General features: G+C 40.1%; 1 protein-coding gene across 2 annotated transcripts; it reads left to right on the top strand.

Moving 5' to 3' along the window:
* Positions 1-8255: 8255 nt before the first annotated feature.
* On the top strand, positions 8256-173060 carry TMEM135 (transmembrane protein 135; the record flags this gene model as incomplete). 2 transcript variants are annotated; one of them, XM_079549202.1, is made up of 15 exons in its annotated part: positions 8256-8396; positions 22096-22223; positions 26949-27041; positions 44410-44443; positions 77576-77641; positions 116994-117040; positions 156894-156935; positions 158537-158683; positions 160905-160974; positions 165618-165785; positions 168161-168224; positions 168965-169041; positions 170653-170751; positions 171395-171462; positions 172928-173060. In XM_079549202.1, the coding sequence occupies 15 exons, from the start codon at positions 8256-8258 to the stop codon at positions 173058-173060; spliced, it is 1377 nt and encodes a 458-aa protein (XP_079405328.1). The 2 variants fall into 2 exon arrangements, with proteins under 2 accessions (XP_079405328.1, XP_079405329.1); XM_079549203.1 differs by lacking the exon at positions 77576-77641.
* Positions 173061-288358: the final 115298 nt, after the last annotated feature.

A 288358-nucleotide genomic window follows, 5' to 3' on the forward strand; every position in this document is an offset into this window, starting at 1 on the left:
TAGGACTTCAAACAGGGAAAAAATGACTTCTTCTGAGTCTTTTCTTAGTTTCACAAAGCTATTCATGACTATGAAAAAATTCCTGTGATTGAAGCATAAATAATGTTGCAGTAATAACCTCATATAAGATGGGAATAGCTGAGGGGACAGAGAAACAACATTTTTTACTAAAGGATTTCATCATTCATTCCTCTCTGCTTTTCTGTCCTGCTTTGGGAAAGATGTAACATCTGCAGAGCTAAAGAGCACAGCCAACAACCAGTTGCTTCTCCCAACTTGCACCTGCCCTGCTTGAGGTCAGACTTCTCTATAAGAGATTTATCTCAGAACTCATTCAAGAGGCCCAGAACTCTCCTTCTCTCCTTCCCATTCATATCCATAGGAAGATGAGCACCATCTGCTTGTTTGAAGGCTGCTGCCCCCACCTGGCACGAAGAGGTGGAGGATGTGGTACCTGCACAGGACAGGTCTTTCCTGACTGCTGAATGTGAAAAACATCACAAAGGGAGGAAGGGGATGTGAGTTCCAGAGACAGCAGTGTGATTGCAGGGAGCATGGGCAGATATATGTTTTGGTAGCATGCAATTTTTCCACCCTAAAAGATTTTATTTCCATCTGGATGGAGTAGTGACATAGGCTGGCAGTAGAAGTAGGTTGTTGCAGAGGTTTAGGAATGTTGGTTGAGTGAAGGCAGAAAAACAGTCTCTGTTACCCAGCTGGAGGGATTTCAAGCAGGTTGAGGTACATGGAGTACGCAAGATGTTATTCTGCATTCTTTCCAAACTACTGAGAGCATTTTCTCGAAAAGCAGGAAATGAGCAGAGAAGTAGCTGCTCCTTTGGGTCCCAGTTCCCATTCTGGGCTGCTGCTGGAGTGGTGTCCTTGTGCACTGCCTCTGGTTCCTCCTATAGTGATCCCAGTGGCTCAGTTTAGCCCTTCATGGCTCACTTCAGCCAATTCTGTCACCTGATACAGAAAGAATAAATCAGCACTTCCAGGAACAGCAGCACCATAGACAAAACACAACGGAAATACAATTCTCCTGGAGTGAGAAGCATGAACATAGCTCAGTATGTCATCTCTTGGTTTAGCCTACAGAATCAGTGTGGTGAGCACTACGGTTCTGATTTCTTGATGTAGTCTTTGCTACGTGGCTCTGGACAGCCCGGTCTGGTGTTTGGTGGTTGGCCACTCTACACATAGCAGGGGGGTTGAAACTGGATGATCATTGTGGTCTTTTTCAGCCCAGGTCATTCTATGATTCTTTGATTCTATGAAAGACTTCAACGTTTATGTCTGGAAAAAATCCAGATCTGTATAAACTGGAGGACATTATTGTGTGTATTAAAATGTTCACATGGTATTATCCCACAACCCTTCCCATATTTATTTTGGAAATCATTACATCTGGAAAATGGGAAAACTTCCAGTTAATTATTTTACCTTGAAATATCAGCAAACACAAGGGGATGTTGAGATTATTCCCTGCTAAAAAAGAAAAAAAGAACAAGTAGGACTCAGGACTGTAAGCCAAAAGAGAATCCTTCTTCAAATAATGCATCACGGCTTAAGCTTACCATTGGGAAAACAAGGGTGAAAAGTGAAAAAGAGCCTCTGTACTCAGCTCTGGGGAGGTTGTACCTTGAGTACAGTGTTTGTTTTTGGCCCCTCAAAAAGACACTGAGGCCCTGGAGCATGTCCAGAAAAGGGCAGCTGAGATGTGAGTGGTCCGGAGCATGAATCTTATGGGGATGGGCTGAGGGAACTGGGGTTGTTCAGCCTGGAGAAGAGGAGGTGCAGGAGACCTTATTGCTCTCCACAGCTCGCTGAAAGGAGGTTGTGGTGAGGTGGGGGTCGGCCTCTTCTCCCATGTAACAGTGATAAAATAAAAGGTAATGGGTTCAAGTTGCACCAGGGGATGTTCAGGTTAGATATTAGGAAAAATTTCTTGTCCAAAAGAGTGGTGAGGCACTGGCACAGGCTGCCCAGGGAGATAGTGCAGTCACTGTCCCTGAAAGCATCCAAGAACATGGAGATGTGGCACTGAGGGATGTGGTCAGTGGGCATGGTGGGGATGGGTTCATTGTTGGACTAGCTGATCTTAGAGGTCTTTTCCAACTTTAATGATTCTGTGATTCTAATGCCAGCTCAATGAATGGCCACTCACTGCCATTCTAGACAAGCATGACAAGCTTTAGGGAGCTTATGATTTACACCTACAAAGCAAATTATAGCCTGCGCTTACACTTGGGCCAGATCTTGAGAAGAAATGGAGATTGGTGAAGCTCTCTCCAGATACCACTGATGGCGTGATGCTCCAGACCCTTCTCAAAGGCCTTCAGTTCTCTCCTGAAATTCACTTTTTATAAATTTCCTGGCAATATTCTGACAGTGCCCTAAGAGAGCTCACAGCACAGCCACATCTCTGAGATCCTCTGCAGTTTACCGAGGGAAGCAGGTGTCTGTCAGTGTGCATACTGTGTTCACCTGCACTGACCCGAGCTGAAAGATGCATTTGTTCCCCAACCTTCATAGCAGCACAGTAATTTTCAATGAGGATTTAATAGAACTTTATAATGGAAGCATGAGACAGTAACAAGAATAGCAAGAGAACAAGCAGAAGGACAAAATAAGAGTAGAAGCATGAGAAAAGTGGCTGCAAAGCCCTACTCTCCTAGAGGGGGCAGTTCCTGGTGGACAAGAGGAGCTGCTTACAGAAGCACAGCTCAGGAAAGCACTGAGAACTGCACAAGCATCAGGGAAAAGCTGGATCACCTGTCCCAAGGGAGCAAACAAATACATGGCAAAAAAAGCAACAAGTTGGAAAGCACTATGAGAGAGGAGAGAGGGCAACACTGTGCACTGCTTCCAAATCAAAATGGTTCCAGATTGTTGTGATGCATAAAAACGTTTAGAAGGAAGATTTCCCAGATTCTTCTGCACTTGGAATGTGATGCCTCCTGTGATGGGAAGTTCCCTGTTTGGCTTATTTCTTTGGTTCCTTTTTTTTTTTTTTTTTTTTTTTTTTTTTTGGCTGATTACCTATCTGTAATAAGTTCTGATCCAGACCACCTCCTAAGACTGACCAGCAGGGCAAGGGCGGTGTTCCTGCCCCTCTGCTCTGCTCTATGAGACCTCACTTGGAGCACTGCGTCCAGATTAGTGGAGTCCTCAGTACAGGAGAGACATGGAGCTTTTGGAGTACATCAAAATGATCCAAGGGGTGGAACACCTCTCCTACACGTACAGGCTGAGAGAGCTGGGGCTATTCATCCTGGAGAAAAGCAGGCTGCAGGGAGAATGGAGAGCAGCCTTACAGTATCTAAATGGGGGCTGTGAGAAAGAAGAAAGACTCTGTAGCAGGGTCTGTGGGGATAGGACAAAGGGAAATGGCTTCAAACTAAAAGAGGGGAGACGTAGGTTGGATATAAGGAAGAAGTTTTTTCCAATAAGGTAGCGAAGCACTGGCACAGGTTGCCCATAAAGGTGGTGGATGCCCTGTCCCTGGAGACACTCAAGGTCATGTTGGATGGGCCTATGAACACCTGACTGAGCTGTAGGTGTCCCTGTTCATTGCAGGGGAGTTGGACCAGATGATCTTGAAGAGTCTCTTCCAGCTCAAACAATTCTATGATTCTATGGTGACTCACTGTGAGGGCAAGCAGAATTCTTCACACCTCCATCTACTGTCGTGGGCTGAGATCCCTAATTTCCCTTGCAGATAGCAGATTTGTTAGACACTGAAGATATTAGTAGATAATGTTATCAGACAGTGAGACCCTCAGAAACCTGGAAAGGTGGACAGTGCTTTTCTGCATGCAGCCATTGCCACCTGAGACATCTGTATGCCAGTTAGCATCAGTATAGGAGAGCTGTAGAGCTGTAGTGCTGTCCAATAAGAAGGGGGTCGTGCCAAAGCCTGAGACATAAGTGCGAGTCTGGCCCAGCTAATGTTTGAAAGTTGCATTCTGTCAGCTCAGCTGCAAATGGATGTATTCAGCTAGAAGAGTGCAGGGCAGTGGGATGCTGCTACATCGCTCACCTGTCTGGCAGAAGGCACAGAAACTGGGATATCGTAGCTGTCCTTTAATGAGGCTTACATGCATCTGACATTTTTGACTGTGTAAACTTCAATCCTGATGTCCTGGTATATCTGACATTGCTGAATTAGTGAGGACCTGGAGTAAGCTGAGCACTCAGAACACTCAGTTCCCCCGTCACTTATGCTGCTTAGCAATTAGCTTACACTCTGCCTTTGCTTTTAGGACTACTCAGAGAAACACTCTCCAGGACACCCAGATGTTTATTACAAGGCAAGTCCTGAGCCACATCACCCAGCTTCACACCAAGGGACCAATCCCTGGCATGCATTTATTAGCTTTATTGATGCAGCCTGGTATTCCCAGGATGCAGCCTTGTTCATATGGCCAGGAGAGCTCCTGAAAGCCCCAAGAACATAAGGAGGTAAAAGTAAAGATCCACAATGCTTTTTGAAGTGAGTCTCTTCCTTTCCAAGATGCTGCTGTCCCTGTTCCAACTAAGGCTGAGCTCCCAGGACAGCCCAGCCTGGAATGGGCTGTTAGGCTTTTCCCATGCTACTTCACCCCTAGGGCTTCCCAGAATAGAGGACTGCAACCCAATGGAACAGAGCCTGGAGCAAAGTCAGTGCTGTGGTGCCTTCTTCGTTAGTGCACAGCCAGAGTTGGCAGAGATCCCAAACCTCCTGCTCAGGTCCGAGCAGAGCTGCTGCACATGTGAATGAGGCTGGGTTTTCCTTTATCAGGAGGTGTTTTCCTAAGCTGAGCTGGGCAAATCCATATATTAGGTAACAACTGCCATTTCTGCCTGCAAACAGTTCTTTAATCAGAGCACTGCAGAAGCAAGAAGTGATGCACTGGGTCACTGAACCACAAGATCTGCAGAGCTGTTCCAAGGTCTGCTCTGAAAGAAACATCTCCTATTTTACTGTGTTGGCCCACGATGTCAGAGGAGAATGTTAGTGGGATGGCAGTAGAGGTTGAACATTCCCACCAGTATTCCGTTATGTTTTGTTGCTGTGTGACAGATGGCAGCAGTGGGGCAGTCTGACAAAATGGTGTCTTACATGGAAAGGCATATGAAGCAAAGGTGTGGAACTGAATCCCTCCACAAGGGAACTGGAGGATGAAATTGCCAAGCCTCTATCCGTCATATTTGAAAGGTCATGGCAGTCTGGTTTCCGCTGACTGAAAAAGGGGAAACTTAACCCCCATTTTCAAGAAGGGAAAAAAAGAAGATCCAGGGAACTAAAGGACAGAGAGTGTCACCTCTGTGCCTGGCAAGAGCATGGAGCAGATCCTCCTGAAAGCCCTACTAAAGCATATGGAAAATAAAGATGAGGTGATCAGTAGTAACCAACATGGCTTCACCAAGGGCAAGTAATACTTGACAAGCTTGGTGGCCTTTTATGATGGAGTTACAGCATTACACCATCTACCTGGACACGTGCAAAGTGTTTGACACTGTCCCGCATAACATCCTGGTCGCCCTGTTGGAGAAAAATGGATTTGATGGATGGACCACTCACTGGATAAGGAGTTAGCTGGATAGTCACACTTAGAGAGTTACCATCAGTGGCTCAATGTCCAAGTGGAGACCGGTGAGGAGTGGTGTTCCACAGAGATCAGTACTGGGACCAGTGTTTTTTAACACCTTTGTAGACAGCATGGACAGTGGGATCAAGTGCACCCTCATCAAGTTTGCAGATGACACCAAGCTGAGTGGTGCAGATGACATGCTAGAGGGAAGGAATGCTATCCAGAGGAACCTGGACAGGCTGTAGAGCTGGGCCCATGCCAACCTCATGAAGTTCAGACAGGCCAAGTGCAAGGTCCTGAACCTGGGTTGGAGCAATCTGAAGAACAGGTACAGGTTGGGTGGAGAATGGCTTGAGAGCAGCCCCGAGGAGAAGGATTTAGGAGTGTCAATTGAAAGATTCAACATGAGCCTACAATGTGCATTTGCAGCCCAGAAGGTCAACTGTATCCTGGGTTGCATCAAGAGAAGTGTGACCAGCACTTGAGGTGAAGGTGGTGATTCAGTTTCACTGGTGAAAATGCACAGCTAATGGTGGTGACTATATTGAAAAACAGTGTTCTGTAGCTGAAAATTTCCTCTATCGAACAGTGTTACTGTGCTCTTCGAAACTTGTGGATGCAAGTTTCCAAGGAATTAAATATGAAGCATTACTTTTGGAACAACCTGCTGGAAATACATGGTCTTGCATCAATAGGAGGCTTCCTGGAGGAGTGTAAAACGTTAGGGTGAAATGAGGAGCAGCGGAGGTCCCTGATGTGCTCAGCCCAGAGCAGAGCAGGCTGAGGGGAGGCCTGATGGTGGCTGCAGCTCCTCACAGGGAGCGGAGGGCAGCGCTGAGCTCTGCTCTGTGTGACAGCGACAGGGCCTGAGGGAACGGCGTGGAACTGTGACAGGGGAGGGCGGCTGAGGGTGAGGGAAAGGGTCTGCACCACAGGGCGGTGGGCATGGAACAGCCTGCCCAGGGCTGTGGGCACAGCCCCGAGCTGCCGGAGCTCAGGAAGCGTTGGGACAGTGCTCTCAGACATTGGGTTCGGTTTGGATGGTCCTATTTGGATCCAGGAGTTGCACTCAGTGATCCTTGTGGGCCCATTCCCACTTGGGATATTATATGGTTCTATGATCTGGCTGCAGGTTCTATGATCTGGCCCTACTAGGCCATATCTGCCAGCCAAGCTTCACACAACTCCTCACTCAGCCACTGTACAGCCTGTACCCAGCACGGACTGTTCACAAACTTCACAGACACCACAGGACATCCCAGCACGTTGGGCACACAAACAGCCAGCACTGCAAGCTGGGCCACATGCCAGGGCTGCAGCTGACCTGGCTGCAGAACCACCCCTGCCCTCCAGGATTCTGTAGCCCAACTTACAAGGCTGTGGGGTGACCTCACTGCAGCATTTCAATACTTAAAGGGAGCCTACAGAGGGGAGGGGAATCAACTCTTTGAAAGGGTTGATAACTGCAGGATGAGGGGAAATGGTTTTAAGTTGAGGGAGGAGAGATTTAGATTGGATGTCAGGGGGAAGTTCTTTACAGAGAGCGTGGTGAGGTGCTGGAACAGCTGCATAGAGAGGTTGTGGGTGCCCCGTCCATCCCTAGAGGTGTTCAAGGCCAGGTTGGATGGGGCCCTGGGCAGCCTGGTCTAGCATTAAATGTGGAGGTTGGTTGCCCTGCATGTGGCAGGGGGGTTGGAGATTCATGATCCTTGAGGTCCCTTCCAACCCAGGCCATTCTGTGATTCTGTGACCCCGAAGCTTTAAGCAACCCCAGATCCCAGATGTTCCCCCTCCCCCCCATTCGCTTTCCCAGACACTGATGCACTCAGGTGCAGATGCTCCCATCAGTGAGACTCCTCCCAGCACTCCCAGGACTGCACACACACGCCTGATTTGCAACTCCCCCTCCTTAGTTTTGCCATCCACCTCTCCAGTTTGCAGCCCCTTCCACTTGATTCCAACCCCCTCCTTATTTGCAACCCCTCCATCTCTTTGCGATTCCCCTTCCCCATTGTGCAACTCCCCATCGGTTTGCAATGCCCCTCCCCCCCCCGATTTGCTACTCCCCCATCTATCTGCAATTCTCCTCCTCAGTCTGCAATCCTTCTAACCCCATTATTTACAACCCCTCATCGGTTTGCAACGCCCCCATCGGTTTGCGATACCCCCTATCTATCCTTATTCGCAACGCCCATCTATTTCCAGTTCCCCCTCCCCAGTTTGCCACCTTCCACCGTTTTGCAGTCGCCCATTTTGCAGCAACTCCATCTCCACGGTGGTTTGCAAGCTTTCACCTATTTACAGTTCCCCACCCCAACATCCATTTAAACTCCCCCTCCCCCATCAATAAATCAATTCTTAACCCATCCCCAGAGTTCGCGATCTCCCTCCTTAGCTCACTAACTCCCCTCGCCCCGCCGCCATCGCTTCCCAACCCGCCTCCACGCTCAGCAGCCGCCAGCCCTACCCCCGCCCCCCGGCGCCGCGGATTGGCTGCGGGCCTCACGCGAGCCCGGCTGGGAGGGGGGGTGGAAGCGGCCGCGGTTGCCCGCGAGTAACCCCGCCGCCGGTAGCGCCCCGCGCGACCTTTCTCCCGCATCGGCGGTGACGCGGCGGGCGCGCGCGCGCGCGCTCGCTGTCTCCCCCCCCACCTCCCTTCATCCTCTCGCGCGCGGCAAGATGGCGGCGCTGAGCAAGTCCATCCCCCACAGCTGCTACGAGATCGGGCACACCTGGCACCCGCGCTGCTCCGTCGCCGTCCTGCATGTCACGCAGAGTGCGCTGGCCGAATCCCTCCGCATCTACGGCACTCTGTACTTGGTGGGTGGTGGTCGGCTTGGGGGTGGGTTATGAGGGAAGGGGGGAGGAGGAGGAGGTGTTTGGGAAGGGTGGGGGTGTCACGGTGGGCTCTGTGGGCTGAGAGGTGTGAGGGTGAAGGGCATAGAGGAGCGTTCTGGGGAGGTGATGGCGTGGGGTGGTGGTAATAAGGGCTGTGGGATGGGTGAGCTGGGTGAGGAGGACGCTGGGTGTGCTATTTTCAGCATTTCCTGGAGTGGTGAGGCTTGAAATAGGGAACAACAATGTGCTCAGCAGGTTAGCGTTATGTCTTTGGCAGCAGTAAGTGCACCACGCGCGTGGTGCTGGTGGTGGCACCTTGGGGATGGAATCGTGGCTAATCAGTGCCTTAGAATCAAGGAGGTTCCACTATGTAATAAAGAAACAAGGCTGAAGGAATATATTAAGGCTTAGAGGAGCTGAAGTAGTCAGAGAGTATCCTACAGGTGAGGTATTTTGGTCTGGGCGTGCAATTAGGCTCGGTTATATCATCTCCATTGCGGCTGGCTTGTGTCCAGCAAGTTAGGGTGTAGGTAGAGGAGTTGGCAACTGTTTGCATCCATCTGAGTAAACATATCCTGAAAGCTGATCTAAGCTGAAAGCGCTGCAGGTATTTTGCTGTCCCCACCCCCGTGTTCCAGCTGTAACGGTGCTCACAGGGCTGAGCAGTGAGCTGGCTGCAAGTGGAGTCTGGAGCAAAGTAAAGCAAGTCACTGAGTCATAGAATCGTGAAGTTGCTTAGGTTGGAAAAGACCTTAAAGATCATGGAGTCCAAACACAACCTAACCATACTACCCTAACTCTAACAACAAGCTAAATTGTGTCCCTGAGCACCACATCCAAATGGTTTTTAAACACATCCAGGGATGGTGACTCAATCACCTCCCTGGGGAGCCTATTCCAGTGTTTATCAACTCTTTTACTAAAAGAAGTTTTTCCTGATATCCAACCTAAACCTCCCCTTTCTCCTGCTCTGTGCCAGTGCTGGTGTTATAAAGATATCAAGACATAAAATAGAAGGCAAAGAGTGGAACCGCTGCAGTCCTGGCATGATTACTTTAAGCTCCCATTGAATGAAAATTGTGAGAGCATCAAATGACATGCTAAGGAAACTTAATGGCTGTTTGGTAGCACTGTGGTCTTAAATAGTTGTCGTGTCTGGCCGTGAATGTTTTCAGGCTGAACTGGCACAAACAGAAGTTGCCACTGTTTATGTGAGTGTATGCTGGGCTGGAACAGGAAGCCAATACCAAGGACGTGTCCTCTTCTCTACCTCCCCATCTTCCTTCAGTAATTTTTCCTCCAAGTCAATTTCCTGAAGCAGTTTGCCATGCAGGGGCATGAGTACTTGTAAGTAGCAGAGAACAGACCTGAAGTTAGCTATGTAGTGGTTATCCATCCAGTGGTTATTCAGTCTGGCTAAAGATAAAGCAGGTTAAAGAGCACTGTAGTTAAATCAGAGTTCTCCAGCAGCCAAATCTGGTAAGTAAGTTCCTGCTCATACCTATGTTACATTTCCTGCAACAGTGGGTTTGGAGGAAAGCTCCTCTAAACCTCAGTTGCTCTAAAATCTTGTTGCTACCTAAAGAGGGAGGAAAAATTTGCCTTCCTTTGCTCACAGGTGTGTAACTGTACTCTGTATGGTCTTGGACTTTGAATCTGCTCAAGAAGAGCTACAATAATTCATTCACTAACCCAAAAAGAGCTTTGTCTCCTGCCTGTAGCGAGGCTGAATTTTCAGCTGCATTAACGAATTGAATTGGCCCCTTAGGAGGGTTTTGATGAGCACCAGAACCAGCAGCAGGTGAAAACTGAAAGGGTGCAACTGTGGAGGATGAAGGAGAAGCCTTGCACATTAAGTAGCTTGGCAGGGAAAGAGCACTGCTGAATTAAGAGTCATCCCTGAAGTGATTCTTTGTTGGACTTAAAGCTGTATTTGAAAACCTTGTATTTGTAAGTGAAATATTGTGGTTGCACAGCACAAACGTTCTGTCCTACATTTAGAGTCACATGGTAGAGTGAATTCAAGTCGCTTTATCTTTGTAGTCCTGTCAGTGGATGTTCGGAGCGTTGCTGGTACTGCTTAGTCCCAGTCTAACAGCACAGCATCAAGAAGTTTCCACTTCTGTTCTGCTTGTTTGTTCCTTCTGTTGCCATACGCAAATAACCAAGGCAAGTAGATGAAAGAGTTTGTTCTCAACAGCTTGTGTGGAAATGAATCAGTATGAATGGATGAGAAGACATTGCCAGAGGTCATTCTGGGAGAGAAGGACGTGTGGTTAGGGACAGTCACAGTCTGGAGTACAAACTCATAACATCTACACCCCACACCTCTTAAAAGTTTGGGTGCTCTTGTATTGTTGAGAGACTGATGGAGCCTAATTTACGTGATACTGCTGTTTGATGAGCAATTTTCAGTACATAGCTATGAGAAGTCTTTGCTTCGAAATGCTGCTGTTCAATGGTGGTTTTTTCTTGTTCCTGTTAATATATAACAGAGCTTCTGTATTTTTTGACTTGGCAAAAAGTTTTTAGATCATACTTTCACGGACGTTGTTTTCACCCTAGGATTAGTTGATTGCTTTAGCAAAAGTAGATTTTGTATCTAAGTGGAAATGTCCCTCCCTGAGAGTATACTTAGTAACCATACAGTCATTTGTAGATGTAGCCAGTGATCGAGTGGTCCTTTATTTGTTTTCTAGGTGCTTGGGTCAGCTTGCAAAGCTTTAGTAATAGGGAGGGTGTTTGAGGGAAAGGCAAAAGGAAAGGAAGATTCTCCCTCTCTGGAAGGGTTGATACGAACTAAGGCTCATTGGGTGTTAAATCTGGCAAGGAATGTCAATGCCTGCAGGAAGGGCTGCTTCAAATGCATCAGTAGCAAAGGGAAGATTGGGGAAAATGGGCCCTGCTGCTGCACGGGGTGGGCGCTCGTGATGAACGATGCAGGGAAGGTGGAGTATTACTTGAAATATTTGTATTGCTTCACTACAACCTCAAAAATGATTTTGGTGTCCTAAAGAGGATTCCATAATGTACTCAAGTAATTCATTATCAATGACAAGCTATGTATGTGTTCCACAATGTGCAGTTAATTGTACTGCCATTAAAATAAATAGGAGTCGAGTTGTATGAGAATTTTGTTTAGGAGAACTCTGTGGTGAAAGCATGTACGAGCTGCTGTTGTGTGTTATGGTTCTTTACATTCTCGGTTAGAATGCTGTAATATAGCTTCCCTCTGAGTTGACAGAGTTTGTGCTTTTCATTTTCAACGCTTGAACTTTTTTAAGGTTGTTTCTATGAGGAAAGTGATGCTAAAATAGTTTTCCACGTGTCGTCCTTGTTAATTTTTTCTTTTCTTTAACAAATATTTATGCGAAGGAAGTTTTTGTAACTGTGGTGATGTTTTTTGGAGCTGAGAAGCTGGATCAGTTCTGTGCACTACGTTTTCAGGACATCTCGGTAAGCATTGCTGCTCCAAGTGCTGTGGGTTGGGCCACTCTCCAGAAGAGATCAGAAGACAGTGTGGGTTTATGTTGTGTGTAGGGTTGCAGTCTGTGTGTGTGTAAACACTGCTGCTTACCTGTCTCTTTACCCATCTATCCATCAGTGACGCGCCTACAGAACCATTTGTGTCTGTATTATTCCTTAATAAATGAAGGCTGAGCTATTACTTATCTCGGTTCTTCATTAAGTGATAGTATCCTTCAGGAGAATGGATCTTCCTGGCATTCATACACTGCACAGTAATGTGGTATTTGGGTGGAGATGTACATCTGGCTGGTGGCTTTGTTTGGTTGGAAGCACCCACGTAACCTGTAAAACCTTTTAGATCCAGAGATACCTGAATGCCTGAGCAACCTGAAATACCTTCTTGAAAAATGTCAGCCATGTCCTACTGCTCCTTATGTGTCTGCACTTTGGCTCAAATGGAGCCACGTTTGGATATAAAGGTCATTTCTAAACACCCTGATGGGTTGATGTGAGCTGCAGATTCCTCTGGAACGGAATTTCTTTCATGCAAAAAATCTAAGTCATCAAGTCCTGAGTTTATAGGTGATATTTTGATATTTTATTATGCATTCAGAGTTAATTTTTATTTTTTGAGCCACTAATCCTCTGAAACGTCATGAAAATAACTGGTGAGGTTTTAGGATGAGAGACCACTTGAGTCAAGCTGCTGTGTGCAGACAGAATGAGAGGGTAAGAAGGTGGCAACCTGAAGAATTCGGAGGTTATGATGGGTATTTGGTGTCGCTACCATTTTGGATATAAAGTGGCTGGCAGGAATGCTTGTTTTGTAATCAAGACTGCTTACATTTTACAAGTGAAGCATTCCTTTGTGTAGCTCTTCTGAGAGGTTTGCTTTCTTTGGATCATAGAATCATGGAATGGCCTGGGTTGAAAAGGACCTCAAAGATCATGTAGTTTCAACCCCTGCCACGGGCAGGGTCACCAACCACCAGCCCAGGCTGCTCAGAGCCACATCCAGCCTGGATGTACAGCTGCAAATTCAACCAATTGATTATAGCAGCTGCTCTCAGTTGTGATCTTGTATTTTAGGTGCTCATTCCTTTCCCAAAAGAGAGCGATGCCTTCCGTGTGGTGGCTGAACAACAGAGCGTCTGGCTGAACTCTTAGGGGAACTTTTTAGATCCAAGTCTTACTTAGCCTGTACAGTGCAAACCTACATCTTTTGTAAGCTATCCTGATCAGCTGGCCAGGATGTGATGTTTTTCTTCAGTCCTTATTTTGAACCATTGAATCATTAAGGTTGGAAAAGACCACTGAGATCATCCAGTCCAACCATGGACCCATCCCCACCATGCCCACTAACCTTGTCCCTCAGTGCTGCATCTTCACATTACGTGAACACTTTCAGGGATATTAACTCTATCACCTTCCTGGGCAGCCTGCTCCAATACCTCCCTGCTCTTTCTGAGCAGAATTTTTTTCCTAATATCCAACCTGAACCTCCACTGGTGCAACTTGAGGGCCATTACTGCCATGCTGTGCAACAGAAGAGAAACTTAGTAACTCCAGAAGAGTAAGATATAACAGGTACTGAACTTATTGATTCATAACTCACCAGGAAGGTTCTGAAGCATCATTGTCAGTAGTTACAGCATTTATTGAGGCTCCCAGATGAAAGGAGGTAAGGGAAAAAGTTAAAAATTGCTGACCTCCAATCTTAAAAAACAAACAAACAAAAAACAACAAAGCAACCACCTATAAATGTAGACTTGTTTAAAACTTGTCTGCCTTGATCTTTTAAGAAAATTTTGCTAAAGACCTTCAAGTTGATGTGCTTTATCTCCAAAGCTCCTTAAGATTAGATAAAGATTAAAAATAAATAAATTGGAGATGTAACATTGTGTGTTCAAAATTGAACAATTCGGGCTTTTCCCAGAAATTAGGATTAGGAGAAGAAAATGAGGTCATGATTAGAATCACAGAATGGCTGGGTTGAAAAGGACCACAGTGCTCATCCAGTTCCAACCCCCTGCTATGTGTAGGGTCACCAACCACCAGACCAGGCTGCCCAGAGCCACATCCAGCCTGGCCTTGAATGCCTCCAGGCATGGGGCATCCACAGCCTCCTTGGGCAACCTGTTCCAGTGTGTCACCAACCTATGTGAAAAACTTCCTCCTAATATCTAACCTAAACCTCTCCTGTCTCAGTTTAAAACCATTCCCCCTTGTCCTATCTCTGTCCACACTCACAAACAGCCATTCCCCCTCCTGTTTACATGCTATCTTCAAATATTGGATGGCCACAATGAGGTCTCCTCAGAGCCTTCTCTTCTCCAAGAGAAACAATCCCGGTTCCCTCAATCTTTCCTCACAGGAGAGGTGCTCCAGCCCTCTGATCATGTTAGTGTCTCTCTTCTGTACCCTCTCTAAGAGCTCTGTTAGCTTGTATCAGGCTGGGGAGAGGGATGAAGGGTCCAGCTGTGAGTGGCTGCATAGAATCATAGAATCATAGAATCACCAAGGTTGGAAAAGACCTAAGAGATCATCCAGTCCAACCGTTCACCTATTCCCAATAGCTCCCACTAAACCATGTCCCTCAGCACAACATCCAGCCTTTATCATTATCAGGTCTGAGTTGTCTTGGCCTGTGTTGCCCTTGGTTCCCGTTGATTTCACGTGGGAAGCATGCCATTCATTACACGTGTCAGAGCAAAGTCCTCTGTTTCCTGAGGGGTTGAATGTTTTTCACATGTGTTGTTTGATGGTGCATGTTCCAGTACATGGAAATGCTTAATCAATAATATGAAGTGGTGTAACCAGTGATAGTAACATTTCCTTTCATAAGATAAAAATGGTTTGATCTCTACTTTGCAGTGAAGCTAATTCTTCTGACTTCTTGCTTGTGAGATGGCAGAGTTGTTTGTGTCCTTCCCCTTATCATTCTCCTGACCTGGCCATCTGTCCCTGCTTAATTTAAGCCAGGCTCCCTCCTTCCTTTTACAGCCTGATGCGTAATTTTCCTGGCTGTACCTACACCCTATGAGATAGGGCCATAGCCCAGCCTAAAGGCAGCTGGTGCCCGCCGGCCATGCCTTGCTCCAGCCCTGCTTCAAGTGTGGTATCTCATAGGGAGAGCTGTTTGGATTCATCCTGAGCCAAACCTGGAGTTAGCAAGCACCAAACAGATGCTGCCTTGTCAGTCCATATAGGCACAGACATCGATGTTGTTTGTGCTGTGCATGATTGTGTATTTGGAGGTAGGGTGGGGAGCCTCAGAAGGCTGTTAGTGTTACCCTGTAACATGCTTCTGCCTATGAGGCCCATCAAGAAATGGGATTTGTTTATGGCATAGCCTGATGCTGTAATCATGTGCTGGCATATCTGATCATCTCAGTTCTGCACTATGTTCTGAGGGACCTGCAGGTCAGCGCGTTCTTGCTTTCAGGTTCTTCTGGAAGCCACTTTAATTATGACTAAAATTAGTTTAAATGTTACTAAAGAAAGAGCCTGATTGCAACATCTTCATTCCGGGCTGCGATCATTCCGGTCTGTTCAGGCAGCTTTTAGGACAGACTAGTAACATTTTTTCATAAAACTAAAATAAACCAAAAAAGTCTTTTGGTGAGATGCTTATTTCAGTGGGGAAAAGTGCAAGCATTTCAGAAGAATCAGCAAGGAATTCAGCTGCATCGAGGAGCTGAAGCTCAAAGGTACAAGGGTGGCATGGAGCCTGCACTGCAGTGATAGCGAGAGGTCCCAGCCTTGACAGAGCAATGAACTCAGCACAGGCACTGGGAAGCAGCAAACCTGGCAAAGAGGCTTCTCTCAGGCAAGTGTATATCTATTCTCTGTGAATTGAGAGTGATGCCAGAACTGAAGGTAATCTGGATGTTCAGAGAGTACATGAATTCTCCTGTTCGTTTCTATTTTTTAACTTGGGTGCAAATGTGCGAAGTTTAAAACAAACCAAACCTAAACATGACAAAACAAGCCACACCCCTCATGCTAATCCTTGTACAACATCTCTCAAGGCACAGAGGAAGGAAGTTGGAGGGCAGAGCAGGGGAACACCGTCCTCTTTGTGGTACTGCAGGAGCTGACTTGTGAAATTATGAAGCCTCACTTTTTTTTATCTGTGAAATCAGGGTGGTACCAGCTAATTGAGGAACACGAGATCTGAATGTTTAAGAAGAGTCACTGGGAACAAATTGCTGGTTTAGACAACAGTGTATTTCGAAACACAAATGTTACCTGAGGGCATTTTGAGATTAAGTCATTCCAAAGTGCTTAAAAATCATTTTTAAAGCAAGGGAATAACGTCCTTAGAAAATTCATACAGGACTGTGAAAATGTAGAATGTTAAGCACATGTGTATTTAATATATTCAAATATAGCTTTGAAACAAATCTGACATCTGTCTTTGTGTGGTATTTTCTTAACTGTTTTAAATGTTGAGAGTTGCTTTGCTTTCAGTTTTCTCCAGAAGTCCCTAAGGAGGTGAAGCAGGAAGGTGCCAGGCTCTGCTCAGGGAACTTGATGATGGCTGTAGACATGGCACGGAGTTGCACTGGGGAAAGTCAGTCTGGGCATTAAGAAAAAGGTCTTTATCATAAGGGCGAGCAGGCACTGGAATGGCTTGCTGGAGAGGTGGTTGATGTCACTGCTCAAGAAACATAACACAACGCCCTCAGTAATGTGGTTTAGCCCTGAAGAGATTGAGCAGTGGGGCTGGATCATCTCTAAGGGTCCATTTGCATGACTTGTGCTGTGACAGTTTTCCTAGCTTGTTAATGATTTGCTGCATATATATTATATAAACCATCTGCACAGCATTATTGGTAGTCTCTACATTTGCATGCTAGATAGCTACTGTGATGTAAGTCATGGAGCTTTGTGCCTGGAGATGTGGCTAGGTGTCTCAATATTTCTGTAGTTCTTTTTTTTTTTTTTTTTTAATGTTTGTGATCATGTGCTCAATTTTAGTGGTGCTTGTGAAGGAATGAGATAGAAATGATTCTGCTTTTTTCAGTTTCCATCAGTCAGTGTTGCATGCTGGGCTAAGTTCATAGAATCATAGAGTAGCCTGGGTTGAAGAGGACCACAGTGCTCATCCAGTTCCAACCCCCTGCTATGTGCAGGGTCGCCAACCACCAGACCAGGCTGCCCAGAGCCACATCCAGCCTGGCCTTGAATGCCTCCAGGGATGGGGCATCCTGCTCACTAAGGTTTGATGGAGGGGGTTGCATTCTTAAACATAAAGTTTGTGCAAACCTAAAGTAGTGGTGGCTTGAAAGAGATGAACAAATAATACTGTACTCACACAGCAGAGCTGATGCAATTTCTGTGTTTTTTAGCCTACCACAGAATCCATCAGTGTGTGTATGTCGATCAGCACATGCATTGAGTCAAGCTGGTGCTGTCTGTAGTCCATAGAATCATAGAATTGCTCAGGTTGGAAGAGACCATCAAGTCCAACCACAACCTCAGCATACTACCCTAACTAACAACCCTCCGCTAAGTCATGTCCCCAAGCACCACATCCAAATGGTTTTTAAACACGTTCAGGGATGGTGACTCAACTTATTCAGCTGATGACATGCATGGTATCAAACTAATTGTCTTATTTGGGACCAGGAATGTTTTCCCTGGAAGTCAGCCTGACAGGTCTGGTTCTGCCCCAGCCTTCTTTCAGCACATGGCTGTAGGGCAGAAGTGGCACACGACAGGAATCAGGAATACAGGTGTATTTCATCACACTGACTTGTTACCACTGTGTGGGTGTTACTTGTCTTACTGTGAATGCACAAGTTTAGCTGTCTGAGGTCTGAAGTGCTACGATCAAAGTTTCACCCAGATTCCCATATGTTTCCTGTTTGTAATCTGGAAATATCTGTATTTTCTGTGGATTGTGTTGATCTGAAAGGAGATCAAGAGCCATAATATGTGGATGCAAAGAAGGAAACTGCAAAGTTCTGAAAGCTCTGGACATGTTCCCTGTGACAGTGCATGACTTGTTTTAAATTCCTTTTTGCTCTTGGTTTTTGTTTGTGCATCTAGAAGAGTGCTTCTTATAGGGGACTGAGACAGATGAGATTCACTGCTGGGCTACTTTAGAAGCTGAGAGTGCAAAACTGTTGGGAAAGCTGAGCTGTGTATCCCATCTTTAGAGCAGTGCCAGCATGCAGCCCAGCTGCTAGTAAGGGCCCTGGGCAGTGAGTGCTGTTAGATGCTTGCACAGACCAGATAGGACTGCATCTGCAGGCTGTCCTACTGTGTGAAGTTTCTCTCATAGCATAAGAACACTTAAGTTGTGCTGAGAAGGCAATGCCAGTTCTGGCATTGAGTTTCTTTTATTATTTTCCAGGTGTCTCTGAATTCTGTAAATTAAATTAAAAGAAATTATGGTTACCTAACAGGGGCTTCATGTGAATAACATCCATACTGGTTTGTATAGTAGAGATTGATAGAACATCAGCTATATGGTGAGCATTGGTTTTGTTAGGTCTTCTGTTCCCTTTCTAATCTCCTCCTTAGAGAGATGTGTATGCTGGGTAACATTTTGATTTTACAGCTTTGTCACTCGTTTTTAAATGGATGATATGCAGCATGTGGGCAGATGAGAAGCACAAGCTGCCTTGTGCCTGGTGGTCAGAAAGCAGCACAGTCAGGGTTATTTGTTAGCATCTGTGAAAATATTCCACACTCTTACTGATATTTTTCAGAAGAAAAAAAGAAAAGGTGATACTGTATTGCAAAGGGTTATCTTGTTATCTTTTTTGTTCCATGAAATCATGGTCTTGTACTGCTATGAGGGGTGCATTCTTCCATGCCCTGGATTGCAGGTAAACTGTGGTTAGGAGGAGAGGTGGGGCAGCACAAGCAGTGTGAAATCGAAGGGAAGGAATATAGTGTCAGGGTTTCATGCAGTGGCAAACATTCATGGCATTTTCTAATACAGCTTTTGTTCACTCCATGCTTTCTTACTTATGCTGGAAATCTGCAGTGTTTTGTAAGCATTGAAGAATTTTTCTACTTCTCTGTCTTAAAAAGAAAAGAATGTAGCTGAGAAACTGTAGAGAGGAGAGAAGAGCACTAGGAGGCAGGGAGCTGCTTCGGGCCACTCTTGGGTATGTGATAGTGAACTGTTTGGAACAGTCACTTGACTCAGAATTGCAGTCCTTCATTCTTATAGTGAGTAACATCCCAAACTTTATCTGTCAGCATTAAGGTCATGATGCAGACCTCCCTTAGATACCCAAGTAAAGGAATCTGAGGATTCATCTGCTCCTTTTGTATAGAATCTCCAAATTGAGTTGGAAGGGATCTAAAAGCCCACCCAACCTCCTACCATGGGCTGGTTGCTCCCCAGCAGCTCAGGCTGCCCAGGCCCCATCCAACCTGGCCTTGAGCACCTCCAGGGCTGGGGCACTCAGAGCTCTTTGGGGAGCAGTGCCAAGGCCTCACTGCCCCCGAGTGTAAAATTTATTCCTAACTTCTTTTAGTTTAAAACTATTCCCTGTTGTTGTATTACTAACAGACAATGTAAAAAATAAGTCTCCCTCCTGTATTGGACTGCAATGAGGTTTCCTCCCATAGTTCTGGAGATCTGTGAGCGTGTTTTCAAGGAGACAGCTGTTTCTTGGATCTGACTCTGCAGGGTGCCTCACATAGCACAGGTTGCCATGTAACCTTGTGCTCTGTCTGTTAGCACTCTCTTCATGGGCATTAAAGCTTGCCAAGGAGGTAGCTACTGGGTTTCCTCATGGCCCTTTCCTTCCATGCTGGTATCTGTTGCTACTGTCTGGTGCTAAGCCTTGAGCAGAGCGTTTGTTACAAAGCATTTGGCCTTCATCACAGTGACCTCCCAACTCACCTGGATGGGGTTTATCCCTATGGGAATGAGGAAATGCCATGAGCTGACATGTTTCAGAATCTCTCTTGCCTATTTCAACTGTAAGAGTACTTCTTGTAACTGTGGAGAGCTGGAAGGGAATACAAGGTGGAGTCTGGAAGTATTACTGGTGTTCATTCCGCGTGATCACAGCACAGATGGTGGGGAAAAGGGGAAGAACTTGCTGTGTAACCTGCTTTTGTCAGGTTTTGGCTGTACGTGGTATTTAGCTTAGTTGATGTCTGTAAAACACTGTGGAGATGATGGGCATTATCTGTTTTTGATGTGCATGCCTCAAGCCACATTGCTTTTACATGTGTAGCTCCTTCAGTTATCATAAGCAGTGTTTCCTCAGCCTGACCTGTGTGGTGGTGTTCCTGATTCTTTTCTGCCTTTGAGTTGAGTAGTAAGGAGAAGGGAAAGTGAAAAACTACTGTAAAACTTATTGGAGAAGCTACAGAATTAAACATCAGCTTTTGATTTGACACTGCTTTATAACAATACCAATATTTTCAAAATTTTGTATATTTAATAGAGATATAAAAGTATAAAATGCTTCTTCAGAGGAAACAAGACTTTACGCTTCAGCTCAAAGGTTGTGTTCTTTAAAAAGAAAAAAATTCTTCTGTTCCACATGTTCACAACCTTTGTACAGTAGACTGGAAATAGCTGAGGAGGTGGCAACGAGTAATCTGGTGTTTAGCCTGCATTAAGACTTTGCAACAGAAAGATTATCTGGATTGCACTGTTGCCTAATCTATTATGGCTTAAGCAGTCTTGACATGTGATGAAGTGGTGCGTTAATCTATTTTCAGAAGTCTGTTTGTGCATATGTTTCTCCTTAGTTCAGACTTTGTTTTGGGCACTTATTTTGGCAGAGCTCTCTTATGGTTAGTTACAGCAGAATCATAGAATCACAAGTTTGGAAGGGACCTGCAAGATCATCTAGTTCAGCTGTCCTCCCATTACCCCTGCTCCCACAAGCCACTAGACCGTATCTCGTAGGTTCTCATCCAGATAAAAGCCTCATTTTATCTCTGTATCTAAAACACCTTGCTGTTCAGTGCAAGTGGGCTGGTTTTGAGAAGAACAGTTCCTTCCCCCGTGTCTTTGAATTGAGAAACCAAGTCCTCAAGAGGTGCTACTGACCAACAGGCTGCCTGCTGTTCTCATCAGCACTTGTAGTTTTAAGCTCTTTCTGTCTGCAGTTTTCTGACTGTAAGCATTGGTTGAAAGCTTTGACTATTTTGAGAGTCCTTGAGAAACCAGTGCAGATGAACATGATGATGCTATTAAAAACAAAAATCTGTCTGTCAGTGCATTCTAAGTTCATGGAACCATGGAGATTTGGAGGCCACGTGGTTCCAGCCTCATGCTCAAGGCAGGACACGTCGGATAGGTGCGTTTGGGGCATTTCCTGGTCTGAGCTTTGGAGGATCTCTGGTGTTGGAGAGTCCACAACCTTTTAGGGCAGTCCGTTCAGATATTCAGCCACCTCAAAGGGTAATATTTTTTATCCTGTCTAACCTGAGTGTCCAGTATTTGAATTGTCTGTTGCCTTTCGTCTTAGCTGTGCTCTCCTGAGAAAAATCTGGCTCCTTGTTCTAATAATTGCAAGATTTCAGTAGACAAGAAGGATTTTGAGGACGTGTTATATTTGAGCCTTCATCTAACAGTTCTTCATAACATAAATTCAACTGACCAAGAGAGCACTTGTTTTTCAGATCCAACCTGGTTTCTACTTCAGGCATACGTAACGTGATGTTTTCACATAGCGTTTCTATACAATTTCTCAAGGATGTGTTCTTCTTTTAGCAAATGGTGAAAAAGTTTTGGAGGACTTGGAGTTGTTTGGTAGGATTAGAAACCTTTAGAAATGCATCAGCACTTTGTAGGCACAGTGTAGGGGCAATATCTGGATTGCTTAGTGCATTGCTTAGTGGTATGCTGGCCTTTGTTACGAGGTGCTCCAATTGCCTGAAAGACAAATCTTTGTGAGTTTATTACATCTTAAAGTTCTGCTATCTGGCAGACAACCTTTCTGACTACTATGGCCAATGGTAACAAGGTAGTAAAACCTCTCTCACAGTTTCCACTTAGGCTTATGTGGCGTATTTCCTGGTATAAACACTGTAATATCTGGAACAAGTTTAAAGGAAATCTTTGTGGTATTGTTTGTAAAACCAGCAAATTTAAGGAGATTTGATTTACTACTTAAATGGGCGTATTTCATTTTACTTTTTTCTTTTTTCTTTACAATGTGCAAGAAAGAACCTAATTGAATTAAAGTTTGTCCTCCCTTTTTTCTTCCTCCTCCCTCAGATTGCAGCTATTCTCAGGAAACGAAAACTTGACTATTATTTGCACAAACTGCTACCTGAGATCTTGCAATCAACTTCCTTTCTGACAGCAAATGGGACCTTGTATATTGCTTGCTTTTGCATTCTAAGGTTGGTATACTGTCCTAAAAATTAAATGTAACAGGAATGTAACTTCTTAGCTTATAGAATAATAACTTTAAAAAAAAAAAGACAACCACACAATTTGTAATGGGTAGGAGAAAGACAGCAACACCTGTGCTTTCTGATTTTTGCAATTGACTGTGCACAGTATGCACCTTCCCTCCCCCCCCCCCCTGCTTATGTAAATGTTTTTAAAATCAGCAAGCAAGGCAATATATTCACATGGTTTCCTTCTCCATTTGTTACTGATTCCAAATGCATGGGTGCAGGACATGCAGGTTAATTGTAAGGGTTATCTAAGGAAATCTGATTTTTCTCTCCTAGAAATGTTTGAATGCAAACAGACTTTTCAAACCGTGGGTCACAAGATTGGAAAGCATAATTTTTCTGATAATGTAACTGCTGTTCTTTGTAGAGCAAGCCTGTGTTTGGTGATGATTTGGTGATCAGTGTAGCATTACGAATTGCAACTGGAATTGAAATTGGCAAGATTACTTTCTAGGATTGTTAAAGGGGAATGGTTTCCTATCTTCTAGGAATTAGTAAATCATTTAGTTAAAGTGTATTGGGGGGAAAAAAGGGATAAATTATCAGTTTTCCTAATTAGGAGAAGTTGCCAGTAATGTTCCTGCAATGTAACTTGTTCTATATATAGCTACAGCATCTGGAAAAAAGAATTTACTGTGGGATTATGCAAGATTATTTATGATAAGAAAATACAAAACTTATAGTCAGCCATTTCAGAAAAATCTCTTGATTTTTAGGGGAAAAATATGAAGCTTGATAGAGAAAAGTGCAAAATAATCAACTGGGAAGAAGACAGCAATTCTATCCTATTCACACAGTGATGGGATTTAAACTAGGAACTAAATTAATCAAAGAGATGCTTGGGAGTCATCAAGGATAGGTTCTGTGAACAAGTCAGCTGAACAAGTTGAATATGATCAAGAAAACAATTCTTATGAAGAGAGAAACCAGTGGGAACAAACCAATGAGCAGTATTAAATACATGATATTTTTAAAAACTTTGTGCTGTATACCTTTATAAAGAGCTACTTCTGAGCTCCTAATGTTGATAAATTAATCACTTGGATTTGGCTTGGTATTAAGTTGTCTTGCAGCTTAAGCCGTGTAAGCTTCCTTCTCTAATCTAATGGCAGGATGGCAGGGTGGAGAGGTGCAATTGCAACTTCACTGCTTTTTTGGTACTACTTCATGTGAGGTGGTTGTTTTATTTGAAGTATTTGTTTGAACTCCTGATTCTTTGAGTTAATCACTGTGTGACGTGGGAAATGTTTAACTTTCTGCAGTAGCCTCTCAGAGAGAAAACAACAATTGCATTTTCCAGTGCAGAATGCCATTTGGTACTGCAACACAGAATGGCCAGGGTTAGAAGGGACCTCAAGGATCATGAAGCTCCAACCTCCCTGCCACAGCCAGGCCCACCAACCTCCCCATTTAGTACCAGACCAGGCTGCCCAGGGCCCCATCCAACCTGGCCTTGAACACCTCCAGGGATGGGGCATCCACAGCCTCTCCAGGGAGATGTTCCAGCACCTCACCACTCTCATAGTAAAGAAAACTGTATGTTTGAATCCATCAAAGAAATAGCAGAACACCATAGATATGTTGTTTAACTGCAGCCTGAGTGTTTCTGAAGTCAAGCTATGAACTTTCATAAAAAGACTTTAGAGACCAGATCCTTTAGGTCTGATTCTGGATAATGGTAAGAGATGAAATGGGATGTATATCATTTTTCTGTCTTTTTAGCTGCAAGGTTTGTTGTGGCTTTGTTTTTTTTTTTTGTCTTACCCAAAAAGTTCAAGTCTCTAAGGAGGTGTGTTTGTTCTATTGACATCTGAGGTTCCCAGAGCTCTGAGCTGATGCAGCATTTCCTGCAGACTTTGTGCTTGAGTAGGAGAGTTTCTAGAAAGCAGGAGCAGCAGTGACAAAGAGGCAGAGTTGTCCAGCAGTCCCCATGCAGTCAGCTCTTGGAATTCTAGAGTAGAGCAGCAGGTTAAAGGGTTTGTAGCTGGACATGTTAACTCATTTACCTGCACAATTCTTGCTCTGCTGAAGAGTTGTGTATTTCCTTATATTGTAGCACCTGGCAATGTGTTGGTAGGCATGTTAAGGATCTCCTGGATAAAGCGACCACTTCATTTTTTTGTACATATACTGAAGTCTCAGTGATCCTTCACGCTGTTTTATACTATATTCTGTAGAAAATACCTTTTATTCTCCCAGTAGCAATTGAAAGACCTAAATATGAAATGTAATTGTCAGTGGGATGTTTGACTTGTGCTAATGTGTGGTTTTGACGTTCTTGTATTATTTCCTTTCTTTCCACTGAGGAAAACTTGCAAAAACTGCAAATACATCTGAGGCTGTAATGTTTTAGACAAGAAAATGCAATTTAAATGATTTCAGTAATTGTTGAATATTCTCTCCTTTTCATTAATGAGTAAAATTTCATAACAATCCAAGTTCAGTTTCAGCAGTGACGTGGGCTCTGGGTAGGTGTTCTCATTCTAAAAGGCATCACTAAGTGAAGTTGGCTGCTTTTTAAATTTGTTTTCGTTCTTGAAGTAAAATAGTGAATGTGTGCAGCCTGCTCTATTGGCAGAGCTGTGGAGGTGGTGATCCATGTTACGGATGTGTGACAGCTCAGCTGTGGCTGTAATCTGTTTGCTGAGGTGATGCAGTTAGACTACATCTGTCTGCACTTCAGAAAGAAGTCCTACGCTCCTCCACTGACAGGCATTACAACAGTTAAAAGATGGGTGTGAGTTTTAGGTTTTCAGTTCTATCAAATTAATGCAAAACCTCATGAAGTCGTGGCTCAGTTAGCCTTGCAGCTAGAGTCATTCAGTTTGTGTACATACAGATTTCCATTAATTTGCTTGGTTCAATTCAGTTGTGTGTATCAACCAGCCTTTCAGCTTTGGGTACAGTTTCACAATGAGAAATTAGATGAATAATTAGGAAGAGAACACAGGCTTCTTATTCCATTATGCTGCCTCAGACTATGTAAGAACTATGTAAAAATAAACATATAAATAATGATAAAATGTTGCTTTTGTTTATTCCAGCAGAACTTTATTTTCCACTTTATGATTGGACATCTAAATTTTCAGTGACTTTCGTTGTGTAAAATACTGCTTTTACCTAAATCTCATCACACTGAGCATAGAATGATAGAATGGCCTGGGTTGAAAAGGACCACAATGGTCATCTAATTTCAACCCCCCTGCTATGTGCAGGATCGCCAACCAGCAGACCAGGCTGCCCAGAGCCACATCCAGCCTGGCCTTGAAAACGTGTAGCATTCGTGGAGTGATTCTAATCCATGCAGGCAGAGCAAGTTCCTTTTTTTTTTTTTTCCCACAGAAAAGGCATTTGTTCTGTTACTTAACAGATGTGTCTGGTAGGATGTGTTCATACTTATTAGGATGTTTCACGTGGCTTCTCTGAAACTTCATACAGTCACTGCTTTCCAAGAGAGTCCTAATAATGAACTTTAGCTACTGCAGCCTTTGGCATTGTCATCCAGAGGAATCATCCTTTTTCAGCCGTGGGAATGAGTAGTGTGTGAAATTTTCATTGCATCACTGGTTTTGGTGATACACTGACTTTTTTTTCTCTTCTGAACGTAAGCTGGCATTGCTCACTGCTCATGTTATTTTAGCAGCAGAAGTATGAAATGAGGCTGATCTGCAGCAAGAATGAAAGTGATCTAACCCAGGTGGAAGTGATGAATAATCTTAGTTCTCTCTATCGATGTGAAATTTCATATTAAAAAATCATGTTTGTATTTTGCTTTATTTTTAGAAGGGAAGACCCCACTGTATTTTCCTCAAATAATAGTGCTTATCAGCCACAGTGTAACTGAAGTGTATTCCTTATCAAATTTCAGGACTGGCTGATTGTTGCTCGCTTCTGTGCTCAGCCCAAGTCAGTTGGAAGGTGCAGGTGTTTGGAGCAGATCAAGTGGTGGAGGCCACTGTCTGTGACAAGCGTTTTGGTCCTCCTATTCTTTCAGCAACCAATTTATAGAAATATCTTCCTAGACGATGTCTGTATTTGAAGAACTCTTTCTTTCAGCTCTTGGAAGAGTTATTATGGCTGAAATAGTGTGAACTCTGAGTGAAAGCCAGATCTGGTTGCAAAAAGTGAGAGCTTTCCCACTGGCCTTAGTAGATCTGGGATTTCTCTCTTGGTTCCAGCTGTAATTAATTCCTTGACTTACCATAAGTGAGTGATTTACTGTTTTTAGCAACAGTTTGCCTATCTGTCTTCAGAGCACGTTGTATAGTAGAACAATTTGATTTGATTTCTCACTGGACTGCATTCCCACATTCCACAAGGCACATCATCCTGAGGAGATGTGTGCAGACAAATAGCAGAGAAAGGAGCTGCAAGGTTGGAATTATTACCTGCAGCTTTTCAGAAACATCTCTTGGAAGTATTGCTTTCCTTAAATTAAAGTAATCCTTTAATTGAGATGGATATGCTCATGAAGTTTTAGGTGTGTAATGTTAAGAGAGAGAGTATCCTCTCTGGGAACCCCTTTGAGAAGAACTATTCAACTGTAAGCAATAGTTAGTATTTATCTGTAAGCACTGATGAATGTAAAATATGATTTTTTTAAATAAATGTACATCAATATTGTGGTTGCTTTGCATGTAACACATGTATAAATTACATTTTCAGGAAACTACTTGGAAAATTCTACTTTTGGTCTCCTGGCTTTGGTGCTGCTTTACCAGCTTCTTATATGGCTATTCTCATCGAAAGGAAAAGCAGGTACAGTTCATGTTAATGGATTTTCTGTATTATATAATACTATTTCTTGTTTTGGTCATCTGACAGTTTAGTTGCTTTTTTCCCTTCAAATCCTGAAGTGTTCTCCATTTGAGCTAATATCCTTTGCAGCCTCAGTATAGGAGGCTATAGTGAAAAAATCTTTTTGCCAAAGATCTGTTCCTTATTTATTTATTTGTTAACATGAAGGAGTAATAGGATAATGGGGAGTGGAGGGAGGGGGGCAGACTGAATGTCTCAAAGAGCTGAAATAATCCAAACTGAAAGAAATGTAATGATAAAGAGAGCAGAGGTTTTTGCTTATAAAACGATGCCAGCTATCAACACGAAATTCATTAGGAAGAGCATGGAGTTGGGAGAGGAAAGCTCTGAGTGATCCAAGGGTAGCTGGAAGCTGCCATTTATCCTGTGGCTGTGAGAAATGGCAGATGAAATCTGGGTTGTGAAGGTTGAATGTCTTGAAATGCAACTGCCATTGGTAGTTTGCATGAATAAAGGAAACTACAATGCTTAATTTAATATGGGATGAGATGGATGCCCTGTCCCTGGAGGTGTTCAAGGCCAGGTTGGATGTGGCCCTGGGCAGCCTGGTCTAGTATTAAACTGGGAGGTTGGGAACTCTGCCTGCGGTGGGTGGTTGGAGCTTCATGATCTTTGAGGTCCCTTCCAACTCAAGCCATTCTGTGATTCTATGTTTTGGTCATCTAGTTTGTGTGCCTTTTATTTGAAGTAGAGGTGGTAGTGTGTAGTAAAGTGTAGTAGAAGAAATTATTCTTTACAGAAAAAAGAGGTTTTAGTCCTAGAGATGATGTGAGCACACTTCTATGATGTCTATGAATGTCTGAAAATTCCGTATGCAGTCATTTCAAAATAACTGCAAATACATGTATGTGTTGTCACCTACCTGTCAAGCCCTAACTCTGAACTTCAGTCGTGGAGTTAAGCAGTACCCAACCTGAATTTTAAGTAAGATTGTCAGAGTTCTCTCCTCTGAAAATAACACACTACCCATTGTTTTTTGGAAACTGAAGAATGCTCCTTTATACGTAAGAAGTTCTGGAAAGGTGGTGGTGCTTCTAAATTGGATTATTGAAAGTAGCTATAAAGGAAAAGGATCACAAAATTATGACTGTATTAATTTATTTAGGAAATTGAACTTTTTTTCTTTTAATTCCTTTCCAGCTGATTGGTTTTCCTCTTCCTATGGTTACTTCATAAAAGGGCAGATACCTTTGGTGCATCTTTTTGTATTTACTCAGACTCTGGAACTGTTTTGACATTAGTATTTCATTTTACAGTGCAAGCAGATGCATATTCCACCTTTAATTAGAATCACTTAACTTTTCCTACAGACCTGTTACAATGTGAGTGCTTCATACGTCAGGCTTCTGCTATTTCTAGACAAGATTAGATGGACTACCAGCCTTATTTCTTCCCACTTATGAGTTTCCTGTAGCTTTCAGAATATTCTTGAGCTAAGAGCTGTAACTACTGGTAAGACCAAACTATATGGAGTTTTTATATGACAGTGGAACAGCTGTGAAAATCTTGCAAACTAAAAACTTCTGAAGTGCAGAAAGAGAGTCTGTAAGCAAATATTACGCCAAATGGCAATTTTTAAAAGCCTTGGTGGCAAAGCAAGAAAACTTTAATGCTTTAGCAAGCACCTATTTCACTTCTGAGATTTGGAAGCAATAAGAGCTGAAATAGGGTTGTATGAAAATAGTGAAAGTAGATAAAACTTGTATGTGTATGGTATCGTGGGTATTGTTAGCATCAGCGTGGCCAGCAAGTCAAGGAGGTGATCCTCCCCTGCTGCTCTGCCCTGCTGAGGACACATCTGGATTACTGCTTCTGGTTCTGGCCTCCCCAGGTACTGCATTGTTATTCCTCCAGCGTTGGTAACATTTAGGAAATGTATTTTATCTTTTGCTGAATAACTACGGTTTGGGACATGAAGGAAATTTAGATGTAGTGCTGTAGGAAATGAGGTGATCGTGCTGTTGGGCAGGAAACATACCTGCTGCTGTGAAGGGAGCTTGAATGTGAGCAGTCACTGTTACTAATGACAGAAGTAGATGAATGGCATTGAAAAGTAATTGGGAAACTTAATTAGCTACAAATACGGAAATATTTGGTGTGTGACTGTACAATGTGTGAACTGCTGCTGCTGACAGACCCAGTGAGACAGGACTTTGATTTGAGAACTGTTTGTTTGGTAGCTTCACTTAAAGGCAAAATCAAAATGTAATGGACTTCTGTAGCCTTTTAGAAAGGTAGCTTTGGACAAGGAGATATGGTGCCATTTTTAGTCATTTGCAGAGTAGCTTTCAACAAAGTGTATGGGGAAGTCTTGATTTTAGTTGATAAATATATCTCTACTCCTTTAAATTGTGGCTGGCAGCGCCATCAGATTTACTCACTCAATCTCTTCCCAAGTGGAGACCCTATTTTAAGTGCCTCACTGGCATTTGCTTGCACAGCATGCTTGTAAAATCAGGCTGTTGAATGTTGCTGTACCTGTGTACCAGTCTTGCAGGATAATGGGAAAACGAGATGGGCAGGCAGTCCTGCAGAGAGCAGCTCTGTGTAGCATAAACCTGAAAGGGGGCTGTGTTTTCTAAGGGGCTGTAGGACTAGTTTGGTGATGGTTCATGTCTTTGTAACAAGTAACTTAAGTTTTCATGGACTCAGAGAATGGCCTGGGTTGAAAAGGACCACAATGCTCATCCAGTTCCAACCCCCTGCTGTGTGCAGGGTCGCCAACCACCAGACCAGGCTGCCCAGAGCCACATCCAGCCTGGCTTTGAATGCCTCTAGGGATGGGGCATCCACAGCCTCCTTGGGCAACCTGTTCCAGTGCATCACCAACCTGTGTGAAAAACTTCCTCCTAATATCTAACCATTGCTATTTTCATGGCATTGGTGATGGAAAAAGGAGGTGGGATTGAACAGAAGTGTCAAAGATACTCAGAACGTGATCTGCGTTGTGTTATACTGCTATTTTTCTGTAAGGACATAAGTTGTGCTTGAATTTATCCATGTGGATTCTATTTTCTGAGTACATGGTATGACTGTTGTGGCCAAGGATGTAGTTTGCTGGGGCCTGTGGAAAGGGCAAGCAATAAAATCACTTGTAAATCATGATGGTTGCTTGGGATTGGGAGGTATGAATGTTCTGTGATAGAAAAAGAGACACATTATTATGATTAAGGAAAATGCTTTGATAAGAATGATTTCTTAGATTGTAATTGGATATAGACAGAAAAAAGCTTGTGAATATTTGGGTTTGCTTTTAGTGCGTTGATCATATTCTAACCTTTTGGTGCCCCACTCCTGTGGAGGTAACACAGAGTTTCTGCCCCTTTCTCGTGCTCCCTACAGCACGGAGTGCCTGCTAGAGTAGGAGGACGTATTACTGAGCAATACTGAGTTTGGAAAGTAACATCTGCTGACTCTTAGCTGTATAGCTGGTGTGTGCTTCATGTTCTGAGAAGTGCACAGGGTTGGAGCTTCTTACCATTAAGTTATTGGTATCAGTCCTACCATCTTACTTCTTTTCTGTCTCTGTGACTGATAGACGTGATAAAAGCCAAAAGAAATAGTGTTATTTATGTTATGGCTTTTTGACATGCACAGAAAAAGTTCCTGGTGAAATGTACTGAGTTCACCAGAATATACATCCTTCTAATTCACTTTATTTGCCCATTCCTTCAACATTTTAGTTACTCTTCAGAAATAACTGTTAAAATAATAACATAGTATTAGTGAGTGTTAATATCTGTATAAAATACTTATAGTACTATTATAAGTGTATTGAAAATAACATTTTTGGTTTGGTTGTTCACTTTTTTTACATGTTGCATTAAGTCTAGTACAGTGGTTGGTGACCCTGCACATAGCAGGGGGTTGAAACTGGATGGTCATTATGGTCCTTTTCAACCCAGGCCACTCTATGATTCTGTGATAAATAGGTGCAGTTTTCTTGTCCCAGAATTTAATTTTGGAGTGTTGGATATTAAAGGTCTGTTGTGTCTCTCCAGAAGCAGAGGCGGCTCAGGTATGTTCATTTCATTCAGCCTGCTCAGGGAATCATCACATTCATCTCATTAGTCTCTGTTCAGAGTCGTTTTAGAGCACACTCCTCAGTTACTGCTGCTGAGTTTGTCTCAAGCTCTCTATAAGAAGCACTTCTGCTGGTTTCTAACTTTGAAAAATAACTATTTTACTCATGTCCTTTGGCTTCTGTTTGTAATTCTAAGCTTTTTAATGTCTAGTAAGCGCTATCAGGAAGCCTGGAGCTCCCAGTTGAGGTGGGAGCAGCTCGATGCTGCACTGCTGAGCTGTGGGACACTGGGGCTGCCAGGAGGTGAGGAAGTAACTGAGCCTCCTCGTTAAAGATGTTGTGAATGAAGCTGCTGAAATGTGCTGTGAGGCTTGGCCACGGCCTGTGTATTGCTGGAAGTGTGACCAGATGGGCTGGGCTGTACCGTTCCGATTCCTGAGACAAAGGAGTCTGGCTGTTCAGTGAGCACCATTACTTCAGACATCTGTGATTAATTTTTTGCAAAGAAAAGAGTGATGCTTCCCCAAGTCTTTCATAAACCTGCTAGTTCTGCAAGTTCTATTTTACTGGTAGTTAAATGGTTAATTTCAGTTTCTTTAAACTCTTGCTTTAAAAAAATAATTTCTTAAAGAGTTTTAAGAGTTACAAGTGATGCTTTAAAAGGGGTACAGTTACGGTTTTAATGAAATTAATTATCTTACTGCCCGGCTAACTTTTTTTCTGCCTTTGGTAAGCAATTAAGACAGAGAAACTGCAACTGCATTCCCCTGTAAGCTGTGGGGTGGCTCCAAAGAGACCCTTCTGGGATTGCCCCCACCACCCCACTGGCCAACAAATGTTTATGTATGGGCTGTTAACATTACAGTGGCGCCTGTCTCGTCTCTACGGGTATGGCTGTGTCACTGATGGTGTTATAAAACCTGAGATTTAGGGCTTTTGTAATTTGGTTGTAAAATCTTGCTCTGGGCTACTATTGGCAGCAAGTTGTAGTAGAGAACGTCGAGTGTTTTTTCTTCAAGTTGCATGTACTGGACTCATTGCAGGGGAGTTGGACTGGATGACATTTGAAGGTCCCTTCCAACTTTAAGGATTCTATGATTCTATCTGTACGTAGAAGGTGATACAGTGCAACAGTGTGTGTTAATAGAGGATACCTCTGCATGTGTATTTGTGTTCTTGGAAACGTGTTGCTTAGAAAAAGAATGGAAGCATTTCTAGAAGAACCATGCAGTGCTTTTAGAGTTTTGTGCACGTTAACCTGATGGCATGCTGTCACTCACTGGGGCTTCTCCCTAGCCACAAGTGCCATTAACCTAAGTACATTACAATGGTAGTAATAAAGTCTATGTTGTAAATAAATATATGCATAAATTGATACTTTTTTGGGGGGGTTGGGGGGGAGGCGGTTTGTAGAATTCTCCTTTCAAATCCAAACTTGTTAATATGTACTCTGTTCCTGGAGATGTTCAAGACCAGGTTGGATGGGGCCCTGGGCAGTCTGGTCTAGTACCAAACCTGGAGGTTGGTGGCCCTGCCTATGGCAGGGGGGTTGGAACTTGGTGATCCTCGGGGGGTCCCTTCCAACCCAAGCCTAGGATTGTACAATTTTTGCATAGATACATTTTGACCTGGGATGATAATTTCCTTTCTCAGTGTTTTATGATTATCCAGTTTGATGCTGTATTTTTAGGAAGCTGCCAGTTTGGCAAGAGAAGGAGAGAATAATAGGCAAACAATCTCTTAACGTTACAACTGTATTTGCAAGCCTTAATCTTGCTTGCTACAGGTAAGGAATTGAGAGAGCAAGCTATTCTGTGTGATGATGAAAAAACCTCAGGTTTGGATCACTCACTGGGTATTCTGTACCATATCTGGTAAGCAGAGATGGCAGGGAAATAAATTATTTTGGACTTTTACCCCTGTAAAATGATTACTATTCTGAAATGCAGAAGTGAAGTTAGTGGGAATGCTTTTTCTTTCTAAACCAAAATACATTAAAATCTATTGCTTTTCAGCAACTCTTTTTATGAAAGCCGACAACAGAGATCTGCATTTTTATAGGAACAGCATGTAAACATTTGAACATGGAGTGCTGTGTGCTTTGAGGGCTGCTACTGCTGCAGTTATTGGAGAGAGAGAAGGCAGTGATTATTTCCAAGGCTGCTGAGGGTGCAGGAGCCGATCTGGAAGATGCTGTGGCTCTGGCAACTCTAACAGTGGCAGGTAGCCCAAGGCTGGCAGCTGCTGGGGTGTTTTGTGGAAAGCAGCATCTCCTGAATGCACTCAAGGTCAGGCTGAACAGAGCTCTCAGCAGTCTGGTGGAGCTGGAGGTGTCTCCGTTCATTGCAGGGGAGTTGGGCTGGATCACCTTTAGAGGTCCCTATCAGCTCAAATGGTTCTATGATTCTGTGAGTCTTAATCACTTAGAGCTATGGGAGCTCCTGCCCTGTACAGGGCTAAAATACTTCTAACAAATTATTTGCAATAATTTGTCTTTCTGAAAAATGAGATCATCAGGCTTATGCTGTATTTGTCCTGATGCACTAAATTTCCTGTTTGAAGAAAAATAAAATGCCAACAGTAATAGCTTGATATTTGACATTCAAAAGACCGATGACTTCTGTACTCTGTGTGTATATCTGTCAGTCATAATTTTGTCAGTCTTTTTCAGCAGATGTCTATTTGTCATTTACTGTTTTAACATCATGTGTTAATTCATTTTGAACTTAATTTAACTGTATTCAGCTAAATTAATATTAATGTGGTAAACAGAGGTTAGGATGTGAGCCCAGGATTCTGTTACATATCATACAAAAAAGAAATGGTGTGCCTTTTCCCAGTGGTGAAATTTATTTTTGCATCAGCACAGAAATCTCTTTTCTATATGTTTTGGAAGTGAATGAGAATAGCAGTGACTATCATGGTGTTATTCTGTAGAAGGAAAGAATTCCAAAGCATTTGAACTTTGAACAAATTATGTTGTAGTGAGGTAATATTAAGTTTGAACTGATAACTCTGATGTGAGAACTGCTTCTTCTGTACTCTGTATATTTCTGAAAATCCCTATCCTGAGTTGCTCATTTTTTGCAATTTTTTTTTTTTTTTTTTTTGTAATATAATGTTTATTTGCCTTTTGTAATTTTTACATAGTATTTTTCTGGTTACATAGTTTTCCTTTGTAACATTTTATTGAATTTTTTGAGTTTTTATTCAACTTGGCAGCCGAAGTACTTATCTACATTCAATTACGTAGAAAAAGAAGGCTGTGGGTCACATTGCTTTGAAACTTGAATCATGCTGAGGAAGTTGTGATTTGTGGTTATTCATGCTCTATTATTAGGGTGAAGAAATAAGAAAGTAAGGGAAGCGTATAAATTCAGGATCTATATAGGAGAATGACAAATAATGATAGAGGATTGATAGATAACTGATATATCAGGTAGTACATATAAGAACAAGTATCTTATCTGGTGTAGTTTAATCACGATCCCTTTCTGTAACTTGCTGTCAGTGAGTTGTAGCATTGCTGGCGTTGGAAGGGACCCCTTGAGCCTCTAAATGCAGCCCTGCTCTAGCAGGGTCAGCTGTAGCTGCCTGGCCACAACCATGTCCAGTTGGGTTTTGAGCATCTCCTCCAAGTAGAGGCACCAATACAACTCTAGACAATGTTTTAGAATAGAATGGTTCTGTTGAAAGGGACCTTCAGAGATCACCTAGCCCAACTGCCCGACCTCTTCAGGGCTAAAGGACGTAGTTGGGCAATGAGGCACTGGAACAGTTTGCACAAAGAAGCCGTGGATGCCCCATCTCTAGAGGCATTTGTATTTTTATTTGACCACCTCTGCAGTTCCCTAGGTTTCATGGGGACTCACTTAGGTACAACAGCAGAAGTGAGGTTTCTTCATTGATAGTGCTGCAAGACAGCACAGGCAGTGGTTTTGAGCTCTGGACTACGTCTGTCAAGCTCACATGTCAAGCTAGCTTGGGTGGACAGAGGGCAGTACTAAGGTCGGGTTATGCACTGATGGATCCCAGGTGGCTGTGTGCAGCCAACCCAGTCTGTGCTGCTCCAGGTGAGACTTAACATAATAAAAATTTGGGTATTTGTTTTTTTCCATTATTCTAAGGACTGCTTTTGATAAACGTTCGTTTTCAGCATAGTGAAAATTAAAAAACCCAAACAATTAAAAGTGAAGTAGTCATTTGAGTGTTAGTAGAAATTCTTATTGCTTTTTCATCGTGAACTAGCACAAAAAAAGCCTCCTCCTCTCGCACCCAAATGTTAAAGCACCGTTGAAATACCTGTAGGAAAAAATGGTAAAATTCAGATGTTGTTGAACATCAGACTATTCTGCAAGTCTGAGCTGAATTCAAACAATGCAGGCAGTGGATTAATTGCTCAGTTCTGTCTGCTCCTCGCTCACATGCAGGAGACACTGGGACTTCCTTGACTCAAACAAACACTTAATACATCTTCTGTGTCTGAATGCTTACGTGTCACATGCAGCACCCAGAGGGGAATAACAGATATTCTGCTAATGTAGGGTAAGCTTCAGATGCTGTCTAGCTGAGCAGGCTAGGGTGTTAGCTGATGTGGTGGTGAAAAGCTAGGGGAATGGTGATGGGGGTTGGGGGTGAGGCAAATGGCTCAGCTGAAGTGCATCTACAAGTCTGGAGAGGAGAAGGCTCAGAGGTGAGCTTATGGTTCTCTCCCTCTCCTGAAGGGAGGTTATGGTGAACTGGGGGTTGGTCTCTCCTCCTTAGTAACTAGTAACAGGACAAGAGATAATGGCCTCAAGTTGCACCAGGGAAGGTTCAGGTTGGATGTCAGGAAGAATTTCTGCTCAGACAGAGTAGTAATGCGTTGGAGCAGACAGTCCAGGGACGTGCTGGAGTCACTGTCCCTGGAGGTGCTCAGGAGCAGTGTACGTGTGGCACTGAGTGACGTGGCCTTGAGTGGCCACGAGCATAGGCTGATGGTTGAACTCAGTGATCTCAGTGATCTTTCCAACCTCAGTGGTTCTGTGATTCTGTTGAGCAAGCTGATGTAGGAACTATCAAAAATGTTCTAAGCTCAGGTGTTGGTGTTTTAGATCTATGAGCCTTAAAGACATAACATAATAAGTTAAAGCTGAGCTTGGCAATAACTTTTCTGGTTTTGGTAGGTGAAAAGTCAAGTTGATATCTGTGTGTGGGTAATCATCAAATACTGCCGTCCTAGCAGAAATTGACTTCTCAGACAGTGGGAATGTGTTTAAGTGACTCTCACTCAGCTTTCCTGCCTTTCTAGACAAGGTATGCACTGGCTTCTGACTCTTCTTTTCCTGGGACCCCTTCTTGCTTTAGGCATTTTTGGATATAGGCAAGCTCTTAACCTTGATAGTAAGTATGCTGTATGACTCACTCATGGCTCCTAATTGGATTTGAAGCCTGTCTATAATGCAGCTTAATATACCATCCTTCAGGGTTTTACCAGAAAAAAACCATAAATTGCTCTGTATGATGGTAAGTCTAACCCTATAGCCTGTTTGCACTGGAACAGTTGGTGTCTCCTTTTGTGAAGGTAAGATCGTTTCCACTTAAATGTGCAATAGGAAAAGATGCAGTAATCTGCTTGAGTCAGATGGACTTATTTTGCCTTTTTGCTTGATGCTTCAGGTACTTTGGAAATGTTTTTTATCTGTAATCGTTAAAGCAACATGTGTTTGTGTTAGAAGAAATTAAGCTCTGAACATGAAAGCAGAACAGTAGCTGCTAGTTTTGAAGGCTGGAAAAAGAGCTTAAGTTTTTGAAAAACATGCCAAGCCGATAGTTTGAGATATTAAAAAAAATATTGCACATCTCTGAGATATCCTAGGATTTTTATCCTTTTCTTTCCTCTTTTTCCTAACTTTCACTAACAGTCCTTTGCATGTCCTCTCTGCTGTGACACAGTAATGATTCGTAGCAAAACAGAACAAAATGTGAGCCTTGTGCTGCTGGCTTCTGCAGAGCGGTTGTGCTGGCCGAGCTGCACTGGCTCTGGGAGCAGAGCAAACCCAGTGTTTTCTTCTTGATCAAGTGTGCCGATTAAAAACAATTCTGGTATGATCAACAGTCCAAAGAAATTGTTATTTGTGGCCTTATTGAATGGGAGATAGGCCTTCTTACACCAAGAATGTTAATGATTTAAAAAATTGCCGGAAATCCTTCATTTCTTCTCCTGAGATTTCAGCAACTTGTTATTCTTCTGTTATCTACTGGTCAATCTTTTTATGAAAGTAGTAAGCGTTTTGGAATCTGATTTTTATCTCCTCATGAAATCTTGTGAGGTTAAATCACCCTTACCTTAAGAGCTCTCACCCGCCTGTAGCTCTGCCTTTGCTTTGGCTCTAGGTCTGTTGACGCCATGAGGAAGCTGGAAGAGGAGGAGAGGAATGATGAAAGAAAATCTGTATAAAATTGGAGTAGAAAACAGTTAAAAAGTCAAGCCGTCGATGTTATCTGGTGTTACACTAACTGGAAACTCAGTAAGAATGATTGGTACTAATTTAACTGGAATGTATTACTGTAGATATATTTTCCTTTTGGCTTCTGTGCCTCTCTAGCTTTCTCATACCCTTTCTTTGGCACGTGCTCAAATCATAGCACACGTTGTGTTTGCTTTTCCTTTTAAGAGCAACAAATTCTGAGTATTGCGAGGAATAAAATAACCATTTTACTTAACATATAATGTGCTCAGCAATTGCTGATTTGCAATTTTGAGCAACTTTAAGTTGAAGTACCCATTTCCAACTTTAAACCATCCCAAAATTGGCAATACAATCTTTTAAAACTTGGTGGGCTGTGGGCCCTTAAACTGTATCTTTCGATGGGAAGTTTGTGCCTGAAGGTGCTATTTGTGTGTAGGATTTGCCACTGGTATTTACTCAGCTCCAAAAGTAATGGTTTTCTTTTTTGAAAACTCATTGCTAAGGTCTGTTTTCTTAATTTTCTGCATTATTTTGAAAGCTTATCTGTTCCTGCTGATTCTAAGTGAACTTTTGCACCAGGATTTCACTGCTGGCCTCCAGCTGCCAGTAGGAAATCGGTGGGTGTGAGAGATTAACGATACCCTAAGCATAATCAGCACTTCTTGTGTTATTACAGGGACGCAATCACAGCTCCACATCTATCGTTGGTTGGCTTTTGGTGTCAAGCTGCTGTGGAGCAGAGAAAACCCTCTTCACATTGACCTTTTTCTTTTCGGGGAAAGCTGTGATTTGTGTGCTTGATTTAAATCTGCAGGTTCTGAAGTGGTGTGCTTTACAGTGTGGGGGGAGGAAGGTGGGGAGGGAATTCTTCCTGTTTTTGCAGACCACAAATCCTGTCTGGGGACCCATTACAAACTATTATGTTAGCTTCTTAGTTTAGGCTCAGAAATTCAGGTCAGATTTAACTCTTTCTTACTATTATTTTTAATTTCTTTTTAATTCTTTTTCTCAGGCTGACTGTAATGTTTTCAAACTTTGCCATGACAAGTCAGTACAGCGTCAATGTGTGCTTTTCATTTTCTAAGCACTGCACTCCGTATTTACCTTTGAATCCACTGACTCTTTTGAAAGTAGTTATACATGTGATTTTAGAGGATCTAGAAAATGATTATTGGTGAAAATAAGGTGCTGGCTGCCAGAGCATGCAGCAGATCCAGCAAGCAGTGATATTCATATTAAATTCAAAGTTGACTTTGGAGGAACCTTCTTAAAAATTGTATGTTTTCAGAAAGATGACATTCATTATGTTAAATCTGCCTGTGGTTCAGACCTTGTTATGTAGGTCTCAGAAAGAGATAAGTTTGACATGCTCTGTTCTGGCACCTATTTACTCTTAACTCAGACCTGTCAACATGACAACAGTAGGAATCCTTGGAGGAGCAAAGCACAAGACTGAAATATTAGGAGCGTGATGTTTTGAAGCAGGCAGTGAGGTCAAAAGCTTTGTGAACGAGCTCAAACAATGCTTGTTAGCAATGGTTGGGCATTTTTATTTTTCCCTAGCTTTTTAAATTTACCATATATTGGGACAAACACAACCCATTGGCGAGGCTGCTTAAGCAGAGAACTCATGCTGTTAATTGCATGCATCAGGATTTCTAACACTCTGCGGCTATGTGCTGAGGCAATGGGAATTGCAGCAGAATGTGGGGCTGGGATGTACTTGGCCATTGTGCACCTTGCTCCATGGTGCTGTTTTACTGCTCATTCTTACAGCTATCACCTGTTCTCTCTAGAAGTGGCAAATGTTTAGTCAATTTATGTGAATTTTTATGCACAATGTTATTCATCGTGCTCTAGTTTTTTTGTGTTATTTGTGGTCTGGTCACTTTTTTCCTCTTTTGTTTTGAGCAAGGAAAACGGTGATTGTAAAAAGTCAGATGGTAAAAACAAAGCAACCAAAAGGTATTTAGAGTACTTCAGATCCATTTTATTAGTTAGAATGAACATCTAGATTTCAGAGAGCCTACTTGGAAGGGTTTGTAGTATAAACAAAAGAAGGCTTTGGCACAGGCTGCCCAGGGAGGTGGTGGTGTCACCGTCCCTGGAGGCGTTCAGGAGCCACAGAGATGTGGCACTGAGGGACGTGGTCAGTGGGCAGGATGGGGATGAGCTCTTGGTTGGACTAAGTGGTCTTAGAGGTCTTTTCCAACCTTAATGATCCTATGATTCAATAGAGAAACCAACGTTTTGAACTTTATATTGTAAAAAAAGTTCTTAATGAGAAAACCACTTGACTGGAATGCTGTGTATTAGGTTTATTACGTTGGAGAGAGCAAGGCAAGAAATTCTCAAAGGAGGAATGAATATTGATGAGAAATAGCTTAAAGATCATAGATGCCAAACCATAGATAAGAAGAGAGAACTGGCTATGAGTTTTGTATGAAAAAACTTCCTTGCTGTGTTTTAAAAATTAATGTGACTTGCTATTACGTTAAAGAAAAGCTTATATTACTTGTGATAGTCAAGTTATTATTTGAGTTTTATACATGTGTCAAGCGAAGCCAGAGAACGGTCTTTAGCAAGTTGTCACACAGACAACATATTGTGGTGCAGATTTGGACAGTGGTCATTGCTCCTGCTGGTGTGAGAAGGGCCTCTACCTCCTGCATTAGGGGAATTGGAATTTGGCCTCAATCAATGTTTTCCAGAATTTATAGCATTTAGAATCATCGAATCAATGAAGTTGGAAAAGACCTCCAACATCATCCAGTCCAACCATCCACCTGCTACCAATATTTCCCCACTAAATCATGTCTCTTACTACAGCTGAAAGCTTCTTGAACGCTCTTATAGAAAAGTGTACCTTGCTCATGGAAAGATGAGTTCAAAGGTTGAAACTGGTGCTTTGTGATTTCTTTTGATTTTACAATTCTCTTGATTAAACAAAGAAGTGGAAATCTTTAATCTGCTTTCTAATTTCCTGTACTTTCATTTCTAGTCCTTGAAAATGAGCTCTGAAAAGAGCTGTGTGTGATTAAAATCTTAGAGAACATGATTGAAAAGGTGAAGGGGCTCAGTTTTGTACCCCCTGTTTCTGGTGCCCCTGCCCTCAACTTGTGCATGGTGGTGGATGTCTGTTGTGGTTCAGGGATGCCTAACGGCCACCTGTAAAGGGAACTGGTCTCTTCCTTTGACCTCCTACCTACACTTCTGGTAGTACAGCCCTGTGTGCTGTTAGGCTTCCTTGCTATTTCTGTCTTACAGCTTTTTTTTTTTTTTTTTTTTTTTTTTTTAAACTTTGAGGAGTTATTTTAGTCTCTTTCCTTTGAGCAGTACAGTCACAGGAATGTGTTGTTCTATAAGCTTTGTAGACCAGAGTTGAAGAGCTATTGCTGTTTGTATTTGGTCTGAATGCTACCAAGATGTTCAAAAAGTTATACTCAGTGAAACCTTTCTTTGAGGTGTAAATCACAGAATGGCCTGTGTTGAAAAGGACCACAATGCTCATCCAGTTCCAACCCCTTGCTGTGTGCAGGGTCATCAACCACCAGACCAGGCTGCCCAGAGCCACATCCAGCCTGGCCTTGAATGCCTCCAGGGATGGGGCATCCACAGCCTCCTTGGGCAACCTGTTCCAGTGTGTCACCACCCTCTGGGCGAAAAACTGCCTCCTAATATCTAACCTAAACCTCTCCTGTCTCAGTTTAAAACCATTCCCCCTTGTCCTATCAAATGAACAGGAGAATTATCTGGGAAGCATGTGTCCTGTCATTTAAACGTTAAGAATGGAACAGATCTGTAGAAAGTTGTCCAGCCACAGATGACGTGAGGTGTCTTGGATAACTGCACTTGAAGACATTGCCTTTTTAGTTCTATAACATACAAGAATACAGGTGCAGCTCTCTTGGATGCTGTCTTAAGTATGTGCTGTAGTTCAGCCTTGTCTAACCTTGTCAACCTTCCATTAATTGTTTCCCCCCACTTTCTCCAAATAAAAGATTCTGTGTGTCACTGGGGACTGTGTAGGGTGTGAGAAATTGTATCAGTGGAAGGGAAGCAATGGGAAGCTAAGGCGAAGGTCTTGAGGAGAGCAACCTCTGAGAGAGTGAGTATGGATGAAATATTAGCCGTCTTTAAGCCTTCCAGAGCAGGTGATTATACATGGCTGGCTAACTTAATTATTAATAATACTTAATTATTTCCAGCACTTGTAATACTGTTTCCCAATTGTACGTGCATCTTATATACCAGCTGCATCTTTAAAGCAGTCCTTGGTTGTATCAGTGACCCTTTTGCTTGGAATAACTGCATCTTTCAGTCCTGTTTTCCATCAGTTGCCATTATTACAAAATAGTGCAACACTTTCTGAACTTCCACCTGCTTTTTGCCAGTGGAGTTCACAGTTGGGTTGAGTTTGCTGGATCACATTTGCACAAGGTCGGGAAGAACTTTTTTTTTTTTTTGTAGGAACATGGGGATAGTTATTGCTATAGTAGTCACAGAATGGGTTTGAGAAAAACAACAACCTATTTCTGCTTAGAGTTCAGCAGGCAGGTTTGCTACAGGCACTTTCAGTTGATGTCATATAGCAGCTTTCTGTACTTCCAGCTCCAGAAGTTACTTCCTTGGGCACTTTCATTGTGTGTGAGTGTTTTCCCTCCTCCTGACCACCTCCTTTTTGCATCGGTCTCAGTGCAGCTGCAGTGCAGCTTCTTGTTTCTTTCCTTCCTTTCTTCTAGCCCCTTTTCCTTTCTTTGTCTTTGCAGGTTGTGCTTCATATTTGGCCAAGAGGGGACCATAAGGGAAGCTAAACCTTTGACAGATAGAGTTCCTAGTTTTTTAGTACTTCCATTTGATTTATTTTTTTTATGTGGGAGACCAAAGCCACTCCATCTGCATGTCATCTCTGCCCGTGTGATACAGATGCTGCGGGAGGGAATCCACCAAGTTATCACCATGCTACTCACATAGTAACAGTTGTCAGTATACACACTGTGCTCTGAAAGCTGCATCTGTCACAGGTGGAAGCTGCTTTTGGGTTAGTATGTTACTGCAGGTGGAACTGCGGTTCTGGTTTTTGGTTTTCCAAAAGGCTCAAAGTGAGCTGAGTTGGCAGGATAGCTGTCAAGAGTAAATTTAATGCTGTTTCCAAACACTTGTTTGTACATTTAATTTATCCTGAGCTTTTTAAACTTGTACAGGAAAGGGGGGGGGGGGGGGGGAACAACCAACTAACCAACCCCAAGAAACATTAAATACCCTTTTTTTTGTCCTCTGTGAGAACAAACTAAAAAACATGTACATAATTGGGAGCAATAACAATGGTATTTAATCACCTGGGCAAACTGGCTGCAAGATTCAGTGGTCGTTTGTGGACCAACTTGAGTTCAATTCGTTTACCATCCAAAGTGAATTTTTCCCTTGGTCAGAAGCAGCATGCAGGATTTTGCTGCTTTGTTACAAGGTATAGAAGTCTAATTGCTTTAACAGTTGTGGGTGTTATTCCCTATCTTTTTGTTTTTTCTGTTTCCTAACTTCACCAGATCTTTAGTTTTTGGTTTCTGGCTGCCTGTGAGTTTGATTTGCTTGCTTGTGCAATTGCAGTGATTGCAGGTTATTTTGTGAACATGCAGTTCTGTTAAGCACCCCACGAATGCTCAAAACTTAAAACTGTGACATACCTACAAGCCTGGGTTGGACCTTTCATGTTGTCACATCAGAACAAAGAAAACCATACCAGAATGATGTGAAGACAGATGAATTCAGGTTATAAACTTGTTTCCATATTAGCAATTAAACATATAATGCTGTTGTGTTTTTGGAATTACTGTGTAGCAGCACTGAGAACAATGCAAAAAATCCCAAATTCTCCAAGGCTGATGGTAAAATCAAGATGCTGTGAGCCATAGTCAGGTAAGAAATGCTGACACTGTGCCTGTAAACTGTAAAAGCTAATCTCTGTAGAAGAGGGAAGACAAATGAGGGCGAAGGAAATCTGTAGTTGTAAGTGCAAAACCTTTCTCAAAGCTCACTGACTGGTGAATGAATACAGAAAATAACTATATTTTTGATAGCTGGACCTTTTGGAAACTTCTGATACAATCTGCTGCAGCAGCTTACATGGATGTAGCCAGAGCTCACTATTTGGTATTGTACTGGAAACGTGGGGCAGCATGAGCCCAGATTTATGCTATTAACATCCAGCTAGTAGCATCATGTGTTGTGAGGCATCATACAGTAGAAGGGGAACAAAGAAGAAACGTGGTGAAGGTTTGTAAAGGCAAAAGCAGTGGCACTGTTGGCACTGTAGCTCTCAGCTGGGACAGGTGGGCGTGCTGCTTGGTGCCATGACATCTGCATTGTCCGTTTCAGTAGAAAACACTTTTTGTGAGAATATAAGCAGAATGGTGAAGGCATCTTGGGTGCCCCAGGTAAAAGTTTATACAGAAGCAGTTCCTGTGAATTCCCAGTTTAACTTTGGCTGTGGTTTGTACGCTTACATTATCATGTCCTGCACAGGCTTTTAATTCTGGTACGTGCTGTGGAACCCACGGTGCCTTGCCTCTCCCTGCGTGACGGCTTCAAGGCTCATGCAGTACAAGTTATACATAGTAACTTGGTCCATGTAATTCCTCTCTGCTTTGATTCTGTGCTATGGAAGTGCTATTTTTGGTTTCATATCTGTTTTCCTGCAGGATGGTGATGATTCATCCCCCATCAATAAACCAGTTACTAAACTCTCTTCTTTAATAAGGTGTTGGATGCTTAAGGTACTTTTCTTTGACAAAATGTTTAATTTGTTCACTGATGCTATCATTTCTGTTTATAGGAGAGGTCTCCTCACAATTTACATGGCAAATCAAGTAAGTAATCCTTTATTCAAATGGTAAAAATGTGTGAGATCGTTGGAATTGTTTTTGAAACCACTGTCAAATACTGTGCATACAAAAATATTTACCAGATGGTCGTGCCAGTTTGGTTTTTCTCATGGAAAAAAATAGTAGTAGTAAGTTTATCTAAATTCATACTTTGTACCTTAACTTTTTCTAAAAATGTACTTTTATTACATGATCATACTTTAGGAATGACTGTGTTATGCCAAAATAATTATCTAACCAACCTAGAACACTGTACTTTACTGTGGCCTTGAGGGAATCACGCGGACTTTGAAGATTCATTAATAGAATTATTGAGGCAAAGGCAATTTCTTGCAGCACAGATCAGAGTGATAACACTGATACTTTCTCTTCCATCCTGGTAAGTCATTGTTGGTGACAGTTGTAATTCTGAGGATTCTTGGTAGGACACTGTAACATCATCTCTTTCTGAATGTCTTCCAAGTAAATATCCTACCCATATAAATAAATGCATTTACAAATTCTATTAGAATTCCCTCTCAAATTTGGGTGTGTAAAAAAAAATGTCTTTTAAACAGCAGTTGGTTCTTGGCCTGTCCTGAAATAGCCATGACTAGGGTTCACAGACTTCAGAAGAGAGTAATTTAATTCTCACCATGAATTATATTGATTTCAACTACTGTCTTCTATAGCCATGTGATCTGGATGGTTCATACCCTATCCTTTAAGATTCCTTTTCTTTGTAAAGTTGTTTCTAATTTGAGGAGGAGACTAACCATTTTCTTGAAATTAATATAATTCTATGTTCAGATCCTCAATAACATGCTAATGTGGCATTGAATTCCTACAAGGGTAACTTTAATATAGAAAAGTTTGGATTTTTCTTTGAACCAAGAGCAGCAACTCTGTAGAAACTTCTTGTTCAGGACGTGCTGGTAGTCATGTCATCACTCATTGGGAGCAGACTTTTCAAGAGAAGGACAAAATAGGTGTGCTTAACAGCAACACTCTGAGTGTCCCTACTCTGAGAAAGCTATCAGTATGTTTGCAGCTCTTAAACTGTGATACCAACAGCTCACTTGGGCAGTTCAACAGCGTTATAAAGGAAAAATCAACAAATTTAATTCTGTTTTAAAGAGGCTGTTTGATTCCATGAGTGTTGTGTTTAGCATAGTGGTTTATTTTAGTCACATGTGTTTGAACTTTGCACAGCCAAGGATTTGCCCTATAAATTGCCCTTGATCATGATGTACTTTCCTTGTTAGCAACCTGTGTAATCACTGTGAATGTTTGCCTACCTGTGTTGCTTGTCTCTGGTTGAGAACTTTATATGCTTGGTTAAGATTTACTCATAACTTTACAATGCCTTTAAAATATTTGTTATCTCTAGATTGCAGCATGTTCTGAAAGCTGGCAAGCTGCACTTATTAATACTGTTATCCACATTTCAGAGCTGGAGCATAATGTGACTCAAGCTAACTTTTAGGTATTGAAAATGAAACGTGTAACTGGAACGTGAAGTGACTCTTGCATTCTGTAATACTATCTTCAGGGCCTATTAAGGTGTTCTCTGAACTAAACACACTGCATTGTTTTGTTTCATATTTGCTAAAGTATGTTTTGCAGTCTGAGCAACAATAATTGTGGCTCTTTGTGATTTGTCATGAGTGCTTTCGTCTAGTTAGAGGGGGGTAATTGTAATTAGGTTTATTGCTTATTATAAGCAATTATCTTGGCTATTGATTCAGTGAATTTTTATAGCCATATGAGGACTTCTAAAATAGAAATTTGTTCTTACTGTCCTATTAGCGATGGTCAACAGTTTGTGGTACAGGTGAACTTATGTAGTGAAATGGGCACAGGTATATTAAAGCCGCGTATATGGCTGCTGTTATGGAGTGGAAGGCAGGAGGTGGAAGAACTCTTGTTCTGGGCGATAACATCTTTATTGATTTTTTATTCTTTATTTTTTTCATCTCAAGCTACATAAGTGTCATGACTAATTGTAAGTAATCCAGTAATTATAGATTTATGTGACCCTGAACTCCCACGTTGTATTTTCTGACTACTTACACAATAAAATGGCATTAAAAAACATGAGAACCATAGAATCTATGATTAACAACTTATTTTTAATAAGTTGTTAATACTATATATGCTCTGTGGAAAATTTGGATGGAAGTAGTTTCTTAAGGTAGCTTTCTGCTAGACTGCATCTGTTGGAACAAAACCCCTAAGGACTGGATTTTTATGGGAATACTGTGCTTTCTGGAAGCTGAAGTTTTTTAGAAATAAAGTAATATACATGGTTGAAAATGTGGGTTTGGACACTTTTAACTTGTAACTTGTCTAAGAACTGACATTTGTGATCCCCAATACAGACCTGCAGTAGCAGTCTGTGCTGGGGGCCACACAGCAGCACGGAGCCTTTCAAGTTCTATTTTGGATTGCACTTGTTAAAGTCAAGACATTTCTAGGATTATAAGTGATGCATTGGTGGTGAACATATAGGATAACCCTTCATGGATAATTTGAGATCAAAAGGAACCCCAAGATTCCAACAAAAGGTGGAAAGTGAAATGCAATCTCGTCAGTTATTTTTATCTGGAAATGATGATGATAGTAATAAATGGGCACCCATGATTAATACCTATAGTTCTTATATTTCAAAACAGTTATGGCATACTTAATGGTGAACAGTTTGACATTTGAGTTGTTGCTTTGAAGCAGAAGAAAAAAGTTGGCATTTTTGTGTTGAAACAAAGTCTGAATTCAGTTTAAAAATTTAAAAAATAAAAAATAAAAATAGGAAGAGATTAACCTGGGCTAGGACTTTTTGTTATAAAAGTTTGAGAAATAAAATTATTGGAAAACTGATACATTGTCATTGGAATGTTCACCAAGAGAAAATGCTTCTTAGCATATACTGAAGTATAAAAAGGGTTTCTTGCTCTTACCAAAAAGAAATTGAGTTTTACTTATATTCTTGAACTTGAAATTTGAACTGCACCTCATTATGTCAAAGGCTTCCTTTGCTTTGTTCTGTAATTTCTACTTTATTTGAATGCAATCATTTATGTTGGAAAAAGCCTTCAAGATCATCAAGTACATCCACCAGTCTGACCTACTGAGTCCCATCACTAAACCATGCCTGACCACCCTCTTCATGAACAAATTCTTCCTGATATCCAATCTAAACCTAACCTGGGTGATGTAAGGCTGTTTCCTCACTGTTGCAGACCTCCAACTCGCCTCCTATCCCTTGTTACCTGAGTAAAGAGACCAACACCTCACTGCAACCTCCTTTCAGGTATTTGTGGAGAGTGATGAGGTCTCTCCTCAGTCTCCTTCTCTCCAAAGTAAACAACAAAAGTTCCATCAGCCACTCCTTGTAACTCTCATTTTCTAAAACTCTTTACCAGCTTTGTTGCTCTTTTCATATAGTCTCAACTCAATATCTGCTTGTCACTGGGGCCCCAAACTGAAGGTGGCTCTTGAAGTGCAGTCCCACGGGAGCTGAGTAGAGAGAAGGGCCATCTCTCCGCAGCCCTAATGGCCACACTATTTGTGATACAAGCCAGGATACCATTCACCTTCTTGCACCTGGGCGTGCTGCTGTTTCATGTTCAGCCTGCTGTCAAGTAACACCCCCAGATCCCTTTCTATTAGACAGCTTTCTAGCCACTCTTCCCCAAGCTTATATCACTATGTGGAGTTATTTTGACCCAAGTGCGGGACCCAGCACTTAGCCTTGTTTAATGTCATGTATGGTGCTGTCCTTACAAAATGGGAAATGTTAACATTAACAAGTTGTTCATCGGGGTCACAGGTTAAACAATGTAAAGTTCAAACGTGAGATGAAGCAGCTGGATGCAGAAGGCAGCGTGGCACTACGGGGGACTTGTTCTTGAGGGCAGTGGGAGGAATTAGCATAGGAATCACTCCCAGCCATAGCGGCAGGCGTTAGGGAGTGGTAAAAATATAGTTCTGAAAAATAAGATGAAAAAGCAAGAAAAGGATGAAGATGAGATATTAGAACTCTTAATAGCAAGAATTATGGAGGAATTGAAGCTAGGCTGCTGTAATGGCAGTTGGATGAGAGGAAGGCAGTGGAAGAAGTTGATCTGTTCTACGTGCAGAGAGCAGACGATAAAGAAAATGGTTGCTATGCAGGGAAAGGAAGTGATGAATTTTGCTGCAATTAACACAAAGAGAAATTTAGCAGGAGCCCAGAGTGAGTGACAAAGAAGGCACTGTTTTTGGTGTCCTGGGTATGGCAGCTGGAGAAATTGTCAGCAATTGCATCTGGATGAATTTAATGCAGAAACATGGCTAGTCCATGTTGTACTCACTGCTGTTCTGATGTTAGCTCATCAGTGCACCTGTTAGTGAAGAAGTATTTTAATATACCGTATACTAAGGGAAGAGATGACGTATTAGGAGAAGAAATGTGCAGCCATGCCTGCCATCAGTAGTAAGGAAAAAGAATGTTTTCCTATCAGAGTTCAGAAGGAAGAGTACATCTTCCTAGATGCAATGTAAAACAGATCCCTCATTGGAGATGGGTATTAGTGAAGAGAAACACTGCTGTTAGAGGTAGATATGAATAAGGAGAATTGCTGAGAAAACAGTCAAGAATATAACAAGGGAAAAACTTCAATGTTTTGTACATTTTGAACTTACAATGTTTTTTGGAAAATGTGGGGGCTGCTGAAGCTGAGAGCTTGCTTACTGTGTTACTATTTCTCTCAGCAAACCAACTCTTTCCATATATCTGCTTTCATAAAAATACTGTTCATTGGTATTTTGAGTCCTGTTTGGAAATGCCTAAAGCTAATGAAAATGTTGTTCACATTAAACAAGTACTGAATCAAACAAATTGGTTGAAGGTACTTGAATGGGCGATGCTGTTTCAGTATGTGATAGAGCGCAGTGCTGTAACTGAGCATGGCTTCTTGCACTTTTAAAGTAGTCCAAGCAGTACCACAGTTGAATTGTTTTGAAGTGACGTAATTGGTCTAAATTTGGCTTCATTTTGGCTGAACCTTTGTTTATTCCAGCCAAGCAGTATGAAGGACAAGTGTTGGGCTCTTAAAGCTTGAGGTAAGTTGGTCTAAGAGCAAGCAAAGTGCTGAAGCACAGATTCAATCAAAAAGGAATCCCTCTGTTTCTAATGGAGAAATGAGTATCCAGGGTTCTTTAGTCACAGCTTTAATTCTAGACACTTGTCTACTTTCTTACAGGATGGAAGTCATAGCGATTCAGAATGCTGCTAAACCTTCGTGCTTTGCAACATTTAAAACACCAAAACCACTAATCTAGTTTAAGATGTGTGGTACGCTGCGGCGGCAAACAGAGCTTGACAGGAACATAATGGAATATAAAGCATGGCTCAAATGTTTGAGGCCAAGACCCTTCCAATATCACTTTCCATGCACACTAAATTTGTTATTGTTTCATGCCTTGTGGGGGTGGTGTGTGCAGGCATGAAAGAAAGAGGGGCGAGTTTTGCTGTGGCGAGAGAAGCAGCAGCAGCAGCAGAAATCCAATAGTGAGCTGTGCTGTTGCTGGGCCTCTAGTTTCAAGTTTTTGCTAAAGGCAAAGTGATAATATTGTAAAGGAAGTTACTGGCACACAATGAATACTTTGACGCTGAACATTCCTGAGTGATTTTTCTCACCAGCTTATCACATGCTTTTTGTACAAACTTGCAGATGCGTTTGAGTTGTTATGAGCGCTTCAAGAAATACCTCGTGCCTGTTGTAATTAAGTGTATGCTTCTATGAAAATACAAATTGAATGCTTTTTTCCGTGCTATTTGACTACGAAATAGCATTTCTGTCACGTTGTGTACCTTGTAACTTTGTTGAGAAATTACCAGCCAATGCTGTAACGTACCAATTCAGAAATATCCTTTAATATAAAATAAGGTACTGATTATGACTTTTTCATTGATAAATCTAGGCTAATAGGTATTTTAAAAATCCCATTTGTTTTGACGGACCGTTAGATTTGTTATGCAGTTTATATGCTACAGCACAAGGAAATGATTTCTGTTTAAACTTTCAAATTGACATTCTGTAAACAAGCCACCAACTCCTTTTCTTTTCCATTGGGAATGGTACAGTTTTAGTCAAAAGACGGAGTCAGCGTAGAAAGAAGGGCAGATAGATTTACTTCAGTGGAATAAATATTTCAGAATTGTTAGCAGTGATAGACTCTAGGAAGGTCGATTTATTTATTTATTTTTCTAACCACTATTTGCTTCTCTTTTTAAACAATTAGAATGTGGTTGTGTATTTCTACGCTATTCTTTGTGTTATTGTTATACAAACACTGCTGGGGTATCTTTTAGCATGACAATGAAGGTAAGAATATCTGATTTATTTATTTTTTTTTAAGTTTTCTAATGTTTCAGAAGTAATCTCCATAACTGAAAACTCTCCAAGTAAATGCTTGGGGCAGTTCATTTATGAGGAATGAGGCTCTGTGGAGTTTTGCTGTCTTCCTGCCACCACCTCTTCTGTGATTTGTGGCTGTTATCTGTGTCCCTCTTTGGAAGTGACAGTGCCTTTGGTTACAGCAGCAGCTGGAAGGGACCATGTGTATTTATTCTTTAATGTTGTCCAGGCTAGATATTCCTTTCATTCCTTGCATTATTAGCTTTTGGGCTGATAGTGTGGTAGTGTAAGTAGAACAGTTGCTTAGTTCCTTCTTACAAGGAAAAGGGAAAAAAAACCCAAAAAACTAAAGGAGCTACTAAGTTATCCTTTATGTCAGGGTAGTAAAATTCTTCTTATTTATCTCTGTCTTAAAAGATACCGATAGAAAATATGAGTACTTTGATACTGTGCTTCTGGTTAACTTATAGGAAAAATTCCACTTGGAGATCTTGCAGGGAAGCTGTCTGCTTTTCTTCATTGGAAGTTACCCTGAGGTAGATCTCTGGCTTGTATAATCATCCCTGCCTGGCAGAGCACAACCCCCTGATGTTGTGGTAGTACTCCCAGTGAGGACAGGTCTGTCATTGCCTGGGTAAGGGAGGAACAGAGGCAGCATTTAGTGTTGTGTGGAAAGAAGTCTCATGCACCCATGGCAAAATTTTTACTGTTATACAGGTAAGCAGATAGCAGCCTCAGGTAATCATGGAATTGTTTGAATTTTAAGAGACCCCCAAAAATCATCTGGTCCAACCTCCCTGCCACGAACAGGGGCACCTACAGCTCCATCAGGTTGCTCAGAGCCCCATCCAGCCTGACCGTAAATGTCTCCAGGATGACTTGCTGCTAGCTGTAGTTGATAAAGGCTTATGACTTAACTTCCAACAGGCATTAAAAAAATAAGTACTAACAAGAAACAAGTCTTCTCTGGTATCAAGTTAGACCTCAACATCATCTTGTGTCAGGCCACGTGCCACTTGTTGGCAAGACCTGCCTTTTTTTGAGGAATAGCAATTTTCTGCTGTTCTGTCATCTGGATTTGGTCGGAAAGCCTCTTCCTTAGCTTCTGCTTCTTCAGTGCCTGGGTCTTGCTGGAAAAAGGAGATAGAAATAGAACTCCAATCTTATTCATAGAGGACATACAAGATGAAACTCGCCTGACACTCATTCTGTAGCCTTCAGGTGGTATACTCTGTCTTCATCTTGTCATGCTTCCACTATTGTGTCAGCATCTCCAGGGTGTGCATCAGGAAATGATGTTGTTAGTACCCTCAGTGGGAAAGTAAAGAAAGTGGAAGTGTAGCAGTAGGCAAAAAGCAAAATGGTTTTTATTATGGAGTTAATAACATTGTGGAAAAAGGAGCAAATTATTTCCTGGGTAGTTTGGAGGAATATGGAAGTTGTTCGAAAGAAATGGGTGCTCTTTAGTGACTGACAGTAACGTTCAGATCTGTTCCACCTCAGCAGAAGAAAAGCTTCACCCTTTCACAGAATCCTGGAGATTATTCTAGTGGCTGTGCAGGGAAGTGTATTGTATGATCAACATTCCCAAGCTACTTGCTTAGAAATTAAACACAGATGTTTTCAAATAATCAAAGACTTAGGCATGTTTTATTCTAGTTGATAAATGCTCAAAACACTTTCCAAAAATTTTATTTTGGAATTCAGAAATAGATGCCATAAATGAGTAAGCTATATACTTTACACATATCATGTTCTGTGGGATGGGCAGTTTGGCAACTGAAACAGGCAATACTGAAATAAATTGCTACTTTTAAATATAAACTTTACATAAAAGTCATGCAAAAAGGAATAAGCTGCAGTCTCTCTTTCTTTTAAATAGAACATAATGTAGACTAATTTGATTAACAGAATACTTTACATAATCAAATTATGGGTAATTGATGGCACTCGAGGATAATTTTAAAAGGTTGCAACTTAAGGTCATTGTCACTCCCCCCCATTTGAAGTTATTAAGAGGCAGGTTTTAAGATCAGCAGTCAGATGAACTTCAACATTGCTGATGTCTTCACTTCTAAGTAATACAGTAATAAAGTTAGATCTTGGCAGCTGGCGTTCTTGTGCATTTACATGGCTAATTGGCTTTGGCATCTTAGCCTCAGGAAACCTCATCCATCACTTCAGCGCAGGATGTTTTGGCAACAGTCAGGGCAAACATTTAATTCTTTGTCTCTTGCTTTCTATGCAAAGCTGTTTGCATTTTTAAACTTTCCTGTGTACCTTGTTAGGCACTGGATGCAATACTGAACATTATGCTCCTTTAATGTGATCTTTCCTGGTAAGCAGCTACTTGTCTTGACTTCCTAGAGTTACCAATACTGTCAGAATTATAAATCACTTTTGAAACTTCTCTGCCAGGTGAAACTTTTTGTCTTTTATAATGCATTAAAAAAATTTGTCTTGGGTTTGTTAAAGGTTATTGACTTTTTGCTAGCTGGTAACTGAGGTTAAAGGAGTGTATAAGTTCAGGTTAAAAAGAGCACTGGATACCCATATCTAGTGTGAGCAACAGCTCTGATTTTTAGTAATGCTGTAGGCAAGGATATGAAAGACTGAAAAAGTGGGTCAAGGCAGATCTCCAGGCTTCCCAGGAGTTGAAATCCCAGTGGTGTATTGAGAAACTGAGGATTTCCCTAGTGAAAAAGAGAAGAACTTCAGAAGTCTCTCAGTGAGGGATGTGAGAGCAGGAGAATCCTGCAGTCCTCACCCCTTCTGCCAGCCATGCTTTCCTGATCAAGACTCTCAGTAAGGGACAATAACTGTGTTCTGTGAAGGTCCAGACTGAGGGAGGAGCGACTGGAGAGCAGCTCAGCAGGAAAGGACCTGGAGATGCTGGTGCCAGCAGCTGAGCAGGAGCCAGTGGTGTGCCCTGGCAGCCAGGAGGGCAAACTGCATTGTGGGGTGCATTAAGCACAGCGCAGACTGATGGTAAAAAAGGTGATTTTCCTTTCCTAAGGTATTTAGCATTGGTGTGGCCTTGCCTTGAATACTGATTGCGGTTCTGGGCTCCACAATATAGAGGATATTGAGGTATTGAAAGCATCCAGAGGAAGGCAACATAACTGGCAGCAAGGATGGAAGGCACGTCCCAGGAGGAGAGGCTGAGGACACTTGGATTTCTGCATTATTGGTTACAGAATCATTAAGGTTGGAAAAGACCTCTAATATCATCTAGTCCAACCATCAGCCCACCCCACCACTGACCACGTCCCTCAGTGCCACATCTCCACAGTTCTCGGACACCTCCAGGGTTGGTGACTTCACCACCTCCCTGGGCAGCCTGTACCAATGCCTCACCACTCTTTCTGAGAAGAAAATGTTTCCTAATATGCAACCTGAATGGCAGGATGAGACATGACGAAGCAGGGAACGTGTCTTGAGCTGGGTTTGCTGTGAACTCAGAACTTTTGGGAACCTTGTAAATGACCCTTTTTTAGCATAACCTTACTAGGAACACACACCTTTTAATCAATTTCTCTTTCTGAAACACAGAGGAGATGTGCAGAGATGTTTGTGTGCTGTCAGGGATGACCTGACTTGTAGTAGTTGTGGACCTGCAGCAGAACCTCTTGCTGCATGCTCAAGACTATAAATGTCTCTCTCCCTATGGCCTTAGAACTGGGAAGTTTTAAGATGCAACATTTTGGAATCTTATTTTTCGAGGTTTTGGCACTTCTGCTTGAAATCTCCATTATTATGAGATTATTATGACCATCAGGTGGTCGCTGTTGAGCTGTTTCTGGAACTGCTCAAGTATTATGACAGCTCAGGAGACTTGGCATTCTGATTTCATCTTATAAAAAAGAAAACTTTAATTCTGTGTTCAAAATATGCAAAATGAAAACATTTCTAGGGGGGATACAGTTTACATAAGTATGAATTCATCCAGCTCATTTGTGAATTTATGTATTAAATTTTTTTTTACAGGCACTAGACTTACCATAAAACTGCCTGATTGAATGAGCGTGTCTCATTACTGATTAATCGCTTTAGATTTAATTATTACTTTGTGCTCCAAGTGATTCATTCAGAATTAAATCCTTCACACTTTTAATTACCGATATCCACTCTTATTGTATGACTGCCCCTTCTGATGTGATGTTGTTGCTGACATCATTTATAGCATAATGATAATTACAGCAGCAGTTTCAGCACAAAAATCATTTTGTTACTGTTAAAACTGTAAGCTTTCAAAATAATAGCCAAGTACTATTAGTGATGAAGTATGTGTTCCACTTTATGTTTTGTTGGAGAAAAGAAACAGATGTTTAGTCTAAAAATGTTCAACATTTTCCATGCGAGAGCAGTAATTGGTGAGTTAGCATCTGCCTCCATGCAGTGTCTTTGCTACAAAACAAAGAGCACACACCTTTGCACACAGTATCTGAAATGGTTATTTTTAGTTTTTCATTTCTACATTTTGAAGTATTTTCTTTATTAAGAAGTGTATGGCTTGGTTACGTATGTATATAAAACCGATTCCAGGGGTTTTATTAATGCTGTAAGTAAATATTTTTACTTTTATTTATAATCAGACATAGCGGTCGTGGTGGTGTACAGCCATCAGCTTGTGTAAACTGGCAAATGTTAACACGTGGTGGTTTAAGTTCTTTACATATCCCATAACAGCAGAGCACAGATTTTAAACAGTGCTGAGGAGAAGTTTTTTAATTGTGTAAACACTCATTGGTTTGGCATTCAGGGGGAGGTGGTTCATTTGAAATCTTGTCTTTGGTGATATGCTCCTTATGCCTCTAATAAGGGAGGAGGACAACTTCTAGCACAGCTTGTAAATGTCAGTCTGGATGGAAGACAGCTCGACTTGAAAACAATATTGGTGTTGGAAAAGCAAAAGGAAAAAATCCCTTCTGGAAACTTCTCTCAGGAGGAAAAACTGTTGCGGAAAATTTAGAATTATGATCATTTTTGGTAAAGCAGAAGGAAGTAATTCTGAAGTATCAAACTGCATCTAGTAAATGTGTGGGAAACTGAAGACAGAATAAAATTTATTTCAGCTAGGTCTAAAGCTGCCTGGTTTCCTGAAGGCAGTATTTCACCGTGGCCTGAGCCCTGTCCGTGTGTGAAACTTCCCAATAAACGTCTTCTCTTTATGACTGTTCTGCATATGGAAGGCAAATTAAACAAGATGATTACAGGAAAAAATGGAATGAATGTGGGAGAAGGATCCTTCTTGAGTCTCCTCCTGTCTTTTCTATCCTTTCCATGCTTTGTAACAATGATCAGCAGCTGGGAATGTCAGTGCCAATATCTGAAGGTGGGCTGTGAGAAAGAAGGGGACAGGCTCTGTAACCAGGATTGGTGTGGCAGAACAAGGGGAAATGGTTCCAAACTAAAAGAAGGGACATTTAGACTGGGAATAAGAAAATATTTTTATAGTAAGGGTAGTGAAACACTGGACCAGTTTGCTCAGGGAAGGAGTGGATGCCCCATGGAGGCATCCAAAGTGAGACTGGTCATTGTGATGGAGCTGTGGGTGTCCCTGTTCATTGCAGTGGAGTTGTACTGGTGGGTGATCTTTGGAGGTCTCTTCCAACTCAAACAGTTCTATGAACATTAATCAGTAGGGAAATTTCAGTGGTGCAGCAGTGATGGTATCTTACTGCAACATTATGGTAAATTGGGTTGTTTCAGAGGAGCTGCATCATTTGAGGTTAGTTCCATATAGTCACCTCCACGTCCTGCAGCAGCTGTAAGTTTGGGTAGGACTTTAGCAGTTAGTCTTCTGTGCTCCTATATTGGAGTGCTGTGGTTTTCAAAGCAGTTTCCGTATGGTTCAGTAATTTATTTCCATTGGCTCAAAAGAAATAAAATGCTTCAGTAGCTGCTCCTTTTCTTGTGTCCAGTAGTTAGCTGTGAGGATCATAGAAGATTTCTGCGGACTTTATTCAAATAAGTTTGGATTTTGTATTTAGGATACTCTCCCATTATTTCCAGGATTGGATTCTCCCAGTATTTCCAGGGAGAAAAATAATCCGAAGTGGGAACCAGGAAAGGGGTATAGAATGCTATTTACATTTATATATACTTACATTTTTTCACTTTAGTACTTATTTTAGATGGATAATATTTTTTTCATCAATGAATTGACACATATTCAACTTCTATGAGCTTTGTTAAGGATATCTACAGTAACCTACGTAATTAGAAGTAAAATCACCATTAGTTTCATTGATTCTGTGTTAGATTGATTTTCCTAACTTTTAAATGATTTCATAAACATGTGGAATTTGTTTAACCTTCCCCTGTCCACCAATAAGCCCGAATACATTTCTGTGTTTGAATGCTTTACTAATTGTAAACCTTTTCATTTATAAAATATGCTTTCGTTTGTATACAACAATTTGTTCCAGTAACCTTGCGTTACACAACTGGAGGCTTCAGTTTCTCTTGTTCATGTTAGCATGTGCAATTCCTGAGGCAAAGCTCTTATTTGCAGTGTTTCATGTAAATAACTTGATGTGTGGTTTTGAAACGTGTGGTGATTGAAAGGTCTTTAAACATCAGTCAGATTGCAAAAACTTGCAAAGAACGCACCAAAGTATGGTTGTACAGGAAATACGCACTTGATGTACGTGTAAAATGTACCTCCCATTAGCTGTTTGCAGACAATTTATGAACAATTCTGTGCTTTGAATAGTTGGAAATTTTATTTTAGGTGGTTATTTAGAAAAAAATGTCTATTTTTAAAAACAAATATACATCGTTCCCTGCTTTCTGACGTGCATGCACATAGGGATGGTTTTAGTAGCCAGTGGGAGCTTTACCAATTATGATCATTCTCCCTCCCATATAAAAAATATGCAGCTATCTTTGGTGTTGGGCTTCTATTAATACATTGAAGCTGTCTGCCATCCAGAAAACAACTTCATGAATAACCTACTTCTGTTATGTTTAAACCCTGATGCTCACCACATCATATTCTGAGCCTAACAAGGACTTCTGGGAACTAAGCATGATCCTTGAGCACATTAAGTTGTACAGAGTCCCGAACCAATACTTGGATGGATAACTGAAACCATTTTGTGTTGAAATGGATGTACTGAACTTGAATATGAGAACTATTTGAAAATGCCAATGTTTGGGAGGTGGTTGAGTCACCATCTCTGAATGTGTATAAAAACCGTTTGGATGTGGTGCTCAAGGACATGATTTAGCAGAGGGTTGTTGAAGTTAGGGTAGTATAATTAGGTTGCAGTTGAACTTGATGATCTTTAAGGTCTTTCCCAACCTGAGCAATTCTATGATTCTGTGAGATAGTGAGACAGTGGTTGTAAGCAAAATGAAAGGTAATGGGAATTCAGCAATGAAGACCTTTGCTGTGCTCATAAATAACAAAGCTCTCAGATTCCTCCTGTTCCCCTCAAATCTGAGAATCTTTGTAAGATTTTTGCTGAATTGCATGACTGCTCATATTACATTTATGAACGCTCCAGAGGTTGAAGATATTTCTGTTTTGATAAATTTTGGAGTCAGATCTCTCACTGGTCTGTGAGATTTGGGATTCAACTAAAGGGTAAAAATCTGTATTTTTTCTTTCTGAATCCCAGCCTGTTTCTAACATAGGCAGTACGCTGTATGTGGGGAGACTCAAAGAATGTGTGACAAACTAATAGGATTGTAAGATTATGTATGGAATTTCAGTGAGTGGAATTGTTGCAGTGTGCAGTTTGAGTAACAAGTGAAGGCGGTCCCACTCTTTGTGATCACTGATATCCCTTCTTGTACGGAAGGGGGATTGGGAAGAAGCCTCAAATGCAGGTCTGGTATGGTATAACTTCAACATCTGCAATGGAAGGTTTTCAAAATTGCTGCTAACAGAAAACAGAAGAGTGTTGGAGCAATAGTAGGAAACTGCCAGTACAGGAATTTTGTCACTGTGTTAGGAGGAGCCAGCATAGTGATCTCCTGGGTGAGCATCATCTTCTAGAGCTCAAAGAGCATTTGGACAACGCTCACAAACATAGGGTTTGATTTTTCAGTTATTACTGTGTGGAGCCAGGAGTTGGACTCAATTGTGGGTCCCTTGCAGCTTGGAATATTCTAGGATTCTTTACCAAAAGTACATGATAAGTTATTTGAGGTTTAGTGAAGTCCTCACATCAGGGGAACTGTTAGGAAAGAAACCCATGTGTTTTCATTTTTACATTTTTAATATTTTCAAGTAGTGGATCAACCATATACCAAATTAACAACAGTCTGTCCCGTGCTTCAAGTATATCTAAATTCAACTATAGGTCCTTGCACCTCTTTTGGGCTGCAGTGCATGGCTGTTCTTCCTGCCTTCAACCTGACCAATTCTACTTCACTGACTTTAAAACAAATATTTGCACAGTGCTGATGTAGATTTTTCAGGACACCTCCCACCTCCTTCCCTGCCCCCCAACAAACAAACAAAAAACCAAAAAAACCCGCCAAACAAACAGGGAACTCACAGAATTCCTGTAGAAGTCATTTAGTGTCTACCAGATGGACAAAATGAGCAGCGAGGAGAAATGCAGTTCATTAAAACACAAGAACGCTGCCAACCTGCATGCAGTTTTTTGGTCTCCTGAAATATGTTTGGGCTGGGAATTGAGAATAAAGTGACAGATTGGTTAGCAAGTGTGATCGTCTTGGAGGGAAGTGTTCAGGTCTCAAGTAGTAATTTTATTGGGTCAAACCACTTGTGTCTCCTAGAAAGATGCAGCCTGGTGAGATTACATTCTTCTCCTGAGATCCTGGGCACTGCAGGAAGGCTGTAAATAGCCCTGTGTCCTGTACAGAGTGTCACTGCATGGTGGGCAGCCATGCACCCTGCTCCTTTCCCTCATATTTGGATTTGTAAGCAGAGGGACAGGTGATGAGCAGAAAGGGAAGCCCATCAGTTTTACGAGGTGTTATGTGATGGCAGAGCGAGGAAACTGATGGTAAGAATAAGGAAACAGTGTAAAGAATGTTGTGCTTTTTTGTGGTTATCTCTAAAGCACGGAGATGTTTGCATATTTTTTTAATGTTAAATACCATTGGAACCTGGAATTGCTTTAGGCTCAGTGATGTGCCTTCCTGCCATCTCCTGGCTGCACTAAAGATCTGGCCTGCCATACAAATCACAGAGCTGATGTCAGTAATTACTTGCTCAGAATTGGAGTGCAGTCTGCTTTTCTTGCTGCGTGTGTGCTCAGGTTTTTTTTTTTTCCCTTCAAAGTGAACCTGGGGGAGGCTGCAATGACTCTTCTGTTCCACACATGGGGTCAAGATGCACTCAAAGTGCTCTCAGAGTGTGGTGCGGGACTTTGGCAAGATGGCCACTGTCCCAGGTGTCTGCAGAGGTAAAAATCCTGAGGTGCACAGTGAAATCAATAGCAATATCCTTTGTTGGATGTGTAAGTGTACTGCAGACTGTGCCATTAAAGGCTGTCCTCCCGGTCATTCAGAATCTCGAGGTGTAGATCTTAGCATAAATATATTTATGTAATAATATATTACATAAATCATAGTAGTAATTATATCATCTAGTAATTGAATATAGTAATTGAAAAAATCATATAGTAATTGAAAGAACAAACAGGATTTAAGGCTTCTAAATATGGATAGATTTTATTCTGTAGTAATCTGAAAAGCTTAAAAATTGTTAATATGTAAGAACTGAAGAAAATGGGAAGAATGGATTGATCCCAAAAAGGGGAACAGCTATTCAGTAACAGAAAACCCAAGACTGAAAAACTGATGGAAAATTTCTGCTTTGCAGTAAATAACAAATGCAGAGAAGTTGAGAACAAAAGCATATGACTTTATGCTGAACTTGAAAGCACAGATCCTTTTTTTTTTTTTTTCTCTCTATGTATTGCTGTTTTGTGGAACCGTGCTTAGCTGCCTGCCCTTTTAGTTCTTTGAATTCAACCACAGCATTTCCGATTGGCACCACAAGGACCAGAATCATACATTTACTGCAAAATACTCAGAAATGTAGAAGAACACAGATTCTTCATTTCCAGAACATTCATGAAAAAAAACAAAGTGAGAAGGCAGGCATTTTACTGTTCATAATTTATCTGGGGCTGTGAAAATGAGAGCTGGTGGTGGAGCCTTGCAGAGGGCTCTTGTGATATTGTGCTCTTGACAAAGATCCAGCATGGGTGGAGAAATCTTTTCCATGCCTCGTGTTGGACTGAATTACTACTCAGAGGGACACGATGTTGGAATTATGATGGAAAAAGTCAGTTCAACACTCCATAGTTATTAATCTCCCCCTTCCCCCAATTTAATATTAAAGATTATTTCGAAATGAATGAAGGATAAAACAGAAAAATCATTATCGTGCCACTGTGTAAGTCATGGGTGTGCTGACAGGTTTACAAATGTCTGCAGTTCTGGTCTTCTTTAAAGTGTAATAGTAGTAGGGAAAGCACCCCGTTGGAAAATAAAGATGCAAAGGTGTTGAAGAACACGTGTAAGTGGAGGAGCTAACCCGGGAGCTGAGCCTGGGGGAAGTGAGTAAGGAGGAATAGGGGACAGGAATGTGAAACTGTGTGTAGGAGAGGGGGAGTGGTGATGGGTGATTTATTCATCATGCAAGGAGTAAGGGCTGCCAAATAAAATTGTGAGGTGTTCAAACCAACTGGTGTGCACACAGTGCCGAGAGCTAAGCTGAGCAACTCTATAACATCCTATAACTTGAGGAGGTTTTACATGCCAGAGGCTGCCTTGTGTGCAGCAAGGAAATAAATTGTACATGAAGAGTTCCATTATAAATGGATGTTGGATGTTGAGTGTTTCTGCCATGTACTTTGCTGAAGCACATAGCAGGGAGGATGTTTTTCAGGCATTTATTTCTGGTTGTCATTAGAAGATGGTTTTGTGTGTTGCTGGGTGTGCTGCAGGTTGTGCTGCTCCTGCCTTTGGATTGAGAGCTTGAGGAGTTCCTGCAGCTTTGGGGGAGGGAATCTTGGGCTTCTTCTACCCCAGCAGCAGGAAGGCATGTGTGTAACTTGGGAAATTATCCATTTCATTAGCTAATTAACCCATTAGACCTTGAGCAGTCTGTGAGGAGCTGTCTGAAGCATGCTGTTCACCTTGCTGCATCTTGGGACCTACCTTCTTCTTTGTGTGTTTGCTCTTCACAGGCCTAGCTGTCCATGCAGTAAGTCACAGAAGAGAAATAAGCAGATTCTTCTCTGTTTAATCATTTTTCGTCTGTGCAGAACAACTCAATGTCTTGAATCAAGCAGTAAGGGAAGAGGTAGGGAAGCCCCAAGGCAATGCTTGCTTGGTGGCTTCTCTTTACAGACAGTGGAAAGTCTTCAACCAAGTTTATTTGCCTCTGAGATGTCTGTTCTGATCCATGCAGATGGTAAGGCTTTTTGGCAACGTAGTTAGTCACACTTCCTAACACTGATACTGTACTTCTCTACCTTACTATATCCCAAGTTCTAAAGGACCCATAAGTATCACTGAGTCCAACTCGAGTCCAACTCAAATCCAAGAACAAAGCAGATCTTTTCACCTCCCCTCCTCACTAGTTGAAAAGCCCCATTAATTGCTGTAGAAGGCAGAAATAATAGTAATAAAAGTTAAGAAATATAAAGAAATACTGGGAGACTTTTAAAGAACCGTAAATGCAACCAGTTATTCTTTTTATAACTTTCTGAGTTTATTATCTAGTTAGGAATAAGCCTTCAGGAGGTATATTTCTGATTTCAGGCAGGAGGAATGGAAAGGAAGATGGCTGAAGGCAGGAGAAAATAGCTTTGTTGTAAAGTGCTTTTGAATCAAAGGATATTTCTCAGCAGACTTCTAATGAGGAAGAAAAGCACACTGTGTATGGTATCTTTGATGTAAATATGTGGAAGTATAGAGCATTATTTAACTGTAATAGTAAGTGATCCCTAAATATGTGTAGCAGCTAATGAAATCATTTAAGCACTTATGACTGTTACATCACTCAAAGGGTTAAAATAGTATTTTTGTTGGAGACTGTCAGTTTGTATCAGTTACTTTAATGTTTTGCTGAAGTTATAGATGTGTCCTATTGCTCTTAGTAGTATTAAACACGTCTCTAATTTGAACCCAGAATAGTGAAAATATTGGGCTTTATAGACTTTACTGTATAGGAAGTGAAACTTAAGGGAGTTCTTTTGATTTTGATGGCTTTGAGCATCTTTTCCATATGGATTCAATCCACATTTTAATCAGAATGTGGAAGTCATTATCCTGACATCTGAAACTGAGGTAGCAATAAAAAAAAATATCACAAACAAGACAGCAGACACAAATTATTTTGTGTTTATTACTGGGTGGCCCTTTTGAAACTTTCCCAAAGTTAATTGGTTCCAGATATTTGAGGATCGAAACTGTATTATGACAAATTTATTTCTGGTCATATTTAACTTGCGTCTCCTCAGTAAGGCTGGTTTAAACAAACAAAAAAGTTGTCAACCCACTCATGTCTGCCTCCAGTTTTTGTTGTAGTAGCTTTAATCCTAGTGGTTTGGTTTAATAAAGACCACTGAGAAAACAAACACTGGTAGTTACTGCACTGCTTTTGTAAATTATTTATCATATCTCTAAGATTTTACTGTGGCATAAGTGCTGCTGTGTTAGTTTAAATTGTTCACAAAGATGTCATGTCAGATTAAATGCCCCTGTAGAGTTTATATGTGCCTGTGAGCGATGCTTCCTGCTGTATTTGATTAGAAAGTATTTGTACAAGTCTTTGTACGTGCAGACCTGCTATTGCTGCCATGGGGAGCGATTGAGCAGGGCAAATTGAGCCACAAGTCTGATGGCTGCCTTGCTGGGGCAGGCGGTATGGCCTGGCAGAGCTGTCCTGGGGTAGATCCTGGTTGCTGGTCAGGGACGGTGTTAGTCATGTTGCTTTATGTGTAGTGGGCTTGGGGTCCTGACATGAAGGAGGCAGGATTGTCCAGGGTAGGGCATGTAGCATCTTGAGTTGTTCTCAGGAATTGGTGTACTGCATTTGCTGTGGAAAGTAGAATCATGGAATCGTCGAGGTTGGAAAAGACCTTCAAGATCACTGAATCCAAACAGAGAATCATAGAATATTTTGGGTTACCTCCTGAGTCCTGTCTCTAAACCACATCCCTTAGTGCCACATCCGTGTGTCTCTTCAGGGATGGGGTTTCCACCACTGCCCTTGGCAGCCCATTCCAATGCCTGACAACCCTCTCCATGAAGAAATTCTTCCTACTGTCCAATCTAAACCACTCCTGATGCAACTTGAGACTGAGCCCTCACCTCCTCTCCCTTCTCAGCCGTTGAGTAGCCCTTGAGTATGGCTACACAGCATTTTAAATGCATATTGCATGTGCATTGTCATATATATTCTTTCCCTATGCATATTTTTGTGTAAACTACTTTTTATGAGTATTTCTAGGCCACTGATGATACAGCAAACTCCTTAATAGCTGTGTTTTTCCCTTGTAAAACTTAATGTAAGCAGAAAATCATTACTGAACTGGTGAGATTTAATATGTTCTTTACTTACTTGTCAGTATGTACCTCAAAGCTTTTTAGTTCCTGCTAGAAACAATCCATTTTTCAAAGTAGCATTTATAATAAAAAGTTCAGTTAGCTTTCACTTCTTAACGACTTCTAGTAGCTAAAGTTAGAAAGAGCTAAAGCTATTTGTTACAGCTAAAATTAGTAATGAAAGTCTTGCAGTGGCAAAGTTGAAAGAGGAGATTGCTACAAGGTAATTAAGTTTATGTTAATAGGAAGGTCTCATTTAGAGCAGGACATACCACGAGCTTGGAACATGGTCATGTTCCTGTCAGAGTTTGTGTATCAGCTGTGGCATGCTGGTAATAAGACTGACAGAAAATATATATTTGTATGTATACATGAACTTTTAAAAGATAACTGGTGAGAGCAGAGAAAGCCTTTGTCTGTCTGTATGTTTCTCAGAATCATCAGTAAGTAAAAATGTTAAAGGAAATGTTAGATTTGTGTAGTCATGGTTTTAATTAATACAAGCCCATGTTCTGTAAGCACTGTGTTTGTAAAATTTATGAAAGGGCACTAAACTGCATTAGGGTAATTTATGGACCAAATAAATGTCAGTTACTGCGACGAACTGGTGTAGGAAACAGCGTGACTAGAACAAAAAAGTGAAGAACGAGAGTAAATTGTAAACACTGTAAGAACAGCCATACAATTGTTCCTTTATATCCAGCCAGGCAAGTGTAAGTTCATTTACAATATATTTATTAACAGTCTCAGGCCAATAAAACAACACTTACAGAGCAGCTTTGGAAACATGCCAGCTCTCTGTTTCGTGCACTGACAAGTCAGACCACTGTGCTTTTTTTCTTTTCTTTCTTTTCCCAGTTCTGTTTTTTCTTTACGAAGGAAAAAGAAATCGGTATTTGTGATTCCTTTATAGGGCTGTTAAATCTGCCGTTTGGCGTTTCAGGGCAGCGTTTCGCATTGTGCTCAATTAGTGCAGCTGAAGCAATACAAGTGCCGGTTTCAGAAATGCACCTAATTACTATAAAACACTGAGGGATCCATTCATTCGCAGTTCCTGGCTCCAGGGGTGCCAGCCACAGAGACTCCAGCAGCTTCTGAAGCCTAATCCTGCGTCGTGTCTCCACGTTTCTGTGGCACTTGCCTTTTGGAAGCTGCAATGCGGTCTGGCTGTTTACGACCATGTGTGGCTGTGCCTGCCATCTGTAGTGTATTGTGGATGGGAAAGTTTGGTGCATGTGGATAAACTGAGAAGGACCCTCAGTGGTGGGGGACAGAATAATGAAAAACAAAGCATAAAATGGTATCTCTGTATTTGGGAGGGGAGGGTTGAAGGGCTTGTTTCAGATATCAGATTGATTTTGGAGCAGGGTTTGCTTGCTGCTTATAGTGGCTGTTCTAGTGGCTGCTTTGCTGACAGACCTCTCCCAGCAGCCAGTAGTGAAGACTTCTGGTTGATAACTTACTGGGCCTCTAAACCAGGACTTCCACAGATGAGCATCTGCTGCTTCCTGTGGTAAGACCAGCATCTGAAAGAAAAAAAGTGCACCTCAGCACTCCAGTTGAAGCAGTTACATCCGGGGGCTTTTGTAAAACATCAGTTCACCCTTTGTTTTCTACTCTGACTGCCATTAGAAAGGTCTCCCATGTTAGTGCACAACCTCTTAACACAGCTGCGTCTGGAGAGAATCTCACTGCTGTCAACTTGTGCCAGCAGCTGTGGTTTTGCAACTCCTGTACATGCCAACAAAAGCTGTCCCTAAGCAGCATCAGCACAAGGTGTTTTTTCCCCCCCCGTACATTATGTCAATGAAAAGGTGAGACTTTTAGTGTCTAATGGAGAGGTGGGAAAGCTTCATGTGAAGACCTGGCCTGACACGTGCTGGCTTAACCTGGCCTTAGCTACTCTTTGTAGTGTTTGCAAAACAAATTCAGCGTTTCTTTAGCCACGCTTTGAAAGCTTTCTGAAGTGTAAGCCTGGACAAAGGCATCATAATGGTCTGATTTATGAGTGCCTGGGATGTTTCTGCACTTATCAGGATTAATTTACTCATTTGATGGGCAGCGTATCGTGCTTTGGGCTCAGTTGGTTGTCTGCCATAGTCTCTAAATTGTTTTTAGTATTGCTACATTCCTTATACAATTCCTTCTTCTGTAAGTGTGATTTATGTTCTTTTTCCCCAAGAGGCATGAGCAATTATTTGGCTGTGCTAATGTACGGATTTGTACAGGATGTTCAAACGAACATGCTTATCCATGCAGCCCAGGGCAGTTTATATAACAGACCAACTACATGTATTTGTTACCTTTGGATCTTGCCAGCAATAACTGCACGTTTTGTTCCTGGTCAAAAATCCTTTTCCTTGTTATTTTGTACTCAGTGAAAGCATTTGTTGTCAATCTTGAGATCTGTTGTAGTTTCCTCATGTGTTTAATATAAAGAGAATGGACAAGTATATGGTAAGTATAAGTAGAGTAGTCTGATAAAGGGGTTCTGTGGTTTGTCTGCCTCTCAGGTGGGAAGCACCAATTTTGACTTCAGTTTGAACTTAGATTAACTCCTCATAGCCTTCCCTACTTTATCCAGTGCTCTGACATAACTCTATAACACATGTAGTAGCCAAGGATCATACTATACTTTCTGGGTTTGGTAAATCTGCCAGATCGTTTACTACAAATGGCTCCTGTGTTACCTTCAGAAATGCATAAACTCAACTCCAGGCTTAAAATCCCTTGCTTGTGTGTGAGCATCATATGTTGTCCATTAGGGCATGCAAATTTCCTTCTTTCACACATAATACATTGTACCAACAGAGCTGACTGTTACAACAGAGTATACAAAACTACGTTTAATGTACCACCAGACACTCAACTGCTGATTCTTTTAATAATTCAAGTAATTCTGATTCTGTGCTGCAAAAATGAAATATGAGTACAGGGTTTTTCAAAAAAGAGCTTTTCAGGTGAGATTATGGCAGTTTTATAATAGGCTTTACAGACCTGGCGTGTATTGCCACAGCACCATCAGTAGCAACCAACCCAATTTTATCTCCCACAGCATATCAGCTGTAGGAGAATTGGTATGTGATAATAGAAATTGCTTTCTACAGGTTTTGTGTTAGAGTAGGCTAAATTTTCTCCCTTACATGAAAGTATGCCTAAGTGTTTTTATGGACAGAAAGCAAGTAGACAGTAATTGACAGAAGGTCCAGACTGAAATCCTATTGGGATCTCGTGTGTTTCAGGAAGAAAAGATTGTAGCCAACTTTATCCTCATAGTGTTTCAGTCTGACCTGTGCCTTGATTTTAAGAGCACTTTGCTAATTTAGCTTGCTAGAGGCACTTTCCCTTGCTGGGAAGGTTGGTCTGTGAGCTCTGTCCTTCAGGGCTGTTGCTGGCCATGGGAAGTCACAAAATCACAGAGTGGTAGGGATTGGAAGAGACCTCTGGAGATCATCTACTGCAACTCCCCTGCTAAAGTAGGCTCCCTACAGTAGATCACACATGAAAGTGTCCAGGAGGGTCTTGAATGCCACCATAGAAGGATTCTCCACAGCCTCTCTGGGCAGCCTGTTCCAGGACTCTGTCACCCTTATGGTAAATAAATTCTTCCTCATGGAATTTTCTGTGTTCCAGTCTGGGTCTGACTAATATTTTAGTAATGTGGGTAGCATCTAGGTTAAAATTGTTAAAATATGGGGCTTCAGTGTACAATTCCACTATGACTTCTGTCAACAGTCTTAGCATTCAGAGCAGATATAGCCCTTCTGATGCACAGTACAAAGAGGCATGAATTCTTTCTGACATCAGTCTTCTGGTGAAAGCTTCCTGCCTTCATTGAGAAGAGAAGTCATTGTACAAGTGTGCTTTGCTCTGAGCCCCACACTGCTTGGAAGAGAGGGCTCCAGCCACGGAGGTACTGACTGCTGCTCTTTTACTTTGAAGGTCACAGAATCTCAGAATGGCCAGGGTTGGAAGGGACCTCAAGGATCATGAAGCTCCAACCCCCCTACCACACGCAGGGCTGCCAACCTCCACATTTAACACCAGACCAGGCTGCCCAGAGCCCTGTCCAACCTGGCCTTGAACACCTCCAGGGACGGGGCATCCACAGCCTCTCTGGGCAGCTGTTCCAGCACCTCACCTCTCTCATAGTAAAGAACTTCCCCCTGACATCCAACCTAAATCTTCCCTCCCTGAACTTCAAATCATTTCCCCTTGTCCTGCTGCTATCTACCCTTTCAATGAGTTGATTCCCCTCCTGTCTGTAGGCTCCCTTTAGGTACTGAAAGGCTGCAATGAGGTCACCCTGCAGCCTTCTTTCCTCCAGGCTGAACAAGCCCAGCTCCCTCAGCCTGTCTTCATGTGGGAGGTGCTCCAGTCCCCTGATAATCAATGCATTTTGATAGGTCTTGTCCAAAATTCCTTCATTGAAAATAATCTAGCTCTTTTCCAACATTAGATGTACTTTTTCTTATGAAGAGGAGAGGCGTGTTTATATAAGCTGTCCTCAAATTAAATAGCATTTACCTATGTGTTCTGCTTCTTGTTAGCTTAGAAAGACTGTATGGCATACACATGTTTAAACAATAAGATTGGTAAAAGAATCGAGTGCCTCATCTGAAGTAGATGCAGTCTGTAATACTTATTGTTTACAGCGGGGGTGATGATAAATCACTAGTTTGAAAATGTTTTTTAGATTAGATTTGTATTAGTATAACTCATAAATTGTAACAAAACAATTGAGACAGAATATTTTTTTCCATTTGCAAATACTAAGAGCTACTGCTTAAAATTGCTACCAGTAGGAAATGTAAAAGATGAGGTAATTCCCTAACGAAAAAAAGGACCATGGTTGTGAAACACATTAAATATAAATCTTGTAAAACCTGTCACGAATGCACTGACTGGAACCCACTTGTAGTTCATGCTAACAAGAAGTTCTGGTCAATGAAGGCAGATAAAGGAACTGTAAATTATTATATTTAAATGAATCTGGAATTCCAGAGTATGCAAGAAATGAAATAAAATCTTCTATACGTGCAGTGCTCATTAATGTAGTCCTAGTGAAACATAAAAATGTCAGTGCTACAAGACCTATATTTCCTTGAGTATTGTGTTCAGTTTTGGGCCCCTCACTGCAAGAAAGACATTGAGGCCCTGGAACGTGTCCAGAGAAGGGCAACAAAACTGGTGAGGGGTCTGGAGCACAGACCTTATGAGGAGCGGCTGAGGGAGCTGAGATTGTTCAGTCTGGAGAAGAGGAGGCTCAGGGGAGACCTCATTGCACTCTACAACTTCCTGAAGGGAGGTTGTGGTGCAAAAGGGTCTGGCCTCTTCTCCCAGGCAAATAGTAGGACCCGAGGAAAAGGCCAGAAGTTATACCAGAGGAGGTTTAGGTTGGACATTAGGAGAAACTTTTTCTCTCAGAGGGTGATCAGGCACTGGAATGGCTGCCCAGGGAGGTGGTGGAGTCGCCGTCCCTGGCAGTGTTCAAGAGGCGCCTGGATGAGGAGCTACGAGAGATGGTTTAGTGCTTGTGGTACTGATAGGAATGGGAGGGTGGTTGGACTGGATGATCTTGCAGGTTGTTTTCCAACCTTGCGATTCTATGATTCTATGATTCTATGATATCTGTTGGAGTAGCTTGTCTGTGTCACTGAGTGCTTCAGTCTCCACCGTTTTTCAGGAAGTTAAGCAAAGATTAGGGTTCGGCAGTCTCTGGATTTTGCTTTCAGTTGTCCCAGTAGCTCAGAGAAGATTGTCAGTCTGCTTGGACAGATCTGTCTGTCCTGTGTGGCCAGGGAGCAGAAATATCCCCATGGGTCAGTCCCTGGCAGGAAGAAGTGGGATGTCTTTCTCCTGTACAGCAAAGGATTGATGGGTAGGTGGTGCTTCTCACCACTTTGGAGCAGGAGATCCCCTGAGTGCAGGGGAAAGGAAGCAGTGCCTGTTTGCAACTGTGCAGACATTCCCAGGCTAGCTGAGGTGGTCTTTCATAGAGCCATTGAACCACAGAATGACTTGGGTTTGAAGGGACCATAAAGTCCATCTAGCTCCTATCCCTTGCTAAGAGTTGATTGCCCCACACTAGCTCGGGTTGTCCTCTGAGGGCCCCATCCAGCCTGGCCTTGAGCACCTCCAGGGAAGGAGCACCCACAGCTTCTCTGGGCAGCCTTTGCCGGGGCCTCACCACCCCATAGTAAAGAATTTCTTCCCAACTTCAAATCTAAATTTCCCCTTTTTTAGTTTAAGGTCATTCCCCCATGTCCTATCACTATCACACTGTGTGAAATGTTGTTCCATTTCTTGCCTGTAAGCTCCCTTGAAGTACTAGAAGGCAGCATTGAAATCTCCCTGGAGCCTTCTCTTCTCCAGACTGAACAAGTGCAGCTCCCTCAATCTATCCCCATAGGCTGGAGAGATGCTCCAGCCTTCTTCATGTTCATCTTCATGGGCCTCCTCTGCTCCACATCCTTCCTGTGCTGGAAGCCCCAGGCCTGGATGCAATACCAGGGGCCTCATGAGGGCAGAGCAGAGGGGACAATCCTCCCCCTGTCTCTGCTGCCATCCTTCTGTTGGTGCAGCCCAGGGTGCTGTTGGCCCGGGCTGTAAGAGTACACTGCTGGCACATGTCCACCTTTTGTCCATCAGAACCCCAAGTCCTCTGAAGAGCAGCTCTCAAGGAGTTCTCCCATTCTGTACTCATCTGGGATAAGCTTTCATTCCAGCTGGTAGCATTACTAATCAAAGACATTTTTTGACAGTTGTTCTATGCTTTCCATGGGCTGATGTGCCACTGTTATCTGCCCGTCTGAGCTGTGACTGCAAAGAGGATTATAGCTGGCTTCAGTGGTTCACTTTTCAGATCCAGAACCCCTGCTCTGTCCTGGTGCTGGGGCTCCGTTTTCTGGCAGTTTTCCAGACTCTATTTCTCCAGTTTCCCAGACTGGCTGCTGGCCTGTCTTGTGAGTATTTCCAGCATTATACTGCTGGATTTTTTTATTTTTTTCTGGCTAACTTTAATTTAATTGCAGCATTCTAGAGAGTTGAGCAGTTCACTCCTTTGTGTGGCGTACATGAGAAAAAGGTGAAAGTCAGTTACAGGCTGGGGCCAGGAATGCCGATGAGTATCAAGCACTACTACATTTTTTGGGTGGAGGGGGGGAAGAGTGGGTAGAGAAATCAGGAGAAGAAAAAATCATCAGCCTGGAAAAAGTTGCAGATACCACAACTTCAGACTCCTGGGTTTAGATTAAGATAAATAAATAGTAATGCTTCTATTTCATACCCTTGGCAGTGCGTTATGCTTGGTTATTTTTGCAGTTGGTTCATTTGTTCGAAGCGTGTTCAGCAGCTGGAAGCTTTGAAACTCTTCTTAAGGGGAGGCTCAAGCTTGTGAGCTGGTTGGCAGTGAAGGCTGTTCTTGCAGCAAAGGCAAATCTTGTAGATTGCTCTGCTTTCATACTTGCTGTCAGCCTTTTCACTCTGATATCATGCTTGCAAAATGCAAATTGGCATGAACAGTCAGCTTGAAAGGAAGAAATCATTTTTGGAGCAAAAACTCTGTCTTGGTGTTTCTTGGGAACTGGTATAATACCAGGGCTGTCATCTCACAGAATGACCTGGGTTGGAAAGGACCTCAAAGATCATCTAGTCCCAACCCCACCGCTATGGACAGAGTTGCTAACCACGAAATCAGGCACTAGATCAGGCTGCCCAGAGCTCCATCCAACCCAGCCTTGATCACCTTCAGGGATGGGGCATCCACAGCTCCTCTGGGCAGCCTATGCCTCATTACCCTCTGAGTACAGAATTTCTCCCTGACACCTAATCTGAATTTCTCCTGTTTTCAAGCCATTCCCTCTTGTTCTGTCACTACGACATTGAGTCAAAAGTCATTCCCCCTCCTGCTTATAAGCTCCCTTCAAGCACTGAAAGGACACGATGAGGTTTCTCCGCAGATACTGGATTGCTTATGCTGCATTAATTATGAGTTTTACAAACCTCCCAAATATATACTAAGTGACATAGTGTTCTTTGTAATCTGAGGAAGGAGAGCCACGTTCAGCTGGTACTTTTGCTGTTCAAGATGCATGGCTAGTTATGTGTTCTATTTACTTTCAGTCCTCTAACCTTCGAGGTGGCCTTCCTCCATCCCTCATAAATTAGAGCAGATCTGCCCCTTCTCGTGTGTGCTGCAACCTGGCGTTTGTGCATATTGCAAATAAGTGCCCTTCTGTCCCTTTCTACATCTGTGTTTTCATTTGAGATGGGCATAGGATTATATTATAGAATTGTATTATCCATCTTTGAAAGTTGCACAAATGTTGTGGAAGGGGAAGGAAGGTACGGTATTGAGAAAGAATGCTGCACTGAGTGTGTGCACATGGTAAAAGCTGACAATGGAAAAAAATAGAGAAGTTTCTGAAAACAGATGGAAGACTGTCAGGATATTTGTAAAATGTGTTTTATTGTACGAATTAAATTGTTTAGTTTGCCTTATTGTGTTCACACTTAAGTCACCTGTATGGCAGATAAAGCTAAGCAGTGATTTGATCAGCTCATGACTGAGAGGAAAGGACATTGCTGGTACTGTGGTGATTTCACTGAATGGCGCAACAATAAATAAGCTCATTGGCTAAGTTAAATACAAACCTGTCATCTGGAGGAACATTTAGATCTAGTGGATTGTCTCACACTTAACATTTTTTGGTCGTAATTAGGAAAAGATTCTGATTTGAGAAACTTCTTGTTTGCTCTTCTGTTCATTATTGCTTCTGCATCTTATCAAATCCTCTATTTGTAACACTTGTGCTTGTTTTCAAAAGCTGTGTGATGGTTTGCTGACAAGGGCTGTGACAACAGTTCATTTGTGATATATGGTCAAGTTGAAGAATGTTATTGATGATTTGGATAGATTGTCATGAACCTTTCTTTAATATCACTTGCTTTTTGAGAATAAACACCAGTGTTAAAGGCCAGAGCTGTCAGCCAGCTGCTGAAGCCAAGATCAGCAAACTTAATAGGGAAAAAAAATGTTTTGTGCCATTCCATCCATTCTTATAACAAATTGCACCATTTTCTTTCCAATTAAATCCATAAATTGCTTCTAATGACTTCCAAAGATCTGTGCCTTTCAGGACATATCTTTAGCCATAACTCATTTTTCCTTTTCTTTCTTCTTTCTTTTTCTTTTTTGGAATGCAAGTAGACTGGGATTTTGGAATGCCAAGTGATTAAGAAGTGTGTAGTTCTAACATTAATTTACATTAGCAGTTCCTCTACTGCTTGTATTTGCCATTTTAATTTTGGTAAAACAAGAACTATTTTGATGGAGCATTATGAGACCATTTATTTTTTTGAAAACCTAGGAAATTCAAGCATCTGGAATCTGAAGTGCTGTTTTTCTCCTTGTTTCTCCCACTGTTCCCATCAATAATGCACAATTATTTTCCAGTTCAGTTCTGTTTCTTACATGTGGTTTTTCTGTTACTCACTTGCAAAAAACTTCATCAGAAGTTCCTGCTTTCTTTGAGGGAGGACATGCGGTCATCTTCATCAACAGATGACATTAGATCTTACAGTACATAACAGATTTGTCAGATACATTCATTGGTCTGCTATTTCACCTCACATACTCTATGACACAATATGCATTCCTTACAGCACAGTTTTAGGATTCAGTTGTTATCAGTTTGGGAACACATTTATTTCACACTGAGATCACTAAAACCATCTGTTGATGATTTTTTTTCTTACAGACCTCTGATTTGTACCTCTGAATAGCAGTATGTAAAGTCACTTCCTCAGCCCGTAATGATTCTTATTTAGAGCTCATTCCCAGCAAACTGAATGAAAATAAACCTTAAGCTTTTACAGCTTCATAAAAATTTGATTATAATGAAAAACTTAATGCTAACAGAGATGCAGGCAGTTGAAAGTGATCTAAATTCCGAGTCAACTGTCTCTTTGGGAACAATATTGTTGTTTCTTAAATGGACAGTTTTGTCTTTTTCATTAGTTACCCTGGCATGACGATAAATATCTCCAGTCAGTTGTATCTCATAGTTGCAGTTACACGTCCTGAACCATAAGAGCCCTGAGAACTGTTCTGTGGGAACAGAAGGGCAGTTTTGACTTGATGCATAAAAGTATGCTGAATTTTTCTGGTAGAAATCTACTACTGAAGTAATCCAAGAAACTATTTTGTTTGAGAGCCTGTATTGAAAGAGTAGGACTCTGCTTATTTTCAGAGTTAATCTTAAATATATAAAAGAAAAGCATACAGTATATGGAAATGGAAAACCTATTTATTTAAAGTTTGTATTGAGTGGGTTTGAACTTCCAAATTGAAACAAGTTGTATCAGAATTCCATGCAGTTTGGAACGTTGGCTGTTGTCATACTAAAAGCTTTGATAGATTTGAAATAAAAAACTTAAGAGTGAACCAGACAAGATGTGTTCCATAAACTGGATTTGTAGCCAATAATGATATAATGTCTTGTAAAGATCCTTTTACTGTCAGCTGGAACACAAGATGTTAATTGCAGTACAGGAAGTTTAACTGCAACACAGGAAGTTCAAGTAAACATGTGAAAGAACTTCTTTGCTGTGAGGCTGACAGAGCACTGGAGCAGGCTGCCCAGAGAGGTTGTGGAGTCTCCTTCTCTGGAGATATTCAAAACCTGCCTGGATGCTTTCCTGTGCAACCTATTGTAGGGAACCTGCTTTAGCAGGGTTTGGACTTGGTGATCTCCAGAGATCCCTTCCAACCCCAGTGATTCTGTGATTTCCCATCACTTGCTCTGAGCTCTTGTCCAAATCTTTTTCCTTTTATATGCCCTTGCTTATTCCTCCACGTTCAGAGGTTGCTGCAGGACCTCCATCCTAAGAGGTGGTCAGTGCATGGGCAGCCCTGGAGGAATCAGGTGGCCCTGGTGATCACTGCCAGGCTAGAACATTCCATGGGTTTTGTTCTTGCCTGTATTTGGAGGTCAGAGAGAACGGAGCTGGAAATTGAAGGGAGTGAGGGAGTTGGTTCAAAATGGAAATGTTATGGATAAGATGATGGTTTAAGACTGAAAATTTTTTGCTAGTCTTATCAATATGAGTTTGTGTGATGTTGCATTTGGGTCTATGGCTAGTGGCTGGCAACTCTGCCTGTGGCAGGGGTTTGTAAGTAGATGATCATAGAATCATAGAATGGCTTGGGTTGGAAGGGATCTCAAGGGCCATCAAACTCCAATCCTACTGCCACGAGCAGACCCCTGAACCTCCATGTGTAACACTAGACCAGGCTGCCCAGGGCCTCATCCAATCTGGCCTTGAACACCTCCAGGGACAGGGCATCCACAACCTCTCTGGGCAGCCTGTTCCAATAATTCACCACTCTCTTGGTAAAGAACTTTCCCCTGATATCCAACCTAAATCTTCCTTCCTTCAACTTAAAACCATTTCCCCTCGTCCTGCCATTATCTGATCTTTCAAAGAGTTGATTCCCCTCCTGTTTGTAGGCTCCCTTTAGGTACTAAATGGCTGCAATGAGGTCATGATCTTTGAGGTCCCTTCTGACTCAAGCCATTCAATGCTTCTATGATTCTAATCATCATCCCTTTGAAAGTTTCAGCTCCTTTAAAATTTCTCTTGGAATCTGCATACCTAAAACCCAAAGATCTCTGTCTCCAGCTTTGTTATTGTCCAGGCATCAACAGCTATGGGTGGCCTCATCCCCTCGTGCTCTTGGGGTAGACAACCATCACTGCAGTCCTAATCTGCTCAGTGGGGTTCAGCGCAAGCAGCAGTGCCCATAGGGGGAGATCTCTCTCATGCTAGATTTGCTGTTGCTGTGAATTTTTCTTGTTTCTGAATGGTTTTGACATCTGGTATTAACTGTGCATGTACAAGCGTATTAAGAGAGATCTTTTACTAGGGAATGTGTAAAGAAAGTCACACACACCAGTGGTTTTCAAAAGAAACAAAAGAAGCTCAGCAGTATTGACAGAATACTCAATTCACTTGAAACATCCTTGAAAATGTTGGTGGGAAGAGCTGATGAAAGAAACCAATTTGGGGAAGGACAAAAGGTGGCTTGAGGTTCACTTTACCTCTGGAAGGATGAAGGCTTGGAAAGCAGAGCTGCACTCAGGCACTGTCCTGTGTTATGGCGGTGTCAAGGAAGAAATGCATTCTGCAGTTGAGTTCTGAAGTTCACACATTCATCTACAGACACTGGTGGGAAACAAGGCAAATAAAAACTCTTTTATAGGATTCTTTTCTGCAGGCAGTTATTTAGGAAAACGTAAATATCATCTAGTCCACATCTAGAAATACTGAAGAATTAATGTCAGTAGATGTCTTTGGTACTAAATTTGCTGAGCTACAGCTGTCTTGAAGTATTGCAGCATGAACCCCACAAATTTTGCAGTCATGTAAGCACTGAGCTGCTTACTTCTTAAATTGCCATTCTGAAGACAGACACAACAAACTAAAACTTTCTAAACCCCTTTTCAAGCAGCCTGATAATTACATTGTAACATAGAGTTCTGAATGTTTGAGTAATTTGTTAAATTAGGAACAGATATTAAAAACATGTATGATTGCAGCTGAAGTTGAGACTTGCTTCCCTTCTTACTTTGGAAGCAGGTCTTTGAAACAAATCTATTCTTGCATATACTGATGTGCCAATCCATGTTTTTATGTAACCAGTGAATTTTTTCACTACTTTTTCCGACCGTCTTGTAAATGCAACAACATGGCAATTTGGCATACCTGTGTTTAAACTCAAAGTTAGGAAATCAACAGAAATACTGGTTATTTAGAGAAACTTTCCCTGCTTATTTCAGTTGTGTTGTTTGGTTCTACTTTTTACCAGAAAGAAATTTGGTACAGAACCTATGGGTTTTGTTTCTGTTACAGCTTGAATTACGAGTCAGTTGTCTGTGGTTGTCAAAAATCTGTGTTCCTTGTCCAGCAGACTAAGAAGAGGATGGCCTTTTTTAAGGCCATATTAACCAGCCATAATGGTTTCATGATTTTGTAAAATTCAATTGTAAAATGGATGGTGAAAGTAGCTGACACTTTAAAAAATTCAATAAAATATGGAGCGTTCATGATATAAGTTGAAATAAATCTTCATGAGCTGAATGACCTTTCTTAAAAATAACCGATCTCTGTGTGTTTGTCGATGCAGGCCACTGAAACGCTGTTCCGAATGGCAGTAGCAAGAGGAGCAATCACACCATTAAGACATGGAGAAGTAAGGCCATATATATATATTTTTCTTTTATTTCTTTGTAGTTTTTCTCTTTGCACATATGGCATAAAATAGTAATGTAGTGCTTTATGAATTTGTGGGAGGATTTGCATTGCCTTCAGGTAAGTGAAGAGGGCTGGGCGATATACAGCTTGCATTTCTATGTTACACTTTTTCTGAAGAACAGTAGAGAATTTAAATCCTGCCCAGTGGGAGATTAAATATTCTTCCCAAATCTCTTTTTTTTCTCTCTGCTTCAGTCATCATTTCGCATTATGGTACAAGGGGGCTATCAAGCACATTCTTTTGCCCAAGTGATGTTTCACTGGATTTTCTGTATTAGAAATAAATAAACTGTAGAATCCAGAGAAATTCACAAAAAATTGAGCTTTGTTATGGGGTGGCTGTAAAGAGCTCACTTTATGCTTTCTTTGTTTCTCTCAAGAAATGAGTAACCAGGTATTATGTGTGTAGTTATATGTGTGATATAAAACGTGTATATTATATTAATAGTCACTTGAAAGAAGGGGTGAGTTGTTGTTCATGCATACTTCTGTGTTGGCATTATTCGTTTTTTTTTTTTCTTCCTTCTCTGTGTTGTATATGATAACATTTTACTGAACATTGCTGATTAAATATGTTCAGTATTAGTGGATGCAATTTATTCTTACGTTGAATTTGATTTTAAAAAATTTACTCCAGTCAGTCGTGGCACTTTGGAAATGAGAACTGATCTGGACATCGCCACTGCTGGATGCTGCAGTATAAGAGATTTTAATGTAGAAACCTTTTTTTTCCCATGGCAATCTGATTTTCATCAATTTTTTAGGTAAATTTATATATTGTGTAGCAGACACAGCATTCAATTTGGAATCAGAGCAAAACTTACCTTTGGAAGCCCAGCTGTGCTATACAATATGCCTTGTGCTGATGAAATTGTCTTAATTTCTCTTTTGAAAGAAAGTAATGTATTTTTGCATCGCTGTCTGAAGAAGTACCTGAGGTTTACCCAAGGAGGCTGTGGATGCCCCATCCCTGGAGGCATTCAAGGCCAGGCTGGCTGTGGCTCTGGGCAGCCTGGTCTGATGGTTGGCGACCCTGCACACAGCAGGGGGGTTGAAATAAGACAATCATTGTGGTCCTTTTCAACCCAGGCCATTCTATGAATCTATGAATTCTATGGTTCTGTGATTTCCTGTCCTGACACTGTTCAGTTTTTGCTTTTCTGAATATGGATCCTTTGCACGTTTTTTGTTCTGCTCTTCATTCTTTCATACAGAATGTAGTACAGCTTTCAGGAGTGGTTATTATAGAATATGTGCAATGCTTCTATATTCTCTCTGTTTAGATTTTTCAGTGAAGGATACTTAATTTTCCGTGTTTAAATGAACAAGTTGGCCAGAGAATGTGTGAAATCTCCATCCTTGTAGATACCTGATGGATGGTGTGAAGTATGGAAAAACTCAAATGATTCTTATAGAAGTGTTACTAATAATATTAAACACAGTACTGGAACATTTACAGCCACAGTGATCTCTGTTGTGAGCAGTACCAACAATTTGTGTATCTTACACATTGTACCTCATAGAAACGATGTGGTAGAAAATGTTTATGTTTCTTCTTCAGATACTTCCTCTGATCTTTTTCAATTAATTAGCCTCAAGGGTTGGAGACCAACAGGCAGATAAGCAGTGCGAGGTTGTAGCCACGATCAGGAAGGAAGGAAGTGGGTGAAAACACTTCTGTGTGGTGATGGTGAACTGCGAGTGTCCTGTGACACAGTAACCTGGGCATTCCTGGGACTTGATTGCAAATCAGTTCATGATAGAATGGGAAAAATAAAAAGGCCTCATTTCTCTCTTATACTCTTGTCAGGCTCTATGCAGAGCAAAAATTATTGTGACTCGCAGAAGATCTCTTCACTACGTTTCACTGTGGAATTGTAATTTATTAGTTAGAAAATGAGGAGGGATATTAATTGAATGATTTTTTTTTTTTCCAGAGGAAATATAATTATCAAGAGTCATATCATATTTTCTTTAGCTCTTCCAAGAAATTGCTAAATATTTGCACAATGCGTAACTAGAAAGGAAGCCAGAACAAAAGCTGAATGTGAGCTAAAGTTGACTGCATTCTGTTTGAGAAGTGTGAAGTTGGCAGCTGAAATGGAAGCTGAGCAAATTGTTTATTGGCAATTGCAAACTATGCAGGCGACAGTCTTAATGTGCAGAAGTGCTGTTGGGTTTTCCTAACAATATTTAGATTATAGGCCCCTTTAATATTTAGGAGGGAGAGAAAAGGTTGAATACTAGAAGGAAATATTTGTGCAGATACTTATTTGTTTTAAATTCTTTTTAAAAATTACAGTATATTCAACAGTTTAATGGAGAAACATTTTTTCTATGCAGACAAAACAGAATGCATGAAAGGTTACTCATTATAATCCAGTTGTCATCAACAGGTGGATTTATAATATTCCTTGTTTAGGGTAAATGTCTTTTCTGATGTTTCCAATCTTTTCCTCTTCCTAGGACTCAAGTCATAAAGCTTACAGAATTTTTGAGTCTTGCTTTAATTACCCTTGAAGGAATTGAAAGATGAGGTGATGCTGGATATTTGACTTTTGGATATGGTTTATAAATTTACTGTTGAGAGTTTAGAAAATTGTCTTGCCAAAAGTACTTACAAATTTGTGTACATAATACTAAAAGCCACTGAAATTTAGAACATTAATGTTCCTGAAGAATCTTCTTGACAGTTGTATTGCTTCTGGTTTGACTGAAATGTTGCAGCATCCCTGGGAGGGAATCAAACCCAGAGGGAGAATTCACTTTCGGGAGTCAATATGTTGCCTTGTTAATGAGTTATTTCTGTCAGCTGCTTTGTCCTGGGGATGGAGCGTGGGGCAGAACCTGGTAAGGTTTCATCATAGAATCATAGAATCGCTCAGGTAGGAAAAGACCTTTAAGATCATTGAGTCCAACCACAATCTAACCATACTACCCTAACTAACAACCCTCCACTAAATCATGTTGCTGAGCACCACATCCAAATGGTTTTTAAACACATCCAAGGATGGTGACTCAGCCACCTCCCTGGGGAGCCTATTCCAGTGCTTAAGAACCCTTTTAATAAAGAAGTTTTTCCTGATATCCAACCTAAACTTACCCTGGTTCAACTTGAGGCCATTTGCCCTCGTCCTGTCACCTGTCAGCAGTGAGAAGAGACCAACCCTGCTTTGCTGTAAGCACCTTTCAGATATTGGAAGAGAGCAATGAGGTCTCCTCTCAGCCTCCTTTTCCCCAGACTAAACAGCCCCAATTCCTTCAATCTCTCCTCATAGGGCACATTCTGCAAGTCCTGCATAAGCCTTGTTGCTCTTCTTTGGACCTGCTCCAGCACCTCCATGTCCTTTCTGTATTGAGGTGCCCAAACTGAGTACAGTACTCGAGGTGGGGCCTCACTTTATGCTCATTCCAAGATGATGCAAAGAGTGTATGGGCAGATGTGAGCACACCAAAGATGCAGCAGTGCTTACATATGGAAGTCTCAGGCTGCATTTCATTAATGTCACAAACTTTATGATTGGCATAGCTCTCCAGTTGTGCATTCTCTGGAGCTTCTGCTGCTGTATGCTCACCCCATGAGGATGAGCATACATCCCCACATGAGGATGCCAAAAGGATCCTACGAGGAAGGATCCAAGCCCTTCTATGACTCTGATATGATTCTCTAAGAAGGACGAATCTGCTTATGACAGTTTGCAGGACCAATGTTTGCAACCCCTGTGGAAGAGAGAAACAGAAAGGCATGCAGCCCATCCAGAGAGGGAGCAGGAGGGTAAGCAGAGAAGGTAGAACCCTTAATAGGAAAAATGCCATGGGATACATGTGCTCACACAAACAATAGAGATAGTGACAGAGACCAGATTCCCATAGAACAGGAACTGATAACAGACTGGTTGAACTCTGTGTTTGTTGATTCATTTCTTATGACATCCTCATAAGTCTGTAAGCTGTCTTAATCTCTTTTCATCCAAAAGCACTGGGACTTCTGAGGGAAAGAATTTAGACCTGTATCTTTGGAGTACTGTAAGTCTATCGGAAAAAATACATGTTGTTACCTCAGAGCTGAAGAAGATGAGGGTTGTGTTTCAAGGACTGTGCTTTCCATCTAAGCATTAAAATGTGTGGGAACCTTCGTCATTATGGAACTTCTGGAATCTTCATGTAGAGTTTTTGTGATAGGATGTGCAGGAAAAATTTGATTTTGCAAAAGGCAAAGACTTGCATAGAAAAGTCAGAGCAAAAGAAGGGCTTAGACTGTATGATAGGCTCAATTTTATAATTACTACAACAGCTGAGGTGTTTTGAATAGTTTCAAAGAAAGAAAGAATCCACAGTCTGTGGCATTGCTATAGAATGCCATTAATTTATGATATTTGGTGATTTTTTTCCTTCTTTTCACCCCTAGTTATACAAAAGCTTTTGTCCATGAAATTCCAATGGAAACAAAGAATGAAAAGGGATTTCCAAACTCTAAGTTTGAGAGAGTCTGTTCACAGTGACAGATTTAGCTGTACTAGCTGAGGAGATATCTGTCCCTCAAGGGGATTAGTAGGGAACTTGAAAATGCAATTTATTTTATATTTTTAGAAGTAAACATATGAAAGTGATAATAGCAACGTGAATTACTTCATTAGGCAGCAGTTCTTATGTTAGTTCTGTGGACTTTATCCTCTGTCTTCCAGTTTGTGCTTGGGATGGGTGTGAGATGAGCTGCTCAAAGAGCCATGGATCTACCTGTGTGACTTGAGATCAAGCTTTAAAAAAAACACTGATAAAATCAGTTTTCTTTGGCCTTAATAAGAAGGATCTTAACAACAGCAATGCCATTATTTCCAAATGAGCAATGCTTATGTTTGTGTGATATAAGACTTGTTTTGACAATCCTTGTTGAACAGAGTATTCTTTTTTTAGGTCTAACCTACAGACATCTTTGGTATATTACAGCATGTATATATATTTTCAAATAATGTCATTACAGTCAATAATACATTTTAAAATGTTATAAAAAGCTGAAGTGATTGTGAAAGCATTCATTTTTTGCTTTTGTGGATCACAAAATCACAAAACCTAGTAGTTAGGGAAGTTACATTTCTAAAAACCACTGTCTCTACATGTATGCATGTATGCGAATGCACACATAGGTTCTTTTTCATTGTGATTTTTTTTTCCTTATTTTTTTAAAAAAGGTAGAATTTTTACCTTGGGAAAGCACTTTTTCTTTCTCATCCACCACATCAGGGCAGGGTGTAGCATAGAGTCCCAGAAGCTTCAGCCAGGTAGTTAGGTCGGGTAGACAATAACCTTTATTATTAGTAGCAAAACTGTAATGTGTATATATTTTCATGAGAAGAGGCTTCCTGATTTTACTTGTCATTAGAGTGATTTGAAAGAGATCTTAGGACTTGCCAAGTATTATTTTTAGTTCTGTACTGTGAAGGTGACAAGGTGTAGGGCAGTCATTTACATGGTGATCTCCTTTCTGTATGAAGGGACTTATTCTTTGACTCTTAAGTTTTGAGTTCTGTTGCAGCGTTGTGCCTGCCTGTGTTTTCGGCCAGCTTCATTTGTAATGCATGACATGCAGGAAGGCTTCATAAACGCCATCATTGTAGATTGTGAGAGGTACTGTGAATCACTCGAGATGAATTTTCATTCAAATAAAATTGCTTTGGGCACTCCGTTTCCTGTGATTTCAGCCCGAGGGCATATCAGACCTAATCACTTTCAGGCACGTTAGAAACCAAATGGCAATGTGATCCCAGACATCTGATCCTTACCCTTTTGCCTTCCTATCACAAAGATGTCATTATTGCCAGGGGTTCAAAAGTTCTGCTCTCACAGACTGCCCTGACATCTCTGATTTCCACTCTTTTGTCTTGAATACTCTGTGACTGTCATGTTAATACGTGAGGAAAGATGTTTTCTCAGATTTACATACATCTTACAGCACTGGGTACACTCCAACTACAGCCCTGATGACTCTCTGTTTTTTAAACTTTCTGTTTCCAGCCAAGGACACTTTCAAAGTGTGCTGTTGGTCAAAGCAAGTCTCGTTTGTTCTCACTGCAAATTGAAATGCTTCATAGCAAACTGTGTTTGACATATGCAAAAGAAATTTGGTTTGCTACAATGAAACTTAAGTTCTTGTAAGGCAATGTCATAACATTCATGGGCTTTTCCTGCCTTCAAAGTAGCATTGTCAGTCTCTTGGATCTTTTTTGGTGTTTTCTTTCCCTCCTGGTAGAGGGTTGCTAGCACACAGAAAAATGTGTATTTTTTTAATTTAATGTGTTACAAAAACAATGTCAATTTAGTTTAACCAAGCCATGTTTTCTGAATATGTGGTGTAAGATCCAAAGTGCCAATATGTTTCAGTGTTCACTTCTCTTACCCAATACTCTCATTTTTGGAAGGAATTACTTTGCAAAAGCAAAAGAAGCCATTACTTGGGCGCACATCTGAGTCCCTTTTCCTCTAAAGGGTGATTGCTTCTCTCTGTCTTCAAGAGACAGAAGAGTTTCATTTTTAACTATTTTAAAAAATTATTAAAAAAATAAGAAGTATTATTGAAGAAAGTAGATCTGAACAAACCAACCAAACAAAAGCCATCGGTTGTATTTGGGGACATATGTATCTTTTGCTTTTCTGCCTCCTGAAATCTTTTCTGGAAATGATTTTGAGCCTGCTTGTAGAACAGCAGCAAATGGATAAAACATATATTTGAGCATAGAAATGGCTTATAGTCCACTTACTTAAGGTTGCTTTTTGGAACGTGTGCCAATACTGTTTTAAAATTTGTATTGCTATCTGGAAAATCCTTTTGACAGGTCCGAATTTTGAACAGCTCAAATATAATTTAATTGTTGAAGTCTGACCTGCATATTTTATCAATAATATCTGGCTTTAAATTAAAAGTAAATAATCCTTCTGATTAAGTACAGTGAAAACTGAACCTGGAAAGAAAGAGAATGCCATAGATCCCTGAAGAGGAAAATTACCAGATTCCCTTCAAGCTGTTCAGTGTCTGTCTGAGTGATGTTTCTGCCATGTGCTCAGCTGTATGAAGGTGATTTCAGCCATGTCACTGCATGTTTGGTGCTACACTGTGCAGGATTGTCCTATCTGTGTGGTTTCAGGCTGGAAATCATTTCTAATAACGAGAAGAAGACGAATTTGTCTCAAAGCCTTAGTTGAATGTGAAGAAGTCTTCTTCTCTTTCAATATGTAATTTGTCTGAAACTATATTGATGTATATTTTATGTATATACCCTGAAATATATTGGTGTATTCCAGATAGTTTTAAAGTAAAGTGGTGGGATTCATAAGGTAGGGAACTTGCCAAATGAGTACACTGCACATATCGTGTATGCTGCAAATCTAAGGTAGAAATATAAGAAAATAGGATGTCTGTTGCAGAATATGAGGAGAATCGCTTTAAAAGGATAACACTCCAGTTTGGAATCTTAGAGAACTAAATGTTTTACTAAGTGATTAATGCTTTTATCTAAGCGATTAATGCTTTGTGATTTTCTTTTAAATGCAGAGGCAATGTAGCCTCTCTGCTTTTTGTAGGCTGGAACAATGGGGTTTGGCATTTAAAATGTTTGACATATCGTGCTATGCGTTGTTTCTGTTATAGATTTTTAATGAAGTCTGATGGTATTTATTTATCTTCTTATAATCATAACTTCCCCTTTGTGAAGTAAAACATGAGTCTCAAATGTATATTGCAGTAAGCTCAGAAATTTTTGCCACATATCTTCCACCAGGAAGTTTTTGACAAGTAGCAAAGAAAGGAGAGAATTGCATCCTCAAATTTTTTTTTTTTTTCTCTTACAATTTTCTTTTATTTGTCATGTATTCTTCAGGTTTCTTTTTGTTTCCAATTAAGTATTTGTTTAACATGACTTTTCATAATTGGGAAATCTGGGGAACATACGAAGTTGTAAGATAATAATATATCTTAATTTCTTTCTCATTAAAAATACAGTTTGTGATTGTCAGCTCAAATACAGACATTTCTATAACACAACAGCATCTGTTTTGAAAATGTTTGAATTTTGGTCTTACATGCCATGGCATTATAATGGAACCATCATCATTCTTTACACTTAGACCCTGCCTCCAAAGACATGGTCTGGGAACTGCATTGTTCTGCCAGAGCGAAGATAATCAATAGGGAGAGCTGTACTTCCAAACATTAGGAGAAGCACAATAGCTGTTGCAGGAGGATGGTGTTTGAGTCATGCTTCTTTCTCAGGCTGCTGGTGATGGTGGTGACGTTGGCATTTGAAAAGCTGAAGAAATAGGAAATCGTAAAAAGCTGTTTAAATTCATAAAGCTAAGGGTGTGTTTTCATTCTTCTATGCATTTAAGAATGCTGAATACATGCAGAAGAGATAAGTAAAGCATAGAATCAATTGATCTTTAGTTTACATGTCAGCAGTTTCACTCGAGTTATTGGAGTAATAGTCTTGCCAATGGTGAACTGTCTTTGTCATTTTCTTTAACCCATTACAATAAAAATTAATGCAAGTCATCTAATTAATTTCTTATGCTATGAATAGATTTATTTGAAGATGGGATGCTTCAATTTTTGTGTAAACGTTGTTTGCATTGAATAATTCCAAACTGATGAAAATTAATATTTCTTTAGGAAATAATGCAAATACAAAAATCATGTTGAAGCGATAATTGGTGTTTCATGCCTGCTCTTTGGAATTATCACTGACTTCAGTTTATTAGACTTATGTTCTCCCATTTCAATGACAGATGAAGGAGTGGCTCATGGCTGTTCTTCCAATTTCAATTGATTGGAAAAATCATGTTGACAGGAAGCAAAAACCTGGACAGACTGGAGTGACTGAGAATGTACATCAGAGACTTTTTCCTCTGATCACTGTGTTTTTCCATGTCCAGTCACATCTTTAATGTACACATTTGTTCTGCTGTTCCAGTTCGTAATATTTGATGCTCCTTATTCATATATTGATGAGTAAACATGAACAAAAAAAGTAGCTGGCTTTAATAACTGGGCCTTTGCTGCAAAGAAGACTTATGGGATGGTTTTGGGAAGAGTGCTGCTGGCAGATTGAAGGAGGTGATTCTGTCCCTCTACTCAGCACTGCTGTAATCTGTCCAGTGAAGGGCCACCTTTTTGGTGAAGGGAGCATCTCTTCTGTGAGGGGAGGCTCAGCCTGCAGTTATAAGCCATTGAGTCACAGAATTGGTGGAGTTGGAAGGGACCCTTGAAGGCCATCCAGTCCAACTCTCCTGCAGTTAACAGGGTCACCTACAGTTAGATCATGCTGCTCAGAGCCCGGTCCAGCCTGACCTTATGGATGTCTTCGTAGATGGGGTATCCACATCTACGGGCAACCTGTTCCAGTGCTTTACCACCCTTATCATAAATAACTTCTTCCTTAAGTCCAATCTAAATCTCCCTTCTTTTAGTTTGAAATAACTTCTGCATTAAATCTTGCTGTACATTTTTCTTTATTTGTAAAACTGGAATTATGGCATTTAAATATATGGACAGTAAATAGAATACAAAATCTAGAATTTAAATATTCCTTATATAATTTCCTTCTAAATTCTTATAAAAATCGAAGTTCAGTATTTAGGACAAAAGATTTCCAGTTTTTACACTAAAGGTTTTAGGATGACATCCCCAGAAGTGAAGGTGTATGAGAGTGCTGTTCGTTTTCACAAATTCCCAAGAAGGTTTTCTGCCACAACTGGGAACGGTGAGACCCAAACCAAGATGTGATCATAGAGTCATAACATCATTAAGGTTGGAAAGACAACTAATATCATCTAGTCTAATCATCAACCCATCTCTGCCATGCCCACTAAACCACGTCCCTCAGTGCCACATCTCCACGGTTCTTGAACACTTCCAGATGTTGACTCCACCGCTTCTTTCAGCTGCCTGTGCCAATGCCTCCCCACTCTTTCTGAGAATAAACTTTTCTTAATACCCAACCTGATACTGGATAGTGTTTCTAGTGAATTGATTACGGGAGGGCAGAGACTGATGTATTTCTGTCTCATGGCAGGTTCAGATCCTCATTTGGTGAGCATTACTGGCTTCATCGGACCTCTGATGCCATGTTCCACCGGTCTGAAATCAGTTCATGCTTAGAACCTTTTTCTTCTTTCTTTTAAATGAAGAACTTTTGTGAGCTGATTCTTGGAGACCAGCCCTGTGCCTGTGTCATGCCCAGGAGAACAGTCTGGCCTCAGACAGCTGAATACCTCTACAAATGCAAAGTGACTCTTTGTTATGGGAAAGGTCAAATGCCATTGCTTAAGAGTGAGGGCACTTCATGAAACACTAATAGCGGCTGCTAATTAAACTTTGTTGTAAAAATTCACCAGTGACTAAGTTGTAATGTTTTTAGTGTATTAGATTGTTTTCTTCTATGAACAACAACAACAAAATACTGTTTTTCTTGACTAGCAGCTTAGTGTGGGGTAGCTGGGCTAGCAGCAGGTCTGGCCTGGCAGCAGCAGGAAGGTTAGCATGCTTGGACTGCTGGAACAATCCTCCCGCTCTGAACCATGAAACCAATCTGTTCCCGTCAGTTACAATTTTATGGAAACTAATTCTTTCATGATGGAATCAGGTGAAAAATATGTGGTTCTGTTTAACAAACAGTGTGCGCGGTTCCTTAAGGTCGTGGGGAGCATTCCCAGTGACGTGCATGCATTCAGGTGTGTGTGTGTATGATTATACACGTGTCTATTGGACGTGCATCTTCATATATTGAAAATGGCAGGCTATTTTTTTTTTTTAAATGTATACACCTTTTTTTTAACTATGTGCAACACACTTGATTAAACTATATTAAGTATTAAGTAGTTGTTTACAATAGTAGAATTAATATTCAGTTCAGTTGTTTCTAGGTTTCAGAAACTCATCTTTTAAACTCGATGAATATTCAATACAAACATTTAGCGTAACGATATAACACAAACTCCAGCAATGAGCATTTTTAAGCAGTGCTGTTTTCTGTAGGAAATATGTATTATACTAGTGACTACCTGAGTAAAATAATGACCTTTCATTTTTAAGCACCCTGCAGAGCTGCGGAAAATGAACTGCTATCTGCAGTCTGCCTAACAGACTGCTCACCACATCACCGCATGCAATTAAACATAAGTGATTTTTCTGCTCAAGACAGGCTCAGGAGTGATTTAGCAATGAAACTTAATTACTTCTAGCCCTTAGAGAAAATGGCTCAACAAAGTTGAGGTTGTTGGCAGGGCAATGTAGGAAAGCAATTGCTCAAACTCCCATCACTGTTTCTGAGTTTCTGGTAGCAGTACTTAGCCGTGCTAACCTCCAATTAAGCAAATATTACCACAGAATTGTGCATTTTGTGTTTTTGTTTCTTTGCTACAGGCTAAAGGCAAAGACAAAGGTAGTGAAAATGCAGATTCTTAAAAACAAGTGTTTTTAAGTACAAGTAAGTGAGTAAATGAAAGCTCTTCTGTGCTAATAAAAAATAGTTCTCAGATGCCTGTACTTGTAAGGTCACCATGCTAGACACAGGAATCTCAGGCCAAAAGCTAAAGCTAAGTGCATTTGTTCTTCTCCAAGGTTTAATATCTCATAGTTAAACAGTTTCTTGAATTTGCACTAAGGTGACCAGAAAAACGATGAAGGAACTGAATATGAAATAAATCATATTAACAAATGACTTTATACTTAAAATCTGAGTTATTAGGAATGTGTTATTTAAAGGAAACAGGAACTTCAATTCTATGACTCCAAGGAATACATCTGGAATAACAATTTGGAGGGCCATATGGCATCAATTGGCTTATATTTTCCTATATGGAGGTTCTGATTGCAGCAAAGAGAAGGATTGTTTGTTAATTATGTAGAATTTAAAATACAAACACTGTGTCGCTGTTTATTTACATACCCTGTTGAAGTCCAGTGAGTTCTTAAAAAAATGTGGGAGCTAAGCAGAGAAATTTGACTTTTCTGTTTGCAATCCATGACAGCAATTTGATTTACTTCTGTGTTTTATTCTCCCCTACAAGATTTTTACTCCTTCACTCTTATCTCTTCATGTAGATAAACTTCATGTACAACTTTATGAGAATTTTCTTTTACAAATAGCAGTCATATTATAGTTGTAATTCGTTCAGTATAGTCACTCCTCAGTAGTGCTCAAAGTCTGACTCCTGCTAACAGCACTGGGCATTTTTTTATCAATTGAAGTATTAATGGTAACATATTTAAGGACATGCCTAAATATTTGCAAGAGTGTGCAGCATGAGACACTAAATCTCAAAGGCACATTAGCACATGCTTTACTCAGTAGGGAGTGAATTTAAGTGTGTGTATATGTCCCCTTGATTTCAACAGTATTTAATGAAATGAGTGACTTAACTTTTTACTGGGCAGGAAATAATAATTGAGGTCTGCACTTCTTTCAGTTTTTTTATTTTAAAGACTTGGAATAAGAACAACTTTAGGCTTATATTTGCCATCTCTAGAAATGAATTTGATGTATCTGGGTATTTCTCATAATGAAGGAGCATTTTTGGGGGGGAAGTAAACAGCTATTAAAAAAATAGCACTGAAGTTTCTCCTTAAATTCATAAATACAGCTTCCAGTGGTTAATTTTATAGATTGGCTTGTAGTACCATTAGTTGGTTCCTTTCTAAACTTGTTTTCCATTGCATATTGCTCTCACTTGGAAATGTTGAGGCTGAAGTTTGCTAAACCAAATGAAGCCGGTGCCCCTTGATAGTAAGTCTTCTTTGCTTTGCAGTCTGGATTCACATCCTCTCATCAGTGAGGCTGCAGTCTTCGGCAAAAACCATTGTGTCACAAAGTAATTCAAGACATGTGGACTTAGGGAATTGAATTACAGTTGCACCAGCTACATGCGTCAGGAACCACATGAACTTAATAAGGGATAATTCCCGTTCCAGTTAACTACCTAAATAAACTTGAGAACAAATATCGTATTAACATCTCCATATGTGACTTGGCTAGTAATTTAGTCATAGGAGTGAGAGTGAAAAGTAGACTTCTGGTCTTTTCATCAGTGTCATGGTCAGCAGTGAAGGCAGCATGTCACTGGTTGTTTTGCATTAGATTATGCAATAGCTTTATTTAATTCCTATCATGAGCGCATTAATTGATCTTGATGACTCAGTGGTCTCATGCACTTTGGGTTGCGTTGGACATAGGTCCCAATGGCTAAATATGTTACCATTAATACTTCAATTGATAAAAAAAATGCCCAATGCCTGTTTTCTTCAGCCATCCAGTGATAACAAGGTAATGCTTGGGCTGCCCTGTAAATATGACCCTCCAAATTTTGTGACACTGTTGGGGTGTTAGAGGAATCACTGCACTCTGCCTACTTCTTGAATTTCACTGAAGTTTGGAAGCTAAGCTTTAGTCTGTAGAAGACGACTCTGTACTGTCTGCAGTTTTATTGGGAAACTGCTAATAGCACTGATCTCTCCTTGCATGCATCACCAAAATGTATTTAGTATATGTAGAGATGAATTGTTTTGTTTAAAAAAGTTCCCCTCTATTTTTATAATTTTGTAAGACTGGTACATTGGCTGCTATGTATTTGTTGGATTTCATTTCTCTGTAAGAAGAGCTCAGCAGTCATTTTTAAGTTACTCCTCTGAATTCTCTTTCCTTCATCGGAGCTGTGTCGTTGTACAGCGTGCAGAACGGAACTGTCCGGAGGCAGATGTGGAAATCCTTCTTTCTCAGTAACCGTATTTTGTACACAGTGTACTCCTCTCCTGTGGATTTCATTACAACTGATTGGACTTTGTGTAAATTTGTGAGAAAAACGTAGATAAATTGTTCCTTGTGTCATCTGCATGCCCTTGAACTCAGTTTTATTTCAGAAGGGTTGAGTGCAAGAGAAACACTCATGGGTACAATTTTCCAGAAGGTTTGGAACATCATGAGAAAAATGTTCTGAATTCCAGAAGTTTGGAAGCATGCACATGTTTACTAACATATTTCTGAGGAAAAAACTCTTTCTGTTGCTAAAACTCAGAATATTTCGACTGCAACTTTTTTGTACAATCAAATCTGAGCTTGGAATCATTTTTTTAGAATTAAAGAAAGTGTCCTTCATTGTTTATCTGAGTGATAATGATGATGATGTGTAAAAGAAAGGTTGATTGATATTTGTTTCCACGTTGTTGATATCCATTCAAAGTCTTGAAACTCATTCTCTTCTTCTTTATCTCAAATAGAGAAGAGCCACTTGAAGCAGCAGCTGATAAATAGTGTGCCCTGGTACAAACGCTGGTTATCAAGTAATAGTTTGAATGTGAGATATTAAGTATGTATTTTGCAAATATGACTTTCCAACAGTTATCTTTATTCATAAGACTTTCATAAATGAGCATTTTTTCATTTTGGTACACTAATAATTCAACAATATAAATTATTTCAGTTTGGGTATGTGCATATGGTAAAAGAGAATTTAACAAAATATTTTGAGTATATTATAACAGTGATGTGGGAAATATTGTTATAAGTAATGGAACTGTTAACACAAAAGACAGAGTATACCACTGTGGTAAATTGTTTTCACTAGCTTGGTGGGACTATTAATTTCATTAAATTTTCAGACTAACTGCAGGATACTGTAGTGTGCCACTCATTAGTACTTTCCTAACAGTATATTAACTGTTTATACGGCCACTGATCCACTAATGTAGCAACAGAGGTCATTTACCCTAAGACACAATAAAGAGAAAATTATTCTTATTGCCTCTGATAACTAATAAATGTTTAGGTTTTGCCCACATATATAAAATAGCAGTGTGAGATTTCACTGCAGCTGACCCTGAATTGTTGTTTCACAGCAGACACAGTGACAGCAGTGACAGATGACTGGCTGAGAGACAGGTCCTCCCTCAGTCGCTCACCAAGGCATTTTTGTGCAAACAAAATGATGATTTGAGGTTATGTTACAGATGCTGGTGAAACACTCCCGGAATGAGAAGCTACAGCTGTTGGATGCTTAAATGCTGTGCTTTTTTGTCAGAAGTGGGAAGAACACTTTGTGTGTTTGAAAGCTATGGGGAATTTTAGAAAAGCTGGGCAAAATGGTTCAGAATCGATCCAGTGCCACTTGGTCCTTCTCGTGGTACCGGGTGTGTCTGGATGCTTCCTACTGTCTGTCTGTCCAGCAGATGCTGACATCTCACCTTTGCTGTCCTTGCCAAACTGATCAGAGCTTCATCCCAACATAACCCCTGCTTTTGCATATTTTTAACAAGTCTTAATGCCTTCTTACCCAGTGTCCTTATTCTGCTCACACCATACCATCGTCACTTCAGAGATGCCATGTTACTGCCCTTCTTTTCATGGTGACCCATAGAATAGGATATTTCTAAGTTTTCTAAGTTTAGTCCTGCTGTGTTTTTTATGTTTCAAGTGTCTATGCAAAAACCTGTGCTTGTACCCCTCTATGTGATGAGCTGCTGTCTCTCTGTCAGGTGGTTGCATAGACTTGCAACCTTGAAGTCCCCTCCTTCCCTTGCAGATACTGGCTCAAGGACCTGTGTGTCCTTGTGACTCGTTCCTATCTTCTTTTATTTTCTCCAGTATTGCAAGAGGGTTTTTGCAAGGTCCTCCAAGACAAAGTTACCACATAACTTCAGTGCTGGCTGTTGTTAGAATCACAGAATTATTAAAGGTAAAAAAGACCATTAAGATCAGCTACTCCAACCATCAATCCATTCCCACCATGCCTACTGACCACGTCCCTCAGTGCCACATCTCCACAGTTCATGAACACCTCCAGAGTTGGCTCCACCACCTCCCTGGGCAGCCTGTACCAATGCCTCACCACACTTTCTGAGAAGAATTTTTTCCTAATATTCAACCTGAATGTCCCCTGGCACAATTTAAGGCTAGGTTAGAATGTCTCCCATGCTCTAGTGCTCAGCGTTTTCCTAAGCAAGGTTTTTAGGAGGCCTAAAATTAGACAAAGCTGCTCTTATTGCTGGAATACCCAACTCCATCATTTTCTAAGTATAGACGAGAGCTCAAATTTTTCTATATTAAATCACTCCAGGAATATTAATAAATTTTATTTGAGATAACTTAAAAAATTTAGTATGATTTTTTTCTTTTTCTGGCATTCTTATCTGGCATTATACTAAACGTTTGAAAACTATGTGTATGAAACATCTGGAGATACACTAATGAAGCAGAGTTGCAGGAATTTCTCTTTGACCTATTCCTCCACTGCAGGCTTACAGATTATAGTATCAAAATACTGCAGTAAATCACCTCCTAATTAAATTCTTTGTTGATATCTCAGAGGGTTGAAATTCCTTTGGGTTTTCCCACCACCACCTTTGAAGATAAGACTGATTTGCAATGTCTTCCACTGCTCTGAAGCAGTTTCTGCTCAGGTGAGCTAAGAAGCTGATAAAAATGGTGCCATCTTCAAGACACAGGAAAGATCCAAGGATTTTATTTTATAAATCTGTTCATCTCTTTCTTTTTTGGGTTTTAGGGTTTTTGGTGGCGGTGGTGGGGTGGTGGATTCTTTTTTTATTAACAGAATAGGGAAGGTTACAGACTCTCATAATATCTGAGAGTTTGTATCCTGCTACTTAAGGCTGTTGCTTTAGTGATTGCCAGCTTTCCAATGCAAACATTTTTTAACTGAAAGAAAAAAGTCTGTGCTAGATTCAATGTTTATTACAGGTAAGGACTGAGAAGTCTCTTAGTTTTTGTCTCAAAACTGTCCCAGTTGTAAAAAGGATTTCAAAACAAACCAGTGGGTAACAAATTCTGAAGGATTTCGGAGGAAGCATTTTATTATTTTAGTTTAATTTAATTTAATTTTTATTTTTTATTATTTTAATAAAAATGTTGCTTCATCCTGGCAATTTTCTATCTTTGGTTTATTTGTGTGATAAGGCAGAGGGCATTCGGGATAGGTTCATAGAGGAATTAAATCTGTAAGCATCAAGCCCTCATTCTGCTTTATTACGCTATATCTGTGTGCTGAATTTGATCTGTGGTTTAAGAAACAAACTGGTGACGATGGTCTGTGTGTTTCTTAGCAGACAGTGTTTTCAAATATGCTTCTCCATTGGTTATGGGCTACAGTGTTGATCAACGTTGGAAGAAGCATTTCATGGCCCCGGTAGTGCAGAAAGTGTTCAAATAGCACGAAGCACTGCCGGAACCATGTAATAGAATCATAGAATGGCCTGGGTTGAAAAGGACATCAAAAATCATCTATTTTCAACTCCCCTGCCACAGGCACAGTCACCAACCATCAGACCGGGCTGCCCAGAGCCTCATCTAGCTCTGGAAGCAATCTGAGAATTGCTTTGATGTGCTGATATTTGTGCATGGACAGTAAGTTAAAGACCCTGTACAAGGCTCACTGAAGTTTCTGATCTATGCAATGTCAGCTAAGCCTCTTTAACACAAAGGAAGCAGCAGAAAGTCCCTAACACCGTTTTTTCACAAAAGCAAGGCAGCTTGTAATTAGGGTTGAAAAGGCCCTTTAATGGTATACTAATTTATTCTTCTTCCTTGTCCTGACAGGTTTAATTACTCGTAAGTATCAGTGAGCAGACTGATGATTAGCCTAGAGTCAACCAGTTCCACTGATAATGGAACTGGTAAAACTGTTCCTGCCATTTTTTTTTTGTCAGTCCTACTAGTGAATTATTCTTCCACAGGTAACCTGTGTTTTACTTCACTGTAAATAAGCCATTCAGACATTTTCTTTGGATCTAGCAGGTCCTTTCTTTGACTCCTCTGTGATCATACTGGCTGCAATTTAGAGTGTTTAGGGCAGCTTTAGTAAGTGCAATGTTTTTCCTTAAAGTTGTACTCTGACTTTCTTTCCAATGTGTTTTTTTGTTTTTTTTTTTTAAATTAATTAAACTGAAATTGCCTCCCTTTCGTATTTTTCTTCCCTAGATTTCTTGCATTTATTCTTAAAGTAACTCACCACGCTGAACTTTTCCATATAGTCTCCACCAGCATTTCCTTATTTCTTTTACCTTCAGGAAGCACAGCTCTCACATCACTCTCAGGCTAGGGAGCAGCTGATTTGTACAAAGACCAAACCCCACCAAAGCCACCCTCCCTTACAGTCCCCAGCAGGACCAAGCTCCTTTTCTCTCCCCCTGCCAACCTTCTGCCACTGCCTCCCCCAGAGCTGTCCACTTTACAAAAGCTGTGCTGCTTTCAGCCAACTTCCATGCAATTCGTCCCACCTGATGAATAGTTGCTTTCTGTGCACCTGTCTGCTTGTTTTTTTTTTAAGAGATGTGGAAATAAGATGATCATTAATTTTACTTTCTTCCAGAGCTGAATATCATAATTCCACAGTTGCTTTTGTTGTGTGGCAAGCAATGGGGAACGAACATGGGGAAGAAGGTTATGTATTGGCAGAAAAAAAAAAAAAGAATTATGGTGTTAATCACTATAGTTGATAATTTGTGCTGAGTCTTTATGAACTTGTCTCATGTGGGACAGACCTTGTCCAAACAGCTTAATTACAGGGAACGAACAAGGGATGAGTGAATGCAGCAGACATGACTCGCTGTGCAGAGGTGTGTTCTAAACTCGCTGTGTTTTCCCTGCTGGCTGCCTCTGCTTCAGAGCTTTGTCATTACTACAGTAAAAGGGGAAAATTACAGTGGTTGGGCTGAAGGTATCGCAGCATGCTCAAAGGAGTGGAGTTCTGATGTTAGAAAATACACTGATGTATGAATGGTGATACGATGCACCGAAAGTAATGCTTCTTATTTTATAATGTTGGCCCACATCAGGAGCAGATGATGGTGGTATGGCATTTTGAACACCTCCAGGGACAGTGACTCAACCACCACCCTGGGCAGTCTGTGCCAATGCCTCACCACTCTTTCTGAGAAGAAATTGTTCCTAATATCCAACCTGAATCTCCTTGGGCGCAACTCAAGGCCACTCTTGTCCTATCACTGTTATCTGAGAGAACAGGCTGACTTCCCCTCATCACAGCCTTCTTTCAGTGATCTGTAGAGAGTGGTAAGGTATCCCCTGAGCCTCCTCTTCTCCAGGCTAAACAATCCCAGTTCCTTCAGTTGCTTCCCATAACACTTGTGCTTCAGACCCCTCACAGCTCTGCTGCCCTTCACAAGACATTCAATGTCTTGTAGTGAGGGGAACACAGTACTCAAGGTGCAATATATAAATAAAAATCTTAAAGTATTATTTGCAAGATATTTATTAAGGTGAGACTTTGTGAGCACAATGGCTCATTCTTATTCATCCAAACCATTATATTTATTTCCAAATTTTCAGCCAAATATCTGTAACATGACTAATCTGTTAAAGTGTTGCCCAGAGTAATACTCTGGGTAGAGCAGCATTGTATTTCTGCAGGGTTTTCTCTGTAATTTGATAGCTGAAAATATCTGTCTGTGCTTTACTCTGGTGTATACTTGCTTGACTTTGTGTAATCTGAGCTTTGTCTGAGTTTTGGTGAGAGTGGGCCATGTGCTGCCTGCTGCCGGGCTCTGTTCTGCTTTTGTCCCAGTTGTTTTCAGTTTGGTAATGATTCCCTGTGGTCCGTGAACATTCAGGTCCATGTGAGGTCAACCATACCTCGCAAATAGCGACAGTGGTGCAAATAATGACAAATAGGAGGGGGTCACACGGTGTTTCCTGTTTCCTGCATTTAATCCAGAGGCCGCTGATTTGTGAGCAGTTGCATTGCTGTACAGAATTGGGTGCATCTTTAGGCATTTCTGAATATTCTCCTGCTCCTGACCTCCTTTTGTTTCCCATTTTTCAAGTACTTCCTGGAGCAGGAGCCTACCTGGGGATATTCTCCCTCAGATGTTGCCTTTTTCGTGTTTTACATGTGTTTTAGTTTGGTTTTCTTAATGGGTGTAGGTTAACAAAGCTGTTTCTGTTTAACCACTACCTGAACTGGGATGGCGTGAAAAGGAAATTGGTTCTACTGAGGGATAATTTTGGTCATTAACGGCTGCTGAGAACCCATGTTGGAAAGGGATTTCAGAAAGAAGAATTGACCCTATAGGAAAATAGAATTTAGAAATTAGGAAACTCTGAGATTATCTGTAACATAGAATCATAGGATCATAGAATGTCATAGATTGGTATGGACCTCAAAGCCCATCCAGTTCCAGCCTCCCACCATGGGTTGGCTGCCACCCACCAGCTCAGGCTGCCCAGGGCCATCCAGCTGGCCTTGAGCACCTCTAGAAATGGGGCATCCATACATCCTACCTTATCTGCACCAAGTGATGCTATGAAGCATAAGGTTGCAATAACATTACTTGTGATTATACTTGCATCAGTGATGGAAGGCTATCAGGATATACTGAAAAAGAAAATGGAAACAACACAAATCACAATACTCTCTCCTCTGGCTTTTTATAAAGTCAGTTCCAAACTGTAAGATCATAGGATTCTGCTCACGTTGTGCTGTCTGTTATTGGCTGATGGAAAATAAAGAGCTTTTGGATTTCCTGTGATAGCCCTTTGCAAACTGTGGTGCCTGACAGCAGTGGGCTCATTGCGGTAGCTGGAATGGAAACAAAATAAAAATGAAAAATAAAAATTGTTACTTTCTTGGATTTCAGAGAAATGACTAAAATCCCCCAAACCTCTGGAAAGTATGGTAAAACATATTACTCAAAGATTTCAGGAGTTTTTGCAAAGCAAATCCTTTAAACATAGAATAACAAAATTTGATATTTTTTATTAATGTATATTAGCAAATAAACAAGGTTTTGTGTGTTTTGTTGTTGTTGCTCATTGATTTATTCTTGTGTGCCTTATTGTGAAGAAAGACAGCTACACCTTCTGGATGTGACTGATGCCCTGATTTCATGAACGCTGGCATTTTACAGAGTGGGATGTGCTCTTCAGCTCTTTCACAGGAAAGCTTTTTGAGACTGTGGAGGAAGCAGACCAGAAATAGAATTATGCAAAAGCTGCTGACTTTTTAAAAAGAACTCCTGGTGATAAAGCAGTTTCATTATGTTACTGCCATTTTGAGGAAAGAATGTCTACCTTTTGTTTAAATTTGTCTGGACTTGAATTTGTTAACCCATTGTTATGACTGCTTAGTGAGCTGGGACATTTTCTTTAGTTCTTGTTTTCATCATTAACGATAAAATGCTAAACCTGGGCTTTACAAGAAACCATTCCTTTACTGTAGAAGGGCAGAGGAAAGACAGTTCTCTTAGAAACTTGCAGTGGGAAGACTGGAGCATACTAGAATGTGGTTAGAACTTCTTATAGCTTGTTTATGCTGTTGGATATAACATCAAAACTGCACATTTTTGTCTGAGCAGGGTAGCCACCCTATAGAATGCTCTCAATACTTTCTGTGCAGACACCTCGCTTCAGGAAATTCGGAAATGCACAGTGGAGATTTGGAAAACTGGAATCATTTTAATCTAGCAAATGTTTTCTGATCAGCTCTGCGTGTATTTCACCTATCGCTGCGCTTCTTTCAAGGTTCTTATCCTGTAACTAAAAAAGCTGTTACATGCTGTTAGATCAGAAATCAGCTGAGCTTTTTGGTGTTGTGTTTGGAGATGCGTGTGTTAAATCAAAGCATTTCACAACATTTGGAGTACTGAGTGAATTCAGGATGTACTTTTCTTCAGTTTTTCTTATTCCCCTAAGAGGTCTTTTTAGACTAATTGTGCTTATCTGGAGGTTGTTCATTCTTTGCTATCAACTAAGCACATCAGATCTATGAAATGCTCAGACTTGTGATGTACCTTACCTTGAGAGCTCAGCACTCTGGAGATATTTCGGACTAATTCAACGATGAATGGCTTATGTTATAAGAGATGAATTCCCTTTGTACAGTATTTTATATTATTTTGCATTATATTCTTTTAGTTGGAAACTGTTTTCCCTTGACCTGTCACAACAGACCCTGCTAAAGAACCTGTCCACTTCTTTCTTGTGGTCCCCCTTTCGACACTGAAAGGCCGCTCTCAGGTCTTCTCGGACCCTTCTCTTCTCTGGGCTGAACAGCCTCAGCTCTCTCAGCCTATCCTCATAAGGGAGACTTTAATAAAATTCAGATTTATAGATAGAAATAATAATTAGAAAGAAGATTAGCTTTTAGAAGAGTTTGGGAAATGGCTGTGGTGTAACGCTAGAGAAAATTGAAATTTCTGGGTACGTTCCTGAAATGTGGTCAGAGGTTTGCAACAACTGCACACTAACCTTGGAGACACTGCAGCAATGTCAAGAGCTCATTAAATTTAGCTGCATGATTGATTGTATGGGCAGCTACAAATGCAGCTAATCTGCCCATAATCACTTTTTCATGTTCCCAGTAGATAATTTTCTGGGGACAACACCATATTCTTGCAAGTGTGTGCTGTCAACAGTTATATCAATGGAGTACGGAGCTATTTTAGCAAATCAGCTTGTAATTAATTTCCACAATAATCGTCCATTTTCCTACATTAGAATAGTTTGTGTAAATTAATTGCTCGGGGTTTTTCTATCCAGTTTATAGCTTTGAGCTTTTAAGTTGACGTGAACTTTCTTTAAGGATGAGGTTGCAGGTCTTTTTGAGCTGTTTTGCACAGAATTGTGATATTCTTTGAACCTATCATCATTTATATTTTTTTAGAAGTTACAAAATCACTATGCTTTCCAGTACAGTGGTACCATGGTACCTTACAATTACCAAGAAACAGACCAGGAACAGTTGATAGACTGGGAAAATCTCATTCTCATCCCAACCTTTTCCTGTTAGAAGACCCTTTTGGGCACAGCGACCAGTGGGGCTGAGTACTGTGACAGATGGCATCTGAGAGCTGGGATGGGCCTTCTGGTGGTAGCTCATGGAAAGAAGAGAAGCCCCTGTTTGATGTGAAGGAAATTGTGATGATTTTCATAAAATCATCATAGAGTCCTCACAGAATTGTTTAATTGGAAGAGATCTTCAAAGATCATCTAGTCTGATTCCCTGCAATGAACAGGGACACCTACAGCTAGATTTTCTGCTCTGTGTGTTGAATTTTATGCTGTATGAGCTGGGATATTCCTGTGGTACTGTGCCTCTCTACTCTGCCTTCGTGAGGCCCCATCTGGAGTACTGTGTCCAGGTCTGGAGCCCCAGTGCAAGAAAGACAGAGAGCTGCTGGAGAGGGTCCAGAGGAGAGCCACAAAGATGATTGGGGACTGGAGCACCTCCCCTACGAAGACAGGCTGAGGGAGCTGGGCTTGTTCAGCCTAGAGAAAAGAAGGCTGCAGGGTGACCTCATTGCAGCCTTTCAATACCTAAAGGGAGCCTACAAACAGGAGGGGAATCAACTCTTTGAAAGGGTAAATAATGGCAGAACAAGGAGAAATGGTTTTAAGTTCAGGGAGGGAAGATTTAGGTTGGATGTCAGGGGGAAGTTCTTTACAGAGAGAGTGATGAGGTGCTGGAACAGCTGCCCAGAGAGGCTGTGGATGCCCCGTCCCTGGAGGTGTTCAAGGCCAGGTTGGACGGGGCCCTGGGCAGCCTGGTCTGGTATTAAATGTGGAGGTTGGCAGCCCTGCATGTGGCAGGGGGGTTGGAGATTCATGATCCTTGAGGTCCCTTCCAACCTTGGCCACTGTGGTTCTGTGCCATGGAGTATTGGCCCAAGGCTCAAATATCTGTTAAGTTCTGTACCAGCCTTTAAACATTTAAGAGAGTTTTTCAGCCTAATCTCCCAAAGCCATAATCCTATAATGATATTAACCCTGTTTCACTTGCTTTTACTGATTCAGTAGTATTATTTCTGTGCTAAGAACAACAGTAACAGAGGGAAGGAAGATTGTCCTGTCTTCTCTGCAGCATTCTCTATGAGTGCCAAGGCTTCTTCCTGAACCTATAATGTGAACAAGTGGGTGGTGAATCCTCTACTTTTTGAATGATACTTAGTAAAACACACAAGGCAACTTTAAAACTGCTGGGAAAGAGGGGAGTGTAGTCAATGTAAACAGTTTATCTAACAAGGTTGTAATGGAGTTGTGTAATGTGAGAGAATTGCATGTTCCCTAGTATGTGAGCTTTTGCTGTGTGATCTATTTTAAAAAGATATCATTAAGTATTTCAGTAAAACACCATTGCTTCCACCAGTTTCTGTATCAGATTGAGCTTCTCTTTATCAGTTCTAAGAATCTTAAAGCTTAATAAAACCTTGCAGAAAGGCACTGCAAATACATCTCAAATGGCTTAAAATAGTGCATCTCAGCTTGTGATCAGCATCTCCTCTTCCCTCCTACTCTCCACATGAGATTAGAGGACCAAATGTTAAAGTTAAAAGGACCAAATGAGGAGCTCTTTGAAGGACCCGTGAAGTCCTTTCCTTCCCTGAAGAGCTCAAGTGCCCATGGCAGCTTAGGAAACTTCACTGAAAAGTAATCCCATTGCAGCACGCACTGGTTTGTTCATCATATAGAGTACTGTCTGCTTCCACCCCTTTCTGAACAATTCTGGTTGCATGTCTTTCCCAGTGTGGTTATAATAAAATGTTAGCTGTTAAGAGCCCTTGTTACTCTGAGGAGTTAGTTGTGTCTTATGATGACAGCTCGTGTCAGCTGTGCATTACGGAGGTGGCTATCTCAGGAAATGTGAGAGGCATCTCCTTAACTCCCTGTGCTATTTCCCCCTCCTCACGTTCTTGAGAGGCTGTTACGTGCGAGGAAGCATGTGTGGTTTGTGATGCTACTGAAAACTCTGCCAAAGCAATGGGTAGCTGCAGAAATAGTGATGTTAGATGGTGCCATGTAGGATCAGGGAATCATTACAGTTGCATAAGACTACTAAGATACCCTGTTCCGACCATCAGTCCATCACCATGCCTACTAACCCGTGCCCTCGAAGTTGCAAGTATGCAAGGGCTTATGCTTAAAAATAAATGATAACAAAAAATTTTAAATAGATTAATTTCAATTAGTAAACAGCAAAATACCACTGTATGTGTTATGCAAGTGGACATACATTAAAAAAACCACACATTTGTAGTAGGACTCTGCAAGTGCTCCGTGCTTTCAGAGAGGAAGCCCACAGTTTCTTTGAGCCCATATTTGCTCAGCTCCATTGTGTTCCTGCCACTCTGAGCTGCAGGGCAGCCGTGGGCTTGGGCACATGCACCAGGAAATTATTGAGGCTGAAGAATAACTGTTTGTGCTGGGTAATTTTTCAGGCAGATCAGTCCCCTGAATACGTTCATCACACAGCTGCACAAACAGCTGAAGAGACTCAGGTGTGGGGCACTGGGCTTAAGCAGATCCGCCCTGAAGGGTGGTCTGTTGTGAGAGGTGAAAGAATGACAACAGTTGGGGCTGGAAAAGACCTCTGAAGGTGATCAACTTTGTCTGTTGGCCACAGAGCAAGAAGTCAAAATGTAAGCTGTTCTTGAAAGGATTATCTGACTTGCTGATGTCTGATAATAGAAGTTCTTGAAGTAGATAGGTAATAGAAGTTCATGGTGTGGTGGATTTTTAAACAGTGAAGTAGAAAACAGAAGTTATAATTAGAAATTGTTTACTTAAAGCATTAGGAGGGAACCTAAATTTAATTAAGAAGAGGTCAGATTATCTTAGATGATTATTTTTCCAGGCAAAAATGGTTCAATTTTCTGATTTAGGCATATATTTTTCTTGTCACTGGCTTTCAGAATGCTTTTGGAACTTGGGAGCATAGTACAAACAATTAAAAAAAAAAACAGTAATCAAACCTAAATCTTTGTTTGTTTGTTTTCTTCTCTAGTTCAAATGATATATATTAGTAATGTAAGAATAAAAAGTACTTTTCCACCATGTATAAGTGTATGTAAATAACTGCTTGCATGGTCTGAGAGGGTCGGTATTCGAGCTGGCTCTGCTCAGATGCTGCTGTGCATTCTCAGGTGTTGATTGGCTGTGGTGTGCTGACTGCTGACACGCTTTTCTCTGTGGTGAAAACGCATGTGATGTTCAGTGCTCGTTGCATATTTTCATTCTGCGTGTGCTCCTAGAGCATGTGTCAATCCCAAGAAGTGTAGTGAACAGAGCAGTTTTGCAGGAGTTGCTTGTAACAAAAAGGTGAAGTGCAATCTGTCCTTGCATGTATGTGTTGTATGACATGTATGTGTGCATCCAATTATACTTTTAAATGGTTATCATTAGATACAATTTTTATGGATGATTGAAATTTTGTACTGAAAATGGAGATTAAGCAGCTCTGTTATAAATGATGGTGGCTGACATTGTGGGGTTATTTCTGAGTCACGGAAATACATTCCTGAGGAGCGTCCAAAAGTTTAAGTAAGGCTTCTTTCCCATGAGTGTATGGCATTTTGCACAGAAAAGGCCTGACTCTCTGGGATTCTTTGACCCTCACACACTGTGTATATTTTACCTTTGTACATGCAAACAGGCAGGGCATAAATGACAGCTTAACAAGTTGTAGCTTTTTATAACTTAACATATCTTTGTATGATGGTTGGCGAAAAGTATTTGTTAGGAACACCGGGTTTCCAGTCTGCTTCTGTTTTCTCCTCCAGTGATATTTTAGGGATAAGGAACTGTCAGTTTCACTTATATGATGATAGCACATGCTTTCAGCATTGATTTGAGTTAATCTCCCTTTCCATATGCCTACTGTCAACTCACCCACTTGCTGAAACCACGAGAGGTCCTTGCAAGTGACTCGTGGTAAATCTGAGCATGCTACAATTTCTTGCAGTTGCTAAAGAAGTCAGTCTAGCTCAAAGTAATTCTGCTGCAGTAGTGGGAGAACCCTTCTCTTTATTTCAGTTATGAGAACGTTATTTCTACATCTTTCAATCTGTTCCCTTCCTGTCTCAGTGCTTATCAGAATTTCATCTTATTCTGGGATTCTTTTTAATTTTTACCAGCATGAAAACAAATACAAGTATGTAATAAATACAGTTTTCACCACTATTTCTGAATACAGCAGCTTTCAAGATGGCACATGGCACAGAATCTTGTGGTTGGAATATTATTCCAGCTACTTGTGCTTTTCAGGACCAAAACTATTTGAACACCTGTAAACTTCCAAAGACAAATATCTATTGCAGAGTATTTGGTAATATCAAACTTTGTAATTCTTCAGTGATTATGAGCTCTGGGATAGAAAGAGGCAAACAAAAATCCTCACAGTAAAGGTGAAATCTTGAATGATAATTGCAATATGAGCTAAGGACTTGTGATCTCAGAAGTCTAATAGGAGACATCTGCACAGACTATTAAGAAATTGTATTTTTTTTTTTTTTAGTATTTAATAAATCTGTAATACTCTTGTAGGATAAGTAACCAGATTTAAATTTCAGCTTACATATGGATTTAATGCTTAGAGATGTTAGTAACTTTGTAGTTTTCATTTGCACTGTTGTATTTGAAGTACATTTCAAATTCTACATTTCAAATGCATCCTGATTTGAATAACTCACAGCCACTTGCTCCTCACTTTCATTCCTCAAAGTTGCACGGGGAGGAAGCACAAATTGTGCTGGAGGCCATGGTGTGTCATGGGCTGTGGTTTTGTTACAGTGGTGTGCTTCACTTTGGTTCAGTAGGGCAAAAGCCCAGTGGCCTCTTCCTGACCCTGTGCAGTCATCACTGAGTCACAGAATCAGAATGGTTTGGGTTGGAAGGGACCTTTAAGATCACGTAGTTCCAGCCCCCTGCTATAGGCAGGAATGCCTCCCTCGAGACCAGGATGCTCGCATCTTGCCATCCAGCCTGCCTTGAATGCTTCCAGGGAGGAGGCATCCACAACCTCACTGGGCAACCTGTTCCAGTGTCTCACCACCCTCAAAGTAAAGAATTTCTTCCTAATATCTAGTCTAAATCTACCCTCTTTCATTTTAAAAGTATTTCTCCTCGTCCTGTCGCTACATGCTCTTCTGAAAAGTCTCTTCCCAGTTTTCCCCTAGGCCCTTTCAGGTACTGGAAGGAACTTGGGGTGGAGTCTTTGGGATGGAAAATAGATGTGTTCATTTTTGTATGCATCTCTGTTCTAGTAGAAGGCATATGGCAGCAATCATCCAGAAAAGTGCCCCCAAACAGGAGTGATGCCTACAGTAGTTGGTGTTGTCGGAAAGGAATCCATGAACCAAAACATGTAACCATCATGAAGAACTCATTAGTTTGTAGTACTGTCACAGTGACACAATCCTAGAACTTAGAACTAGGTTTAAGGTGTAAATTCTAAATCTGGTTAAGTACAATTCAGTGATGTAATATAAAACACTTGAATTTGTTATCAGAATACCCTGACATTGCTTCTTCCTGGACTCTGTGTTAAATACATTTTTGTGTTTATACTATGCATGTAAGTATCTGAAAATTGAAATGGATAGAAATTTGGCAAGTTGTTTATATTTCTGAGGTGAATGAATGTTTACAACAACAACAAAAAAGCCCTACATAGCATATGAGAATTTCAGGGCCTCAAATTCAGTTCCATGGGCCCATTTTGGCTATTTCAGAAGAATTTGCTTGAATGTGGTGCATTAAAAAAAATTGGAAAAGTTTACTCTTTGTAGTTTATATATTTTAAAGCTGTTCCTAGAAAAATATGGGATGAAGTTGGAGTGTGTGTAGAACAAATGCTGAAGTGTCTTTTTCTTATCATTTGAAGTGTCCTGAGTGTGTGTGAGGGGAGGTTTGAGGTTGCATTCACAAGCACTGGAAGTTATCTAGAGTGTTATTTGACTTGAAGTAATTTTGTCTGTTTTTTTTCCTCAAGTCAAGGCTACATGTATAAAATATTTATGTTGACTGTTACAATTTTCAGCAATCCTACTGTAAAACAGCAGACCAGGGGGAGGAGATGACTTCCACGTGAAGGCAGAAAGCTCTTCCTGCATCACGGATGCTCGTTTTGGCCTCTCCACTCCCCAGATGCAACTTGCAGTGAATCTTGCAGGAATATAATTCTCTTTAAGAAGCACAGCTTGGTTGAATTTGATTGAAAGCAGATGATTCTTATATTATAGTTATGTAGGGATAGGAAATGAAACTCAAAAGCATAGGAATATTTTCTGTGAGTCTATTAATTGCTAGAGTGAATGCTTATGAATGTAGTCTCAGCCAGACTGATAATATGGTCAGAAAGAGGAAAATAAATGTAGATTCTGGAATTAAGAAATGAGGGTCACTGCAGCTAATGGAAGAAAGCTGCCAGGATCAGATTTTGTGTGAAGCAAAGTTTCATCCTTCAGTTTTTGAGAGCATTATTCCCTGGAGAAGTTGAGCATTGGTGGAAGTAAGGTTAAGAACATGATTAGGTAACTTGACAGTGATGGAAACAGCACTGGACAAATGCTGTGGTTGTCCAGAACCAACTGTTTGAAGTACAGGAAATTTAGAGCTGAGCTTGGCAATCCTTGTGGGTCCCTTCTAATGTGGAGTGTTCAACAGTACTGTAGTTGAAATCACATTGATAAGAAAACGATGCTAAATGAAAAGAAAAATGAGGCAAGAACATTAAATAACTCATGTGAATGATAATCAAACCAGGACAAAAAGTTACCATTAGCGTGCAAGTTAGATTGGAAAACTGAATGAGAATTAGGTAAGCTCAGTGGTTTGATACAATTGTATATTTTATTATATTCACTTATATTTACTCTGTGGTTGTAAGTACCCTGAAAAGTTATCTTGTACCCAAAGAAAGTGCTGTAAGCTGAGAAAGGTGAAATAGCTGCTAAATCCCTGTAGAAAAAGCATGACTGACATGCTAAAACAACCCAACACAAAAACAACCTTAATTATAGAAACATGAAAGCATTTCTACATTATTTTTGTTCAGTTCCTTTGAATGGAAACAGAATTGTGTAGACCACACAGTCTATAAAGGTTACTCACTCTTTGGATGTTTCTGGGAGTATTTGTGTCTGTGGAAAGCAGTAATGAAATCAAGCACTTGCAAGGTCTGGTTTATGTTTGGGATTGCAAATTGGCTTTTGAAATTGGTTGTGCACTAACTTTTACTCCAATGTTTACTTGATTGAATTCCACTTCTTTAGCACTATTCTAGACTGTATTACTGTCATAATAAGCAGAAAGTATATCTAGATTTTTTACATTTTACTATTCCAAGCAGTTGGGTGTTTTTCTGTCATTTGTATGAGTTTATCATTGATTTAGAAAAAAACACTAGGTAAACAGATACCATTTTATGCTGATCGTGACTGATAACTCAGGGCTTACATTTTAGAAGCCAAGATGCACCACTCGGCTGCCCACAGAGCCCCATGCATGGTTAGTTTTTGATGGACCAATTGCTTTCAGAAGAGAAACTTCAGAATATGCTGTTACATTTTTGGACTTTATTCTCTCACATGCGTTCTCACACGGCAGTGGCTTTCTGAAAAGAGGATTAAGAAAGGCTATTTTGTTGCTCCGTTACAGCGTGCTGCCACTTTGTTTGCAATGGTTAAGACGTTATTTAAAATGGAGAGAGGCATGACAAGTGCTTTGTGAGAAGAGAAATGAAGTGTTGCTGGAGTGCCCAACTACATGTGCATATAAGGAATTTATGAAGTAGAAAGTCTTAGGGTTTAATTCTCTACCATGCTGTTCTGACTCCAGCAGGTGCTCCCCATCTTGGCTCAGTGATGATCTGCGTTTTGCAATTGTATCATTCAGCTGTGATCATTCATCAGTGCTTTATCTCGCATCTACACGATCTCTTGTTTAATAACGTTTATTACTCTTCCCTTTGATTTTATCTGTTCAGAGATTGCTTAAGGCTTGCTGGCAGAAACGCTCATGTGGTGTTAGTGGAGTAGGTGTAGCAGAACTGGCAAAATGCCCAATACAGATCTGACAAATTGTTTCATGTGTTTTCGTAAAGCCTGTCAGATTTGAAGTGGTAGAAATGTTGTATTGCTTCAGAAATTATCTCATTTAGAGTAGAAAACTAATTATGTGGATGACAGATTACGACAAAAGATCTCACCAGTACTTGGAAAGCTCATGACATTTTCCCCAAATGCAGTGGATTTCAAATACAGAGAATCGTGGAATCACCAAGGTTCAAAAAAACCTCCAAGACCACCCAGTCCAACTGTCCACCTACCACCAATAGTAATACCACCCCAGTAAGCCATGTCCCTTAGCACAACATCTAAACACTTCTTGAACACCTCCATGGACAGTGACTCCACCGCCTCCCTGTGCCCATTCCAGCACCTGACCAATCTTTTGGAGAAGAAATCTTTCCTAACGTCCAACCTGAACCTCTCCTGGTGCAACTTCAGGCCATTCCTTCTCATCCTATCACTGTTACGTGGGAGAAGAGGCCAGCACCCACCTCACCACAACCTCCTTTCAGGGAGCTGTAGAGGGTGATAAGGTGCCCCCTGAGCCTCCTCTTCCTCAGACTGAACAATCCCGGTTCCCTCAGCCATTCCCTGCAGGACTTGTGCTCCAGACCTCTCACAGTTTTACTCTCCTCTGGACTCGTTCCAGAGCCTCAATGTCTTTCTTGTAGTGTGGGGCCCAAAGCTGATCACAGTACCTGAGGTTCGGCCTCACCAGAGCTGAGTACAGAGGGCTGATCACCTCTCTGCTCCTGCTGGCTGCACTGTTTCTGATACAAGCCAGGATGCCACTGGCCTTCTTGGTCACCTGGACACACTGGCTCATGATCAGCCGACTGTCAACCAGCACCCCAGCTCTGTTTCTCCCCTACAGTCTTACAGCCACTCAGCCACAAGCCTGCAGCATTGCCTGGGGTTGTTGTGGCTGAAGTGCAGGACCTGGCACTTGATCTTGTTGAACCTCATCCCATTCACTGCAGTCCGGCTATACATCCTGTTCTGACACTTCCTCCCAACTTGGTGTCATCTTCAAACTTACTGAGGGTGCACTCGATGCCCTCATCCAAGTCATCACTGAAGATATTGAAGAGACGCCCCAGTAGTGACCCCTAGGGAAAACCACTCATGACCGGTGGCCAGCAGGACGTAACTCCATTCACCACCACCCTTTGGTCCCAGCCCTCCAGACAGTTTTTTCTCAGCAGAATGTACCTGTCCAAGCCATGGGCTACCAGCCTCTCTGTAAGAATGACACTGGATTTCTGTAGAGTTGTTATAAATGTTACAACTTAACAGGATTTACCATGGACAGAAGGTAAAAACATTGCACAACTTGAAATGTCCATGGAGAGGCGGCTCAATTTTAGGGTCCAAGGTGCAGATCACTGGGCATACATCTTCTGGAATCAGTGGAAATTTGAGCTTCATGAAAGATGACCACCATTTTCCATAAATTGTCATGCTTTTATACAAAAACAAACAATATTTTCAACCTAAAACATCTTTATACTTTTGAAACTCACATAATGAAGTTTTTCTGTGAGAATCATGCAACTTGTTTAGTCCTGAACTGACAGCATCAATTGTGCCAAAGCTGTTTGTTCTGCAGGAACTCACAGTGCCTTGTGTTCCTTGCTGGTGTCTCCAGTCTCCGCATTGTGTTGCAAATCAAGGAGGTTGTGACTAAATACAGATGTTAGTTGTTGGAACAACCTCATCCTATCTAAGTGAGCTGGTTCATTCTTAAATATGTGATGTAGAAGGCTCTATTGGGAAAGGCACGAGGGATTGTGAGGCAGGATTCTCAAAGTTTGCAATACAGCCAGGCCTTCCGCAGGATTTTGGAGTTCATTTTTCCTTTATCCTTCCCTTCATCCTTCTCTTTATTTTCTACAGTGTTATTGAGCTGTTTGACAGACATAGAAGATGCATTCTGTTTAGCACAGTGAAGTTTAAAAATCAGTGGATTTCAGAAACTTGTGCTGAGGTATGCACAGATGCATGTTTTAGTACTTTTAGTGCATTGTTTTTAGGGACACAATAATACCATTTTTATGAATACTGAGACCACAGAACACCATTGTAATCACACAGTCAGATAATTGCAGATTCACGAAATCATTGGGATTAGAAGGGACCTCTGGAGAGATCATCTAGTCTAGCCCCCATATGGTTAGCACTGGCCAGTGAATCTCTAAATCTCACTGAATCTCACTGTGCACAAAATTGTCTAATCATGTTTGGTTAATTAATCTTACTAATAGGAGAAGAAGTTGGCATCTCGCTGGTCTGCAATTTGGCAGATTTCAAGGGTCAAGCTATTGCATTGAGGAGCAGTCTTTGTTCATCCAGGCTGTTGTGGTGGTGCTGCAGCTCTTGAGTAAGCCAAAAGCTTTCAGACACAGATGTGCTTGATTCTATTGTGAGCTGTGCTCTTTGTTGCTGCCTTGTTAGAAACACTAACATTTTCCTCAGGAAAATCTGCTGTGCTAGCCCCAGAAGACAAGAAGCTCAAGATGCCCAAGGAGGTTGTGGATGCCCCATCCCTGGAGGCATTCAAGGCCAGGCTGGATGTGGCTCTGGGTAGCTTGGTCTGGTGGTTGGCAGCCCTGTACATAGCAGGGGGGTTGAAACCAGATGATCATTGTGGTCCTTTTCAATCTAGGCCATTCTATGATTCTGTGATTCGAGAGGTAAGGAAAGTAGACATGGGATGGTGTAAAAGCTGGATAGCTTCTATGATTTGCACTCAAGGAGAACAGCAAATCTACAGCTGTGATGGAGAGACAGAGAACATATGAAAGCTGGTGCAGTACTCAGGAAAATCACTTGCCAAATCCACTACTGATACAATCAAGTAGCAAGTATCTGCTGCAGCCTTCCTCTACCGTGTCTGGGTGGAAGTGCTGTTTATAGCAGTGAACAGCAGAGATACGGCTGATATCATTAGCAGCTCATGGTTTTAGGGCCAAAGTCCTATGCATGAAAGGATGTAGATGTCACCCATAATAACTGTTGTAAGCTAACGGTGACTCATTCTGCAACATGATCATGAACTACAATGATTTCTCGCCTGGGGCATGAAATAGTAATAGAAAGCAGTGACTCCTGTTAGTAGAACGAGTCATCACATCAGATTGCAGGTGGCTGAGGATAATGAAACTTGACAGCTATTTTCACATCAGCTCTTTTCATATGACTTGTAGTATCTTTGTCTGATTACCCAGAGAGTTTCTGTGATTTCCATCCCTTGTAATTACCATAAAATTATAGAAAATTTTGTGTTTTTTAACTAGGTATGTTATTATTGGGGAAAAAAAAAAAAAACCAACAACAAACCCACAATATTAATTTTATGAAAATAGTTAATTGAGAAGATTGCTGTTTACATGCATATTACGTGCAGGTAGAATAGAGATAGTCTGCTCACCCTTTTTCCATGATCTTAGGTATAAGGCCATTGGGGTATAAGGCTGTTACATTAACCCACATATTTTCCATTGTTTGAAAATATTTGGGTTTTTTATAATCATTTTTATTAAAAGTGAACTTCATTAAGATAGATTCTTACCAGTAAGAGTCACAGAAAGCATTTTTATTGGAGCAATAACATCCTGAAATAAAGTTTTGGAACTATAGCCAATAGCTGGCAATTTTCTCAGTTTACACCACATTATAGTTACAGTGCTGTTGTGCAGCTTTTGGATTTATGTCTAAATCTAGGTAGTTGACTTTTTTGGGGGGGGGGAGATGGGAGGGGAGGTAAAAGATACGCATGGGAAAGAAGCAGAATGGCATTTGGGAACCAAGAATTGTTCCTTGTGTCTGAATTAGAGGCAAATCTGGAGAATGGATCGACTAATCACAAATCAAAAGCTCTATCTTCCTACCACTACTCATCTAGGTACACAGAGGTTGAAAAAGTGCTTGTAAGCTCTATCAGCAGAGAAAGCAAGAGGCTTTTCTGTGGGTAGATAGCAGGGTGGCTTTATTCAGAATTAAAGCAATATGTGAAATGACTTTTTCTTCTGAATCATGTATTTAAAGGGTAAAAGTCTGAGACCACATTTTCTTTGTAAATTTTGGAAGAGGTTGACTCAAGTAACAATTACTGGAGAGACTTGGCTTTATTGACTTTCAAGTCAAATATCATCTGAGTTTTAAGTTTCCCATGGTATTTACCAATTAATTTGTCCTCACACAGACTGCAGCCGAGTGTTCTTTCTTTCTCCAGTGTGCAGCCTTCAAGAACTGCAAGCAGTAACCTTTTTTTGTCCATAGCTTTAGCTCTCACATGGATTGCTAAGTGCTTCATCAAGAAGGTGATGGTTTTCACATCTCAGGAATAGCCTTGAAGTCAGGTGTTGATGTGCTAGTGGTCCAGACACCCTCGAAGCCTCTGTGAAATGGATTTAACACTATCCAGTGTTGACACTCTAAATACCACAGGCAGCTAGTATCCCTAGTGTGTCCCCTTTATATAGATTACATATATCTTCAGTGCTTTTCCTTTTTAATTACAACATTTGGGGTACTTTAAAACAAACTTAGGTTCCACTGTTCTTCTGACTGTGTGGGACAATCAGCAGCCTCCGATTAGAGACTTTTTTAGCCCAGAAAATCTGACTATAAACATCACTGTGGTTATAAGAAAATGAGTGTCATCTACAGGGGAGTATGTTCAGATATTGAGAAACAGCATATTGCAGCCCCAAAAATGCTCAGCTGATGCTTCCAAGTCAGTTCATACCCCAGCAGTCAGAGCAACCTTACTGCTATCACCTGCTGACCCTAAAACTTCCAGGTAAATCAGCAGTCCCTGACCTGCTCCTACTTTGTGCATCAGGGATGGCTGGAAACTGTTTAACATTGCTTCATGATGCTGCTTATGTGAGGACTGTGCTTTCCTGGAAGAAAAAAAAAAAATAAAAAATGGCCTTTGTCACCCATGAAAATGAGAAAAAAATCAAAGAATAGAATCATAGAATGGTTTGGGTTGGAAGGGACCTTTAAGCCCATCCAGTTCCAACCCCCTGCCATGGTCTAGTTGCCCACACCAGCTCAGGCTGCCCAGGGCCCATCCAACCTGGCCTTGAGCACCTCCAGGGATGGGGCACCACGGCTCTCTGGGCAGCAGTGCCAAGGCCTCTCTGCTGTCTGAATAAAGAACTTGTTTATATCCAATCTAAATCTTTCCTCTTTTGGCTTTAAACTATTTCCCCTTGTCCTATCGCTATGTATCCATGTGATAAGTTAATTCCTTCCTGTTTATAAGCTCCCTTTAAGTATTGGAAAGCCACAGTGAGGTCTCTCCTCAGCCTTCTCTACTCCAGACTGCATAAGCCTGAAATGCCTGTGAAATTTTGTTAGGAGCTTTCCTTTTTTATTAAGGTTTAGTATAATGCAGTGATCGGTATAATACAGCAAAGTGCAATAGAATGAACTACAGCATGAAATTACAGCACTCACCTTACACGACAAATCTGCTAACCTGGCATAGGGAATTTTTTTTGTATCTTCTGTGCGTTTCTCCAAACTTGTTAAAATATTCAGGGCGGATGACTCTCATTAGAAACATTTAGGTTGTCTGCTCCTTGTAGCTGTTACTGCAGCTGGAGCGTTTCAAGGTCTGTGTGTTCCTAAGCACAATTTGTTGACCTTGTATCATGAATCAAAAAGTGACGGATTTGCAAGAAAATCCCAAACTAGACTTCCTGCTTGCTAGCTACTATTTTGAGGCTCAATTCACTCAGTACTTAGAATTATATTTCTGTAGGCCTCAGCGTTTTTTCTCATTTTTAGTGTAGTTATTCTTCATATTTAAAACAGCCAGTGAATGTTGTAGATACTGAGGATGCAGCCTATAGAACATGGAAAAGTTTATTTGGAAAAGCAGAAGGCTTATTTTGAAAGCAGCTTAATTTTGGAATACAGCGACCATTGACTTTCTGTATGTTGGAGATGCAGTAAGCAGACAAGGGCTGGACTTTACATGTAGAACCATGCTTTTTATGTAGAAGAATCTACGTGGTCTAGCTGTACATTTTACTGTCCTTGAGTGTTGTGTAGAGACTGGGCTGGAAGCAGCTCTTTAGCAATGGTGTCAGCAACTCCCAGAGCATTGCTAAGAGATGTTTGCTTCTACTGCTTCTAAACCTCTCTGATAAGGGAGGTTCCACAAGCTTGCGGGTGACTTGTTGCAGTGAACCACTGCCCAGTGAAGGAAGCTCTTCCTAACATCCAACCTACGTTGTCCTCGCTGTAGTTTATTTCACTTCTCCTTCTATAGCAACGGCCAATGATATATTTATCAGTATGTGATTTTGACTTTGTGTATATTTGAAAATAGTTCTATTTGTCATCAGTTACCGCTGTGTTTAGTTTCAGCAAACAGCTGTTGATTTTTCCAACATTCATGCCTTGCATGCCTGTTATTTTCACTGTCTCCTTCTACACTGTGTACGCTGTCTTGTTTTGCCCACACTTTCCTTTAACAATAGTGCCCAAAATTAAACTGCGAGATTTTCATAACACCAGGTTATTAGTGAAATATATTGCTACATCTTACCTCCTCTGATTCTAAACGAGTCCATAATTCTATTTCATAGGGTTTTCTGCAGCATCTATGGAGTTTGTTATACTCTTGTATTGTCTATGTAGTTGTTTCTACTTTTCTATATTTTTTGAGTAGATGTGTCTATATGTGATTTTTCCTGCCAAGTACTTTGTATTTATTTTAATTGAATTTCATCTTGTTGACTTTGGACAATTCAATCACATTATGTGAAGACCTAAAGGATTTTGTTAATTCTTAACATAATCTCTATTCTGTCGTTAGGATCATTAATGAAAAGGGATGCAAAACCTTTCAGCTGGCCTCAGTTAAAATTCCTTTGTAGCTGAATAATGAACTGCTAACTTTGAGTTTTCTTCTGTATTGTGTTTGAGCAGCTCTGTGCCCAATTTCTTAATGAACATATGCAACTGCCACATAGGTGCATTCAGGTACAGATGAATTACACTTCCTCCTTTACTGAAAACATCTGTCAAATAAGAAAGTTACAATGGTTTTAATATATTTGTTGGCAAAGTTGACTTTTTTATCATTTTATCTAGATATTTATAAACTTGATGTTTCAAATAATTTATTCTAGTATTGCTATGAATATTAGATGTTGCCTGGCTGACAACCTGGCGCTGCAACCTCAGGAATTGTGCAGATGATACAAAAAAAGATGAGAGGGGTGCCTGTAGTTGGAAATATTTCACTGTCCTCACTTCACCCAAATGCTTTCATATAGAATGATTTCAGATGTAGGCTTTTGTGATGCAGAATTATGAAATGTGATAGTACTGGGGAAGGAAAAGGAATAACACACAGTGTTACAATATCTTGTCTGACATAATTTGAAGTCATATATCAGAGAGCATTGAGAACAGAAATAGTCTCATTGTAGGACTTTTGTCCTCTGTAGCTCACTATCAACTCTGCCTATTCAAGCTTTCTGATCTGTATCTACATGCAGCGTCCTAATCTACTCTTCTACATCTGTTTGTAGCCTTCCAATATGTAATGCCAACATTCCCCTTTTTTTCCCACTTACACTGTCCATATCTTTTCTTGCTCGAAACCTCTTGAACCCTTGAAAATAAGTGCAAGTATTTTCTAAAATTCTTGTGAGTTGTCTGCAAGTTATTTTTCTCATAACTGCTGGTATGAACGTAGGCCAATATATTTGCACAAAACGGTATTTTCTCACTTTCAAGCTCTGTCTGGCAAAAATACAGATTAAGGCTGGTTATGGATTTAAAGCATGATATGGTTGTTGCTGATGATGCTGCTTGTACAAGCAGTTCTACAGTCGAGACACAGCAGCTGTTGCTGTATCAAGGAGAACAACGATGCTGCTGTAAGGCTTCGTCCTCTGTCATCTTCCATACTCCTGGCACTGAGGTCTCTCTCCACTCCTTTGCCTGTGATCCAGCTATCTCTTCATCGAAATTGGCAGAAAACACCATTTTGACTTTGTCTTTGTTTTTTCCTCCCTGGGTTAAAGATGGAGAAAAATGCAATGTTTGAATTTCCATTCTGCTCTCTTATTTATTCTTATTTATTTTTATTCTAGTGTTGTTTTAATTATTATTACCTTTATTTATTTATTTTCCTATTTATTATTTAATTCCTTTGCTGTGTCTGCCATCCCACCACCCTTTCCTGTATTTCTGTTTTTTTTTTCTGACTTTCACAGGACTGACCCAAAGTCCATTATAAGCAAGGGAATCCTTTTTGGGGTGTTCAGACAAGCTTTCATTTGTGCTGTTGAAGCATGTAAATAAAGTGTAACTTTTATAGGAGCAGTTGTAAAATCTTCGCGATCCAGAACATAAAGGAGAAGCGTGATGGTTGATGCAATAACACTCTTTCTCCTTCTTGTAGGTCCTTTTGTTCTGCATCACATCTGCTCTGTTCATGTTCTTTTTCAGGTATGTTGCTCATATGTCTGTTTATGTTTTTAAAGATTAAGTAGCTGACTTGATTTTCAGTATTCTTATGAAAACTTGAGTATATTCCTGACTCAAGACTTCTGAGTTGAATGGAGTGCTTCTATGGCATTAAAAGCTCATGGCTATGAACATAATTGGGCTAAAAATGGAAATGCTGAGTTAAATGCTTTAAATCTTCTGGAGATTTCACTGATTACTTAAGGAGTTTCTTCTCATTTTGTAATTAACACCCTGGAGACCCATCTATAGTATGGAAACTGCTGAAATACTGCTTTATTACAAGCTCTCACTGAGCTTACTGCAGGGAAGACAACTTTTTCTTCTGATGAAAATACTGGAGAATAGGAAGTGGAGATTTTTATAGTCTTAAATAATACCAAATGTTTGACGTGCATGGGGCTACAACTGATTCACATTATTTTTTTCACACATTATCAGCTGTATTCCTTTCTTAAAACACTCAGTAGTGACTCAGATTATACACTGCTTTTATAACTGTTTTTCTCCTGGTTTGCAAGATGCATGTAATAAATTATTTACCTTCTCAAAGTTTCTTTTTTAAATACCAGGCTCCCCACAATTGCTGTTTTATATCTCTGGTTGGACAATTGCTTGTTAAAGTAACCTTTGACAACAACCCTTTGCCTTGGAATTTTCAATGGCTTGCAGCCATCAGTGATTCTTCAAGCCATATGATCCCCAGATAATTGCAAAACTCTAGAAATTGCAGCTTGTTTTTTTTAATTCCCTTACTTAAAAATTACTTTCAGATATTGACCAAGAACAGTCTGCGGATAGGGGAAAGCTATTAATTTGAGAGTTTCTAAAAAGCATTCCTCCTTTCATCTACCACCCATGCATCAGCAGGCTTCTCGTTGTATATTGTCCTGCTTCCAGCATTATAGCCCAGCAACCTCTGAAAAGTTTAGAAGTTGGTTGAAAAGCTAATAGAGTTGAATTTGGACACCTGTCTGTATGAATGCTGATGAAACAAAAGCTGGGCAAAGGTATAAATGCTGTGTGATTATGGAGGAAGCTCGCTGTCTCCTGTTTATGTCTTGATAACGAACCAGTTTGAACAGAAAACCTGGAAGCTGAGTGAGAACTGACCAGAGCCCAGAAATATTTGGTGAATTCCTTCCTGACCTGACAATGCAACATTGACAGTTGAACGAGTTCCAAGCCACTTTCTCTTCTAAAATTAGTCTCACTGTGCCAGGGGTGACGGATATCCTGTTGAGCAATCATCAGGAACACTTAATTCCTTTGTATCTCTGGTTATAGCAGAGGAATTAAATTACAGGGCTGGGTGGTTTTGGGTCCATTAATTTGATTCTCAGAAGAAAATATCATGTTTTTTTGTTTTTTGTTTTTTGTTTGTTTTAAATAAACACCAACAAAAACAACACGATGGATAAGTTGAAATCGATTTATTTAAAAAACATCAGCACAAATCAGTTCGTATTCTTTTTTCTGAGTTTAATCAGTATTGGGGTTAGAATATCCTTACAGAGATTGATGGTGTACACTCCCCATGGAAACCAGAGCCGGAGCCTCTGTGTACAAGGTGTGTAGCTGTGTACATAAAGCTGTTGGGTGGGAGTGCATTTCCTTTGAAGAACAGACTTGGAACGGAGATGGATGCAAAATGGATATGTGATCTGAACAAATAAAAAGCTGGTCAGTTCTGGCAAGGTGGAGGTAATATGCTTGTATGCAAGTGTCTGTGGGGAATGAAAATTCCAACTGTAATTGTTGCAGATTTCCAGTGAGTGTAAGTCAACAGTGTCCCATTCCCATAATAAAAGGAAACACTGTCACAGGATGTATGAACAGGATTAGCACGTGGGAGGTGTATAAATTTGTCTTTTTGTTGAACTTTAGACTTAAGGTGTTGGCACTGCTTTTTTTGGTTCTTTTTGGTTATCGCACTCCAGTAAGAACTTGGAACAGTGAGAGAAACTACAGAGTGTGATCTGAGTTGACTGAAAATGATTCATTTAGAAGGATAGATTGAGGTTGTTCAATTAAAAAATAAAAGGGATGACTAAATGTTTTCATGTCTGTATTATAAGACTGCTGAAAAGTTGAAGGGAATAACAGTCTGCTGTCTCTGGTGTGACAGAAAGGACAGGACAGAGCAGGATATTTACTCTTACAGCAATGTATTGTAGCAGGGATTAATTCATGAAAATAATGAGGAAGAAAATCCTAAGAAGGAAGCAGTGAAAAGATTCCCTGGTGAAGCTGAATGTTGTTCTGTCCTTTCAGATCTGCAGGAGCAGATTTTGGATAACTTGGTTAATTTTGCTTGGGGAAAGCAAGGGAAAATTTGTCTTCCTGAATCTCTTCCATGTTTTAATTCACATTAATAGCTCTCATGCTGTGAAATATTTAATGTGATAGCTGTCAAAGCCAGTAAAGCCTTTGGAAGAGGATAACTTTTGTATGCTTTTCAGAATGCAATCTGAAAGATAGATCCAGGAGGAAGAAAATATTACAACTCTGTGCTGTAGATACTAGTAAATCTTGTAGAATGTATGGAGAGATCATTACAGAAGTTGTTTGGAAGATAGTTTAAGATAAATATTGTAATGAGATACTGAGAAACTTCATCATGCCAAAGAAGGAAATATCAAATAGAGAAGAATTTGCCTATTCTTCCATGGTGAGCAAGCAACGCAAAAATAATGGTCTGCAGCATCTCTGAAAATTAGGAAAGTGAGAAATGTAACTTTTCTAACACACGTCAGATTAAACAGTTCTTCCACGATTTGTAATCACGGTAATAGAGAAAAACTCCTTCTCAGTGAATACAGACAACAGAAAAGTCAGTACAGCTGCCCTTGGAGTTGCCTAGTTTGTTTGGACTGGGACTGTGAGTTGGTCATTTTATCTAATGTGTGAATTCATCGTGATCACTTCTGGTAAGATTTTGGACAGTCCTCAGAGGAAGCCTCTCTGGGTCTACTCAGCCTCCTGCCTGGGTTAGATAATCTCCCTGTCTGTTTTGACATGTGAAATAGAAAGGAGTTGGAAGAGTCATCACAATGCTTTTCATGTGTTGAGTGGTTCAAAATTGTTTCAGCCTTTTTCTAATCACAAACAGATTTCACATAAATAGTGTTAGAATTACAGAAAAGTCTCAGAAAGATTTTACTTGAGTTCAGATCTGCTTAGTTTAAGGAGTATTTTGCCATTGCCTGTACAATGCTCTTTACTGCTCACAAGCAACTATTGACCTGAAAATAAATAGAGTCCTTTTTTGCTCTGTCTCTGAACAACTTGGTGTCCAAGATGTCTTCTTGTCCTTCCCACCCCACTAAAAAGTCCAAAGAGATGCTGAGAACAATAGCAATCTTGATCACCAAGATCACATATAATCCCTTCCATCATTAAAGATAAAATCCTAATATCTAAATGGTGTAACTTGAAGCTTAAAGCTTTCTAAAAGGAGACTAAACGTAAGTATGCCTCTGTTCTATCAGAACATGACTGATTCTTGGCACTCAAATGACAAAAATGAGAATGAAAGCAAAGTAATTGGTATTTTTTTAGTTCATATGAATTACCTGATCCAAGGTCATTAGGATCTCTGAACTGAGATGTTTATGAATGTCACTATCCATCATCCTGGTTACCTTTCCTGTACTGCCACGAGCACTCTTGCAGCCCCACAGATAACTGAAATAAGGCAGTATTTTTGCTCTGTGCAGCAGGATGGTTTCCCTCCTATGGCTCATACCATGATGCACATAGCTAGCTCATCAGCAGCAGCACTGCGAGCCAGTTGTTGGAAGTGCTTGAGATGAGCAGGGAAAGCAGAAGTGCTCCTTTCAGCACTGGCATGGACTTTTGTCGTTTTAAAGTGACTGCATATAGAATCATAGAATCATAAGCATTGAAAAAGACCACTAAGATCACCTAGTCCAACCATCAACCCATACCAGCCTGACCTGAAGTGATCTTTACTGACCTATAACATGAAATGTTACTTGAATTGCAAAGTTAAAAGCTGCTATCTGTGTGAGGGAATTAAAATATATTCTATGCATCAAGACTTCCAAGTTATCCTTTGGGTTGCCTTGTAGTTAAGTAATGATTAGGTTGCACTTATTTTTTGTTGATTCTGGAAGACAAACAATCCAGTAGGTCGTTATCTACCAAAAGGGAGCAAAATCTAGATGTCTCCTATTGTAGCATGCTTGTACCTTGGTCCCTTGATGCACTCTGGTTGGAAATATCGCTGTATCAGATGTATGAGCTGTGGTCCATGGAAGAGTAGACAAGTTCTCCATTCATTAGGAGAAGATCCCTTTAATAAAATGAGGTTTATCAGTATCTCATCATAACATTTATCTTAAATTGTTTTCTGTAATGGTCTTTTGGACAGTCAGATCCTGATCCTCCTAGCCTGTCCCTTTCTGGGTGTTTTACACTGCTTGAAGCTTCACCATGCAGCCCTGATACATACCTCTGGAGTTTCCCCAAATATCTGTTGGACTGTTCAAGCATTGTTGCATCTACAGCAGGACATCAGGGAAAGCAAGGTGCTAAATCTCAGATTAAAAGAGTTGTAGTAGTACAATTAAAACCAGCAACAACTACACCAGGAACAGATAAAAATGAGGAAGAAGCCAAAATGAAAAATAAATTCAGCGTAGCGATACAGAAACGAAGAGTGAAGGGAAGGGAGGAAGATTGGAGAGTCAAAAAAAAAAAAAAAGATGATGTCAGCAGACTGGACAAAAAATAGAAGAAAAAGAACTGGGAAAAATAGCAGCTGAAGTGCAGATGATAGGTTTACAAGCAACAATGTTATATTTACAGGCAGAAGAAGCATATTTTAGTGTCTTATTTTTTTCTTCTTCTCAATCCTCTATTACAGTATTTTTCTGTTTATACTAACATATTTTCTCCAAAATGTCCTTTGTTGTGCTCATTTCCTCTGAAGTGCTGAAATCATGCTTCATTGATGTTTAGTTAATTGTAGTACACACTAATTTGTATAGTGCAGCCTCTCATGCATGTATTTAATGCACACATACAGTTAATCCGTTTGAAAGAGGATTCTTTCTCCTTCTACCTCTTTTTTTTTTCCTGAAAAACTTACTGAAAGGTGTAAGAATTGAGCCTTCCTGTATCTTCTGGAGTTAATTTTCAGATGTCATTGAGCTCCTTTGGGAATTAGTTGGACTCCCCTGTTTGGCTTGAAGGTCTTTTCCAACTCAAACCATTCTCAAACAGTCTTATGATCCATGTTATAATATGTGATAAAACTGTGGGTTTTGAGGGAAGTGGGTGACTCAGTGTCAGTTCTCCTCTATATATTTATAGAAATTTGCATTAACACAGAACTTGCAAACTCTATGCAACAAGTGAACACCTAAATGCAGTCTACACAAACAGAAAATCAGGCAATTTGGCTGAATATATGTTGTCTGGCTGCAACTCTGGTTGCTACAGTAGTTAATCCAGTGACTGTATGCTCCCATCATCTTAGACATGTTAATACATCTGCTCTGCACACTGGAAAGGAAAGCACCCTGTACGGGCTGTAGCTAGCTATTATGGGAAATCTGATGGTTCTGATGATTGATTGATCATAAGTTGAGCATAAAGTCTGCCTTCTAGGGGTAGATTCTGATGTTATTTTCTGAAGCAGTAATTTCAGGCCATCAGAAGTTACTGCTGTGCATGCACAAAGCAGAACACGGTGTTCTCAAACTCAGAGTTTGCAGAGCTCACAACAGAAAGCTCTTGATCTTTTAATCTAATTTATATTATATAATGATGGGAAGCAGGTAATGAAAAATAGAATGAAAAGCACATTTAAGAAGTGCACATGCACTGCCTTATACTGTCATTAAGATGGAATATTGAAACTTGTCTAAATTCACTGGAAACCTTAAGAAAGATCCTTTTGTTTGCAGAGCCCTTTATTCCATCTCATTAATGAAATCCTAGCCTCCCAAATTACAGCTATTTACTCTTCTTTCCCAGTGAAACACATATCCTGTAATTTATTCAGTATTTTTTGACATGATATTTCAAAGTGTCTTTATTTATTTTAAAAATGTGTGGTGCCAGTGCTGAATTGGACTCTATCATTTAATTGTTTAAGCTCCCTTTTGTACAGAAGCAACTACTTGAGAAGTACTTCTGCTTTTTTAATATTCATCTGTTTTTTATTGTGGAATGAGCAAACTTAACGGTTGAGGTTGATATTGTATGGATTCAATATCAAATCCACTCCCCCTTTCTTACAAGGTTTGTCTTTTACATTTGATGCAGAAATACAAGAGTACATTAAAACTCCCCTGCTGTTAAATTGTTACGGTTAGGGTTAATTAGAAAAATTAGGGTAAATTAGAAAATTCATTTGGGTAAATTGGATGAGATTTTTTTCGCGTGCTTATATACGTATGTTTTTAATGCCCTTCTGTAAACATCTCAAGTTCCGTGGTTCAGAGAATTATTTTGATAACTTCCATGGAACTTCATTTCTGAGGTATTTTGGATGATCTGATGAGTCAGTGAAACATCCAATCTTTTAAGAAACTCTACAAATATCAATTAATACTATTTAGTGAAAGCAGGAGTAAAGAACCATGGCAGAGCAGCCAGAGGAGGTAAGCTGGTGGGTTCACTCTTACGTTTCTCTGGCAGAGCAGTGGTGTAGAGTTGCATTATTAGTTCAAATGCAAGTACGTGTAGAAAGGTGAGATGTCTGTCTTCTTGCATAACAATAGAATAAATAATCAGAAAGCATTTTTCCTTTTTTGTTTATGTGGAACACATTTCTCTTTTATGAGACTTCCACTGAATTTCTCATTTTCTTTTCTTTTTTTCTCCTTAACACTTGTAATGCCATGCAGTATGGCCTGGGTTTAATTGACAGGGAACCAGCTCCAGAGGTCTGCAGAACTTCCATCATCATGCTTGCTGCACTCACAGGAGCAGCAGACTCATCTCTCCAAGCCAGTGTTGTGAATCCGTCCAGATCTTACAGAATCATTTTGTAGAGCCATAGAATGGCTTAGGATGGAAGGAACCTTCAAACCCACACAGTTTTAACCCTCTGCCATGGCCTGGTTGCCCCCCACGAGCTCAGGCTGCCCAGTCTATGTTATTATAGAATCATAGAATGGCTTGGGTTGGAAGGGACCTCATAGGTCATCTAATTCCTACCCCTGTGCAAGGATGCCAGCCATTAAATGAGGCACTAGATTGAGTTGCCCAGGGCCCTATCAGCACTGATACCCGTAACTTGATCTAACTGTTTACAGTAAATAACTCAAGTCTCAAACTCTTTTAAATAGTAAGTTCTAAGAGGAGAGCAAACTCTTAGATGGAGAAAACAAAAAGTGCACAATTTGAACTGAGCTGTGACATCTCCATTCTGGCACTGAGTATCAGAACTGGATGGCCCATACTGGATTATCAAAGTACCTCATTTGCAAGGCACCAGATCATTTTTTGCTTATTTTCTTCCCCTGATCTGATTCAGAAACATGATATGCTCCTGCAGCATTACCTAAGCCTTTGTTCTGCTCAAATGATATCTCCCAAATAAAAGTGATCATTGTCCTTTATGCTTTTCTAAAGCAGATGGATACCACCTCTATTCCTTTGAACCTTTGTTAAAGGAGATTTTCCACTCCCACCTCATACTATTTTTCACTTTGTTTTTCAAATTAAAAAGCTGAGAGTGGAGTGAAATAGGTAGGCAAGTATTTTAATGCAGTATTATACGCATCTTCAAAACAGCTTTTGTAGTTTGAATGTATGAGCTGAGTTAGATGACGAGGAACCTTAACTCTGGGAGCTGAAGTCTTGGATTGGTATTTGATCTCCTGCTCCTTCAGCATGCTGAAGGGCTGTATAATTGGCTTTCTCAGTGGTTGTGTGCAAGGAAAACACTGTTCTGTCTAACACACGTCTATCCCAGCCTGTTTTGTGGTTGCAGCTTTTCATATTGAGGTACTTAAGTATATTTGCCCAGAGAGCTGCGGTGCCCCATCCCTGGTTGTGTTCAAGGCCAGGTTGGATGTGCTCTTGGCAGCCCGAGCTGCTGGGGGGCAGCCAGCCCATGGCAGGGGGTTGGAACTGGAGAGGCTTTAATGTTCCTTTTAACCCTTGATTCTATGGTCTGTTCACTAGCAATATATATTTTGCCAAGTCAAGAAAATACACTTAAAATGATTGAATTCTCTTTGTTTGGGCTTTGATGCTTTTAAACAGGTAGAACTAATTTTATATTAAGCTCAGGTTCTTTGCTGCTTGCTGTGGATTAAATAGTGCAAAAGATTTAACCATTAAATGGGAAGGAAGAGATACATTTGGATAAAAGTATCATGTGTACTTCGCATGGTATAAATCCAATTTGCCTGTTGTAAAAGAACTGGAATTGTGATTTTAGTTATATATATTAAATATATATTACGTATTACATATATGTTACCTATATATATTACATATAAAATTAAAAATGTAACCAAATATTCATTACAGAAATAGTTTCTTTTGGAGTTAAAATAGAACACCCAATATTACCAACAGTTTGTTTACTCTTTCAAAGAAAGCACTAACTTTTGAATGCACTGTGGGAGACGATGTTTCCTTTTCCATGTTTGGCCACTTTCAGACATATGGCAGATAGACTCCTGGAGCTTATTTCAACCTCTCCTTTCCAACAGCAAGTCTTGTGCTGGTTTAACAGATTGCCCTACGTGTGGCTGGATCTGGTTGCCTGGACTCCTCAATAGAGGAAACACATTGCTGCAGACAAGTAGCACAAGAATTAGAACGGTACAATAGGGAGTATTTTTCCACCATTATCACTTTTCATTGTGGATTCTTTTTCAGAGACGTAACCGCAGCTCAGTGAACCAGGAAGGTGTTTACCTGCAAGGTGATCTGGCTGTAAGGGGAGAGGCTTTTGAAGTCTACAGTTTCAGGCGTCTCTATCCAGAGACATCCCCAAAGGAAGAGAAAGAATGTCCCCTCCCCATTTTCAGGTTTTCTCCATCAATCACAAAGGACTTTTGTCCCACTGCTGTATCGACGTGTCTAGGCTTTGGTGGTTTGTCATGTTCCTGTCATCCTTAAATGCAAAATAAAGGAGAGGAAATAGCTCTTCTGTCTCAGGCGTAGAGAATCAACTGCTGTGGACGTTGGGGACCTGCTCAGAGCCAGGCTGGCATGGCAGTTTGGGTGATAAGAAAGCAAAGCAGATGTGATCTCTGTCTTTGATCCTGGTGTGGAAGTGTCAAAGTCCCCAAATGGCAGTGCAGTATTGAACATGGCACCCATCTGCTTTAATCCTGGTGCTGGAGATCCACTCACAGAGCGCAGAGATGGGATTCTATTTTTGCATGATTTCAAGTCTGGTGGAGATACTTTGGCTATCTTTACGACTCGTTATCAAACATTAGGGATAGTTTTCATACAATCATAGAATCACCAAACTGTTTGAGTTGGAAGGGACCCTCAAAGGTGATCTAGTCCAATTTCTCTGCAGTGAACAGGGACACCTACAGCTCCATCAGCTGCTCAGGGCCCCTGCCTTATTTATTTCCTCCCCCCTTACTTGTTTTCCTATGAAGTTTTTCATGTATTTGTGTTTTCTATATAGTAGATGTTTGGCAGCTAATTGACTTCTCACTTATATCTGAGGTACTTAACATTGCACAGATGCAGCAGTAAGGCAGAAGATTTAAGGAGCATGCAGAAGGTCAGGCACAAAATTTTTGGTAGCGATGCAGTTGAGCCATAGAGTTCCAGTCCAGTTCCTAAATCACAGTGCTGTCATTGCTGCATTCCTGCTACAGTACATAACTTAAATAATGTGGCACACTACAGAACTGTTGCCAGAGAATCACCATAGGAAGTAGTGTGTAAGTTGCAGGCTAAGGTGGAGTTTGAAGGCAAATGAACACTAATTCAGTAGATTTATTCTTCATTTCCTTTTTCAGCAAAAGCTGATATTTCTATTCTATGTCTGTCTGAGACATTGAGAACATGAAGTTCAATTTCCTAATATTCTCTTTTCTTTGTAACCAATCTGAAAAGAGAAGGGGAGAAAAGAGCTGAACAACAGTATGCGCAGTGAGAGTAAAGCTTTCCTTTGACTTTGTGTAATTGCCTTATGCACTGTTTTCCTGGGGAACTTTGCACATCAGTTAGGATTCTAGCGATGTATTTTTGTGATATGGTGAAAGCAAAGCTCATTTAATGCTTTTCTACCCTGATTTCTCTTGTTTTCATTACTCTCCCAGCTCCTTGGCTTAATTTCATTTTCCCAACTGTTTCCTGTCTGTTCTTCCTGTTTCTGCTGTTCTATTAAAAATAGTTATCTGGTTTTGCTGAGCTGAGGGATATATATGTGGTTGCTCATTAAATTTTGAAGAACAAAATCTTCCTGACACTGAATAGAGAAAGAAAAGATCCCTTTGAGCAGCAGTTATGTATCTGTTCAGATTAATTTGTTTATGAAATGCATTTAGGAAAACAGAGTTGCTCTAAGAGATAAATCATAACCAAAGGGGATAGACTCAATTTCAGCTCATCATATGAGTGTTACCTGTGCTTATCTGATTCTGCAGCACTCTTTAAACAAAGTGAGCAGCACAAGGACTGCAGAGAGGAGGAAGGAAAAAGAAAAAGACACAAAGCTACAGTTCTTGCAGACAGTGCCACGGTCATGAAATACAATTCTCACACTGGGAACTCCTCTTCATGTGTTTCTGATTTGATAGCAGTCAGGGCAGAAAATCTCCATTTCATGAAAAGCAGAAGGCAATTACATAACGTTAAAATCTACATCTATGGGAATGTATTTATAAAATAAAAAGCCTTTCTGTTTATGTAAGGGCTGTACACAATTGGGATCTTTCATGTGGAACTACTGTGAGACTTCAGTAGATTCCCATTCTATTTCTTTCTAGAGGATGGTCCCAAATATGGTTTTAACATGTGACATTTCTATTTCATTTTAGAAACAAGCATATTTTTAACACAGGCATTGGAAATACTTGGAATTCTGTTCCTGTGAGCTAATTGCTGACTGGAATAGGAAAATAAGAGCTTATTTGTGGTTGGGTGTTTGTGGTCTTTCTTTTGGCATTTGGCCCTAAGATAAAATATCAGGGAAAACACACTGATGGAGAATGGTATCAAACAGTGTATCCTGGAGATAATTTTAAGCCTGTCAAATGTCTGATACTTTATAAACATTGAATTACATTATCCTTCTTCATTCTGCCTTCTGCTCATACATTATTTGGTTAGAGGAGTGTAAGTGATGATGTAGATGATTTTCACAGACATGCTTCAGTTCATAAAGGCTCAATTTCACTGAAAAAGAAACTGCCGCATAAAGGCAGCTTCTGCTGTGAAACTGAGCCTTTGTGGGCCATCTCAAATATGCTGAAGAATGAGACATTCTTTATTCTTTTTCATACGGTTGGTAGATAGACTAGGAAACATGCTGAGAGAAGGTGTCTAGTAGTACATTTTATCCAAAATAATTCTTGCCCCAAGTTAACCAGATCTCATTAATGTTACAGCAAACTATAACTCAGAACCTGCCAATGCCCTTGCTTAATGAAAGTATCTACCACATTATTATCAAACCTCCATCTAACCTATAGCCGTTGTTCTAAAATTCAGTGGCAAATTTTTAATTGACTTTCAGGAAACTTGAATTTCACTTACAGTGCATAGCTAAATAGAAGTGAAAAAAAGCTGAAGAAACATTGAATTATGTAGTATTTTGCTATGAAGAGTAAGAATGAATGTATTTTAGGTTAAAATTTACTTAAAAAAAAAAAAAAAAAAAAAAAAGAGAATACATTAGGAATTTTGAATAGTCATTCTCTTCTATGCCAGGGTACTAGGGGATTTTTTGTAAAAAAAAAATTATAAGTTCATATGAGAACAAAGAATCATAGAATGGCCTGGGTTGAAAAGGACCACAATGATCGTCTTATTTCAACCCCCTGCTATGTGCAGGTCGCCAACCACCAGACCAGGCTGCCCAGAGCCACATCCAGCCTGGCCTTGAATGCCACCAGGCATGGGGCATCCACAGCCTCCTTGGGCAACCTGTTCCAGTGTGTCACCATCCTATGGGTGAAAAAAAAACATATTTAAATTATTTTCAGTAAAACATTAAACAAGTGTTTGACCCAGGGTCATGCAATAAATTCTGGGATGGTTACTCAGGTACACTCTGAGAAGACACTTAGAAGAAACAAGGACTCAAATAACCATAAGCATAGGCATTTGTCAAGGATAAATTGTGTCAAGCCACTGGACTTCATTCTGTGAGGATATCAGGCTCTGTTGGTTCAGAAGTAGTGCATAGTAGTAGTGCATATCATCTGTTTTAGCTTCAGTAAGTCCTTAGGCACTCTCATAACCAAACCATTGAAGTATACTGTAGAAAAAAACTCACAAAAAGTGTTTTAAAATCAGTTGAAAAACCTAAAGACTGAATTTACTATCAGAATGGAAATGTCATTTGGGGATGACTGAATCATAGGATGGCTTGGGTTGGAAAAGACCTTAAAGTCTAAAATTCTTCTGATGTATGCCATGCTTCTGTAACAGGAAAGAGTATAATGCATTTTCTCTTCAGTGAGAAGCAGAAGTGGTAGACTGAAATTATTGGTTGGAAATTATTATATTGGAACAACTTTCTAATACTAAGACTAGCTAAAGGGTAGGACAGTTTTTTTCAAGTATGGAGAGATTCAATAATTCATTGTGGAAGACCAGGTTAGACTTGAAGGGTAGAACTGAAGGGGAAAGTTCTTTACAGAGAGAGTGGTGAGGTGCTGCAACAGTGCTGAGGAGCTGCCCAGAGAGGCTGTGGATGCCCCGTCCCTGGAGGTGTTCAAGGCCAGGTTGGATGGGGCCCTGGGCAGCCTGGTCTTGTATTAAATGTGGAGGTCAGTGGCTCTGCATGTGGCAGGGGGGTTGGAGCTTCATGATCCTTGAGGTCCCTTCCAATCCTGGCCATTCTGTGATTCTGTAACTGTCATCGTTTTTTTTAATACAGAATGAACAGTGAACAATAGGAATTTCTCCTCTTCCTACCTTCTGTACTTCTGTGTAATTATTCTGTATATCTTGGGATATAACTGGAATTATTATTCTCTCATTGTGGTTACATGTTGACTTTCAGCTCAGGAGGGCTTCTCAAGTGGACAGGGATTTGTAAGTGGAGGCTAACTGGGTAGCATCAAGCTAATATAGAATTCTGGATATTTGTATCTGATTTTTTAAAATCAAATTTCCATTACCTGCAAGAGTTGTTCCTGTGTTAGAACTGAACAATCACACCTTAAAGAGTATCAATTAGAAATGTTTTGTGTAAGACACCAAGGTGTCAGAGAATTGTGGACTGTGTTTAGCTGTAAACCAATAGCAAAATAAATAATGTGTCAGTGGAGCATCAAAGATTAGTCATGTTGAGGAGTAACTGGAACATCTTTGTGATTTAATGCAATATAAAATTGCATATTAGTGGTCATCTACTGGGTCACTGGTGTATGTTTTTATGCATTCATTCTAGGAGTGCAATGTCTCCTGTATAAACAAAGGAAACAAAGATTGCAGCCCTGATCTTTCCTTAACAGCTATTGTAGAAAGTTGTTTGAAATGTTGTCAATCCTGAACCCTCATCACTGGTACACTGGAGATACCAAGTAGCTTAAGGTTTTCCTGTCTTTTCCCCTACAAAAGCTGACTCAGTGGAATTTGAATTTAACCAATACTCTGCTGTCACAGACTCAGAGGTTAGTGCCAGTTTCTTGCTGACGTCTTTTCCCATGGGTGCAAATGGTAAGACTTATATTGAAAGCTGAACTTCTGAAGCATTATTTGTGGCTGAAGTGACACTGTGGGAGGAGTGTAAGAGTTTTCCCTTTAGTGCTGTGATTTGATGGCAAAGCAGCATCAGTTGTAGTTTGGTCAGCAGAGTTCAATCAGTAGTTGGAAAGAATACAACCTATAAACACTAACAACATACTCTAAATACATTAACTTTCCTCTGGTTGGACTGGATGATCTTAGCAGTGTTTTCCAACCTTAATGATTCTATGATTCTAGGCTGTTATCAAAAGTATTTAATGTGTTTTGCTAAATGCTTGAGTTTGTTTTATCAATGGGTATATAGTGCTGGGTTTCTTCCTTAGCCAGTATAATATCCATACTTTTCTTGGAGAGTATCTGACACATTTGTTTACATTACATACATGTTGTATGCTCAATTTGTGTATGTGACTGTTACAGTGTTTTTGCTGTCTATATATGTATCAGTTGCCTTTGGGAAGCATTGGGGTTGGACAGATGTAGATACTGTGACATGCCAAAGCAATCTGTGGGTTTTTTCTATACTATACACCTCCCAGCACATCCTGATTTAAGATACGTTCAATTAATAGACTGCTAATGTTAATTTAAAAATATAAAAATTCACTTTAAAATCCTATAGTGCAAAATCCAATGCATTTCCCTTTTTTTATAGCACACTCACAATTAAATTGCTTAACAAGATTTAATAAAAACACGCTGAACGTCTGGCCCTGAGCACTGAAGGTAGCACATTTGCATGCACGTGCACGCATTGAAAAGCAGCTTTTTTGTAAGGATGTAAAGGCTTAAATCAGCAACTCATTACATCATCCCAAAGTCGATCTCTGGTGTCTGGTGTATTTAAAATCAAATACCTTATCCACAAACCAGAGAAGTTAAAATCTCTGTTATGACCAAGTGATGCTGACTTTCCCATTAGAGGAATGCTGGAGGTTTCCCATTCACAACTGAGATGGTCACCCACAGTGAAGTGTTTTTTGACGTTTTACTTTACTTGCAAAAGCAGGCAATTCAGAAAACAAGCAAAACTCCTCCTTTAGCATCTCAGAATTATTTTATCTAACTTGATAACATTGAGATAAAATTGAGTCAAGTCAAGTGCTTTGAGCTGTATGCAGTGAGAGAATTCTTTCCTTGTACAGATTCTCCTTGTCATACTACTTAACGGTAGACTGATGGTAAGCCTCAACATGATATGTAGACATTCCTCTTGTGTGTGACCACCGTGCAGTGAGCTATGTGCACAGTGATTGCTTTGGTAGCCATCTGCTTGATAATGCTTATCTTTTCCACTTAGCTGGAAAAGATTACCTGACATACTTGGCATTCATTTCAGGAACAGGATGCCTGAGCTCCTCTGCATGGCATACTTCTCCAGGGCTTAAGGTGCTCTTGTCTCGTGTCAGATCTAATCCAGTGCAGATATCTTCTATTGCGTCTTATCTCAACAGGTAGAAGATGGAGTTTATCTGTACGTTGGTGATTTTCCATTAATCTGAGAGTAGTCATGTGCTGTTATTTTACAATGTGCAGTCAAATGTCATTTCTAAACAGCATTTGACAACTGTTTTATTTCACACAGAGAATGACTGCAGCATAAATATGAAGAGGGCTGAAAGAAAAGGAAGTTTAATACACTGCATTGTTGGTATTTTAAGAGACATTGCCAACATAAGATTCATCTGGGTTTTTAAGAATTAATTTTCAGTTCTTCTTTACTTTTAATATCACATGTTGTAGTCCTACAAGATTTTTCAATATTTTAGACTGTTTCAATTCTGGTATAATGATTATGTTACTCATTCTGGAACAGGCTGCCCAGAGAGAAGCTGTGGATGCTCCATTCCTGGAGGTGTTCAAGGCAGACCGGTCTAGTATTAAATGTGGAGGTTGGTGGCCCTGCCTGTGGCAGAGGTGTTGGAGCTTGATGATTCTTGGGGTCCCTTCCAATCCAAACCATTCTTTGATGCTATCAAAGAATGCTAACTTAGAGCAGATAGTTACAGTGAACATGGCTGTGAGCCCTCGTTTGAGAAGGACTCAGTAATACAGAATATGCATTGGTTCATTTACATGATAGTATAATGTGTATATCTTAAGTAGTAGATAAATACAGAAAAAAGATGCAATTATATCCCATAAAACGTTTATTAGAACCAGATAATTGTCTACTCTTTTCTTCAAATGGCCAAAATTGAGTTTGACTGGATGACATTTACAGGTCCCTTACAACTCAAACAATTCTATGATTTTGTGGTTCTGTTGCTCAGATAATGCTAAGGTGGTGGATAGGAAATTCATCTGCAGGGATTGATTTGGAACTAGAATTTCATTTGAGGAAAAATAAAGCCTAATGATGGGGCTTGTCTAAAAGAGATGGCTGATTCTCATGGGAAGAACTTAAAATAGGAGCCTGCCAAGTAAAAGGAACACCTTGTGGACAGTGGACTATATTATGGTGCACTTCACTGTTTAATTCCTCTGCAGCTGCCTCCAGAGATAGCAACTTGTTTATAAATCTTTACCTTTCAATTGGACAAAGTTTATTTCTTTTGACTTTTGCATCTGGAGAGCCCAGGCAGGACTGCAGGCTTCGGATTTTAATGTTGTGGAAGTCAACAGCTCAAAGCAAATCCATAGCAATGCAGGTGCAAGGTTGAGAACTCATGAAGTGCTTCATGAGTTACAGCTTCAGCAACCTGTCTGCAAAACTCATTAAGGAGATGCTCAGTGAGTCCTGAGCCCATGAAACAGTCATATAGGACACGGAATGAGGCCTTTCTGTTATGCAGAAGAATAAGAAATCTTTTAGCTCTTTACAAGGCTTTTTATACCTCCTTGTCTTAAAAGATGATGTCAGTGAGCTCCTGCCTGCATAACCATAGGCAGCTGTTCAAGCTCTGAAGGTGTAGGCACTTGTGGTTATCTCCTTTTGTATCTGAGTTCCCTTTGTGACTGTGTCTGACCTACTTGAGATTGGTTGAAGTGAAATTCAGAAAAAACACTCAAGTGCTGACTGCTTCTCTGGCTATATTTATTGTGTTTAGCACTTCACATCAAACTTTTCTGACATTTTATTTTATTTTTCCAAATTAATTTTGTTTTAAATACGCAAACAAAAGCACATATTCCAAATGTAACTGCACAACTGAAATAAAATTCAGTGTTTAAAGGATGAAAATTATCCAGCTGGATGCTGTGCTAACTAGATGTGTGTTCAAATATTATATAGATTCTTCTGAGGTTATGAACATGCGTAGAAATTATTGTACTGGAACAGATCAATGATTCATCCAGTCCTGCTGCGAACTGCTGGTATAGCATGCCAAAGCATAAATCAAGGACTTGATCAGGATTTCAAGTCTGTCACGCAATGCTTAGCCCAGCTGGAGACCTGGCAGCTGAGTACAAGTCACGGGTGATGACGCTTCCCCCACCTCCCATCTTCTGACCCACAGGAGGCCTCATTCTTTCACTGACCTAAAAAGTCTCAGCACTGGAAGATGCTTCCAGAAAAATCGACAGTGGAGTGATGGAGTTCTGGAATAAACCTGCTTGCTGACATTTGGTCCCTGCTTGCAAAATTTGATCATGTAGCCAGGAGTGCCCATGAGAGCCAAGTCTGCACCTCAGATCTTCTCTGTCCATCCTGTCCAAACTAAGAGTCTGTTCTTTGTGAAAAGACCTAAAGACCTGGAAAAACAGAAGTCTGATGTAAACTGGGAGATGTGTGGATTGCAGAGTCTATGTAAAGACATACGTGTCAGCTGTAAACAGTACTTACATCATTTTTTGTCCATTAGCAGAACTAGTTCTGCTAGTTAGCAACTAGTTGCCCCTTTCTTTTGGGGAAGACAAATTATGTTTAGGTATAACCTCAGATCTGCACTTTCAGGGAGCACTGAATCATGTGGAGGTGCAGAGCAAATCCCATGTATCTGTAATCCAAGAAATTGAAACAGTTTCAGGATGTGTAGCCAAGTCTGCCCATCATGGTGGCAGTGAGGCCTCAGAGTATTTAAACAAGACTAAATATGAATTTAGGATATGTATGAATGCCCTTCTTGAAAAACTGTGTGAGGGATCTTCCAATGATGAAGCGCCTATTAAAAAGTGACAGGGAAAAAGTCACAAAGATTCATGGGTGTATGAGTTGAGAATCCTATAATAGGAGGTGGGAAGAATTTCCCTTTCCCTCTTGAAAGCAATTAAGAGCAAACATGATAACATACTTGAAAACCTGGCTGTTGCAGGTTGAATAAGTACAGAGAAAACCAAGTGGAAGCGCTCCTGCTGAGCACCTTGTGGGTCACCCTGGCTGCTGTAGGGCTGAGAAATTCTTCAACATTGACAACATGAGTGGATGATGCTGATGTGAGTTGAGGTCATGGTATCCAGCTGGGAAAGGAGCCATCTTGTGGGCTTGCCTGGAGTCCCACTTAGAACAGCACGTGTTTGTGCTGCTCTGGGCTCTGGCAGTGACTGGATATTCTGCTGGATATCTAACAGAGCTCTAGCTGGATGGATATTGTTAGGGATCTGTCACATTAGCAAGTGACATTCTGGTTAATTTGGATTGATCTTGCTTGGGTTTCAAAGCTGTTTGAAAACTTTCTTGTGAAATAGTACATTAATGAACAATTGGTGGTAGAAAGATGAGCACAAATAATATATCTTTTGATGTCAGACTTGGAGAAGAAATTGGCTTTTAGATTAATTCTTCCTCCACCCCTTTGTTAACTCTGTTGTTTTTGTTTTTTTTTTAAGAAGATACCTATTACAGTGTTTATGTAATATGCCATATGTCAGTGTACTTTGGGCAGCATTGATTACTATGGATGTTTGCTACAAAGTGAAAGCTGACATGCTATAGAATGTGGTTCTGAGTAAATTAAATTCTGTATTTAGCATATTCTGATATTTCTTATTCATATCACACAATTATAAAGGAAAATAAAGTAGTCCTTCTCAGCAGATAGTTCCTGTCTAGAAATCAGATAGGAATATAAAATAAAAATTCAAATTAATGTATTTATGAGAGATGTAATCAAATGTGTTATATGACATATGAAGATTAGATGCAGATGTATGTTAATTTTATGCTACAGTTAAGAATTCATGAAGTGTTGATTAAGACAGAGGTTCTGTGGAGATCCTTGAAGCACTGTGCAGACGTTCATTTCATTGAAAATCTGATTTTGTCACAGAAAAATTTGAACAGATGTAAATCTGTAAAGTTTGCTGCATTGATTTCTTCAGTAGTTTGTGGCAGTTCTCAGTTTTATGGCTGTTTTCTGTCAGATTTCTCCTGCCGTCAGCAGAGCTCTGGCTAAAAAATGTGACTGATGCCTCACACACAGCTGATTCTACAGTTTGAGTAGTGCCTTCTATTTATTAGGACATTAATAAAACCATTAAAAAAATTATTATATAAAGTTATATAAAACCGACACCTGCCAATTTTTTCGACACTCTTCTGCTTGCAGTCATGGTTTTAATGAAGGGATCCCACCGTTTTGTATTGAAGAGACATATGGATATAGAATGCACCTAGCAATATATGTAGAGGAACATTGTCAGACACTATCCTGTGATTGCATTGCAAAAGTAGATACAATTTACAGATTAGTTTAGGAAAATAAATCATTAAAATATTATTTTGAAGATGAGCCAATTCATGTATTCGTGGACATTACCCAGAACACCCAAATCTGAAGCCGTGCTTTACATCTCTGAAATCTAAATAGATTCAACACAGCCTCGAACCATTTGCCTGCATCCAGCTGCATACCACCCATTTAGAAAGTAAGGTCTACCTTCTCTTCTCCCTTTCTTCTTCCATTTTCCTTAGCAAAAGACTTCTTGGTGGGTGAGCCCAATGAGTTTCTGGAGTAGAATCACTGAATCATTAAGATTGGAAGAGATCACAAAAATCAACTGGTCCAACTGTCAGTAATAATAACCCATAATAAAGTCACAAGATTCATGTCTTAGAAATGTAGTGTCCCTTGTTGAGAATCAGATGTACTTATTCGTGATACAGCTACGCTTGGAGAGCATCACAAGATAAAGGGCACGATCCTGCAATGCAGCCTCTTTCCAATCACGATCAAGCAGTAGATGTCCATCTTGATTGCAAGGGACTTGGACTAGGTGACCTTTGAGGGTCCCTTCCAACTCAAATTATTCTATGATTCTGTATCTCTGTGTTGCAACAGCCTGGGCATGCCAAAAAGCAAATGCTGCTAATGAAGACGGATACTGTAGGACATGACAAACCAATGTACATAAATATACATTTATACCAGGGAAGACTGTGATCTATGAAAAAGTTTGGCCAAGTTCAATAACACTCCACACTTTTTTGGTACGTCCTATGTGATGAACACATTGAACACAAAGTGTTCTCAATTTAAAAAGCTTCTTTTTACAAAAGAATAGAAAATCAAAGGTGAGTTTCTCTCATATTTGAAAACATATTTAAACAGGAGCAAAATATGAATATCCCAAATCTTAACACTTTGCTATTTCACATAGATTTCTATTTTATTCTGCACTTATCTGCAAATGGAAAATGTTCTTGAAAGTTTGCTTTCATTTCAGGACTGCAGTTGATGCTGTGGCAGCTAACATGCTTGCTCAGCTCCTCTGACCTGCAACAAAAGCATTTTCCAACAATAAAAACAAGGAACAGCAACAAACAGCAAATTTTCCTTTCTGTCATAGTTTTACAATTTCACTGGGACCCATCTGGTAGGAATAAGGAAATTTTTGCCAGTAAAGTGAATCATTGTGTCTAGAAATACATACGTGAATGTACGCATACAGACATTTGTGTGCAAGCCAGTGTCACGCTGTAATTTTTAAAATAATGCTGGGAATTGAGGAGGATGAAGAGTAAAAAGTAATTTATAAGGTAAACAGTTTACATTTAGGTGCACAGTTAGGGTTTTGCAGGGACATATCACAGTGTTGTGTTTTCTTCTCGTGAAGTACAGCTCAAGCCATCAGAGCAGGGTAATGGTCAAGGAAATGGTGGAAATTAGAGCCCGTATCTCTCTGTGCAGTTGTTTTGCAGTGCTTCCTTCAGTGTTGCACAAAAGGAGAGACACGTTGTGGTGGATCTGCTTTGATTTAAACAATTATAATTTAAAAAGAACACTTTAAGCTGTTAATTTAATGAAATTTTAAGAGACAGACAGGCTGGATGAACTGCCTTGCTTGCTTTAAAGTAGGAATGAGGCAGTTTGAGCAAGAAAAGGAGTTAGAAAACCATGATTTATGAGAGTCCGCATCTCAAAATATAATATATTGAATTTAATATGCAACTTCTGAAAATCATATTGTGAACATATGTTAATAGAAACTTTCCACAAGAGCAGATGACAAGATGTGAAAAAGATAAGGTGAGAAGAGTTTGTTTTTCTTAAGTGTGTCTATATTCATGTTATCCTTCTAACAGCCATGGTTTCTGTCAGGGGAGATAAGTGCACAACCTCAGGTGTATTCGTCAAGTGAATTCCTAACTGAGCTGCCGGAGCTCAGGGAGCGTTGGACAGTGCTCTCAGACATTGGGTCTGAATTTGGATGGTCCTATGTGGAGCCTGGAGTTGGACTCAGTGATCCCTGTGGGTCCCTTCCTCTCAGGATATTCTATGATTCTGTGACCAAGGCACAGTGGCTGCAAGATGAACCTGGTCCTGCACAGAGCTCAGGAACACACTGGGATCTGTACAGATGGATGAGTTTGCTATGCCATCTACTCAGAGATGAGTCTACAAGGATTTGATTGCTGGTTTAAGTATTAATCTAGGGTCATCTTTACCTCTTAATCCCCGCCCCTAGTCAGGGGCTATAAAAGAAGCAGTTTGCAGAAGCTGCATGCAGTCTTCTCTGTATAAATCCAGGGGAGAGATAACAGGGCTGTCCTGTTTTCTGTCTTCTGTGATAGTGAGATGATCTTCTATAAAAGACCATCATTCTGTTTTATTTAAATATAAGAAAAATAGTCTGCAGATGTGTTTAGTGGTGGGAGGTATCATTTCTTGATCCCGGAAAATGTTCCAGAATTTAATCACTGAATGAATAAATAATGATATTCTGTATGGAAATACCTAGTATCAGAATTTTTGGCATCCTTTGTAATGTAATTGTGAAATTTCAGAGCACAAAGCTGATCAATATTGCTAGTTATTAATTTGAAACATAATTTCAATATCAGTTTTAAAGTTAAGTTATTGTTTGTAACTATGCCAATTCCATATCAACAGGACGATGAAAACTTTTATGTACAAACATCATAAAAGGGCTGGGCAACATCAGTGTCTAGTAAAACAGTCTACGTCCTCCAGGAGAGCTTTATTAACCTGAAAGGAGAAGTTAAAGATGTCATTCCTCCATTTTCAATCTCTGCAGCTCAATGGCACTCATTTGCGAGACAAAAGATGGTCTGACATGTTTTCTGACTGAATCAAAATAAAGACTCTGGGGAGTTCCTGTTGTTTGAGCACACAAATATTGTAAAGCTTTAAGTCGTGTGCTGCTTTGAGTTTTTATAGAGAGTTTGTGAATGCTCTGTACATTCAGTATTGCTCCTCACTGTGGAGAAGACAACTCTGGAATATTTGCACTGAGAAGAGGAATGCACAACATTCTGATTGATTGTGTTAGAGTCTTAGAATCATTAAGTTTATTAAATGACATAATTAAGTCATTTAATTATGACTTAAGATCATAAGTTAAGATCTTGGAAAAGATCTCTAAGATCACCTAGTCCAACCATCAGCCCGTCACCACCATGCCACTAACCATGTCCCTCAGTGCCACATCCCCATGTTCCTTGAACACCTTCAGGGATGGTGACTCCCCCACCTCCCTGGGCAGCCTTGTGCCAGTGCCTCACCATTCTTCTTGAGAAGTTCTTCCTAATATCCAACCTGAACCTTCCCTCTAACCTTCCAGAGAAGATCTACTGTAGTGATTGCTATCGTATCCACATCATAAATATAAGGGTAAAAAAAAACAACAAAACCAAACGAACAGTGAGAACTGTTTCTGAAACTGTGCAGAAGGCATTGAGGCTATGCACTGTGCAGATTACTTGTGTAATAAACCCACCTCTGTTCCCTGTATGCTAAATGTTCTTGTACACATTTTGTTCCTGCCCATATGGATGGAGCATGCATCTCAAAATGAGGAAGGCATTAATGAGAATACTCTGGTTGACTTTGGCATGCATAACACAGCTGTTGGTTATTTTATCCTTTCAAACTGTCAGAATAGATACTTGAGCCTGGGCTGCAAGATATGGCCCTGGAAGAGGACATGTCTCTGAGGAGTTTAGATCTCACCATTAGTTGTAGGATATATATGCACTAGAAATAGAACTAATAAAGTCCAGAACTCTGATATTCTGGACTAAAGATGGAACTTTTTACCCCAAAAGTCACTTGGCGGCATTCCACCATTCCATTTGTTGTAAGCACATCACGAAATACGTTCATCTCTGATTACTGCATGATGGTGTTTTGCAAGGTACAAATGCGCGGATTTTTAATTTAGAATGTATTTGTATTTTTATTTAAAATACTTTTATAAAAGAAATTGTTATACTTCAAATACTTAACAAGTAAGTGAATAGAGAATAGAAAATATCCCAAATCCCCAGACACCATCCTTTACTTCATCAGAGATAAATCAACAATGTAAAATTGTTTTTCCACTAATGCGAAAGTTTCCCAGCTGTATTTAAAAGTATGTTGATGAAAAGTGATTCATAAGGTGAAGTAATCCTTTTTGTACAGTTCTTTTGGCTGATTTCAGTCAAATTACACCATAAAAGAAATATTGGATTTGATAGCAAATTGTTTGTGTTCTGAAAGCCGAGGAAGTTGGCTGCCTAAATGGCTGTGCTGCTCTCTGATGGCACTCTGTTCCTCATCTCAGTCAGTATGTGTTGCTCCCCTCTTTGTTGTAGGCTTAAGCTTTAGCTACATTTCCAATATCCTTCCATTGTGAAATCATTCCTTTTCTTTGGTTTAAGCATTTTTCAAGGCTGTTTTACCTAAGTTGTCTACTCCACAGAATTCTTACTAGCTAAATATACTCGTAAAAGTAATTAAACTTTAAAAGTTTTGGGGTAGCTTAAAGGTTTTTGCATTATGTTCATTTTATCTATTGTGTTTTCATTTGAAAGGAGCATGCATTACTGTGTGTATAATGCTAGATGACTTAAAACTGTAACAAATAATTACAAGGATTTAATAGAATGGGGCAAACCTCTTTATCCCCTTTTGCATGAGTGACTGGGAGCAAAAGGTTGTGACCCACAGGGTCAAGAATACTGTGTGGAGTGTTTGAGTGCAGTGGATTTATCAGGCAATCCCATTCAGTCTCAGCTTTCCCATTGAAGCTGTCCTGATGCTCTGCAATTAGTATACACCAGTTACTGGGGTTGTAATGTTCTTCCTGGGTTTTGTTTGTTTTGTTGCTTGTATAGAGTACTGATTAGGGCTTTTGAGTGTGGAATTTACTCGCAAGTGATTTATTTTGTATCTCTAGGATGGGTTCCAGCTGTTTGGGATTTTTTTTTTCCCTGGGAAATCTTGGTTTCGGATAGCAACTGGACTAGCTAACTTGAGAAGTTATAATCAGCTCCTGATAAACTTGCCTTTGTAGAATGAGACTTTTATTTTCTACCTATCATTATTTCTGATTTCATTATCCTCCTTCAAAATCAATTCCGATCTTTTACTGCTTTAAGCATTAAATGAAATGCTGATACCAGATTTATAAGAATCTATTGAGTAAAGTTAGAACTGAGGATGTTACTGAGTCTGTGTATTCTAGGAAACCCGTGGGATGATTTACAAAAGAATGTGCCCTAGCTTAAGCTTCTCATTCAGAAATTAAACCCCTATTGATACGCAGAAACAGACTCCTATTCATATGTTCCATATGATTTGTAGCATCCTAATCCTTGCTATGAATCCTTTCCTTATTCTCAGTATTCTCAGACTGAAACACATAATTTCACAACATGGCTTCTTCACATTTCTTTTGGAAAACGTCAGCCCTTCGTAGATTAGAGTTTGAGTTGTCTCTTTTCACATGAACGATCGGTTTCATAAGCCTGTTGGAGAACAATTTATTTCTAGTTATTTAAAACTTTTCTCCGTGACTACATATTTTAAACTTACCATGAATCTGCATATTTATGCCTCTACCTCATTTTTAAACCTTTAATTTCTTCCACTTTTATCAGTACTCGTATTTCTGACCCCCAACAATTAGTGTATTGTGTGTGAAGCATATCACTGTTCTGTGACAATGTAGTATGCCAGTAGCCTGTGAAAAATAATGAGTAAAACTGCACCGAGTAAGTAATTGGTAGGCTTAATGACCACGCAGCTCGGATGTGCTTCCTGGTTCACAGATTCAGAAAGACCTTTTTCCCCTTTTAGAGTAATTTTGTTGATTTGTGGTTGTAGTAATGCATGGCTGTTGCTGTAGTTCCTTGCTGGATTACGAGGGACATTCTGAAACCATAGCAGTTCATTCCACAGTTGGCTTCGGCATGAATTGCACTTCATAACTTTATTAGGAACACTTGAAATGGTGTAGGTCCAAGAATCACCATCTGCTACATGAAGTTTGTAAAACTGTTTACATAACATTGATTAGTGTATTAAAGTTGTAAAAAGAGACCAAGAACATGTCACTGGAACTTGCATTCATCTCCAGCTAATTACTGCAAATTAAAAATTAGGCAGCCTATTCTAATCTCCTTTCATGGCTATGCAGCATCCAGAGCAGATTGTAAGTCAGTATCAGGTGCAGTTTGTAAAAAGCCGTGTTCTGGAAAGAGAGGTGGAGAAATGTAATCCTCTGAAGAAAACGATACAAAGGCTTTGGATATTACTGAAAGCTGAACTTTTTTTTTTACTGTAGTGGTGTCAGAGCTGAAGGAATAATTCATGGTACAAAACATTTGTGCACTGGTTTTCTTTATCTGCTGCTAAAATGTGTATCAGTAGCAGATCCAGTGTGCCGAAGTGTATTTTTGTATACTACACTCTTTCCTTAGTTTGCTATCTTTTGTTGCCTCAAATGGAATTAAATACAAGTAGCACTGGGAATTCATGATATTTGTTCATTAATCATGTCTCATAAAGAGAGCTCATCTCAGAGCAAGACAAGGGCATGAAATGTCTCCGGAAACATTCCATACAAGAAAACTGGCACCAAAAGGCAAGAGTGGGTCTCCTGCTTAACCTGGCTGGGTGTGAACACAGCCGTCTTCATTCTCAGAATCCTTGAGCTGTTGGTCACAGCTGACAATAGTTCTTATGAAATGTTGACTTTGGAAGAGGTGCCTGGCACAAACAAGTAGAACACTTACTCGCATTGGCTGTATACTTTATCAAGTTCACACGTGGTGGCAGAAATGCTTCATGGCCGGGCTCTGTACTCTCCTCTGTTGGGTTTCACAACCAGTACAACTGTGTCACTTCTCCAGGTGTGTGCTGTAGCCAGAGGGATTTATTTACCTGGTTGAATGTCTTCTGTTGGTCTATAACGGAGGAGCAGCAGGTAGCACTATGGGGTACTTTGTGTTCTCATGCTGGAAGTTCATATCCCAAATTGACCTTTGCTCTTGGGTAGCAAACATAAAGCAACACTTTCTGTTTCACCCGAAGTTACTGAGTTTGCAGTCATAAGAGGGGCTGTTTGCCACACTATTTTATTTGCCTTCCAATTTTCAAGGACAGCAAGGTACACTGAGCTTACTGTCATTGTGCTCTTTGTGCTGTCTAAATTTCAAGTTAGTATGACTGAAATTTCATGGTAGATGGAAAAGCATTGCATTTGCAACTTCAGCATTAGAAGGGAAAGAAAATTTTAACAAGAAAGAAGCAAACTCAAAGTTAAGACGTACCCACTGTTCAATCTTTTTTCTTGCTCTCATGCAGTATTTCTTCAAGGCTTTTTTTTTCCAGCTGTATGAAACTCAGGGTGACCTGAGGGTGACCTCAGTAGAGCAGTGTCTTCAAATTGAGAGTCCCTTCTGCATCCTCTTTCAGTGTTTCTCTATTATTATGCTGCTGAATACATACAGGCCTTCTGGAGAATACAGTTATGGAGGATCTTTGCTTTACTTTCCCCCCTTAACAACCACTTTAGGTTCTGGAGTTGTTTTAAGCATTGTATGTTTAAGAACATATAAGTTAAATATTATCTTAACTTTTCTGTCTCTTAAAATAGAATAACGGGGCTTAAAGAAATCATGAAAGATCATCTATTTTCACTTATACCACAAGGAAGTGTCACTCAGTGCATTCCTATCAAGTGTCTGACTAAGTTACTGCTTAGAAACTGCAATAATGGAGAGCCTGTGACATTCCTGGACAATCTATTCTACTCAACCATTTTTGTCTTTTTTGACTCTCTAATCTGAATGCCATGATGCAAACTTAATGTATTACTTTTTCTCCTATCCACCACAATCACTAAAGAGAGCAGCAAACACAAATAGCAAAGACACATCACATCCTGCCCACTTCTTTCCTTGCCTCAAACCTTCTTGTTTCCTTTTCTAAATGTCAGCTATTTCAACCATTCCTTACTACAATTCCATTGCTCTATTCTACATTCCCTGAAACTAATCCACCCATTTCTTGAAATGTGATGCGTAAGACCACGGAAGTGTTCCAGATGATAAAGCAGAAGAATTAATTCATTGTTGTGTACATCCCAGTGCAACTTTTGATTTTTCACTCCTCACAGTCCTAACAGCTCTTTCCAAAGAAACGCTGATTGTTCCTTGTTGCTTCTTATCTCTATTTGTGGTTTCCACCTACATATGCCATTGATGCCTAGAATCCTATTTTTTCCAAACCTCTCTTTTCTGTTTATAGTCCTTTTCTGCTTGGTATTAGCTACAGATGTGGAAGGCATACTTTCTGCTCTGTCTTTTCTCTCATTGCTGAAATGACTGACTTGCAGACATCCAGGAGAGGTGCTTATGGAGCACCACTTAGTACATCCTTCCAGTTGGTCAGAAGCTGCTGATAACTGCTCTCTCACTCCATTTGTCTAACTAGTTTTGTATTCAGCATGGATCCTTTCCATTAGACTGTGCTGCAGGGTCCAAATCATGACTCAAGTCAGTACTGCAACACATACTGCTTTTCTCCTCCAGTGACAAATTGTCACCCAGTGTTAAATAAGTTTTATTTAATTTTTTGCTAGTTTTATGTTGATTGTTACACATACCTTAATGATTGTCTTTCAGATGCTTATAAGGCACCTTGAGTCTAGTTGTGTTGATTTCTTACAGGAAACACCCTCCTCTGCAGCTGAACTGCAGTTTTATCCAATTCGTATTTTTCTGCATGTATGCTATTTAACGTTTAGCTTTTTTGTCTTTTGCTATAAATATCTTGTCTAAAGCATATGAAGCTATGTTAGTTGCTGTCACACTGGTGGTTCATAATCATTCTATAATTGTCCTCTAAAATGAGATTACTGGCTGCAAGGAAAATTAAGATAATGCCACATGGTTACAGTCAGCAAAAGATGTGAACTCATCACAAGAATGCTCCTTATGTTGCTGGTTATCCATGCTTACCTTGAATGTAAGGCTGAATACAATCTTCTCAAAATAGCAAGAGCTTGGAGGGTTTGGCCTTATTTCTTATAAAAGACCAACTTTCTGTGATTTTCTAGTCATGTTAATTCCGTGTGAGATAGATCTCTGGTGGAGACACAATTTCGTTTCAGGTGACTTGCTATGTGTTTGTGGCTCAGCAGGGGCATGTTGTACTGGCCGGTTCCAGGGCTCAGTGTAACCACTGCTCTTCTCAGTACGTTTCAGTTGAAAAGCCAGTTTGGAGAGAGAGGCTGATACTTCTTTCACTGATACTATTAATATCTATGCTGTTTTATTTTACTGGGGTTTTTTTGTTGGTTTTTTTTTTTTTTTACTCCAGTGAGTGAGTGCACAGGAGTTAGCCAGCACCCAGAGGTCTCTGTATTGATGAAATGCAACAACAATTTTGTGCATGGTGTCAAAATTAAAAAGCAAAAAAACAAACAAAAAAAACTTCATCCCCCTCCCCAAAACAAGCAGGCAGACAGAAAAGCACAAGAATAGAGTTCTAGAACTGTAGAATCCTTAGAGTTGGAAGGGTCCTTTAAGGGCATCTCGTCCAACTCCCCTGCAATGAACAGGGACACTACAGCTCAATCAGGTTGCCCAGGGCCTGATTCAGCCTCTCCTTGAAAGTCTCCAGGGATGGGGCATCAACCATGTCTCTAAGCAATCTGTTCCAGTGCCTCACCTCCCTCACTGTATAAGATTTTTTCCTTATATGTAACCTAAATTTACTGAACTCAGCCATAGCATGGTCACTACAGCCCAGACAGCCTCCAATCTTGATGTCACCAGTCATTTAATTTGCATTCATGGACAGCAGGACCAGTATTGCATCTCCCCTGTTGGGGCCATCTATTAATTGACTCTGGAGTTTGTCCTCAATGCATTCCAGGACCTTCCTGGATTGCCCACAGCTCACCGTGCTCCTTTTCCAGCAGATGTTGGGGTGGTTGAAGTCCCCCAGTAGGATGAGAATTTGTGATCACGTCTCCTGTAGCTGGAGGTAGAAGGCCTCACTGAAGGCTCCACTTGATCAGGATGGCCTGTAGAACTGATCACAAGGCTCCCTTTGTTGCCTCAATCTCTGTCACCCATAGGCTTTTGGCTTGCTCATGACTATTCTTTAGGGACAGCTCTTCACATTCTATTCCTTTCCTGATGCAGATAGCAATACTCTCCCCTCCTTCCTCACCTGTCCCTTCTGAACAGCTTGTAGCTGTCAATAGCCATACTCCAGTCATGGGAATCATGCCACCAGGTTATGGTGATGGCAACTATATCTCAGTTTTCTGTTAGCACAGTAGATTCCAGTTCCTTCTATTTGTTTAGGGGTCCAAAACTAAATGCAGTACTCCATGCGTGGCCTCGTCAGATCTGAGTACAGGGGGATGATCACCTCTCTGCTCCTGCTGGCTGCACTATTTCTGAAATGTACACGTTACACTTACAGTTTCTGATTTCCTTGCTTGCATTCAATCCTTGTGTTCATGCTTTGCACCTGGGAGAGACTGGAAGTAACACTGAGAGAAAATGAGATGAAGAAAGCTGATAATTTTCTGAAACTCAGCCAACCCAAGAACTGGGACACCATGACCCAGCCCAGCCGTGTTGGCAGTCTGAGCACGATGGGACCGGCAGCATGTGGGTACTGGCTCTGCACAGCAGCCTACCACCACCTAGATATTTGCAGAGTAAATTGTGGCAGATTTTATTGGAGTCATAAACAATGATAGCAGCAGTCAACTTCCTAGCAATAATTTTTGGAAAGTTTTTTTCATAACTGCCATCATCATTCGCTAAGTTAAATTACCGAAGCACAGAAAGTGTTTCATGGTACATAATTTTAAAAAATCTTTTCTTTACAATTTTGGGGATTTTTTTTTTTTCCTGGTGATTGCACACATTTGTGGTATTGAGTTCATTTTCTGTTTTGCCATTAAAACTTTACAGTGGAAGCTTTACAGTGTTTCTTATTGTTCAGAGGCCACATTCTTGTGATTATGAGAGTAAGGAAGAACCAGAAGTCCATTGCAGAGATAATACCCCACCCATAAATGACAAGATTTAGGAGCAGTTTCTTAAACTTTTGTTGGTGGTGTAACTTTCTATTTCCAATACTGCACCTGGATGTGCAAAACAAAAATACAGTCTCTCTGAACAGCACTGCTGTAATTTAAAATAAAACTATGTTAGAGTAAAGTTTAGCCCCTTGTGTTTCTACATTATAAGCCAGCTACTAAGGAATGAGTTTCTGTCGAAGCGCTGAAATGTGGTTCTCAAAGCAATGTTTTCTACACAGTGCACAAATACTTTGTTCATCCTGTGGTTCTTCAGACAGTTTTGAGAATGTAATATGTTCTCAGGAGTTGATGGTTAGGAACCTTAGAGATGTGTCTACACAGCACAAGTCAGAGATCTGTAGACTCCAGAGTTTACTGCAGCAAAATTCATAGTTCAGTCACCACAAGGAAATATTATATTATACGAAATACAAGTTCAAGTCTCAAGAAATTTTGCAATGTGTTCCTTTAGCTTGGTTGTACCAAGTTGAGGATAGGGCTCTTTTCCCAATTTACTAGTAATAGGATGAGAGGTAATGGCCTTAAGTTGTGTGAAGGGAAATTCAGGTTGGATTCAATTATTCATTATTCAAAATTATTTTCAGAAAGAGTGTTGAGGTATTGAAACAGGGTGCCCAAGGAAGTGGTGGATTCACTGTCCGTGGATGTGTTCAAGAACCGTGGAGATGTGGCAATGAGAGACGTGGTCAAGGGTGGTAGTAGGCATGGGTTGATGGTTGGACTAGATGATCTTATGACTCTTTCCAACCTTAATGATTCTATGATTCGATGAAATGGATGCTGCCTTAGTGCAAACGTAATTAGAACAGTCTTCATGATTTCTGCATTGTTATATTTTTTAGTAACAGTCAAAATCTCACTTCAAGACAGTGTGTTACACATAACAACTCACTGATCTAAAAGGAACATATCATCAACCTAATTTGTCAATGGCCTTGACATACTCAAAATGATTGCTAACTTCTTTAAAATCTTTTTATAGCTTTTGATTTTGTTAAAGGTTTATTCTGATTAAATACTCCTATTTTATTAAATGTCAGAGATATGGCTAATATGATATAAAAGTCTAAATGGACATTCTCCTCGTAATCACATTTTCCTCAAAGCAAACAGCCAAACACTGCCCTCACAATCCAATTACAGAATCATTTGGGAAAAGCAAATGATGCATCCGTTTCTCTTGAATGCTTAAGTTTGCCAGTTAATCTTTGTGGGAGAGGTGTAGCCAACTGGAATTTGGAATCACCTGTAAATAGCAGGATGGTTAGTTGAGAACACAGCTCCAAGAAGCTTAGCTGTTGCTTTTGTTTGTGTCTGTTTTTTCCTCTCATTGCAGAGAGCCAGTAGAGAAAGACAGTGAGGAATTTGGCAGTAGATAAATTTGGCAAAGGGCACAGCATAACAAAATTACTGCATGTGCCACTACGATTTAAACCAAGCCAAACTCAGTTTGAATTTAAAATTGTTTGGTACTGATGTCCTAACAGCTCTAACAGGAATCACACAGCACCAGCACAGCCTCAGAGGTGGATGTAGGCAGGGGTGTGTGTCAAGGTGCAGGTTTCCCCATCTGGGGCTTTTCAGGCAAGATTTGGGGCAGGGAGCATCGCTGCCTGAGTCATCTGGCTGCACATTTCAGGGGCATTCATCTCTCCGAAGAGATGAGAGCCTTGTAAGTAGCAGGGTAATTAACAGCACCAGAAATCAGATTTTGTATTTGGCATTAACACACGGAGCTCGATTAACGTGAAGCGCTGATTGATAACAGCTTTGGTTTACAGCTCAGGATCCTGTATTGTGCTTTAGTATATGCAGCTTTCTTTTCAACTGCACCAAACTCTTACCAGATTACGGATGTTTTCTAAATAAAAAGTAATTATCTGAATTTATGCAGAAGCTTAATAGGATAGGAGCTCACTGTTGCCTATACTGATTGCCATCTCCTTTCTTCCCAACTATTACAAAAGGTGCATTCTGTCCAGATCTAGTAAAAGCTACATGGTTTTCTGTGCTGCCTTTGCCCTTCTCCTTAGAGCTGTCACTGCTCTCTCTTTTTTTCATTCATATATCTTTAAGTATACTTTTACACTCACTGCATGCAGAAGTCACTTTTTCAAAAGATCATCTAATACTGAAAATATCATGGATGCACACGTTTTGCATTTTATTTAAGTGCACAAGTTTAAACTCTCAATTTGATTTCAAAATGCAAGCAATGAGAATTCTCTTTGCATTTATATCCCAGCAGCACGGCACGTTCAGTGGTTTGGAATATGATTTTTAAAACTTTTCTGCCACAGCTTTTCCAGCTTCTACCTGTTTGTAATCTGTTTCTAACATATCTTCTGAAAGCTACAGGATGACTTTACTGGGGTGTTGGGGGATTGTTGTTTTAATGACCCCTTGTTTTATGGACCTGTGAGGGAATACAGAAAAAATTATAAATGTTCAATCCACAAAGGGGGAAATTTGGAGAGAAAATCCAGTTGTAAATCATTTTTTTTTCTTTTAAAGTTGCCTCTGTGAGTTTCCTCCACACGAATCACAAGCTGTGTCACGTGATCCTGTTCAATGGTGGAGATGATTGCGGTTCTCTTTGCCTGCATCCTTGGGAGGAGGAGGGGAAGAGAAGGGTTTTCATCAGTTTCCATTCCTTTTTTTTTAAATTATTTTCTGAAGCAGCCTTAGGGTGCCATTGCAGAGGTGCTGTGCTCAGGGTGCTTGGACAGTCAGGGAGCCTCCAAGACAATAGGAAGAGAAACTGATCATGGTCCTGGGAAAAGATTGGATATGGAGATTGTGCATGGAAGGGAGGAGGAGCTTAGATTGGATACTAAGGGGAAATGTTGACACTGGTGAATGTTTTTGCTCCCAGCATTTCCAGGTACCTTGATACGGTGATTGCTGGGATTCTCTAAGAGGAAAGATGCAGCCTGTCTGGATATGCAAAAATGCATGCACATCCATACAAGGGACCTGAACATTGTTTGAAGTATATTTTTCTTTTGGGAGTAAAGTGGTAAGCAAGTTTTAATGTCTTTACCTTGAGTACTATGCTGTTTTGGGCCCCTCACTACAAGAAAGACATGGAGGCCATGGAGTCTGTCCAGAGAAGGGCAGTGAAACTGTGAGGGGTCTTGAGCACCAGCCTTATGGGAAACAGCTGAGGGAACTGGGATTTTTCAGTCTGGAGAAGAGGAGGTTAAGGGGAGACCTTATCACTCTCTACAGATCCCTGAAAGGACGTATGTTGTGGTGAGGTGGGGGTCAGCCTCTTAGCGAGATAGTGATAGGATGAGAGGGTATGGCCTCTAGCTGCACCAGGGCAGGTTCAGGTTGGATACTAGGAGAAACTTCTGCTATGAAAGAGTGGTGAGGCTCTGGCACAAGCTGCCTGGGGAGGTGGCGGAGTCACTGTCCCTGGAGTTATTCAAGAGCCATGGAGATGTGGCACTGAGGGACATGGTTTAGAGTGGTCACAGTTGTAGATGAATGGTTACACTAGATGATCTTAAGGGACTTTCCAACCTTAATGATTTTGTGATTCTGAATTAATTGAAATGGTCATAATCACAAAAAAAAAAAAAAAAAAAACAACAACAACAAGAAAAATTCATTGAATAATCAAAGCAACCTTATCATCTGTGAGGCAGACATGCATATTGGAACTAGATGAACTTAAAGGTCCCATCCAACTCAAACCATTCTTTGAGTTTGATCTCCAGTACCATGTGTAGTAGTAGATCTGTCAAGGAAGCTCCTTAGTGTTCAGGTGCTGCTCAGCTGCAAGTAGTGCCATGGATCCAAGGAAATCACATCTAAATGTCTCTGTATTCCTACTTGGGTATTGCAGTTTTATATTTGATTTATTTTATTTCTGATAGGAAAACAAATCTTCCGAGATTTTTAGAAGTTGGCTTCTTACAGATTTATCTAAACGAGGACCAAAATGCCTGTTTGCACAAAATGCCATGTCACAATGAACAATAATCATGTTCTTCTCTGGTCCCTGAAGAGAATATTATTCTCTTCACTACAACCAGGTAATGACAAGTCAAAATAGTTACACCTCCAATCATAACTTTCAGAAATCTTTTTTCCACTTGAGAATGTGTATTCTTCCATGAAGAAAAATATTAGTAGTATATATTTTAGAAAGACATTTGTTTTTAGTTTCCTCTTCCCATCAGAATTGACTACAGGAGATCTTTTGTTAGCTTGAGTGCTAAATATTTCATTTTAAAATTGTCTTGCTTATAAGCAGTTATATCTGTGATGAAGATCGTATTGGTTAGGAGTTATTATTGGATGCCAAAGCTTTTTGGAAAATTTACATTTACTGATTAGTCTTAAAACAATTTAGTTCAACTGAGCTTGAATTAACTCTTCTGTTTCTGCAATTCAGAATAATTATGTGTGTCCTTGAATCTCAACTTGCTTTAAAATCCTATTTTTCAGTGACAATCTGTACCTTCGGTCCAGTAGTCACAACACATTTGATTAGCAAAGTGGAAAGCATAAGACCCTGAGAAGATATGAAAGAAGTACTGCCTTTTTTTTATTTCTTTTTTTTTAAGAAAAGGGAGCTTTTTGAGAGTAATAGAGGACAAATGGGAAGAGGACAAAGTACAAAAAAAAAAAGGATTTGACTTGGAGGAAAAGACATATGATTTGATTTTTTGGTAGTCCTGTGTAGAGCCACGAGTTAGAAGACTTGATGATCACTGGGGTCCCTTCCAACTCAGGATATCATATGATTCTAAAACAGTGGAGCAAAGGAGGAGATGGAAGATGAAAAAGAATTGGATGCAGAAGACACTCATCTCTGGTGAGGCCGCACCTTGAGTTCTGTGTCCAGTGTTGGGCCCCTCACTGCAAGAAAGACATTGAGGCTCTGGAGCGGGTTCGAAGAAGGGCAACAAAGTTGATGAGGGGTCTGGAGCACAGACCTGATGAGGAGCAGCTGAAGGAGCTGGGATTGCTCAGTCTGGAGAAGAGGAGGCTCAGGAGAGACCTCACTGTTCTCTATTACTACCTGAAGGGAGGTTGCAGTGAGCTGGGGGTTGGCCTCTTCTCTCATGTAGTTGGTGATAGAACTAGACGGAATGGCTTCAAGCTGTGCCAAGGGAGATTTAGGCTGGATGTTAGGAAATACTACTTGTCTGAAAGAGTGGTCAAGCACTGGAATGGGCTGCTCAGGGAGGTGGTGGAGTCACTGACCCTGGAAGTGTTCAAGGAATGTTTGGGCTTTGTGTTGAGGGACGTGGTGTAGTGAGCTATTGGTGATGGGTGGATGGTTGGACTGGATGGTCTTGAATGTCTTTTCCAACCTTGTGATTCTGTGATAACTCAGAAAAATGAGTTACTGCTGCTGACTGTTAACACTGGGGAGAAGATGAGAAGTAAAGATCGAGAAACAAAAGTAGGAAGATGTAGTAACCTCTCTAAGTATGTTAAAACAGAACATGGATTATCCTGCAGAGCTCATTGCAGCTCACAAAGGAGGGTGGGTAGCAATTAATTCCTAATAGCAAGGGGTTTAGTAGCAGGGGATGCAGACGGTGTGATCAGACACAGTCCCATTTCTTCATGATGACCCTCCTTCTCTGTGCAATGAGACACCTTAATGTGGAAATGTGGTCCCCCGGCTGGTCCCAGCAGGCAGGATGTGCTGCAGTAATGTACAAACACATGTCCTGCGCTCGCAGGGCTTCCTTCCCACATGGCCATAATGAGCTCTCTGTATAGGAGTTTCCAATTTACTCTTACCCTGAAGGATAACATAAGCAATATGGGAATGTCATTAAACATGGCATGTGGTGTTGCTGTGAGCTACTTTCTCCTTATGAGTTCTGTGGGTGAACGAGGACTTGTTTCCTCAGAAGGTTTCTTGTGCTGAGTACATCAATTGGTCACACAGAAAATCATTAGAAGGCTTAGGACAAGGCACTCTGATAAAAAAAACCCCAAAACATAATTGCTGGCACTCAGCCTTCAGCTCAGTGTGGGAACTTCTTCCCACATGACAGAGGGAGAGTGGTGTGATCCCATGTACAGCACCTCTTTACATACCCAAACATAAATAATTACGGTTAGTTCATGTCTCATTGAAAACACAGAGACTATCACACCCTGGCTCTCTTCCACTTTTGCTGTTTTCTTTATGAAAAAAGAAACCTGTGTGTGGCCATAAGTTAGATTTACGTTATAATTAAACATGATTGAAATCGACCCCATTTGCTTTTGTCTTAAAATTGTCCCAGTGGGGGAATGTGGAGAACCCAGATTTATTGCTGCATCTTCTCAGTTCCTCTGCTGCTCTGGCTCTAGCCAAAGCTGGGCTGTGAGCAGCGAACGATCCTACTCCGTTATGGGGTGCATGGAGCCGGACAGCGACAGCTGGCAGCCATGGGCTCTGCTGGCTTCGGACCAGGGGCAAATTCCCTTCTGATGGGAAAATTCTCTGCTGGTTGGCTGCAAGCAGATTGCGTGCCTTTAGAAGAGTGCTTACAGGGCAAAAAACGGTGCTTCCTTCCTGCAGCTTGAGATGGCTAAATTAAAAGAAAAGGAGGGGAGGTTTAGGTTAGATGTTAGGAGGAAATTCTTTATGCAGAGGGCAGTGAGGCCCTGGCACTGCTGCCCAGAAGCTGTGGTGCCCCATCCCTGGAGGTGCTCAAGGCCAGCTTAGATGGGTCCTGGGCAGCCTGAGCTGGTGGCACCCAGCCCATGGCAGGGGTTGGAACTGGATGGGCTTGAAGATCGCCTCCAGCCCAAACCAGCGTATGATTCTATGGCTCTTGCAAATCTCCCAGATTGAAAAATACCATTAAAAAAAACCAAAATGTTACTGAGATTTCTTCCCATCTCAGGGGAATCTGAAATGCTGGGCACATGAAATGTTTTTAACCGTGCTCATTTGCAGCTTGAATGGCTCACAGAGGTCAGCAGCAGAGTAGGGACTTTTTCACCCCTTGAGCAATGAAGCATTGAGTAAAAGTTATTATTACCAATTAGCAGTGGCCTGTATGAAGCAAATCATTAGTTTTAGTTCAGTTATTAGCAGCCAGGTGTTCATGAGAAGTACCATGTGCTACTGCCATTGTACATTAATAGTGCTTGCAGCTGCAATTGAGTCCAGTTCAGTGGATTTGGGACATCTCCATGCTGTCTCTGGGTGCTTTTTACCTCCACTCAAGGAGTGTTTTAAGAGACTGCGTGGAGCTTTCTTGTGTTGCTGCCAGTTTTGTGTGTAAGTTACTTTGGGAATAAGTAAGGGAATGGCAGACTCTAGAGCAGTGGCCTTCGAGTACCTGAAAAGAGCTTATAAACAGGAGAGAGGAAGAGTGACTTATTAGACAGGCAGATAGCAATAGGATAAGGGGGAACGGCTTTAAATTAAAGAGGGGAAATTCAGGTTAGAAGTTAGGAAGAAATTCTTTACTCAGAGGTCGATGAGGCCCTGTCACAGCTTAATCTGGTGGTTATCTTTGCTAACAGTGGAGAAATAACTATACAGAACTACTAATAAGAGAACAACAAAAAGAATAACTAACCACACCTCAATACAGCAGATATTTACTGCATAGGATTTACTCAACTTGTAGTGAGAATGGCTGTAAGAAATCCTTTTTCATGGTTTTTGGGGTATGGAGAGAGAGTTAGAATGTGGCTTTCCCTTTCAGTAATTCAGATGTCTTGTGATTTTCACTAAAGGCAAGGAGGGGTTTGCTGGGCACTTTCCATGGAGGCGGCAGGGCTGGGGCTAGCAGTAGCTGGGAGGGACATCTGGTGGCCGATCCAGGAATGGAGGCTCAGCCTCAGCAGCTGGAATGTAATTGCACTGTAGTGATTAAGGCAAAAGCATCCCCGTGTTTTCAGTATGATTACTTTTCTGTTTCAGTATGACTCTAGAAACACTTATGCATGTTTACATTTCATTTTGTGTATGGTTCTAATTTACTTGAAAATAGAAATTAAGGCCTTGTTCTTTAGCTGGCAAGGGTAGTATGTCCAACACCCGTAATAACTCAACAGGACCTTAACTTACAGCTGTCAGTAGGTTTAAAAGCAAACTCATGATATTGCACAGTGGTTCTGTGGGCAGAGTGAGTATACCCAAACCCTGTGCTTTTGGGCTCCCTTCCAACTCAACGATCCTGTGATTCTGTGATTCCTTTGTTTCAGTCTGTCAGTCCCCAGGCATGTTGATCCACCTTTATGTTAGACTATTACGAGAATTTCTTGCTTCCCAGTTCCATAAGTGAAGAATCATAAAATGTCTTCTTTGTGCCTGTGCTGTATTAAGTAAAGATGGAGTGGACAATGTTGTTTAAGATTACCTTGAACCCCTGTAGATCCTATAGACATCATCAGTGTTTTAGATGCAGGAATTTTAAAAGAGAAGCTGTTCAAGATGAGCTTTCTGGCATTGTGCAGAAGTGTCTCAAAGCTTTCTATGACATCTGCCTTCTGTTGAGAGTTTCAGAAGAGGGAAGGCAAGGGAGAGGCACACCATTTAATAATTGGAATGATATCCACCTGCATAGTACAACCAGGGAGATGGATCCTATTGAATGGCCAGTACCATCCATAATGCTGAGCTGGAAACTAGCCAGCACCTCATTCTGTCCTTCCTGCTGCTCTCCCATCCAGCTCCCAGCAGCAGGCATTGGCTGTGTGTGCTGCCTCCTGGGAGCCTGTATCGTGTGCTCCTGTAGGCAAGCATGGACTTCCCAGGGACTGCGTGGTATCTGTGTGCAGAAAGAGGAGGGTTGTGTTCATTCACTCTTGTTTATGAAGATCTTGCATTATCCAAATGGTCTTCTCTTACAGTAGCGTGTTCTTGAAGTGATGATGTTGATAAGCTACTTATGTTTTGTGAAACTCATCTCGACTTTTCTTCTTTGTCACATGAAATTGCCCATTGCTACCCCAGTGGTTCTGTCACTGTCCTTTAAAGATTTCGCCACTCTTGGTGTTGATAAAACAGAGAAGCAGTGACGTTTATATGCTTTACCCTTTGTTTCTAAGGCATTCCAAGGCTGTGGTGACAGCTGTGAGATTGGGATAAGCCACAGACTTGTTACAGACTTGCTGTTTTCTGTTAATGAGAAACTGCTGTTCATCCACAGCCCTTCTAAATTGTACACAACCTACAAGTCTTTGCTGCAAGCGGTCCTTTATAACAAAGATTGTTGTTTTTATGTTTCAGGTGCAAAGATGGCTTGAAGGGATTTACATACTCTGCACTGAAGTAAGTAAGGAGAATATTTCTTTGAGTACATAGCTTGAAGAGAAGATTTTGAGAAATTGTGCACAGAAGAAGCTTCATTGCATGGAACGAGTTCTCCTAAGAAAAAGCATGCTGTTATATAATTTTATGATGGGGAGGGGGGGGGAACCAGCATATTTGAATGCACAGTATGCTGGTAAGAGAGGAAACTTTTCATATTTTGAATCATAGGAAGGAAATGAAGACTCATGCTTGTGTATGTTTTTGAAGGCATGTTAATCTTTTTTCTTTATAAACCTGGGATTCGTGATTCACCTTATTCTCCTGGAAGGAAAGGGCTGCAGTGTTTTGACCTGGAATTTATTTTCTGTGTAGTTCTGTGACCAGCGACCAAATAAAGCATGGACTTCTGGCATATCCTATGTTACTAAACCTTGTATCTGCCTTGGTAATATTGACTTTCCTAGCGTTTACCATGGAACTCTTTGGTCGCACCCCCACATTTTATACAGAGTTCTCTAGCCATTGTGCCTTCTGGCAGAAGAGACATTTTTCTTATCACTATCTTAAATACTCTGCTACGTAGTTACCACTACAACAGGCCATGGTCAGTACCAGCTCACAGGTGAAGAGAAGAACTGAAGCCAAAGTCAAAGAAAGCGGAGCTGCCGCTGGTAGTGGAAAATATTTTATAGAATTTGCAGCCGTAGTTAGGCAGTTAAATAAGTCACCGTTGCTGGAGGTGCTCATGAAACATGTAGATGTGGCACTGATGGCCATGGTTAGTGGGCACGGTGGGGATGGGTTGATTGTTCAACTAGATGATCTTAATGGTCTTTTCCAACCTTAACAATTCTATGATAATGAATTCTGTACTCTAGAAATCTGGACACGAAACAATCCTGTGATGACCATCAGTGCTTTCTGAAATTATCAGTCTTCTAGGAGGTTCTGTCATAAAACAAATGTCAAAGATTTATACCTTCGCCACCCTCAAGAAAACTGCCAGAGGATTACTGACTTGGATTACAGTGCTAAGTGTTAGGAAACAGTGCATTTTGCCATTGTGACCTCCTTTGCCCTTGATACCCAGTAACTCTACACCTGGGATGAACTGATTTTGTTGATAGAGTGAACTTCTGGGCATAGGAGAACTAAAGATGAAGCTGAGCACAACAAAATTGATGCTCTTGGTGAGAGCACAACAATTTGAAGATTTTACAAAATTTTATACAAAATTTATAAAAACATCTCAGTAGTTATCAACCTTTCTGTAACTCAGTTTGCTGGAGATAACTGAGACATTTCACACATAGTTTCATTTTCTTATTTGATGTTTTTCTTTCCTATGGGAGGTGGATTTCCCCCGTAATGTTTTTGTGCCTGGTTTTAAACAAAATCCTGACATCGCTTTTGGCTGTCGTCTGAAGTTTGTGTTGGTGGATTAGTCTTTTCCAAGGAAATACAAGTGTGGCACCTGTCTGTTTTTGCAGACCTGTAGATAACTTCAAGTTTGTCTTACGGACTTTTAGAGATTTTGTTTTAGAGACTTCAGAGACTTTGTATATCTTTGAGTTATTTATGCAACTGTTGTTCTGTTTGTTTGTTTGTTTGTTTTCCAGATTCATTGTAGGGAAAGAAGAAATCCCTACTCATTCATTTTCACCTGAAGCAGCATTTTCAAAAACAGAGAGAAAAATGAAGCCCTGTGAAAAAATATCACAGCGAATGAACTTGTTGGCTCTAACAAAAAAGCTGATGGACAAAGTGTGAGTCAAAAGAAAGTAAAAGAGTAACAAAACAAAATGAATCATTCCTACTCAGCTTGTTTTAATGTTTAGATAGAGTGCATCTGACAATGTTTAATGATTCTTTTGCTTTGCATTTAAATGTTTTGCAATTCTTTTTTACCGGATAATTAATAGGAACAAGTTATGAACCCTAAGAAAAACAAAATTTAAGACCTGTTTGTCATAGCAGGGATTCAAAATAGCTTGCAGTGTGCAGCTGTCTAACAAGGCAGCGTAAGTTCAACCAGTTCTGCATGGTGGAGTGCAGTTTGCTTTTTCTGCAGCACTGGCCCATGGCATGGTTTCAGCAGTGCTGGTAGTGATATTAAAGAAGGAAAAGTGCACAGCAGCTCTCCTTATTTGGGTCTCCTTAAGTTACCACCACGTCATTTTTTTGGGGGGGACCCACATCCCTGTATTCTAAGAACAGAATTTGTAGCACTTCCATGTCAGGAAAGTCCCAAGCAAAAGTGAATCTAAAGCTGTTCTTTACATGAACCTGACACGAACAGGTGGATTAGCTAAGACACGTTCTGTCCCTGTCTGCAGAATGCAATTTGCTGACCTTTAGAGTAACCGTAAAGAGGAGATATGGGATGGCTTTTTAAGCTTTTGTAAAGAGAATGGAATAACAAATCGAGAGGACATCTGACCATATCACACCTGTGATTTCACTTCCACTGACTTCTTCAGGAGACCAGACTCTACCTACTGTTACACAGGAAAGAAACAAGTCTGTGAAGGGCAGTGTGTAGTGGCTTAGCTTATTTGCTCAGCTAGTGAGCACATGTGAACTGGCCTGTATTACAGGGAGAATTCCCATGATTTCTTTATGTCTTTGAATTGAAAAATATGGGGAAAATCAGCAATGCCTTTTCAGACAAGATTGTATTAGTTAAAAAAAAAAAAAGACCTACAAAGAGAAGAAGCAGTGAGCTGTGTGCAGATTCCTCTAGCTGATTTGTTTATATCTGTTTTGTCTTAAATACTCTTTATTCATTTAGTTCATAGCTCTTCTGCTGTTCGCTAAGTACTAGGATCAAGGGACTGTGTGTGGAGAAGAGTATTTTTTCTTTAAGGTTTTGAATCTCCCTACATTCAGAAATTCAGAACATTCAGACATTCAGAAAACTTCCAGTTTTCAGCCCTAATGCTCTCACAGCTTTCTGTTCCATATGGTTCTTTTCAATGTAATTGAGTCTAAATGCCCGTAACCTGATCACATTCTCATTACAATTTTTGCTACATAAACTGACCTCACAGATGATTTATGGCCATTAGACTTTATAGTACGTGATTCAAAACTTCCAAGATATTTGGCACAGTATATAAATTGTGTAATTTATTTTATATTAAAACTTAAATACTTGGCTATAGCAAAATGTAACACTCAAACACGGTATGACATTACTTCTTTATAATTCTACATTATGCAGGACTAACAACTGCACAGTCTGGGAATCCCACCATCCCAAGCTAATCTTTCTTATAAACTGAAGGTCAGATTTGCAGTTCGAAGTCAGAGCCACAAAACAACCTACAGAGTAGGTGAATTAGCCCAGAAGTGAAATGCTTGTAATTGGAAAATGTCTCATGGGATAACTCTGTGCATTGCCTGCATTTCTTTCCAATGAACCTTACAGTGCTATGAAAGATACGACAAGGTGAAATGGGAGGCACTGGCACAAGTTGCCAGAGATGATGGAAGCCCCAGACACTCGAGGTCAGGCTGGATGGGGCTCTGAGCACCTGATGGAGCTGTAGGTGTCTCTGCTCTTTGCAGGGAGTTGGACTAGATGTCCTTTAAAGATCACTTCCAGCTCAAATGATTCTATGATTCTGTGTAAGGCCACAGATAATTGGTGAAATATACAGGCAGACTGGAAAGAACCCGAGTTCTGTCTCATAGCTGCTTCCTGTTGCCCACAGCAGAAAATGTGTTGCTTAATTTTGCAGTATAGGTGTAGCATGGCAAGAAAAGAGGTTGGATCAAAATAAATCTGCAGACACTTTTGCTGTACAACTAAAGTATTGTTTCTTTTTATAGCCTTTTTATGGCATCATAAAAGCTCACAGTGCCCTTCGATGGTGGGAAAATAACACTTTATGTATTTTTAGGCAAGAAAAATTTATGAAGTCTCCCATTGATCATACTGAAAACAGCTACAGGTTAATACGTGTTTCATTGTGCTTTTTGCAGGTGCAAACATGGCCCAAGGCATAGATGCTGTAAACACTATGAAGATAATTGCATCTCATATTGTATTAAAGTAAGTGCAGAAGTTAGATTGACAAACTGGCAAAGATGGGGTAAAATTCTTTGGTTGGAAAAAGCGTATACTTCGGAAATGAAAAAGGAGCCTGGTACTCGTTCTTTCTCTATTGAAAATGTGACTAGCCTGAAAACACGTTTTCTCAATTTTGGATGGGGCAGAGGTTAAAGTTTTCTCATCTCACAGATTAGCTGAAGTGAATGAATAACACAGAATGTGTGGGAAAAATGGAGTGGCGAGCGAGGAACTGAACTATGTGATGCACTCCGCGGCTGAGCCCATTTGTGACTCCACCCTAAATAAAGCACCTGGAATGTGCTGCTTCGGCAGCACCATGCATACAGCTGTGGTGTTTGGCACACGAGGCTGGCTCTGGGCTCAGTCCCCCGTTCATTTATTTTAATGGCTCAGAGTAATGAGAGATTGCTCCCAGTTGCTGCGCACAGGAAGAGCTGGCCATGCCCAGTGGCAGAATTCATCCTCCTTTAGAGGAGCGCCGTGCAGGGGAGGCTGTTCTGGCTGGCGTTGGCTTGGCGCAGGTGGTACCACCTGCTGTGCCTTTTTTTAGGAGCTGGTGAGACTCCAAAAGATTTTGATCACTTAATAAATCTACTCATTTTTATTCATGCAGATGCAGAAAATGATTTGAGTGTTTTCAGTTGCTTCCGATGCGTTCTGCTTACTTTTACCATATTTGTTAGAATTTGCCCATGTTGAATGATGTGGCATTTTATCTTTTCTTCTGGCCCACAAGGTAGTAGTAAATTTATCAAAGCTTCAGTATAAAATGGTCTTGCTCAGGGACAGGAATCAGAAGGCAGTGGATTACCTCCATACGTTTTTTGCTTAATAATTTACTATACAAGCTAGAAATTTGTAACACATTTCCTGTTGGTGGCACCCACAAACAGCCAGCATGGTAAGTCAGTATCACATGCACAAACTTCCAAATAATGCCCACTTTCCTAAGGTCTTTTGATTCCTGCTTGTATGACAGCGGTATCTGTGAAGTGCTGCAGGTTTGGTAGTTGGATAGGTTTGTGATACTTTGCTGCTCAAATTAGATTTTTGTTCTCAACCTCTTACCACTGTCTCAGTCCACATGTGATCTCATTCATGGGCTGTGCCTTTTCTTTAGGGTGTAACATCTTGGGGACAGACTTTGCTCTTGCTTTTTGTGTTCAGTGCCTTGCCCAGTGAGTTTGCTATTCAAGGTCTCCTGGATACCTTTGTCCCCCATCTCCTAAGAGCTTGAATTGGTCAGCATCCTTTGGGTACTCTGTTTTCCCCAGAGACATCAGTGTCTGGCCCACAGCATGAATGTCCAACACTACAGTGACGTTTATATTCAAAACAACAGAAGTGATGTTATGGGTTGGTCTGGTTGCATTTCCAGATGTCTGCTGATGTAACATCTCCTACTGTGCATCTGTTTTAAAGGATGCCTTGCTAACTTCAGCATGCTTCACTTTTACATAAAGCACTGGTTTTCATTACATATGCATATTTATAGTAATTAGCTTTTAACTGCTGCTAAACCAGACTTTCTGAGTTTTTTTTTAATTAATGTTTCCAAATTCTTTAGCAGTTTAGTAATCTCAGACAAAATCCTTACGCATTCTGTGCTGCATGTTAGCAGTATCTGAGTATACATCCATAAGTATCCTCATAACCTTATTTTATTTTAGAAGCACAGCTAGAGAAAAAGAAATTTCTATTAAAGTACTACTTACAGAATTGACACCCTTTTCTCTGTGAAAAACTGAATCTAGTGGAAAATTTGTTTTGTTTGTGATTTCATAAGTACAAAGAGAGGTAATTTTAAGGCAAGAGAGTGGCATGGCTGAACCTGCAGGTCATCAAACTGAAGAGCAAGAAGAAAATACACAGGCATGGAAGCAAGGATGGGTAACCTGGGATGAGTATATAATGCTGCTGCTAGACTGTGTAGGGATAGAGTCAGGAAGGCCCAACTGAAACTGGACTTGGGAAGGGGCACAAAGAAGGATGAGAAATTCTTCTATGGGTACATCAACTGGAAAAAGAATGTCCAGGAGGGTGACCCCTCTGTAGTAAGCAACACTGGCAGGCTGGTAACAACAGACAAGGACGAGCTTTTGTAAATGCTTGAAGAGTGTGGCAGGCTACTGGAGACAGCTGAACAACACTTTTCTGTGTGACTCCTGTTGATCACAGTGAGGAAAGCTTAGCCTAAAGCAGTGGTCTTGTTGTCTCTTCTCTGTCAGTGCTGCTGATGAAAACAGGTGGCTCACACAAGATCTTTGATCATAGAATCACAGAATGGCTTGAGTTGGAAGGAACCTAAACTTCCAACTTGAGTTGGAAGGAACCCAGTTCCAACCCCTGCTGTGGGCTGGTTGGCCCCATCAGCTCAGGCTGCCCAACCTGGCCTTGAACACCTCCAGGGATGGGGCACCACAGCTCTCTGGGCAGCTGTGCCAGGGTCTCACCACTCTCTGAGTAAAGAATTTCCTCTTAACAACTAACCTAAATCTTCCCTCTTAAATTGTTCCACACAGCCGTTGTGAAAAGGGAAGTCACCCTCCCTCCTACTTATAAGCTCCCTTCAGTTAATGGAAGGCACAGTTATTTCTCCAGAGCCTTCACTTCTCCAGGCTGAGCATGCCCAGGTCCCTCAGTCTCTCTTCACAGGAGAGATGCTCCAGCCCTCTGATGGTCTTTTTGGTCCTTGTCTCAACCTGTTTCCTGAATTGAGGACTCCCGAAGTTTCACTGTACTGCTACATCTAACTGACCCCAGTCACAACTTTAAATTGCTGTGGAGAAATGGCTTGTAGCAGAGTTTACTTCTCTCATTTAAGTTTATCATGGTTTCTACCTCTATTGTATGAGGTCTTTTTAGGGAAAAGTAGCAATACTATGCATTAGTCTAAAATGTAATACTTCTGTGACTCTGGAAAACACCTGTAAATATGTGCTGTGATTTAATCAGCTAAACAGAAAGAGTTTGTGCACTAGGTATGATGCTTTCTTGTGCATCAAAACTAAGCCTTAATGCTGAAGCTCAGCACTACTCATAAAATGGCAAATATAATTGACTGCCAGCTGGCACTGAGGTATCTCTTAACACGCTGTTCTTTTCCCTGCCTGAATGGTCTTTCCTACAGCTGGGAAAAAAATCTTACCTGATTGTTGTGTGTTCTCTTGTTAGGGCTTTGATCATAACTGGTATTTTTAGGACTTTCTTTTTATATAATGGTACCTGGTATTGTAAACATTTTTTTGTGCTAGAGGACAAGGGCTGTGTACTTTACAGAAGAGTACTTCTTTGTTGATGGTATGAATTTATGTTCATCTTAATTTTGACATTTTAAGGATACAAAATTCACAATGCACTCAAAACTCTGCCTGCTGTACATACCTTTCAGTAGGCATTTTCATTATAGGACTGCAAAACACTGGGTTGGTAGCACAGTACAATTTACACACCTTTAAAAGTAGCAGAGGAAGAAATGGAAAATTTTCATGTGTGGTTATTGGATCCACTGGATGACACAAAATAGTTTCTTTCACTTGATTCCTGTAAACCACTTTTTGAGTAGCAGCTCAGTGAGAGTAATTGTTTCAAGAAGTTTACTGCTGAATGTTTAACCAGAATAAAGTTTTATGAGCTTGATGATGCATTAGAAAGTTCTGCAGGAGGCAAAGATGTTTTGAGTTTCTGAGCTGGAAAGGTTGCTCAATCCAAGTTTCTTCTGGTTATAACTGTCTCTGGGGTTATCTCAGACATCCAAAAAATGGGCTGCAGAAATTATGAGCATTGTGTGCTGCCTGATTTGCGAATGATGAGTGCACAGCATTCTCATAATTTTCAGATGAGGTATCCACCAACCAAACAACGGATAAATTTTGTTCAAAACTCTCGTAGAAGTTCAGCCATTGGGTAAAAATGATGACAGAAAGCATGGGAGGAAGTTACAAGAGATGGGGGAAAAGGATTTGTAGAGAAATAGCGTAGTTTTGTGATATAAAATAGCAGATCTATGTCTAAGGTGAAACAGCAAGAAAAAATAATTTGAGCTGACATTATTCTTTTGCAATAGCTCTGTACAAAATTTCCTGTCCAGGTTTGGCCTTGGTCTTACTGCAGAGCTCACTGAGGCTCCGGTTTGGTTGAGGAAAAGTACATGAGCTTGTGCCAAGCCATTGGGGTCAGATTCTAATTCTCCCACTTTCTGAAATTTATTTTGTGTGGACTTTTTACTGCTTTAGTGCATTCTCAAGACATTTGAGTGTAGAAGTGCTGTTTTCCCATTACTTTCCTCTGTGTATCCATTTGTGGTTAAAAGCCAGTCAGTAACATGGAAAGGAAACCACCAGGATTATTTGAAGGGACAGAATTTTAGAGCAGAAGACAAATAGAGTTTGCCTTTTGAGGCCTTTGAGGTATTCATAGAAATCAAAAGAGAGTCACTTGTTTATTACTTTATAGCTTTTGTTGCTAGGGAATCATGAAAACAAAATTGAAGATGGGAATGCATTTTATGTAGTATACGCAGAATGAGTTTTAAACTGCTCAATGTCAAAAAAAAAAGTACTTCTGTAGACATTCTTGGTTTTCCTTCTTCTGAAGTTGTGATTTCTTCCCATTTCCTCTAGGGTTTCATTAGGATGTTTAGCATTGGTTACCTGATCCAGTGCTGCCTTCGGATCCCATCTACCTTCCGGCATCTGTTTACAAAGCCATCGCGGCTACTTTCACTCTTCTACAACAAGGAAAATTTCCAGCTTGGAGCTTTTCTGGGATCTTTTGTCAGTATATACAAAGTAAGCTTAAAACATGTAGAGTGACAATCGCCATGTGTTCTATTTTGCTTCTCAGAATATCAGGGAGATACTTTTCTAACTGGCACTGGTTTCTACAGAACGGCACTGGCAATTCTAGTATTCTGGTCATCAAATTGTAAACAGCAAATTAGTCTTCCATTCATTCTGTTTTTTGTTTTTTATGTGTGTGTCGCTTCTGAATAAACCGGATAGATTTTGCAGCTTGGTATTGATATCATGAGATTGGAGGTACTTCAGAAAAAGTGAATTCAGATTCCAAAGGGACTTTGTGTTGTGGAAACACACTGTAGTGCAGTGACTGCAGTAGCAGCATTGCTGCCAAAGAGAAGCCATTTGCAGATTTTTTGGCTCAAATATATGGAACCCTTACTTGATGCTGAGTAGAAGGAGCTTGCACAACATATATCATGCACAGCTAAAGAGGCACTTGGAAATCAACCCCTCTACACCGTTAGAAGATGACAGATTGTGAACTGATATATATTCATTCAGCACTGGTGAAGTTAATTGATTTATGTGCATTCGTGTCAAGCAGGATGTGAACAAGCCAAGGGAGAGGTTGTGGCAAAGCATGCTTCTGAAGTTGTTTTTGCACCTTTATGTTGTTAATCACATGTGCAATTTTTCAACTGCCACTTTACTCGCTCTCTGAAGTTAAGACAATTCCATGTTATTCATGGTGAACATTACTAACTGGAAATTAAATGAAAACCAAGCCTTACTTGTAAGCAAAACAGAATCTCACTTCAATTGCCATTGGATTGAGACACCAGAATTTTTAAGATTTAAAATTGTAATGGCAAAGTGCAAATGGGCTATTCAGACTATCTGAAAATCAGATTTTTACTCCAATTTTACTAAAAGTGCCTTTGGGGAATAAAAGCATTTAAATTGCGAAAGTTGAAGTGATTTTCACTTATTTTAAAACCTCCAACTACAAAGTTAGTTTGGTTCTATGAGTATTTGTTTCATGAGACTGACACAATCTGACCTTTATTCGTTATTTATTAAGTAGGTGCTTTCTGTTACTGTTTGCATTCCATAATTTATATTGATTTAGAGTGCATTATGTTTTTCTTACAGTTTCAGATAAACACGTAGGGCTGTAGAGATCCTAATCACTGCAAAAGATTGGATCCTGATGCATTTTGAACCTTTGGGCAGATTGAAATGCCTTTGTAGAGGTGCAGTAGCTGTTAATATTCTGTGTTCCCCTTTCTATAAATTATTGCCAGCAAACACGATTTTATAGAAAATAAATCAGCTGTGTCAGCCTCATTTCCCTTTTTAAATAAGATTACAAGTTTGATTAGTAAAGTTGACTGTCATGATTCAATTTTGGGACAATGTAGACATTTTCTTCTGAATTTTTTTCATTTCAATGTTTTTTCAAGACTTTGAAATAACACAGTGAATTCACCTGAGGGCCACCAAGATGATTTGAGGATTGGGTCATCTGATGTGAAAGGAGAGACTGGGAAAACTGGGCCTTAATCTGGATAAAAAAATGGCTCATGGGACATCTTACTGCTATTTACACCTCATGGAGGGTGCAGAGAAGACAGAGACACACTGCGTTTGGAGTTGTGCAGTAACAGGATAAAAGGAGATGGACACAAGATGAAATGCATGAGATTCTGATGAGATATAAGGAAATTTTAAAAGTTTGCCTGGTGAGGCTGTATGGCCTCCATGTTTGGAGATACTCAGAACTTAATTGGATGATGAGTTCCTGAGCAACTTGCTTTAATTAGATCTGGACAGTGGACTAGATGATCTCCAAAGGTCTCTTTCAAAATGAATTATTCCTTGGTTCCATGAAAAGCACATGTTAGATGGGTGAAGAGGCTGACATTCATCTTAAATTAGACATCAGCAGGCTATCATACAGAACTGTGTACTGTTGTACCAGAGCCATCAGCACTGGATCTGGCCTTACAGTGAAGTCTCGAGCCATTTGGAAGCAAATAGATTTGCCAGGGATAAAATTTGGCAGCAAAGTATGGATTTCCCAAAATGTTAAAAAAAAAAAAATATACAGAGGATATTATGGACTTCTCATGGGAAAGAGTCAAGACAACTACAGTGAAGGAAGGTGCTCAGTTCAAAATTATCTTTACTTTTCGCACATGAATTAGATTGGTGTTCAAACTATTGCTCTGCTCTGCGATTCTGAAAGAAACAGTAACACTGAACAACTAAAACACTTCAAGTGGTGTGGATTATGGGTGTTAGGACACCGTACTCTTAATCCATGCTATACGTTGTATTACTAGTTTATAGCAGAATATCTCCAGTCTGTGCATCCCAAAGGAGAATGCCTGGGGCTCATCCTGCTGTCTGTTCACCTGCAGGGTACAAGCTGCTTCCTGCGCTGGGTACGGAACCTAGATGATGAGCTTCACGCGCTTGTAGCTGGTGAGTCCACTGTAAGAAAGCTGCATGGGCTCTGCTGGGCTTTTGCAAGTATTTGTCTTGCTCACAGTTGAATGTCTATCTCCCATTCCCTTTCCAGAGTTAGATGATAAAAGTAGGACTGTATACATTAATGTTGTGTCAGTAGTGTTTGAAATACAAAAACACGCAGTCGTGTTTGAAGTTTTTTCAAATATAGGCTTGCATTAAAATTGTAAGGTAGATTCAGTCAAACACTTTTTGTTTATTATGTTCAGCTTCTTGGTCAATAAATTATTGTATGCACAGATGTAAATTTAGCCTTTATTTTCCAAGTGTTTTGATGTGAGGTTTCAATACTGCCTCTTCCATATGTGATGGAATACACATTTGAAAGGATGGGCTCTGCTGGATCCAAAGAAGGACCCTTTTCCAGTGAAATCTGTGTAGTGTTGGAGGACCTTGCCTCTTATTTGTGCACCAATAGGTGTATCTACCTTGTAGATCCTCAGAGGTCTCTCTTGTTTGTGGGATGGAGGAGGAGATTTGAGCCTGTGCGCCTGATGATTGAATGACAACTGTATTTCAGGGTTTTTGTTGTTGCTTTTTTACTGGCACAAACCATATTTTGATGGGCAGCACCAGAATGTCACTGATTTTTTTATTATTATTATTTTTTAGCAGTAGAAAGCATAATCTGTTGAGCTGATGTACTATGATTGCAACAGTAAATCACACTAATGCTTCTTTTCTAACTGTTGCAGGGTGTCTAGCTGGAATTTCTATGATGTTCTACAAAAGTACTACTATCTCTATGTATCTGGCATCCAAACTAGTAGAGGTAAGATGCTGTTGTCATAACAGAGCTCTTTATTTCAGCTTCATTGAGCTTCATAGGCTTTGTCAGAATATTCCAGCGTAATCCAGAATTGAATATGGAGGCTGTGTTTTCCTAGGTGTGTACCAAGAGGCAGTGCCATTCTGTGGTCTCATTTCCTTCTCGTGTTTCATTTTAAATGTTCTTTATCCACTGCTCTTCGTGTACATTTGCCACAATTTTTGTTCATCTGCTTTCTTTGTAGTTCTTTGCTTTGTAGCTTTTGCACATTTTTAAATGTGAAAGTTCCAAGAATGTGGATTTTGTCTCTTCTGCTAGAAACATAAATCAGAACTAGCCTTTAATTGCAGATTTATTGCCAAAAGCTACGGCTCAACTTCCTGCCTTTGTTCCATAATTTTGGCATTCAGATATGTGAGATAACTCAAAATAGCTTAGGTTTTAGTCTATAGCTGAAGTTGTTTGTCAGTATACTTCAACTGATTGAATTCCTGGCATTGCAGAGATCTTTGTTCTATTTACCATTTGACTAATTTGAATTATTTCTAAAATTGTTAAAATTGGGAGAGGAGAAAAGAAAGAATTAAGGAGGTTTGTAGAATTCTGTATGTTTGTTAGCAAAGTATAATCATTTTCATTTCTTACTGTGACTTTTCCATAATAGCAGGACGTTGCCGCAGTTGTTTCTCCAGCAGCACCACTGGAATAATTTGACAGCATTCTCTTGTTATGCTTCATCTCCAAATCACAAAGCTTTCTTCTGCAAATATCAAGGGCCTCATTCCTTACCAGTATTTATCCACCACCATTAATTGTGCTGAATTTGTTTAAAGAATATAAAAAGAAGGAATTTTTTATTCTTTTAGACATAAGATTAAACACAAAAAGAGAAGTTCTGCTCTGCTTATGCTTTTTCCCCCTAATCCTTCTGAAAGGAGTTCACACAGTGGTTATATAAAAGCAGCTCTGAGTTGTCCGTATTGATTCTTTTGGAACATCAATTGGAAAAGGAAAAAAACAACAACACCATAACAGTAGTATCTTGTATTGCTGATAGTTTTCTCTGGACTTTGAGACACTGTGGCTGCAGTGCTGTGTGCTCTTTTTTTTTTGAACTACTTTTATCGTCTTATGCAAGCCAAGGGTAACTGACCAAAGAGGCGTGTGCTGCTTTGGAAGGTCAAGCTGTGCTCAGGAAAATAAACTCTACATGTTTTCTCAGAAATAAAAGTATGTGATTTCAAGCTGTTTAAGAACAGTGAATATTCACTTTGTTGGAATACTTATTGCATTATTCTTTTGCTTTTCTCAATTGCAGAATTTATCCTAGCAAGCTTTGCTTTTATTTTTCTCTTTCTAAAATCTATACAGCTCTTTTAGCACTCCCAGCTGTTGCTAAGTCCTGTTCTATGTGTTTGTGGCCACTCATTCTGTTGATCATGGATAACTTCTGTAAGCTAGTTCAATTGGTGTCACATTTGTGGCCATGTATGAAAATATAACAGCATGAGTTAGAAATGCTGGCATATTCTGAAAATGTAAAACAAAGCAAATGTAAAAGGCGACTTTTCTTTTTTTTTTTCTTCATTCCAAGTATTCTGTTTATTTTTATAGACAATATACTTCAAAGGCATTGAAGCAGGGAAGGTTCCCTATTTTCCTCATGCAGACAGCGTCATCTATGCCATTTCTACATCAATATGCTTTCAGGCAGTAAGTATGTTGCCTTCTGATAGAATATGAAGTTCTTCTAGTTTAACAGAAATGTCAAATGGAATGAGAACCATCAGCATACAGTGCAAAGATGTGATTTGGCAAGATGTTGTGGATCCTACAACCTATTTTTGAGTGTCACTGTGGAAAGATCATTTCTACAACTCACATTTCTGCTATGTGTATAACTATGTTACGCAGAGCACTAAATTCTTTGGAAAATATCTCAAAACACTTTAACATAGGGTCTTTCATAAGTGTGTGGAAGGACCATTACTCAAGCAGGGGAACAATATGTCATAATATTTTATGTTTCTTTTTAATTAACTGGAGGTTTTCCCTGTCAGCTAACTTGAAATGAAGTTGCCCATTTGCAAGAATCTGCAAAAATTAGCAGTGTTGAAGTTTTACATTTGAAACAAGCTGTAGTTACCCTCTTTTCCCCCTTCCAAGTCAATTATGTACCCTCATCTTCAGCCCCTTTTCTGGATGCATCAACTATAAAAGCTCCTTTTCAGTGTTACCCAAATTACTCTACACTTTTCCATTTCCTTATTGATCCCTGGATTTGGCAATATAATGTATGAGCGCAGGCTTCCCCTGTCCAGCCACAACTGGCTCTTACAGATTATTCTCCTTGTAGGCTGTCATGGAAGTTCAGAACCTGAGACCTTCATACTGGAAATTCCTTTTACGACTAACAAAGGGCAGGTATGCAATCAGAGTATTTTACAGCTTTCTTAAACATACCATTGATCACATTCAACTTTTGTGTCATTCTCTGTCAACAGCATAGCTGTAGCAGTACATTTGGGCTTAGTTCCTGAGCACTTACTTTGCTTTTCAGGCAGCTTCCAGTCCACTTGATGCTTTTGACTGTTGGTTTAGTCTAATGACAGGAGCAAAGACTGAAATCTGGTTAAGATTCTTCAGCAGATGAGAATGTAACCAGAGGGCTTTTTATCTTTAGTTTCACTTGGAAAGGTGGAATGCTTTCAGGTTTCAGTGGAAATGAAGAATCCTGTAAACAAATAGAGAAGCTAATTAAATTACTTACTACAGTAACTTACAGCTTGATATTACTATGTGTTTGAAAGTATTGATAGAAAATTTCTGAGTATTTCTTAAGGATACTTTGAATATTTGATAGTTGTTTTATGGAACATCTATTTCAGTTGGAAAAGGATATTTTTCATTGAAAACTAATGAATAATTTACACTGATTTTAACCATGAATTTACATTGCAGTATCTTAAAATGCTTATCTTTTAAAATAGATTTTGGTGTAATTATAAAAATACAGTTTGGTGAAGTGTGCATTATTACGTGGGCACACTATATGGCAGAAGCAAAGCATCAAAACTGTGCTAAGAGCAGTTTATGAGTGGGACTATAAAAGGTAACGTCTTGATAATACTGGGAGTTTCTGTCAGTCCTTTGGATACGACCTATTTAACTGAGGGGCAGCACTGAGAGGAGTCTCTCCTTCTGTCTAGACTGTAAAAATAGAAGAGAGATCATTCCCTGGGGCGTGTTGAACCTACACACCCCAGCACACAGCACGCTGTTAGCTGGACATCAGGTGACTTAACACACTGCTGGACATTGTGGGGAGCTCTCTGAGGATGCCTGGAAGCAATCCACAGGCAACCTCTGAGGCTGTGCAAACATGGTGTGGGAGATGATGTCAGTGCAGATGTCCAGCTTTGGCTGTATTTTTCTCTCTTGTGCTAATCCTAAGATTGTTTTAGTTGACAGAGAAGAGGGAATAGTAATTCTGCTCATTTACTTCACCCAAAGCAGATGTCTGTAATAATAATTTTGACACTCTCTATAGAGGCAGTTTATTTTGACATTTCATAGGTCATTCATTCAATGGTTTTGAAGAGTAAAGAGATGAAAATAACAGCCATTAAATTGTTATCCAGACTTAGGCATGGCCAGACCTTGCTCTGCTGCAGTGGGAAAGGCTGTAGTGTATTTGTTTGGACTTTTTTTTGTGGAGTTAAAAGTAGAAAGGAGCTCTCTCCTTTCCGCTTTTACACAAGTCATGTTTTATAAAGCGTAATTACACAAAGCACTAGTCATCAGATCTGTCAAATGTTGGTGGGCTGGCTTTTTTTTTGTATAAATAAATGAATGATCTGCTCACTCTCTCATGTCTGTGCTTTCTCAGGTTTGCTTTGATGAACAGGAAAGTTTTGGATGTATTCGGTACTGAAGCATCCAGGAACTTCAAGGATTTCACACCTAAGCTTGACCCAAGATACACTGTTGTACCACCAGAGCTACCTCTGGAGCTGTCATGAAAATTATAGTATACTTTGTCATTGAATGTGACCAGCGTTTTGTCCTGAAAAGTTGAATAACTTAACAGTAATGTATATAGAGGAGGGCTTTGGCTCCACTTCAGTGTTATTTCAATGAGAAATGCTTTTTACCAATCAAAAGTACTGGAGCTTTGTAGGAAGGTGTGGCTTAGTGATTAAGCCTCTTCCACGTACAGAACTTATTTCTGGGTTACTGTAGTTGGCTGACAATATGGTAGATTCCTGAATGAATTAAACAAATGAGTAATATATTTAGAGAAGTAAAACATACATAAAACTCAAATATGCATCATAATTTCAAAAATTTTATTCATACCAGTAGAATACTTGGTAAAACCGAAACTAATTTTGAAATTAGAAGGGAAAATGTATGGCATGGGTTAGGTCCAGAATTTCACCTGATCTTAAACCTATTGCAGTCTGGCGAAAATGTCTCCTTGGCTTTCCCAATTGATCACTGTTTTATCTCAAAAGAGCCACTGCCCACTCATTATTTAAAAGGACAATATTTTTACAGAGCTGTGGTTGCAAATTGAGGCATTCCTTAGTGAAAGAAAGAAAAGTGCTTTAGTGCAGAAATCACATTCCAGGGCTGTAAATCCCAGTGACGATACAGAAAACAGACAAGGAAAATAAAAAGGCAATACCAGCGACTTGTGCGTAAGGAACAGCAGGGTGTGGTGGTTTGCATTTGCCAAGTGGAAAATGACAAAACAGGCAGGGGAAGGAATGAAATGTTTCAGCCTCCGAGATGGTACTGGAAACAGCAGTTACAAAAATAAAAAGCCGAGAACAAAACAAAACAAAATCCTCCAAAATATACTAAAATTAAATGTTTATTTTTAAAGGCCTCAACATTGTCCCTTTAGATGGCATTGGCTTGTTTGTCAAGCAGCATGCCAGCCAGCATTTCCAGTGGCCTTTCGAAGGGAGCTGACCTCTGAGGTTACATTGTTTTGATGATCATATTGATAGTATTTTGTCCTTATATTTGGTGAAGAATGGCTTTCTACTGCCCATCACACAGCCGTAACTATGACAGTTACATTAAATCTGATACTGAACCCAATGCAAGTAAACACCTATTCAAATTCCACCTCATTTTTATCCTACGTATTTCTACATATACTAATTTGTGTTCTAAAGCAAGACCTTGACATGCTAATTACCTTTTTGTCTTTTTCGTTCCTAGACTCCATTCATGTGAATGGTGTTTGTTGCTCTAGAACTTAATGGAAAGTTGAACTATGTTTGCATTCAACTGAAAAGACATGTGGTAAGCCAGGGAGTAAAAGCTAAACTATGTTGCACTTATTTTAAGAAGAAAAAAAGAAGAAGAAATCAATGTTTCTGCTGAAAGTCTTTGTCAGATAATATGAACTGGATTAATTATTAGAACCTTTGTCTCATAACGCTGTAATCCTACCCCAGAATTACGCATAATTCTCATTAATTTCGTATTACTGACCAAAAAGTCATTTTATTGAATTTACAGAGATGTCAGGCAAATTGTACCAGTCTGAGCACAAAATCAGCTTCTTCATCAGCTGTTGTATCAGTGATTCTCTATCACTGTTATTTTAAAGCAGCAGTTGTCTGAGTTAGTGTGAATACAATTCTGCACGCCAGTTTATAAGCAATATTTTACTGCTGGAAATATTATTTTAAAATTCCTCAGAAGGAAATAAAACCTAATTCAACAAGAAGTTTAAAAGGATTGTAATAGGTTTGTAGAGTTTTTCCACTGGAATATGGTCTAAAGTATTTGACCGTGTAAAATCTGAGAAGTTATATATTTTAGGTAACATGTTAGAACTCACACTCTATCTTATGAATGCTTTCTAGTATATATAACTATATGCTGTTCTCAAACTTCAAAATATTTTATAAATGGATTAATTTTCTTCACTGGAATGATAATTGTGATTGTTTCTCTATTTGAGTTTAAAAAAATAAAAATCCAAGTCCTACATCTCAGCAGCTAAAAGTTTTGTCTTAAGTTTTCTTGCTTCCAAAATTCAGTCCTTGTTTTATTTTCATGTAATATAAGAAACAAAATAAATTATTTTTATTCAAATCAAATATATGTAAGAAAAAAAAAAAAAGTAAAGTCCTAATGTTTTTCCCAATAATAAAGAGTTGCTGCTTGAAAAAAAAGTGACTTTTTCTTTATGTTGTTGTTAAGGTAACTGAAATCACGAGCGAAGTGGTGAGTACTCTGATTAAGGAATGCCGGGCATGTGACCAAGCCTTTATATTATATGTTTAGAAAACAAAGCCCTGACACAGTGGAAGTGAAGAGGTAATGCAAAACCAGTTCAGCTGATAGCTTCAGCACTGCACTTTCATGTTTAATTGGGAAAGATTGGAAAAAATGATTGACACCGTTTAACCTTTCTTTTCTAAACAGAGGAAACCACATAACCCGTCCTCGGGGTGGAGAAGGGCTGCATGCCTCCAGCTGTTAGCTGCTGTGTAGTTGGCTGGTTGTGACTGAACCAGCAATGTTCCTTCCTTCCCACTTGGTGGGGCACAGCTATTGATTGATTTATTTTTATCATGTGATGAATATCTGTCTGATCACCTCCAACATCTTGCAGAAGTTGATTTTGCAGAGGAATTCTGGAGGAAAGTCACTCAAGAGGTGGTGAGAATGAGGACCATCAGTAAACATTGAAAAGATGTGATTATGTTGTGTTATCTATACTTTGCAGAAGTCCTTTTCATTGTAATTCCTACTTCGATGGATGGATACTCATTACTATTCTTTGCCTGCCAACTTTCAGCAGATTTTTGTGCCATGTGAGAGTTTAATTGCAAATTAAAACAGAACGAGGTCAGAAGAATTTTAAATGTTAATGCTATGCTTTGCCCATTGTGGAAGAAGCTGATTTGAAGGTCTGCCGGGTGATTAACCTTCCCAGCCCATGGAATCCAGTCAGTATTTTCCCCTTCAACTTCCATAGCAGAGACATGGCAATCATAGAAACATTAAAGTTGGAAAAGACCTCTAAGATCATCTAGTCCACCCATTCCCCACCATGCCCACTAACCACGTCCCTCAGTGTCACACTTCCACAGCTCTTGAACTCCTCCAGGGATGGCAATTCCACCACCTCCTTGGGCAGCCTATGCCAAGGCATTACCTCTCTTTCAGAGCAGAATGTCCTGATATCCAACATGAAAATGCTGCTGTGGCCATCAGAGTGGGCGCTAACAGGGGTGTTCCCAGGTTTGCCCAAAGGTCACAGGAAACCTGGTCACATAGGGCCAACGCCAAAAGCAAGGGATGTTTCTGTGTTCTAAAAGCTGATTTCCTCTTATAAAGTCAAGAAATGCCTTCCCACTTCAAGCAACAAGTTTTTGTTCTAGGGAAAAAGGGGAGGTTGGGCTGGGCTAAAACAGAGCTGTGAGAGTCCCACGTCAAAACTCTGCTGCTTGCACTGTCTTAGCGCACACGTACGTAAATAAAGTCCTGTACGATCCAGAAATGATGTTTTGCTCATTGTCTATCACACATTAAAAAAAAAAAAAAAAGAGGTATTTCCAGCCCTGGCAGCTTGTGATTATATTCCCAAATGTCTGTAACTGTCTTATGCTGAGATGTTGTTACATCTCCTTGGACACATAAAAACATAATGTAAACAGCGTGAAGTCCTTGCAGACTGCAGTCCCAGGTTCTCCCGTCTGGTGGTCACAGCCTGGTTGGGTGGGATGGTTCAGCTATTGCATGGGCCACATGCACAGCATCCAGATTTCTGTTGGAGCTTCACAGAATTCACTCACCCGTTGCAGTTCATGTCAGACTATTACTACCACTGTGGTGTTTGCTTTTCTGTTGACTTCCAAGAGGGAACAAAGTGGAGGCTTTCATTTATTGCCTCAGTGTGCCTCATTACTGCATAGATACCATGTAAAACAGGGATAAGGCCCCAGGTCCACCACAGCTGCTGTGGCAGCTTGGGCAGGGACACCCTCAGTTCACCACAGCCCCGCCACTACCGGGGCCATCAAGCCTTGCTCTGGACCAGTGTTCCAGTTGTTTTAGGAAATCAGGCATATTTTCACCAACCGTATCTTCACATTGTTCCTGCAAAAGTTGTCTCTTAGAATCACAGAATTATTAAGGTTCGAAAAGACCGATAAGACCCTCTCAAGTCCAAGCTTTCCTATGCCCTTACCTATTCCTCCTTGTGTTCCTGGTACCCAGCCCTGAGCAATGCTGCATTACCCTGTCACACTGGGCATATTGTTTCCCAAAGATGATGGACACTCCAGGCATCCTGGTTGGAATTTCTAGGCTACATGAATCCTGTGGAATACTACATACTCCTGTAGGAGGGCTCTGGTATTTTGCACGAAGCTGATCTAGGCCTTTTGGCTACAGACTAATTGCAGATTAATTAGTAAAGGACCTTTCCTCATTACCCAGCACTTTCCATCAGACAAGGTGGCTCTGTGGTCAGGGTGATGTGGAGTGGGCCTTTGCTCGATTGCATTTGGAACAAGACTACCAAGTTATTTGACAATTTCTGTTGGAGCTGCCATGTCAAGTGTTCTTCTGCAATGGAATTATTGAACTTTGCCTTGGCTGGATCTCTGAATGCATGGCCTTGATCTCCCAGGCAACACATCATGGATGATGCATGCTCTAAAAAAGTTCACCTGAGTCCTGTGCCAGCAAGGAGCTATCCTAAAGATCAACACCTTTAGCTTGCTGAAGCTAAACCTGAAGTCACAACACAAAGTGAAGTGTAACCCCAAAGGCAAAGGAGTGCTGTTTATGTAGGAGTTATCAGAGAAGTGGAAAACATGGTATATAATAGCCCTTGAAAAGTCTTCTTCACGCTTGCAGGCTTATTAGGAGAAAAGGCCATCAACTTCCATATGTGTTCTTTTCTGAATGAGACCAGCAGCAAAACCTTCATCTACAGTCAGCTGAGATTGAGGCAGGAAACTAGAGGCCCATGAGAACAAACTCCAGATCATTTGGCCACTCAACACCACTTTTCTTCAGACATTTTGGGATCTTTTTTTTCAAGGAGGTCCTGGAGTGACCCAGGCCCGGGCTGATTAGATCAGTCTCAGCAAACTGTCCGGAGCCAGATCAGTACTTGCATCAGACAAGCCCAATGGCCTCCTGCAATTTGCAATTTGTACCACGAAGAACAAAGAGGCACTGATGAAAGCCTCTCACTTTGATAGTGTTGCTCACATGGTAGCCTGCCTGGGAGCATGGCTCCATGCAGTCTCGGCTGATCAGCTGCTTCGGGAGCACAATATAGGGCTTCACTTTGCAGCTCCAAGAAACAGAGGGAAGCCAAAAATTAAAGTTGGCAGTGCTCCTGCTGGAAGCTTTATGCTTAAGTCTTGCTCACCCCAGCAAGAGTTCCTGTTCATCTCACCTTCACCCTCATGGCTCTTCAAACCCAACAGGTAACATGCAGCCTCTGAAGAATGTAGGTGACTGTGCTCCAGGGCACACAAAATCCCAACAACACCCATCAAGTCAAATTCAACCTTCTTGCTCAGCTGGGAGCAGTGGCAGTGTCACTGCCTTTCTCAGCCAAGGGTGTGCTTGACCCAAATGCCGGCTTTGATCCGTGTGTAGACGTTGCTCCAGCAATCATAATACCACACTCAGCATGGGATTAATTTTTGATTCCATGACTGGTTTGAAATTATTTTGCTTTAATAAGTTTGAGTGGGAGAAGAATATTCTTACGGAAATGAGAATGAGTCCAAATAAAACTGTGTAGCAATGCAAAGTAATTTTCCTGGGAGCTTATGTGAGTTGAGGGCAGACTTGTAATCTCTATCTCAACTTAGATTCTCAGAGTAAATGTTTTTTTGGGCTCCTTATCCTCAAGGGTTTCCACCTAAGTCACATTGAAAGTAATGCCTTCTATTTATTTTCATTGAAAATACATCAAAGAGCACAATAATGGTCTTTGACAGAGCAAATTCTCAGCTACAAAACACTATGTTTTAATAGTTACCTGTGCATTATTGCCAGTGATGAACAAGAACCTCCATGCTGTGTATGTTACCACTGCTGAAACAGACCACCCACCACCTCACTGTGCTCACATCCAGTGCTTGGTTCCACAAACGTTCAGCAAGTATTGAATGTCAGAAGCTGAAATTTTCTCTGCATGGAGAATGGTGACACACCTTTGCCTCATACACATTTCTATGTCAGACTCCATTTTGTCAGACAGCTCCTCTGCTGCCATCTGTTGCACAAAAACAAAATGTGTCAGAATGATGCTAGGAAGATTCAACATCTATTGCTATCTGACCAACATTTACCTCTGATGTAATGGACTAACAATAAAATAGGAGACATTACTTTTGGAGCAGCCCTCTTATAAGGAAGTAGTGACCTGCTGCTTGCTATGCTGAGATATACTGCCCAAGGCTTGGCATTTGGAATGCCTTATGCCATCACATAGTAAAAAGACCTCCTTCCACTCCTGTCTTCTCTCTCCTACAGCAAGTGAGAGCACAAATTGGACTCCCAGAGAATTTAGGAGTCTAATTCACCCCTTGTGCTGTTTCAGTCTCAAATCATGACCATTATTCAACACACTTTCTTTCTAACTTGCCTTTGGTGTGCCATTTTCTGATGATCTTCTGCTCTACTGGTGCTACTGCACAGATTTCCTTAGCTGCGCAGGTGCTAAGCAGCCTCCCAGCTTCTGCACACACATGGGACAAGGGTGTTCCTTGGCCCCTGCCAGGCCTTCAGCACACCCAGGAGATGCAGACAGTCCATGAGGAACAGCATCTGGCCCTTGTGCCCTTCCAGACATCTCCCAAGGCCTGCTGGCCAAATACTGCTTACTCTCAGCCAATGGACACCAAGGAGCTTGCTAATGACTTAGCACCAACAACACACCCAGCAATGTCCCCTGGCACCCTTCAGTTTGTGGTGCGAATGCACAAGGAGGAACAGGACTTCATGCAAGCCCAAAACTGATGTTGGGCCAATCCTGCATTCACTGCAGATCTGAAAGCAGAAATTAAACCACAGATTTCCTTGTGATTTATAGGTTTAATTCCTGATGGGACTTGTCACATCACCACTTTGTCCCTTTGTTCTCACAGGAAGTTTCTGATTCCAGCCATTGCTTACTGCTGTTGCAAGGGAGGAAAGTGAGTCATGGTGTTTCCTATTGGCCTGATGAGATACGCAGAGGAACGACCTGCAGTGGGCTCTGCCCAGACAGCCCTGCGCCTGGCAGAGATCAGGCAGAGAGCTTTCAGATTCATTAGTACGACTGCAAATTTATTGCTCGTACCAGGAACAGACAGAAATATGTTTCCCCTGTGAGCAATCACTCTGGGAGGGAGCAACGCTGCTTTGTCAGAGATCGGGATCAGGCAGGGCCATACGCACTTTATAGCTTTCACCTCTGTAATTTATTGTAGGGACAAAGCAGGGGAGGAAAACGGATGCGTGCAGAACAAAGATGGATGTGACCTTTCCTCTCGCTCACCCCTCTGCTTGCTTTCTGGGATCATTTCCATTTTCCAGGGGTTGTTCAGCCCATCCAGAGGACACACTGCAGTGGCTGAGCACCTGGGCCTGCTGCCATTTTGGCTTCTCCAGCTCCCCTCCCCTCCCCTCCCCTACCCTACCCTTCCCTCTTCTCTTGTAAACTGTCCAGTTCCTCCTTGTGCAGGAGCACATGAAGTAGAGGAAATGCTGCTCTGCAAGTTTAATTTTAGTGGGTGCTGCAGGCTCTGAGGTCACACAGGAAAAAGTGGAGAACCAAATTAAGGGAAAGATAGGAGCATGCACCAGATCTAGGGATGGAAAGATATGAATGTGGCTCTGTCTTTTCAGCCATCACTGCATCTGAGAAATTGCACTGGCACAGGCCACTGTGCAGATCCACACTGGCCCAGGGAAGTGATGGAGTCAATGTAACTGGGAGTGTTCAAGAAGTGTGGAGATGTGGCACCGAGCGATATGGTTAGTGGGCATGGTAGGGGTGGGCTGATTGTTGGACTAGGTGATCTTTTAATGGTCTTTTCCACCCTTAATGACTCTGTGATCTTTCTTATCCTTTAAAAGGTGGATCCTTATCTTTCCATCCTCCAGATGGAAGGACTGAATAAATAAAAATCCATGTTAAGACTCAGTTGCTCATATTCTTGAGTCATTTGCAACCTGCTGGCTCTGCAATTTTCATGAACATGACAGCCAGCCCTGCTTTCTGCTAGGGCTACCCCCATGGAAGGTGACAGCTCCTTACTGCCTGCAGGGCTCAGATGTTGAGGCAAGAAATACCTCTGCATCAATGAGCACATTTGCAGAACTCCTCACCCAGGAATGCTTCACATCCCTAATTGCCCTGATGCCATGAGATGACTTATCCATATATAAATACACACAGAGGCATACATGCACATAACAGATGCCTACAGTGCAGGGAAGAGAAATTCAGGATTTTGCTTAGCTCTGCTTCATATCAATTAATGTGATGCTCCTGTGAGAAGGGACGTTTGCTTTTTAATCAAAGCAGGATTATAAAGGAAGCACATTTTTAATAGAGATGAAGTGTGTATATATTTCTCTCCCACCTACACTTTATAAAATTCTGTACCACTGAGTATGAATACCAATCTTTTTTTCTGGTGAGGGTATGAATTTTTATTCAAAACGAAGCATAGAAAATAAAAGTTACAGCTAGCAGCATGTTGTCTCTGCCAAGGAAACTGTGTCCAAAACTCATTTCTTGCACCAATGCACGAAACACTCATCCTGCATTGATGCTGTGTCTAATTCCTATCCCTTCTCAGCAACTCTTCCTGGGCAAGGAGTTTTTGTACCTTCTACATCATACCTAGGAGCAAGGTGGGAGAAGACACTGGGAAGTGTCTGTGGCATTCAGTGCTGTCTCTGCCTCTTTCAGAACAATATGGTCGACAACTGGAAATGCTTCTCTTTGTAGTATTGCAGAGGAGGGAGGAACAGTAAAAAACAGCGAAAACAGCTGACAGAAAAGAAAGAGAAATAGAGCCATCCATTGCTCTCTGTGTTTGGAGGACAAGACTAGACAGGCCAGAAATAAGCAGGCTTGCTGGTGAGGGAAGGGGGAAAAACAGGAGAGACAAACTGTATTTGGGTGCCAAAGGGTTTGGACATATGTTCTTAGCCTTAAGGCTGAGACAAACCAAACCCTGCAAGGAATCTTTTTTTTTTTTTTTTTTTTTTTAAATCACTGAATAGCCAGATTAAAAGCCAATATGGTGTGGAAATAATTGGGAAGATATTATTTCTTGGTTCCCGTGGGAACGTGAGCAGGGATACCCTGTGCCAGTTGCTGTCAGCAGCAGCTATTCTGAGAAGACCCCAAGTACCAGATTACAGCAGCCCAGGCTGGGAGGGCACGGACTGCAAGAGCAGCTGATCCCAGTTGTCCCAATTAGTTTGCTACTGGTGTCATCACTCTGCTCCTTAGCCTGCAGGTGAAAAGGAAGCAACCTAAGTTACACCCTCCAGTATTTGTGAAATGCCACATCCTGCCAAAAAGCAGAAAGGCTTCAGCTTGCGTGTTTTGGAGTATGGGTGTTGCTGTTCCTTGGATTGGCTTTGTGTGCTCAAAATTCTGCTCTGTGAAGATTCACTGAAGAAACACTCTTCCTCAGCAGTGGGGGGGAGGACCGTGGAGGAGAGCATCTCCACATGTATTCAGATCTGGTGAGGCCGTACCTCAAGTACTGTGTTCTGTTTTGGGCCCCTCACTACAAGAAAGACATCGAGGCCATGGAGTGTGTCCAGAGAAGAGCAACAGAACTGTGAGGGGTCTGTAGCACAAGTCTTATGGGGAATGGCTGAGAAATTGGGATTGTTTGGTCTGGAGAAAGAGAAGAACCTTCCTGAGAGGAGGTTGTGGCAAGCTGGGAATCAGCCTGTTCTCCCAGGTAGCATCAATAGAACAAGAGGGAATGGCCTCAAGCTGCACCATAGGAGGTTTTGGTTGGATGTTAGGAAACATTTCTTCTCTGAGAGTGGTAATGCATTGGCACAAGCTGTCCAGGGAGGTTGTGCAGTCACTGTCCCTGGAGGTGTTCAAGAGCCACATGGCACTGAGGAATACGGTTAGTGGGCATGATATGGGTGGGTTGATGACTGAAGCCAGATGATCTTAGTGATCTTCCCAACCTTAATTATTCTATGATTCTATGATCTTACTGGGTCAACCCAGCTTGTCTACAGGGTCACGGGAATCTGCATGAACTTCTCTGACATGCCCCGTTTCTCATTCCTGTTCAGAAGATCTCCAACTGTCCTTTTGTCCATTTAATTTAATTTGTTTTATTACTGCAGAAATATATATTTTTAAAATCAGATTAATTAAAATGTGTATTATAGGTACATGGGCAAGCAGCAGCAGTGGATACGTTCACCTTGGGAAACAGAAGTGCTCTGGGTCCATAGCTGTCCATGTGCTGGCTTTGCTCTTTGTTCTCCCTTTCCTCCTGGGCTATTGCTGTGTTTCTTAGCTGAGAGGTCTACATCTCAAGTCGTTGGACAAGGGGAGAGGCTTTTGGGGAAAGGAGGAGGCAGGGAGGCTGATGTGTCAAAGAGGTAGCAAGGTCAACTCTACGTGGTGTCAGAAAAATGCTTGCCAGGTCCCCTGTGTTCCTGACAGTGGGCTTCTCTCACACTGCTTCTGCAGTGTGAGGAAAAAAAGAAAAAGGTGGTCCCTGTTCCTCCTGTGAATGTACGAAAAGTCACATGGATTTTCTCCATAGTCCATCCTGTTTGTGAATTTTTGTGGCCTCCTCTCAATCCACCATTAGTCATGATGAAGCAGCTCTTTTTCCAGTGGAAATGGAGGTTTTGAGGGGGTTTTGGACACATGACAGGTTAGCAGCAATAGGAGATAGTTGTCACGTGCAGAGTGCTACTTCTGGAAACTTTCCCTCCTCTTAGGCCAAATTTCTTAATCTTCCTTAATTCAGTGATTCTGAACTCCCATTTCCTCTTTATTCTGACTTCTGCATGGCATTTTTTTTCCATTTCTGCTTTCAAGCTCTTATATGAGTTTGGCCAGAACTGCTCAATGTCATTCTTTTGTTTCCTCTTTCAAACAGTGCTCATCATATCCTGTCTGGCCCCGTGCATTCTAAAGGATACTCCATTTTAACTCCAAGTGTGTGGGTTTGGGATCAGAAAACAAGAGTCTTTTATTATGCAACTGTACAACAGAATGAGGCTCTAATGTCAAAAGGAATCACAGAACAATGTAGGCTGGAAGGGATGATGGGAAGTCATTTAGTCCAGCTCCCTGCACAGAGCAGGTCAGATGATGGCCATGAGATTTTGTCAGTGTTAACAAATGACCCTCTTTATTCCTAGTTAGATTTTTCACTGTTTGATTGACTCCTTTACTTTAAAGTAGCTGATACCTACATGTGGAAATAGGTATTTCTGATCTCTGAGGGTGGGAGAAGAGCCATAGTTCAAGCAGTGGTGTAGTCAAAGACAAAACACAGTTACTTCACCCACTTTTCACTGCTTGGTCTGATAGAGACGAGTTCCCTTGGTTTGTGTTCATTGCCAAATAACTGATTACTTGTGAACTGAAAGTGCATCATCCAAGATGTCAGAAGACCAGGATGTACCCAAAGTGGAAATTTCTTTTAGTGTTAGTGGAGGATTACCAGACACAGCTCAAAGGTAGTGTTGAATACTCACACCCACATGTGAAATGGCAGTGCTTCAACAGTCAGGAAAAAGCACCAAAGATATTATCTAACTCCCTACCTACCTACCACAGTCCCAATCCCAAACAGCTACATTTACAGCTAAGACAAACAGCAGTGAAGCAGCCTAACAGAACCAATGTCCATTTGTTATCACAAGACATTAGTGCCTCCAGGCCCAGCTCCAAGCAGGAACCACCTGGAAGAGCTCTGGTTGTGGCTTTTGATGTGGTGTTGCTAATTCATGCCAGCTGTGGATTTGTTGCACTGAACTGTCTTTGTCTGAGCACAGGAGATGGGTTGATGCTGGTTATCTACACAAGGAGAAGACTTAGAAATCTGGGGCTGATTGCCCTCTCATTTTCAGTAATTCAAAACTGCTGAAATCATACAAGTCTTCTCTGTAAAGAGCATAATTCAGCCTGATAGAGCCACATAACTGTACAATAGAGGCTGGGGAAAAGGAAATCGTTTTCAAACTGGAAGAAAAAACACCTAAGCAACCAGTCTGTATGTAAATCAATAAATCTGAATTTCCCTAAACTTGTACTCGACACTACCGTTTTGAGTAGGGACATGGTTAGTGGGCATGGTTGTGATGGATCAGTGGTTGGTCTAGATGATCTTAGTGGTTTTATCTAACCTTAACATTTCCATGATTCTATGATAAGTACATAAATTTTAAACCATAAATGTTTATGATAAGCCTATAAAATTTTATGTAGGTGTATAGCACGTAGTACAACAAGAAAGACAGACAGTTTTCCTAGTAAATAATGAATTATTTAAAAGTTTGTGTCCACAACACTACATACATTTATAAAACATAATTATTCTTGTATTTTGTAATGTTATGTCAGCATGAGAGAACTAAAAAACTTTGTTTAAATTCACAGAGCTGCGGCGTTTTGTATGAGCCACTCATCCAGTTTCACACACTAATTCTGCTTGAATCCTTTTTACTTCAAACTTTGATTTCAGTTATGCTTAATCCAAAGGAAAGCTAAGCTTTGCAGCTTTTCCAAACCGGTGCCTAGGACATCTGGTGATGGCTCTGGCTATCAGCGAAACTTGAGCCAAAGACTGTTTCACTGTTTCTTTGGTTTTGTTTCCACCCTTAACCTTCTTTTGCACAGCTCCAGGTGTGCATTTCTTTAGCAGATCCTTAATGAGTTGCTTACAGCCTTGGGGTGTCCAGTGCTAATGTTTGTCCCTTTTCCCATCACTCTCAGCTTGTTGATGCCACATCCCTTGTTCCCAGCCTCAAACCTTTGCTATCTTCCATGCTTGTTCTCCTGTACACTGCATCATTACCTCGAGGTCATAAATATTTCCTTCAGTACGGAATAACTACCATCTATATAAAAATTATGGTTTTACCACAGAATTAGAGCAAAGAAAAATAAATCAGACAGTAGCCATCATGGTTGCTAGTAAAATCTGCTGTCAGGAGCTTAAGAAGAACTCAAAGCAGGCCAAGGTACGTTTAAACAAAGCCTGGCTAGTCTTGTGGGCTTGCAGAGAGAGGATGAAGCCTGTGGCCTTTTAACAGCAATAGTAATGCTGAATTTAGTGGGATAAAGAGTGACAGCAGAATGAAAGCATCACAAAGATTTAGTGTCCAGACTGACTCTTGAGAAACAGCACTAATAACATCTCATCTTGCTAATTTGTCTGTCAGAAGACTGTTTTAAACAGAAAGCACTATATCAAATATTTGCTCAAAGAGAGACAGAAAAGTTACTCTGCACTATACTTTTGTAAGAACTCCATTATCACCTGAAAGATGTCCAATTTGTCAAACGTGATGTACCTTAGATTAGACACTGCTTCAATGCTTGACCTTGATGACCCTTTCCTCCCCAGTCTGTTCCAAGATCTTAAGTGCAGCAACCTAAACAGTGGCCAGGATCTTTTGGCCCACCTTTCAAAGTCAACTCTTTTTTTTGTTGATGTTTTTCTTTTACAGTGGGATTCAGCTCACCAAACTGGAGGTCTGCAGTGTGGGAGCCTATTCCTGATAGTGGCACTGCACATCAGTGGAGAGAAAAGGGTACTTCAAGGCATTGAGTCTTCTTTGCTTAGGTATCTGTTTTAAGATGAGATGATAGAATCCCTACAAGTTTACTCCAGTGTCTGCAAAAAGTTTTTCCAGACACGTGGTTTTATTTTGCTGTTGATTTCTGAGGCATCAGAAAGTGGTTTATAAAATATATACCATATTAGTAAGAATTATATTCCTTTTAGACATTCACTAGCACATTCCTATGCGCACTGTAACATACTGCAGTGGAAGGTGGGATAGTGAATAAATTAAGATTGCATGGCTTTTTTTCCTGATTTTCAGTAACTGAAAAACTTTTCAAGAGAAAGTGCCAGGGGACAGAGATTTTTGTAAAAATATTGTGTGATCTTTGGATTCAACAAGGTTGATCAATGTGACACTAGGTGGCATTGTATAAATACATATAAAGCTTTGTGTTTTATCTTTCTGTTTCAAAGGAATGATCAAGTATGAAAATCTCACTGAAATGAGTGGGTTTTGTTCACTGGTTTCTGTTTTTTTTCATTGTAGTTTGTGATTTAGCATCACTGAAATGTGTGGAGTAGTCCAGAGAGAAAGTACATTTCATTGCTTCATCTGCTGTTGGGAATCTACAGCTCAGAGTCCTTTTGTTTATACAATACCTACTACCAGTATCTTCTAGACTATAACAGAGAATATATTCAGTTGTCATGGCTTCTTATCTTTTGTGAGCAGCTGAAGGTCTCACTGGTTCAGTCCCAAGGTGGCCAGTGTGTTTCTGTGAATCGCCACAATCCATTGAGCATCTCTCTTCTGAAATAAATGTTACACACTTGTTTTTAAGAACTTCTGTCAGCTAGTTTGTGACTCTTGGGGATCACATCAGGATATTGCGATGGCTCCTTTTCTTGTAAACTTGTTTGAAACACCAACAAATCCAAAGAGGAGGATGCTGATATGCGCATCATGGGAGGAAATTAATCTGCTTTTTTTTTTTCCACCAGTGGGAGATTTTGGGTGTCTCAAGCATAAAATTATTCAGTAGGATCATGTTCACACTGGAGGCTGGGGAATAAACTAGATTAAAAATTTTCTTTGGAAGCAGCAAAATTTCATAGCCGGTTCTGAACACTGAGGTGGACAAGAACTTAAGAAAGTGGAGTGCAGTAAAGCAAATCCTCTTTACTGATTATACCTTCTAGGCCAATGCAGATGTTGAGGAATACAACCTGACCCCAAAAGGAAGATGGCCCCTGATGGCCCAATGCAAAACTGACTGGAGCCAATGCAAGTGAATCTTCACCAACCTGGTGAAGAAAGCTTTAAGATAGGAAAGTTCTTGTATCTTTCCTGGGAAATCAGTATGACTGGGCACTCTCTGGAGTGCTGACAAATGTGCAATATAGCTAACTAACAGGAGGAATTGGAGCTCTGCATGAAGCTCCAGGACTAAGACCTTACTGAGATCACAGTAACACCACAGGATGAGTCATACATTTGAAGTACTGCAAAGTTCTTTAGGAAAGACAGGCTGGATAACTGAGAAGTCATCGTACTTTTTATGAGAGAATGTGGGGAATGCCTGGGGCTCTGCCTTGGTCTGAATAATGAACCATAATCTAAGAGTTTATGGATCAGTATTAAAAAGTGTTGTTGTTGTGGATGTCTGATACAAATATCCTGATCAGGAAAAAGTAGTCAAGGCATTTCTCAGTCAGCTGGAGGAAGTCTTACATTCACAGGCCCCAGTGTTCACGAGGGACTTTGACCACCTGAATAGGAGTAGTCAGCATGGATTTGTGCAGGGGAAGTTATGCCAGACCGACCTAATTTACTTATACAAGGAAATTATGACCTTGGTGGATGAAGGGAGGGCAGTGATGTGGGGATGTGAACCTTAATAAGACTTTTGACTGTCTCCCAAAACATCCCTTTGCCTCGTAAGTGAACTGATGAAGTATATTGTGGGTAAATGTAAAGCAAGTCAGACTAGAAACTAGCTGAACTTTTGAGATAAAAGACTTCCTCCCTGCAAGAAAGACATTGAGGCCCTGGAGCGGGTTCAAAGAAGGGCAACAAAGCTGGTGAGGGGTCTGGAGCACAGGCCTGATGAGGAGCGGCTGAAGGAGCTGGGAATGTTCAGTCTGGAGGAGACTCAGGGGAGACCTCATTGCTCTCTATAACTACCTGAAGGGAGGTTGCAGTGAGCTGGGGGTTGGCCTCTTCTCTCGTGTAACTGAACTAGAGGGAATGGCTTCAAGCTGTGCCAGGGGAGATTCAGGCTGGACGTTAGGAAATACTGCTTTTCTGAAAGAGTGGTCAAGCACTGGAATGGGCTGCCCAGGGAGGTGGTGGAGTCACTGACCCTGGAGGTGTCCAAGGAATGTTTGGATTTTGTGTTGAGGGACGTGGTTTAGTGAGTGCTATTGGTGATGGGTGGATGGTTGGACTGGGTGATCTTGAAGGTCTTTTCCAACTTTGGTGATTCTGTGATTCTGCGATTCTGTGATCAAACAGCACGAAGTCCAGCAACTAGTGGGGTATCCCAGGAGCTGATACTGAGGCCAATACTGTTTATCTTCATTAATGACCTAGAAAATGGAACAGCTGCAGATGGAGCAGTTTGCTGTCAGTACAAAACTGAGAGGAGTCCTTGATGCACCAGATTCCATACAGATGGACTTTGAAAGGATGGAGAAATGAATGGGCAGAAGACCTATGAAGTTCAGCAAAGAGAACCTTGAGTTTCTCTGCTTAGGGCTGAACCTGTGGCTCGAATCTTCAATTTCCAGAACATCTGGAACTATTTTAAGCAGGGCAGAGTGATTGGTGCCCTGCAGAACTGCCCCAAAGCTCTGTTCTGTTGCTCAGGGACAAAAGTGGCAGACATGTGCACTCTCATTTTTGGAAAAAGACTGGTTATGACCACAGCTATATTTATTGCTGTAGGCTAGCATATAAAACTTGGTCCTGCTGGAGCCTGTAAGAGAAGAAATTGGCTCTCAATCTTTAATATGATTTGGTACTTGGACTGATTTTTTTTTTGTGCTGGGGAGATTTCACACACAAAATATTTTAAGTTTTCATGGGTAAATAAGCAATATCTTTGGTAATTGAAATGCTGTGCCATGTTAGTAGTACTGCTATTAAGTACAGGAAATTTATTTGTCTTCAGTCATTTGAAGAAGCAGGCTGTTTGAGGTTCATTCTGATGTGCTCTAGATCCACCCAACCCCAACAAACAAATATGGATTGCAGCTAGAAACTTGCATGTGTTAGGAGAAAGTTATCCTTGCTCACCCTAAGGAATCTATAGAGACAGCCAAGGCTACCTCAATGCAGAAGGTGGGAGGTTTATGTGTGCAATGAAGGAAAAAAAGATATATTGATGGTTGGACGAGATGATCTTGGAGGTTTTCTCCAATCTTAATGTTTCTATGATTCTGTAATATTTTAGGAAAAAGAACTGCTAGAAGTTACTTTAAAACAAACAAACAAACAAAAAACCCCGGGGATTATTTTCATTTTGGCTAATTCCATTATCTTTTAAATACTTTCAAAACTTCTAAAAAAAAAAAAATCTTAATTTAAAAAAAAAAAGATATTCTGTGTTAGTGTAATTCATAGTACCAATAGTACCAGATTATTTAAAACAGTTTTAAATTAATTAAACTCCTTAAAGTAATTCAATGGTTGTAGGAAAATAGATTACATAGGTAGTGATTTACGGTGTGGTTTTCACAAGATGGAAATAAACCAACCAAAATATTGTAAAAAATACATATCTTGTCAAACAGAACCCTGTAAAACATCTTATGTTTTATTTATTTTATTTTAAAAGCTTGAGATCTCTGGAGGAGAACTGAATGCTGCAATGATTAACAAACCTTAGTAACTGAACTGACCCAGGAAAAGTTGCCTGTGCTTGCCTGCCATCTTCAAGAGTACTTTCAGCCAATAGAGCCTGTTTTACTGCATTTATGGATCACTGTTCCTATTTCATAGGAGACAGGGAAATGAAAGTGTGCTGAGATCATGGGGCAATAGAACTCAGCACAAAGACCGATTTATTTCTATCTTTAATAGCTGTGGGGAATGTCACAACATCTGTTCTTTGTGACTATGGAAAGCATTTGGTCAACCTGCCAGTTAGCAATTATTGCATTGTACCGACAAGAATGAGCATCACACGATTTCATACATATGGAAGGTGTCTGTTGGGATGAATTTCAATCTGAGCTGTAGAACTGAGCCAAAAATTCGCAATCGTTCATATGACAAGTTTTGGTTCCCTTCTGTCCATCTTTCTGATCCCTTAAATACGATATCTGATTCGTTTCTTACAAACTCCCTGGAGTTCTTTGGGCAAAAATGAAAGATCTGGAACTCTCCTCTGGTTTTGCCTTTGTGATTGAACATCCTTGCACACTGGGGCAAAATAATCGTAATAGATGTCCATGTGGTTGCTCTTTCATGTCATTGTCACACTGCTGTGTGACCACAAAGAAAGCTGACCTAGCCCTTGGTGTACCTGATAAGAAGAGAAGAAGAGAAGATGCAGGGTAAAAACTTCCCAGCTGCTCCTTGAGGAAAGGGGCACTTGCCCAAACCTGCAGAGCTACGAGCCCTCCCCCAGCATCCTACCTCCATGTTTTTATTCCCTCTCTGCTCCCCAGGATGTGCTTCACTCCTTGAGCTGTGCCAAATACTGAGATAGTGACTACTGACTGTCATAGAATCACCAAGGTTGGAAAATACCTCCAAGATCAATCAGTCCAACTGTCTACCTATTCCCAACATTTCTAACTAAACCATGTCCCTTAATCACAGAATCACAGAATCAGAGAATCACAGAATCATAGGGGTTGGAAGGGACCTCCAGAGATCGAGTCCAACCCCCCTGCCAAAGCAGGTTCCCTACAGCAGGTCGCACAGGTAGGCATCCAGGCAGGTCTTGAACATCTCCAGAGAAGGAGACTCCACCACCTCCCTGGGCAGCCTGTTCCAGTGCTCCGTCACCTCACTGTAAAGAAGTTCTTGCGCACATTTGTGCGGAACTTCCTATGCTGCAGTTTCCGGCCGTTTCCCCTTGTCCTGTCTCCACTCACCACTGAAAAGAGTCCGGCCTCGCCATTCTGCCCCCCACACCTTAGATATTTATAGACCTGGATCAGGTCCCCTCTCAGTCTCCTTTTCTCAAGGCTGAACAGACCCAGTTCACTCAGCCTTTCTCCATAGGAGAGATGCTCCAGGCCCTTCACCATCTTCATGGCCCTCCGCTGGACTCTTTCCAAGAGATCCTTGTCTTTTTTGTACTGGGGAGCCCAGAACTGGACGCAGTACTCCAGATGAGGCCTCACCAGGGCAGAGTAGAGGGGGAGGATCACCTCCCTCGACCTGCTGGCCACGCTCTTTTTAATGCACCCCAGAATGCCATTGGCCCTCTTGGCCACAAGGGCACACTGCTGGCTCATGGCCAACCTGTAGTCCACCAGGATACCCAGGTCCCTTTCCGCAGAGCTCCCCTCCAGCAGGTCATCCCCCAACCTGTACTGGTGCAAGCAATTATTCCTCCCCAGATGCAAGACTCTACACTTGCTTTTGTTAAACCTCATCTGGTTTTTTTCTGCCCAGCTCTCCAGCCTGTCCAGGTCTTGCTGAATGGCAGCACAGCCTTCAGGCGTATCAGCCAATCCTCCCAACTTCGTATCATCAGCAAACTTGCTGAGGGTGGCCACTATCCCCTCATCAAGGTCATTGATGAAGATGTTGAACAAGACCGGACCCAGCACAGACCCCTGAGGAACACCGCTGGTTACAGGCCTCCAACCGGACTCTGCACCACCAACGACAACCCTCTGCGCTCTGCCAGTCAGCCAGTTCTCAACCCACCTCACTGTCCACTCATCTATCCCACACTTCCTTAGCTTTGTTATAAGGATGTTGTGGGGGACAGTACAACATCTGTCCCTTAGTACAACATCTAAACAATTCTTGAACACCACCAAGCATGGTGACTCCACCACCTCTCTGGGCAGCCTGTGCCAGCATCTGATCCTTTCAGAGAAGCAATCTTCCCTAAAACCCAACCTGAATCTCCTCTGGTGCAACTTGAAGCCATTCCATCTCATCCTATCACTAATTATGCAGAAGAGGCCAACTCCCACCTTGCCACAATTCTACCTTCAAGTGGGAAAAGTTCTGTCAAAAAAGTAGAGTGCTACTACTGCATTTCTAAATTATTTCAAATTGCTTTTGATACATACAGGCAAAATGACAGCTTTATTTTGAGGATTTATGTTGGAATTTTTCACAAAGTGAAAAATCCAGTAGGAATTCGGGAATCCGGGTAGCTCTATAATAGCAGATCTCTTGGTGCCTTGTTTTCTCCTAGCTTTAAAATGCAGACAATACTTCTCATACACAGACCACAAATCGTTTTATACAGAGACAGGTGTTACAGAAATGCTATATGTCTTACTTAGGATGGACAATGACTGGCTTGGAAATCACACTGAATTGGTATTGTTACTGCATTGCATGACTCTACTCACATCCAGCTCTGTTGGTAGTGGCACTGGAATAGGAAAGGGAGGTTTGGGTTCTCCTTGGGTTCTGCCAGGATGTGTTCATCCTGATTTCTGTGTTAAATATTTCTTCCAGCCGGCTAGCAAAGCAACAGTTCCTTCTCCTGTGAGACTGACATGATATTTCTCAGTCATTTCAGATGTTAGTTCTGCTTCTATACTTATTTTTCATGTACTGGAGTGACATTGACTTTCCTATCCTGTATAACACCTTTGTCAGCACTGTCATGCAATTCCCATCTTGGCATAATTCTTCCCGGCAGGAACTTTTTATTTGCAATTTCAACTAGGACATTCGTATCTGGAAGGAGGAGGGTCCCTTCTGCACCTCACAATTGCCATACTACATGTACAACCCATGAATTCACAATATTCAACATCATATATTCAACTCACTACAGATTTTATGTGCACTCATAAAAACAAAATCTCTGGGCCTTCCTTTTGGTGAGAGGAATGGAAGGCAGAATTGCACTGACATTATGGACTGTCAAACACAGTCATGCTCCCTCTTCTCGGTTAGACAGAATTAGGCCCAAAGCTTGAAAATGGGATGCTCATATTGCCATCCATTGGTGATGCTGCTAAGTTGCTCCCTGAGCAGTTACTCCTGATTTTGGATGCAGTACTGTGCTCTGATCTGAGCATGGTGTGAAAGGGCCCAGCCTGCCCTCCTGTGGATTGTTTCTCCTATCCTTCTCCTAGGACCTTCTGGTGTAATATTTCCAAGCCTCCATCTACCAAAAATACCCCTTTTAAAGACCAGAACAAGCAAAGACTTCTAAAAAGTTATAGCTAAACCTAGACAGGCACACAGTTTTGCTGGTGGCTCTGGAAGAGCAGTAACTGGCATCAACGGTGGGATGGCAAGATGGGGACAAGTGGCTGACGACAGCTTGGGGCATTGATCTCTTAGACCATGTCAGCTGCAGGCAGTACGGTGTGTCCAGTACAGACATTATGTAGTGCAAGGGAGAGGACCCAGACTGGAGACCACAGGAGCTTAATTCTTCTTGCTAGGCCCAGACTGCCTGATGAGCAGATGCCCACTACAGCTAGCCTTCCTATCCCATCTCTATTAGAGTTCTGGTGCTTGAATGGTTCAGCACTGCTTTATGCCTTTTATACAATTAATTTCATTTTTCTTGGCATTTGAATGACCTTTTTTTCCCAGAGCTTCATTTAATGTTCATCTTGCACAGACAGATTAATAGTGTGCTCTAATAACAGATAAGTGGTGCAGTAAATACCCTTGGGTCTTGTTACCATTCCAGAACTTACTGTTTAAGGAATGTGGCCCCAAATGTGCTGGCAAATGAAAATAATTAGTCATAGCCCATTTCAGACAATTGCTCTATGCTGTGCTCTCTGTGTGCACTTAGCAACACACATGTGGCCAGTGCAAACTACTGGTGAGGTCCTTTTTCAAGCAGTAAGACTCTGACTGGAGCTGGTGGTCTCACTATGCACTTTCCTAATATCTAGTGTTCTTAGTGTGCTTGGCATAGAGATTTCTCTCATTCTGGGGAAACAGGCTGATGCTTTAACTCATAAATAAAACACCACAGCATGGTGTGAAAGCTGAGGAGAAACTGTGATGCGTGCTGGAAGGTGCGTCCCTTCACTCTTAACTACTCTTTATATAATCTAGGGAACCTGCCTTAGCAGGGGGTTGGTCTAGATGATCTCCAGAGTTTCCTTCCAATGCCTACAGTTCTGTGATTCCCATATTTTCTGTGAAATCTGAGCTCTGCCATGGGGCAGTGGTGCCTCCTGGTTCCTTTGGCAAGATGGTGGCTATTTGCATAAAATCTAAATTAGAATGTTGTTATAATTGATTTCATAATCAATTAAATTAAATTATTTTCAGGCTCTGTGCTGCCATCTGATGGCAGAATCATCCTTTTTTTTTTGACTTGAGATCTCGGACTCATGGTGAACCCAACCCAACTCTTTCCAGATCACTGCATGGAAGACTCGCCTTTTTCCTGTATTCCAACAAGTGTACCTGCCCTCTGTGATAACAACTCCCATACAATACTCCCTTCACACATCTTGTTGGCTTGGGGAGCCTCCATCTCACAATGCTTCAGTGATAGGGAGCTATTTGTTAGAGAAGCAAGCTTTTCCATAGTGTTCATTTATTTGGAGTTTTCTCCTGCAGTACATAATACGGATAGAGCTTGACCCTGAAAAGAAAGAAAAGCTCCTCTTTCTGGTGATACCACAGACCCATTGCACTGAACTTTGAGATTTCCCAAATTTTATGTAGGAGCATAGAGCTCAAGACATTTTTTGTAAACATATATGTGAAAAATATCTTCACTTTCCTATTGAGACTTGTGGAGATCACATATGCTTTAATTTCATTTCCACAGCTATTGCTACCCTGGAAGATTACAGCTGTTCTCTCAGCCAGTTCTCTCCATCATTATTAATTCCTCGAGCATTTAATCAACTTTGTGCAAAGAAGCCTGCAAACATTCCACTACTCTGTATCTGTTGAATTTGCAGTGTGGCAACCTGCCTTATTAAATAGCTGTAGTTTTTGGAGACCAAATCAAATCAAACCTTTTTATTAGTGTAAGAAGAAGCTCTTTGCAGCTTATTTTTTTCTCTTGACTTGCTGCTTGTGAGTGACTGAGACTCTGGGCTCACATGAGGCCTCCATTCCCAGTTGCTTTGTTTGGGTTGACCCTTTGGTCTTTGCACACAAAGGCTAGTTTACAGTTTCTAATTTAATGAAAGCAGAGTGCTGGGCAGAGGGCTAGGTTGTACCAGATCTTTGCTGGTCTCCTCTAAGTAAAAAAGGGAGTAAAGGATAAGCATAAGTCTAAGGAATCACTGAAGTCCCCACCTCAAACCTCAGCTCTGTGCAGTGGGTTGTTGCATTATTTGATGAGAATGCAGTGTAGTTGCTTGGTTTCTAGGTCAGTTGCTGAATATTTTGCTATTCTTGCTATTTTTGGCTGAAGAACTCTATCCCCCTGTTCCTTCATTTTTCTCTAGTCAAAATTCCAGTTTAAAAAAGCATAATATATATTTTGAAATATCACTGTGTTGATAACAATATCCTTGCTACCTTACCAATCAGAAGAAATAGTGCAGTATCTTTTAAGACTTAAGGAAAAAACACACTTGCATGTAAGATTAATTTGGTGGTAGAAAGAGTGGCTTAGTATTTTCCAAAAAATGCCAAGATTGGCTTAACATTATTTGTTATTGATGAATACTGGAGAAGCTGGTCTGTATATTTGAAAAGATTTACTAGTCTGGAAAACTTTGAGGACTTTTGCACGGGTAGATCATCCAGAAAGTCACCACAGAAAGCTTCTCTTAGCTTAGTATTCTTTAGTGTCTGGTGTTTCTGTTACCACTCATCAAGTGGAGATAATATGATTTTCGTAGTTACTGACATAAAAATAACGAATAAACACATTGCTCATTTGGAAGCACTTCTAGTTTTTACTGTACAACTGCACAGACAAGATATTGGCAAAAAGCTTTTAAACAAGGAGTTGACTTTTATGAAAGAAATTAGTACAGATTTGTGGAAAAATACTGAGGGGCCACGTTTGCAGTGGGTATTATGCTACAACTAATTTGACTCCTATTTATAAAGCAGATACAGCTGTGGAAAAGCTTTGTAAGGAAACCTATAAAAATGTAGCTTTCATTCACTGTTAGCCCTGAATTGGGGATATGTTCTCCTTCCCATTGCCAAGCATGTGGATAATTTGCTTTATTTTTCTATGTGTGGAAAACATGTAAAGTTGACTGGTGGCTTCATCCAGCTGTAATGTAAAACCGGGAGACTTCTGCGGTTTTGGCCTGGGCTCTCTTTCACAATACGATTTTGATGGAAATAAAACCAACCTTGTTTTTTGGGAGATGGAACCTGATTTGCCATCTCCTCAAGTAAAATACTCAATCTGAACTGCAGAGATGGTGCAGCTTTGCCGCCCATGATGATCCGTGGCTTCCTCCTGCAGCTGCACGTGCAACCTGCCCTTGATCTCACAAAGGACAAAACCCTCGCTGCAGGTCTACTATGTAAATTGTGTTTAAATTCTCACTTGGTAAGTATTTAAAATTTGTTTGTTTCCATTCCCTTGAGCTGTGCCAAGTTCATAATTATTTTAATGCTCTTCTCAGTGTTTGGAGAATGGAAACCAAGTGATTCTGTCACCTTTTTCTCAGTCAGATTTGCTTTCAGATGGCTGTGTTTTTGGATCAAAACCACTGAAGAAGGATGTTTTTTCACAGTGTTTCTCAGGGAGATTTCATTGCAGGAATGTGCTGTTAACTTATGGTAATATTACCTTTGGCAACAGCACTGTTCCCGCTTAATAATACAGTCCAAAAGGACAGAACAAGTTGGATGAATTGACCAAAGTCTATTTTTCTATTTCTGTTAGACTTCTGTGTGTGAAGAAAGATTTCACTGATAAGAAATCCCCAAGTGATCTGTCATGGTGTCTATTTTAAAAGGAGCTTTATTATAATGGAGCCCAATCAATTACTCTAACTCACATTCCATGGCTCCAGGCAGCTGACAATTACTTGACAATTTTAACTCAGGAAGTCAAAATCCTGGTGACAGGCCATTTTCACCTATAAAGCCCAAAGCAGAAAATATTTTTACTCCCTCTGTTGCTGCTGAGATAAATCTGTTTCTCAGATTTATCTAATACACACAGCGTTTTGCAAAATGCTGTAGAGGAAGTTGTGTGGAAACCTCTCTGAGGAAAGCTCCAGCCCTTATTCATATCAAGGTCATGCTGGATGAGGCTCTGAGCACTTGATCAAGCCATAGGTGTCATTGCAAGGGATCTGGACTATATGGCCTTTAAAGGTCCTTTCCAACTCAAATGATTCTACAGTTCTATGATATTCATGTGCCTTCATTTCCCAGTGCCAAAGAAAGTTGATTCAGCATCACACATCTGGTATAAGTGACACCAGAGACTGGCACTGCTAAAACAATTCCCCTTCTCAGTCCTTGCTGCATGGGCAAATGTGTGAAAAAGTGAAGGAGCCATTTGGTATTCTGTGCCCACTCCAAAATGTTTGATGCAAACAAATATAGGCTCCTGGCTGCTAATGTTCATCCCTATCTGCTTTCAATCAGAGAGGAGTCAAGCAAGAACTTAATTCTTTGGGAACTTGGCAGACTTTGTAAACAAGATGAAAAATGATGTTTGAAGGGAGCCGGGATTTCACTGCTGCTGGTCTGAGCAGGATGGATGCCTGCTGAACACGTCTTCTGTCTTCTAAATATAATTAGAATAAAGCAGCAGGATTTTAACATTAGCAGGCAGAGTGCCTGTTAAGCCAAAATCTTACAAGTGCCAATTGCTTTTTCCATCTTTTGTGAAAATTTCAGTTATTTAATACTGAAATTTGCTTATACAAAACTGACCACATCTTGGAAAACTTTGCATCCCAGGCACTAATTGTGATTGACACATCACGTGTCATCACAAACTGGGAGATCAGCAGTATTGACACCAGAGTTCTCCAAAGTCCTGTTGAAATTTTCTCGTCTATCATAGAATCATAGACTGGCTTGAGTTGGACTGCTTTAATTTACCTACTTAGAGCTCACCCAGTAAGAACTTCAGCATCACAGAAATAATTTATGTGGGTTTTTCTGAGGATAAATTAGTGGCTGTTCTGATAAAGCAAGGTCTATGCACTCTTAATTCAATTTAAACTGAGAATATTGAGAACATTTTCATGCTGGCTGCCCCTCAGTATGCATTTAATCAGCTTGAATTCTGATTACAGACAGTGCTAAACCCTGGCTTGTGACCTGCACTTAGTAAGTTTCATTAGAAGTGATTTGAACATCACTCAGATAGAACTAGATGCACTCAAGCTAAAAATAGGAAGAAAAAAAAAAAAAAAAAAGGAAAATTAGAATAACAACAACAACAGAAAAATAAACACAAAATAGAAAAGCACCAAAACACCCAAATAAATGAAATTGCTTTGTTTTAAGCTGATGTCCTTTATTTTGATCGCCAAGAGATTTCAGGCAGAGCAATGAATGACCAATAAATTCTTAAATTAGCTCTGTCTGAGCTGAGCTGCATTGTTTGGGAACTCTTGCTGTGTCCACATGAGGCGTAGGCTATTTATCCTCAAAGTCATCAGAATTTGTCTTTGCTTCTCTATCAGCCTTGCTGTGCGTCATGCTGGGGGCAGCCAGAGGACACACAAGGACTGGAGATGTGGATTCTCTGAGGGCTTGAATTATGCTGTGTGTTGAGTGTGCTTTTCAAGTGCAGACTACAGAAGATGATTCCCGTATCAGAGTCTGTGAATCTTGTTGTTATCAATGGTGCATTATTCATCGGGCATCTGACTCTCATCTCATGGAGTGCTTGGCTGCCTCTTAACATTGTTACAGAACCTTATGATGTCCTCACAGACCTTCTCAATCCTGATGGTTTTTAGAACTTGCCAAAAATGTTCTTCCATTGCCAAAAATGCCCCTGTTCATTGCAGGGGAGTTGGACTAGATGACCTTTAAAGGCCCCTTCCAACTCAAATGATTCTATGAAGTTCTGCTCTTCACCCAACACATCTCAGAGTCCTGTAGATGATCTTCCAGAAACTTCTCCAAAATTCCTTCCAGATTATAAACTTTCCGAGCAAAAAACTATTTGAAATTTGAGACTGTGTCTGTTTGTTGCTGTGGCCATGGCAGGCTGTGCTACGTGGTACCTCTCCATGTATTACCGATTAGAGAAGTGAAATGCACATAGACTCACAGAAATGTTTAGGATGGAAGGGACCCATAAAGATTATCTAGTGCAATCCCCTGCAGTGAACAGGGACACCTACAGCCCCATCAGGTGCTCAGAGCCCTATCCATCCTGACCTTGCATGTCTTCATGAGGCATCCATCACCTCTCTGGGCAACCCGTTCCAGAGCCTCACCACCCTTACTGTAAACAGACTTCTTCCTTATATCCAATCTAAATCTCTCCTCTTTTAGCTTGAAACTGCTTCCTTCTGTCCTATCTTTAGAAGAGGCAGTCATTTTGGTAATTGCAACCGTTTTGTTTATAAATAGGCAGTCTTCTCAGCAAGTTTTGGCTCAGAAAGTGCACAGTACCCACTGTAACTGCCTCTTGCAGCTTAAGGCCTGAGAAACAAAAGTGAGTTTAAGGCAAACCCCTTTATCATGGCATTTCTTCCTCCCTGTTGGTGCATAGCTGGTTTTCCAGCCTTTAGCCAAGAGCACTGAACACAGCCCAAATGAATTACATCCTTGGCTCTATTACTTAGTTCCACCCCCTCCACGCAAAACATTATGTCAAAAGGACTCCTCCAAAAGCTTTGTGCTGTCCCCTAAGGTTTCCTCTGGATCTCTGGGATATAATTTATCTGATCCAATGCTTGTCAGCTTTCCTTGTTTTGCAGTGTCCAGCTGTGTGCAATAGGACAGCACTTCATCCTTTCAGTGTTTACCTTACCCCCTCCCCACCTACCTCCACAGGAAATCTCACCAGAACATTTGCAACACGAGTGTCAGTCTTCTGTTTCTGGGATGAGAAAAGCCAGAAAATTCTTTTCATCTGCAAGTCAGTCTTCTGGAACATGGAACTTTTCCACCACACACTAATTTCTACTGCAGAAAAACCTTTGCCTTTATTGCCTCCTTATCTGTCTGTTTGCTCCTTTGTCTAATTTTTGCCTTTGTTTTTATTCCTTGTGGCTTTTTTTTGTTTTGTTTTGTTTTCATTTGTTTTGTGTTTTTATTTTTTGCTGTTTTGAATTGCCAAATTTATTGTAATTTACTGTATGCCCTTGGCATAGTTTGGGGTTTTCTTTTTCCCTATATTTAATGTGCTTTATCTTTTTCCCCTGAAGGTATGTTTATATTCTTACAACTCACATGGAGTTGCAGTTTTAAAACATGTACATATGACTGCAAGAAAAGAAGTTAACATGGTCTCACAGTTTATTGCTGAGGAATTGAGTTACTTAACTTTCCTGGAATAAAAGAACTCATATTATTTTACAAACAGTCTATTTTTTAATTGTTCTTAGCAATTAAAATCTCACATTAAAGAGTGTGATCTATAAGGGTGTCTTCTGAATAATGTGATTTATTCTCAATGAGATTATTCTCTGACCATAACCACAATGTTCAGAGACAACTTGGCACAGCAGAGGGGCACACTGCCGCACAGCAAACTATTACACAGCCAGCTGAGCGCAAAATTCACTGCCTAGGTGCTGGCCTCTGGGTTAAGAGTTAAAAGCATTGCTGAGATACTTGAGTTCTGAGGTTGCCATTTCAGTGCTACAGCACGAGGAACTTAGTAAAGTCTTTGCCTTTATTTATTGACTAAATGGGCTGTCCAGGGATTAGCTTTGTTACTCAGTGCAATGTGCTTCTAACAGATGCCAGATACCAAAATTCCCCATGCACAGTGATTTGTTAGCTATAGGAAAATGTTGCAAGTCTTCACCGTGCCAGCGGTGGTAGGGAAAATGCTTTTTAGGATATCCTCTCCAAATCTGTTTTAGAGGACTTAAATGTAATGATGGGGCCAGTGAGCAAAGCCTCTGGTGCCAGGCAGTTCTCAGCTATCAAGCTGGGCCATGTTTTGCCATGGCTTCCCATCTGCACAGTGGGTGCTGTCACCTGTTAGCTCTTGCTGGGATAAATGACAGGATGAAAAGAAGCCACAAGTAGCATTCTGAGGTAAATATTCTAAGGGACAATCAGAAAATATTTTGTATGTTGTAAAGAAAAAAAGCCTCTGCTTCTCAGTGCTTCATTGTCACTAGTCATAACCTCTTTGAGCAAATGCACTTGAGTGTTTCCAGTCCACATATGGCAAATCAAAATATATTTGCTTCAGCCATGTCTTTTCTTTGCTAGAGGAACTCATTCGTCCTGATCTAGGGACTGATATAAAACTAAATTGGAAATTAAAAATGCACTTGTTATTATACAGTTATTTAATGGAATATTAATATAATTGGTTACCAAGTGATGTGGTTTATGCCCTGTCCCTGGAGACTTTCAAGGCGAGGTTGGATCAGACCTGGGTAAGCTCATTGAGCCGTGGTGTCCCTGTTCACTGCAGAAGATTTGGAGAAGATGGCCTTCAGATGTCCCTTCCAACCATAAGGATTCTATGATTCTATGCTTGGAAAGTTATAGGATTTGGCAACCTTCTGCCTCTGGTCATATACTGGCTCTGCTCCTTCATCTGAACAGCCCATCTGAAGAAGAATCTGTAGGTCTGTGGCACTGAAAACACCTGATTCTTCAGGTGGATCCTGGGTAGAAATGGTCAGGTGCAGGGGAGAAGGCAAATGTAACAAAAGATGGATTGGGGCACCCAGGTGCTTTAAACACAGCTCTGCAGCTATACCTAATGACCATCTCAAGACAGTGCCCACAAACCTTATGGAGTCAAGAACACAAAATAGAGTGAAAGTGAAGCACTTAATGAACTTTCTTCTCTAGTTCTATATTTTAGTTATAGTATTCTTACGAAATTCCAGTTCAATGTCAAAAGGAATTCAGCAATTTTTATTGACCCAAAGTTTTATTTCACATGTGCTTTTGTATGTTGGAAAGTTCTGCTGTTGGTTCAGAGCCAATTAAAATACAATTTAAAAAAGAAAGAGTCACACTGCACTGTTATTTATGAGACTCTTATCTCACACTTTGGTGTGAGGTCTGTGGTTTCTAGTCTAGACCGTCCAAGTGTGAAATCTGTATTTATTTATTTGTCTCCTAGGTGATTATGGTTAGCTTGGATGAATTCATAAATCAAACAGTGCTTTGTCGTATTTATTTCTTTTCTATTAGGAAAAAAAAAGTGTAAATACTTGGATGACTGTACTGGACTGAAAAAACTTGTTCAGTGCTGGACTTTTGGATCTTAATGCTATTGTATTATAATGCCTTAGGGTATGGTTGTCTGAACAGGTAGACATTACTCATTCTTCACTGGACCAGTTTTCTGGAAGCAGAGTTAGAAGCACTAGGGGCTTGTCAGGTATGGGGGAACAGCAGGATGGAGCCAAGGAATTAATCTTCCCTTCTACCCAGCCCTGGTATCTGAAGGACTTTGGGACCCCTAAATGACCAGGGTCAGAGTTCCTGCCATCTAAATAGAGGCTCCTGGACTGGGACTCTGAAGAGATGGGGACAATGACTCTATTGATCTAATTTGTGGAGAAGGCAAGGCTGGAGTCCTCATAGCATAAGGACAGCAAACAGCAGGAAGGTGACAGAGTAAGGGCAATTTCACTTGGACACAAGAGAAAAAGTGTTCATCATGAGAGAGGCTAAGTTGTCCTTTGGCAACAGGGGGCCAAAGACCTCAGGCACTGGCACGGGCTGTCCGGGGAGGTGGTGAAATCACCATCCTAGGAGGTGTTCAAGAAATGTGGAGATGTGCCACTGAGGGCATGGTGTGGACGGGTTGATGGTTGAACTGGATGATTTAGTGGTCTTTTCCAACCTTAATGATTCTATGATTCTGTGTTGTTGGACATTTTCAAAAGTCATTTGGAGTCCTGACTCCACTGTTATGCTGAACTTGCTTTGACATGGGATGGGGGCAGACAGGGTCTTTGCAGATGCCTTTTCTAATTTGCCTTTACTAAAGATTTCGCTTATGGAAAATGAAACTCCTACAGTGTGTCACAGTGTTTACTGTGGACTTGGAGGTACAGTACTGGGTTTACATTAACTCTGTGACAGCAGATGCTCTTGGAGAACTCAGATATATAAGAGAATGCAGGTACAAACAGAAAGATTGAAAATACTGCCTTTGTCCAATTCAAACTCAATTCTAATTTTGTCTCTTTTAAATCAGTATATAACACCATAAAAAAAAGAAAAGAAAAAAGAAAAAAGAAAAAAGAAAAAAGAAAAAAGAAAAAAGAAAAAAGGAAAAAGGAAAAAGGAAAAAGAAAAAAGAAAAAAGAAAAAAGAAAAAAGTGTCTCACATTAATGTGTAGAAAATCATTTTCTAATGCAATAACAAGTTGTTTCTTGAGCAACAGGGTGGATGACATACATGATTCATTTTTGTGATTCTGTAAATATATGAGTGTAAAAGAACCATTTTCCAGTGTTCATAGTACTCATGGTGTTTTTCTCCTATGCAGACTTCCATAGTCTTTCTAAAGGTTTGAATTCTTTCTGTCACATATCTTTTAATGAGAGCAACGATTGCAGCTTTACCTCAATTGGATGTGGTGAAACCTGCACGACTGTAATGTGCTTGAACCTCCATCAGATTTGGTTTAAATTACAGTGTTCAACAATTATTTAAAAAGCATCACGGAGTAGAAGATTGATATGTATATAGATTAAGTCTGATCATGTACATTTCATTTCTGTAGAAAATCTGGGTAAATTGTAAAGTATATCTAAATACATTCAGTGTGGTTAGCCAAAAAGTGCCAAGTTCAGGTTCAGTTAACAAACAGACTTTAATGCCCAGCTCTTGATATATATCACTGTTGTTAAAGAAAATCCAAAACAGCAAAACATTCAGAAAATAACTAAAATGTTGTGGTTTAACCTGGCAGGCTGCTCAGCAATATGTGTATATATATTTACAAAGAATTGCTCCTCACCTGCCAACTGGTGCTCAGCCAATCCTTAAGCAGCAGCTGACATCACCTAAATTTTATATTTTTTTCACATGATGACATATCCTGTTGGCCATTTTAGGTCAGCTGTCCTTCCCAGCTCTTTCTGTCTGCCCAGCACCCTTGATGAAGTGTCCTTGGCTCTGTACTGCTCAGCAACAGCTATAACATTGGTGTGTTATCAGCATTGTTTTTCTCCCAAAACCAAAACATAGCATCGTACCAGACACTACGTGAAAAATCATCTCCTTAAAGCTGAAATGAGAATGCAAAATTACTGATTTAATGCCAGGCATCCAACTTTGTAACTCACATTCATTTTTACTAATTTTAGCAAATTGGGAATGAAATGAAGCAAATGGGAGAACAGACTAATTGTCACCACATTTTTTTATATATAATTGTCTGATCTTTAGGAACCTCTTCAAAAATAAACATGAAGATTATTGCCACCTCAAATCTTTCCTTGATTTGAATCAAGAAGGGGTCATGATCATTTAGCCTGCATTTCTGATCTCTGACAAACATTGTGTCAAACATGGAAGGTTCATGGGATGAGACTGTAATGTCATCTTACAGGTTTGTAACTGGAATGTGAAATTCATCTCATTTAATATAACCTATGTATAATGTAGCATTCAAAGCAAAACACCCTTTTCAGCTGTTTTCAGTCAGTGAAAAGAAGGGCAGGAACCTTCAGAGCCAGACTCATTTAATTGAGGGTAGAAATCTAAGATGAATGGGAAGAAGCTCCCTCTGAATCGGTCCATCTTTCTCCAGTGACAGTAGAGGTGGACTGAATGGCAACCTATGACTAGAAATTCAGCTTTGAAACACATAAGATTAGCTGAGGTGAATCCTACTGTTACATACCAAAAACTCCTTTCTGTCTGATAGAAGTTGCTTTTCACCCCCTTTTCTGAACAGCAGCAATCTGCTCTATCTTTCAAATTCATAGCTAGTGCAGAGGAAATGCCATTTTGCCTCTGAAAATAGTGATATATATATATCCAGGGCTTTTTGTATGTGTACCCTTCACAGTGCCCTCAGACATAGCTGATAGAATATTTTAGATTTTGTTTGCTGTTTATTTTATCAAATCATTTTTTATCAGTCAAGCCATGAAATACAGAACCGTCCCCTCTTACTCAAGGAAAAGCCCTGTTTTTCATTGTCTGGTTTTGTGTTTAACTGCTGTAATTACCACATTACATGATGCTGCTGGATTTTTGTAATGCTCTAATTTCTTCTTGTCTGAATAACAATAAACAGAAACAACCCTTGCCATAAATTATTGTGCTCACAAAAGAAGCACAAGGGGTTATGTTGCAGAGCCATTTTAAATTGCTGGAGAAATAAACTAAACCAAATCTAATTGAACCAAACCAAACCCTAGCATGAAAAGTATTCATCTATTATTCTTTTATATTATTATTGTTGTTGTTATTTTAGTTTTATTCAAAACCTGACTAGACAAGATCCTGAGCAGCTTGCTCTATGTTACCATACTTTGAGCTGGGGTTGGACTGGGAGATCTCCAGAGGTGTCTTCCTACCATAGATATTCTGTGATTCTACGGAATAAGGAAAATACCACATGCTGTGTGAAATATAGTTTAATCTGTTTGAAGAGAAAGGTTGTATGGTGAGTTCATTAGGGTGTGCAAGTGCCTTAATGGGAAGGAGACAACAGGCACTAAAGGAGCTCTTCAAGGGAAGAACGAAAAGAAATAGAGTAAGATAATTCAGGTGACAGAAGAAAGAAACAGGGTGAAAACCTCTCACAGTGATAATGGGCTAACCAGGGCTTGATATATCTTCTGCTGCATTCCCAGAAAACATGGCTTAGCCACACATTAACAGCATCTTTGTTAAATACGAGTTGCTCATCCCAAGGACATGTACAGGGGGCTAAACTAGATAGAAGGGAGAGCTAGGGGAAGTTTGCTTGGATGATCTAAAACTTCCTTTAACACCTAAATTTTGAAGGAGTTGTTTGATAGCTGAAGATAATAAAATGGAATATAGGAAATAGACTTTGTTCATTTCCTTGTAGATTTGTGCATTTTCATTACAGGTTCAACAAGTTTTCTTCCTCCCGGGCATACTTAATGGGTTGCCAAAACCCCCTGTTGACATTATATCACTTTCCAAGCAAACAGTATGGTCATTGGAAATAATGAAAAAAAAAGTGTTTCAACAGCTGCTCACATAATCACAGAATCATAGAGCATCCTGAGTTCGAAGAGACCCATGAGGATTATTGTGTCCAACTCCTGGCTCCCCAGAACCACCTAAAATTTAAACCCTGTGTTTGAGAGTGTCCAAACTCCAGCATCCTGGTGCCGTGACCATTGGCCTGGGGAGCTTGTTCCATGCCCACCACCCGTTGGTGAAGAATTTTTTCCTAACATCCATCCTGGACCTCTCTCAATGCAGTTTCATGCCATTCCTGTGAGACAGAGATGGATGCTGGAGTGTAACTCTGTAGTGAAAAGGACAGTACACAGTGCCAAGGAATAGCACATGTGCTTTGCAAGAAGCTTCACTCATGGGGGGGTCTCTTTTTAAGAAATGGCTGTCGCATAGCTGATACAATCAAAAAGTCAAATGCACATGCAAAATGAGATTTAAAAAGTTTTTAAAAGTAATTGCAGGGACATAGAGACAATGTACAGCATGGAATCACCTCCTGTGTTTTCACTCCAGTGCAAAAGAAGGAATTTCCCCACGAGGAAGATACGCAACGTTCCCTTGTAGATGTCATATAATCTGTCAGAATAAAATTGTTTGGTGTAGTGAATCTATCTGTCAGCATAAATATTAACGTAGTGTTGCTTAGCTTCACATAAACATTGCTTTTTGGCCAGACACTGAAACTGTGATCTGGAAGACAGAGATGATTGAGACCACAGTGGAACCAGTGAATGTCAATGAGGCTGAAGTCTACACTAAACAATGTTGACTCCTTCTTTAAACCGTGGCTTGAGGACTGAATGAATCAGACCACCTTTGCGACAGACTGCAGGTCCTTTCTCAGCATAGTAAGAATAACAAATAGACACTGTTTGCTTTTTTTTAAGCAGTGCTCTTTGGTCTTTCATTCAAATACTGGTACAGAAAAGAGAATAAGAGGGTTTCTACCGTACTGGTTACTGGTTTCTCTCTTGTCATGGCAAGACAAATGGGAGGAACCAACTTTTTCTGTGCTGTTTAGCACACAGAAACAATCATTTTAATTCAGTGTGTATAGTTGTTTCCTGAGCCCAAGGATCAAAGGTGAGTATTTCACTCCCATATATGCAGCATTGAACCTTCTATTAATGAGGACACTACTGAAATCCTTCAATTCCTCGTCTTGTTATCCAGCTAAGAACCAGGGAGTTGGAGCAATTCACCAAAATGTAATTCTGCCAATCCTGTCATTTCCGCTTAGCACAATGAAAACACAGAGGGAAGCCTCCTTGCTGGTAGGATACAAGCATCTGCCAGCCATTAACTATTTCAGAAGATGACTGAAAGGAGCCATTGCTCTTCCCTAGAAATAATAGCCTGGCTCTGAAGTCACTCCTCATAGCCACGTGTAGTAGCCAAGAGTCCCTACTTCCACAACTGGTCCCAAAGCATCTGGAGTCATTCCCTTCCTTTCATCCCAGCTCTGTCAGTTTAGGCTTTTGGAAAGTTAGTGCAGAGAATCTACCTCTGGTTTATCTGCTTTTCATCTGTACAAGGTGTCTCACTCTGATTTACAAGAGGGAGAGGAGATTCTCAAATCTCTTACACAAGGGTATTTCTGGGTTGGGAAAATGACAATCTGGAAAATGAAAATTTACTTGAGCAACTTAAAAATTCCTTGACTTCCTTCCTTTAGTAGATGTGGCTTTTGCATTATAGAAGACATTAATTAGGTGCCTTTTTCAGTGTAACTGAAGTTTTTAGAGTTAAATTCTATGGGCTGAAAAATAATAGCACATACCTTATCCAGCCAGGCTGTAAGAAACTTCTTAACTAAAATGAAATCATCTCTGGGGCTCAGTTGTCTAACTTACTTTTGGTAAGGCAATCAATTCAAATCCTTGAGCCTTACTTTCTGCAGAATTACTATGTATCTTCATGGGAGTAAGAAAAGGTGGTTTGAACTAGGATGTAGGAGCCTTACAGGAGATTGCGTAGGGCATATTCAGGAAATGGTGGTGTGACGGTTCTGAGAAACTGCTGAGCAGTTGTACCAGAAGGGGAGATACGTAGTTTGTACCATATGGGAGTCCTGCTCAGAGAAGCACTGCGGGACTGACAGCGATGTCTCTTGGACAAGTTTAAAAAAATACAAAATCTCCCTGTACTGACAAACTGTTGTCCAGTGGGTGTGTTCACTGCTTCATTCTTGCCCTCTTTGCCCTCAGCTTTTCTTCGAAAGTGGTCAGAGCCATGGAGTCAGCCGAAAGGAAGCACAAGGGTTAATTTGTTGTGCAGCAGCATAGCTCCTCAGTGCACAAAGGAGGAAACCCATTCTAGCTGTAAGCTGATTCAAAAAGGGAAAGATTTGTATGTGGCTTTGTAACACAGCATAGTAGTATTTAGTTAAAGAAAGTCCATCTTGCAGGTTACAACATAGGCAACCCAATCAAGCTCATAATCCAAGGATGTCCAGTACTAAAGAGAAAATTAGCTTATATTTTAAAACATCATTAAGATTTAAGTTGAACATTAACTAAGAAAATATGGATCGTTTTACATCCTCTGATTGCTGCTCAGTGTCTCTGATACCAAGTTACGATGCTATTACTGCAGATAAAAATCAATTTAGTATAAAATTTTACACTGCAGTGAGAAAGCAAGAAAAGAAAGCAAGAAATATGTTTATAGATATTATTGTGATTTTATAATGGCAGCTGCAATTGAAAGTTGCACGGATGGAACCTTCCTCTCATAATAGATTAACATTTTAAGTAAATTTAAGCAGTTTTTAAAATCCACACTGGGTTTGGCTTTGAGAAACCGTGCGTGTGGAATCTCCCAAGAGAATGATTTTTTTTTTTCATTCTACTTGGAATATATTCATTAAGACTAGATTCTCATTTTAGTAAACAAGAGAAAAGGATGAAGGCTACTGCTAAGCAATCTATTAAAATGCTCTTCATATTTCCAATGAAAAGTGGCACCACATTTCTTGCATTAACCATCTTCTTTCTTCACACCTCTCGTGAAAGCTCAGCTCTTTTGTTATGCCCATGAGGGTCTCTTATTCTTACACATGTTGACTAGAGTTTGACCTTCCTGCACAGTGCTGTACTGCCAATGAGGTTGTTTGAAAAACAAGGTGCTTGTTGGTATGAATGGCAATGAAACAATCTCCTGAAGAATACTAAAAAAGAGACAGTGGAAAAACTATATTCCTTATATAAGATATCTATACTACCTGTAATCTTCAAGAATTAAATACATTTTGTTGCTTAGCCACAGTAACTACAATCAGTCAAACAATGTAACTTAAGCTAGTTGTTTTTAGAAAAGAAAATAGATGGCTTTGATGCTATACAGCAAATGCAATGCAAATAGGAAAATCCATAGCATCTGATATATCTATATGATGACTTTTGTACTGAGCTCTTTTCAGAGCTCCACAATGTTCACTGCTCTACAATCTTTCAAAAAATTCTGCTCTACTTTTCCATTCAGCATTGTGATCATTTTCTGGCACCATGCAAGATGTTTGTTTTGAAGGCTGAACTTTCTCTTTGACACATTTTATTTCCTTGAAGGCATGTTGATTTTGAAATTTTTGAGGTTATTTAGACAAATTTCTATTGGATCTGTAATGCAGACTTCAAACACTCAGATTAATTCAAAACCACCAGGAAGAATCAATTCCACAAAACCTTTGCTTCTTTTTCAACTTGCAAATTATTCCTTCAGAAATAAATTGAATTATTTCATCTTTGTATTTCCATACAAAAGCGAATAGATCTCAGTGGATGGGCATCTCTTTTTATTATATGGTGGTTAGGTTTGCCTTCAAGATGTTCACACTGCATTGGCTTTTCAGTCACGCTATTTCTTTGAAGAGGAGTTTCCTTCATTCTGACTCTCAGAAAATCAAAGTGACTTACTCTCTTCTGCTTCTAAATCAATTTTTCAGGAGAATGAGTGAAATGGCCTTGTTTTCTGAAGTGATGAGATTCACTGCATGGGAACTAAAGGTAGTTAACAGCGATAGAAGCTCAAAACACATTTGGTAAGGAGTCTAACTATGGACAATGGAACCTAACTTTAAGCAGGAATGCTTTGACATTTCAACCTAATGATAGTGGGTTTTTGTTATGCGTTGTTGATTTTTCTAGAAGTAGAGTCTTGACTTTGGAGTGAGGAATGGGCTCTCTGGGAATGAAATATGTTGTGTAAGCACAACTAACTAAACTACATATTACCACTTTATTTTCCATGTTTTTTCCCCCAGTAGCAGTAAGACTAGCTGTTGAAGAACTGCCCAGAAATATATTACGGGACTCTCTGAACTTACAAAACAGAGGCCACGTGTGAACTGCCTGCCTGCTGCCTCATGCCTGTGCTAATTCTCAAACTCTCCTAGAAAGTATTTTGGAGATTGCCAAAGCCATCTGATATGGCCAAAACTGCATGAGGATAACTTTACACTGCAGATTTATAGCACAGGCAGTTAATTTCCACTGCCAAGGAATTTTCCCTGGAAGTGACAAAATTGCAAATATAAGCAGAGCTGTAACCTCTGTCCAGATGTCATCAATGATGTACTTTATTGATGCAGTTTGTGCCATAATTGCATATCTCCTATGTGAAAACACACAGCATCCATACCACATGCCATAAGAGTTATGTGGGAGTAACTGAGATGCTGAGGAAATAAAGCACAGCTTCTTCCCCTCATTCCTTTAAGAATTGGTGGAGGAAGTAATTTTCATAGGTTGCCCCTGTACCAAGTATGGTTATAAAAGTATCCAGTGGTCACAGAATCACAGAATGGCTTTAAGACCATCCAGTTCCAATCTCTTGCCACGGGCTGGTTGCCACCCACCAGAACTGATGGCAACAGACAGAAGGCACAGGCAGCCAGCTTAGATATATTGCTGCTTCTGGGAGACTTCACTGACTTCAAGTATACTCTTCCCTAGGTAAGAGTTAACATTGGTCATAGTGTTGTTTCCACAAAGGATGCTGTGACAGACTTCGAAGTTTTATTAATGGGGTCTGTAGCTGATGGCACGCACATCTAGAGTTATTTTTTGGGAAAATGCAAAGAAGAAAAAGAATAAAAAAGAAAGCGAAAGCTCTCTCTTATGGCAGTCCATGAAGAGGTACAGCAGAGTCTGTACTGCAAGCATCCTTTTCTGGTGTCCTCTCCAAGATATATTAATGATAAGGATAGTTCTCCACGATGTTTTTCATGTTTTTCCATAGTATACCTTCTAATATACCTTCTCAAAATCCCTCCTCCTGCTTATGATGCTATTTGCTCTGCGTGGAGCATGCTCTCATCAGGCACAAGTGTTGCACAACGATTTTGGGTGATAGTAACTGGGGATTTAAATGACTTAATGGCTTATCGAATCTACTACTTTACTGACTAAATCTTGTTTGTTTATTTGTTTGTTTAAACTAAAATCTACAAAAGAGTGGATAAGAAAAAGTGAAAGGAGGAGGAAAGAGTTACTCACTCTGATGGCAGTTTTTCCCCATGAGAAATCAGACGTAACATCAAGGTTTGCAGATGTGAGACCGTGAGAATAACAGCCTGAGGACATCATAAGAACAAAGGAGAAATACTGTGGTATTTGCTTTGGTGAAAGTGACAAAGCTGCAAGTAAAAAGCAGAATGCAGAATTGCAAAAGGATGCACCTTACATATTACCCAGGAGATTATGTCTCCCTCTCACTCTCCATCAGTTGCTACGTTCTTTGACACTGCTGAACAAAGCAGACAAGAGGTATGAAAATTTCTCCCACAGCTTAACAGAGTGGGCTGAGATGATCCTAATAATTTAAAGCCTAGAAGTTTCATACCACTGAAGAGTAACTGTCTTCTGTGCTATTAAGAAATTTTCTTAGATTGCTTTGTTAGATTTTATGCATCTGTCTTCTAAATTTATTAGATTCTGTGCATCTGCTGTGTTCATGTTCACACAAAATCACTGAGTCCATTTTTGTGAGAGTTTGCAACAGCAGGCGTATTCTCAGGGCAGTTGTTCTGTATTTAAAAGTCTGTTCCTGATGAGTCTGTGGTTTCCACCACATTTACCTTTTCTGCACCATCTGAGGATACAGCCCTCTGGCTACAAGTGCTAGCAAACTGCCATTCCAAACCATAAAATCCATTACAGTAAATACTGTAAAATTACAGTATTAACTTGGCATGTGTTTTGTACGGTAACAATTTTCCAGGACAGTAAACTTTTCCAGGATAGTAAACTCACAATATCTTCCTGGCAGCAGTTATATACTACAGTCTGCTGCCAGATGCTGCAGATTTTCCAAAGTCTGGCAAAGATCCACATGATTTAGCAAAATTGTGATTGGTTTGTATCATCTCTTTTCTTAAAATCCACTTTGAGATATTTATCACTGTAGGTCAAAGATGTCAAGTTCAACAGAAAGAAAGTTGCAAATCCAGCCTTAAGGATGCCCCTTTGTTGCATTTTGATGGGTAGTGATCTCTTTATGAGGTTCAGTATAAGCCTATAGGAAAGAGACAGAGAGCAAAGCAGAGCAAAGCAGTAGTCATTCAACCAAGCACAATATCTCAGAACAGCAGGTCTAACTGTAGGCAAATGTTGCTGTTTGACTAGTTGACCTCTGTAGAAGGGGAGGAAGGAAAAGAACCCAACTGATAGAAGTTAGATAGAAGAAACTAATTTATTAAAAGGAATGTGAGATAATAAGGAATGATTAAGAATAATAAATCAAATGAACCAAAGAGAAATGGGAACAGAAAGATTCAGAGTCTTTATCAGCAGGCCCTCACAGCTGGCCTCCTGGAAAAGATGAGAGCTCTTCCCCATCAACTGGAAATCATGTGGAATCTCCTGGGAAATACAGTACGTCTCAGTGTATCTTCCTCTTGGAAACTCAGAACTCATGTGAGACTGCTAGAGAAGGAACTAAAAGTACAGCTCCACCATTCACTGTGCCTCTGCACCCAACAGATGTCATGGTATGGAATACTGATAAAACCAGGACAACAAGCTTCTAGGAATTTATCCAGCTGAATAAGTGGAATTTTGGTGTTCGTGACAAGGGCAGTTGGAGTTGATCTCCAGAGCTCCCCTCCAACCCCTACAGTTGTGATTCTGTGATTCTTTCATAAATAAAGGTTGGTGTGGGAGACAGGCGTATGGCATTTGCTTGCAAATTGGCAAATGATGGTAGAAAGCTGACACTTTTGGCAGTGAAATTTGTTGTTTACATTATGTACGGGATAATATTTCTTGAAAATATAGGTGATAGGGAAGGTGTGGGACTGGCTCAGCAAGAAAAGTGTAGATGTGGTGGAAGGACATGGTTTAGTGGGCATGGTGGTGATGGGTTGATGGTTGGAATAGATGATCTTAGACGTCTTTTCCAACATCAGAAATTCTATTATTCTATTACACTATTGTGTGTCTATTATTCTATTACTCTATTGTGTGTTTGTGAGTGACATGTAGTGAAAGAAGCTGTCGGCAATCGTGGCATATATTTGATTGAGAAATGATAAATAATGCTGGATAAAACAAATACTGAGAAGCTGGTCACAGTTGGAATAAATGTATAATTTGTATGAATCAAGTTGTACTTGGTCGTAAATATACTTATTCCCCCATATTGAGAATGTATTACAACTGGATGGTAATTTGTACACATACTGAAAGAGCAGGGGGGAAATGGCTGTGTACATACATGTGTGCATATATAAATGCATTACGTTTGTGATGCTGTAGCAAATGTATAATGTATTGTATTAGAATGAATAGCATGCAGAAGGAAATGTGTGGTTGGTTAATTTGGCTTGGGGATATATGCTCCACTGCCTGTTGTTTAACAGCATTGTGCTGCTTTACTGATTGTCACCCTGTCTGAACAAAGAAAAATGAAGTGACTGTTTTGGTGTCAGCCGAGTATTTAGGAAAAGGGAGCAGTGATTTTTTCTCATTTTTGAGAAGACAAACTCTGAAAAGAAACATGTAAAATCACTATGGGTCATATCACCTCCTGTTTTCATTCTTTGACTAGTCAATTATGGAAATTATAACTAGAGAAGTACAGACTACCATCCCATGTCAGGGAATGTATGGTACTGCAAAAAGATCATCTCATTGCCTTTGCTTCTCTCTGTGAATCACTACAAGTTGCAGGTAGGAATTCTTGTGGTGTCCTGCGTTTTGGGATACTGATCCAGGAGTTTGTTATGTAGAGAAATGGCACTGTGGCCATATAAAGGATGAATAAAAAGTGGTTATATCTACAGAGAGCATTATCCTGGTTGTAGGCAAGTATATGTGGATATTGTGAAGATGAATATCTTAGAGCAAGTTGGTCAACAGTGAAGTTCCTCATAATTCAGTTTTCAATTCTTCAGCATTTCAGTATTTCATACTGAACACAGAGCAATGCTGACTTCAGGGGCAATTGGGAGGCAGAGCTTGTTTTCTTCATATGCAGCTCCTCTGAATTACTATTTGACATTTTCTTCAGTGCCTTGCTGAGCAAGGGTATTTTAATGATTCATTCTCTGATCCTTGACTAGGATTACAGAAGGAAGACCTTGTTATCATTTTCCCACCTCTAGTCCACCTGAGACACTCTCAACGGCTGAATATAATATGACTAATGATTAGATTTCTACAGGTAGGTGTACTGAGGCAGTGGCAAGCTGTTTCTCTTCTGCATTCAGGTCCTGCATCTCACTTTTTAGAATATTTATTATTAATGTCATTTCTGCTTGTCATTTCTTCTGTTACCAAGACAGTGAAGCCAGGTAGTATTTAACTTTGAAAAGTCTGTTTGAAGTGGTGACCTTGATTCAAATGTTTTATTTTCTATAAGAAAAGAACTTAGTAAGCAGCAGAATAGAACAACCAAGCCCACCCACCGATAAATTTCTATCTCTTTGTCTGATATCCAGACTAGCATAGACACTTGCAGAAAGCATTCACTTTCAAAATCTGTTTGTGAATGTTTGAGAAACAGATTTCATCTTTTTATGCTTTATATTGCATCACTTTGTAAATCACATTAAGGATGGAGAATAAGCAAGTTGTGAATGCAGCTTTCTGAAAAGTAGTTGCTTAGGGAACAATTCAGTAACAGACAGCTCCCTGTCTAGCAGATTAAGATACTTTGATTTCCACAAACTGAATTTCAATGTTGACTCTGGAGAAACTGAATTAAAAATGAATGGTACGTCTGTGAAGGCAATTGGAACAGTTAGGAATGGGTGAACTTTTCTTTTCACTGCTCAGATTTTATTTTTCAAAAAGAAACTGTGTTCTACTTTGAGTATGCATTACTTCTAGGAAGTCTTAGAAGAGGCCTCAGAGGAAGGAAAGCATGAAAACAGAAACTGTCAGAGCACAACCAAAGCCAGTCAAAGTGCACTGATTTATACCACTGAGGGACATGATCCGCTGCTCTTCAGACTCAAATTTACATTGAACTCACCATTACATAAGGCATTGCTACTTATCACCTAACTCCAGTAATGCCTTATGTGTGGATTCTTCGCAATGAAAAATGCAGGATGGTTCAGTTTAGTCTGATTTCAGCCAGATTAGATTAAATTCTAATTGTGTTTTCTGATGCACCAAGAATACTGAGAGGGTTTATGGACAGTGACTGTGCTTTGGCATTTTAAATTAGTCTGACTTCTTAATACCGCACCTCTATGGAGAGCAGTACCTTCAAAACAAAGAATTTTGGACCATGAGATGAGTCTGACTCTGGATCACATTCTCTGGTTTGGTTAAATCTGTAGCTAGCAGAAGACTGCAGACAGCAATCTGTAGATAGCAGAGGCTGCCATACTGGATCCGTAAGCTTGCAAAGGAAGTAGACTCCTGCCACGACACTTCTACACCATTTTTGGATTACCTCTTAACAAGCTCCAGCTGCTGCATGTAGATTAGCACCTATTGCTGCTGTGAAGGAAATAACATCATGAACAGTTAGAATCCACTTCTGTTCCAGCGTTTTAATTCTTAATTTGTTCTGACTCCTATACTCTGTGGGTATTCTTGCTCTCTCTGAAGCAGCTCTCTCAAGAAAGTAGTGAGTGTTTTCTGCTCAGTATTTTAGTTGGAGGGCCATGCATATCTTTACAAGGACAAGTTACTGGTGCCCTTGGGGCAGCCTTGAGGAGCATAATGTATTTTCTCATATCTGGAGGCTAAGTAGGCATTTTCATATATATTATCTGTTATTATAATTAATAGATGCCTCTATTTATATATCAGAGTTGAAAGATGATGATAAAAAAATCACTTATCGTTCAACACGTCTACATATTAAATAAGACTGGGATACCTTGAGCCCCAAATGGCTGCAATAAATATTCCAACTTTTCCCTTGTTCCCCTTCTGGCTGTCACACTCTCCTTTGTTCTGATTAATAGAATCAACCTTCTAAAGTTAAAGATAAGAAATAATTTAAAATGGCATAGTAGGATGCCCGTAGTGAATGCATATTCTCTTCAATAGAGAAAGACAGTGACATAAGAGACTTCAGAGTAGCTCTCGGCAGGGGATTTAAGAGTGTAAAGAGAAAACTTTGTGAAAAACATCTGATGTACCTCACTTCTGCTCACAATTGCTGGTAGATATACCTTTACACCTGCACAAAATTTACGTCATCTTTTACACTCATTCTGTACAGATGACATGGATTTCAGGCTAGCAAAACCCAGACCCCACAGAAGACTTAAACTGTCCTAGTTTTCATCTTTCCTCAGTTTCAGTGGAATTTTTCATCATGTTGCCAATATTCTGAAGGAGAAGTTCATTCATTCATTCATTTTGGATACAAGAAGGACACGGATCTTCTTGGGGTCACGGAAGAGTATGTGGAAGACCAAATTATGTTAACAAATCTTCAGACTTAATGCAGTTCTCTAAAACTTGTGATTCTAATCTACAGTAGCTGCTGCTTTCATATTAGTTTCCATAATTCTGTCTATACCAAGCAGTAGACTAAATAGATGCATGGAAACATGTAGTGTGCCTATTACATATCATGCACTAATGTCACCCTCTCCAGCCATGTAATGGGGTTTGTAGGAAAATCCTTCCACACTACCATTCCACCTGCCCCTAGTTTAGTGCACAGGCCATATTAATTGCCTTAAATAACATGTAGGGTCTCTGTATCCAGTAAATGGAGAAAATCTGGCTGCTCAGAATGCTTCGGGATCAAAAAACTCTTCAGCATAAGGTCAAATGTATCCTAGAGGGAAATGGAAGCAGAAAGTTGCACAGAAATTGGACTATGTGAACATACACAGCCATTAATAACAGATAAGATGAAAGTATTTAGACAGTGGCCATTAGCTTATAGTTGCTGTTTTGTTAGAAATGACATTCTATAATTCCAAAAGAGAGGATTTCTATGGTGACTGTAAGGAATTTCCCTTTGCTTCAGTAATACCTGGGAGCTTAAGGCTGACTTCATCTTTCATAGAATCATAGAATCATTAAGGTTGGAAAAGACTACTAAGATCATCTAGTCCAACCATCAACCCATCAGCACCATGCCCACTAAATGATGTCACTGAATGAGACACTTACCCTTTCCTTAAACACCTCCAGGTACTGTGACTCCACCACCTCCCTGAGCAGCTGTTCCAGTACCTTACCATTCTTTCTAAGAGAAAATTTTTCCTAATATTCAGCCTTAATCTTCCCTGGTGCAACTTACAGCCATTACCTCTCATCCTATTATTAGATGTTGCAGTGTAGAAATTAGTGGAATTTAATTTCGAGAGTTTTAATCCTTAAGAAGATGTCAAGATTCAGAAGAATCTATGTTTTTCAGAATGCAGAGAGGATGTATATGGCTGTCTCAGGTACTAACATCAACTTTGCAGATAGAATTGGATGAGTAAAGACTTAGCTTCTGTTCTTAGAGATTTGCTGAGTACGAAAAAATATGTTCCAATGGAAGAAAGACTGATTTGAAACGAACTGTTTTCTACTGGCAAATTATGCAAAGGAGTAGGATAGAGTGAGGTGCTGCATTCATGGGTTGGTTAAAGTGTTGATAATGTTAGTCCAGAGGGATATACAGGTGAGCATTGAGAGATTACTGACATCTGTTGTTTTCTGACTGCTTGTTCTTTGAAGCCAGCCAGAAGTTATTGGTAGAAATAGCTGAATCATTGAGAAAGTGTAACAATATCGTTAGTCAGAACAGTTGTCAGAATTGTTGTGCCTGGGCTGTCATTTTTGATATATAAATGTATGAAAGTTTGTTTTCATGGGACTTTGACGTGTTTTGAGACGAAAAAATCCTTAATGGTAAGGGGAAAAGAGGACTTTCTGTAGTAATCATAAGGCAAGAAACTGAAGCCTGGGCAATTTCACAAAATTGTTAGCACCAGGCTAAACTCAGGGATATGGTTGACAGCCAGATATTCTCATAAGGACAAGCCAAGTCTTGGAACTAGAAAAATCAACTCTTGTTTTAAGGTGATTGTGTGGCAAAGACTGGCTGTCAAAGTTTGGGCAGTCAGGATACTGTAGAAGACATGAGGGAACAGCGTGTTCAGGCCAAAAGCCAGGTTGTCTCCATTACAAGGTAAATCCTGGAGATCGAATGATCAAGCTGGAATGAGGACATAGGACTTTGGAAGCAGGGATCGGAGCAAGCAGTCAAGGCTGAGTGGATGGACAGCAACAAGAAGTGTGAGATAGATGCCTAGTGCCATGCTGAGCTACTTCTCAACAAGCTCTTCTGTTCCGGTAGCAACTGCTGAAAGCAACTGCATCACACAGCTTTCTTGGCTGAGCTAAGAGACTGAGTGAGGCCCTGATCTCTTCTGCAGAGCTTGTTTTCCCAGGGCCTCACAGTCACATGATTGAGAAGCAACAAGCAAAACACGTGCTGAAGTTCCATAGATCAGACATTCACACTGGAACCAAAGCCTGAAACTCAGATTTCCTTCTTTCTGTTTTGAAGTTCCTCTGATGGGCTGAGCCAAGGCATTGAGCTGCTTTTTTGGTGAGTGAAAGCAGTCTGCAACTCTTCATCCTAATAACAAACTTCCTTTCAAATGCACTGTCATTTTTTCCACCATTTCAAGGCGATTCCTGTGGATCTCAGAACTAAGCAATGTGTGACCTTCACAGTGGTGTGAGAACATCCGTTAAAGCCTGTGGAGCACGAGAGGTACAACAGTGCTGAGTGATTCACTGCTTGTAAGGAATTGGTCCTAAATTCTTGTGAAAAGTAGAATGAATGATCTGTTAGTTTCAGCCAGTTTTTCTCCTTTGGGAATTGCCTACAGCAGATTATGAATTCTTAGAGCACATTCAGAAAATGATTCTTTGAACACTGATCCCACTGCTGAATATGAAGGTTAAAGCTATGGGAGGATGTTACCAGAAGACAAATCCTGTGGAAGTATTCCATTTTTTCTTAGGCTGTGCTCAGTTCCAAACAGCAGAAAGGGAATATTTTAAGATATTAATGTTCCACAAGTGAAATGTGGTAACTAACTATATGAGAACCGTGTCCTAATGCAAATCACATCAACAGACTTTAAAAGGACAAAATGATGGGGAATTAGGAATTTGTGGGGATGGAACGGAAAGAGATGGAGCTTCTGCTTGTTTTTATTTTCAAGGTACACTATTTTCATTCTTGTACCATGACCAAGAATTGCCCTTGAAAGAGACGCATCATAATTATCTCCTGTGCTATCTTTTCTACAGCAATCTTATTTAGACATGATTCGTTTTTTGATGCTGTATCCTTCAAGTACAATCTAAAGGACAAAGTGTCTGAAGAACCACTAAAATAATATCTCCTATGTTTAAATGTCAATCCTAAACAAATATCTCAAAAGAAATACCATTTAACTTGTTTTTAAATTATAAGAAATAGTACAACTTTGTAGGGAACCATCCCATTATGACATTTGTTTATAATTCATATTATCGTCAAGCAAACAGACCTCCTGAAGTGGTGCTGAACTTTCTGTTCTCCCAGTTGGTTACAGTTGGATGTTTTAAACAGCTGCTACTTCTCTTGGAAATCCATGGCCTCTGTGAGTAGCTTGCCCCTACACTCTCAATGCTAAATGAGTTTCTGGAATTTAAACTTCATAATGACCATTACCATCTATTTTTCTATGTTTTGACATAATTCTCTTCATTTCTCTTGTTTCTTGAGGCTCTTGCTTTACACTGCATTCCACATTACAGCATCTACTGACTGATTTATGGATGTCTCTCTCCATAGTGAAAACCCAATTTGCTTTTTTTTATTAATAAAATGTTCATGCCATAATGTTATATTTGAAAACTGTCTGATCCATAATGACCTATTACACATGTCTGTGTTGTGGAAACTAAGAATGCTTGCGGTGTTCTGACTGAGGAAGCCCTAAAAAGTCCATAAACTTTCAACAGTTACATTTTCTTCTTATTTAAAGGAAGACAAAATAATCAGTAATAAAACCAAAGAATAGAAACTTCTACTCCCCATCAGAAGGCATTTTTTGATGAAATCCAAAGTCAGAGAATGGAGATCTGTTTTAAAATGGAATGACCCTGGACAAGCATTTGGTATCACGGACATTTCTGTACAGCCTGCATGCACATCTTCATTTTGGCCCACAAATTGCTGTAGTTTGGATTCCTTCCTCCATTACATCATGATCAGTTTAAGAGGTCTGGCAACATAAAATCACAGAATCGTTTAGTTTGGAAAAGAGCTCTGAGATCATCAAGTCCAACTGTCTATCTGATACTGCCAAATAAATCACGTCCCTCAGTGCCACATTTCCAGGTTTCTTAAGCACCTCCAGGGACAGTGACTCCACCACCACCCTGGGCAGCTTGTGCCAATACCTCACCACTCTTTCTGAGAAGAATTTTTTCCTATTATCCAATATGAGCCTCCTCTCCTGGCACAACCTGAGGCCCTTACTTCTATCCTGGCACTGTCACCTGGGATAAGAGGCCAACTCCTATCTTGCTACAACCTCCTTTCAGGGAGCTGTAGCGAACCCTCAGTCCCAAAGGGCCATCTCAACTGCTTAGGTTGGGTTGGATTGCAGATATGCTCAAAGACGTTGAGTCTCCACCTTCCTATCAAACATCTTGTGCATTTTTCTCTATATTGTCAGTGAACCACCCACATCCTGCATGTTTATGGAGCACACTTGACATATTCACCACATTCCTTCCTACTGTTCTGATCCCCTTCATTTCTCTTTCTCAACAACCTCCTCACACTGAACACTAGTAAATAATTATTTATTCTAAGGTAGTGCAGACAATGGATTAGGCTTCATAGAGAAGCAAGTGTTACCCCATGCCTGCCGGTGTTCAAGGGGCATTTGGATAATACCTTATTAATATGCTTTAAATTTTGCCCTGAATTTCAACTACATGATCTTCAGAAGTTTCTTTCAACTAAACTCTTCTAACATTATTTATCAATATATGTATTTGTTCCCAGAAATTCCTGTCAGGGATAACATATGAGTCCATTCCCACAAGCCTGTGTTCCCTGTTCTCCTTCTGCTCATGAGGATCATTCCTACTCAATTAGAACCCCAGCTTCACCTTCTGATCTGGCCTTTTGAGGTCCACATGACTGAAAGCATTGGATTCTATCTCATGGGAGACTGATCCACTGGTAGGAACCAGGTGGAATTGAGCCTTTTACTTTATTTAATGCAGAAAATCACAAATACTATTTTCTGCCAGCTGAATATCTCTAGAGCTGAAGAAGAGCTGTTGGGAGAAGAGTGGTGAGCTTCTGTTTTTCTCTGGGGTACAACACAGCTGTAATTTTCATCTCACCAGTGGATCCCTCCAGGATGTACTGGGACAGATAGAGAAATCTCTGCACAGTCCCTTTCCCTGGGTGGCCAGTGGCCAGCAAATAGGTTGTTTTTCTTCTTGCATATCTTCACTCACCAAGGTAGCAGAACATCAGAGTTAGTCTGCTGGCAGGTTTCCCTGTTAGCTCTTGCTGGGGTGCTGAAGTGCTTAAAGTGGTTTTGTAGGACAATGCAGCCACAGGCTGGAAGGAGGACAGTCTGCAGAGAACAAAATCCCTCTGCATGGGGCAGAAATTCAGGTCTTAGTGAAATTTCCTCACAAAGAAGAAGAAAGAAGACAGGCCTTTTACCTTCCCATTTTAGAGCTTGATATTAGTCTTCAGTTACCTAACATGGCCATTTCAAATGCTCTGTTGCAGTTTCTGGAGTCTGAGAAAATCCTTGGAGACATGAAACTAATAGAGCCAGATCCTTTTGCCATATAAATCCACATAGCTTTGCTGGCTTCACTTCACCAGAAGTACACTGACCAAGTGTACTGAGCCACTGGAAGAAGCAAATTGGTTAACAAGAAACTCCATGCAAATTGCCTTTCTCATCTCAAAGTGGTTATAAAACTTGAGGACTGAATTAGGGAGAGTGAAAGTGCCTTTGGTCTACTAACTCCTTTAGGGAATAAAAGAATTAAAATGTGTAATGAAGTATTCATTTAATTTGCTGTTTGCTTTCTCTGCTAGTTGTTTGTTCCTTTGAGAGCTGTGTGAATAGACATCCTTGGTGTTTTTGTGTGTTTTTGGAGGAGGATCAAATGTCTGGCAAGGAAGATGCCAGCCTTTCAGATGTGGTCTGTTGTTGAATTGTTGTGCAGGATTGCACCTGTATCTGGGACACAGGAGGATAAAAAGCTAGGTTATGCAACACTCAAACACTCGGAGTCATCCATTTGTTTTCTGTCATATCTAAAATTATCTTCTTTTTTTTTTTTTTTTTTTTGAGAATTTTAGCATGTATTCTTATCTGTGACTCAGTTGCTGTACATAAGTTAAGAAAACGAGGAAGAAGAAATATGTTATGCAGCAATTATGCAGCTATTTGCTGCAAACACACCGTTATTGTCTTAAGGTCTTTATAAAATCTTATCATTAAGGAGGGAATAAATGAAGCTGAAAACAAGCCATCCGGTTCCAAACATTTCTGTTACTAAGCTCTTTCTGTTCCAGGTGGCTGAAAATCATTGCTTTTGCTGATAATATATATGATTATAGATTTGATCATATACATTATTATGAATATGTATGATTATCTTTATATATGATTATACATGTATCCCTATACAATATATATGATTATAGGTTGGATATAAGGAAGAAGTTTTTTGCACTGATGGACACTGACACAGGCTGCACAGAGAGGTGGTGGATCCCCCATCCTTGGAGACATCTGAGGTCAGGCTGATGGGGCTCTGAGCAACCTGTTCATTGCAGGAGTTGGAATAGATGCCCTGTGAGGATCCCTTCCAACTCAAACGATTCTATGATTCTGTAGCTTAGTACTCATCACCTTTATTGGCTAACCTGTGAAGAATTCAGCATGCAGAGAGATTCTTTCAGGGTTTGTACTTGCCAAGGAGCTTCCGGAGCCTTTTCTCTCTGGCTTCCATTCCTGTCAAGTGGGGATCTGCTTTAAGAGCTGAACCTGCTCCTTTGCCCAAGAGTGCTGCTAGTTGGGCACAGCTGCACTGGGCATGCAGTTGATTAAGTAAACTAGCAATGGGCTTCTACAGACATCTGAAGGTTCTTAGAGATCTGAGAATGGACTGAGCGGTGAGAGTTCTCATTTGGGCATAGGATCATCCAGTTTCCTCCTTTTCCTGAAAAGATTTTAGTGTTCATCTTGAAGCTCATCAAGCACTGTATTGTGAAAATTTGTCAGCTTTCTCTCCCTTTGGTCTCTCAAGGCTTTCTTCAAGGGCCATGGGAGAATGTGGTTTCATTTGCCATTTGTTGTGATTGTACATGTGGCTCTGAAAATTGCCTGACTCATTTACAGCAGAGAAAAAGCTACCAACTGAGTTATTTTTTCTATTGCTGGTAGGGCATTCAAATCTCGACTGAAAAATGGAATCAAATTTCCCACTTAAAAGAAAGTTTGTTTTTGTTGAAGAATATACTATATGATCAATCTACCTCTTGTATCTAGTTACAAAATCCACTTACATCTCTTATCTTTTGAAAACCTTGAAAATTGTGTATGTTTAAAGGAAGTTGCATTTCCCATGATATTTGTTTGCACTTTTAGCAATTTATGAATGACATTACTGAACTTCATGCATCTAAATGTAACACTTAAGTGAGAAAGCTTATCTCCCTAGCCTCATATGTAGAGAAAAAAGATCCGCCAAGAGGTAATTCAAGCATGTAAGTCATGTTCCTTCTCCAAACTGTCCTCTGGAGGAATTTTTTCCCTTCTGCTATTTAATGAAGACCTGGCACTGTCTGTTGCTAATAGCCCTGCTGAAATCCCAGCATAAACCATCCCATTAACTTATTTGAGTCAAATGCATAAACTTATTCATAGTGCCTATATAAATGAAGATGGAATAGTTCAGGAAGAACTGCTTTCTATTCAGGAAAGGTTAAATATAGCTGCACATTTGTAACAGACTGCTCTTTGCTCTCAATATTTAAATTCCTCTAAGTGCCAGGTCAAGGGTCAACCTTTATAGGGATGGGAGGTTGTTCCATCCTCTAGGGAGCTAGCAAGCTTGAATAGGTTTCAGAGGCCACAAAAGGAGCCGGTGAAGAAGCTCATGGGATGGAACTCAGAAAGATGTTGCAAGATCAGTCAAAAACAGAGAATAAACAGACAAGACACAAAAGTAATTAGAGGAATTTTCCTGGTACCAAAGGGAATTGTGCAGAATTTATTCAGGCAGCTGCAACAAAGTGCAAGAAGGGAGGGCACAGTCGGTGGTGAGGGAGTAATATACATACATACTTTTCCATTTGAAAATCTGTTTTTCTCATTTTTATTACCTTTTATTTTAATATAAAACATTTGGACATTCTGGAGTTGCATACTATGATCACAGAATCATGGAATGGCTTGTATTGGAAGGGAGCTTAAAGATCATCTATTTCCAACCCCCTGCCATGAGCAGGCTAGTCAACCTCTAAATTAGGCACTGGATCAGGCTGCCCAGGGCTCCATCCAGCCTGGCCTTGAGCAGCTGCAGGGATGGAGCATTCACAGCTGAGATGGTCAAGGCCAGGTTGGGTGGGATGATGGAAATGTCTGGGTTACTCAAAACTCCATCTGACATATATATTGATTGACAAGTATGCAAATAATCCAGGGAAAGAAGGGAATATTTAAGAGCTGGTGAGCCAGACACCTCGCTGCTTTATAAAAGACTAATGTAACGAGCCTCTTTAACAAGGATGGTTAATGTTTCCACAATATTTCCAGTTCTTTGAAAATTGCTTATATTGTTGACATAAGGATGAGTTTAATTTTGCATTTTTCATTTTTCATTCATAATTGAAGCCTAAAAAAAAACCTATTTGGACAGATGGTCAATACTTTTAAATGAAAATGGGAACTAAGAGAAGGATAAAAGTTACCTCAGGTCTTTATTTTGCAGCAAAACTGGCTTTTTCTCCACTCTGAAGCAACACCTACAAATTGCCCTTTGGCTTTTGAAATTTCATAAATGAATCTCAGATGAAAAATAAGATTCTCATTGGGAGGAACAAAAAGAACAAGGACAAGAAGCAAAAAGAAACAAACCTATTACAGATTTATTCTTTGGTTTATCCCATAAATTGAGCTTCTTATAAGTATAGCAGAAGAGAACTCTTCATGCTTAAATGTTTATGACTAATCTAAAAACAGCATTTGGAGAGCTGAAGAAAGGAACCTGCCTTTTTTTTTTTTTTCCTAGAAAAAGGCCATCTTCTGTTTTCAAGGCTTTTAAAATTATTTTTCAAACAGTATAATTATACTTTCCATTTTACAGCTGTGAAACTGAGTTGTGAATTGTTCAACCCTATTGAAGTCAAAACTGCTACACATTTTAACAGAGCAAAGTGTGATCTGAATCAGTCTGCCACATGAGTGCACAGGAGTATGAAGCAAAGCCAGGAGCAGAACTGATTTCTTAGGCTGTGTCTGTAAAACTGTGGCAGTACTGGAAGGCAGTGATACTGATGGCTTAGTTGTTAGCACAATTCCTGGCATCGTTTGGACCCATGAGAAAAAGAGTAGTTTTGGACTGGATTAGAGTTTTCTTTTGTGGATTAAGCTGACCCATTTACCCTCACACCTAGCAAAAGCATTCTTTTTTCTGTCCAGTTTAGTTGGTCACATGCCTTATTTGAAGTTCTTGAACATAATAAAACATGCAGCAAAAAATTAAGAAAATATATCATTAATATTATTCCTTTTTCAGTCCGTGGTCCATGAGTTTTCATTATTTTATTCATGTTTTGCTTTTATTGTCTTCTCTCTCTCTCTTTTGTTCATGTGTGATTCCACCACACTGAAGGTATGAAGGTGTGAAGGTATGCTATGCACAGTGACTGCTAGCCTAGAGGGTTCCCATGAAGCAGTCTCAATGATGTTGCATATAAGTAGAAAAAAAGAAGTGATAATGTAGTGGTTCATAAAACTACCAAGTTCCTATAGTGACAGCAATGACCTGGTTTTGATCTTCATAATATTAACACTTTGGAACATTTTTATAATTTCCATTTTCCAAATAGGAAAAAAAGCAACCTACTGCTATTCTTTATCTGGTTGATCGTTCTTAAGAGATGAAAATGGGGATGGATGAATAACTGCATGACTATTTGATTATTCTTTCCTTTGATCATGTACAGACTTATTTTGCATTTATAATTAAATTATAAATGGGAATTATCTGGGAGTTATCTAGAAAAGTCATTATCTAGACTGTCAAAAGTGATGTGAATTAATTTTTTATAGAACTGTGCTAAAAGAGGGCTTCTCATGCATCTGCTTTAGATTGGACTAGAAATATTAACAACAAAAAATAGCTTAAAACTGCTACTAAGGAGTATATTCCCCTTTATAGTAATCTAATAGACCAGAGTTCTATACCCATTTATATAAGCACAGAGGGGTTATGAAGAGCAGTCTCCACATTTGATGGACAACTATTTGGATAGCATCTTTAATGAGCAGCTACGTTTTGTAAATCGTTTACATGTGTATTAATATTTACCTATCCCTATCTTTGTTCTCCACACTCTGCTGAATTTACTACTAGACTGATAACCACATGGAGAAGAATGGTTTGGGCAAAGAGGAAAATAACCATTTTATAAAGGAGTTGCTTGTTCTAGCTGGTTGTTTTCTATTCTTTAGTGCTAGTAAATAAACAACAGAATTTGTGTCAGCAAATCTGATGAACACTAAGTAGAAGCCAGAAGTCTGCATTCGTATTGACTGTAAGTTCAGCAAAGCCAAAGTATTTGTAGTAGAATGCAGCAGAGAAGGGGGCATATTTTCTTATATCTCTGTTTTAATTTTTATTTCAGTAGTCTTTTATGTTCAAGTTAACTGCAATTTTAATCTAGCAGACATTTTCAGGTGAAATTTTTGAGATTACATCTGTGATATTTAGTAGGTTGAAAACCAGCATCAGAGCATGATTTGCTGTAACCTTTTTTTACAGTGACCTGAGGCAGTCTGACATTCACATCAAAGCTAGACACTGTGGCTTTGGGAAAGGCTGCCCTTAATTTTTTTGGAAAAAAGAAAAGCACCCAATCACAATTATTTCAAGAACTGCTTTTGAATGGACCCTCAGAAGACAGAAGATAGTGGAGACCGGGATAGATCTCATGAGTGCCTTCATTCAGTAGTAATAGCAGTAGTGCCTGTAAGAAGGAGCTGCTGATGTGCTATTTGCTTTCCTCCATGAGCACAAGGTGGAAGAAAACTGAAGGTGGTCAGCAGTGGTGCTTAGGGATGAAGATAAAAGAAAATATAATATCCAATCTGAACCTCTCCCAGTGCAACTATTAGCCATCTTGTAGAAGATGCGGACTTCCATCTCACCATAGCCTCCTTTCAGGGAGCTGTAGAGAGTGATAAGGTCTCCCCTGAGCCTCCTCTTCTCCAGGCTGAACAATCCCAACTCTCTCAGGCAGCCCCCATAAGATTTGTGCTCCCCCTCACAGCTTTGTTGCTCTTCTCTGGACATGCTCCAGGACCCCAGTGTCTTTCTTGTAGAGAGAGGCCCAAACAAGAACACAGTACTTGAGGTTCAGCCTCACCAGGGCTGAGTACAGAGGGATGATCACCTTGAAGGGTGAGAAGGGCCCCACAGTAAAGGAGTAAAAAGGCAAGACTGACAATAAAGGAGAGGTGAAGGGGTATAGTTAGAGATAGTTTATAGAAGTCAGAATGTAGAGCTTGTTAGAAAACTAAGGGATGGCAGACACTGGGTGTGGGATAGTGAGGGGGATGAAGGCCATACAGATAAGGGATTGAGAACAGCCTGTAGACATCTGGCAGGGAGGTAATTAGATGTCCATAGGGCAGGAAGAAACCAGTGTGGGGGGATGCCCCCCCTAAGGGTCAGAAGTTTGCACCGAGGAAGTCAAAGAAGCTTTCACCAGGAAGACAAAAAATCTTCATCCCACGACCCACTACGCATGCGCAAATGGTACAACTGTCTAAATAATGAGCAGCTAGCTTCTTCAAGAGAAAACTGAAAGAGAGTCAAGGGATTTACTGAAGTCTAAGTAGAATACATCAAAGTCCTTTTCCTCACCCACTAGATGGGTCATCTGGTCATAGAAAGAGATCAGGTTAGTCAAGAAGAACCCATGCTGACTGAGCCTCATTCCCTGGTTGTCCCACACAGGCTATTTGATCACACTCGAGATGATCTGCTCCGTCCCCTTCCCCAATACTGAGGTCAGGCTGACAGGCCTTTGGTTCCCCGGATCCTCAGATAAATATAACACTATCTCTAATGATTAATCTTAAATGTGTCCATGATTACAAGCCACTGTTAGAACCCAGATGCTGAATCTAGGATTATTCTTGACGAGGAAAGCAATCCTGCTCAGACAGTTAAGCTCCTGTCTGTAATTTTGTTTTTTTCTCCCCAAAGATTAGGACACTGAAAATTGGTTGGTTTGTCTCATTGATGGATAACTAAGACATTTGATTAACTTCTCTTTCAGGTGCCTAGAGACAAACAATTCCCACCTTTCTGTTGACCTTAAAGAAATATTAACCTCAAAGCTCACTTTTGGTTGCTTGTGTCTGGTCTCCCTTTGGCATCAATTTGGGTAGTTAGGGGTGTCTTTTGCCACAGCTAAGCAGATGCTATACACCTATTTTCCCTGGCTTTGTTACACTCTTAAGAAACAGCTACCTTGTGTCTTGAGAAGGAGTCTTGTGAGATAAGAGAAGAAGTAGTCACTTCAGAGAATGCTGGTAAGTGTGGGGGCAAGAAAAAAAAAGAAGAAAAATAAAGGATTTACTATTTAAACATCTGATTTGGGTATTAACCCTGTGGATGGGAAAAAGTCAGAAGCCTGGAGGAGAAATGGAAATGGTTGGAGGAGCTTTAGAGCTTACATAAAGGACAAAGTTTCAGCCTACTCACCACTGGTGGCAGAAAGTTTTAAGCACATTCTTCTGGGTACCTTGGGAAGTTAAAAATAAGTGAAATGTCTGATTTTAATTGCACTGGTGGGTTAGGTGTCCCATCAGTAAGCATACTTACATTTAATTGCCTCACATTTTCTTTATCTGGTCAAGATGTTCTTCACAAGGAGTTGTGAAATAATGAGGTAGATAAGGAATGACTCTGTTTAAAAGAAGGTTCCTTTTGAGAAGGCAAAAATGTAGCAAGGGATGGTAAAATCAGCAGTGTTTCAGTTAATATTTTCTTATACATGTAAAGATTAGTCAGTTAAAAGATAGTAGACTGGGGGAGTTATCATTGCTTTGTTTTATACCATGTCTACTATGTCATATGGTGGTAAGACAATAAAGAGGCCGAATTAAACAGTAGAGACCTACTTCCATGTCCCTAATGTTCATAAGGGAGTAATAGTCTAAGGTAGTAATAGATGGTGCTTAATATTTGGCTTGGCCATTAACTTAGTACAAAACAGTAATTATTCAGAAATTCTGTTATAAAATAATCACCAAAATTTATCTCCATACAAGAGAATATATGTGGGATAACAGTAAAATTCTAATGTAGAAATACCAAAGCTAAGAAATTGGGATTAGGTTGGGTTTGGGAAAACAGCTGCTGCTGCAATGTACTTGTGTTCTACAGAAGTAGCTGCCAGGTAGGTTGTCCAGGACGTAGTAATCCCTATGTGGTAAAGAGTGAAGCTCTTTAGCTATCTTTGTCTACCTAGGACTTATAAAATGTGAATTTTGCTTGTGCCTTGAAGTTGACCGTTTATATAAGAATGTGAAATAAACAAAAAAGTGCTTTTTGTCTTGCCCAAAATCAAGGCTGTTCTACTAAGTTAAATATTCTCATTCAAATAAATTAATCTGCATCCTAACTTGAAATTGTTTACCTTCTATTTTTGCTATTGAAGTATTATTTTTTGTTATAAGACAACTACTTGTTGTCATATGTACTTCAGAAGAAGAAACAGGCCAGGAAATGATTTATGGATCAGCAAATTCAGGTCATCATGGTCACTGGAAGCAGTGTAACAGAAAATCCACAGAACACATTAAATAATACCTCCGCTTTCTGTAAATCTTGGAGCCTATGATCGGAGTAAGACAGCAAGAAAGTCAGGATCATCAGTGATCCTTCAGCAGTGCAAAAGATTTATATCAAACTAATACACGGAACTTCAGAAATAGGCTGGATCTTGTGCTGTAAAAGATATAGTAGAAAAACAACATGCCAGGGTCATTCAGATAGAAATTCAATGGCAAACCTGAAGGAAGTTTTAACCCTGGATCAAGGCTTTGCCCCAAGCTATGACCCATCTCAAAGTAACTGGTCATGCTCATTCTGTTACTTCAGAGCAAGGCAAAATGTCTTTTTCATTCCTGATAATATGTTGTGCACTGAGACAAAAATAAATCAATCAAGTAAATGTGGTAAAACGAATACAATCAGTAGACAATAACAGGTCTCTTTCAATTAGCTTTTGAAATGCCAGTAATTTAGAATTCCAAACTTTCACAGACTATGATTAAGGAAGTTCTCTCCCTGTTTTTCAATATTAAACTAACTGGAGTGGTCTCCTCAATTGCCTTCTGCAACATCCATCCTAAAATTCAGTGTTCACTACTGTGATTCTTTAAGACCTTTCTAGTATTTCAAAAGCTCTCTGATATCTATCACTATTCTTATAGTGGTCAGAGCTGCTTCAGACTTATAGCTCCAATAGCATATGCTCCAAATTAGCATGTTCAGATAGCTCAAGATCTCATCCAACCTTTGATGACAGCGTCATGTGGGAGATGACAATGAGTCTAATGCCTGCCATGATCTCAGCTCTATTTCACGATATTTGGCATGTGTGAGGTATGTCCAGCATCTATGGATAACATCGTATCTTCCTAGATGTTCTTTTGCTGGTTTTGAAAGGTGCACTTCTTCCTTGCTTCCTGGCTTTCCAAGAGATCAAGGTTCTTCTCTTTCACAGTTTCTCTTTGTTATTTATCATTTGCTCATTTTTCTTTTGCCTCAGTTGCAAGGTTTGGATTTTTTTCTTATTTTTTTGGAGGGAGTGGGAGGAGTGCAGGAAAAACAATCTGTGCAGGACCTCATAGAAATATTTTTCATATGACCTGAAGGTAATTCTGCTTTTAAAGGAATGTAAATTTAAAAGTAGCAATTTTGTTTAAACCTCTTCTTCTGTTGTAAGCCTTTCCAGGAAAACTAGAAAAAAATTATCTGGAGGTTTCCAGTTTTATTATTCTACATGTTTTACATGTTTTGGAAGTGCTCTCGATGAAGTTGATTTCCCCATATTCCTGTGTAGTCAATTAAGTTTTCCGTAAATGCTTCAGCACTTGCCTAACTTCACTCGTGGGATGCAACCACATGGCAGTAAAGGGAACAATTCTCATAAACAAAATTCAGCACAGGACTTTAGCAGGTTGTTTTGCATGCAGCAATGGAGTGAGGAGTATTTAAAATAAAGAAATGTAATGCAATGACGCGTCACAAAACTGGTCAGATCTAAGATGGAACTGAAAAAAGAAAATAAAGTCAAAACCTAGAGTGCCAGTTATTATAAAGATATCTTTTTTCCCCTGCTCTTTTTTTTTTTTTTTAATTGATTCATTGATTTCTCAGATTCCTAAATCTATTCCTAGACAAGATAATAAAGCAGAGCAGAGGCTGTTCCCTAGCCCTGAAACCTACCCAACTGCATGGCACACCTTTTGTCTTGCATCTCCTGAACGAGATTGCTTCATAGGAAATATGTTCTGGAAGTGCTACCTGGTCAATCTACTCTCCCTCAACCATGCCTGGACTTTCCCTGGGAAGCTCTTAGTTGGCCCAAAGCAAAACCATCAAACGTATCCTGCTATTACAACATGCTCAGAGCATCATGCCCTGTTTAGTGCTTTAATATGGATATTATTTCTATTTTCTATCTTTAGTGGAGATATCTCCCCCTATTTCCTTATAATAATTAACAATAAGCGTTTAAATTCTTAACTTGCTAATTGAAAATGGCAGGGATTTGTTCCTAAGGAAACATTCTTCTATCACTGTCAGGGTAAAAAAGGATTACAAACATATACTCCTTTCTTAGCAAACATTAAGAGCTCCCTTTTCTAATTTATGTTGTACCATTCCTTGAAAGTCTTGTTAGTTAACAGTAGTGAAAGATCAGTTAATCTCAGTTAAAAAATTGTGATATGAATAATTTTCATTGAATTCTGGCCAAGCCTGCAATTAATGTTAAGACAAGAAAGAAACTTTTTTTTTGTTTGTTTGTTTTGTTGTATTATTAACTTTTATAAAAAGTTTTAAAATACTAAAACACTATGTTTTAGTATTTTTTATTATTGTTTACTATTTGTGAACAATAAAGAATGATTTTTTCTTCATTCACTGCCAGTTCAGTTCCTGCTTTACATTCTGAAATTCTAGCAGCCTAAATGGGAAACAGTTTCCCCATGAAAATTTGATGAAGAAGTTGCAAAAATCAACAGCAAAAACAGAAGCGAGGGAGAGAAATGGGTTCTCCAAATCTTATACCTTACAGAATTACCATGACATTTCATTGTAATAGCTAAATTGATCTTAGGATCACGAAGGTTGGAAAAGACCTTCAAGATCATCCAGTCCACACTGTCTACTTATCACCATTATTTCTCAGTTTCCCTTAGTACAACATCTGAATATTTCTTGGATAACTCCAAGGATGATGACTCAATCACCTCCCTGGGCAGCCCATTCCAGCACCTTACCAATAGAAATTTTCCTCTCAACTGAGGACGTATCAGATATTAATCTGAAGTAAGAACAGATACTGCACTTGATCTTAGTCAAGAGGTCAAGAGGCAAAATAGAATGTCTCAGACCAAACAGAAACTATGGAAATAGGCAGTCAGTGAAAGCTGCATATGTGAACAGAAGTTTCAGTAAAGAAACCAGGAATGTGATAGGACAGTGAGAAATGATTTCAAAATAAAGAGGGGAGATTTAAAGTTTTTTTTGCAATAAAATAGAGAGGAGTTGAAACAGGTTGCCCAGAGAGGTGGTGAAGACATCCCTGGAGACTTCCAACGTCATGGTGGACAAGGCTCTGAGTACCTGATAGAGCTGTAGGTGTTCCTGTTCACTGCAGGGGAGTTAGATCAGATGGCCTTTAAAGGTCCCTTTCAACTCAAAATATTCTGTGATTTCATGAATGCGATTTTTCAGAAAAGATCTTTAGGATTGCACATAAAGAGCTGTGTCTATAGATATGACTGCATAACAGAGGTTTTGTTAGTGTCATGACAGATCTACAACTCAGAATTTCTATCATCTGCTATAACATACCTTCTCCAAGGTAACAGCAGATGGTGCTGGTAGATAGAGCCAAGCTGTGTTCCCTTGTTACTATGTAGAAGTCCAGTTTGGAGTAGAAGAGAGTTTGCATTGGATAGATGTCAGCTATACCAAAGGAGTGGGTTTTTTTTTTCTATTATTATGAATTTGATTGTGTGTTATTTAGACCTGAGATGAATACTGTTGTAGACTGAAGCACTGGACTGCAGCACTTCAGTGGAGAAAAAAAAGAATGTTTCCATTAGCAACAAAAACATTGTTTCCTGCTCCTGTGCCTTGGGTCTGTTGCGTAGGTGCTCTGATAAAGTTACAGATGGAGTACACACACAGCAGATATATTGAATGTCTGCAAGCTGATTTCTACATTACCTGGAGAAAAAGTGTTTGCTTCCTGCTGCTTTCAGTGAGGCAGATCCTGAATTATCTAAAAAAGTTCATTTTGTTGCAGAAAATTACTGTTGTCTGAATTACAAGAGATGACAGACAAGTTAAGCTTGAGAGTAGGCAGCAACAATGCCTAGTGGAGTTGTCACACCACTCCTACCCAAATCCATCAGATAACAGCACCTTTTCCCATCCTGAGAGTGAGGATAGGGACATAAAGCCTTTAGAATCGTAGTCATAGAATCACCAAGGTTTGTTAAAAGACATACAAGATCATCTAGTCCAATTGTCTACTGATCACAAAAAGTCCTCACTAAAGCATGTCCATCAACACAACCTCTAAACGTTCCTTGAACACCTCCAGGGTCGATGATTCCACCAAACATTCCCACTTCTCTTGGCCTATCTTAGTATAGCAGATGGGACAAGCCCTTATCAATCTTCATAGCCCTTTGCAGGACTCCCTCCATTACATCCATATCTCTCTTGTATTAGCAGCTCAATGCTGGTTGCAGCATGCCAGATGTGTCTCACCAGGGCTGAGCAGAGGGGAAGGACTACATCCCTAGGTTTACGGGTAATACTTTGCCTAAGGCAGCCCAAGAGGCTGATTGCTTCTCTTGCCACAAGGGCAAATTGCTTGCTGATGTTCAGCTTGGGGTCTGCCTGAATTGGTGTGAAGGAATAGACACTACATAGAAAACGCATACACTAGTTGCTCAAAATTATTTTGTTGTTTCACTTTGAAATAGCTGTTCCTCACAGGAATGTTTCTGGTTTTTTTTTGTTTGTTTGTTTTGTTTTTTGTTTGTTTCTTTTTTTTTTTTTTCCATAGAACTCTGTATATCAGACATTACTTGAGGAATTTGGGTGAGTCTTACGTGTGTAAAGATGGAAATACTGGGTCTACCATTATTAAAATCAGTTGTGGTGGAAAATGTGGTAAATTATTGATGGCTATGGGAAAATTAAAATGGGGATGTCAGTGACTGACTGGCTTAGAAAACAAGGTGATACACTACTCCACTTGAACAATGCCAATAATCTGATTTTCACGTCTGGTAAAGAGAACTAAGGAAAATCTTACAGAAATATTAAAATTATCACTAAGTTCTGATGTGACATTTTATCTTGCATCTTATTGATGCAAGAATTGAAACCTAAATTGGGTCACTGTATAACTGATGAATTTCAGTAATAACGGTAGGTATCCTTATTATTCAGTGTGAATTCAGCAGATATCCTCTAAAAGAAACTGTCTGTTTAAAGTCCTTTTTCACAGTCTCTTTCCATTATACATATTCCTATACATGTACATATGTACTTATGATTGTCTCAGAGTTAACTAGATCAATCCATGCCTGCGATGGGGGGCAGTAGGCCCCTGAGCCCCCCCCAGCCCCACAAAATGGGAAGGGAAAGGGAAAAGGGATAGGGAGGTGGGAGTTGGGCTCAAGGAAGGAAAAAAGCCAGCGGCAACGATTTATGGAGGAAAACTTATTTTACTATGATATCGGAATGCAAGATAACACAACATAATACAATCTAATTGAAATTGAGACTAATAAATCAAATAAAATAGGAGAGAGAGGGAGTTCCTGAGACCGAGTCAAACCTGAAAAGCTTGGAACAACTAGAAAACCACCCTCCAGTACCCACTGCAAGGCAGTAAGAGACTACCCAACCTGGAAGGGCCAGATCCCATGACTTCTGTTATGTACAGGGACAGCTACCTGGAATTGGAGCATTAACAGTTAAACTCCCAGTGCACTACATGATGTTATGATGTGGAATATGAAAACCAAAAACCACAAAACTGTGACATTCCACTGCTTATTCTACATCACTACATCATGCTTAATATATATATATATACAAATGAACAATGATTAAAATGCATTACACAACACATGTCTATATACACATATATACATAGAATTACTGACTGCTCTCCCCCAACATCAAATTTCTTTATGGTACACAATGAACATTCCTGTTTTTCTTCATCACCCATCAAGTGGAATGTAACGGTGCCCATCTTGGCACTTTATACCTAGGAACTGAATCTCGTGTGCAGGTCCTTTCACTTTGCTTCACTTAATAGCAAAACCAGCTTGCAGAAGAATTTGGATTATTTGCTCTCATTCTGTGAAGACTTCTTCTGCTGTATCGCCCCACACAATGATATCATCAGTGTACTGCAAGTGCTCAGGAGCACTGCACTGTTCCAATACAGTTTGGATCAACCCATGGCAAATGGTTGGGCTGTGTTTCCACCCCTGAGGTAAATGGTTCCAAGTATAGTGAATGCCCCTCCAGGTGAGAGCAACCTGTGGTTTACGTTCTTTGGCCAAAGGAATGGAAAAGAAGGCATTAGGAATGTCAGTGATGGCATACCATTTGGCTGCTTTTGACTCCAGTCCATACTGGAGTTCTAACTTGTCCGGCACAGCAGCACTCAGTGGGGGTGTGACTTCATTCAGGCCACAGTCAGCCTCCATTCTCCACTGGCTTTACGCACTGGCCATATGGGGCTGTTAAAAGGTGAGTGAGTTTTGCTGATCACTCCCTGGCTCTCTAGTTGACGAATCAACTTATGAATGGGGAGCAAAGAATCCCTGTTGGTGCGGTACTGCCGCCGCGCACCGGTTTTGTAGCAATCGGTACCTGCTGCTCTTTTACTCATAGCAGCCCCACAGCAGATGATAGTCCAGGCAAAACAGACAGCTGTTTAACACCTTCTGTGTCTACAGCAGGTATTCCAGAGGCCTGTCTCTACCGCTTGGAATCCTTCAAATGTCCCCTTCTGAGGAAATCAATACCAAGTACACACGGAGCCCCTGGGCCCGTCACAATAGGATGTTTCTGCCAGTCCTTACCAGTGAGGCTTATCTCAGCCTCCAACACAGTCAATTCTTGAGAGCCCCCTGTCACTGCAGAAATATGGATTGATTCTGTCCCTTCATGACTTGAGGGCGTCAGAGTGCACTGTGTTGGAGGCTGAGATAAGCCTCAAAAAACCAAGACAATGATCTTAGTAAATCATAAAATCTCTGCTCTCATCAGCATTCCTAATGTTTGATTGCAATCATGGTGTAACTATATACCCTTCATAATGTCAAGAATGAAGATAAGTATGGGGTGTCAGCGCTTCTTGCTCCAATCTTTGTTCTAAATATTTTATACTCAGAAGCTGCAATCCTGCAAACACACAGGAACAGAAGCAACCTATAGTATCTGAATACTGTGACTGCTATCAAGGGCAACAGTTTTCTATGATGTCTTGAATAATCAAGGGATTAACGAAGGACACATATTATCCTACAGTCTCAGCTGACATCTGTTCTCCTGTTGTTGCTTTTCACACATTTTTCATAATGGAAAACAATTTGAACTTAACAAAACCATTGGCAGCTGACATAACTACTGGGCTAGTACTCCCAACAAAGCAGCAGGAAGAAAAAGCAATTGTGCTGAGTTGTGGGAAGTCTCTGGAGGAGCGGGATTCAAGGAAACCAAGCAAAATTCAAAGTAAATGGTGGATTAAAAACAGTGGTGGAAAGGAACAGAAATGTACTTCTCATTCTGCCACATTAATTACTTTTACACTGTTACAGGATATGGATACTATTGCTTTATACAAATGTACAACTATTCTGTATTAAGAGAACCCCAAGCCCTCTTCTCTCTATAGCCTTCTCTGTAGAGAAGGAATATACAGAAACTCTAAAAAACTTAAGCTCTTTTCTGGATCTCTCTTCTGCTCTTTCCCCTATTGCTTTATTTAAGTCCTGAGACCATAACAGAGCTAGCAATTTAATTAGGAATGTTCCTGTTTGAAGTTATTTGCAACTGAAAATGTTGATAACCACATTGGTAAAATATGATCTTCATCAGTAAATTGGAAACACCCATGCAATGTGATATATAAACCCTATGAAATGGCACCAGTTGACTAATACTTGAAAGGGAAAGAAAAAAATGTATATCAGTGCATGTTGTTATGCCTTCATACAGTCCATGGTAGTCTAAAGTTTTAGCATTTCTATTTCCTCTGTCTTACATTGGCATAACAGATCTGAAAAGTTTAGGAAAAGGTCAAAGGATGTTTAAATGTAAAAACCATTTTCTGCAGTTTGAACATGTGGAACTGATGCTGTGTTAGTTAGCACTGAGGTCTGTGATCCCTTGTGTCCCTAAGTCTCTGGGACTGAGTTGGACAATGTATAAATCAGTTCATTGTGAGAAGTCAGAACTCAAGAAGACTGCGTTCCTCACTTATTTTCAGACATTTCTGAAGTTTTATACTCCTCTGTCCCATCCCTGATTAGATAGTTGATCTCATCTGTCCTTGACATTTATTCGGGATCAGAACTCATTTCATTTTTCACTATTTTGTAGGAATTCTTGTTTCACCAGTCAGTCTTCATGCCTACTCTACAATCTTTCAAAATTTTGCCTATTTTACTACTCACAGGTATACAGATATATACAACTACAAGTTAAATCAACAGATAACACATTTGTAACTAATAAAAGCAGACTTTTTTTTTTCATAAACCATGTGAACCTCCTTGTTATAACAATATTTTGTGTGCCAAAACTGTGTAATTGAAAGGGAGAACGGACAAGTTCATAGATCAGAAACTTATTAAAAAGCTACTGCAAATGAAGAGATGACATATGGGAATTATTGCCCAAACCAGATATTATCAAACACATTACACACCTGCACAAAGTTGGCAGATATGACTCTGGACTTCTGCCTTTCTGTAAGCAGCTGGATATTGTGGAGGATACACACAGACATCTGGAATACCAGCAGGCATTTACATTCAGATGCCTGAATCTCTTTCCAACACATAACACAAAAAATCTGAGGGCTTTTGGAAGCTACCTGTCAGTATCAGACAGGTAAATCATAGAATCATTAAGGGTGGAAAAGACCACTAAGATCATCTAGTCCAATTATCAATGCATCATCACCATGTCCACTAACCACGCCTCTCCCACTAAACCATGTTTCAGACAGACCTTCTATCTTAGTCCTTTTTTTATGTCATGTCATAGCTGGACAAGTAATGAAGAAGAAAAATCTCTGAGGCACATACTGAGGTTAGTCTAAAGTGATATTATTTGCATTACGACTACATGTAACCAAACATTAGGCAAAATCATTGCAAGGGAAATGTAGTGAATCTATTGATGGAGGGAGTGATATGTATCAGAAGCTGAAATATAAATGACTGTCAGGTCACAGAATTAGGGGATGTGCTGTAAATCATGGGAAACTTGAGACAGTCAGCTGCATCTCAGTCTATGACCTCGAGCAGCAGGATAGCTAAGTCCTGCTGTACTTGATGAATAGCGCAATGCTCCTTTGCTGCACACTCCTTGTAACTGTATATCAAATACAGGATGAGCAGCATGACTGGTGCTAAGCCTGTGGAGAGGGGGAACAGCCCAGTAACAATCAGGAAAAGGAGCATCCTGTTATTTAGTCATCAGCATGCTGAGAAGGCACAGAGGAAGGCAACTGCTCTTTGAGTGAACCAATCCTAAAGGGGATAGATATGATACCAAGTTATGACTGAAGAGATCCGCTCCAGGTCTTTTAGCTGGATTGTGAATTACTGAAATTTCTATGAAGGTAGAAAGGCATTCCAGGCCATTTTGCTGGCTGTGTGTGTTTACTCTTTGTATTTTTTAATATCTTCAGAAGAAATCAGCTTCCCCACTGTCCTGGTTTCATGGAGTCATAGAATGGCTTAGGTTGGAAGGGACCTTAAAGATCACTCAATTACAGACCCCAGCTGTGGGCTTGCCAACCACTATGTTAGGCTGCTCAGATTTCTGCTGGGATTTTCTTCACAGTGTCTGCCATAATGCTGTATTTTGACTTTAGGAGAAAAGCAATGTTGATTGCATACTGATGTTTTAATTGTTGCTGAGCAGTGCCGCACCAGAGCCAAGGACTTTTCAGTTTCCCAGCTTCTAGTACTGTCCTGCCAGTGAGGGAGCTGGGGGTCATGAGCATGAGTTGTTGGAAGGGGGCAGATCCAGGACAGCTGACTTAAAGTGGCAAAAGGGATATATGAGTTATAAAATCGAGGGGAGTGGCTCGGGGGTGGGGGAGGTACCACCGTGTGTGGGGATTGGTTGGCAAGCGGTGTGCAAATTCTTGGTGCATCATTTGTTTTGTAAATGTATATATATATGTATGTACATAATTATTATTACTGTAGTTTCTCTCTTCCATTTCTATCTCAGTAAACAGTTTTTATCTCAGCCTATGAGTTCCATGTTTTTTTCGCCCCCATCCACTGGGTGGGACAGGGAGTGAATGAAGGGCTGTGTACTGTTTAACTGCTTTCTGGGTTAGACTATAACATCCAGTAATCTGTGAGAGGAAGGAGTCCGTGGTTTTGATCGATCCTGCCAGTTGCCTGCGTAAAAGAACAAATTGCTGGTAATTACAGAGACCGAGTATATCCATGGAAGGAGCTGAGACTGTCAGTCCTACAACAGCAAAATAGAAAATACTGTGCAGATGCAGACCGGATTCTTAATAACAGTCAAAATGTTATGGTCAACAAAGTTGTAGACAGTATGTATTACTGGAAACCATTCTTGTTGATGTCAGTGCAAATACAGAACAGCCCAGCTCTAGTTAGTGGACTCCAACTGTTTCACAAAGCAAAACAAAGGCAAAAAAGAGTTCAGCCCAAGTGTATTGCAATGGATTCTTCTATCATCAGCGTATGTGTGTCATTCAGCTCTTCTACAAGGCACTGCAAAATGTAGCTGAAGTTGTTTTCCTTTCTTTACTTTCCTTTCTTCCTCTAGCTGTCACAGTTAAAAATACTTCAGTGCTAGTATTTTTATTGTACCATTCTATTTGGCACTGCCCCAGTGTACAAAAAGGAAGTAACATCAAGAAAGTACTGGAATCTGTCAAGAATAAAATTCTCTTAAATAGAGTGCTTAGTGGCATATATTCTGGTAATGGACTTGCTGTGGTACTGACATTGTCAATTGAAATGCAGATATGAGTACAAGAATATAGACTGAAGGTTTGTATATTTTTTTTTTCAGTGTAATGAGAAATACCTTAACGTATGATCTGAAAGGAAGAAAATGTTACAGGCCTAGGGTTTGATTCAGTTTGCTGGATTCTGTTCTTACTTACATCAATTTAAATGAAATCTGCTGACCTTAAATCCATGCCAGTAAATGGAATCAGAACCTTTTCCATTTTTCTGGTGTACTTAGTGTTTAACTATCTACAGGAAATGAATGCTGGATGTGAGCATGAAAATCTCTAGGTGGAAGTTATCACTAGGTGAACAATAGCTCTGGTGTTCCTTTTGGAACAGCTCTAGATTTTATTGATGTCAGTGCTAGCACTACTTTGGTCATTATGGCAAATAGGACTGTAATGAATTTCTGTAACGTAAAACAATATTGAACAAGTATTGTCACATAAATTATATTGCTACTAGCACAGATGTTCTTAACCTTATAAAATTGCTTGTATGAGAACTAAACAGCAAATTATAAGATGCAACATAAGTTTTCATGTCCACAGGGTTGGGAATGATGCTTATCTTAAGGTTTGTGGCCAACAGCATTAATGACATATGCAATATCCTGGAAAATCAATGTTTTCTGAAAACAGAGGAAATACATTTCCAGAAAGTCTTTGTTTTCAAATGATCTGATATAAGTGCTTACAGCATCCCTTCAGGCAAATAAGTACAAACTTCTGAGAAATATTTCTGCATTTCTTTTGTTTGAAAGCTATCTGGTGAGTTACCTTCAAGAAGGGACATAGTGACTTTAATAAAATTAAGGAAAGATGAAGGGAAAGAATCAAAGAGGAAATTTGTTAGGCGATGTGGACATTGTCACATCAATGGGAATTGACACAGTGCATTGTAAGAGAAGCACAGTTGCAAGTCTGAATCTACCCTCATACCAGACACACATGGATACGACTCTGACATGCTCATTTCTTCCATGCTCCATCTGTATTTCTCCCTAAACTTTAAGGGTAGCCAGAGGAAATTCTAAGATATTGTACTGTCCTAGTAGATTGAAATGTATGGGGTTGAAGGTAGTAAACCTTTGTCTGTATAATGCTAGGAGACATTCCTGGGCACTGAAATTTTACTGACCATGCAGTTTAGCTGTCTGTATGTTCCCAACAGAGCTACAACTCTCCCAAGCCCTTGCTGAGGTGTGAGTTAGAGGCTGCAAGGACCAAGCACCTTTCCAAATGGCACTTTAAATGCTATCATGCTCTTTCTGAGGATAAGATAAATAGTGTAAGCATGTCTGTACCATTTAGCATCAATTTCTGCAGTCATGTTTAATTTCCACAAACACTTTTAATTTCTGGTGGAAGTGTTATCTGATGTGTGCAATGATGTTTTTCTCTTCACTTGAGCCAGAAAGAATGGCATGTCTCTACTTTCCTGGCCAGAGGTAAATATTCACAGGTTGCTTTGTCTCTAGGTAATTTAAACTTCTGCTTATTATCGTACTTCCTAGATTTCTGCAATAGAGTGGAGGTAATTTAAGTAAAAAGAAAATATTTATTAAAAAGTTTGGAAAAGGTGACTTAAACAAAATGCAATTCACTCTGTACATGCTGTGATACATACTGAGTTACTACATTACAACATCTGTGTCCAACCTGGCAGTGACACTTATCATTCACAGTATGCTTTAAGGTCTGAGCAAAACAGCCCCACTTTGTCACTCTGAATGTCTCCTTCTAAAATAATTACAGTCATATAGTATAGCAAAGTAGCTAAGTGAATTTATACTGTAAGGTGGCAGAATAGCTAGACAAGTAATTGTAGAGGCTAACACTGAAAGTTGCTACTCATATCTGCTGATGGAAGCTGTCACACAAAAGACTGGCTCAAAAATTTTCTGTAAGTTGCAAAGCCATGAAAAAGAATATTGCCTCTTGACTTTTAATGAAAGCAGTCAGTAACCTAAAGCATGAGGTTACTCAGGCAAGCACAAATTGCATATTCAATTGAAATAGAATATGAAAACCAGTTTTATTTACAGAGCAGCACATTTTGTTTCTTCTAGTATTACTTCATTTTTTTCTCTAAAGGATTTAGCCAATTTTCAGTTTTCTCTTTGGGATGCATGAAACCATCTAAATCTAATTAGCTATTCATATCCTGAATCAGCTGATAACCAGAATGACAGAATATTAGGAGAAAAAATAGTCTAAAATTACAGCAATGAAAACCCAATTTAATGAAGATGAGAATCAGATTCATTGTTCATTGCTGTCATATCTGAATTTTGTACTTTGGAGACAGAATCTTTGCCAGATACTAAGCGTAAAATTGTGACATAACGCAATTATGTATGCTTCATCTCTATCAATAGCTTTTTCCATACACTCAGAGGAATTAAAGATGGGAGAGAATACACATGCCAAACTGTCCACCCAACAGTGTGCGTTGCTTCCCTGCAGACTATTAATCACGACTTTATCCATTGCATTTTGCATATTTCTTTTAATATAATACATCTTGTTGGATAAGAAATGAAAAGGTGCAAATGTCTTTTTTCACATATTTTATAGACGCTCTATGCTGGTCAGTCTTGGGGACAATAACCAAAAGTATGTTTAATGGACAAATCTTAGAAAAAGGGAGAAATGAAGTCTTCATGGATTAAGACGCACATTGAGAGAGGAAGAAGAGAGCATTGAATTCTGCTGGAAGATGACTTTGTATCTTACTTTGACTAATTTAAAATTTAATCATAGGAAATGAACTCCTCCATTTAGCCTTCCAGAATCAGTCACATTAGTCTGAATATTAGAAATACATCTTCTCTAATACAACTCTAAAATTTATTGCAAAGTGAAAAGCAATGCTGTAGGTTTTTTACTTGTTTGTTTTATTATTATAAAGAAAAAATTTGCAAACACACTTCATAGAAAGGCTATGGAAAGTCAAAGCTGTGTTAATACCTTTTTTTTTTTTTTTTTTTTTTTTTTTTTTTAGGAATAATCAGTGTGCAATAATTTTTGTCAGCAGCCTTATTTAGCACAAAGATGTAATCGAATTTCAACTGATTAATTTCACTTTCTTTCTGTTTAGTATGAAAATTTCCCCAAGCCAAGCTTCTTTCTGTGTGTGTTTATACATTTTTTAAACAAGAGTTCTCAAGAAGCATCCTAACACCCCCAAAGTGAATGTGTTTCTATTAAAATCTTATTTCACATCATCCTGTGTCCATTCTAGATGACTTACTAATTTTTTTTCAGTCAGCAGAGCAGTAAAAAAGCTTTATTATAGGCATTTGTTTAACTTATTGATTGTGGTACCTCAATAGGGATTCCACAGTGTCTTTTAGTTTTCATGATGTGGGCAAGGGAGCAGTAAAATTGCATCTGGAAGCTATTTCAGTTCAAATTTAAACTAAGGGACTTAGGAAATGGGGTAGACACTGAAATAATGGAAGAAACTCAAAAATATTAAAGAGGAAAAAACCAGAAGTCATAATAATAATAATTTTTTTTTATCTTTCATAAGAGCTTTTAATTAAGAATAGAATCTTATGAAGTGTGAATAAGTAGATTGATTCCCTCTGCAGTGTACGTCCAAAAGATCTACAAAATTGTGTAAAATTGGGCAAAGGCTGATCCTTTCTGCAGGAGAACTGACTTTTCTGGCCAAACTTAATGGCTAACAAGATCATCGGCTGTTGCTGTAACTCACAGGAAGAACACAGTAAAAGCAAGTCACCTCCACAACTTCCTCTCCTTATATTGTTAACTGGGGTAGAAAACCAGGAAAGAATGAAAGAACTGAGTAACTGGGAAGACAATATTTCTCACTGCATCTACTTGTTTGTTTTCCACTTCTGAAGAAAAAGCCATTAAGAAACCTTGAGCAGCTCTCAAGATGTACAACTGGCAGGGACAGAATCTGCTGGTATGGACTGATATACATGTACTTGTCCAGTTCATGGGGAAACAGAAGAAACATGCACTTTTGCAGGTGTAAATTTTGTGTGCTTCACCCTCTCTTAGTCTTTGAAGTTGCTTTACAATAAAGGATAGGTAAAAGTTCACAGCTAGTTTTTAGCCATGTACCTGGGGACATTCTTAAGTGCCAAAAATGCAGTGACATAAAATGCTTTCAGATACTTGTTCAAAGAAACTCAACCACACGTTTAAATTTTGTTAGTGTCATCATAGAATCATAGAATCACAAGGTTGGAAACGACCTATAAGATCATCTAGTCCAACCATCTCCTCATCACCATTGCTACCACAAGCACTAAACCATATCTTGCAGCTCCTCATCCAGACACCTCTTGAACACTGCCAGGGACAGCGACTCCACCACCTCCCTGGGCAGCCATTCCCGTGCCTGACCACTCTCTGAGAGAAAAAGTTCTTCCTTATGTCTAATCTAAACCTCCTCTGATACAACTTGCGGCCATTGCCCCGTGTCCTGCTCGTTGCCTGGGAGAAGAGGCCAAATCCCTCTTCACTGCAACCTCCCTTCAGGAAGTTGTAGAGTGCAATGAGGTTTCCCCCGAGCCTCCTCTTCTCCAGACTGGACAATCCCAGCTCCCTCAGCCGCTCCTCATAAGGTTTGTGCTCCAGACCCCTCACCAGTTTTGTTGCCCTTCTCTGGACATGCTCCAGGACCTCAACATCTTTCCTGTAGTGAGGAGCCCAAAAGTGAACACAGTACTCGAGGTGCAGCCTCACCAGTGCTGAGTAGAGGGGGATGATCACCTCCCTACTCCTGCTGGCCACACTATTTCTAATGCAGGCCAGGATGCCGTTGGCCCTCTTGGCCACCTGAGCACACTGTCAGCTCATGTTCAGCCGAGCATCAACCAACACCCAGGTCCTTCTCTTCTTCACACTCATCAAGCCACTCATCCCCAAGCCTGTAGCACTGTTGGGGTTGTTGTGCCCAAAGTGCAGGACGCGACACTTGGCCTTGTCGAACCTCACGCCATTCACTTCAGCCCAGCGATCCAGCTTATCTAGATCCCTCTGAAGGGCCTCCCTACCCTCAGGCAGATTGACACCACCTCCCAGCTTGGTGTCACCTGCAAACTTACTGAGGGTGCACTCAATCCCCTTATTTAGGTCATCAATAAAGATATTAAACAAGATGGGTCCCAGTACCGAGTCCTGGGGGACACCATTTGAAACCAGTTGCCAGCTGGACTTCACTCCATTCACCACGACCCACTGGGCATGGCTTTCTAGCCAGTTCCTCACCCAAAAAAGGGTAGACCTGTCCAGGCCATGGGCAGCCAGTTTCCCCAGAAGAAGCCTGTGAGGGACCATGTCAAAGGCTTTGCTGAAGTCTAGGTAGACTACAGCAACAGCCCTTCCCTCATCTACCAGGCTGGTCACCCAGTCATAGAAGGAGATGAGGTTGGTCAAGCGCAACCTGCCTTTCACAAAGCCATGCTGGCTGGGCCTGATCCCCTGGACACCACACACATGCCATGCAATCTCATCCAAGATTATTTGCTCCATAACTTTTGCTGGTACCGAGATCAGGCTAACAGGCCTATAGTTCCACGGATCCTCCTTATGGCCCTTCTTGAAGATGGGAGTCACATTACGAAGCCTCCAATCCTCTGGGACCTCACCAGTTAACCAGGAGCACTGATAGATGGCTGAGAGGGGCTCGGCAATCACCCCCGCCAGCTCCCTCAGCACCCGAGGGTGCAGCCCATACGGTCCCATGGACTTGTGATAGTCCAGATGGAGGAGAAGCTCTCTGACTGTTAAGGGCACTCTAGTCTGTGTTTTGCTAAACAGAGATTGAAAATATGAGCCTTCACTTCTAAGTAGTTCTAAGTAGTCTATGAGAAAATATGGAGATTCTAGCCAAGAACTAAAACTATGCTGAGCTCACGGAAGAAAAAGATATTCTTATCCCAGTTAAATCAATTCTTTATAATAGGTGGCTCAGAAGCTCTTATTCACATTTGCTGCAGCTGCATCCTGTACCTCAAAACTTTTCAGAGGAAAAAATGAGAAACATGACTAAATGAAATGAAACTATGCTTTTTGTAATTTTTTATTTTTATTTTTATTTTATTTTATTTTATTTTATTTTGAGAGAAAGACCGTAACATGAAATTTCCAATTAATTTTTTGGAAACAAAAGGTGAATGAGGTGAGTTCTCAGAAGACAGGACACAAGAACTGAAAGCAGATGTAAACAGAGAGCAAATCAAAATGAACTAAACACAGCAGCAGTCATGGAAAAACAGAAAGTGATTTGTCGCATCCTTTTCTAAAAGCAAATATGCAAATATTTACAAAAAGGCTCCTTGGCAAATACAGGACAGTACCGAAATGTTGGGATAGCTGTTTGAACCATCAATAATATGCATGAGAGACAATGTGTCTTATTAAGTATGCAGTGTGGAGATCTAACCAGTGAAGATTCTCCTTTTTCCTTTAAGATTTCCTATAGCACTTCGATTGCAATGTAAAGAAAAGCAACCGCTATCTTTCTTTGCAAATAGTACCTGGAAAAAAAAATAAAGAAGGGATAAAGGAATACAGATGGAGCTTTGTTAAGCATTGCCAATTATTTGAAATTTACATATGTGACAGTGAAGCAATTTGGATAACAAAAATGACCAACAAAATGAACTTAAATGAGAAAAAAGGTATCAGACCGTGGTCTTAAGCCAGAATGAATCCTGCCAGAGTAGTTTTAGATAAATCCTTTCTACATTTCTTCTTCAACTCTTCTGTCTCGACTCCTTCTCTTGAATATTCTGCTGTTTTGCTGCTGATCTCATTACATAGTTGCTCAGATCTCTGAAGACAAACTCACACGAATATAGAACCCAAAAGACATGGGAATGGCTCAAAGAAGCTGGATGAAAGGCCTGTGGCACTCTTGGCATGTAGCACTCTCTAGAGTATAAGGGAAGAGCAGGCTTCCCTTAGTTCTCTCAAAAGAATACTAGTCTGGGCACTCACGCACAAGCTGTACAGCTATAACAGAGCCTCCAGCAACATGCAGTAGGGTTGCAACATGCAGAAAGTGGGTTACTCTCACAGAAAATGTTTTGAATATATTCTCTATTTATTATATAAATGTAGAGACCACAACAAGTGAATCCTGAACTAAATGAAATGCGTAATGGGGTACTTGTTATGTCAATACTAATTCTTCTTGCTTACTGTTCTGCTTTATGGAAGGTGATGAATTAAGTTAGTTATTTTATTTTTTTGTTTGTTTTCTTGTTTTAAAACTGTCTTTGACTATTCTCACAAATGAAGATTTTTATCCCAGTCCTACAAATCTTGACTTACTGTTTGATGATAATTCCTCATTGCACTGTATGACCAACTCACTTGATCACTTATAACCCAATTTTCAGAGCTTAATGGATTTTCAATATTTTTGTCTCAGAGCTAACAGAAGCATCATATATTTCTATAAGGAGATGTTATTATATATGTCTTTATCAAAAATGTTCATACATTTTTAAATGAGTATTGGAATAAAGAATTTTGAGTGTCCAATCTCTTAAAAATTACCATAAATTTGTATATATTATTTATATCACTACAATTTTTAGCTAGTAGCAGAGTCCCAATGTATAAATCCCTTTACAAGTACACAGTAGAAGAAGTGACAAGCACATTTTCATACTAAATTACTATATCAGAGACAAAGAAAGAAGTTGGATCCAATGGAATGGATCCAATAGATGTATCTACTGTAAAATGAAAGAAAGTCACAACTCAGGTTCAAATTTTTTTAATTCTCTTTGTTAACTATTAACTCTCTCTTTGTTCTGTTCTGGGCCATTTTTTTCTACAGTGCTTGACTACAAAGGCTTTGGGGACAATTCATGCTTCAAACATAGAACTGGTATGGGCTTTCTATCAGCAAGCTTTGTACCTTGAAGGTCCCCTGAACGTATTGGCGCCATCTCCTCCAGGAAAGGTAGCACAATGCCTCACTTAGCTGTTGGGCTGCAACACAACCTTCACTTTTGTCATGGACTGCTAATCGAAAACTCACTCAAGATAAAGGAACCGTATCTTTTACTTGCAAGAGTTTGGGTCTGATTTATGGACTGCTATAGGAGTCCCATGTCAGGGACAATTTCAGCAACAGGACAGTATGAACAATTTAGCTATGGAGACACGGTACACTGTTCGACGTTGTTCCACCAGCATTGGAATAGAAAGAGGATAGACAAGACCCAGCCTGTGGATTCAGGTAGGCCATACCATGAAGGCTCAGGCTTCTGGGCTGGTTTTGTGTTTAATGGGGTAGTTTTCTAGACCTCTTAGAGGATGATTATGGTATATTCCAACTGACTTCAAATAAGAAGGCATATGTTTACATACCTTGCTGACTTGGTGTTCCGAGTCTGAATTTCCTATGAGTAGGTCCTTCTACCATCACTAGATGTCATGACTCATCCATGATGTACCTAGGTTTCTGCCTCAGAGCTGAATAACCCTCCTTGTCATTAGTAAAAACATTTCAGTGCATCATGATGCTATTTTACTGCAACTTTTCTGTTAACTGTCAACCCAGAATTTTGCAAGGAAGCAAATGAATTCACACAGCGTCTTCCTGGTAGGTTTACATTTAGGTGCTCAGTGACTGTAAGGTTTAGAACAACCTTTCTGCATCTGTAAGTTTGTTTTATTTTATAGGGTGTAATTAGCACAGTCCAGTGTTCTTAGGAGCTTTCATGTTTTTCGTGAAACTGAATGCTTATTAATGCAATTGCTATACTGGGAGATATTCTACACAGTCCATTTGACACTGATGAGTTTCCTTTGATCTCATTTGTATTAACCACCACTACTTTCTCTCTTAATCAGTTTTTTTTCAATCTTTAAATTCCCTGGTGCCCCAGATGTGTTTCTTGCACTCAGGACTTTAATGCTGATCTGGAGATCCAAACTCCACTGGACAAACTGAGCTTGGATGACATGGGCATTATGCCAGCAAGTTAAAACAATTTGTTAAATATTTTTGCTATTCTGATGTTCAGATACTCATGTTATTAACTTCATGCATCCATCCTAGGTGGTCTGAGAGAAATTTTCTCTGCGTGTGCTCTGAGCGAACTACAGATTGCTTATATAAACTATGGCATTGTCAGGTTATTTAGGATGAAGCAGATTGTTATGAAACAACCAGTTGGAAATTGATTGAATAATAGCTTTTACTTATTTAAGTGGATTGCATTTTTATTGATTTAGATCGATTGCGCAATAGCTTTTTTCAGTAACTTTAAAATTTCAAGTAGAGTTTACTGAGCTTTCTCTCAGACGTTTGGTTGAGTTTGAGAAGAACATCTTCATGAACAGATTGAAGGTCTTACTTTTCAAATCTTTGCAGACTCTTGTTGGCATACTTTGAAACAGCTTAGTAAAATTTAAACTGCTAGGATGCTACAATGACTATCTGTATCCCAACTTTCTACTGTTTTTGTTGATTGTGTTGTAATTGGGCTAAAAGTAGACTATATGTATGTAATCATAACAAATTTTTCTCTTTGATTTTCAGATCATCAGGCTTTTCAGGCTTTTCATTCCAGAAATACTGTTACCTATTATAACAGAAATAGAATATTTTAAAAAGATTTTAAGGTGAGAATAACATTTCTTCATTTAAGAAAATGCTGAAGTAAACTATTTTGAGATATTTTTTACATCTGAAATCACTCATCAAATATGAACAATGTTTATTAGTCCATGGAAACTAGTCCAGAGGAGTACCTATGATGATAGGCCTGTGAAGACAGGCTGAGAGAGCTGGGCTTGTTCAGTCTGGAGAAGGCTTAAGGGAGATAAGATAGCAGTCTTCCAGTACTTAAAAGGAGCTTATTAGTGGAAGGGAACTTTTTACGTGTGGATAGTAATAGAACAAGGGGGAAATATTTTGAACTAAAAGAGAGGAGATTTAGAGTAGAAGTTGGGGGAAACTTTTCACTCAGAGCATGGTGAAGTGCTAGCAGAGAAGCTGTGGACGCCCCATCCCTGAAAGTGCTCATGGTCAGCATGGATGGGACTCTGGGCGACCTGATCTGGAGCCTGAAACAGTGGTTGGCAACCTTGCCTGTGGCAATGGGGTAGGAACTAGATGATTTTTGAAGTCCTTTCCAACACAAGCCATCCTATGATTCTATGAAAATGCATTGTCAATCAAATAAACTGTACCTATGTTGTTCTAGCGATAATACTTTCCAACTCCAGTTGTGAGCACTGACAGGAAATCTGTTTCTGCTTTTTGTTCACTGTGTCAACCATACTAGCATCTTCCATCGTTACTTGGGCTTTAGGGTTTTGTGGTAACACAAACACTGCTAACAGTGTGTGATTTTTTTGTCTAATTTCAGAGCTAATTGGCATCTGGATAAAGGAGTCTAAAAATACCAAGCCACAACATTCTATTTTGTCCATCAACAGGAGTATATTTTCTACAGGAAAATGGTCACCTATCTGCTGTGTCTTTCACTGGCATTGGGGGCTAGCACACATTACTGTCAGTCCCTGGGCTATCTACAGTCTGCCTGTCTTCCATTTATTCTTCTGTAAACTACCTCTAATTATTTCTGATCTAAGAATGAATTACTGATATAAGTTAACTGGGAGAGTAATATACAGCAAATAAGAAACAGACGATGAGCTTTGGGTACAAATTTTATGAAATATAAATATTCATGCTGGTGTTAATGCACTTGGGAGATGAGAGCACTTCCTCTGCTATCTAGAAGATGAATAAGAACTTTGTATGTTTCAGACTGCATTTTCTTGTTGCTTTTACTTTTCTCCTTGAGATCAGCTCTGTGTTCTCTATGCTAAACATCAAACCTCAATACATTCTGATAGCCTAAATATTTGTTTCAGTTAATGAAAATCTCTCATGTGGGCTGCTATTTCCTGTTAAAAGTGGAATGCCTTTTATAACTTGAAGATGGTATTAGATTTTTAATTATATGTTGCTGTGTAACTCTACTTAAACAAAACTTGAGAAAGAATTCTTGTATAGCAAATAAGCAAAATTTAAAGCATGTGTTCCATTCAGTTAGACATTTTCTACTTTAACAGTTGAATTCCCTACCCAAATTTCATTTTCATAATCAAGCCATGTTGACATACTGTTATTTCATCAAAACAGTCACTGCAACCTTCTCTTTCCATAATTCTAATTACACTAATATTAATTGAGAATATTTGCATAATGCCAAAAGACTGTGAAGTTTCACACAAGATGATACAATGTTCTCTCCCACCTACCCCCACTTTTAATAGTCAAATCACTAAAGTCATGAGTAAGATTCAGCACTGGAAACAGAACACTTACTGTGAGCTTTATGAACGGTGATGGAAAATACTGACAGTGTAGTAAGTGCAGGGAAAAATATGTATTTTTATTTGTCCTTTAAAAGCCTGATTTCTCTTTTTGAGATTCAGATGCATTTTGTGAAGAATATTTGTGTGAAAGATCTCATCAAATTTACCAGCTGAAAAGAGGAGGAAGGAACATGGAAATAAATGCTTTTTCAGAATTAAGGGTCATGTATATCGAGGAAATTCAAGATCATGTTCTCCGTTCTCTTAGTTCCTTGGGGAGATGCTGGGCTGTTTCAGAAACATCTTTCAGTGTTTTGTGCAGTGCTGGTGTGTTGGGATCACAGTGCTAAAGGAACCATTCTTTGAGTTTCAGAAAGATCATCACTTTTTTAATGTAAGTAATATTCTGAGAGGCCAATTCTTATTTATAAAAAACTGAAATGTTTCATACACGATTGCTAATACAGTGGTAGAAAAAGTTTGCTGTTTCTTTCTCATGGGAAATTTCCCTTATGGCAAACTTTTAGTTATGCAGTAAGAATTAATTTTGTTTCACATCAGCTTAACAGAGGGCGAAGGCATAGATTTCTGAAAAGATGTATGTTTTCTGGACATTGGAGAAAATATTACTACCTGAAATATAAAAAGCCATCTTGTAAACAGCTTTGGTAGAATTTAGAGTAAAGATGTCACATTTATCCCTTCAAAATCTAGCTTGTTATCCCTTCCTATCTATTTCATTTGTAATCCTACTTGGAATCACGGAATAGTTTGGGTTGGAAGGGAACTTTAAGTTCTAACCCCCCTGCTATAGGCAGGAACACCTCCCTCTAAGTTTCTCACAGACCCATCCAGCCTGGCCTTGAACGCTTCCAGGAAGAAGACATCCACATCCTCACTGGGCAACCTGTTCCAGTGTCTCATTACCCCTACAGTAAAGAATTTCTTCCTAATATCTAGCTTAAATCTACCCTCTTCCAGTTTAAAACCATCTCCCTCTGTCCTGTCACTACCTGCCCTTATAAAATGTCCCTCCTCGGCTTTCCTGTAGGCCCCATTCAGTTATAGGAAGGCCGCTATAAGGTCTTCTTGGATCCTTCTCCAGGATGAAGAGCCCAAGGTCTCTCAGGAGAGATGCTCCAGCCCTCTGATCATCTTCATGGCCCTCCTCTGGACCTGTTCCAACAGCTCCATGTCCTTCTCGTGTTGGAGGCTGGACACAGGACTCCAGCTGGGGTCTCACGAGAGCAGAGGAGAGGAGCAGAATCCCCTCCCTTGACCTGCTGGTCACACTTCTCTTGATGCAACCCAAGTACTGTTGGCCTTCTGGGCTTCAAGCACACATTGCCAGTTCATGTTGAATCTTGGCATGGGCCAGCAGTGTGCACTTACTTACAGCCCAGAAAGTCAGCTGTATCCTGGGCTGCATCAAAAGAATCATGAGCAGCTGAAAAAGGGAGGTAATTGTCCCATTCTGCTCTGCCCTTGTATGGCCTCATCTAAAGTACTGTGTCCAGGTCTGGGGCACCCAGCAGGAGAAGAACATGGAGCTGCTGGAACAGATCCAGAGGAGGCCACAAGGATGATCAGAGGGCTGGAGTACCTCTCCTGTGAAACAGGCTGAGAGAGTTGTGGTTGATCAGGTTGGAGAAGAAGGCTCCAGGAAGATCTTACAGTGACTTTCCAGTACCTGGAAACATGAGCAGGGACTCTGTAGCAGAATGCAGTGAAATGGCTAGAGATAATGGATTTAAACTAAAAGAGGGCAGGCTTAGATATTTACAAGAAATTATTTGTTGTGAGAGTGGTGAGGCCCAGGCACAGGCTGCCTGGAGAAGCTGTGGGTGCTCCAAACCTGGAGGTGCTCAAGGGCAGGTTGGATGGGCTCTGGCCAGCCTGAGCGGGTGAGGTCAGCTAGCTCATGTCAAGAGTTGGAACGGATGGTGTTTAAGGTCCTTTCCAGCACAAAACATTTTAAGATTCCAGGACTCACTGCACTACTCTTTTACTCTGCCTCCTCAAAAGAACAGGAGGAGAAAATACAGTGAAGGAAGGGTTCTGATTAGGACAGGGAATTCACTCACCAGTTACCATCAGAAGCAAACCAGACTCAGGTAAGGAAGATAAATGCAATATATTGCCTACAGACTCAAACAGTGAGAATTAAAAGCTACAAACTACTACTAAAAACTACAAACTTTCCCTCCATCACCTTTTCCTACCTCAGTTCCTTGAGCAGTGCAGGGTAATGGGGAACAGAGACTGTGGACAGTCCATAACTCTTCATCTCTTCTGTTCCTCCATGGTCACTGTCTGCTCTGCACGGCTCCCTCCCATGGGATGCCATCCTTCCACAACTCCCGTGTGGGTTTCCCACAGGCTGCAGCTCTCCAAGAGCTCTATGAACAATGGTTACAGCATTAATCTGGAAAAGAATGTGGACAAACAATTGCATTGGAAGCTCTCATTGCTCCTAGACAGAGAGAGACCCTTCTGATGGAGAAGTTTGAGAAGGCATTTTTTTCTTCTGATGTTAAGTTGTTGCTGCATTTGAGTATGTGACACTGTCACCTCTCCACTGAGAAAACTGTAGAAATGAGAAGGGTGAGAAACAACAGTGCTTCTTTTAAAACTGAAAATAGGTAGATGGCACTGTTATGTATGTGGGAATATTACCTAATGTTTCTTTCTGGAGTCAGTGTTAAGCCATATTTTTTCCTCTACCTGAAAGTATCCCACACAAAACAAATAAGTGATGAAACACCCACAACATTCCTAGTATTTTTACTCATGGTATTTGTCTAGTGGAAGAGAAATGTTAAGCTCTGGCAGTTTGTTGAAACTTGTGGGGCCACTAGGGAAGTGGTGGAGTCACCATCTGTGGAATTGCTCAAGAACTGTGAAGATGTGGCACTGACAGACATAGCTTAGTGAGAATGGTGGAGTGGGTTGACAGTCGGACTTGATGATCTTAGAGGTCTTTTCCAACCTCTGATTCTATAATTCTATTAAATTGTTGTTTTGCCATTAATAAGTGCTTTAAGTTGTATAAGAGGAGGTTCAGATTGGATATTAGGAGGAATTCCTTCTTATAAGGAGTAGCGAGACATTGAAACAAGCTGCTCAGGGAGATGTAAAGGTGTTTAAGGAAAGGGTAGATGTCACATTGAGTGACATGGGTCAGTAGGAATGATGGTGACGGGTTGATGGTTGGACTAGATGATGTTAGTCGTTTCCAACCTTAATGATTCTATGATTCTATGACTTTTCAGTTTTGGCACAATTTGCAGATCTTTCATTTAACAAACTGAACTTTAACTCTACATCTTCTTGCCTTTTTATGGGTCTCAACATCCTTCACAGTGTTCATGGGACCTTAAACTTTGTTAGTAGGGGGAAAGGTGCTTGGCTAATTCTTCACTGGAATATTAGTTTATAGATTAATATCTGAGATTACGTAGATGAGGAGATGTGGATGTATTCGTGTCTATTGTAGTGTTACATAGCACGAAATGTCGAAATGTTGCATTTATTTTTGTTAGACCCTCGAGAGTTGGCTAATGCTGTTGAGAATTCTTAACTGCTCTAAAAGCTGATGCATAATCCTTCTTAGTCAAAGCTTATAGAAAAAATGCAATTGCACACTACTTCCTTCTTTTTTGTTTAACAGTAAAATGGGCATCACAGGATATTCCATAGCAATGTTAGTTCATTGTCATAGTCCAATAAGCAGTGCTATTTGATAAATGATGCTACCTGCTCACTCTACATAAACACCTCTCTGCAATAAGCCTTTTGTTTTCTGCTCTGCCCCTATGCCAGTTTTATTTTCTTCCCAGAATCTGTGCCAGGATTGTGTCTCATTACTGTATTCAGCCTGATATATATTGAAATTGTGTCAATTTGCTGTTGAAAAGAAAAGAATGAAAAGAGAAAATATCATTTTTAACAAAATAGGTGTTAGTATCATTTGATACATACATGTTGGGAAAAAGCCTGAGTACTGAGTTAATAGTTACACAAGGACAGTGTAACTTGATGAAAGACCATTTTCTTGCCTGTATGCTCTTGAGTACCTCTCTTTGCAATAAGCATATGCGAGCAGGATGGGGGTGAACAAGATGAGAGGGGATGCAGCCAGAATGGCTGACCCAGACAGGCCAAAGGGATATCCCATGTTGTACAGCATCAAATCACGCTCAGTAATAAAAACTAGAGTAAAGAAGGAGGAAGGAGGTGATGGTAAGCATGACCGCACTTGTTTTCCCAAGGTACCGTTACACATGATGAGCCCTGCTTTCCTGCTAATGAGAAGTAGCAAATGAATTCCTTGTTTAGCTTTGTTTACAAAAGCTTTATCTAGTAAGGTATTGTTATCTCTACCCAGGAGTTCTTGCACTTTTATCTTTCCAATTCTCTCCCCCATCTCCCTTGGGAAGGGGAGATGTTGCCTGCTGAGGCTAAACTGCAGCACACAGCTTCTCCTCGGCCCTCCTTCCACTTTCTTTCCTCCATCTTTGCATATAAATAAATCATTTAAGCCCAGGCTTCTTTGCATGGTTCCTGCTAAAGGTAGCTGCTTATTAAATTGAAAAGCTGGAGGACAAGTTTTGAGATTAAAATAATTCCTGTGTTCCTGTGGCAATGATTCAGGGATGGTGCCTTGTCTGACCTCTCCCATGATGGATTCATTAATCTCACTGAAGGTGCCAGCAGATCAGTTAAATGCTATTCCTATTTGGCTGCCCCAGATGGTATTTCTGAGGAAACAGGCAAGATTAGATGGAAGATATGACTTGAATTTCAACAGCACAGTGTATTCAGCTGAAGAAAAACACGGGTGTTACCTTTGTCCATCTCAAAATAGTGCATCAAAAGCATTTGGAAGAACATGCAGACTGTTTCTTGATTGACTGAGACATGACCTTCAGACATAAGGAGAACCCACACTCTCTGCTGGGTTGCACAGAAATTTCATTAGTGTTAAAAAGCTTTTTAAAATCACCCACTTAGTTATTTTGTCCTCTTGGATGAGAAAAAGATGCATAAAATGCTATTAAAGTCCTGCATGGTTAGAGTCAGGATAAATTCAGTGATGATTTGGTACAGCTACATAAGGTCAATCTGACAGAGAGCAAACTTAGCCCAGCCCACAGGGGAGTGTTATTCCTGCATTTCCCATAATACTCATCAGCCTTAAAATGCTGTTTTACAGACCTGAACACTTCACTGCTTACTATGTATTGCTGCTATAATTTTATAAGCCTCTTTGGCATCTGCTACCTAATGTGTTGAAAATATGCATTCGTAGTTAAGCTGGGGAAATGGGCTTTGTCCAGCAAGAAAAGCCCATTTTTCTTGTTTAATTCATAAATTTTTATCCTATTAATTTTAAGATAGAACCATAAATATGTACGGTGGATTGCTCAAAGTATCATGGACTGGATTACTGTGTTGTCTGAACTCACAGTATAGAATCAAGAGAGACTATGAGGGTTATGTTCAAATAAACTTTGTTTCTTCAGTGTAGTAGAAAGATCATACCTGGTGCAAATGAACAGAACAAGCAGGGGCTTTGAAAGGAAGGAAATGCTCTTCTGAACTCCCAGTGTGAAGAAGCATCATTAAATATTTATTTGTGGAGAGCTTATGAGGCGACCAATATTCTCATACTAGGGGTTGTGTGCTACTGTGTTGTTATTGTGCTGCTACCTAAAGAAAAATAAGAACTGGGAAACAGATAGTAAGAGATATGGCTGTATGAGGTCCAGAGTTGGAGTTTGCCCCATTGTATTCAATTATTTAGCAATACTGACATAACTTGTTAAGAGCAGTCCATGCCCAAAGGCCAATGGATTGATCAGATGAACACATGGTGGAGCCCAGAGAACAGAGGTGACAAACTGAGTGAAGAGGTTGTCTGGCAATAGCCTCATGGTGTCTCAGGCTTGATTTCTGGATGTAATTAAAAGCATAAGCTATGGGAGGAGAATAAAAATGGAAGCTCTGAAGAGGTCCCAAATGGTGCCTGAAACGATAGTGAGTGAGAGAAGTTGTAATGGAGTTTGTGGATCAACTATCTCACTGATCTAGTTAAGGGAAGATTCAGAGCCAGGGGGGGAGGAAATAAGCTGAGGGTACTACTCATTATAGGGCTGTTATGGTTGTTTTATTTTGGCGTTGACCCTTTGGCTTTTTCCTATTTTTCCAAAATGCAGCAAAAAATTGCTCTCTTCTCCTGGAAGGCTGCCCTTAGGCCAGTTTCCCAAGGGCTTCTTTGTCTATGGAACTGCCAAATAATAAAGCTGCATTTTACAGATCATCTGGGCAAGGACTGAAGTGGAACTTTAAACCATGGCTTCTATTTCCTGAATAAATCCTGAACAATCAGGGAAGTCTCATATAGGGATTTAAAATCACTGTCTTTCTTTTTCTGGACCTGTTCTTATTTATATTAACAACTGAAGTGATGAGAACAAGAAAACCCAAGAATTTTCCAGATTAATATTTCTGTCTTATAAACACATGATTATGGCACTTAATTACTGACCTATAGTATCAGAGCCAATTGTACTCTCTTTCCCTCATAATTTTACTACTCATTTCACTCTTCCATATCTGAGGCTTTCTGGTTTATTTTACAGTCTACATTGGGATGAGTCATCTCTAAAACTACCCATTTTTCTTCTCCAGCTGTAACTGAGGCTCTAGTGACTGACTCAGAAGGATGAAAATGTGAATTTCAGATTAAGCGTTCCTCTAGAGTATTGGCTAATCTCTGAAGTCTAGAGTAATAAAAAAAAAAAAAAAAAAAAGGAATAAATAGTAACCAAATCCAACTTTTTTTCACAACCAACAGCTTGCATAGCAAGCTTCATTAACCTGGTTAGGTAGTGAGTACGGAATGAATTCCAGTTCTTCAAGATTTCCTCTGAACAAGCAAGTATAGATGAAGAGCCTTACGCTGTATATTAAAAACTAATTATTTCAGATCATTTCAGCTTTAAAGGAAATGCACCTTGCCAGTGAATGTCACATTCTGTGAAGTTATTGCTTCAGTAATTTGCATCTAACAATCTTTTAAAGTGTAGCATGCATTGTGAAGAGAAGTGATAACTTCTATTAGATGAAAAGCTATGGCTGAAAGAAATTAGCTAGCTTATCCCTTTTTAACTTTCCTCTCTGCAAACATAGCCTCTTTTATATCCACTATAGCTGCCACTGCACTTACTTTGTAGGTTTCTTTTCAAAGCAAATGGGTCCTGACTTCTTTTAAGCTAGCATACTTTATTCCAGTAGACTTTCCATCAGAGATAAGATCTCTATAAGGATTTGAATTATCTATGCCTGTATGGGCTGAAATTTTTTTCACTTGATTGACTACATAGCTTCTCTGAGCTTTATATTTTTTACATAACTCTTTTTGATGAAGTAAAGCCACAAAAAAAGTATATACTGATATAATTCATCATATGCCTACTTTTATTATGAAATACATGATTCCTGGTACTGTTTTCCCCTAATTAGAAAAGCCACTTCTGCTTAGATTCTAGTATCCACATTACAATTTATGTCCTTAAACTGGTGGTGATATAATTGTATTTGGCATATCTTTCCACTTAATTGCTCCATATTGACAAACTTTTAGTCTAAACTATGTAGTATAAAATGTGGAGACAGCCAGATCAGTATAAAGAGATTCAGTAATTCTGATTCCAGAGGCTAGCTTTCTTGAAATTGCCAATAAGACGTACTACTTGACTTTAATTTAATAAATGGAGGTGGTTTTTGTTTTGTGTTGTTTTGTTTATTTGAAATAATTAAAGCAAATTCTAGTTAAACTAGTACACTGATCCTTGAAATAAAAAAAAAAGAGTGCATATATTTGCTTCATGTGCAACTATATTGCAAAAGCAGATATAATTGTGAACATTTCAGGTAGTACAACATCTTGACAAGCTTGGTGGATTTGCTATTCCACTTTAAAAGAAGTTATTTGACTTTTTCAATATGCTTTTAAGGTTCGTCCCAATGGAAATAGTAATATTGAATATATTTCACATACTCAAAGCACCGCACAAACATTAACTAATACACTTACACAACATGTAAATAACTATAATACTGGCTGTCAAGGCAATGAAGAAGCTGACAAATGCACTGTGCGCAGTCCTGGAATAGATTCTGCAGAGAATGAGCGCAATGCCTTTCAACAGGGCGAGGTGCAGCCTGCCAGTATGCTCAAGATTTGCATTGTTCTCTTTCAACCACCTGCAATGCTATGTTTAAAGTGTTAATTAGCAGGTAGCAGACGCTGGTCCTTTGCCAGTTCAGCCTTGGAAATGTATTTTGGTCTGTACATCAAAATATAATGGTGCCAGGTTTTTGGTGATTCATTTCCTATTAATTTTCTTTAACGTTAAACATATTAAATACCGACTTCTTGAGAAATTATTCTTTCAATCTTCCTCTTTTTTCCTCTTGTTGTGTGTTTATTTAAACAAGCTGCTGGCAAGAATGAAAAAAAAAGGATGGATTTGGTGTCCTGGGTGACAGCAGCCTGTCACTGTCATTTTTAGATGTTAGCTGGCCTGTGGCAATAACAGCAGAATATGGTGATAAGTCTATTGGAGTGCTTGAAACATACAGCTGGAGACATAATTCTTTGGACCTTTTTGTTAATTTCTAGTTTAAAAACTATTGCTTCTGAGGTCTGTTAAACAAACTAAAATCACATTACTGACAGTTTCAGATACATTTTATTCACTGTAACTTGAACAGATAACTAAGTATTCCTTTACCTTCATCCATCACTGTATATTACTAGTTGTGGCCTTGCCCAATGTAATATTGTGCAATAATAAGCCAATTTGGAGGTGCTAAGAGCATTGATTGTTACTTTGGTTTTACACCAAACTGAGAACGAGTCTTTGACCTTCAAATCCAAGGGAAAGCTTTCTTCTCAGTTTTAATGCTCATCCATAACATGTAACTTCCTCTATTTATGTGCCATCTTTCAGTATAAATGTTTTAAAGCAGTGTGTGGATGTGATTGTGCACGCAGTATATGGATAGATCTTTTCACACATGGCTGAAATCAATCAGCAGTTGCTGGGAGATGTGCAAGCATTTTGTAGTGACAAGTGTTCTGCAGAGCAATCTGGGGCATGTTGAATCAAGGTTCTTTTACCTATAAAGAACAACATGGCTTTAAAGATCATACATTAGGTAGTTCTGTTTATATTGTTTATATAAACACAGGTACCTAAGTGCAGTCTGGCATTCCTTTAGAAACGTGATGTTGATTCACCTGCTGGAAGCTGGGATTGAGTTAACAAGTAAGATTTGTAAATATCTGTTAGTAAAAATTCTCACTGCTAGCCACCGGCTATTGCTTCTCCTTGTGATGGCTTTGGTTCCCAATGCAGACCTGAAGAATTTGTGATTCTGAATGTAGTGAAAAATCCATAAGCATGCAGTAGGTATAGAGAGTAATAGGAGTCTCAGAAAATGATCGTGCTTAAATATTGTTCCTGAATATTGAATTTCTGCATTTGGTTGGACTTTAGTGATGTGTGAAGGTCTATTATGGGCCTCTATGGGAAGTTGTCCTTTCAATGCTTTTTTTCTCCTCAATGGCTTCTCTGGCTTTGTAAAACCTCAGCTTCTGTCTTGATGTATTGCAGCGCTGTCACCATCATTTCCAATTCTAAAGTGGCACTTGTGTCCGAACAAAATACACGTCTTTTCAACTGAAATCACTAATAATGGTCTATTTCTAGTTTTTTTTTTTTTGTTGTTGTTAAAAACCAGCAGATGTCGTAGTTTCTCCAAAGAGAGCAGGTTTATCCCTAACCCGTGGAAACTGCAGCAATTCTGGGCATTTCTGTGGCATGTTTTACATAGAAATAATTGTGTTTGGCAAATTATTGCTGAGCTATGTGCTCTAACCATCTAATATGTCAGCTGCTCTCATTACTAAGCAGAATACATTGATATGTAAGAATCTACACTTGTTTTATTTGCTGAAACATAGGGAAGATATTACTGTAATGCTAAACACGCAAGACTGTGGTACTGTCTCAGGTTGATTACTGCATGGTGATATTTTCTGAATTTTATTGCCATTATCCCTTCATTCAGTCATTTTTAGTGACTGACCTTTCTTTCTGTTACTGCTCAAATATGCATTCAAAATGGTTAAATGGATCCAACTTAATTTGACACTGTGCTAAAGAAACTGAGTGAGTGCTTTTGTAATGAAAGCATAAAAGTACTGAAACCAGCTGAAATTCATCTTACCTAATTTTAGCCAATTCAAGATTGGACAATTAGTCTAAGGTAGCTATCAGCTGCCTTCTTAAGGGAGAAAAATAAACACTTTAAAAGGCCATTTAATCTCATCCTAAGTTAGTGTTGGAAAATTGTCATGTCGTGATATCCACATCTTTCAATTAAGGATAGGAGGAGACTAAATGGCAGTTTCAACCTACACAATTAATTTAGAGATGACTGGAAGTAGATAATCTTAACAGACAATAGTGAATCCTGCCCTTCTTTTTGCTTTCTTTGGAAAAACAATAAGAAAATTGTTAGTCAATATTTGTTCCATTACCCCTACATACATGCTCATGGGTGTTGCTGGAGCAGCACCTAAGCTCCTGCAAATTATCACCAGCATTTTCTTTGTACTGTCTATGGGCAAGGAAGGTGACAATGATTCAAATTGTTCAGATGCAGAACTGATGTATAGCAGCTACTTTCCAATTCCACTCCATTCTGACTGGTGAATAGAGGGCTAATCTTGAGGTATAAAGCTGCTACCCAGGCTAAGAGTAATGTCCTCTGTGGGGGCTGGGGAGATAGGGAAAACAAAAAGAAATATGAAAGAGAAAATATGTTAGGCAGACTTTTTTTTACTCAAAGGATGGTGAGATCCTGTCACAGGCTGTCCAGAGAAGCTGTGGATGCCCCAACTCTTGAGGTGCTCAGGGCCAGGTTGGATGGGCCCTGGGCAGCCTGAGCTGGTAGGGGGCAACCAGCCCATGGCAGGGGGTTGGAGCTGGGTGATCTTTATGGTCCTCTCCTACCTAAGCCATTCTATGGTTCTGTGAAAATGTGAGTGGAAGCTGAGCTTTGAACAGACTGCTTGGGAATTTCTCACACAGAAAACTGACGACACAGACAAGAACAAAATATAAACCTCTTGAACTATCATGATGAAAATCTCATCCATGGTGAAGCCTTATCCTCCTAAAGCACACTCCTAAATTTGCAGTAGGGAAAACAAAAAAAAAAAAGCCACTGCAGACAAAATATAGCTAACAATTTATTGTATAACTGTTTTGTGGTTAAATTTTACCAAGAGGAAAGGGTGAGATTATACTTAATATTAAGTGCCCAATACTTAGGCAAGCAGACTGATCTGGGTATTCTGACTCTCCCAGTACTCAGTGCCATCTCTCTCCCTTACCTATGAAGACAACGTAGGAAAAAAAAAAAAGATGGGAAATCATGACAAAACTAACAGTATTTATAGAAATCTAAATGTTGAAACAAGCATATGCTTACAGAAATTTATACTTGGGATCAGAAAGAAGTTGGCAATTTGAGCTTGTAGGGAGCTAATTCAGATAAATTGCTGAGATAATAATGAAGATACATGTTTGTAATAAAGTGGAATAATGAAGATGCATGCTCTGTAACAGAATGGAATAACAGAAGAGGGCTTCTAGCCTGTGGGATGCTGGGAGTTAGGGAGGCTAGAACTGAGCTAAGCTGAGATGCCTTGTACCTCAAAGAGCATCATATGACAAGCAATGATTTCTTGCCATTCACACTTCAGGCAGACATAAAAAAGGAGGGGGTGTGGGGAAGGGGCAAACTGTGCTCACTCTAAAAAGTCCTGGCACTTTTTCCAATCAATGCTCAAAATATAGAAGTATAAAAAGGATAAAAAGGAAATCATTTCAGCATGGAAATCAGGAAAATTTGTTGTGAAACAAGTCAGGGAAACAGCTCTATAGAGCTGTATCAAAGGCTCTATACACTGCCTGGACCTATCAAAACATGTGCAGTATTAAATATAGCTCCTCCTGACATTCAGAGTTGCCCACTACTAATCTGCTTCTAGCTGAGAAGTGACGGTGCTGCTGGTGTAGCTTGAGTGAGATGGCAACAGTTAGAATCTTCTTGAAAAAGTCAGCCTATAGTAAGTTCACACCACTTTCTGAAAGACCGAGGCCATTTTGTCTTTTAAAATTCAATTTCTGAATTTGTCAATCTGTAAACAGCCCTTCTTGCTTTAGCAGCAGTGGTGAGGAGACAAATTCCCAATTCTCAATTTCAACTTCTGAGTGAATGCCACCGACCCGGTTCTGCAGATGTGGAAATCAGAGCTGGCTGAAGCTGACCAGTTCAGCCAGTCAGCCTGGGATCTTCTAGATTGTCTATGGTTTCAGCAGTGAAATGTTATTTACACCTACAGTTTTGTGCTTGTGTGCTGCATCATGTTTGGAATGGAATGGGATGGGATGGGATCTGCTCCCCCTTCTCCATCTGAGCAACTGTGGCTGTGGGTAAGGGGGAGGACAGTGGGGAATTAGACAAATAATGATATGTGATGAGGAGTGAGAGCACTTTGCAAGGGGTTGAACATAAAGAAGAAACACGGAGCAGTGACTACCACAGCAGCTTTGCATCTCCGTAGCTGCCACCTCACACCCTCTGCTCAGAGTTGTAGGACATCAGGGAGCAGAAGGGACCAGGGCCACATCTCTATGTCTGTAGCCTTTCTGTAAGTGCTTGCTTTCCTGTCTCTCTTCTTCCACCAAAACAGTTGGTTGTGATTAGCAAAGATAGCTTGCAGGAAATAGTGAGACAAAATGTCCCAATTACCGATACAAAGAAAGGATCTATCCCTGCTGCCAGTAGAAGTTATAGAGAACTTGACCACATGAAAACAAATGTATCTTCTAAATGTCAGTGAGCCAAATACGTACTGATGGTATTTTCCTAGACTGACGAAAAAGGAGAGTGCTGGTGTGCTATGGTTTGATATTAGCAGTTCTGGTTTATGTATCACCTCCTACATTCCTTCTGAAACAACATTGTTAGAAATGTTATTTGCTGAGAGAGGCCTGTTTCGTATGTACTGTTTACAATTCTGTAGTTTAAAAATAAATCATTCTCAAAACGTCAGCATTTCTAATTGAGTTGGGCAACTTTTACTGACTCCTAAAGTACAGCACAACCAGCTGGGTGACCTGACAGCACCTGACAGTGGCTGTAAGAAGAGCAGAATCCTATTGTCACTGGCAGAGAGGTAAAGAATTAAATGAAGAAGCAGATTGATTGATGAATGCCGCCCACGAGCAAGAACCTGGCAGCAGGTGGAGGCGGTCCTTACAGGTATCTGAACAATGTGTAATACATATCAGAGTTGTTTTTTAAATCTATTTCTCAAAAAGAAAATGCAACCCCATTTTGGGGCCAAAGGGAAAAGAAAAACCCAAGTATTCACTTGAATTCTCATTTATGAAGTTTGTTGAAGGGCTGAAATTCACTGTTTCTGTTGGATCATTCAGTGGTCTATTTTCTGTTTGTAAAAACACCAATAATACCTCACACTTCTCATTACTTTACAACAGATTATACCCTGGCTCATTTAAGACAGAACTCTATTTTCACAAACTTTTTGAATCTCTCTTTTCGTCTTCAACTCAAACCAAGGTATTTTAAGAGCATTTAATACCTTTTTCTAGGTAACGAACATTGTTCCACCTCATATAAAACTTGTCTTTCTTCCCATTCCCGAGCCTGGACTGATGGAAGCTACTATCAAGAATATATCACAATATTTTTTAGCATTATTTTTTATTGGCTTTTTTGCTATCTTTTTATTTCTGATTATTTCTGCCTGTCTCCACAATCCCCAATAAAGAACTGGGTGAGAAACTGTTTGGAGAAAATCTTTTTTGTCCAAAAAATGTTTATCTCATAAGATCATCTGAGAAAGCAGCTTCAGTGGCAAAGCCTTCACTGAAAGAGCACTCTGACCTTCGATGGATTTAATTTTCACATCTGGGAGAGCGGAGTATTGAACAGCCGAAAAAAGAGCTAGAACCGGAGTTCAAGATTGTTCTCTGAATCAAGAGAAGCCTTTAAATTTTCCCCTTCTGATCACAACATCTCATTAACTAAAGGCTTGCTGGCTCTTCTATTACACAGATATTTGTAATAACAATTGTATGCAAATTTGTTTTATGTTTATGATGCTCCAGAGGAATAAGCAAGAGGAAGATTTTAAGAAGAAGAAATCCCTTGTATTAGAGCAGCTAACAAGTTTCCATGAATATAAAACTTTCTTCACTGACCATAATTAGAGTTCCTTGTGAGAGAGAGAGCTGAGTTCTGCTTTCTGTGACAGTGACAGGGCCCAAGGGAATGGCATAGAGCTGCATCAGCAGAGGGATAGCTGGGATGAGGGAAAGGGTCTGCACCAGAGGGTGGTGGGCATGGAACAACCTGGGCAGTGGGCATAGTTTGCCCATTTAAGTAGATATGAAAACTAAGCACTCATGGGACTGCTTATTCTTCAGTGGAAAAAATAAACCTTTAATGACTGTTCAAGGTGCTGTACTAGGAGAACAAAGACTTGGAATAAAAAAGTTTAAATTTTGTGTTGAAAATTAAGTAGATTGTGTGCGTAAAGGAGATGTATTACAGTATTGCAGACATTAGTAATTAATCCTGATGCTTTCTCAGATGTGATCATTTGACTTTGACACCTTGACATTATTTTCATGCCACTTTTTTGGGTACTAATAGACCTCGGAACATTAGCAGGCACACTAAGCATTAGAATGAAGTAGGAGAATTACAGGAATTGGAGCTGATAAAGTTTGATGAATCCGAAGATTGCTGATGACCAGCAATGTTCTTAAGGGAACAGTTCGCCATAACTGATTAGTATATATTATACCATCTGGCAAGTCCAGATGGTTTTGAGCAATCATCTGTATCCTTCAGGAACTTTATGGACCTGAAAGATTTTAGAGCAGCAACCTGATTATAGGAAAGGAATGGTCCAGGTGTGCCAGATAGCAGGAGAAAACAACTGTATAGACCTATAAAACCTACCATCTTTTAAGAATACGTTGCAGGTTCACAGGTAAAACTAACAGGAGAAAGGGATCCTCATAGAGCTTTCAGTCAGATCTACAAGGAGAATTATGTTGCAATATTATAAGTACTATAAGACTGTGCTATCATTAGCCTTTTAAACTATATTAAAGGATAGGGAACGTAAAAAAGGGATCCACCAAAGTTTTGTTAATGGGTTGATGTCTGATCTTGTCAAGTTGTAGAAGAAAGTATATTTTAAATGAGAGAATCACAGAATCATATAATGGCTTGAGTTGAAAGAAACCTTAAAGATCATCTCATTCTAATCTCCCTGCCATGGACAGGATTGCTAGCCACTAAATCAGGCACTAGATCAGGCTGTCCAAGACCTCAACTAACCTGGTCCTGAACACCTTCAGGGATGGTGCACCCACATCTCTCTAGGTAGCCTATGCTAGAGCCTCATCACTCTCTGAGTGAAAAATTTCCCTCTAACATCCATTTTAAATCTCCCCTCTTTCAGCTTAAAATTTTTTCCCCTTGTCCTATCAGTATCAGACAGTGTAAAAAGCTGATCTCCCTCCTGTTTATAAGCTCCTTTTAAGCACTGGAAAACTGCTGTGTAGTTTCCCTGGAGCATCCTCCAGGCTAAACAACAGGACTCCAGATAGGGCCTAATGAGGATAGAGCAGAGGTGGACAATCTCTCTCCCTCACCCTACTGCCACCCTTCTGTTGATGCAGCCCAGGATACAGAACTTTCAGGCTGCAAGAGCACTCTGCTGGCTCACGTCCGCTTTTTGTCCACCATGAACCCAGATTCTTCACAGGCCTGCTCTCAGTAAGTTCTCTCAGTCTGTACTCGTATCTGGCATTGCCCTGACTCAAATGCAACACCTTTCTCTTGGCCTTGTTGAAACTGGTTAAATTCACATAGACCCAATTTTCAAGCTTGTCTAGGTCCCTTTGTATGGCATCTCTTCCTTCTGCAGTATCACCTGCACCTGCAGATTCATGTCATCAAAAATCTATTTCTCTGATAAGGATTTAGATGTTTACTGTGGAGACTGGGTCAGGCATTGAACACAATTGCATGGGAGGCACTGGGAGGATATTCCACAACCACCTGCTCTTCCAGTACCTAGTAATGAGAATATGTGATTTTGGTAATTGATGGCCTTTTCCTGCCTGAGTTGATTTGAAACAATATCACCTGCACCAGGTGATACAGCCTTTTGCACCAAAGGCAGCATTTCTCTATTTGTCTACTGAAGCAGTTCCAATTTACTGGAATATTTTGATATTTAATAGGCTAGAGAAGCAAGAGCAGATTTATAGTCCTGTGGAGTGTTGTCAACTGGAAATGCATTTTATTTTACTGATGCAATAAATGGGTAATTTATATCACATAGCTAGATACTTTCTCTCTTTAATGTATGCTTTTGGTACCATCAAAATGAAACTGTATGCTAGTTCATCTGAGCAAATTCTATAGCTTTATCCTAGTGGAAAGAAGAATGTCTAGAAGATAGGAAGTTTCAAATCCCTAAAGAAAATTGGGGTATCAAACGTAATCCTTCCTTATCTAGGCAGGTCACTGGTGAGCTGCTAAAGAAGGGTAAAGATGACATCCTGTCTCCTTATTTGTTTGTTTGTTTATTTACCCTCCAGGATCTGACTTCAAAGTTAAGTAATGCTTTGTGACTGCACTGCTGCTCTGAAGCAGGCTGGACTTCCTTCTGAAAATAGGTAGGCATGTGTTCACAGACTAATTATTAAAGTCTACTTAACAGTTGTTAATAGTTTTGACTCTAAAAGCACCAATAACTCCCAGTCTTGCATGAAATTTGCCTACTTGTTGTATCGTTACCTAAGTATAGACAGAGTTGCTGGCTCTGGAGTGGATACACAATTCTCTAAGCCTCTTGAAAAGCACAGAGGAATGTAGATGTCCTGCATCTGGAACCATTCACCTCACTGAGAAAGGGCCAAGCACCTGTCAGCAAGAACAAGACCCTCCAGAACTAAAGTCAGCTTAGAAAAATACAGGCAGAAGAGGAGGCAAGATTTCCTCCTCCCAGATCTTTCACATAACATCCTGCTAGTTCAAAGACCTGCCTATTTGGAGAAAGGCTTGAACATTATAAAAGAATCACGGAATCATCAGGGTTGGCAAAGACCACTAAGATCATCTAGTCCGACCATTAATCTTACAATAAATTTCCTAAAAGGAATGCATACAGAAAAGAAAAAAGAAAAATGATAACGCTCTTGAAACTGCACATTCTGCATTAGCTAGCATCTAATTTGACAAAGGAAATATTTGTTGTGAATTATTCCTCCTTTATAAATTCAAATTGGAAGAAATAGGTTTCATTCAGATCTCTGCTTTAGATTCATAGAAATTAAGATTGAGAAATCAGTGTGACATTATTATAGTTCTCTAGATTTTGAGAAAATCAAGTACTGTCTGTAAACAGGTTTTAGTTAATTATCATTTTTAGTGTTCTCTCTTGTGAAAGAAAACCTAATTTGTGCAGTAGTATGTGTCTGCACACAGCACACAGTCAGTGCTAGAATTCTGTATGGTACAGCTGGAAGGAATCAGGAACAGAGGATATAATTCCAGATGTCTGTGTCTTATACAGGGATTCCCAGGTGTCCTAGTTATTTCTCACATCGTGAAGATTAATCCATTATTAGTATCTGAAATAAGAGAAAGTGGTCAAGAAAGAGTATGAGATGGGGAATTTGGGGCTAAGTATCTGTGCTAATAATAAAGATAAATAAATAGAAAATCTTTCTGCTGTATCTGAAAATATGCTCAAAGGCAACCTGCAAGAGAAAAAAAGTATCTGAAAATCCACTTATGTGAAATAACCTTGAGAAGGTAAACCTCCAGAGAAATTTGGGAGATTATGGGTAAGGTGCTCACCACAGATCCTGCTGTTGGACTATATACGTCTTCTGTTCCTGCTGTTGATACAGACAAATATACAACTAACTTCATTAAATTAAATTTGTACTTAACTGCATACCTGCAAAAAGATGCAAACAGAGTGAAGTTGGAAAGAGATGATAAAATGGAAGGAATTGTTTTCCTTTCTTCTTCAAAATGTTCTAAATCTGTACCTTTATATCCTTGAGGGACCTCAAGTAGGTATATCACCAGACTACCTTTGTATCTGTGAATGTTAATCTTTATTAGTTGTTTTATAGCCCTAATGAGAACCTACCTGTCTGAGATCATTATTTACCCATTAGATATAGTCCTCTATTTAAAAACAAATAAATACAATTTAAACACAAATCACTGAAAAAGAAAATTGAATTGATGGCTAGGTCTGCACAGAACTACGTGAAAGTACATCACAGAAAGTAAATGCCAGGAAAAATATTTACCTGTAATAGAAATGAATTATGTGTTGCCTGGGAAATTATTTGTACACATCTGATTATTTATCTTTACATAAAAGGCCCTAGGTAGGTAGGTTTTGAGACTCTGTTTACTTACAGTTGGGAAATGTCTATAAATGATACATATTTCATTATCCTGAGGTACTTGGCTGCTTTTCATACCTATGCAAATAGGGCTGTTCTTCAAGGTTTGAATGACTGCGGGCATCTATTTCAGAAACTCCAGGGGCAGATTTAGAGGATAAACAAGTATATATTAATGTGCATAACTTAAGCTATTGCTTGATTGCATGTGAAGGGTGGAAATAAACATAACGATGTCTGGTCAATTGACCAGTTAATAGTAAAAAAGGTTGTTTATTCTACTGTATAAGGATGAAAATATTCAATCTCCTTGAACTATAAAATGACTTCAAGAGGTTCCCTTCAAATACATGGCTTGGGTAAAGTAAGTGTGGTAACTCCAGAAAAAATCAAAGACCCCATGGACTTTATTGTGACAGAAATATTATGGCACAAGCATATTCTTCATTCTAAGCAGTCAAGGTCCTGGAATCTCTTGCTTTCACGGACTTATCTCCTTGCATTGTTGTCAGTTTTTCTAAGGATGGGGAGAAATCAGTAGAGATATTTTGGTGAGACGTTTTGATTTAGTTTCGTTTAAATATTCTTTTTTGTTCTTTTTCTTTATTTGTTTATGCAATATAAGCTATTTAAGGATCTATTGGGCCTGGGCTGATGACACAACAACTTAAAATCAAAAGGCAAAATGGACTCAACTGCAGAAATCCATATCAAACAAAATATCTGAACAACTCAGATAATTTATTGTTCCTTGATTGAATATGAGTGACTTTCTCAGAGGCTTAGGGCCAGATCATCATCTGGTACAAATCCATTTAGCATGAACTTCTATGGACTTGCCCCTACTAAATCATAGGTGCAGATCTAAGCTATTTATACCTGTGCAGAGGTGTGTTCATTCTAAGACATGTTGCCTTAGAACAAAAGCTGGTAGAGTATCTTGAGCATGGTTCAGGCCATGGTTGGACCCCTTTGTTGAGTAGATAACATTTGTTTTCAAATGAGTACCCAGAACCTCAGATCTCACCAGCAGTCAAAAAGTGTAACATCTTCTGACCCACAGAGGTCTAATCTAGAACAATTTCCCTAGATAGAGCCAATCTAGAATGGTTTCTCTCTTCCTTTCAGTTATTTCACATGCATGGAAAACCAGCCCTTACACTAGTGAATAAAGTACTACAGTGGTTTACATTTTGCTTGTATTTATAGATGTCCCCTCTTCACATATTTATTTCAATTAACACATCTTTCATCAATTGCCATTTTGTCCACTTCCAATCCTAAGAGGGAAAAGAAATATACATTATTGCTGTTAGGCTGATGATCAGCTTAATTGCTTTTCTGTATAGTTTAAGTGAAGTTTAATAAACTTGGAGTTCTACTAGGTTAATTTTGAACAATATTATCCTGGGTTAGAAAATATTCTATATAAACAGCAATTCTTATGGAGAAACAACAGAGTTAAAAGTAAAGCATGTTAGCTAAGTGCTTGCAGCCTAGATAATCCACAAAAGGCTTATGAGCCTTCCAGCTGATATTGTCCTTCACCATCACCTAAAGGGGTTGTGTTGACTTTTAAAATGAGGAACTGTAGACTGACAGATGAATGACTAATTAATTTCATACCAGTGAGTCATAAATATTTTGTTGCTGTTCTTTTTCTGGAGATTTGTGTTTAAGGCAATGTTTAGACAGAATCTATGCTGCACCTGAGGGAGCAAAAGGAAGGTGGCAATTTTGTGTTTCCATGGTTCTGAGCTGCTGCAGTAGCACAAATAGCTCTGAAGTTAGGCAGTGAAGACCTGGCTTTCTACAGTCTTGAATCACAGTACAAGCGGCGTATCATGCAGAGCATGCAGCTCACTGCAGACTTCTTGTGTTTTTCTTTGGGTAGACCTGCCCTAAATTACCTTATGGTATTTAAATTATTTTGTTAAAGGTAGGAGTAACCACTTGGATAATTAGGAGTGAGCTACTTGTGCAAGCTTTCATTAAATGAATTTTCAAATAAAAGGGCCTGGGGTATCCTTGATAAAACTTGAGTTCTGGCACCAAAAGTGAGTGCCTCAGAGAAAAGATCTCTTCATCCATTTAGATATGCCAATAACAAGAATGGGTCTAATTTTGGACAGCTTTTGTCATTAACTTCAGACCAGCTCCTTTGAGTGAAAAAAGTGGAGCCAACCCAGAATCCCAAACAAAGCAAAGTAAGCTTTCTTTTTGCACATCTCAAACACGCAGCTGGATTACTCATGGGAAATCATTTGCTCTCATTCTATGGAGAGATAAAGACAAAATCTGGAAAACTATAAATTCAGGCCATGTTTTGATGACTGGTATATCAATTGACTTGAAGGCGTACTTCTGAAACTGTTCACTTCTTTCACTAGTGTCTCTCAGAACATCTAACAGTTATGAGTCAGGTATAGCAGATGAGGTAAGATCTAATTCTCCTAGGATTAGGGTGAAATTTAAAAAACAGATATTCGATATCATTTCCACATTCAGTGGAATTTAGCAGTCTAAGGCTTAGTCTTATAAAGAGACTAGAAAGGAGAGACTCTAACAACTGCTTTGATTTTTATTTTCTTTTAATTGCTGGGAACTGTGTGGTATTGTGCTGTGGCATGAGAAAACTTGTTCTCTTTGCTTTTGTAAACAGCTGTAAAAGATGAGGTTGATTCAAGAGGAAATCTCCAAAGCCCTATTTGTGTCAGATATGGATATGTTGTTTGGCTTCTGTTCATTTCTTACATTTTTTGGCTTGTCACTGACTTCATCTGACTTAGGAAATTGGTGTTTATTTTATGCTGTTTCTTTGTCTACCTGGCCACTAAATAGCAAGATAATATAAACATAACAAAATTTAAGCAAACTATAATTTGACTTTCTGCTAAGCCTTTGTGGCATAATGAAATGCATATAGCACTAGAGTAAAACTAGGACTGGAAATAAGTTTGGGACAGACTGTAAGGTGTTTACCAAAATGCAGGAAGAAAAAACAGCACTAGTATTTTAAGGTAAAAAATAACTCAGGAAAGTAAGCTAGGTAAGATATCTCTTCAAAAAACACAAGCAAGGAAGAGAAGTTGCAGGTTTTCCTTAGTGATGCTTGCAATATATTTCAGCTGAAATGTATAGACCTCATGTTTGTTAAATGCTTTTGTTGGGCAGTAGGATCAATGAGTCTTAACTGAGATCTGGGTTCACAAAACGGTTTGAGTTGGAATGTCCATCTGTTCCATCCCCTGCTCCAGAAGGGGCACCCACAGCAGTGTGCTCATGGCCATGTTCAGGCAGCTTTTGGAGATCTTCAAGGAGGAAACTCCTCAAACTCCCTGGATCCTTGTGCTCCATCACCCTCACAGCACAAAAGTGCTTCCTGAAATTCAGAGAGAACCTCCCGTGTTCCAGTTTGTGTCCATTAGTTCTTGTCCTGGCACTGACAAGATCATGGCTCTATCCTCCTTGAGACTTCCCTTCAGGCATTTATAAGATCCCTCTGAACCTCCTTTTTCTCCAGGCTGAACAGTCTCAGCTGTCTCAGCGTCTCTTCACAGGAAAAGTGCTCCAGTTCCTTCATTATCTTAGTGGTCCTTCCTTGACTGTCTCTAGTTGTCCATGTCCCTCTTGTATTGGAGGGCACAGAACTGGATACAGTGCTTATCTGCTGACTAGGTAAGAAGAATCTTCCCTCTTGACCTTCTAGAAATACTTAGAATGACAGAATCATAGAATCACCAAGGTTGGAAAAGACCTCCAAGATCACGTAGCCCAACTTTTCATCTAGTACGAATAATCTCCCACTAAACCATGCCCCTTAGTACAACATCTAAATGTTTCTTGAACAACCCCAGGGATGGTGACTCCACCATCTCCCTGGGCAGTCTGTTACAATGCATCACCACTCTTTTGGAGAAGAAATTTTTCCTAATATCCAACCTGAACCTCCCCTCGTGTGACTTGAGGCCATTACCTCTCATACTATCTCTAGTTACCTGGGGAAGAGTCTTCCTCCAATCTCACCACAAACTCCTTTCAGGTAGTTGTATAGAGCAATAAGGTCTTCCTTGAGCCTTCCCTCCTCCAGACTGAAAAATCCCAATTCCCTCAGCTGTTTCCTATAAGCCTTGTGTTCTAGCCCACTCACAGCTTCAGTGCCCTTCTCTGGACACGCTCCAGCGCCTCAATGTCTTTCTTGTAGGTAAAGGCCCAAAACTGAACACAGTACTCAAGATGTGGGCTCACCAGATCTGAGTACAGGAGGACAGTCACCTCCCTACTCCTGCTTGCTACACTTTTTTATTACAAGCTGGGATGCTGTTGGCATTTTTGGCCACCTGGACACACTGCTGGCTCGTGTTCAGCTGAGCACTGACCAACACGCCCATGTTCATTTCCAAGCCTGCCCCAAGCCTGTAGCGCTGCCTGGGGTTATGGAGGCCAAAGTGCAGGATCCAACAGTTGATCTTTTTGAATTTCATTCCATTGGCCTCAGTCCAGAGATCCTTCTAAAGGGCCTTTCTACCCTCAGGGTGATCGCCACTTTCTCTCAACAAGGTGTTATCATCTGCCAACTTAAAGCATTAACTTACATTACAGCAGTAGCTTATTTACAGCATGCAACTCAGAGGCTGAGCGCATCACTTTCACTTTCACTCTGCTACAAAACCTCTTGCAGTTTGAGGGCTGATGTTGCAACCACACCATATGACACAATCATGCCATCTTTCTGGCACAAAGGTCAAGGTAATAGCTTTTGATTGGGAAAATTCATCTTTGCATTATTTTTTTTTTTTTCCTCAGCTGTGATTCAAAAGCAGATGAGTCTTAATTGAAGGCACTCTGTAATAATGGAGATGTTATGCCATGACTAAAGAAGAGGAGAAATGTAATTTGTTCACCAGTGTCTTATAGCAGGCAGAACAACTGGTTTAACTGCAATCAGGTAAAGCCACTGGGTAGGAATGAGCCACAGAATAGGAGCAAGTCCTTTTTGAAATTCTCCTATCAAGAAACAATATGGAAAGAAAAATGAAAGTGTCTTTATGGCCTGGTCCAGATATTTTATAGAAAGGTCTATTCAGACTGTAAAGCTGCAAGCATTTACTTTTGGGTCTGGAAAATCCTTTTGCTGTCTGGGAGCTGTAAAAATCTACTCTTTCTTCAAATACATGGCACTATTTGTCTTTTCAATTTTTCCTGCCTGTCAGAAATAACTCCAAATAGTTAAAGTTATGACAAAATATAAGGGCAAGTTCTTCCCACAAACAAGAATGGAGAGCATTGTCAATGTTATATTGATACAATGGGAGGAAGAAGGCCTATTTAACCTTCTTTCTAATAAAATTCTGAGACAAATCCTACAGTTATACAAAAAATGCCTTCAAATGCTGTTATCCTAACTGCCTTCGGAAATAGTCTCTATCAGCTCATTTACTGACCTGTAGCAGATAAAACCTGTATGGATTTTCTTGAAGTAGTGAGCAGATTCTTCTCCATTTCTATATGTCTCTTCCTTTGTATTATCAGGTCTACTAGACAATTGAGACTAATGTCTTTTTCAATTTGAAGGTATAGTAGAAGTGCATTTCCCAAGCAAAATACAATTATAGAATCGCATAATCATTAAAGTTGACAAAGACCACAAAAATCATCTAGTCCAACCATTAACCCATCACGACTGTGCCCTCTGAGCCACATCCCTAAGCACCACATCTACAAGTTTCTTGAAAATCTTCAGGGAAGGTGACTCCACTATAGCAAACAATAAAAGAGCTCGTATGCCCTTTTTGGGAATGCCTGAGTGATCTGTACAAGCTCCTTTCTCCCTGATGGGTAGTGTTAATTTATGCCACAAAAACACTTGACCTATAATGAATAGTTTGTGGCTACACTATTCCCCATGCTTACTCTGTGAGTATGTGTGCTTGAAGAAAGTTGCATCAAAACTGGAGGTGGTGTCTTGTGTCCTCTCCTCTGTGGAAATGCTAACCATTCTGGACAGAGTGACCTGTCCCACTCCACTCTTTCAAGTATTTCCCCAGGTAAGTTAGCATCCACAGATAAACAGAGTAATGAGTTGGGATGGAGAACCTGGCTTGATGTGTGCATAGGGCAGTATAGACTCCAGATCTTGTTAAGGTGAACTCCAGGATGTTTTACAGGGTAAGGAATCTACCAAAGCAGCTGTCCAAAAAGTTGTGTCAGATTTATTCTTCTCTTGGCCAACATTTTTTAAAGAGGATCCTGAAGATAACCTGGATTCTCAGGCTAGCCCCCAGGTGCAAACTCACCCAAACAAATAAATCAGCATCTGTCAATTGATTATGTGTCTCACCAGAAGTAATTAGCCTCTAGTTTTGTTTTTGCAGGTTGTATTTTAAAGTGCAGAGCTCTGCACTGAGGAGGCAGATAGTGAATTCTAGATCATTCATTTTTTTTTTTTTTAAAAAAGCTTGTCAAGGAATAGTAAAGGCTGAGACGTTTTCTAGTCAAGAGTTCAGCCAAAATGGTGCACAAAGCCATGATGCAAATACCCTCTGAGGGTCAGTTTTGTCTCAGATGTTTGTTGTTATGATTGCCTGGCACACTGAATAAAATGCAAGTTTAAGTCCTGGAGCAGTTTAAGATGTCAGCTGTGCTCTGGTGTTTAGCAGGAGATACAGAGTTCAACTTGGTGGCACCTAGAAATCATTGTCTTATTAGGTACAAAAGCACAGAGGTAATCCTCGCTTTCAGGAGTGCGCTGTTCAGATAACACACAAGAAAGACATAGAGGGAGGTAAGGGAGTTTTGCTGAAGACAAGTAGATGGTGGCAGTTAGGTATGTAAAGAACATTTCTGAGAAGGTGTTTTTATAAGGTTTCAGTTATTCTCAATAAATATCCCATGCACACTTATAACTATATGTTTGTATATGTAAGGCCAATGCATCCTTAACAATTTCTTACAGATCTCTTCTCTGCAGTCATTCAAATTATTTAATACAACACTTTGGAATGAAAGCTACTAAATACATAAATAAGAAAAATAAACATTGTCTTGTTTTAAATATACATATATGTGTGCAGAAGGAAAGAGAGATTGCAAAGTTAAAGCAAAAAAACTTGCAGTGAAAGTGACATTTGTACTTTGTTGTGTTTATGTCACCCATCAGTTTCAGAAAAGTCTTCTCCTTCCCAGCCATTTGAAGTGTATTCATCAAAAAAACAAACACAAAATCCTGAGCCATGCAATTCATCATCCTGCTACGTTTTTGCCCATGGAACATAACCCAACCATAAAGCTTCTCCAGCTTAATGAATAATTTGTCTTGTGGGTCTGGCAAAAGCTAACATCTCCTTGTAGCAATATAAATCTTGATACATCTATTTGAGGTGTAGAAAATAAAAATATGGCTTCAGAAAACAGGAGAAAACAATCAGAATAACTTTTGGGATAGAATTTATAATATCAAATGTTCATACACATGTTAGCTGAGCTTACTGGACTTGGTAACTTTAAGTTGCTCCATTCCTCCATTCAGGTATGGCAGATTGACTTTCAGGTTCTATATACAGATAGCACATAGAACAAAATCCTACAAAAAAATTAAGGTGGCTTTTTTTCTTTCAGAAAAACAAAACAAAACAAAACCTCTTTGAAGTTTTCTCCTCAGACTCTGAACTAAACGCTGTTTCCAACAGATGGAAACTTGCAGAAGGGGAAAATTGAGTTTCTTTTTTATATCCTCAAGTGACATTAATAAGACAAATCATTTGATAGCTTCTTCTTATACAATTTGAGGACAACTGTTTCCATCCAATAGATCATTCTCATTGAGCTCCTCTACACTCTCATCAATCGATTCATTCTTTTTGAAAAGCAGTTTTGAAAAGTACTCAGAGCTGAATGAAAATACAACTAAAGTGTTACCAGAACTGAGGAAAATGAAGGAATTACTCCATTTTTAGGCAGCTCTGAAATTTTGCAGAAACCTGATGGGTAACTTGGCTCCATCTAGCCTGCTTATCACCTTTATAATACCTCCAGTGCATGATGAGGTTTCTTCCATTGTGCACTTCAAAAAGAAAAAAAAAACAAGAAAGAAAAAAAGCAATCTTTAAATTAGCTTTTTGTTTTAATTTAGAGCTTAATCATATTTCCAAGACTTCTTATAATGTCCTTGTAAAACCATTTACTGCTCATTTCCTATTTTTGGTACATAAGGCACTTACAATCTGAGTCAAGGCTCCATATTAAAACACTCTATTCAGTAATAGAAGTGTAGATAATTCAATTTTATGTTGGAATAATGTGAGCTTCATGTTACTTTTTTTGTTTTTATCTGTAACCAAATAATCCACCTCATTTTGCCCTACCTCTAAATGCCCATGAGAAAGGTCTGAAATCTCCTCTTGTTAAAACCAACTTTTTTTAAATCACTGGTATCATTAAAGTCTCATACTGTGGATTTTCTTCCTTTTGTTCCTTCCTTCATCTCCCATACTACTGCAGATTCAGTTTATCACCCAGCAGCATAAAAGCATCCCAGAAGTCCTCCAGGCCTTTTCAGACATTTAAACACAGCATGGAAACACAAAGGTGATTCTCCCTTGCAGCCCATGAGATTTCCACCTTTGCTGTAATCAGTCACTGTCTGTTTCTACTTCTGCCCATGAAGGTGCTGTGAGGCTGAAGACTGAAAGTCATTTGTTTATAATTAGATTCAAGAATTGGAAAAACTTCTACTTTGTATTTCTTGATTTTCAAGATATTGGAAATATTAGGATATGCAAATACAGGATATTAAGATTGGCAGAATCAATAGCTCTTGGAAAAAGCAATTGAACCAGTTCATGTAGTTTCTGGAGCCATAGCAGAATTACTTTTAATGATATGCTGTTGTTTAGAGGGCAATTCAGAACAGCAACTTGTTTTTCAATGTTTTATATCACCCTTCAGAGTCCCGCTCCTTCCTCTGAGAAGGAAATAAGCTCTTGAAGAAAGAACCCAGAAGTCAAAGTCAGCTTGGATGTATACTCCATGATCCATTTCTTACACTGGCAATGTTGCCCATTTGTTAGGATATCACATCAGGTATGTATAAATTGGGTCCTGTTGCAGCCTGGTCTTGTATTAAATGGGGAGGTTGGTGGCCTTACATGTGGCAGGGGGGTTGGAGATTCATGATCCTTGAGGTCCCTTCCAACCCTGGTCATTCTGTGTGATTCCCCAATCTGGGGGAATTTGAATATGCTTCTCTCAATTCTCAGGGCATAGCAGGGTTTGTTTTGTGTAGATCCTTGTGAAAAACATCTAGTCCTTGAGTTTTCCAAAGTTGACTGCAAAGTTGACTGCAGTCATGTTATATTTTCTTGAAAGGCTGGTGATGTTCATGCAGAATCATGAGTCACAGAATACTTGATGCAGGAAGGGACTTCTGCGCATCATCTGGTCCAACCCTCATGTTCAATGTAAGGTCAACCAGAACGTCTTGCCCAGGATTATGCCTGGTCAGAACCTGAATGTCTTTAAGATGTTCACAAACAACCCATTTAGGTAACCTATTTTGACCACCCTCACAGTCAAAGAATATTTTTTACTGTGCTCAGTTTGCATTTAGTGTACTTCAGTTTGTGGCTACTCATCCTGTTGCTGGGTACAACTGAGGAAAGACTGCATCTTCTTTCTTGATCCTCATTAGATATTTGAAGACACTAATAAGATCCCCCAGAGCCATCTCTTCTCAAAACAGTTCTGACTCTCTTGGCCACTTTTCGTATGGCAGATCTAATTCCTTAGCAATTTGTTCTTCAGCCCTTTGGCTTTGCTAGTCAAGGTGAAGAACCTATACTGCCCTCTCCTTGACCACTGAGCTGCTCATCTCAATATAAAAGGTTCTCACTTTGGTGAGAGGCACAATTTCCCATTCAGAAATTCACATTGACTACCCCCAAACACTTTCTTGTGCGCTAAGCATAAGGGTTTGAAAACAGTTCTCAGAAATAGCTGATCCATTACCTCCCCAGTGATTAAGGTGTGGTTGAGGGCTGTACATCTCTTACTCTTCCCTCTTGTTCTTGAAGATGAGAATGGCATTTGCTTTCTGTTAGTCCTTAGGAATCTTCCCAGTACCATGACCTTTCAAAGATAACTGGAAGTGGCCTCATGATGACATCAGCCAACTCTCTCAGCTTATATGGGTGTAAATTATTAGGTCCCATTAGTTAATTGTTTCAGTGCTCCATAAGCTGATCCTCCTACACTTAGGATAAGTGTTCATAGCTTCAGACTTACCATCTGATCTCAGGGGCTGAGATTCCTGAAGGCTTCTTGTACAAGTATGTAATGAGGCAAAGAAGGCATTCAGAGGTACTTAGTCATTTATCATGAAGTCCCCCAGTTCACTCAGCAGTCAGCCCACATTTCATCATGTTCATATCTCTTTCACTGTCTGTATAGATAAAGAAACCTTTCTTTATGCTCTTTGTGTCTCTTCTCAGATTCAACTCCAGGCAGGCTTTGGCTTTCTGAATTCCATACTGGTGTTCTTCAAGAGTCTCAAAATTCCTTCCAGCTGATCTGACTTGTCATGCATATTTCTTATGTTTAAATTTAGTAGGAATCTTTTTGTTCATTCATGCAAGTCTTTTGATGGGAGTATCCAGTTACTTCCATTTTTTGCTCTCCAAAATGTATTTTTCCAGTTTATGCTTCTGGTTAATACATTTGTACAAATCTTTTCTTCAAGTGATCTGAAGTTAATTGTACTGATTACTGACAGCAATTTGATTTAAGTATATCTATCTTTCTTTACCTAATATCTGTCCAAACTTTTATTAAGACCACAATCTCCATTGTTTAACATTTATTTGGTGGAATGTATGGAGTCACCTGCTTTTTCCTCTCCACATCTTGACAGATTATGAGTTCTTACATTTATTATGGACAAAATGGATTAAAGTATTTTTCATTTAGACAGTTAGCATCAATTCCTCAGTGAACACATGCAGAATCATGAAAGATAATCAATATCTGAACACACTGGGCTGAGTAAAATTGCTGACTCATTGATAATTGCAAGCGAGAAAGAGTGACTCAATCAATACTCTGAGTCAAAATTGCATGTTAGTGATTTTGGAGACAAACACTAGCATAGCATTGAAGTATTCAACAAAATTAATCCAAGTGACTGCAAATCCCTTGTTAAGACTAATGATGATATATAACTGATCAGGCTCCTGTTTTATACTTCTTTGAGAAAATAGATCTCTTCTGTGTGCATCTCACCTCAGCTCCCCAGTTTGCTTTCTAGCTATTTCAGTGCTCTTTCAAGCTAGGCAAATATTTCTCTTTGATATCCAAACTGTGTCATGAGGAGGTCTATGAGCCTAGGTAGGGCCTGTCAAGTCAATAATGGCCTTTTTCTGCCCTATATGAACTTTTTGATTATGTACTTTTTCACAGTTACATTCTGGCTGCACAATATCACTAATACCAGATGGACATTATGTAGCTCCTAGGCAGATTCATCATATAACAATCTGTTCTGCTTCCTCTTACTCTGCAGCTGTCAAGGGCTAGATGCTAGCTGATTCTATCTGAATTAACAGCAGTCTTTCAGAAAGTCTTCTTCTTGCCAAAGGAGGAAATGCCCAAAGCCCTCAGCTTGGTGCTTTTTTCTCTTCTAGATGAATGCTAGTGATATTAGAAGGACGTCATATTGAGTCGACTGTTAATGCATATGGATTTCCATGACACACTGGAATGGCGAAGGTAGATAGAAAGGTAGTTTCTTTCTTGTCTAGAAGGCAATCTCACGAGTGTTTCAAAAGGTCTTTTCTGCAGCCTGCTATATACTGCAGTCCTCCAGTTTTGCTAGGGAAACAGCTCTACTGGTTTGATACATATGACATCTATCAGAAGTGCAGGAGCTATCCAGCCTCCGACAATTCTAGTGGGAAGCTTGCATTGTGACACTTGGATGGCAAAGACAATTCACATTAACTAGTCACAGTTTTCTGTTTTGGACTGTTTATTTTAACAGAGTGAGTTATGCAAAGTTCAGTCCCTCTTCCCTTCTACATTGGATGCGCAGTTCAAATCTCAGAGTATTACAAAGTAAAATCAATTGGTATTCAGCTGCACATCCTCTGCACTGTGGAAGAGACTTGCTGGCTGCCTTCCAAGGCTGGTTTCAGAAGGGCTTTTAAACACCTTGAAAAGAGAGCAGACACTTAGAGGAACTATTACTTAGAGAAGGAGAAAAGAGGCGTGATTCTCAAACTGACTGAGTCCTTTACAAAACTACTATTGAGACAGTTTGTCTTGCTTACATATCCACTTTCCCTTCCCCAGAAGTTGTTCTATTAATGTTCTTCTTCACTAGTTGCTGTTAATTCTATCTTCTCAAGAAGGACATCTCTACATGTTTTCCACATGTTCAGTCAGTGTGGTGCAGCTGTTAAAGTGCCTTCCTAAAAGTGCGAATTGCAAATACTTGGACACCAGTGTTACTTATTATGGTTGGGGATCTGTATTCTGAAGACTGAGGCAACATCATTTTTGCTTCAAACAGATTAATTTCCTCAACTGGAACTTCAGGAAACACAAAACCTCTCCCTGAAGAGAGCACTCCTAGACTGAACTCATCAAAAACCAAATACTAATAATGAATAAATGAGCCATGTACCCGAAAGTACCTTTTATTTTTATTTTTATTTTTATTTTTATTTTTATTTTTATTTTTATTTTTATTTTTATTTTTATTTTTATTTTTATTTTTATTTTATTTATTTATTTATTTATTTATTTATTTTATCTTTTTTTTTGGTCATTACAGAGGATATCATGACATATATGTGAAACAGTTATATGAGATCCCATCCTTTAAAATTACTTGAAAATTTTTCCCTGGAAAAAAGCATGCAAGCTCCTGATCCTTCCACATGATTATCTGCAGAAGTCTTTCTAACAGGAGTGCAGAAGGCATATCAAAGTGAATTAGGAAGGTCAGAATTGACAAATGCAGCCTAAAATACAACCTTTTTTCCTTTTTGCCAGTAAGTCATCACTTGGAATCCCTTGGTGTCAATCTTTCTGAATCTTAGGTGTTTTGACAACCTGAAATTGTTTCCTAGAAATTAGGATAATTCCTCACTTTTTTCTAGATGGTAAACTCACAAATCTCTGGTAAACTCAGATATGACTTCTTCAGAAATCAAGACATGAACTCCAAGTTTAATGAGCAAGACTGGACAAAATGTCTCATTGCATTCACCAGTTCCCAGGCTTTTGGTGATAAGTTAACTTATCTAACTTAGTAGCTTGTGGTACTGATAGGAATGGGAGGGTGGTTGGACTAGATGATCTTGCAGGTCGTTTCCAACCTTGTGATTCTGTGATTCTGTAACTACAGTTTTGTCAGTGTTGCTGCTTTGGTAGGTCAGATTGCTTTGTCACTGACATTCTGTTCCTGTTTTTCAGTATTCCTAGAATTGGTGGTCTTTCCTTTTTGGAAGGGTGGGGAGTCAATCAACATCTGACTCCAGTTGTAATGAAATAAACCTGCAAGAACTCTGACTACCACTGCTTGTTTTCATAGGGTTTTAATTTCCTTTTTTCCCATCTTCTCGGCCACTGGGTAGTTCACTGAGGATCCCAAAGCCTGATGGGATCCAGGTCATTGCCATGAGCAGGGGCAGGGCTGGAGGAAAATGCAGCAAGCATGCAATTCAGTATTTCTCTAATTAGTAGTGGGTTTGTACATCCTTATAGAGAACAAAGCTGTTGGTGAAATTATGGTCTGATATTGAGTTGGTCCCCATGTGGACCCAGGAGATGGACTTGATAATCCTTAGGGGTCCCTTCCAATTTGAGTTATTCCATTATTCTCTGATTCTCTGGAGGTCCACTTTAATATACCCCAGAGTTAATGAAAGCAGGACTGGAACTGTATCCTAACTCTTATTTTTATTTCTCTCAGTGAACTCTCTCCATAACAACTCCAAAAACAACCAGCAGTTACCACAGTTGCAAAGTGTTTGTTTTTCATTTGATCTTCGGATTTGAGGGTCTTTTATAAGTCTTTGTATTCACAGAAGCATATACTAGAAACTCCAACGCATTGAGATTAAGGGAAATATTTTGAAAAATTAATTATATTGGAGTGCTTTATTTACCATTCTTAATTATAGAGCATGCTTTCCTCAAAAAAAAAAAAAAAAAAAGAAAAAAAAAGAAAAAAAAAGAAAAAAAAAAGAATAAAAGATTAGAGGAAAATGAAAGCTAAGATTCTTGGGAAATCAAGAATCTGGAAAACTTTGTAAATCGAAAATTTCTCAGATGTGCAATGGGAGTTGGAGCGCTTCACAGCACCAGTTACAACTGTTTTTTTCTGGAATCCATTTATTTCTTCCTTGAACCTGTGAAATGCACAGAAGTCCACTTTGTTGCTGTTGGCTCTTCATGTTTGTGAAGCTCTGACATTGGCTGATCGGCAGGAGCAGCTCGTGGAGCTGTCCAGCAATTGTTCCTGCTTAATGGGGATGAATGCTTTCCAATTGTGCTAAGTGTAATCTGTATCCTTATGATTGGCATTTAGAAAATAGATATTTTTTTATTATGGCATTATTTTTCAAACTCATTATGCTAACAATATTGAGCAGTAAATTCTGCAGCAGCAGAAGGGATGTTGGGCAGAACAAACACTTTGTGGGATAAAGAGTATGAGGGCTGGTGCATATTTTGCAGTGGGGAGGGTTCTGAAAGGGGACTGTCAGTTTAAACCAGATGGGTACGTTTTGACATTCTTTCTTAAGACTTTCTTAAGATTATGAAATCTAAACACAACTACTATGATGCTTATATCAAGAAAAGGTCTCCCAAGTGCTAACGAAAGCTGTCTTATACGTATCAAAGTGCTTAATTCAACTACTCTGAGTTAACTCAAATCTCATTAAGCACATGCAGAAATGGCTGTGGAATAAAGTGTGGAAATATCCAAACAAAAGCATCTAGTGGTCCATATGTTTTGAGCATTTGCAATTTGACTAGAGTGAAACTTGTGGGTGCAGAAGAGCACTTACTCAAGTGCCTAAACATAATTTCCAGTGCCTAAAAGTATTGAAAACCTTGGATTAATTTGAATCAGTATTCCATGGCAATAAAAAAAGAAGCTGCAGACATGTGTTCCACTAAATTAAACTATTGCTCTTCACTGTTTGCACCTAGGGCCCAACAGTAAAACAAACTCATTTCAAAGTCAGCAATCCAGCCTGCCAAGTGCTAGATCATGTATATCTGTCTACTTTAGAGTAAGCAGTTCACATACATTATTTAGAAACTTTTGGAACAGTTGAGTAGGAGGAGAGGATTTTCCAACCTAATATATCTGATGAGCGTTTCAAGATTGAACCACAGTTTCATAGGGGAGGTTCAGGTTGGATTTTAGGAAAAAATTATTCTCTGAAAGAGCAGAGAGGCATTGGCACAGGCTGCCCTGGGGAGGTGGTGGATTCACCATCCCTGGAGATGTTCGTGGAGTGTGGATATGTTCATGAAATGTGGAGATGTGGCACTGAGGAGCACTGTTTAGTGGACATGGTGAGGATGGATTGATGAGTAAACTAGATGACCTTAGTGGTCTTTTCCAGACTTAATGATTCTATGATTTTATATTTCATTCTCTGCCTTACCTTAAAGATAGAGCATTAAACCATGGAATTTTTGCACTGGAATTTGATCCTCAAATTCCATAGTTTTTCTTCCATCACAAAATGGGTCAGCTGAAGAAAGCATTGAAAAAAGCCAAAAAGAAAAAAACAAACAAAAAAAAAACCCACAAACAAACTGTTTTTGCTTTTTA

Source organism: Tetrao urogallus (assembly GCF_951394365.1).
Source record: "Tetrao urogallus genome assembly, chromosome: 1".
Taxonomy (NCBI): domain Eukaryota; kingdom Metazoa; phylum Chordata; class Aves; order Galliformes; family Phasianidae; genus Tetrao; species Tetrao urogallus.